The sequence below is a fragment of the Photinus pyralis genome, unplaced genomic scaffold (genome assembly GCF_008802855.1).
Source record: "Photinus pyralis isolate 1611_PpyrPB1 unplaced genomic scaffold, Ppyr1.3 Ppyr1.4_LG7, whole genome shotgun sequence".
Taxonomy (NCBI): domain Eukaryota; kingdom Metazoa; phylum Arthropoda; class Insecta; order Coleoptera; family Lampyridae; genus Photinus; species Photinus pyralis.
The window spans coordinates 1-267,134 of NW_022170738.1; the positions used below are offsets into that span (position 1 = coordinate 1).

At 36.6% G+C, this 267,134-nt stretch overlaps 17 protein-coding genes and 1 long non-coding RNA gene across 35 annotated transcripts; 7 read left to right on the forward strand and 11 right to left on the reverse strand.

Moving 5' to 3' along the window:
* Window positions 1-40,979: 40,979 nt before the first annotated feature.
* On the forward strand, window positions 40,980-45,224 carry LOC116176791. The gene has a single exon (XM_031495549.1). The coding sequence runs from the start codon at window positions 40,980-40,982 to the stop codon at window positions 45,222-45,224; it is 4,245 nt and encodes a 1,414-aa protein (XP_031351409.1).
* Window positions 45,225-45,706: 482 nt separating this feature from the next.
* On the reverse strand, window positions 45,707-47,811 carry LOC116177031. Its single transcript, XM_031495889.1, has 5 exons — window positions 47,664-47,811; window positions 47,381-47,615; window positions 46,985-47,118; window positions 46,788-46,937; window positions 45,707-46,739 (listed from the first exon to the last, which is right to left on the reverse strand). Exons 1-5 carry the CDS (start codon window positions 47,722-47,724, stop codon window positions 46,588-46,590), a joined length of 732 nt encoding a protein of 243 aa, XP_031351749.1. The 5' UTR covers window positions 47,725-47,811; the 3' UTR covers window positions 45,707-46,587.
* Window positions 47,812-49,364: 1,553 nt separating this feature from the next.
* On the forward strand, window positions 49,365-66,207 carry LOC116177030. Of its 2 annotated transcripts, none has more exons than XM_031495888.1 (4): window positions 49,365-49,456; window positions 65,263-65,503; window positions 65,556-65,689; window positions 65,740-66,207. In XM_031495888.1, exons 1-4 carry the CDS (start codon window positions 49,423-49,425, stop codon window positions 66,039-66,041), a joined length of 711 nt encoding a protein of 236 aa, XP_031351748.1. In that variant the 5' UTR covers window positions 49,365-49,422; the 3' UTR covers window positions 66,042-66,207. The 2 variants fall into 2 exon arrangements, with proteins under 2 accessions (XP_031351748.1, XP_031351747.1); XM_031495887.1 differs by lacking the exon at window positions 49,365-49,456 and adding an exon at window positions 64,543-64,711.
* Window positions 66,208-69,508: 3,301 nt separating this feature from the next.
* On the forward strand, window positions 69,509-71,778 carry LOC116176741. The gene is made up of 5 exons (XM_031495499.1): window positions 69,509-69,620; window positions 70,395-70,641; window positions 70,692-70,825; window positions 70,875-71,024; window positions 71,074-71,778. Exons 1-5 carry the CDS (start codon window positions 69,554-69,556, stop codon window positions 71,223-71,225), a joined length of 750 nt encoding a protein of 249 aa, XP_031351359.1. The 5' UTR covers window positions 69,509-69,553; the 3' UTR covers window positions 71,226-71,778.
* Window positions 71,779-79,992: 8,214 nt separating this feature from the next.
* On the forward strand, window positions 79,993-85,910 carry LOC116177449 (protein takeout-like). Its single transcript, XM_031496431.1, has 5 exons — window positions 79,993-80,200; window positions 84,883-85,123; window positions 85,171-85,304; window positions 85,352-85,501; window positions 85,556-85,910. The coding sequence occupies exons 1-5, from the start codon at window positions 80,140-80,142 to the stop codon at window positions 85,711-85,713; spliced, it is 744 nt and encodes a 247-aa protein (XP_031352291.1). The 5' UTR covers window positions 79,993-80,139; the 3' UTR covers window positions 85,714-85,910.
* Window positions 85,911-93,662: 7,752 nt separating this feature from the next.
* Window positions 93,663-95,461, reverse strand: LOC116176492 (facilitated trehalose transporter Tret1-like). Its single transcript, XM_031495096.1, has 2 exons — window positions 95,166-95,461; window positions 93,663-95,066 (listed from the first exon to the last, which is right to left on the reverse strand). The coding sequence occupies exons 1-2, from the start codon at window positions 95,332-95,334 to the stop codon at window positions 93,724-93,726; spliced, it is 1,512 nt and encodes a 503-aa protein (XP_031350956.1). The 5' UTR covers window positions 95,335-95,461; the 3' UTR covers window positions 93,663-93,723.
* Window positions 95,462-96,745: 1,284 nt separating this feature from the next.
* On the reverse strand, window positions 96,746-97,518 carry LOC116177092. The gene is made up of 2 exons (XR_004146603.1): window positions 97,252-97,518; window positions 96,746-97,198 (listed from the first exon to the last, which is right to left on the reverse strand). It is a non-coding gene; the product is annotated as an uncharacterized LOC116177092 (long non-coding RNA).
* Window positions 97,519-102,398: 4,880 nt separating this feature from the next.
* Window positions 102,399-105,609, reverse strand: LOC116176947. 2 transcript variants are annotated; one of them, XM_031495790.1, is made up of 5 exons: window positions 105,434-105,609; window positions 105,078-105,377; window positions 104,946-105,030; window positions 103,144-103,328; window positions 102,399-103,091 (listed from the first exon to the last, which is right to left on the reverse strand). In XM_031495790.1, exons 1-5 carry the CDS (start codon window positions 105,536-105,538, stop codon window positions 102,483-102,485), a joined length of 1,284 nt encoding a protein of 427 aa, XP_031351650.1. In that variant the 5' UTR covers window positions 105,539-105,609; the 3' UTR covers window positions 102,399-102,482. The 2 variants fall into 2 exon arrangements, with proteins under 2 accessions (XP_031351650.1, XP_031351649.1); XM_031495789.1 differs by lacking the exons at window positions 104,946-105,030; window positions 105,078-105,377; window positions 105,434-105,609 and adding exons at window positions 103,406-103,637; window positions 103,691-103,918; window positions 103,963-104,265.
* A 2,966-nt stretch (window positions 105,610-108,575) lies between these two features.
* LOC116176634 (E3 ubiquitin-protein ligase KCMF1-like) lies at window positions 108,576-111,227 on the reverse strand. 3 transcript variants are annotated; one of them, XM_031495286.1, is made up of 2 exons: window positions 110,829-111,227; window positions 108,576-109,684 (listed from the first exon to the last, which is right to left on the reverse strand). In XM_031495286.1, exons 1-2 carry the CDS (start codon window positions 110,870-110,872, stop codon window positions 108,676-108,678), a joined length of 1,053 nt encoding a protein of 350 aa, XP_031351146.1. In that variant the 5' UTR covers window positions 110,873-111,227; the 3' UTR covers window positions 108,576-108,675. The 3 variants fall into 3 exon arrangements, with proteins under 3 accessions (XP_031351146.1, XP_031351148.1, XP_031351147.1); XM_031495288.1 differs by lacking the exon at window positions 110,829-111,227 and adding an exon at window positions 109,899-109,987; XM_031495287.1 differs by lacking the exon at window positions 110,829-111,227 and adding an exon at window positions 109,823-109,974.
* Window positions 111,228-111,421: 194 nt separating this feature from the next.
* On the forward strand, window positions 111,422-115,509 carry LOC116176633. Its single transcript, XM_031495285.1, has 7 exons — window positions 111,422-111,502; window positions 111,552-111,830; window positions 111,878-112,283; window positions 112,336-113,082; window positions 113,325-113,821; window positions 114,954-115,268; window positions 115,318-115,509. The coding sequence occupies exons 1-7, from the start codon at window positions 111,499-111,501 to the stop codon at window positions 115,488-115,490; spliced, it is 2,421 nt and encodes an 806-aa protein (XP_031351145.1). The 5' UTR covers window positions 111,422-111,498; the 3' UTR covers window positions 115,491-115,509.
* On the reverse strand, window positions 115,454-116,321 carry LOC116176636. The gene is made up of 3 exons (XM_031495289.1): window positions 116,161-116,321; window positions 115,763-116,112; window positions 115,454-115,710 (listed from the first exon to the last, which is right to left on the reverse strand). The coding sequence occupies exons 1-3, from the start codon at window positions 116,198-116,200 to the stop codon at window positions 115,492-115,494; spliced, it is 609 nt and encodes a 202-aa protein (XP_031351149.1). The 5' UTR covers window positions 116,201-116,321; the 3' UTR covers window positions 115,454-115,491.
* A 987-nt stretch (window positions 116,322-117,308) lies between these two features.
* Window positions 117,309-119,072, reverse strand: LOC116176378 (zinc finger protein OZF-like). The gene is made up of 2 exons (XM_031494903.1): window positions 118,712-119,072; window positions 117,309-118,669 (listed from the first exon to the last, which is right to left on the reverse strand). Exons 1-2 carry the CDS (start codon window positions 118,874-118,876, stop codon window positions 117,407-117,409), a joined length of 1,428 nt encoding a protein of 475 aa, XP_031350763.1. The 5' UTR covers window positions 118,877-119,072; the 3' UTR covers window positions 117,309-117,406.
* Window positions 119,073-119,371: 299 nt separating this feature from the next.
* On the forward strand, window positions 119,372-121,072 carry LOC116176379 (zinc finger protein 567-like). The gene is made up of 2 exons (XM_031494905.1): window positions 119,372-119,640; window positions 119,689-121,072. Exons 1-2 carry the CDS (start codon window positions 119,509-119,511, stop codon window positions 120,931-120,933), a joined length of 1,377 nt encoding a protein of 458 aa, XP_031350765.1. The 5' UTR covers window positions 119,372-119,508; the 3' UTR covers window positions 120,934-121,072.
* A 6,974-nt stretch (window positions 121,073-128,046) lies between these two features.
* On the reverse strand, window positions 128,047-151,282 carry LOC116175601 (huntingtin-interacting protein 1). Of its 2 annotated transcripts, XM_031493793.1 has the most exons (16): window positions 151,040-151,281; window positions 144,731-144,822; window positions 139,955-140,218; window positions 139,751-139,908; window positions 139,643-139,704; window positions 139,313-139,587; window positions 138,989-139,245; window positions 138,757-138,935; window positions 138,306-138,388; window positions 138,049-138,255; window positions 137,849-137,999; window positions 129,475-129,783; window positions 129,180-129,424; window positions 128,877-129,130; window positions 128,508-128,737; window positions 128,047-128,449 (listed from the first exon to the last, which is right to left on the reverse strand). In XM_031493793.1, exons 2-16 carry the CDS (start codon window positions 144,770-144,772, stop codon window positions 128,289-128,291), a joined length of 2,877 nt encoding a protein of 958 aa, XP_031349653.1. In that variant the 5' UTR covers window positions 144,773-144,822; window positions 151,040-151,281; the 3' UTR covers window positions 128,047-128,288. The 2 variants fall into 2 exon arrangements, with proteins under 2 accessions (XP_031349653.1, XP_031349652.1); XM_031493792.1 differs by lacking the exon at window positions 144,731-144,822 and having other exon boundaries at window positions 151,040-151,282.
* On the reverse strand, window positions 134,324-136,646 carry LOC116175602. 2 transcript variants are annotated; one of them, XM_031493795.1, is made up of 3 exons: window positions 135,781-136,646; window positions 135,592-135,724; window positions 134,324-135,531 (listed from the first exon to the last, which is right to left on the reverse strand). In XM_031493795.1, exons 1-3 carry the CDS (start codon window positions 136,405-136,407, stop codon window positions 135,062-135,064), a joined length of 1,230 nt encoding a protein of 409 aa, XP_031349655.1. In that variant the 5' UTR covers window positions 136,408-136,646; the 3' UTR covers window positions 134,324-135,061. The 2 variants fall into 2 exon arrangements, with proteins under 2 accessions (XP_031349655.1, XP_031349654.1); XM_031493794.1 differs by having other exon boundaries at window positions 134,330-135,724; window positions 135,781-136,645.
* On the forward strand, window positions 134,368-135,033 carry LOC116175604. The gene is made up of 3 exons (XM_031493796.1): window positions 134,368-134,597; window positions 134,652-134,752; window positions 134,807-135,033. Exons 1-3 carry the CDS (start codon window positions 134,383-134,385, stop codon window positions 134,995-134,997), a joined length of 507 nt encoding a protein of 168 aa, XP_031349656.1. The 5' UTR covers window positions 134,368-134,382; the 3' UTR covers window positions 134,998-135,033.
* A 1,331-nt stretch (window positions 151,283-152,613) lies between the features above and the next one.
* Window positions 152,614-159,839, reverse strand: LOC116176425 (calmodulin-lysine N-methyltransferase-like). 3 transcript variants are annotated; one of them, XM_031494979.1, is made up of 5 exons: window positions 158,967-159,209; window positions 154,988-155,060; window positions 153,294-153,594; window positions 152,955-153,246; window positions 152,614-152,909 (listed from the first exon to the last, which is right to left on the reverse strand). In XM_031494979.1, coding segments are annotated over exons 1-5 (861 nt in total). In that variant the 5' UTR covers window positions 158,969-159,209; the 3' UTR covers window positions 152,614-152,716. The 3 variants fall into 3 exon arrangements, with proteins under 3 accessions (XP_031350839.1, XP_031350840.1, XP_031350838.1); XM_031494980.1 differs by having other exon boundaries at window positions 152,705-152,909; window positions 152,969-153,246; window positions 158,967-159,214; XM_031494978.1 differs by lacking the exons at window positions 152,614-152,909; window positions 152,955-153,246; window positions 153,294-153,594; window positions 154,988-155,060 and adding exons at window positions 155,807-158,504; window positions 158,559-158,730 and having other exon boundaries at window positions 158,967-159,839.
* A 3,205-nt stretch (window positions 159,840-163,044) lies between these two features.
* LOC116176426 (serine/threonine-protein kinase tousled-like 2) lies at window positions 163,045-263,555 on the reverse strand. 10 transcript variants are annotated; one of them, XM_031494986.1, is made up of 11 exons: window positions 263,143-263,553; window positions 254,957-255,018; window positions 214,015-214,100; window positions 185,097-185,187; window positions 174,225-174,466; window positions 173,449-173,577; window positions 173,048-173,388; window positions 172,784-172,991; window positions 168,505-169,199; window positions 168,116-168,335; window positions 163,045-164,428 (listed from the first exon to the last, which is right to left on the reverse strand). In XM_031494986.1, the coding sequence occupies exons 2-11, from the start codon at window positions 254,985-254,987 to the stop codon at window positions 164,207-164,209; spliced, it is 2,265 nt and encodes a 754-aa protein (XP_031350846.1). In that variant the 5' UTR covers window positions 254,988-255,018; window positions 263,143-263,553; the 3' UTR covers window positions 163,045-164,206. The 10 variants fall into 10 exon arrangements, with proteins under 10 accessions (XP_031350846.1, XP_031350842.1, XP_031350849.1 ...); XM_031494982.1 differs by having other exon boundaries at window positions 173,048-173,577; window positions 263,143-263,555; XM_031494989.1 differs by lacking the exon at window positions 214,015-214,100 and having other exon boundaries at window positions 173,048-173,577; window positions 263,143-263,554.
* Window positions 263,556-267,134: the final 3,579 nt, after the last annotated feature.

The following is a 267,134-nucleotide window of genomic DNA, read 5'->3' on the forward strand; positions in this document are numbered from 1 at the left end:
ATACATATTGAAAAGTAAAGGGCTAGGAATTCTACTGTTTATCAAATAAGCTTGGAGTTGCATGCACGGTAAGCTCACATTGAACGTTCCCACCGCTTTAAAAAACTTCATGAAACATTCTATAATCGTTAAATTTGTTACTTAAGGAAAACGAGCTGAAGTATTCTCAAAAAAGGAGTTGCTGAAGCGAAGCGGGCTTTTAATCAGCGCTCATGGAATATCGGATATACAAGCAGGTATGTGAAGACTATAAGCATTGAATAATAAATTAAACAAATATAGCAAACGAGCTCCTGGGTATGGCTATAGCATGTGCAAAACCAAATTTTAAACCTGATGTTAGTTTTGCTTTTATTTAAAGTGTATTTGTATGAAATTTCATTTGAATGCCTCCATAAATAAGCTGCGCATGCGCAAAACCAAATTTTGAAACTGATGTTAAATTTTCTTTTATTCCAAGTGGTTATGTACCAAATTTCATTTAAATCCCCCTATAAATCAGAAAGTTGGCACTGCGCATGCGCAAAACGAAATTTTGAAACTGGCGTAAAATTTGGTTTTATTGCAAGTGCCTATGTATCAAATTTTATTTAATTGCCTCCATAAATAAGGAAGTTGGCACTGCGCATGCGCAAAACCAAATTTTGAAACTGGCGTTAAATTTACTTTTATTCCAAGTGGCTATGCATCAAAATTTCATTTAAAAATCCTTCATAAATAAAGTTTGCAATTCGGGCTGTAAATGGTCGAGATGCGCAAAGGGCACTGTGAATGCTGATCGATTAGGTTCAACTTTTGGAATTGTGTTTTATATGGCTAAAGGTATGCGCATATTGAATTTCATGCAATTCGGTTCATAACTAACGGAGATGTCAAAAGGGCCTACTTTATTTTTTGGGCTACATTGCCAATTCACGAACTCCGATCTACAAATTTGATAAAGAATCCACCTGCAAAATTTCAACGTAATCGGTCCATTCGTTTATGAGTTATCGTGCTAACGGACGGACGGACAGACACAACAAAATTATAAACTAGCTAGGAGCTCGTTAATAATTCAGATTCTTTATTCAATAACAAAATTAAGTGTATGGGCTGTGGATGGAAATATATTTCATAATTGTACATACTTATCTTTACAGATATTGTTTTGATTCTTTTCTTATCAAGACATTAAATGATTACAACTAGCGAGGTCGCTTTACCATGCATTATCTAGAACTTGAGTTGGCACTTTAGGTATGTTATCTGAATATAATTAAATTGATACTACCTTATGTAGCAACTTATTAGTACTTATCTCTTTTAATTCTAGGTCATCATTAAAAAACATTGATAATCTAAAAGAGTATACCTTGCGTAACAATTTTGGTGTCGTAGATATAAGTTGGCTAAATAGAATCTAGTGTTCTATATATTCCTGGATATAAATTGGTAAGAAAGGATCGGTTGAATCCGAGAGGCTTTGGCTTTGCTATCTGCATTAAAAACAATTTATTTTTCAAAGTACTTAATATCTTGCATGATGGAGTATTATGGAGCAGGGATGGGTTTCATTTAAAATAACACTATATCTTTTGGTGTGGTTTACAAGCCACCCTATGTACTATGCTCGGCGTTGTCAGAGCTGGACGATGTATCATGGAGTGTCATGGATAAATCAGATGAGCTAATCTTAGTAGGTGATTACAACATTAAGATTTTTAATGGCAAGTCACCTGAATATAATTTATTTGTTCTATTCCTTTTAGCAGCACCAAAGACTGTTTATTATTTATTTATTTATTATCCATCTCTTGTTCTAACCCCTCAACAGGCTTGCGCCCAATTACAGAGTGACCCGCATAATCTATCCTCTAAGGTAGCACATTGATTGATCTTGAATTAGTAAGTAATCCATCAACTGTTGAAAAGGTTACAACCGTAACGCTTCCTGATCACTTAATGGTTTTCGTTATATTTAGTAGAATTGTCTCTGCTGTTCCGCCAGAAACGTTAATTTTTCGATATTTAAATAACATTAATATCAATGAATTTCACTAAGAAGCATCTTTATTAAATTGGAAAATTAAATACTTTAATGAGTGTTTTGAGTCAAATTGGCTCCATTATAGTATATTAAGTATGGAGAACGGTAAGGGATTTTTACCGTTCGAAGACAATTGTTTGGAGGAGGAGCGAAGCGACGACTCCAATTATTGTCTGAGAACGGTAACCCTTAACGTTCGACGTGCTTATAAAATTTTTTGCGCGATCGAAATTAAATTTATGCAACCAATATAAATATGCACTAAGAAATTAACGAGCAGAATAAATCGAAATGATCGAAGTGGTATGGTGTATATCACTAGGTAACCAGTTTATTTGTCAAAATTGAAGTTAATAATCTCATAAAAATGTGCATGTGTCTGATGTAGTTTACTAGCTTTGAACTTCCTTTATGACTTTATGAGCGTCTTGCTATAGGAAACAACAGCACAAATTGTACGTTTAATGTACCTAACAATAATTAAAGATTAAATGTAATGTAAAACTGTTGATTTTTAAAAAGGCGTCGGTAAGTATTTTTGCTGTTCTGTTTTTAGATCGGTAAGTAATTTTGACGTCGTCGTAATCATAGCAACTGGTAAATTCTACCTACTGTCATGGAAACACCCATGGTAAATAGTCAGAAATGACCGATCGCGCAAAAAAGGCTATTAAAATTTCTGAAAAACAAATGTCGGTGGATTACAGACCTGATTAAGTTGCTTATAAGTAATAGTTAGTAATCCATTTCGAACACAATTTTTGAAAATGCTTGACACGAAAGTTTTAGGAGTCTCTACTCTCTTAGTAGGTTATTACAATATCCTACTGGATGACGTAACTTTATTCCTGCGAACCAGAAAGTGAACCATCATTTGATATCAAAACGAATCGAAGCCAAGCCAATGAAAGATGTTTATTCATCGTAGTGTTGAGAACCAATATATGATCTTCGTTTCTGCGGATTTAACGTTGCAACCTTACCTATAGAAAATGATACCACTGATTGTTATGGTTTGATATTTTGTCGATAGTCATCGATAAAACATACAGAACGAATCGAAACATCAGAAATAAAATGGATGCTGAAAGATTTTCTTCACTTAAAGCAGCTGTTGAAAGATTCAGAGCACTAGTTTTTGAAGTTTTCGTTTCGTGGTCGAAAAAAAAGCTTCTCAAATTGGTTGGAGCAAATTCAACATTGTATTGACGCCTAAAGGGAATTCAGTATGTTGTCTGTGAGGAGCTGATTCGTATTTTTCATCGAACTAATATATTGTTGTGGGGTTCTTATTATTCTGGTGGCGAAGGACGCGAAATACAAGTGGTAGAAAAATTATTTGATTATTACTTAAATAATTCTACTAAAACAATCTCATTCTAATATATGTTTGATTGCTAACTAAGGCATTAAAACAAAAAGTAATTAAACCTATTGGTTTTAATTGACTTTCACGTTTCTTTCCTATACGACTATACCTATTCATCACCCTGAGTAAGAAAAATTACCTCCATTAACACTAAGGTGAAGAAATGCTAATTCTAGATACACTTATTTGCATATTAAATTAGAGCGCGGCGAAACTACTGCTGACTATCGCCACTTAATAACAATATAAGAAACGTTAATGAAATGTTATTGTAACATATAGAAATATATGGTTACGTAACGTCGTATTTAATATGACACAATAGCATGTTTACTACTTCCCTTATCAGATCATAGGTAATGAGTTTAAAATATCGCACCTGCTTTTACTGAGTGATTATTACATATCACGGAGAGCTATACAACGAAGAACTGGCATGTTTATGTGGTAATTATAGAAATGAGCTGGTTTAATCGCCGTCAGAGTGGAATGATTAGTAGCTTCATTATTTCCACCAATCACGTTTCCGTAAAATACTACATGCATTGTATAATTAAAACTGCAATTTATATCCAATTGCCGGCTAAGTTGCGGCGTTTTATTGTCATGTTTACCGCTATCGCGTATAACTTCCCGATTTATGGCACTTGTTATAATTGAAACTGTACACACATTAACCATTTCTAAGATCACTTGTTTTATTTTTGACAACCAATTTTCTCCTCCGTTTTTACATTGCACGGAACAAATAGCGGTAATTAAACTAACCCATTAAAACTGTAATTTAACTTCTCCTTCTGCATAAATAAGTACCTTTAATGAAAGCGCTTAAATGAAATTTTCATTACATGCACTCCCTATAATCGCGTTGGTAATATACGCAAATCGAAATTGAACACTTCAACAATTATGGTAAACACCATATTAGGAGCTGTATAACAAGCCGCAAATAACCCCTTGTACAATATATAATTGTAGATGATTTTAAAAGTGCTGAAACGAAAGTATATATTACAGCTTGCACTATTCCACGAAAATATGTTATTTAACAATACACAATGTGGTTACAAAGCAGAAGCAAAAGAATTTCGCATATTATTCAATTACATTGTTGTATCCACTGTAAATTCCGAAGTGTGAAACCCTTGGTGAAACCCGACGCTATCTACTCACTATTGGTGAACTCTATTCAATGGCTAATGACTCCCTTTTATTTTGACTAGAATTAAAATTCTTCTTTGTACAGAACAGTCTAGAAAACTATAGGTAAGCCCGTCAGCTATCCTACCAGCGCGCAGCGGAAGTGATATACTGATAATTCAAATTTGGTGAAAAAGAAGAAGATCGAAAACATAATACGTAAGTTGGTGCAAACTATGACAGAAACTACTCAGATATTAGAATAGTATATTGAAAGACAAGTGTTACAATGCGACCTATTGTAATACGACTATCTTGTGGCACGAGTGGCGACGCGAAGCGTAGCCACGAGTGTCCGCAAGATAGGAGTATTACAATGAAGCATTGTAACACGCGTTTTTCATACTATTTTTTCTATTTCGGTGCTTTAATTTAATTAAAAAAATCATTATCAGAAACTATAGGGAACATTAGAACTACATGTTTTATGTTGGGAACACTTTTTATGCCGTTAAATTTTAGGTTGGCAGCGAAGTAAGACTGACATTTTGAAGTTCAAACATGGAAGTACCCAACGAAGTACCTACTTGTACTAACTAGTAACTGCCAACTTAAGAGATTAGTTACCAAAAAAAAACGACTATAATCACTGTCTTTGTACAACTGTTTTCGGCCGAAAACAGTTGTACAAAATCATCATTGTGACACCGAAATAGAAAAAAACTTATTTTAATGTTTTTCAGAATAGGAGGGAATAAACCCAGAAAGAGCGTTTAAAAAAAGCGACAGAGCACCTCGGTGTGACCTCACGGAGTCATTGGATTTGAACCATTTCAATTAGCTTGTTACATGTGGCATATAAGTATATTGTGCAAAATTTCAACCGAATAGGTTCAAGCGTTTGGCAGGGACAGAGAAGCGTGGCCCCACGGCGTCATTGGATTTGACCCATTTTTAATAGGCTTATTACTTGTGGCATATAGGTCAGCTGTGCAAAGTTTGAACTGAGTAGGTTCAAGCTTTTGGCAGAGACAGAGAGGCGTGACCCCAAGGGGTATTGGATTTAACCCATTTGCTCTGCCGCTTAATAAACGGGGGATCGTCCAGCAACTTCATCTTTGCTCCTGTGTCGGAGGATGCATTATCGTGATGCAAGGCAATGTTGCTTCTTGGGTGCTCTCAACTGTAATTGTGGTAAAACGTGTAGTTGAACAAGCAAATTTCATGAATAAATCAATAAACGAAATGATTTTGACCCACTCTCCACTGTTAACCGTCTTTATTCTTTCTAAATTAGAATTTGCGTTCTGTGCAGATAAGGAATGCATCTATGCCTTCCATTTACCAGCAGTAAAATGTCAAGCACGTATCGTCAATACCTAATTATATTATTTATACTTTATTAATAGAATATTAAGCAAAGTTATAAATCTGTTGTAGACTTCGTATTTTATTGGAAGGAGCTTTATATTAATTGAATACCAAGTATCGATATCCAGTGTTATATACTACACATAATTCAGTCAGGTGTCATTCTTTTTTATCAAAATGGAAATGAGTCGACATTACTATGCGACGCAAACATACTGTGTGTGCATTTTAATTCGTGACGATCAATAATTCGTACCTATTCTAAACGCATTTTGAACGTGATCGTATTCATTGAAATGCGTCAATAGAAGAAAAACCAAACTAGTGGAATCGTCACATATTGTTATGTCCTTTTACACTGTTAAATCGTGCAATGGAACTTAAAATTTAATTTAAGCACAAATATGTATACGTCTGTGATTTAAGCGGTGCTTAATTTTTATGACAATAATGAACATGAACATACTTACTTGGTTTTTGGGAATAAATTTTTAGGTCTTTCACAATACGACAAACAATCTGGCGTTGTGCCAATCTTTAAAGTGGCAACATCCACTGCACTCAGTTTTGGAAAACTGACTTTCGTATGCACAACCAATTAGAAGAATTAGGCTATATCTAGGGCTATATCATAAACAGAAAACACGAAATCTATGATGGTCTAAGAGACCCAAGTACGCTTTCGGGAGCAATTAGTTTAAAAGATTACGGAAAATATTTAAACCCCAAATAGGAGAGTCGTATGATAAACAATATATCCATATCACGCATTGAAAGCTCGCTAATAGACCGGGGGATAATGACAGATTTTCGGACGTGATTTCTTACAGTATGCCGCTTGGAGTATATTGAGGTGTGGATATTCTAACGTTAATAACACAACTATGAATGAATCACTCCGTGTTCTTCATATACAGGGTGACAATTTGAAAACTTACCACCCCTCATATCTTAGTAAATAAACGAGATATTTAAAAAAATCAAAATCCGTTTCGGTAATTCGGAGGGGGAATCACAATGACATAGTTGGCGACGCACCCCCTCCAACCCCTGCGCCCCAGCCACCCCAACTTTTAAATCTTAAATAGTGACCCCCGATGTGTGATACGTCGTGGAAAGCTCTGAAAAAATGCTTTCCAACCATACCAAATAGCATTACATTTAGGTTAGTAATTATCGTGCAAATCAAAAAATAAACTAATATGATACATTTGAAAAGAAAGAATGAAAAGTACTGGTTTTTGGCTACAATTTCTTAACTGGCTCCCGTTCACGTCCCGAACGTTTCGCGACGTTTTGATACCGCTTTATTCCCAAGGACAAAGTTTTATAAACATTCCTGTCTGTCAATTGGTCGGTCTGGCGGTCCGCCGAGAAGTATACGCTTCTAGGCTCGGATCAGTGCGTGATCCAGAAAATTTAAGGGCACTTCATAGGTAAGAGATTCAATTCTGCACAGAAAAGGTCTCTTCATACTTTTCTAGATCTCGCTTAGTTTCCAAGATATAGCCAAAAAGTCGAGAAAATTAAAAATTTTGTAGTTTCGCAATAAAAATTAAATTTTTTTGGAAATCATGAACCTTTTGAATCAGTATGGCGCTTCTGATTTGGCATCGATATGACATGATTGAGTTAAAAACGGAGAGGCATACTGTATGAAATCATAAAAAATAAGTCGTTTATTTCCCAATAGCCGTTGTCGCGCTTTTACAATTTATTTTATGCTTCGACAGCCTTGGACCTAACCAAACGGTATGCCATTCGGTATACTACCTAAATACATCTATATGAAGTGAAAAACAAAGGGGTATACTGTATCAATACACGAAAATTTGTTTAACAATTTTTCAACTTCTGTTGCGTATGCCTCCACGTTTTACTGTCCCAATCGTTATGCCAATTTCATATAGATCATACGTTATCATAAACTGCATGGGAACGTAATGGCATACTGAAGAAAATGACGGCATATTATTAAGAAAAATGCGAGGTGCGCTTGAACATGCGCAAACGGTATGCCATTTTTTTTGCCTCAGGTATAGCATGAACACGTATAGTACTCAATGGCAGACTGTTCCGAAACGAGGAAATATAATTTTTTTAAATACAGGTATACCTGTCCGATGCGACCCTATGGGCTCACGCAAACGGTATGCCAATGCCTTTGCTAGTAGCTTTTCCGTTGAATTTCATTTTAAAGTACATGGCAGCCTGTTATAAATCGCATAAAAACGCTGAATTTGCAAACAAAAGTTAATTAGCTTTTATATATGAAGAACACGGAGTGATTCATTCATAGTTGTGTTATTAACGTTAGAATATCTACACCTCAATATACTCCAAGAGGCATACTGTAAGAAATCACGTCCGAAAATCTGTCATTATCCCCCGGTCTATAATAACAGGTTCCAAACAAATCTGGTCATTTATTAGGCAAATGCGAAGCGCGCATCTCCACTAAAAATTATAAATAAAGTATTTTCAAAATTTTCTCCATTAAAATGTTGTATTATTATTTTAAGTGTTTGGTCAACCTCCTGGAAAAAAACCATGCGCATCCGGTTTCACACGCCATCTTGAATACACGACTTCCAATGCAAAATCCGATTTGGCAAACGGCAGATTCGGATTCAGCGGGGTCGAAATACGGGATAACAGTCGTTTGCTCAATTGTTACCAGATTTGCTTCTTAAATTCCGACATTTTGAAATGTGTCCCCGGCGACATATGCTGTAAGACATGTTCTTTGTAGATAGATCCATGTTGTTTCTTCATATTAGCAGCCCAACTTTTTAAAATAGTATTAACTTCAGATAAGCACGTTATCCTGTCGAGTTTATAATTCTTTTCCTCCAAAAACTTAGAAAACTTATTCCACACGGAGTCGTGAGATTTTATTGTATTGACTCCAATATTTTCTTAATTTGTTGATCAATGCTAGTATTCGTGACAGCACTCCAAAAATAATCGACAATACTTACAATAATACTCGTGGTATTATACAGGGTGTTACATGATCGCATGTAAAAAAAATCGGGTGATAGACAGTTTTTCCAAATAAATCGAGGGCCCAACGTGTTTCGTTTGGGAACCACCCCCAAAGAAGTGGCGTTACAAAGTTACAAAGATGGGTGGCACGCCTTTGAATAGGTTTTCGGGTATGCCCTATCCGATTAAAAAAAAATTTTCTAAAATTCCTACAGAAAAGACTTTGAGGAATTGAGTCGTTTATTTCCTGCATAAAATTCCTACCACGAAAGGGTGCACCCCTACTTGTGGATGCGAAAAAAAACTGCTAATTTCCACGAAATTTGGTATCTGGAGGTTTTTGAACATGAAAATGATGAATTTGAAATTAGTTTTTGAAAATTCGAAAAAAAAGTTCCACTGCAATTCTTGCCCGGGCAACGAAAATGGAGAGAATTCCACGAAATTTGTTGTGTACATACTTGATGCTTGATGCTTGATGGAACAAAATTGTCGAATAGTTTTTTTAAATAATTTTTCAAACAAAAGTACTCATTTGAAGACTGGGCCTTCGGGTTACAAAGTGTCCCCCGCCTACTAGTGAATGATCTATTTTCGCATGTAGTTAATTCAAAATGTCGCAAATAACAAAAAACATCGATTTATGTGATTTCATCATATTACCGTGAAGTCTTAAAAATCAAAGCATGTGATTGGCTAATCGAGAGTAATTTCTTTGTAAGAAATTACACTATAAAGAATGTATGCTATTATTCAATATAAGGTGCAACAAGAATCAGTGATTTAGTCGTAGAGAAAGTATAGTTTGCTACTTGCGTAGAATGGCTATTATTCATTTAGATGATTCCAACACTCGCTCGCTCGTGTAGGAAACTTCATCCACGTGAATAATAGCCACAGTTCTACGTTGATAAAGAATGTTCTATTACACACCAATTTGATAAAACTTGAGAATAACTTTGTCTTCTCAACGTCGGAAACAGCAACGTTTTTATTTCGTGTTTCCTATTTAAAAGAAAAACCACCTCCATTCATAAGTTCAGTATCGTTGTTAACCGGCGCCACCCGCCATTCCGCCACCATTGGTCGAACACCCAGACACCTGCATTGCTTATCTTACACGTGGCCTTGTTGACCGCAACAACAATTACGTTTTGTCCAATAAGATCTTTTAACTAACACCTGACTAGATTAAACTTTAAACATTACGATTAAATTTCGATTACATGTTCCCTTATTTATGCGTTTTAAACATCATACAAGCACAAGCTAAATACAAGAACTAGAATTAAACAATTACTGACTAAGTTTACTATAACTAACTAACGTTAAAAGATCCCCAGATCTTATGAAATAACTTGAATCATTTTACATGCAGAGTGTCCGGACTGCTATTTACAATATTAAACCGAAATTACGTATTACAAGTATTTTTTCACTACAGGATGGCTCGCTCTCATCTTCTATATTTCAACCTAGAGAAACGACACACCCCTGTAGTTTACACAACAATAATTTCAAATCTATGAAATAACCCCCTAATTGTCATTTTTACCATACTACACCCTAAAAAACGTAATCCACGTATACAATTAATGTCAATTCCATCTCTAGGTTATGTTTCATTGAATTCGAAGGTTGATGGCGTACTGTCGAAACATGTAGCGACCTACACATCCCTTTGTAAGTGTTTATCAAAAGAAACCTAACCAACGAAATCTAATGTTCATTTCGTTATCAGGGCCGTATTTCTAAAAGTTATTCAGGCATAAAATTACAATCGATTAAGATCCTCCCCCGCATGCTAAGATAACAAAAAACACGTTCACAGAAAGGTGGTCGGTCATAAAAGCATAAAACATAAACATAAAACAGGCGTTTAATCTATAAGCGCTTCGGTACTTTAATGAGGTTCTTTTTTACATTTTATTAGCAATTATATTCATAAAAGGATGACAGTTATATATTCCGTTGACATGCCCTTTGTATAATTTATGTTTTATTTGTTGACTTTTAATTTACACTTAGCATTAATTTTATCTTCCCGTTTTAAAGTAGCATAACAAGGTTACTCAACTAAGGCCAAGTTTCAGGTCTAGTAGTTACATACTCTTAATTCGGCACATCGGAAGACATGTGATGGTGACGTTTACGACTAATATAAAAGTAAATTGATAGTGTCGTGAAGTTGGCAGTAACTATAAAATAATCCACTATATAACTTAAAAGCAGGAAATTGATGGCAGATGAGATAACCTTTTAGAACGCAATATAGGTTTAGACTTGAATTTCATTTCACCTTCTAGATGTAGTTTAACAAAAAAAAATAGCTTCTTGTTGCCTCTTTGTGTTTGCGGTTCCTTTTAAGACGTTTTTTAATAGACTGTAACCTTAGTACAGTCCTAAACATGATAATTTGAGGAGTAAGTGCTGAGAGTCATATACAATCCGTTGATGAAGAGAAATGTTATACGTGGTGCTCGCGTCTATCGTAAAACTGTCACGGCCGATGGCAGAAGCACTCGGAGCTGTTACTGAGGTGTTGGAACGAGGCTCCAAATTGCCGCATCGCATCAGGGAGCCATCTAACATCGTCGGCGTGCCGCAGTTAATGGCACAGAGGTGTGAGTCAAATGGTAGCTTACACAGCCTAAATAAAGAAATACGGCCTTAGCCGACAGACAAATTAGCAAAAAGTCGTCCGTTAGTGCATGTGTGAAAAGATGGAGACACACTGTTGCTGACAAAATACAGCTGAGCAACCGTAAATTTGATTAGGTGACACATATCTGTCGCTTCTTATGTTAAGTTATTACTTCAATATAGCGTTCGTACAGTTTCAGTAAAATATGTCAACCATAATCGCTAGTATAGACCAGAAGTTATTTGCGCACAACTCTACTTTATTAATATATTGTTCGCTTCACTATTTAAGGTACCGCAAGGGTAATGCCTGTGGCACACTGTTATTGGCTAAACCGATGGCCACGGATGGCCGAGATCGCTCGTATGTTTTATGGCCTGTGCATGCAAGGAATATACAGCAGGAATGTCGCGGTGTTTATGGCATTTACGACGTCTATAAACTGTTAACGTTAGCTCGCATGTAGCGGCCAGGTTTAATCAGTAATCAGTATGTATCTTTATTTTATGAGCTGAATTTATATCATCTTCATACATTTGAAGTATCGATTTTTGTCCATCTCGTCAACTACGTATTTCCTTATCCTTTACGTTGACCGAACGTTAGCAAGCTTAAATATGTTATATTGGCGTTATAATTTAAACATTAATATGATGCCAATTTTCATCGTTCACTTGGGTAACTGTTTATATCACATTTTAATGTATCACTACCACTTATTTTCGGAAAGCTTCTAAGGGCCACAAGAACTATTTTTTTTATCATTGTGAGTTCTGACTTGGACATTTCGAAATTCGGAGTTGCGAATCCATAATTCTGATTAACAGCGCTACGCCTTATAGGCATCAACGAATATAAGTTGTCATTCGTAGATGTGAGAGGTTCTATCAGTACCTACCTACGATGATGCACACATTTTTACAAGCTGGCAACCGCGTGACTTTACAAGAAGGGGAAAGGGGTCTACACTAGCGTTGCCACTCATCCTCGTTTCACGAGGGTTGTCCTCTTTTCAAACGCTTGTCCTCTCGTCCTCGCCGTCAAAATAATTGTCCTCGTAACGCCCACATTTACTTACTAGCGCTCTGATTTTTGATACTTTACTTCTCATTTTTTTGCTAAACGCGCAAAACGGAGGGACTCTTTGATATCATTTTTTGCTTTATGTGAAGTAGAATTTAGGCAATTGTTGAAACATTGCACAACTAGATGGTTTTCGCTATTACCAGGTATCGAAAGAATTTTACAGTCTTGGGAACCAATCAAAGAGTATTTTGAAGATTTATCAAGAAACAATCAATTGCCTATAGGTACCAAAGAGTACGTTATATACTCTTTGGTTATACGTAAACGTATTGACCATCACAGAACATAAAATTAGCAATTTAATTGAAATTTTTTTATTATTTGTTCATCACTTTGGTAATATATTTCAAATTGCAATCAAATAATACAACAATATTGGAGCTTTTCGGTGTTCTTACGGGATTTATTGAGCAACTGGAGGAAAGGCTGCTCGCGGATTTTATGGAAATGAATTGCGAAAAAAGCTTTGCCGTGATCTTGAACCTGAACTGAATGATAAAGTCACAGCCGAATTTGAGCAATTTATAAACACAGCATTAATTATTTAAAAGAAAGAATAGAACATAACGTCGGTCTTGAATTTCTAAAAAAACTGGACGTTTTTGCATTAGAAGATGCTTTCCCAACATTCGAAAATTTCACCAGTCTGATCGATGCTTTAAAACTGGACAATGAATTTAGTGTTGGTTCGGCTATAAACTGTGAAATAGTGTCTGCGAAAAAAATTTACGAAACTGTATGCAGTGCTTCAACTTTTAACCAACTTCCTTCTGCTGAAAAGTGGTGCCATCATTTTAAAACGCGGTGAATTTCCAAATATGTTTAAGTTTATATCATTTTTTTTAAGTATCCCCAGTAGTGCGGCATTTTCTGAAAGAGTCTTCAGCGTAATGAACATTAAATGGAGAGATGAAAGGAACAGGGCCCAATTTTATAATGATATAAAACATGACAAAGCATTGTTGCGTTGTGCAAAAAGTAACCAGAAATACATATTTAAGAAGTGCTAGCGTTTTTTTTTTAAATATTTTTGCAATTTAGGTACCGTAGTGTCAGGAGAACGCAGTTGAGAACGCATCATTTCGTAAATGTGTTGTTATTTATGTTACTTAACGCATAGGTGGTAACCTTGCATTTCTTAATCATGTATTTGTGTTTTGTATGAAACATTTTATATTTTTTTTGTGAGTTTTAAACTTTGTTTTTGAAATTGTCATGATTTAACCTCAATGCATCACGTGAATGAAAAATCCCTTTAACCTTTTGTTTGAAATCGTATACGTGTGTAATGTAAATGTATAGTTTCGATTACATGGTTGTCGACTCTCAACATTCAATTAAGAGTATCGTGTACGATTCAGGCACGATTTTTAAAATTTAGTTAGGTACAATGATTGTCATCGTCTGGTACGATGGATCAGGGGTTTATTTATTTATTTTTTATTTATGTGGGGGTATAATATTTTTATTGAATTTGTTTAAAAAAATATGTTACCAATATCTTATTTTGCATAAATACCAAATGTGATACTTTTCCATGACTCATGAAATTTGTATGTTGTTTTCAGTCTACAATTTTCTAAATTTGAGCAAACAGGGTTGGGGAAAGGGGGGTCGGTCGATTATATGTAAAAATCGATAAATTTTAGATCAAGGAGAAGAGGACTTTTCTTATAGATTTTGACCTGTACACTTTCTTTTTCCTTTGGAAATCCATACTGCCATATTGGCTAAATTAGCTTTACTGAATAAAACATTACAAACTAAATTGTTTAGATCTATATAGATATAGAAATTAATTCCTTTCGTTGAGACCTATAATTAGAGTACCACGAAGGATAAAATTAGATCCACCACCCCCTCCCCCTCCGTCCCGTACTTTGATAAAAGGACAGAAAGAAGGGCAGTAGTTGGCATAAAACGGTTCCTTTCGTTGAAACCTTTAATTAAAATACAAAGAGAGATAAAATTAAGGGGCCCTTTTAGACAGTGAAATTTGATGGCCGTCTGGCACACCTTCAAGGTATAGGCTACCTACTGCAAAACCAGGACTCTAGGACCATTCCCCTAGAAGTAGTTCGAAACGGCAGGAGTGGATCCGGACGCACGGACGGACAAAACGCAAACAATACCACATTTTTTTAATTTATAAAAAAATGCGCTAAAAAATTAAAAGAGAAAGGTATGAGGACGGCATTCGAAAACACCCGGTGGTAAAATGAAGTGTTGAACATTAAGAAACAAATAAAAAAGTGTTTAACGCCTCTGATCTCATACGTAATGAGGTTCGTACTTATTATAAATTCATTTTAAAATGCCGTGCATTTTAATTTATTGTAAACGTAGCTTTAAATTCAATAGCCTGCATACTTAATTGGAATAATAAACTATGAAGGTCGATATCCATTAAATTATACTACAATGTTGTTTTATTACATTCAAGACGAAACGGCTACATCGTAAATAGGCGACTTGAAAGGCTACTCATTATATACAGCTAATAAAGATAAACTCAAATTGATTAATCCACATGTGTTTAGGGGTTATTTACTGGACGCTGACGGTTTGAAAATGTAGTAGACGTTGCGTGCAGAGTATGACATCTTAAAAGACTAGATACGATGGATTAGTCAGAAAATGGGGCGAATTCTTATTGAAAAAAATGGTGTACAGTTGCGCTAACGTTAAATGCAGGAATTCTCTTTTTTTTGCATCTGCCACATTCAGTAAATAATAATAAATATGTCAACCGAAAGGTAAATTTCTTTGAAAAAAACTCCAATTATCGATTTCCTAATGTGGTGTAAACATGAGAAGAGTTTTTTTTAATAAACGACACGATTTCTATCAAGATTGCATGTACCTACGAGACGTTAGTGCAGATGTCGTGATTAATATAAGGAAATGTTGAGAAAGTTTTAACAATGGAACGCGGTTTATCCATCGCACTCTGTAGTAGTGAAATATACGTGTAAAACTATGCAGCAATTACAGTAGTTAACGTTACATGATGGTGTAATTAAGCAAAACTGACAATCTCATTGTTCTATGTAACTGCGTTTTTGCTCTTTTAATCAGTGTTGTGCAACTAGAGGATTTATCTCAATAAGAGTCACCTTTTCATATTTTTATCTTATACTTAATTTCTTACTTATTTTTCTTACACTTAAACTTGATAAAATTTGTGGTAATCTTTTTAAGATTGAATCGTTTACTTTGAACTGTCTACAACTAGTACTGGGGGAAAAATTAATATTTAGAGTGTACAAGGATTAACTTTGCCTTCAGAAGCGGTAATCACAAACGTGTTACTTTTGCAGCTATACACTATACAGGCCGATTCAAATTCGAGGACCACCATGGGGAACTCAGGAACTGTAAGAGATAGGTAGATAGTTTAAATTTGGCAAAGTTGCGTATTTTGCTGCTTATCAAAATGCAGTTTTGAAACTAAAAAAATTCGGACTACTTTCGGAGATTTCTTGAAAAAAACAAAATATTGCAAAATCGTTATTTTTTACTGAAGCTATTAAAAACAATTTTTCAAAATAAATAAGACATTATTATTGCCACTTTTTCCCTCTACAAGATGCTAGTTTTAAATTTTAAATCCGAGGTTTGGTCTCCAGTTAACCATCATCAACTTTGTTTTTTTCTTATGGAAGTCATTTTCACTTTTTGTGTCATTTAATAGAGCATTTTGTTCTGGTTTCAAAAATGTAACTTGGGTAGTGTACGTACGTATAGTTTCTTGCATTTTTACGAATTAATACTTCTGATTAAAAGATACTGATGTTTTCATTTTCAAAATCAGAAAAAATTCTCTATCAAATGACACAAAAAGTAAAAATGACTTCCATAAGAAAAAAAAAAGTTTATGATGGTTGACTGGAGACGAAACGTCTAACTGAAAATTTCAAAGTAGCATCTTGTAGACGGCTATAATAATGTGTCATTTATGTCAAAATATCTTTTTAAATAACTTCAGTAGAAAATTTTGCAAAATTTCGGATATCTCCGAAAATAGTTGGAATTTTTTCAGCATTTTGTTAAGCATCAAAATACGCAACTTTATCACATTTAAACTACCCTCCTATCTCTTACAGTTCCCGAGATCCCCATGGTAGCCCTTGAATTTGAATCATCCTGTATATACAAGAGACCAATTGCACCGTCGAAATTAAATAGCCCTTAAAATTAAGCATAACTTAAATACCATAGCAACGATTGTCTTAATAATCGTTGCCATTAAACCGGAATATCCCCCTTCAAGAGGTTAATTGAACGGGTCGCCGGGGTCGAATGCGGGAATATAAAAAAGACGCACTGCTCGTAGTCGGTTTATTGCTTGTCAGAAATCGGGTGTTTTTTGTCGTAATCGGGAATTGTCTTATTTTGGGTAGTATTCTAAATATAAAGTCGAATATCAGTAGGTACATGCCTTAGGTGAACACATCACTTAATTTAAGTACGAGCTTAATTTACAAAGTACTATGGACTTACCTAAATATAAAGTCGAACTCCACAAGATCTCTTAATAAATACAATTAAGTTCACAATGTTGGATCATGCTCGCCATATTCTAGAATGTACATCAAATTTGCAAATAGCAAGGACATCAGGAAATGAGATAAAATGACCACATGTAGGAACATATTTGAATTTGAAATTACTGATAAATATTGTTATTATAAATACTAGTAGCGCCATCTGTTGAGGTGAAAATACATTAACATTTATCTAAAACAGATTTCTAATTGATTTGAAATTAAGTTTATTTTTATTTGTTTTGCTATACCATAGATTTTAAGTTCGACTTAACTTTAAGCAAGGCTTAATTTTGTTGGTGCAACTGGAGCTAAAATACCTTGCAGTACAACTAGGGAATGCAATCCCGCAGCAAAATCCTAATCCCGGTATTTGCGGGATTGTTAAATGTCAATCCCGCGGGATCCCGGTATTTGCGGAATCCCGCAAAACTTTAAATAAATTGGCAAATAAGCAATTCTGTGCGGTTAACTTCTGTATCAAATAAATCGCTAATTATCACAATATTTAACAAAAAAGTACCTTCGTCCTAACTTAGAACTCAAAAAACCTCACCTGTAAAGCACAAAAAGGTGAATTTCTAAAGTGCCTCAAAAATCACGAAAAAAGTTTAACAATTACTTAAAAAATAACTTCTCCGTTATGCGTTTCATTAACAAAGTAAACAGAGTCCCTCAGTCCCGCAAATCCCGCGGGATCCTGCTCCATTTATGTGCGGGATTAATCCCGCAAAAATGCTGCGGGATCCCGGTATTTCGGGATCCCGCGATCCCGGTATTGCATTTCCTAAGTACAACAGACAGATTCAATAACTCTGTTTTTGAAAAACTGTTACTTCTAGAAGTTTTGTTAAACTGATCTATTGACAACAGACCCAGTACAGCTAAGGCTATCACATTCTTACATTATAATATTTCAAATGGTTCAGTATATATTAACAACCCCCACGATGTCGCAGAATTTTTCAATGACCACTTTAAAAACATTCCTAACTACCAACTAACTATAATTCAAAATCTTTGTATGTAACACCCTTTTGTGAACCAGAAATGATAACGCTTATAAACAAAAAAATAATAAACAAAAAGGACCCGATGAACTCCCATGCTCCCTAATTAAATTTGTTTCTAGAGTAATTGCAAAACCTGTAATTCATATTGTAAATTTGTCATTCGCGACTGGAGAGTTCCCAGTTGCCCTAAAACTAGCAAAAGTAATTACGGTTTTTAAAAGCGGTAGTGCAGAAGATGCAAGTAACTATAGACCAATTGCCATAACATCAGTATTCTTAAAAATTCTAGAACATTTCTATTTAGATAGACTAGAAAGTTTCTTAAAAAAATGAGTGGCAGAGTGTGAGATGGAAGGGTTTGGGGAGGGGGGGGGGGAAGAGAGAGAGAACGGAGGAAAGGTTAAAAAAAAGTGCAAGTAGAAGCGAATAGAAAGAGGCTAGAACACTTGAAGTAAGAACAAATAAGGTAGAGAAGGGCATCATGACAATGAATTCTAGATTGTAGCGGAAGTAGCTGGTAAAGACGTTCAATTCTGGCAGATTGTAAGAGGATATGATGTGGGGATGACAGAATCATACATAAAAAAAAATTTGGAGAAAATGAAGAACAGGATTCCGAATGAATACATATGGAAAAACTAATTTGCGAAGCGGGACAATATAAAGGGAAGAGCAAAAAAGGGATAGGTAATGGAATGGTTGATAAAACTAAAGAGGATGAAGTAATACAGATCAGACGAGTGGAAGTGGAGGAAAGAAAATCAGAGTAATAACGACATACAACAGAGAAGAATGAAGGACCTAAAAAATAGAATAGACAATAAGACAGATGAAAAGAAGGAGAAAAGGCTATTATTGGAGGAGATTTTAATGCCAGAACAAGAATTAATGGAAAACAGGCCGAAGTGGAACACAAGATCAAGGGATAAAGAGCGCCACAAGGAGGGAGCAGTTTACTTGAATTGTCAGAAAAGAGAAGTTGGTTAATTTTAAACGGAAATTTGGAGGGAGATAGGGACAGAATTCGCATACATGGAAGGAAAAGGGACGTCGGTAATTGATTACACAATAGTAAATGAAAATACTGCAGTAAATTGATAAAAAATCAATAATGTGGAAACAAATAACTGAAGGGAAAGAGAAAAAGAAAGAAGTGGCGGGAACAAGAAAGAAGAGGGGAAATGGAAGAGAAATAAAAACTGAGAACGATTTTTGGAAGATAATGAACAGAGGGAAAAAGAATAATAGAACAAATGAAAGGGAAATACAATTAAGGGAATGGAAACAACATTTTATCAACGTACTACAAGGAAAGCTATGGAAAAGGTAGAACAAGAGACGAGATTTTGCACTAAAATCTGAGGAATTGGAAAGCGACAGACGAGATTGGAAATGAGGCTTGGATTTTCGCCATAGATAAGGTCAAGGAAAGGATGAGGAATCTCGTAAACAAGGTATGGTAAGGAGGGGGTTTACTCAAAGAATGGAAGGAAGGGGTGATAGTGTCCTTTGTAAGCCCATAGACTTTTCTTTCTTTCTTCAATGTTCAAGCTTACATTCCGTAGAACAACCCGCGCTCTATTTTCTAAGTGAATGCTTGTATCTCTCATACTATTGATCTCTTCCGTGTAATCATTACTTTGAGTTATTATTGTTCTCCAAGTCCAAGTATTCTTAAATTTGTTGGACGTGTGTGCTTTTGTGATCACCATAAATTTGGTCTTTTTTATGTTAAAAGATCAGCCGTTTTCTTCGATGACTTCTACCACTCAATCAACCATTTATTCTGAGTCTGTATATTTTCATCTCTGTTTTTGTCGAGCCTACTTCTTTTCATGTGTTCTAGAATCTCATTCGTCCTCCAATCATTTTAACTTTTTTGTTGTTCCCTTTTTAAAGTTGTTTCGCAGTGTAAGTAATTTCTGATTTAGTAATCTATTACTTAATTTTCAGTGACACCTATTCTTTTTTCGTGTGTAAGTTTTAGTTGACTTTATAGATTCTCAGTTTCTGTATCTTTTGTTGATGAGGAGTTAGTCAATTTGATTTCTGACAGTATTGTTATGTTTATCTGCTGGATATTTCCATGTATAGTCTTTTGACTGGTAACTAATAATGGGTGTTCATAATTGTGAATTCGCTCTTTCTTCGTAGAATTAAGTAAATCCTCTTCCTCTTTCGTTACGAGTTCCCAATCCCAACTTTCTTTTCCTATCCTAAGCAAATAGCGATCAATAAAATACAAAATTAATTTTTCCATTTAATACAACCAAAAGTATCTAGTACCCTTTCCGAATTAGGTTTTTTGGTTTTAATGAATTACAAAATTAAATTAAACGGCGAATAAAAATGAACTAAGGAGGGACAGTGCTATCAGAACAAAAATGAAAGGCCGTCGAAGACAAACTAACAAAAATTTCAATTTCAAATATTTAATTTAATCCTAAACTTGTAACAGCGCGACACTGGCGATAGACGTCATAACGTTACACTACATCATAATGTTATGTGTAAACCTAGCCATCCACAACGTTTACATTGAAGTAACATAAGAAACAGTAAATCAAAAAAGGACACTGGACACTCGAAATGAATTTGAAGGAAACGACATCAGATATTAAATGAAATGTGTTAGAAAGAGAAAAACCAATCAGATTTCTAAACCGTATGAATTTGACTAAAATAGTTCTTCCTAATATTTGTTTGACAGCTTGCACTTGTAAAATAAATGACTGCTGTCGCCATCTCGGATCTTATTTTCTAATCAAAGTATTATTATTACGGAAGACATTTGACTTGTTTTTTTCTTGTTGAACCATACGATTGTAAACCATAACATAACGTACCGTACCGTATCATTACCAGTAGCCGACGAGATAACAACATAACCGATTACCCACATGAATAAGAATCCCGAGCTGGGGTGGAAATTAGAATAATACTAATTATGTTTTATTGCCACATATTGTGATATATGCGATGGTAATCATTTTTCATTCGAAGAAGGGTGTAAAAATATAACAATGTTGCTTGAATTATAACTCCCACCGCAGTCATAAATTAAACAAACTGTTATTTCGTGAGAGAAAGCTTATCGCTATCGGAGCTTTTGGCGTTCACAAAACAGCGTGAGGTGCAAACGCCTAGCGTCGTAACGTCCGACGTCAAAACTGTAGAATATAATAGTAAGTTTAGGTGTAAAGTGCGGTTACGAATTGAAATTTGATTGACATAATACGCTTTTACTAAAAAATGACAGTCGATTGCTTGGTCATATACCATGCATGTTACGACCACGGTTTATACTCAACATCAAAATTTGAAGCATCGATTATTACATAAACACAAAGTAGACGTCGCCTTTATGAAACAGGCTTTGGCCATAAACTCCAGCAATGCGGATCGAGTGCTGCACTAAAGCCGGAATAGCTGTTATCGGACACATTGTAGCTGATGTTTTCCCAAAAACGTGCTTTATAAATGAGCCGTCAGTGCTAACGTAACCTCGACCGTTGATTGATGAGAGCGGCGCGGCGCGTTTCTAGTCACGTGACCCGCCGTCACTTTGAAATAAGTCGTTTGGTGTAGCGATCTAGCTATTCGTGTTCACAAATAATAAATAAGTTAATTTGTTAATTTGAAGTTCAGTTGACGCACACCCTTCGTGTTGCAATTTGACCTTTTTATTCATCTTTCACCAACTGATCTCAAAATGCAACTAGTAGTTTTGCATGAAAAAATTATTGATTTTGGAAAATAAGGCTATGAAAATATTAGATAGAGGGTAACCATTATAAAAGTGGAGTTTACCTATTTTATTTACTTTTAACTTAACTTTCTTTTATATGCACGCACACATTTTATCCTTTTCGACTTTATGCGCGCGAATGTTTTATGCAGGGTTTTATTAACTGCAAATATTTTCGTACCCCATTTCTTATAAAACATGAAAGGAATGAGGAATATACCTCGAATATACTGCTTCAAAAACCCTGAACTTTGAAATCAATTTTTCATATGTTTTCATTAGTGTATGAAATTTTCATTGAAACTTATGCAGGCGTGGCCGAACCGTGCAACTTTCATATTAAATTGTAGGTTTCATTAAATAATCGATATATAATTCCACGATAATAAAGTTTTTACCATTCCTATGAATCTAGGCGCGTGATATTTCATTAAGCATGCAAATCCACATAATTTATGACGTTGATAATATATTCGTTTTGTTCATGCTTGAGGGACGTTTTTGTGCTTTTCGTATATTTACGTGAATGTTAATAAATTTCTAACGAAGTTTATATTAGCGGAATTATTTAAATTATCTTGGCATTCTGGAAAAGAAAGTGCCATATATCATTTTTATATTCTTTTATCATTTTTAAAATCTTGTTTGCATATAACAATAAACTAAAACGTTTACGTCATCAGTTCCCCGATTCCTGATTATTTTTATCTAAGTCTATTAAATGACATAACGATTGTAAAAGTTGACATTATTGTCGAATTATGAGGTTCGTGTAATTTATTAAATTACTACGTTTACGTTCTAACGTATTAACAGAAAGTGAAATGACAGAAACGCAACAAAACTGCATAAAATAAACTCGTTTCGGCAGCAAAGTTGTTAGCATCAGCGACCACCTGTTGTTCACCAATAATAGTTATGCTGTCGAAAAGAAGTTTCATTGTGATTATTCTGTGTTTTTGTTTCAGTTTATGTTACATCAATGACCACAGTTCTGACGTTTCCAGTTGCACCGTACGTAAAGATTCAATCTTATACATGTACGGAACAGATTCATCCACCCGTAGTTCCTGCACAGGAATTCACACTTCGTTATCCACTCTAGTAAATGCGTCCCAGAAAACTCGTCTTGGGATATTCATACTCAAGAACTCGTCCCCAAGTAAATTCGCCTTCGAGGATTTGCCCCCCTTTATACAGGGTGTTTATTAAACATGCGGCAAAGATGTAGGTAAAGATTTTTGATAGGGCGCTTTGATTTGATTTGAGAAATCGGATAATTGGTGGGTGTAACGCAATCAGAAACGATCTTGGTGTTTTTGAAAGAGTTCGTGAGTTGATGAGGAGAAGATTGAACGGGGGTAATCATTTTGAACAGTTCATGTAGATTCAGAAACATTACATGTAATTTTTTTGGTAATAAATTGTTATTGTCGAAATTCTTTTTCGCTCCGTATCTTCGATACAAAGCGCCCTATCAAAAGTCATTGAAGGACAAAATATCCTTAGAATAGTTCAAGGAATAGCCCCTTAAATTGTTGCCGCATGTTTAATAAACACCCTGTATATGTATCCGTAGTGAAATTTTGTTCCTGTCAACAGAGATAAAATGACAAACGTTTTTCCCGTCACAGAAAAAAATAAGTTTTTAACGACGCATCACATGATATATGTTGCTATCTAAAAAAATTCAAGATGGTGGTCACATTTTTTTATAGATACATCAAAATATGTGAAATAATTTAAAATGGAAGCGTTCTAATTTTCATGACTGTGTCTCGAACGGTTTGAGCGTGAGCGGTTTAATGGCGGCCCTGCACAATAAAACATAACAGAATGGATAAAGAAAAGAAAAGAGTTGACCACAATGTTACACCAAAGTTTCAAAAATATGCGACCCCAAAATTAACGTTATCTATGAGCGGCTTATGTTCAATAAACGAATTCAAGAGCCATTTGATCATTTTTATACGGAAGTGAGAAAAGCTGTTAAAAGCGATAATGGACACGGGACATACTATAACCATTGGCATAAGTGATACAAATTTACAAGAAAATCTGGTGTTGAAAGACCAAAAAAACAGTTGGGACTTGTCGTGGGATTTCGAAACAAAATGTTATCGTTGTAGAATGGAAAATCATTTCAAGGTAGTTGCAGAGTAAATTATTAAACAAATTGAAGAAAACTTAGACGATAGTTCTGATACAATAGTATGTAGTACCTACTGTGGAAAGCGTTCAAGAGAAAATGTAAATTTTAAGTTGGGCACAAATCTGGAGGAGACCAATATAATCCTGGGTACCACTACAAAACTTGAGAACTCTTATCTGGGTCGTAATTTGGAATCGAATAAAAAACCAACTATTTACAGATGGAAGAAATTTATTCGACGTACGACAATCAAGCTGAAAGGAAAACAGACTCTCAGGGCCAGAATAACGCATACCACGCAACAAGCGATCGATAGAACATGTGATGTATTACAATATATAGTTTTGAAAATGTTACCTCCACGTTGGATGCGCCAATGATGTTCATTTTTCTTATTGACTCGTTGACTTATGATTGCTCGTGCTCCTTAGGTTATATCTCTTTGTGTGAAACTTACCTCTTTATGCTTTGCCTATATAAATATCTAATGTATTATAATGTGGTATTGGTATATCCAAAACTTAATTTGGGTAAATTTATGATAAGAAAATTTGAGAACGTTACGCTCAGATAAAGTGCCAAATTTAAATACCCCATCAAGTTCAAAATCGATTATGTTACCTGAGTTATATCTCTAAGTCAATAAATACTGTCAAATGCAGGAATACATCGTCTGCTTTATTTGTGATGCCAACATTATAGGTTACAATTTAAACAATATAAACAATTCCATTTGAATCTTCACTGAAAATTCTATCTTAAATCAATAGGCAATTTGTAACTAAAGCGTGATCTTGCGTTTCTTATGATGCACCATTGTATGGTAATCTGTGAGATGAGTCCGAATAACGAACTAGATCTATCACTTGGATCTGGATGTAGAACCTTTTTAGATGATGATTTTGTATTTGGATCTAGATTATATTATAACCGATCATTCACTCGTAGATCCAAAGATCAATTTTAGTTTATATAAAAAATGTTTGCAATATTTAGTGGAGTTAATCGTTTTTATTAAAAGTATAAATGTGTTCCATTCAGGTTTTTGGGCATTTCCAGCCTTCTAAGCGTAAACAGCTTTCAGTAGGAAGTCCGCATGACGGATGGTTTAGCTTAGGGGGTATTACCGGTCATTGTTTACCGTGCAACTAATTCATGGCGATGTTGCTAACGTGGGTATGTAAGCACACCACTTTGCCTTAAGTGATAATTCCCTAAGCAGATTTAAACTCAGAGTAGATGCTATGTCGCAAGTTGGGAAATTTGACAATTTGTAATGTTATTTTTGCGACAAAAAATTCAGTTCTTTGACAGGCGACATTTTGGGCTACTCAGTAAACGTCAAATCTAAGACTTCCTGGGTATTTATGCACATTAATAAAATTTTACGGCGGGTACATGTAAAGGGTTAGTTGTTAACATTAGAAGAAAGAAATGATCTCAATGCATCCAAACCGAAGTGCAATATAATTTTACAGCTGTTGTGATTTCTTAAAAGGATGTAGGCGGTTATTATAATTTTCAAGGAAGGAATTTTTCACAAGGGTTTACGTATAATTTTTTGCTGTTTCGTAAATTTTGCATAGATAAGATACCTAAGCGTTTTCCGAATAATGAATCGAAACACAAATCCACCCATGTAAATCAGATTTATCTATGATGGATTTATAAGGATCTAGATAATTTTGGGAGGATCTTTGATCTTGATCTAGATCCTTTCTTACGGGTGGATCTTTGATCTGGATGTAGATCATGATTTTTAAATGTATTTTGATCTGTACTAGATCCAGAATTAAAGGACCTTGGGCCATGTCCTTGTGACGCACAAAATCCATGCCAACGGAGGGTGCCCCGGTTCTATTACTGGTGCGAATTTCCACGAAAATAGTGCGGACTGATATTGGCAATGATGAAAAAACATGTTGAAAATTTTCAATTGGTCGACGGTTTTTCGAATATTATCTATCTTCTGAACTCTTCGTCAACCGTAAATGCCTTCTACAGGTGGTCGTATGCTGACGATATCAAATAATCCCTTTAGAAAGTGATGTGAGAGCTGCAAGGTTCGCGCTCCGGTTTTGTCGTACTTAAAGTACCGGTGGTTAATGTAATGAATATGTAGGTACTAATTAAATTGGCAAGAAAAAAAAACAAATAACGCGACACGTTACAAAAGGAACGGTCTTCGTTTATGTCATCACAGATCACACGAGTGGTTGATCTATTTATCATGAAATCCATTTTCTTTGGCATGTGCGAGTTTTCTTGTCATATTTTAACTGCTAGTAGTACATTAAAATAGTGGCACTCGGAAAACGTGTGAGAATGGATGAAAATAATATGTCATAAGGCATAAGGAACTACTGAAGACAAATACGTATTTTTAGATGGAACGCAAAGCAAAGTGGCAAACGTTATGATTTATGAGTGACAGTCTGGGTAACGGTGTCAGTTTCCATACATCTCAATGAGTAATGTAATTTGATAATTGTCACTTTAGCGTCGTTACCGTGAACCGTTATCAAATTACCCGCCGAAACGCTGGAATCGTAAAATGTGCGTTTGTAAATTGTGATTGATGGCGGCCATTTTCAGCGACAGGGTGGTATATATTCTATCACCTCGGAGGCCATAAACACATTTTTATATGCAACGTGACGCGCTCGTACATTGTAACAAGTAGGCGGTGAGAATGGCTCTCCAGATGCGTAAATCACCGTACTGTGGACATTGCACACCCGGGGTTAATATCCTAACTGATTTATACATGGCATGTACAATAAGGGTGCCTAGATAAAAAAAAACGCGCCGCGCTAGATAACGTTTCGCCTCTTTTACTAAAAACTTGAATGTTGACGGTGGCGTTTCGGCGCTTACCCGATCTTGTATAATTTCCCCCAGTTAAAAGCTAATATACGTAAAAGTATTTCACGAGTTAGCTTATCTGGTGGTTTCAAGCAAGCAGTTTTCAGTAAACAACTTCCGCGCATCTCGAGAACATATTCATTACATCCGAAAGATGTTAAAAGCGTCATCAAGGCACAATTATAAATCTTCTTTTTATGGCGGACATTATTCACTGCTACAAACAAAGAGCCAAATTAATTACGTACTTGCCACCATTTATAATACCTCTTTCGCCTTTGAATTTGTTAGGTAGTACATTTTCTGGCCAAAAAGCTGTCCTAATGGAAAAATTCGTAACGTGTACCCAAATGGCTGTGTGTGGTGCTAAATTAAAGCAAAGGTCTCATGAAGCTAATAAATACCCTTTTCATAACGTTGCCCTCTGCTTTATCTGAAACGCCTCTTTCGCCTTTTTACTCTCATAAAACTGCATTAGATCAATATACAATTAGTTCAAAGAATGACCCAATAAAATATTAATCCCATGGTAAAGCTTCATTGTTTTGGTCACTTCGCGTATCGCTTTAATGATCGGTACGAAGAGATAAAATAATAGAAGAGATGGGTAAAAAATTCCCTGAAATCTACAAATTCCTATTTCAGTACTACTCATGACCATCTTTCTTATGCTTCGGAAAATACATCCTCCAATCCGCTGAAGGCATTCACCAAGGAAACCCTTTGGGTCCTTTAACCTATGCCATTACCATCCATCCTCTACTTACCACTCTATCTGCGGAATACACTGTGGCTTACTTAGATAACGTGGCTATTGGTGGATCATCATCAATGGTATTAGAAGACATATTAACAATTCATAAAGCTGCCGACACTCTTAGATTGGAACTGAATCTCTAAACGTTCTGAATTCCATAATCTCGAATTGGGTTGAAATATTAATAAAACAAGATGTTGTCTTCCCCAATCAATTGTAGTACGTACAACTCATTCTGCAACACCTGTAAATACTACTGCAGATGCAGAAATATAAAATTGATTGGGTATTGTGTTATTATTGAATCTCTAAATGTGAAATACAGACTCGGGGCAAAATATCTCAATTAAACAAAAGAAAATTCGATTTCATTTCATAAGAATTTGTTATCACTGGAATCCCATGGTCACACGGAAAGCAACTAACTTGTATGGGATATTACGTGAGTGGATATGCTCTTCCCATCTCCCTCAAACTTCGAAAACTGCCGGGGGAGCTGCCAACAAAGCAAGGAAAGCCTCGTAAAAAAGCCAAATTACAGAAAGTCCGATGATTACCACCTGATTCCTATAGGTGTCGAAACAATTGGAGGTTAAGCAAATCAATGCAAAAAGAAAAACCTAATAAATTACTACCTAGGAAAAAAAATTTAAAAAACTCTGGAGAACCAAAAATCATGGAATATCTAAAACAAAGTATGAGAATAGCCATCCAGAAAGAATGCAGATCCTATTATCCAAATGTGTCCAAGATCAAATTTACATTTTTATAAATTTTTATTATTTAACTAAAACCTTTTTGCAACATTCTGCTAATAAATCACTCCTATACTACTAGCTTTTTCTAAATTCTCATTATTCCGTATGGGCGGATACGATCGATTAAGAGTAGATATTTGCTTAGTCTAATTTCGTTCATTTAAATTTTTGTACATATTAATTGTTCTACCATTTTATGTCATTTACTAAAGCACATTTTCAGAATCTTCTAGCTAGTAGGTACCCTTTAGTGGGAGCCATTAGAGATGTAGATATTATGAATCCCCAACCAACATTTTCAGTTTAGTAACACTTTCCAGTAAAAAGTAGGAAACAGCAAACATAAACACATTCAGGGACGTTGGGATGGAGACATGAAGATATTTCGCACCATAGAATGAATAGCAGGTATATTGTCACAGATACCATCGTTATGTTTATTTGCCGAAAAAAACTGAAAATCCTATAATCTAATAACGAAATGTTTTGAGTTTGAGTATCAAGTAGATTAGCCAAAATTGCCGAGATTATATATACTATTTGCGATTCTCAAATTCGTATATTTTCGGTTTTACGTAACTAATCAAATAAAACTCGTGACAGTCTGTTCGCCACTGCAACAACATGTAAATCATCCTTTCACCCTTCCAACTGAAGCTAAACGAGATTACGCGCAAATTTAATTTTGGAAGATAATTTTTTACTGAACGACGACGCGTGGTGTCGGGCGTCAATTATACCTTTGAAATTATGAAATTGACATGTTACCGAACTTCCTTTATTATAAAATGGTACTGACATCAGAACAAACATTTACTGAACAGATGCAACATAGACGAAATGTATGATTGAGCGTTTAACTAAAAATAGTGGGTTGTTAGGTTGTTACTGTATAATAATAGGAGGGACGCAGGCAGTGTGGGAGGTAAAATGTGTTGGTTGGGGGATGCTCGAAGTGTTTTTAGTCTACGAATGTGCAATCTATTTTTTAATGTGCATTTAATTCATTTCTTTATAAAAATTTCAGAAAAATCCGTCCGATAAGAAAATTAGCACTGCACATTCACAATTAACAAACTGTCGGTTTCAACAGGATGGTGCACCCGCGCACAGCACTCTATTCGTGTGAGAACCTATCGAACATATTTTCTATTCTATTGCCTAGCAAATTTGTATAAGGTACTCTCGCACGATTAAGGCGTTATGCGCGGGTGCACCATCCTGTTGAAACCAACAGTTTCCTTTTTTTGTTTTTTTTTGTGGGTCGTACATCATATTCGTATTAAAGATGCCACTTCTTATGGGCCATAAAAAAAATAAAATTGTATGATTTCTCTGAAACAAAACGTTGTATCGAAAATCTCTCAACGGTGTCTTGTAGAGCTCAAAAAGTGGCAATTAGAAAGTGGATTTCATGACCTAAAAATTGCGGCATATTTCAGGGTCTTGTAAGCAAACAATGTGGGCGTTATTTTATTTATGTGTGAACGCCGCCTTAAAATTAACTACATTGGCGATCGCTAGATGTCACTATCTAACAATAACAACATAATGCATTGCGCCCAATAACATTTCCACTTCCCGTTCTTATCAATAGTCATTTTTTGATAAAATGATCTGGAATTAATCTAAATTTCTATCAGCAGAGGGCGGTAGTTTCGGAGACGTCATGTTTGTTGACATTCCCACTAGTATAATTACCATCACCATCACATTCCCGCTTCCTTCCAAACACTATATACACAGAAACCGAACCAGAAAGGGGTTATTAGAATCGTTGTCCTGATATTAAGGACCAATTGCACCGTCAAAATTAAGTATCTCTTAAAGTTAAGCATAACTTAAGTACCATAGCAACGATTGTCTTATTAATCGTTGCCATAGATTTTAAGTTAGACTTAACTTTAAGCAAGGCTTAATTTTGATGGAGCAACTGGGGCTAAGTATCACATTCCTGTTCTGTGGTTAGAGTAGCGATTGTAGATCGCGCTCTGACAATAAGTAAATATTAATTAAGTAATTAAGTTAATTAATTAAGTTTACCTGCTCCTCAATTAAAGCAGATGTGTCGGTTGTAATACCGCGCTCTCTCCAGTTATATTCCACGAATTAAGGGTAGTCGTATGTTTCTCGCGAAAACCGATTTGTAACGCTACCCACAACTGTGTTCCTGAAAGTAGGCAACCCAACGTACAGAGGTTGTTTTGACCAACAGGAGGTTGTGTAGAAGGGAGGTTTTAGTTAGTGCTATGCTGCAGTAATGGTTACGTCACATCCAGTGTACCATTCAGATACTGGTGGTTTCATCCATATAAAAACAAACGGCGTTACCCGTAATTTGATATCATGTATTGCTGTAGCTTATCTGCAAACTATTCTAACCATTAAACTTGCAGCTACCAGCTGAAATATTATAATACAGCATGCAGCTCCCGTTAAGTCGCAACCCGATCGACCCCATCTACAGCCTACAGCTGATGGAATACCACAGCCACAATAAACCCATTCAGGGATACCAACATAATTTTGTTTATGATATTGTATATACAGGGAGTACAATATTATTGGAAAAATAGATTCAAGTTGTGTGTTTATAAATTTTATTTAGAATCTTGGCGTCATGCCTGAAGCTACCTGCGTGCCCACCAAGCACTCTTACAGAATTTGCACCCGAGTATACAGGTCAAAATTTCTTTTGTTTTGTGTATATACTACGTTTAAGTTTATTTTCCAGCAGCATTTAATTTTATTTTTTTTCAACACCTGAAATTTGTATAGGTATTTTAGTTTTCCGAAGTTGAAGACCACTTGAGGAAGGGCTTACGGTATAAGCTTCCAAACCCGAGCTAAGTAACCACGCTAGGTTAATAAGGGAACGAGGACGCCCAGCCTCCTCGGTTGCTCAACCGGGGAAGGCTTCTCCGTCGTTATTGCAGATTAGGTACAAACCTTTACTACATATAAGGCAGGACCAATCGAGCAAAATGGCACTATCTTATGATAAAGATAAGAATTATGATGAGGTCATGGCCTAATAAGAGTATATTATCCATTGGATGAGGTATTTGTACCGAGAGTGAGCGTTGGAAGATCGCCCACCAAGAAGAGTGAGAAACAAGCTGAATCGGCTAAAAATCCGGCTCCGTCGGTATGTAAACAATCGAACAAAGAGAAGGATAAGGGCACGGACTTCTCAGGAAGTAAGAGATGCAGGTTGCCTACGCTAAAGAACCTACGCTCAAACGGTCAAGGCAACAGGAATCGGGGCCAGAAATAAAACAGCCAGTACATTTACTGGAGGCTCTATCAAAGAGTCCGGTCGCTCAAGCCAGTGTTTGTTTGGACATGATTACTAGAGCGTCGTCAAAGGAGCTCAATTCTAAATTGAACTTCACACGACAGGACCAAGCTGTTATCAGAGAGCATGAACAAGGTCATAATCGCCCTCACCACCATGGTGTATGAGGCTAATCAAGCAAACTACAGACAGGCCATAATATAATATAATATAATACCATATACGAGAAATAATCCCAGGCTGCGTCCGCCAGGGCTAACGTACCCAAGCAAGTACGCACACTAACTGTCGAACAGACAGGCAGTAGCCTGACCTCGGTCGCTCGAACTCCCGAACCCTGCCTTGGAAAAATTATAATGATTTCGTATGTATAAAAGGTTTTGTGATTGCCTGTGTTTTGTTGAGCTATCTGGACAGGTACTTGTGGGCGGTTTAACAAACAACTCCTAAACATTAGCCCATCTATCCAATATAAACTGAGGAAGTAGTATCAAATACTTCTCAGTATATTAGATAGACACGTCTGTCTAAAACGGATTATATTTCACCATTTTCTTATCTGCTCCATTGCTAGAAAATACTAGCTAGTAAAGATACAATCCGTTCATTAAAGAAGTATCTTGAAGCGTCAAGCACTCGAAAAGCAAGGTGGCAGTAATCCTTTCCACATATCGCTTTGTCATGCAGCTACTATTCATGTTCGATTTAATCCAAATACGAACTCTGTTTCAAAAATACTTTACCTTAAAGCAAACCTATTCCTATTGGGTTTCACAGCATAAGACTTTCAACATTGGCCCCCAACTCGTTATAAACAAGGGTAGTATCCAAAGCAAACGTTCTATCGTTTAAAACTTGATGCACAGCCTGTTTAAAATATAGGAGAGTCAGGGTTAACGTATGAGTTCATGAATACACTTCATATCAATTATTATGCTTTTAGATGATAGTAGGAAGGTATATTATTATTTGTGTATAAAAATTGTTCCGTCTGTGTAACTTTCAATACGCTACCTTCTATTGTTAATATTGCGTGACTGTTATTAGGTAACTACATTGTACAAAAAGACAAATTCTGTTATATAACATTCACAAAAGAGTCTGAAAGTAACTAAGTGAACTTGTCAACTCGTCTTAAACGAATAATTTTGTTCACGACACAATACAACAATGGAATTTATCACGCCTGGTCGACAGTTTGGCAGTGGAGAATTGATCGCGGCTTTCTTTACGGTTAGCAATACTCGGTAAGAAATAAAAGATAGTACTTTGTTAGGAAGGATGGAGTTCTGCACTTCATTTAGTTGCGAGCGTACATTTTAGATGCACTTCTAAAGTTTTTGGCTCGTGGAAATGATGATATAGGGCAGAACATCAGTATTGTATTTTTCCATTATATGATTTGATAGTGTTAAACTATTTTTATACATATTAAATATCTTCTCCATACTTTCCACACATATATAACAGTCACCATAGCTATGTGTATGCATTTTGATTAGCGATTTTATTAATATCGGGATTCTCATTCATGTAACTCCTGCTCAAAGTAGGTAGGAAACAGAATGATGAAAGCAAGATTGATGTAGTGATAGTAGATTCGCGGAATTAAATTAACCCGCAATATCGCAAAATTTATCCCTTAGCAGTTTCAACATTTTGGATAGCTGGGTTCATAAGTTTATGACCTAGCTGTAATCATTTCTATCGAAAATTATTAGTTGTGTTGAAAATATTAACGTACAATTAGCAATGCAATTTTAAGTTCAAGATTTCCATTTGCCAATTAGTTCAGTCATTCGTATTGTACGTACGTAAATTTAATTAATAAGCACGTGATTTATTTAAATGTTTACTTACATAATAGTATATTAAGATACAAGTGTATAATCAAGTCTTTAAAGCACGCGCAACGAGTTTAAGGGCACGACGCAAAGCGGAGTGCCTTTAACGTTGCAAGTGCTTTAAAGACCAATTATACACGTGTATCTTATAGTATTTTTTATTATACCTGCAGTATAATTTAAAAATAGGAAATACAATGAAGTCATATTGACGTTATACTCGAATACATGTCTAATTAAGTGGGCTGGGTGTTCGTAATTTCACGATTGCCATGGAAATGTCACTTGACGTTTGCTTATAAAAATCGTCGTCTTTATGAATAAAACGATTTCCGTTGAAAAAGATAATACACCGTCCATTAAATCGGTTGTTGTAAAATCTAAACAAACGTTGGTAGGTGTAAAATCTCAATCCAGTAAAGCCTATTATAACTAAAGAATATGAAAAGTTGTTTCCATGGATGAATAGGAAGTTACTTACGAATAAAGTCTTAAATGCATCCATAATGCCAGCATATATGAAGGAAATATCAAAGGTATTTAAATCTTCTATATTTTGGTGCATTCATTCAAAACTTCACTTATTGCTGCGATTAAAAAGTGGAACAGATTTGGAAGCATACCCTAAATTACGCGCGTTTGTAAAAGCTTCAACCAAAGGATAGGTACAAGCCAAAGAAATGTTCTGCATTTACAGAAAGCGACTTAGGAAGATTTTTTATTTCATCCAGATGACAGTTTCAAAAGTCATACTTGAAGTATCGTTACTTAGCAACTTTAAAGCACGTGTGTTTTAAAGGCCTTTTTTCGCACGCATTTGAGTGTTTAAAACGGAGATTGTGATTCAGGTATAATAAAAAATTAATTATTAACATTTACAGAAACTAAATAAATAAACTAAATATAATGTGGTCCGTAAATAAAATTGTTTATAATAGTTTTGAGAAGGGAAGCGTAGAATGGGGTCCATAAAATTCGCAACAAATTCGAGAGCAGTTTTAAAACGGATTTTGGGAACATTAAATGTAATTGCTTACTATGCCTTTGTATGAGAGTGATCAAAGAATATCCACACGAATGAGTTAACGTGTTTATTATTAAAAAACACAAATAAATTAAATCGATTCTAAATCTTGATCTGGCAATCGGTATGACGACACAATACTAGAAATTCGTATAATTACTTATAAAGGAATACTTACTTACTTACTTGTTGTTTCAGTATATCAAGACTAATACGAACGTAGGAAAATGGCAATGGCGTTGTTTTTGTTGAAGCGACAGCGTATTGCGGCTGGTTAAATGACAACTTCGACGAAGCTGCTCATAACGACGGCTTCATGGTGGTGTACAATATTGCTCTATGAAAATGACGTGTTGCTTTTTAGCATGCACGTTCATTATTATTGACGGCTCTACGGCGACATCTTGAATCTTTCGCCCCTTACCTAAAACCTAAAACCAAGCAGTGTGTTACCAAAATTAACAATTTTGTCCCAGCCGCAACCCACAGGATTTAAGTATTCTTAACCGCGACGCAACAACAATTCAAAATGAGCTCTCTATCAACCAAACCAAACACGCATGTCGCCTGAACATGAAACCTTATCAACATTAGTCCACGGGCGCCGTAATTTAAAGACTTTCCAGTGGCGTTCATTCTCAAACGAATAACTAAAATAACTATTCATTCTAACGTACAAATGAATATCCTGTACAGTATACAGAGACAGACAAGATGGTTATGTACAGGGCGTGCTAAGATATTTTCTTTAAAGATATTAATTCTTGCTTGTGAACACAACAAATGGCGACCATCAAACATTGGTTTAACGAGTTTCACGTGGTCTTACCTCGTACGTCAGTTTTTGTTGAGCCACGCCCAGGTGCCCCGAAACTGGCTACCACAGAGGATAACGTGACTAAGATCCATGATCTGGTATTGGCTTTGGCAGACCGCTGATTGAAGGTGTGCGACATAGCTGAGACATAGGGATCTCAAAAGACCGCGTTGATCATATCCCGCATGAAATTTTGGGAATGAAAAAACTGTCGGCGCGATGGGTGCCGTCTCTCCGGACAACCAGATCAATTCAGAGACGTGGTTGACGCTATTTAAGCGCAATCTGAAGGAGTTTCTGCGTCGTTTCGAGACCGTCCCCGAAACATGGATCCACTGGTACACACCAGAGACCAGGGAACAGGCGAAATAATGGGGATTCACACTGGGAGCCTGTTCCGAAGAAGGTGAAGACTGTCGCATCGGTCACCTCTCTCTGGGATTCGGAAGGTGCCTGGGAAGGTGTGATCTACATCGCTACCTAAGAACAAAACGGTCACAGGGCTCTACTACGCCGAATGATTGGGCCCATTCGACGCCGAATTGCAGAAAAACGGCCTCATTTGGTGAAGAAAATAGTGCTCTTGCAACGCACCGGCTCACACCTCCACCATCGCGTCGCCACAAACTACTGCCCCATCCACCGTATTCTCCAGATTTGGCCCTGTGAGGCTTCTTTTTGTTTTCAAACTTGAAAAAGTTACTCGCCGGATGGAAATTTGAGTCGAAGGATTATGCCACCGCCGCCACGGAACCTACTTCGAGAGAACGTGTTTTTCAGACAGGTTAAAGAAGTTTGAGCATCGCTGGGACAAGTGTAACGACCTAAAAGAAGACAATTATTGTCGCCACTTTTCCAAAATTTTTGTGTTTCTCTTGTAGCCTAAGTACTTATCGAACCACCTTTGTACCATCGATGCAAAATAGAGACCTTTTGTCATTAATTGTACAGCTCCCGCCTCATGAATTCAAAAGAATCGCTCACCCCAAGATTTCGTCGCTAAATTCGCAGAAACGGGATGTGTTATCAATAAAAAAAGAAAACAACCAAGATTGTTTAATGAAGCAGCTCAGGTGGAAGTTCTTGGTGAATTTTCCATAAATCCCTCAATGTCAACATTTAGTTTTTATTGCTAAATTTTTGTTAAATTGTCTTAATGAATATTGACTTTATTGGTACAACTGGAAAGCATTTTCAGTATAGCTTTCCAACGATGTGTCACATGTATGGGGTTGCCCCATTGCTGGGGGGTTAAGGGGGTGGGGGATTGTCACTCATAACGTCATTCTGGTTTCCCCTCGATATCCCCGAAACGGTTTGGCGCGATTTTCAATATCTTCTTTTGTTTGTAAAATATGGCCGACTGCAAGTTTTAAAATTGACACCCCGTATATAAAAATTTACCTCAGGACATCAGATAATCAATGAATGTATGTAGTAATAATTTAAATTTAGCGCATCATCTATGATCAGTTTTCTAAACATGTCTATGTCTTACACTAAAAAACTATATTGTTTAATCTGCATTTCATTGTGAGTATAATAAATTTGTCTGCACAGAACTACAATTCACACTAGCGTTATGTGATATCCTGTTTGAATTTAGTTGCTTTTGCTAGTAAACGACGTCGATCGACAACCCTCTGCGCGTTGTACACAAATTGCTTTGATATGAAGGAATCGACTCTATAAGAGTGTGCAAACAATGTCATTCCCGGTTTCTTCCAAGTAAAGTATTAATTTCGTATAATCGGTTATACTTAATTATACGAATATAAGGGATCTTTGAATGTCATTTAATGACGTAGGCAAACATTAACCAGCTCGAGAGCCATTAGCAAATCATCTAAGTGACAGTTCCCATAACGCAAATCCCAAGAGCCCGCGCGCAGTCACGTGTGAGGGATTAGTATCACACTGCCATCCATCACCCTCATACTCTTGTCTTTTCTCTGCCACCCTTATATAAGAGGCTTCTTCCTGTTCTTGTAAAGGAATCACAGCTAATATTGATTGCATTGGGGATCAAACTCAGTACTCTCAGAGAGGAGACGTTTAATTTCGTGTCGTAAAATAATTGATGTCCAATTCCTCGTTTTAGTGCTACGCGTTTACAAATAATCCTCAGTTAAGTCCATCGCATCTAAAAACAACAATGAATTTCATTAAAAAGAGAATTTGTGTATTACGTGCCGCAGTAGACAAATGTTGAATACACTATTAATAATAACGTAATGATTTTGTCGATTGTGAATGAGGTAGGTAATAGTTATTTACATAAAAGTCCGGAAAATGACACATTACTGTTACCCATAATTTAATTTGTTAACATAAAAAACAAAATATAGAAGTTTAGTAATTAGTGGATTCAATGGAAAATCGAAGCAACCAAGGAGATAATTTTTTTATCAATTAATATACCGTAAATTGTTATTCCGGTGTTATCATTTTTGCTGGACAGTACACAGTCAAAAAACCACCATTTGTAGTCAAATTTCAGATAAGGAAGGAGATCTCTTGAGTATTCAAGGAAAGTAAAAGAGGTAAAGTTAATAGGCAACTGCCGAGCTATTCTTGCAGGCAGTTGATTCAAAGTCCATCGCGTGGTCCTTTAACCCCGCCCTTCGGCTCTACGTTTTGGTGGGTTTTGGGCGAATAGCGTTAAAGCGGTGAAAGGCCACCTTCTTCGAATAATCAATCAAATTTTTAACTTAGAAAATTATTTAAAAAAATACACTTTTTGTTCAAATTAATATAATTAGCGCCATTTGTGCCTTATTAGTTAGTCCAGATACCACCGATTTAACCAGCTTGACCCCTGGTCATTTCCTGACGTTGGAACCTCCATCTGCGCATTTGATCCTGATTTATCCCATGTTAATATGTCACGTTTATCGCGATGGCAGCTAACATAGCAAATGCAGCTATCATTTTAGTCTCGTTGTTAAAATTGTAAAAATCCGGCCACAAATATTAAAGATAGCGTTGCCCATGGGCAATCCATTTTTGACATGCTACTTCAATTTCAGTTTATGAGAAGAATTTCATTTCAATGCTTTTCTAAATAAGAAAGTTGGAACTGCGCATGCGCAAACTTAAATTTTGAAACTAATGTTAGATTTTCCTTTGTTCCAATCGCCCAAGTATAAAATTTCACTTAAATGCTTCCATAGATAAAAAAGTTGGCACTGCGCATGCGCAAAATAAAATTTTGAAACTGGCGCTAGATTTTCCTTTATTCCAAGTGCCTATGTATCATATTTCATTTAAATTCTTCCATAAATAAAAATGTTGGCACTGCGCATGCGCAAAACCAAATTTTGAAATTGGCGTTTGATTTTCCTTTATCCCAAGTGCCTATGTATCAAATTTCGTTTAAATGCTTCCATAAATAAAAAAGTTGGCACTGCGCATGCGCAAAACCAAATTTTGAAATTGGCGGTTGATTTTCCTTTATTCCAAGTGCCTATGTATCAAATTTCATTCAAATAGCTTTATAAGTACGCATGTTCAATAAATACACGTTCGAACGCTGTAGCACGAATGTTAGTTTTGCTATAACTTCAGAAAGTTACATAAGACGGTCGTCGGTAATGTAGGTGTCTACTGTGACAGTTTCCTCGTCATATTCGTAGAATACACAGTTGTTCTGCGCGTTTCAGTATGGCAGGTCGTATCGTTGGAGCGTCCAAGATCGATCACCGAGCACTACCTGCTTTTTCGATCACCGTGGACCATGAATTTAAAGACCCTCCTGTTAACATCAATGCTGTCCGATACAGTGAAACTTTGACTCGCTTGCATACAGCCATAAAGAATAAACGTCTTGGGATGCTAACGGAAAGCGTGATTCTTTTTCACGATAACGCCCGTCCGCATATCGCTAACATTATCACGTCACAGATAGCGCGGCTGAGGTAGGAAGTATTAGAACACCCCCGTTACAGCTCGGTTCTGTCACCATATGACTTCCATGTCTTTGGACTCTTAAAGAAGGCACTCAAGGGACAGCGATTCCATTTGGACGCTGAAGTCCAGCAGGCAGTTTTCACATGGTTCTGTCAACAGCCACAGGAGTGGTATGCCACCGGTATACCGCGTTTTGTGAAGCAGTGGGATGCCTGCTTATGTAGTAATGGCAATTTTGTTTAGCTTAAATGAACCGCTTATATGTAACACCGGTCGAACGTGTATTTATTGAACCTGCCTCATTAATTACTTGTGCTTTTTATTCGGACACTTGCCCAAGGTGCATTTTTAATTACCTATTCAAAATGTTGCAGTTCAGTTTGGAGTTTAGGTATGACTTACTATCTGTTAGAAGTTAACAAGGTTAACAGAGCAGAGTTGAATTCTCTTCTCTGTTGCCGGGGAGAAGTTTTGTGCCGTGTTAATAAGGAAAGGGGAAGAGCTAGCTAGGTTGTTTCGTTTGGTGTTTTGTGTGACGGTCTTTTTTGGCCTATGGATGAGTGCACACACCAATATCGTTTGGAATGTGAAATAGCAAACTGAATATAGTTGTGAACAATAAAAAAAATTTTGAACTGGAATGCCTGGAGAACGACCACGGATAAATTGATAGAATTTCCCAATTCCTCTAAACGCGCAGAACACACTTCAATGAACTCGCGAGGTACCAGACAAGGCTGGATAATTAGGTATACAAACAACCGCTGCCAAACTTAGGATGAGGATGCCTACCACATCCTACGTTAGAGCCCTTTCACACGATCCGTTTTTTTTAACGGACCGCGTTAAACTGACGGTGAAATACTGGCCACCTGCAAGAAACACATAATTGTATTTGAATTTGAGCATTTACACGTTACGTGATCGAGCGTCCGTAAAAAAATTCGGTTCCGGTACCGGCGCACCAACGGAGTCACCCGATTTTATATAAAGTAGGGGTTAAAAATGTTTTTTGATATTTGTCGAGTCAATCGCAATTATTTGCAGATCTTTGAATTGGTAATTTATGATCACCTGCATGCATGTTAATTTGAGCAGATAGACAATCCAACTCACTATTTAAATGAAATTTGATACATATGCACATAATTTATTTATGGATGCCCTCAACGGCTGATTACAACTGTTCAACTAGATTTGAAAACAAATTCACCGAAAACGTGTGAAGGATTATCCGTTTTGCGTCCGGTGATTTCACCGGTCCGTCAGTTTACCGGTCCCCTAAAAAAACGGATCGTGCGAAAGGGCCCAGGCGGCACGCGATTTTGGTTATCGATGCCGTTCCAGCTACAAATATAAATTGTGTTGGAAAGTGTGTTGTGTATGTTTAAAAAGGATGAGTTGATTGTTGTTGAAGTGTGATGAGTTTTTGTTTTTGTAAAACGTCGGATAAGAAATTGTAATTTTTGACAGGAAAAAGAAAAATAAAAAACGATTTGAACTTAATCCGTGACAGGACTCATTTGTAATTAGAATTGATTACCTATTATTTTAGGTAAGAAACCACATATTTGGCGACCGTGTCTATAGATCTTGCAATCTCAAGAAAACGAAGGAAAGATGAACCAAGCATCCCTTAGCAGGAAGCGCGCTCCAATGCGAGCAATGATTACAAAGACTATTAAGGAAATTGAATTGGCGCTAGATACCAGAGATCAGACGACCTTTGAGACAAAGATTCATTGGTTGAAAATGAAAGGTGAAGAATTAGCGAAAATGGATGAAGAAATGATGAATATTCTTGCCGAGTCGAATGATTCGGAAGAAGTCCTAATATCAGAAGCCGAAGGCGCGCAGCACTACCAAGAAGAAATATACCGCTGCACTTTATTGAATACGAGTTGTGAAATTACATCCGCTGGTGTTACTGTATCGAATAGACCGGAAGTAGGTAGAATTAAGTTACCTAAGCTAGATTTACGAGTTTTTAATGGAGAATTAGAGGAGTGGCTCGGCTGGGGGGCTCACTTTGAAAAGATCGACAAAGCTTCTTTGGACGACGCAGAGAAATTTCAATATCTGGTGCAGGCTCTGGCAGGACCTGCGAAAGAATTAGTTTTAGGATTCCCGCCAACGTCTGAAAATTATCCTAAGGCTTTGAATTCCCTAAAAGAACGTTACGGAAACCAAGATTTATTAGGCGAATTGTATACGAGAGATTTATTGCAGCTTTGCATACGACAGTCGAAATCTAGACAGGATATTCTTCAAATTCATGATAAGGTTGAGACAGCATTACGTTCTCTAGAAAGTTTGCAAATTAATATGAAAGATTGTGCTCCTATAATTACCCCATTAGTTGAATCTACTCTTCCTGAGGAAACGCTCAAAGCATTTCGACGCGCATTACCTGTTGAGAAGCAATCATCTAAAGATCGACTAACATTTTTACTGCAATTCCTGAAAAAAGAAATTGATACAGAGCAGAGGGTAAAATTAGCTTCTAGATGTTTTGACCCTTTTCCGACACGAACGCGTACAGCTCAAGTACTACATACTAAAGAAAGAACCTTTGAAAATATTTGTATTTTTTGTGAAATACCCGGACATAAAGGAAAAAACTGCAGGAAGGCGCTTAGGATGAAAATAGACGATAAGAAGGCTATTTTATTGAAGAAGGGAGCATGCTTTATATGTACCGAAAAAGGACATACCCTCAAAGATTGTAAAATGAATGAAAACTGCCCTGTTTGTCAGAAGAGACATGTTTTACCTATGTGTCCTGTAAACCGTTTCTATTCGACTGGAAGAGGAGTTCCACAAGAAGAAAATAAGAGTGAAGTACAACCGAATCCTGAAAAATTCGAAAATAAGGAAACATCTTCAAACTCGGTAGTTATGTCAGTTGCTACGATTTTGCCAACAATTTTAGTTCCAATTAGAGGAAGATGGGGACAAGTCCGCAAAGTACAAGCCCTTGTAGATTCGGGATCTCAGAGATCATATATAATTAGTAGAGTCGCGACAAAATTGCAATTGCCTATTATTGGAACTGAAAAAGTAGCATTTGCCCTCTTCAGTGGAGTAACATCAAAAGAACAAGAACTGAATTGCTATAGAATTACAGCTCAATCAAGAGACACTATTTTAGAAATGGAAGTATTAGGAACAGATCGAATAACCAACTATACCACGCAGGTTAATGTTAAAATTGAAGGAAAAGAAACAGAAATTAGAGCTAGTAGCGGTCCAATAGAAATGTTGATAGGAGCTGATTATTTCGGTTCTCTACTGACTGGAAACCGACGAGTTTTAGATAAAAATCTCACGGCATTTGAAACTTTATTTGGTTGGACTGTGTTAGGAACACCCTCTGCACTTAGAACCTTCTCAACGTGTGTTGCGATAAATCACATAGAAGAAATACACGACCTTGAAACTAAATTCTGGGAATTGGAACTTCTTGGTATTAAAGATGATGCAATACAATGTGATAAAAAAGAAGAGATCATGAGAAATTTTTATGAGAATTTCAAGTACGAAAATAAACGCTATACTGTTTCGTTACCTTGGAAAAATGAAGTTCGTCCTCCGCCCAATAGAGCTCTAGCTGAAAGGCGATTAAGAAGTGTATCCAGTAGGATGACTCCTGAATTATATACCGAATACGATGCAGTTTTGAAAGATTGGATACTGACTGGTATTTTAGAGGAAGCTGAAGATAACGATAAAGGACACTATCTTCCGCACCGAGTTGTCGTACGTGAACAAAGTAACACAACCCGAGTGAGACCTGTTTTCGATGCATCCGCGAAAAGCGGGTTTTTGCCTTCGTTGAATGATACCCTCTCTGAATGCATAAATTTTATTGAATTATTGCCAATAATTCTCTTAAGATTTAGAGAAAATTTAATCGGTTGTTGTGCCGATATTGAAAAGGCTTTTCTTAGAATTAACGTGGAGGAAAAGGATCGCGATTTTTTGAAAATACTTTGGTGGAACGAGGAAGGAGAGATCATTTCATTAAGACATACCAGAGTTGTATTCGGCCTAAAACCGAGTCCATTTTTGTTATGTGCAGTAATCAAGACTCATTTGAATAAATTGAAAGACAGCAATTTCAAATTTCCTTGGGTAATTGAAAAGATGAGTAATTCGTTTTACATGGACGATCTAGTCTGCAGTGTGAATTCTAAGGAAGAGTTAGATGAATTTTTAATTCAAGCTAAAAATGTTATGGAGTCTGCTTCGATGATTTTGAGAAAATGGAAATTTAGCGGTTGCGATACACATGACGTGACAGTTTTAGGAATCCTCTGGTCTACGGACACCGACGAATTAGGATTAAACATTGATTGGTGGGAAGAAGAAAAGTTGCAGAAGCGGGACACCAAGCGTCGTATTTTAAGTTTGATTCACAAGCTATTTGATCCTATTGGCATAGTATCGCCTGTGTCAATAGTTCCTAGAATTTTTATGCAGAAGATTTGGAAGAATAAAATAGATTGGGATACCCCAATCAATGAAGAAGATCGAAAAGAAGTTGCAGATTGGTGTAAAGATATTCATTTGTTGAAGAAGGTTAAAATTCCACGATTACTAGGTAATGTAGAAACGATTAAAGGTGTTCATGTCTTTTGTGATGCCAGTAAGGCTGCTTATGCCTGCGTTATACTTGTAGTAATCGAAGATGATGATAGGAAAATTGATGTTCGTTTTGTTACCAGCAAAGCTAGGGTAGCTCCGAAAAATGTAACAATTCCAAGATTGGAACTGATGGCCGTTTTAATCGGTGTAAGATTGTTAAAATCAGTCTTAGATTCAATGTCTTGGAAGGACAAACCTGTATTCCTGTGGTCCGATTCAACTACAGTCATACAATGGATAAAGCGAAATGAAGCGTGGTCAATTTTTGTAAAGAACCGAGTCACAGAAATTCGCAGAAATTTGGCACCCCATGTAACTATAAGGCACGTACCTGGGGCTAATAACCCGGCAGATTTACCATCGCGTGGATGTAGTACTAAGAAAATTTATAGCGATAGAGGAACGAATTTTGTTGGCGCAGCTAATCTACTTGAATTAATTAACTGGGAAAAGGTAAACAAATTTGCTACAAGTGAACGAATTGATTGGAAATTCAATGTGCCCAGTGCCCCTTGGTGGGGAGGTTGGTGGGAGCGTTTAGTAGGACTTCTTAAAAATATTATGAGGCGTGTATTAGGACAAGCCAGCTTACATTACCAAGAACTTTACACAATCTTGTGTGAATGTGAAAGCATTATGAATAATCGTCCTTTAACTTACTTAGATGAAGGTGGTGAAGTAGCCCCGTTGACCCCAGCTATGTTTTTAAGAGATCTTATAGAAGATGGTATGCCTGAAGTTCGAAGTGAAAGAGATGATTTAACCAGACGAGCATTATACCTTGCAATGCTCCGGAGAGACCTGAGAAAACGTTTTCGAAATGAATATTTAGGTTTTCTTCGAGCTCCTCGTCATAAGAGTGACTCCCGCTCCTTGATGATTGGCGATATAGTTCTAATTGGAGACGACAATACCAGACCTTTGGATTTTCCCCTTGCGGTGGTAGAAGAAATGGTTCCTGGTATAGATGGAGTTGAACGAATGGTTCGGCTACGCACAGAGAAGGGAAAGATATGTCGTCCGATTCAGCGGCTCTACCCACTAGAGATTCGTAGTTCTATTGGTAAACTGAAGGAAAATGCTGAAGTGGAAACTACCGTTCCACCTATTGACATGGTGGACTTGAAGGATGACAGTCAAGAAGATTATGCATCGGAAAATACAGATGTTATTGATCGAAGAGGACGGGTTATACGTAGACCAAGTCGTTACCTTTGATCAAGAAAATAAGATTTCTTGGGTGGGAGTATGTTGGAAAGTGTGTTGTGCATGTTTAAAAAAAGGATGAGTTGATTGTTGTTAAAGTGCGATGAGTTTTGTTTTGTAAAAACGTCAGATAATAAAATTGTGATTTTTGACAGGAAAAAGGAAAATAAAAAACGATTTGAACTTAATCCGTGACAGGACTCATTTGTAATTAGAATTGATTACCTATTATTTTAGGTAAGAAACCACATATTTGGCGACCGTGACAGGACTCATTTGTAATTAGAATTGATTACCTATTATTTTAGGTAAGAAACCACAGTTTCAAAAGTCATACTTGAAGTATCGTTACTTAGCAACTTTAAAGCACGTGTGTTTTAAAGGCCCTTTTTCGCACGCATTTGAGTGTTTAAAACGGAGATTGTGATTCAGGTATAATAAAAAAGTGTTTTTGCTGGCTGTCAAAACCCTAAGTAAAGAAGGAGAAAATCTAAAACACTTGAGACATAGTATATTCCATGAACAGATTTATATACTTTTTATGAATGATAAGCGATTCCAAACAAAAGATTTTGGTGATTTTCTTCATTAATTAATTACGAAGAATCGCAATTTCAGTCGGGGAATTTTTCGCTCAGCTCGTATTCGGAAACCAGACTTTTGATATCCGGCTCATCTTCAATAGCACTGATCCTTGAACTCGTAGAAATCGATTGGCGAAGATTTGACATCGCTATCTCTTTTCGTTCTCGCGTTAGATGAGGAACAGGCAGACGGACAGACGGACAAAATAATCACGTAAGGAGAATTTTTATTCTTTCGAAAAATTCCTCTAAAAGTGGATTGCGAATGCACAGTACATTACTTTTTGAATTGACCATTTCTTTTCTGAAATTTTAACTGAAGATGTTTACTTACAAAAGCGATCACACGTCATCAGAAATTGATTGTTTATGCGCAAAGTCATCCTTCTTAGTTCCAGGCGGATTTGAAAATGAATTTGACTATAGAGCAAGTAACCATTTTTTTAAGACCGCGAATCAAGTTGTTAAAATAGAAACTAATCGTGGTAATTTTACTTATCGGGCAGGAAAATTATAACAAAAAAGTTGTTCCTCGCTATTATGCATTTATGCATAGGGTACAAAAAGTAGTTGTGTCTTTTGTTGTTAAAGCTGTACAAACAAATTTTTTACACCATCTATGAAGAATAAACTACGCCCATGAATTTTGACAATAAGCTCAATCAAATTTTGATTATTTATTAAAAAAAAAAATAAAAAATAATGACAGGATGAGATGAAATAGAATTTTTCTAAATTTACCCAAAGTTCTACTACTGCCCCCAGCAAATTTACCGCTTAGCATGAAATTACTATGCGGGAAACACTTCGTCGTATTTAAATTTTTTCGTAATTTTGTTAGCGATGGACAGAAGTATAGATGAAACTCGTCGTTCGATTAATGGCGTTACAATCCCAAGGAAATCTTTCCTGTTCTGATTAAGAATGTCATTCGCTGCTTTGACTAAAATTATAAAATTAATAAAGTATGATGGTCAATGTACATGCATACTTAATGTGACATCGTTTGGAGTAGGAGTCTCTAAAAGGATGTTGTAGTCCCCGATTTGCAGTTGGACCTCCAAACTTGTAAATTGGAAGGTATTTTCACCATTTGCTTGTTTAGACTCGGCCTTTAGTACAGCGGTTCCAAGACAGTTAGCTAAAATAAAGCGTTAAGAAGTGCAAACAATTAAAAGCAGAACGTACTCGCATTTGCATAAAATTTGCCTTGCCCTTTGAATGGTACTACTAAAATTCGGGCGTTTATATCGAAGTCGCCAGTCAATCTTAACAAAGGTATTATTACTTGAATACGGAACGTTAAATTGGGAATATTTGTTCTGAAACAAAAGCTCATTTAGTTCAAGGGCACAGCGAAGTTTTTTAAATAATTAATCGACATAAAAAACTCGATCACATTATATAACAGATAACAACCTATTAATTAGTTACTAATATACTCGTAGATCAACTTACCTACGTGTAATGGATTTATAATTTGAAATAACAAGCGTCATTTGTTTTTTAGAGTTTTTCCGAGAAAATTAACAACAGCCAGCGGCGATTTGTCTATATAAGAATTATAAGGCTATAGGTACTTACTTTAGTTTGACAAGCTGAAAATCGGAAGCTCCGTAAACGTCAATGTTTTTCAGTAATGCCTTAAACGTAGGCGATCCTCTTCCGAGATCTACGTCTTCCACTTTCAGAGGTTCCAAACCAGGCACGTCTAATTCTGCAATGCCTTTCCTTAAACGCGGTCTTAAAAATTCAACAGATTCCTTAATGCAATCGGCAACTTGCGGATCGCTTCTCTTACAAACGTGAATATAATCCGCTAAAACGCACACAATAGTAAAGCCACCCTATATTTAACACCCCTTACGTATTTGGGCACGAGCGCTCACAACCACCAAAAGGGACACCAAACCAAATTCGAAGTACATGTTCACTTCTACCGATCAATTTGGACAATAAAAGTAATGTACCACTTAATTGACTTGTTGTGGAGTAGCCGATAAAAAAGACAAGCTTATTTATATAGTAGGTAAGATTTTTTAAACGTCCTTCAGCAATCTACGAACTTTCAACCATAAATCCAACCAATGAAACTTATATATACAGAAACATTGAATGAAAACTCACCGTATGGTAATTATGTCCTATTTCCAATTGCAATTACAAAAAAGGACTATAACCTTAATTGCCACCGAGCAATTAGATAATTGTAATATGAAATTAAAAGTCTTGGTGTTTATTCTAATGCCGGTAATTAATGAGCATATCTTGAAGATCTAATGCATTTACCTTGGACGATTGTGGGATAGCTCAATCCGCCCAACAAAGTATTACCTATTTATTCTATGACTTTGACATTGCTTCACGGTGGAAAGTTAGGCTTTTACTTTAATTTACGGAAGTTCACCAGGAAAACCGTATTTAAGTGGAGCTAATCTGACTGGCTTAATGTGCGTTTCCAAAAAGTAATTAAATTAAATAATACTCGCTTAAAAAACGTGTAGTTTCGATTACTGCTTAAATTTTCCGGTTATTAAGAAACAAAATTCTCTACTACATTGTCGCTGGTTTTTGCGCACTTACTTCTCCGATTTTGGTAAACTGTACAAGTCATCTCTACACTCACTTTTTACTTTCTTGGTCCAAGCATGATGCCGATCCCTAAATTAACAGCCAAATGAAGTTTTATTAGGGCCAATTTAGCGTTCTACACGTCTAGGTAGGTATGTGAAATAGGGAAATTAACAAACTACGAATGGCTTGGCTTTCATATTGCGCTAGCCGATGTTCTGTATTTAATTTTATGTTTGTATTTGAGCATCTTGGCCTGTAAGTAATTGTTTCTTCTTTACAGATAAAAGAAGAACCCGGTAATTCCAACTTTACGAAGAAGCTGCTTTCATATGTGGCTTCGATCTAAGACGACTTCCTATATAAACAGATCGAACTAATTTTGAAAGAATTGTCACGAAAAACGTATTAAAGACACGTGTTATTGGAGATTTGATTAAAATCCTAAAATTTGGTGGGAGGTGCTCTAAAGGTTACGATGAAGAGAAAATTTGGGGTGTATTAAGAAAGGAACTAAAAAACGAATTGCTTTTCAGTATAACGTCCAAGATCTCAATCTGCCAAAGCAAAGATTATTAATGCCACTTTAATAACCGATTCTGTCCTTCTGTATCTAAGAATATGTGTAAAAAATTTGGTTCCATCCGTTTAACCGGAAATAAGAGTACAAACGGACCGACATACCGACATCATCGACATTTTGTTTGCTTCGGAATCCTGGTGCTTCAAAACGTGTATTTCCGTTAAAAAATTGGGGGATCATTTTTTACCCCAATGCAATACCTCCCTTATCAACGTGCGGATGGTAAAAAAAAATTCAGTCAACCTCTAGAATTAGAAACTCCATTAAATGAAATTTATGTGTTTCCTCTTCGGTTTAGTTTGAGATGTTTAATATACAGATCATTACTTTTGCTACGCCAAAGGCCATGCTAATGACTTTGGGAAAACCTTGGCACAAGAGGAACTGAAAAGGTATTGACGAGTTCGAGCAGGAAAAAAGTAAAGTCAAGTGTAATTTTAAGGACTGTGAGTGCATACGCAGTTCGGTATGAATGATGCTAGTAGACAACCTTAATCGCAGTAAAGGTAAGTGCCCTGGACCGGAACAGCAATGTCAAACAAACCGCTTTAAATTATTGTTTCTTAGCAATTTCGCTCAAAATGTATTAATTTGTCACATCACTAAAAATAAAAGGTGACCTTATTCGATACACATGTCCATTAACGATTAATTAATTAAGAAGAAATAGTGGGAGTAAATTGACCACAAAACACAAAAAACGTTAGCGTCAAACGTGAACTTGAGTGTTATTTTGCGCTTTAGGTATACAAGCACAGATTAACTACAATAGTAGTTAATCGGTGATACAAGATATTGTAAAATTGTTTTCTTTTGCGCGCATGGCAACAAATGTGGGGTGGCATGAAGCTTAACGACTCTATTGACTTATGAAATAACACTCCATGTTCTAGGGACACCTCTTGTACGACAAAGCTCACTCACTGATCCTTTGATCCCTAAAGCCTGCGAAGACAACTCCTAAAATGTTAAACGGCACAATATTGCATTGCAAGTGGCATATTTCATTTGATTATTTAATTGCCAGAATTAAAAGAGCGAAATCATAAAATGGTACGCGTACCATCTCTTACTGCAATTATTTACAGTATAGGTGCAAGGTGTCACTTTATTTTGTTTATAATTTTGAAATTTGTTGAGATACACTCTCTGACTACTCTTGACCTTTTTTGGCAAATTTAATATCATAAATTAAATGACAATTATAATAATCAAATTTTGATGTATAGTTTTGCGGTTAACAATTTTTATGAATTTTTACACTATACAGTGCATTCAATAAAAAGTGCATATTTTACAAACCAGGCGAGTGAAGAGTCATTATTCGCGTAATTGTTTACGCTGAAGCGATTGAGACCATACCCATACTTAGGTATAGGATAGGATCAATATTTTGCGAGATATGAATGGTGTTTGTTGAAAAAAGATGGAAAAAGAAAATATTTCCAATGAAAAGTAGGTTTAATCCACCAAAAACGATTAGTGGAGTAATAACGATATTTACTACTGCTTTTAGAATCTTTGAGTTTAGTCCGTATATATCTACCGATGAGCTATTCGATAAACTCATAATAGCGTCTCTAATATGAGTTTGGGTCTGCAAATATATTCGACATGTTATGATTTATACAGTATTTACAATAGGCTAATGACCAAGTAGTCGACGCCTTAAATAAAAAAAAAAAAAAAAAAAAAAAAAAAATATGAGTTTGTGATACCTATTTAAAGGAAAATATGTTTTTTGAAGTATTTGTTTTGTTTAATAAATCTTTTGAGGTTTTGCAGGTTGTAGCAAGTATTGTATTCGATCAGCAATATTTGCAAAGTAATTATTTAATTCATTTTCTGTTGGCGTATCTTTATCGATTTTTATTTTAGCCTTGTTTGTTTTTTGCTTAATTATATTCCATCGTGCTTTATTAGGGTTTGAGCTTTGATTTATATAATTATCATGTGCCTTTACTTTAGCATTTAATATTGCCTTTCTATATTGTAATTTAAATTTTTTAATTGCTGTCTCAAGGTTTGGGTTTAAATGGCTTGATGATTTGCTTAAATCACACAGAAAATGTAGGTGTTCTCGCATGGATTTTAATTCATCATTAAACCATGTTATTAATCTAAAAGGGGTAGTTTTTGAAGAATTAACTTTAATATGTCTAATTGGAAAAGCAGTATGATGTGCTTTAATTAGAATATTATTAAATTCTTCAAACTTTCTATTTGAGCTTGTGCCACCTACAAAGTCAACTCTTTTCGCAGAGAGTAAGTTGTGAAATTTTGAAATTCCGTATTGAGTAATTGGTTTAATGCTATAACATTTTTCCCTAAGCGGAAGGTTTACTTGGGAAGCTAATGCTACGCTAATTAGCTGACCAGAGTGGTCTGATATAAGTATTTAGGTCACATATAGACGTACTTATTATCAGATGCGTTTAAATTTGTGAGTATATTGTCGATGCAATTTCCCTTTCTTGTACCTTCAGTTACAGTTTGTTCTACCTACTGCTGTTTTTACAGGGTGTCTGTCGTATTAATAAAGGTCACAGGCTGGAACCGTCAATTGCACAGCTTAGACAAAAATATTTTGTAAACTAAAGGAGACAAGAGAAATCGTCGGAAATTATTTTGAAGTTTCTAGGTTTGCCGCTAGAAGGCGTACGATTCATAGTTAACTATTTTTCGTAAAATATACCCAACAAACATGCATATAAACATGCATCACAATTTTGTATTTAAATTTTCAAGAAAACCTACAAAGTTTATGTAAATAGTATATTACAAGAACTTTATATTGAGATTTAATGTATATTATCGTGTTACCTAATTCGTTACCCTCGATACTAGATAGGCAGCAGCTTTTGTTTGAATTTGAAGCGTCATGGCGTTTTATCGCGTTTAGGAAGTTTTATTGTCATTGCAACGAAATAAATGCGTGATTGAAAATAGTTCAACACTCAACGTGAAATTTACACTAAATAGTAAAAAATGAAGCATAATTTATAAAACACAATACTTAGACTGCCAAGTGCCAATGTAATGCCGCATAGGGGTGATTTACATACGAACATAATTATGTCGAAATAAAATCGGTTCATCTGTGCCTCGCTGACTTTGAGGGTGAAAATTGTGTAATATTTGTTGTGTATAATTATTTTCATGTAATAACCGGCCTAGAATCCAAAACAATTCGTACTCTTTCGATCAGACTTCTCAATCAAAAGTTATAGACTAGAAACCAATTTCGAAACAAAATTCAAAGGGCTGTAACTTTTGAACTAGTAGCCCAATCTTGGAACTGTTTGAAATTATGGATTCTACAGGCCACATTCTATAAGAAAATTTTTTTTCCGGGTCGATCTGAGACAATTTTTTTGCGGGCCTCAAAAAAAGGCAGTGTATAACCTTCCTTTTTTACCAAAAATCGACTGCACCAAAATTTTTCGGGAAAACGCTTTTTCTTATTATTTTTGGTGCGTACTAATAACCCATGCATCGCGAAAGTTGGTTTTGCCTTTATTCTAGTGTACACCACCTTCGAAAAGCTTTCTTTTCAGATAAGTTTCTTGACGGATAGGGCTTTAATAAATTTTTAAAAAGTGAAAGGTCAGTATTTCCGATGAAGTATTATGGAAAGAATGGGTCATGTGCTTCTTTGGGTACAGGATGCGGTCGTCGCATATTTAAAGTGTCCGCTTTGAGGTTTCGTCCAATTCTTGAATTTTTAAACACTGTCCCATCACCGTTACTTCCATAGTCGCCCATATCAATTGGAATAAAATTGCTCTGTATCCGCTATAGCCAATAATTGCAATAAAAATTAACTTTATAAATTGGATTCTAATGTGTCTCCCATCGATGCCCCCGATAGAATTGGGTAAATTCCAAAGTTCCTCAAAGCGTTCAGCTATTTCAATCCATTTCAATTCACTTGGAACTGCCAGATATTCTACTTGCACATTCGACCAAAGGCTATCGGCAGCACCTGAATCCTAAATCCCAACTACAAACTCTTGGATCCGAACTACAGGACGAAAATCGTGAAGATACCAATTTACCATGTGTCCTAGGGATATGATAGAGATAGGGTCTTGCGGTTTGCGCATCTCTGTGCCACTTTTTTGTTAAACTTTTAATAGCAAAAATAAAATAAATCTATACGTCGCTTACCTAATATAAAAACAGTAGCAGGTAGTCGCCCACTGCAAAACTCATGTATTTTCTTCGCATGGGCTAGATAGATCGACGTTATCCTATACATTATATGTCACAAGGATCAAATATATTATTATTATTATTATAGAGATGAAAATTATAACAGCATAATTTGTGTACACCTCACAGGCGACCAGTTTTGCAGTGATCGAATACTGCGACGATTGACGTGACTGTTTTTATACTAGCAGAGCAATAACTACGTTTGTTTCTGAGATACAGGCCGAAAACAAAAAGTTTTCCATTTAGCTTTTACAGTATTTAAATGTGAAGGTACAAACTGGACAAAAACTACTAAGAATACGATTACAAAGAAGGAAATTGTAGGAGGAACTGCAACTGCAATTGTAGACAATTAGTCCCATAGAAATTGTCGATCAGCTCAATATCTTGATATCTGTAGTGAAAGCTCGATAGTGTAAGATATCATTCTGTACAGCATCGGTAGTTTTTATCAATAATTTCTCCTATCCCTTTGATTTATGTATTAATGATTCGAATGAAATAGGTAGATTAGAAATAGAAATTTGATTTTTGGCAACATGCGCGAGTACTTTCTTCTGATAATCCATTCTCAAGAAGAGATGAGGAGTTGTTCATAAAAAATGACTTAAATCGTTGAGTGAAAACTTTTAAATTGAACGTGAAAAACGGACATTAACGTCAAATTTAAAGTATCCATAATAGTACGGATGTTACTCCAGCTCAATTGCTAATATGCAGGAAAGGGCATAAGGGGAAAGGTTAGCATGGAAATCGTTCGCGGTAGATTCGCCTCGGAAATTGCGCCTCCGAAATATTCGCTTCCAGGAAGATTCTTGCCGGAATATTCGCTTCGCCTTTCAGGCTCTAAGAAAACTTGCCCCCCAGAGTTTTAGCTTTAAGAAGATTCGCGCTCTGAAAAATGAACTTTGCCATATGGCCCTGCACTTTTGAAAAGAATCGTCACTACCCATCGACGCTACGCTGGCTCTCACATTTTATCAGAATTACAAAAATTTGTAGATGGTCTTAAAATTGTTTGTTTCGAAACTGCATGGCACAAATCTGTCGAGGGCGAATCATCTGGGACAAATTTTTCTGGGGACGCATTTTTTGGGGTATAATTTTCCGGAGGTGACTTTACCGTAGAGAACTTTTGGAGGCGAATCTTCTTACAACCGCAGGTCTCATTAATGCGCTATATATTTAGTCCAGGGAATAGAGGGTTTTAACTTGCAAAATGAGAAGTAGTTCCAATTTCTTTTGCATGTCATAGACAGTCATCTGGTAGTTAAGAACCTAAGTTTTCAACCTCCCACCCCTTGTGCTTCCCCCGTACCATCCTCAAAACCCCTGAAATTTGGTTGGTTTCTTAGTTTTTCAGTCATATCTTTTTAATGGCTCACTTTACAAAAAAATATTGTTATTAGAAATTCTACACTATGAAATTCTACACAACTTCGATATACACTACTTTTTTGTGAAATGTTTATTAAAAACGATATGGAGCATCAGAGTTGCTTATATTTTTAAGAATTCTAAAATTTGTATGTAGATGTTTTAACCAAATTTTATACTTTATGTCTATAATTAAGAGTTTTATGAGAAAATATCTTGAATTTATAGTAGTATAAATCACCCTACCCTGCACCCTTCCCAAAGGGGACGCATAATAATGAAACTTGCAACCCTTGCTAGTGATGATATTTGAATCACTGTGAGATTGTAGCGCTTTCTAATATACTTTTTAAATTAAAAAATTGTCTCACTTCAGTTTAGTTTTACCCCCCCCCCCCCGCGCGTTAGGAATAGATATTTAAACGCTCTTATGGCGATTGTGAAGTTAGTCAGTACAACGCTTATTACATATATTTTCTATATCTCTATACATATCTATTCCTACCGCGGAGGGGGGATGAAGGATAGGAAGGATGAAGCTGAACTGAAGTGAGATAATTTTATTGTTTCAAACGTATATTAGAAAGCCCTACAATCCCACAGTGATTCAAATATCCCCACTAACAAGGGTTGAAAGTTGAATTATTATGCATCCCCTTTGGTAAGGGAGCAGCGTAGGGGGATTTATACCACGTTAAGTTCAAGATATTTTCTTACAAAACTCTTAATTATAGAGATAAAGTATATAATTTGGTTAAAACATCTATACTTATACAAATTTTAGAATTCTTAAAAAAATAAGCAACTCTGATGCTCTATATCGTTTTTAATAAACACTTCACAAAAAAGTAGTGTATACCAAAGTTGTGTAGAATTTTATAGTCTAGAATTTCTGATAACAATATTTTTTTGTAAAATGAAGCTATAAAAAGATATGATTGCTAAACTAAAAAACCAACCAAATTTCTTTGGTTTTAAGGGTGGTACGGGAGAAGCACAAGGGGAGGGAGGTCGAAAACTTGGATTCTTAACCACTAGATATTATTTCATGACATGCAAAAAAAACTGGAACTACTTCTCGTTTATATAGTCCATAGTCCAACAAACATAAAGTGACTGATCTTTTAATCAATTCCTGATTGTTTCTGGTGGAAGCAATGTCAGTAGCGGGTATTTCATCCCTTTTAAATCTATAAACACGATTGTTTTAATACTAATTTAATAGCCCAAAAATAATAATTTAAAAATCAGCTGAATACTTCGCGAACTAATAAATGGGAACATGTGTGAAGTAATAGATGCCTTAGATGATAAATGGTAATTACGGATTGTATAGTTAACCTACATTATACAAAAATAGTCATTTGATTGACGGACACATTATCAATCTATGATAAACAATTATAAGAAGCGGAGATATACAATTTTTTCCGCTTAAAATAACTAATTTTCGTGGTATGCTCAGCAAGCACATATATCAAGCAAGACTACTTTTGAGTAATTTAGTTCATTACATTATTTTCTCTGTGAAAAATTGATCAAACTTAAGAACCACTACTATATGAGTAATGGTAATACATACATAAGTAGAACAGTTAATCAACTAATAGGTATACATGCCAGTATAATGAGGATTATACCCTGGGGGAAATGCATTCATAAAATTGGAAATTTTGTTACGGATTGGAAAATCCCCAACCTGCTGCTAGCAATATAGGTAGGTACTGAAATCAATTACAGTTGGAAGCTTCATTAGTTGCCTATTTTTCTGCTAGCAACTGTAAATCATAAACTGTTCCGAGTTTATTAACTATCCTCGAGATCGTTTATAATTTTGCATTTCTGCCTGTCTGTCCGTCTGTCTGTCCACCTGTCTGTCCGACAATTTATTTGCGAATTTAAGGAAAATGTTTTACCACCACCCATGCTCATAAACGGTTTGGAAAAGTAGCAAAACCAAACCTTTTCAAAAATTACACCTGAAACTATCGTATAGGGTAGAGACGGATAGACAAACCAGCATGTTAAAAAAAAGGTATTTAAAAGCATTACATTATTCCTAAAGATTCATTCGCCCTAGGACGATTCGGTACAGGAATATCCGCTTCTTGGGCGATCTTTTAGGGGCGGAATGTGTAACGGAAAATTTTTCGGAGGCAAATCAATATGTAAGCAGGCCACCCTGGCACTTTTGCGTCTGCAAAAATTGCCTATCCTAGAAGGGCGATCGGACTAATTCACTCTTCAATTCAAATTAGGGAAACACTATGATATCTTTCTTGATGAGGGCGAGGTATCCCAACCAAACGTATTCATCTTCAAGGATGGATTTAAGACAATGGAAAGAACAGGCACTGGTATTTACTCCAAAGAACTGAACGCAACCGCTAGACAAACTTCCCACTGTATTTCAATCAGAGTTGGTAGGACTAATAGACCAAGTAGCAAGCAGTAACACGCTGGCATAGGTCGAAGGTAATGAGAAAGCCGATGAATTACACCTCGACTGGCTTCAAAACAGGCGTTTCATAGCCCATTTTTCAATCGACATAGCACAAGTCGACTTGCCATGAATTTTAGTGGCAAAACTTATAGTATTTGCTGGTAATTTGTCTATCGTATCTTTGAATACAATCACAACAGAATATTTTTTCTTCATTTCTGTCAGCCCTTCAGGCTTTGCAAATAATCATCTTTGATCTATCTAAAACAATTCGACTTTCTACAAGTTTTAGAGGCAAGACTAGAGTCTTTGCTATATTTTGTTGTTGATTGAAATACCACAACAGCCCTCGCAGTATACGAAGTCTTATGAGGAATTGTATTTTTTTAAAAGTACAGATTTGCAACCTTGTCAAACCGGACCCGCCCGAGATAAAGCCGAAAAACAGCAACTTGTAGGTAATCATTACTTTGAGTTTTCTGCCAAACACTTCAACTGTTTTAAAGTAGATAAAGTTTTCTACAGATGGTGTTGTATTAGACTTCAACAGAATCAGTACTTTCACGCAATTTCCCATGCTAAAAAATGTTAACTTTCCATGCCTTTTAAAGGGTTATATTTGCAACACTATCAATCCCTCGAGGTGGTAGCAAGTTTTAATTACCTGAACTTTGGAGTGGTGTATTTAAAGTATATCGGAAAGATAATGTCATACGCGCGGCCGATGAGGAAGATTAAGCGTTAGTAACGGTATTGTAAGTTTTAGTTTTAAAGTGTAATTTTCTTACGTTTTATAGAAAATAGATGGTTATTCTTTTGCACTGGATAAAAGTGCATAGCCGTGTTATGTGTGCCATTATAACTTTGGTCAATCATAATATTTGTCAACTTATCCCTCAATCTGCTATTTTAACACAATTTCCCACCCTCCTCTAAAGAAAATCCGGGCAGTGACAACAACAGGATAATTGATAGCAAATTAGTTTTTTTTTGTATTGAATTTAAAGATATACAGCCCATACGCACCAATTTTGGTCCTTCGAGCAGAATTAGTTAATCCATTTTAGAAATATTTTATGATATTTATTGCCAGCTCGATTTTAAATTGCAGATTGTGAGCTCGCGTACTTAATTGTGGTCGTATTTTTTGGAAATGACATCAAAACAGCAACAGTGAAGTATCTTAACTTTAAAAATGCAGAAATATTGCGCACGTATGCAACGATTATACAAAAAACGGAATGAGAATCATTTTCGCAACCCTGGAGGACACAAAGGCAAAATTTCTAGATGTCTTGGATGAGATTAATAAATTAGAGCATCAAATTAACGATAATCATGTTCCTAATTATTAATTATTAGGAAAGCTTTGATGAGTTGATTTGCCACATAGAAACGGTTGCACAGAAGGTAATTGCGACGCGATCCGAACAAACTCCATTGACACAACGCGAAATAAATAAATTTTTAGAGGCAATCGCTGCTTATTGATTGATATAACAACATTATTCATTATAATACGGACCTGAATTAGGTAGATCGAGTAAATTAGGGACGGCTTTAAGTGTGTTTTCAGGGAACTCTCCTACAGGGGATGATAATTACCGAATTATTCTTCAAATGTTGATCGATAATGATACAGTTGATGACCCTCGTTTGATAGTAAGACCTATCTGGATCAATTGCATAATTTTAAGCATTAAACCGAAACTTTCTATACAGCTACACATTAAATTCGTTTATACAAATATTTCAGGCATCTGGTAACAGCTCTAGGAAAGTTAAAGATAGCGGATTATATGTTAGCTTATATTGGATTATCTAAATTAAACCACGAAACACAAGGACTATTTGAAAACACGCGTAGGAAAACAGAAATCCCGCGTTGTATAACGACATTGTGTCGTTGGTGCAAGCAAAAATATGCGCGCGTACCCCAATTTCCCAAAAATCGAATCGACTCCAAAACTGTAGGGGTAGTATTCATACTAGAGGAAAGTCACCAAAGTCGGGCCCTTGTCTTCTTGAAACGGATCCTTCTCTTTATTTTGATATTTGGATCTCTATACATACAAAATTACCTCCATGTTAGCTTTGGATACGCGTTCTCTCCACTGTCGGTTTAATCTTTTATTTTTTATAACTGATTGGCGTTTCGACTTGGTTTTTCTCTGAAATTTTGTTATGGAATGTGTGGTTTTGTTTATATCAGTGGAAAATTTGTAGGTTTGGCTACCCAGTGGTACAATTTGTTCAGGGGGTTGCCATTTGAAATTTTTAAAAAATATGACATTTATCGAAGTTCAATCAAACATTTTATTTTTTCGATAAAGTACCTAAAAAAAATTATGTGATTATGGAAGATGTCTTAACCCGTGTCTCAGTCCAAAAATTACCGCCTGCGCGATTTAGTTTCTTTCAAAAAAAAATTTCGAAAAACTGTTAAATTTTCCGAGGGATCTTATAGATGATACACCCTGTATAGTTAGAAGAAACTTTATAAAAAAAGCATTTGAACTTGTTTTTGGTCTTTATATTTAAGCGGGCAGGGATTCAGCCAAGGTTGCTCTGCCAACCCAACCCATTTATAGATTTACAAAAATCCATGCCCGAATCGTAACATCGATGCAGTAAATAAATGAAATCAGAGATTTGAAGGAGCCCTTGATGCGAGTTTTGTATGGATTGTTCTAATTTACTGTCGTGAAACGTGGACAGCAATGAAAAAAGATCAGGAAATATTGGAAGCTGTTGTATTTGCACGGGGCCGGAGAAGGAAACAAGCATGTTACTTTACACAGCGTTTATTCCATACTTAATTGTACAATGTACAGCGAAGTCGAATATCAATTTTGGGAAAAACCCAATACATTACACTCGTCCAGCTTAAATTTATGACATAAACCTATCCGGTGGTTTGATCGGTCTTCTCTCCCTACTTAATGCTAATGGTACCTACATTGTCAATATCACTATCACTAATTACATCCTGTGGTAGGTATCTGGTTGGTTATAGATGAAGTCTCTGAATTTGACATAGGAATTGCTGGCTGACTACAAGCTGGTTTAAATTTCAGCAGCTGATTACAATGACGTTTCCAAATTTTATCAATTTCAGGAACTCTAACTATATAAGTACAATTACCACGGCGCTTTAAAACTAATCCCTGAACTGGTTTATTGGGTACACGATAATCTTTCACCAACACTTCTTCGCCCGGTTCATAACGCACTGCACTTTTTCCCTTATAATGTTTGCACTGCTTAACCTGACTAGCTTTAACCCTACTTGTTACAATTTCGTTTGGCTTAATTAAACTAAATCTATTTCTTACATTCCTACCTAACATTAAATATGCGGGGGATACTCCTGTTGTACAATGGTTAGTGTTTCTATAGTCAAACAAGAAATTAGTTAAAATTATATTTAAATCAAGTTTGGTGTTTTTACCTAGTGCATTTTTAAGTGCATTCTTAATAGTCTTTACCGCATTTTCTGCGGCTCCATTACAATGAGGGGAATATGGAGGCGAGGTCATAAATTTGATTCCATTTTTACTTAAAAATTGTTTAAATTCGAGAGATTCAAATTCGGTACCGTTGTCTGAAACTAACAGTTTAGGAAGGCCATATCTTGCAAAGGTGGTACGCAGTACCTGAATTGTGGAACTACTGGTAATTGTAGTCAATGGAAATACTTCGATGCACTTACTATGAGCGTCTAGAATTATGAAAAGGTGTTTGCCAAGAAATGGTCCCATAAAGTCAACATGTAGTCTCTCCCAAGGAGAATTTGGCCAGTTCCATGGAGATAATTTTGCTTTTGAAGGTGACTTTTTATGTAATATACAGGATTGGCAAAATTTAGCAGTATTCTCTATGTCCTTATCAATATTTGGCCACCAAAAATACGATCTAGCCATACTTTTCATTTTTACTACACCCATATGGGTTAAATGTAATTGATTTAAGAGAATGCTCCTTAATTCCGTGGGAATAACTAACCTATCTGTCCACAAAAGGCAATCATCTACAATGGTCAATTCATTTCTACGAATGAAGTAGCATTTAAGATCACTATTATCATGTTTCAAACTAACATTTTCAGGCCAACCATACCTAACCCGTTTTATAATTTCTGTTAAAGTTTATCTTGTTGAGTTTTATCTTTAACTAACTTAAAATCGATAGGAAAATCATTGTTCGTTTCAAAAAAATTACAATAATCAAAATCAGATTCCCCAGTTTCCTGTGACGGAGAAGGTAATCGAGATAAACTATCCGCCATATTATGTTCAGAACGAACAAATTCGATCTCATAATTATAATTCGATAATATTACTGCCCATCGTTTTAAACGATTTGCACAAAATTGAGGTATACCTTTCTTCGGATTGAAAATAGAAATTAAAGGTTTATGATCAGTGACCAAAGTAAATCTTTTATCATAAAGATATTGATGAAATTTTCGAAGCCCAAAAATTATCGCTAAACCTTCCTTTTCTATTTGACTATATTTTTTCTCTGCTTCATTCAAGGAACGGGATGCATAGGCAATAGGTTTTTCACTTCCATTCTCAAACGTGTGAGAAAGGATTGCACCTATACCGTATTGTGATGCATCCACAGACAAATTAATTTTCAATTCTGGATTGAAGTGAACCAACACATCAGCAGACAACAAAATAAGTTTTACTTTTTCGAATGACCTTTGACAATTTGAAGTCCAACTCCAGTTACAGTTTTTTTAAGTAAACAATATAAAGGGTATAACAGCGTTGCTAAATTAGGAACAAATTTACCATAAAAATTTACAAGTCCCAAAAAAGATTTTAGCTGTGTTACATTAGTTGGAATTGGTGCATTCTTAATCGCTAGGATTTTATCTTCAGTAGGATGTAAACCATCCTTATCAATTACGAATCCTAAATATTGAACTGATTTTTGAAAAAAAAACAGCATTTATTACGACTTAATATTAAACCACAATCTTGTAATTTACTTAAGACTGATTTTAATCGATTCAAATGCTCATTTACATTGCTCCCAGTAATAAGGATGTCATCTAAAAATGCTATGACTCCAGGTAGCCCTTGTAAAATGCTATTAATTAATTTTTGAAATTTTGCTGGTGCGCAAACTATTCCATATGGAAGCCTATTATATCTATAAAGACCCTTATGAGTAGATATAGTAACATATTGTTTAGAAGCTACGTCTAATTCCACTTGCTGGTATGCCTGTGATAAATCTAATTTAGAGAAAAATTCTCCACCTTGTAACGTACTAAACAAATCTTCGATTCGTGGAATACAAGGAAAATCCGCTATCAAATATGGATTGCAGGTAACTTTAAAGTCTCCACAAATACGTACATTACCGTCTTTTTTTAACACACACACAATGGGTGCAGCCCATTCACTATAATCTACAGACGATATCACACCTAACTTTTCTAAGTTATCTAATTCCTTTTCTACCTTATCTCTTAACGCATATGGCAGTGGTCTAGGTTTGTGAAACTTTGGTGTTACAGTGGTCTCTTTTAATTGCAACGTAAACACCCCTTTATTAAATTTACCAAGACCTGGTGCAAAAACGTTAGAATATTTGGAAATTATTTGTTCCAAATCTGCATTAACAAAATTTACGCTCGCATTCTTATCGCAAATATTTAAATTATAAGAATACAAAAAATCTCTGCCTAAAATAGGACAGCTACCATCTTCAATAACAAAAAAGTTTAAATAATTAACCTTATTTTTGTAGGTAATTTTTAACTTAAGATATCCTAATGGTCGTATTTTGACACCATTATAAAAATACAATGACTTATCGGTTTCGATAAGCGCAAACTTAAAGAAAAGTTCTCTGTACAATTGATACGAAATTGCAGATATACTAGACCCAGTATCTAATTGAAATTCCAGTTCTACACCTTCGACCAATACGCTTATCATTATAGGCACATTTTGCTTAGAAGTAATTGAAAACAATGACATTTTTTCAAACTCACTAGCATTTTCCTCGTCCATAAAATGATTAACATTCGACGGTACCTTACTTTTAGACTTGCGGTGAGACGACCCTGGTGGATGTTGCGAAGATGATTTTACTGGACAAACGGATGCCAGATGTCCTTTCTTGTTGCAACGATGACAAGAATAGTCGCAGTACTTTATTTATTTATTTTAGTTTATTCCATACTTAATTGTACGGCGAAGTCGAATATCAATTTTGGGAAAAACCCAATACATTACAGAAGCTTTTGAAATGTGGATATGGAAAAGAATGATGAACATCAAATGGACTGATGAGATGAGTAATGTAGAGGTATTAAGTAGAATTGGAGAGGAAAGATGTATTTTAAAGATTATAAAGAGAAGGATTGAACATGTACCAGAAACGAACTGAGGAAGAAGAATTTTATTTGTGGAATTCAGTTTTGTACATGGCTTTGTATTTGCGTAATTAGAGTTTTGTAGAAACTGTAGGATTTTGCTTACATGCATTTTCTCTAATTGTGGAGTGAACAAACGACCATAATGTAGTGTGGAAGCTTTACCTGTATATTTCTTTTCTATTCACATACTCATCATAGATGTTATCGATGAGCATTTGGATTTCGATACTCGAATCTATATAGATTTATCCGAAACAAATCTCCAGCTTTCTTCCCGGACCACATTGAAAAGAATTAATTTCTCATATTCCGTTATAGGGTGGTAAATTTTCTTAGCAATTTCATCCATAAAACAAGAACTCAGGTTTGAATTAAAAGAGTGATCTGATAGGTTTGTGTGTGTTAGCGTAATTTTATATCATGGTAGCTGTAGCCTGTAGCAGTACATACCTACTTTAAAAAATGTACTATTGCACATTTTCGTAGTAGCAGATGTAAAATTACCAACACGACCAATGAAATATTATTGGCATAAAAGAGTATCTAACATTTTTACTGCCAAGGACTAGTAGGTACCTTACCTGGTGTTAGGGAGATGAATCCTACTGTCACGGTTTGCGCTTCAGCATTTTGTCACACACAGTAGCTCATTAACTGTACCAGAAGCTTCTCAACATTCTTATTGAGTATTCAAGCCAAGGTCTCTTATGCAATTTCGGTAGAAAGTCATTATGCAAAACTCTACATTGGTCATTAGTGTTTACATTCCGTTGCAGTAAATAATTGTCAAGAAACAACGAAACGCATCTTCGTTTGCGCGTTTACCAAAGAACTCGTGGAGTTCTCAAAAAATGAAGACGTTTTCCACATTCCAGGGATAGGTAGGTATATCGTATATAATTAGGAAATTAGTGTCAGGAAATGGCCGTTTTAGTTCAAGGAAATTATGCGTATTGAATTACAGCGTAGGTACCTTAACAGATATGCGAAAAGTGAAATCGATTGTCTCATTAAAATGGCAGGCAAATTAAACCCTAAACGATTTTAAATGCGTTTACAGTTTTGACTTTGGAAAGTAGAGGTACCTTTGAAAACGCATTAAAACCAATAGTTAGCCTTTGTGGGTTAGTTTTTAATCGAGACCTCCATCTCTACAGTGTGCACCACCTTACCTATATAAATAAGTTTACAAGAAATTGAGTTATTTTGTCAAAGAGCGTGCACGTCACAAACGTTGGTTCCAGATGAGTTCGGTAACTTTGTTAACGCACGTGCTTGTGCTTTTAAGTATTGCTGTTTTGTGGACTAATTGTACGATACGTAAGTTTCATGATTTATATTTAGTGCCTTTGGTTGCCTAATGTAGGTATGTGACAATCCATCACCAACTATTGCATTAAGATTGCAAATTTACGCAAATATTTGTTGTTATTACGAAATGAATATAAAATTAATATTTTATATAATTCCATTTGCGAAGAATTTGATTCTTGATTTTGTTACGTATGTTATTTTAAATTGGGACTTCTACATTGCATAACTTCGCAGGAAGACGTTTGTGAAAAAGTATGCATGTTGCACACTACGGTTTTCATTCCTTTGTTTCACTCTTATCTAACTGCATTATGTCACTTGCAATCCACTTGTATGCACTTCCTCGCTTGGTTAATTAGTCAGAAACATGTGGCTAATTGTATATGCATCAGTAGTGCTGAATAAATGGATAACAATATGTTACAACTGGCATTATCCACTAAACTTTATGTAACAGAAAGCTAGAGAGAGAAAGAAATCAATTTTATAAATCGATATTTATTTTAATACTTTCACGGTCAGTTCTTCACTTTCTACTTACTTTCCTTTTCTTTTAGCTTCATATATCAAAGTTTGTCATCGCGATGATCCCAAATTAAGCAATTGCATCAACGACTCAATTACCATTCTTAAACCGTACCTCAAAAAAGGCATCCCGGAATTGGACGTACCCCCGTTAGAGCCACTGCTGTTGGATGCCGTCGACCTTAAAAGTGGAAATGACGCGACTCGTATTGAAGCAACTTTATCAAATTTGGAAATTTGGGGGCCCACGTCTTTTATCATTCTGGAATTGAAGTAAGATGGTCGATTGATGTAACCTGAGGTTGCTTACCGGTCTCTATTTCAGGCCAAATCTGAACAAGAACGTGTTTAAATTCAAAGTTCTTCTGCCCGAGTTAAACGTAGTTGGGCGTTACAAAGCGGACGCTCGAGTCCTGTTCTTTAACCTGAAAGGGGAAGGGCCCGCATTCATTAACATAAGTAAGTACCCTGCACGTTACCCCTAGTTGAACCAAGCAATGCAATTTTAGCCAACTACAAATTCGAGTGCAAGTTGAAGGGAAATAAAATATCGAAGGGAGGAGAGGAGTTTCTCGAATTCGAGAAGATGCGATTGAAAATCGAAGTGGGCACATCAAGCATCCGACTGGAAAACCTATTCAACGGCGATCCCGTTCTGGGAAAGGCGACAAGCGACGTTGTTAACGAAAACTCTAACCTGTTCATTAGCGAAATTTTACCTAACTTGCAGCAGGCGCTATCGGAAAAATTCACGAACATTGCTAATAAAATTACGCTTAGGTTCACTCATAAAGAATTATTCCCGTATTAAATCAACATTATACTAAATTATGTAGGTACCTTAAAATTTAGCGTAGCTGCTGAGGTAATTGTTGATGGAAAATGAATGACTTGCGTAACTTAGATGAATGAGGACACAATGTGTCACTGTCAAGTGCTTGTTATTTAACTTTTTTTCTGGAAAAGTTGATCTACTCTTGGTGAATATTAAACAATTAAAGAGTCGTTACTATAATTATTTGTAATCATATAGCATTTCCCATTTGTGATGTATTTTTATACCCTTGTTTATTTTGACCTTGTTACCTACAATGAAAATCTTAAATCTGCTTAAAAACTATACGCATTGGGAATGTTCGCGTTAATGTCTCGTTGTCAACTTTAATTGGAAGTTGTAATCATGAATATAGTACCTATGAATCGCCCTTTTAAAGCTTTAAAATCGATTATTACAGGAATAAACACATTTCACACAACACTTTCTCGAAAAGGGAAGGAATGTTACGTTACTTTTCAGTTATAACTGAGCTGATACTTCGTATCGTTTCGATTAGATGTTGTGTTAAATTTTCACGCCAGAAAGTCACTGGGATGGAGTTACATGCCCCAATTTAAAGATTACTTTGAGTACAGTAGGAATTGATTTCAACGTAGCCTCATTCCCGCAACTTTCAGACTTAAGAAGTCCTTAAAATTTACGAAAAAATTAGGTTCTCTGTCAAAATAAGAGCTTTCTCGTGATCCGAAAGTAGTTTAGAGCCGCAGCATTGCATTCCGAATTTCAGCAAGGAGTACAACGATACCCCATAGGTGACTTTTTATTTGAATTTCATATGAGAAGACAAAACCACTCAATGAAGAATCGTTCAAAATAAAATTCACAACATATGGTGCGGGGGTTATAGGTTTCAAGCTTGCATTTTGTGATAACTTTATGAAACTTTCAGAGGATGTTCTAGACACCCTAAGGTTCAATTTCAGCTATGCCGCCACCCCCGCAACCCCGGACGGCACTTGCTATAGCGGGTTTCTTAAGTGCAAGGTAGCATTTCAATACCCGCCCATAAAATGGGTCAAAAATGTATATCCAGGGTTTGTTTTGTACAATTCGTACTTTTGCGATCAGACTTCTCAATCAAAGTGTCTGAGACAATTTTTTTTGAGGGCCTCAAAAAAGGCAGTGTATAACCTTCCTGTTTTACCAAAGATCGACTGCACCAAAATTTCTCGGGAAAACACCTTTTCATATTAATTTTGGTGCGTAGAATCCAAAACAATTCGTACTTTTTCGATCAGACTTCTCAATCAAAAGTTATAGACTAGAAACCAATTTCGAAAGAAAACTCAAAGGGCTGTAACTTTTGAAATAGTAGCCCAATCTTGGAAGGTTATACACTGCCTTTTTTTGAGGCCCGAAGAAAAAATTGTCTCAGGTCGACCCGGAAAAAAATTGTTTTTATAGAATGGGGCCTGTAGAATCCATAATTTCAAACAGTCCCAAGATTGGGGCTGCTAGTTCAAAAGTTACAGCTCTTTGAATTTTCTTTCGAAATTGGTTTCTAGTCTAGGTATAAATTATGGATTCTACAGGCCACATTCTGTAAGAAAATTTTTTTCTGGGTTGATTTGAGACAATTTTTTTTTCGGGGCTCAAAAAAAGGCAGTGTATAACCTTCCTTTTTTACCAAAAATCGACTACACCAAAATTTCTCGGGAAAACACTTTTTCTTATTAATTTTGGTGCGTAGAATCCAAAACAATTCGTACTTTTTCGATCAGACTTCTCAATCAAAAGTTATAGACTAGAAACTAGGGAATGCAATACCGGGATTGCGGGATCCCGAAATACCGGGATCCCGCAGCATTTTTGCGAGATTAATCCCGCACATAAATGGAGCGGGATCCCGCGGGATTTGCGGAACTGAGGAATTTGTCGACCAAGGGGACGACTCTGTTTACTTTGTTAATGAAACTGATAACGGCGAATTATTTTTTAAATAATTGTTAAACTTTTTTCGTTAAAAATGTACTATGATTTTTGAGGCACTTTAGAAGACTTTTTGTGCTTTACAGGTTGCCGTCCGGGGTTTCGGGGGTGGCGGCATAGCTGAAATTAAACCTTAGGGTGTCTAGAGCATCCTCTGAAAGTTTCATAAAGTTATCACGAAATGCAAGGTTGAAACCTATTTTGGCTCTTAACCCCTGCACTAATATTTCATAAAATTTTAATTTACCGATTTAATGAAGAAACTCAATAATTGAAAAGATATCAAATAAAAGTAACAAAAGTATCGAATATCTAGATTTGACGTTTTAAAATGTGTTCAAATATTCCTCCCTCTTGGTTTAAACATGCCCATATCTTTGATAGTTCTCCAAAGACAAATGTCTGCGGGCGAAAGATCGAGCCAGACCTAAATAACTGATTCAGGTTCGCTCCAGATAATCCGAAATCTTGTTGGTAAAAAGCACTCGCCAATTCTTCTAATGGAAGATTTTCGAGTAAGAGTGTCCAAATATCTTTCCGCATTCAAATTTTCATTGTAAAATGCTTCTTGACAAAGAAGGCGAGAGTGTGTAGACTCCCCCGGGAAGTTTGGTCATTCTCTCTTATCACGTCTTCGGTTATGCTTGTAAGTTTGTGGGCGGCTGTAATTCTTGCTCCTCTTCGCTTCAAGACAGGTGTAATTTTTTTAAGGGGTGTGATTCTGACTTCCTAGTGGTTCTTCCCAAAGAAGGATACGATTTCGGTCCAAGGCGGAGAAGGGTGTGCGGAGGACCTGTGCCGCTTTAGACCTCCAGGGCCTCTCGAGCATTCTTAGTTGATGGAGTCAATTTGGGACGGCAGTTGAGATGGAGGTGAACGCAGCGGAGGCAGTACGAGGGCGAATCGTTTGATCCTTGTTTGTTGATGTCGTCGACTGCAGTCAGAGCAAAGGTGGCATCTTATCGAAGGTCCCGGGTCCAAATTCTTTATTTTCACAGGAGCAAAATGGCATTATTGTATTGCGTATAAAAACGCTTCGAATAAAATAAAAGTCAAAATGAAGATGCATGGAAACAACCCTTTTGAATGATGCAAATGTAAACAATCAAATTCTTCCGGAAACAAAATAAAAGCGAATGACGATTTCAATTGATGAAAGTGTAATAGAATGAGGAATTGCACTACATGCCTATACCACAGATCCTTAAGCGATAGTTAAATAAGAAAGCCGCTTATTAGGTGGAAGAAAGTGAGAGTAACACACAATTGCAAGTAAAAGGTCAACACACTCTTACATTACACTATAAGTGATTGTGCTAATAAAAGAAACAAGAATAATAATTATCGAACGCAGTCGTTAAAATGAGAAATGGGAATAAATGTATACACACAACAAAGTTTTATTATTTCCATTGTACCTAATTGTGCTTTCACGATTTTGAAGTTCGATTACAAATAGGTATATGAATTTAGGCTTAAGGTTAACTACCACCACCAGGCTTCTGCTAACTTATAAATACAAGGTGCTTTAAATCTTTAATCCAATATTGCATAAAATGAAGTTGTTCGTAGTAGTTATATGTGTTGTTACTCAATTTTTGGGTGCACATTCGAAGACGTTACGTAAGTAATGATATCCTTTGATACTCTGCTTATCCTCATTCTTTGATTTGACTATAATGTGAACATTTATAAACCTTCTCAAGTACATGAAGGCCCTTTTAACCCACAATTGACAGTTGGTCACCTTGTTCAATTATCGAAACTGGGTGAATGGGTGTGAACACGGGATCTTACAGCAAGATTAAAAGTATATCGTATCAATTATTTGAAATAGCTGCATATATTAGTTCTTTTTTATGCTAATTTTTATTGGCAACACCTTATTAGGAAATCAGGGATGCCTTTGCTTTTAGTTTGAAAAGGTAAAGCCTTAATATTTAATGGGGCATAATTATTCATATTTATAATGATGTAATCAAAACTGTTTTGCGTCTTGATTAAACGAAAGTTATAAATCCATTCAATTTGTTGATGCGAGTGTTCTATTTGCTTAATTGTCATTTTGCATCGTGGTTGTATTGAGCTCCATTTGAAGTGGTTTTAGGATTTCGTTTTTGACGACAAATTCCAATCTACACCGTTCAGGTTTCCACACTTTCGCATTAACAAAATTTTACTTTTGTGCAGGATTTCTATTTAAATTAACTTAAATGCTTAAAACACGTCCGCGCACTTCGAACACTTTTATGGGGCAACTTGAGTAATTATTTGTATGGTTCCAAATTACTCTACAAACATATTACAAAATGACAACATACTTACCGAATTTATTTATGAACGTTGCGAAATCTACACACACACATAATTCAAATTTCGGCAATTTCCTATTTTCAGCGGATCCTCTTCCCGAGCCATGTAAAAGATCCGACAAAGACTTTAGGGGATGCGTGCTTAAGAGTTTCAACAAGGTAGGAGTGCACCTGTCGAAAGGAATTCCAAAATATGGAGTTCCCAAACTGGATCCTATTGAAATACCCTTAATGGTGGTTAACAGAACCCTCAACGAATTTTTCAGCGTCGAAGCGGTAATGAAAAACATCAAAGTTACCGGCCTCTCTTCCACTTATGTCAACGATTTTAAGTAAGTAACCATTTATTGCACCACCCCCGTACTATAACCTCTGATTAAAGAATGGACTTGGAAAAAATGGCGGGCGAAATTAAATTTACAATTCCGCTAACGCATTTGGAAATGGACTTTAAGGTGGTAGGGCAGCTTTTCGCAATTCCGCTGAAGAATGAAGGATTCTTCCGAGGAAACTTCAGTAAGAAACGCGACTATTGCGGAAACGAGTTGAACCTGTTGTTTTATAGGCGATACAGTGAGCCATTTTAAGGGAAGCTTAAAAACGGTTGTAAGAAATGGAGTAAAATACTTCGCTCTCGATAAATTTAAAGCGAAAAGCACGATTGCCGACGGGCACATTAAAATGACCTCAACAAATCCTCAAGATCAATTTGCCGGTGAGTATTATTCCTCGCTTTAATGTCAAAGATAAGGATCGCCTTTTAGTTGACATAATTTCGAACTTTTACAACGAGAATCCACGAAGAACTATGGATTTGGTGAACCCACTGTATGTTGAAACCTTGACTAACTTCTTCAAAGTAGTAGTCGAGAAAGGGTTGGCTGCCACACCCGCTGAAGATCTACTTCCGCAATAAAAGTCACAAAAGTAAAGTTACCCCACTTAGCATTAGAAGTACTGAAACTGGACCCATTCGTTTAGCGTACAATGCGTAAGTCAATTACAATGCAATATTTGCATTCGGTCTAGACGGATGGGTGTCTTCCACTTGCTAGTTACCACAATATATTCGATTGAAAGTGCAAGTGGATGGCGTAATTTCACAGTTATGCAAATATATGTCGATGATTTTTTATAATGTAAATAATTAGTTTCAAACCAGTCAGAACGAAACGGTATACCTTCAATCATATTTGTAATTGTTACTTATTAATATGCACAATCATCCAGTTCCCCCTAGTGAGTACCTACTATTATTTTTGTACCAACAAGCTTATCTTAGTATGTATATAGGTTTTGATTTGTAAATACCAAATGATCCATGTTTATAAATTAAATTAGTCAATATTAACAATATCGTTCTAAGATATTGGTTAGTGTAATTTTTTTACAGGCAAAGGGAATTGAGGTGTTTTGTATAGAAAAAAAGAGTACGCCTTTAGAAAAACTAAAAAAGACTTGGCGTTGAGCGTTTTTTTAGGAGAATAGAACTAGTAGCGAACAATGTAATTGTAAATGCAATGCAAAATGCAAACAATTTCTCATTTCATTGCATCACTTATTTTTCTAAATAACACCTGTTCTGGTGCTGCAGCTTCAGGATTTAGAGAATTGGAGGGTAATTTCGTACTTTTTTTTCCACATAAAGATGTGAATAACGTAACGTAAATGAAGATAACGAAGAGTATTTAAAACTACTTCCCGTATTACGCGGATGCTTTCATATTAAACCAGAGCATATTTTAAGCTATAAAGTGTCGCCTAATAAAGACTTCTTGTCGCCCAGTAGTGTGTAAGGATACCAGTGGCAAAAACTTTTCAGTTATCTTTCAAATGCAAGTTGGTGGTCTGCCCGAAAGGTATCCTAGTGCGGCGACTGAGGCCCCAAAAAATTTTACACTGGAGTGTGGAGCGCCTAGTGGAAGTTATAGTCAGGGAGACATTTCTGAAAAAGGCTCTCTAAATCATGTCAAACGGCGTTTTGTGCTACAAACTGGCAACAGGCGGTTCTAGACTAATTTGCCCCCGCTGAAAACGATGCGCCCTGTTGCCAGACCCGATTTTGACATTTAAGCCCTTAAATCCAAGATGGCGGCCAAAATTGCCGCTTTTTCGGTTATTTCGAGCCCACAAGACAGCCACTGAACGTTTTGGGTAGTTTAAGGGTAGAATAACATCTAGTACACGCACGACAACACCGTTTAGGCACACTTTCGTATTCATATTAAGGGCGTAAATGCCTAAACTCCGCTTAAAAACGTCAAAAATGCAAAACTTCATCATTTTTTTTTCTGGCCGGTTGTCGGCGTCCAATATGCATTCATATGGTCAAGTTAACATTTAAGTATGTGGGGACCTCCAGCAGCGCCATATGCCTGGGGCCTAAATATCAAGATGGCGCCTGGAAAGTCCAAAAACAGTGAAAAAGTCGTTCTTTTTGCCGTAGTTTTACTACACTGGCAACCTTCAAATTTTGCAATGTGTACTTCTAAAATATTTTAACAAGTTTTATTCTGTAATTTCCTTAAGCCAGAAGATGACCGTTGGTCGAAACTAGTCGCAGCTTTTACAATTTGTTTATTAAAATCGAGATTAAAATAGTATGGGGAAGGTTTTGTGTCTTTTTGGGATTTAACCTGGGATTTAACGACTCACTCTAACATATTTTACATTAACATTAAGCTCGTTCATACTAATTTAACATGATGTCACATTACATTCTAACGCATGAAGATGCTCTATTCAAACGTTAGGCCACATCTCTATTGATCGTAGAATGGTGCTCATGTCTTCTTTCGCGGTGATGACTTCCATTTGACTGTTTCAGTTTTCCCTAGGCCATGCAGCATGAATCATCCTCTGGTGGTGATTTTAACAGTACCTAGTCTATGTGTAATATGCCAAAAACAATCCAGAGAGAAAACGTCAGTGCTTCAAGAGACAACGTTTAACTCTGTAACGTTCTTATTCTTGCATAATACCTTCTTGTTTTTCATAGTATTAGTGCTCAATATTCTAAACAGTTTCGACTGCCAAGTGTTACGTTTTAATTTAAAAAAATCAAAGAAAACTTGGGAACCATGTTTTAATATATTTACCCTCAAATTACGCCGCCAAACCAACTTCTGCCTCTTGGTTCCATAGTTAAAGTTTATAGGAGACGAGTCCCCACTTCCGCAGTTAAGCCCTTCAGTTGTGTAACATCCAGAATGACATTCGCAATTCTCATATTATGGCTCCAGGTCATCGAAATGGGGAATTTGTGGCCAGTGTAGTAAAAATACGACTTTTTCACGGTTTTTTGGACTTTCCAGGCGCCATCTTGATATTTAGGCCCCAGGCATATGGCGCTGCTGGAGGTCTCCACATACTTAAATTGTAATAGAATATAATTGTAATATGAATACATATTGGCCGCCGACAACCGGCCAGAAAAAAAAATGACGAATTTTTGCATTTTTGACGTTTTTAAGCGGAGTTTTGGCATTTAGGCCCCTAATATGAATACGAAAGTGTGCCTAAACGATGTCGACTAGATGATATTCTACCCTTAAACTACCCAAAACGTTCAGTGGCGTGCCTTGTGGGCTCGAAATAACCGAAAAACGGTAATTTCGCCCGCCATCTTGGATTTAAGGGCTTAAATGCCAAAATCGGGTCTGGCAACAGGGCGCATCGTTTTCAGCGGGGACCAATTAGTCTAGAACCGCCTGTTGCCAGTTTGTAGCACAAAACGCCGTTAGACCATGCACTTTTCAGAAATGTCTCCCTGACTATTATCTAAAATATGCTCTGGCTACCTACAGACACGACGGGACGACACTTGTGGGGACCTCGAGCATATAGACACTTCAGCACGCAGTATTTGAGTGTGAGAGGTGGCAAAGGCGTAGATGGACGCTGAGAATGGGGTTGGCGGATACACACTCACGCACGCACGCACCTACACATCCACGCACGCACTCTACACGCGTCGAAGAAATTTCAAAGCTTAGCGGTCAATGAAGAGCTCCTCAAATAGTTCACCGAGGCCGTACCGTGCTCGTCCATCACCTTTTCAAACGACACGGTGCTCACGATGTAAACCCAACTCTCACAGAAATATTTCAACGCCTTACTTCGTCTTAAACTTGTCAAAAACTTGTATCAGGAGAATATAATGTCCAAGGAGGTGATTGAAGGTTAGGATAAAATATTAGTGAGGTTAGGTTAGAGTGATAGTTAGGTTAGGTCAGAAATCTTATATCAGGAGAACATAACGTGTGAGGAGATTGAAATTTAGGTTAAAGTTTTAGTGAGGTTAGGTTAGAGTGGTAGTTAGGGTGGGTAAGAAATCTTGTATCAGGAGAATATAATGTGCGAGGAGATTGAAGGTTAGGATAAAATGTTAGTGAGGTTAGGTTTTAGTGATAGTTAGGTTAGGTAAGAAATCTTGTATCAGGAGAATATAATGGGTGAGGAGATTGAAGTTTAGGTTAAAATTTGAGTGAGGTTAGGTTAGGTTAGAGAAATCTTGTATCAGAAGAATAAAATTAGACCTAACCTAACTATCACTCTAACCTAACTTCACTAATATCTTATCCTACTCTTCAATCTTCTCGCACATTATATTCTCCTGATACAAGATTTCTGACCTAACCTAACTACCACTCTAACTTAACCTCACTCAAATTTTAACCTAAACTTCAATCTTCTCGCACATTATATTCTCCTGATACAAGATTTATGATCTAACCTAACTAGCACTCTAGCCTAACCTCACTAATATTTTATCCTAACCTACAATCTTCTCGCACATTACATTCTCCTGATACAAGATTTCTCACCTAACCTAACGAGAACTCTAACCTAACCTCACTCATACTTTATCCTAACTTTTGATCACCTCCTCTCACATTGTATTCTCCTGATACAAGATTTCTCCCCTAACCTAAGTAGTATACTGTAACCGGGGGATGAGGAAATAGCGGCCCGCGGGCCAAATCCAGCCCGCGACATAGTTCGATCCGGCCCGCGGTTAGTACCAGTCATCTACATTTGTAAAAACAAACAGGATGACTGAGGAACATCTAGAGAGCGTTTTGCGAACGTCTCCCACTAATTTGGAGCCAAATTTCGTCGCAATAATTAATGAACAGTCAACATTTCATTTGTCTCACTAAACTAGGACATCCAAACAATAATTTTTGCCAAGCTGATTTTTTGTCTCTTATAATAAATCCTCTTTGGTCCGCTTAAATGCGATAATTATTCCCTTTAGTGGTAGAAGGAGGTGGTTGGCAACCTTCCACAATTGTGAGAGGCTGAATCTAAAATACGTTTAACCTGATGAAGCTGAAGAGAATCCAACGAATTAAATGAATAATTACTGTTTTGTTAATATTTCCTCCAATAGCCTAACATACTCGTAGAAAACAAATTACCGATTTAAGTCTGAAATCAATAAATATTTGTGAAACCTACAATAATTTATAGTGTAGCGTACGCCTTGAAAATTGACTACGTTTATTTATTGTTAATACGTAGGTAATTTACTACAACAAACTAAATCCTTTTGACTACTTTCCCATTCCTAGAACTATACCTATTATAGTTTGTTTAATCTCCATTCCTTGGCGCTGCGATCACAACCCCTAAAACTTTATTATTTAACCAAATGCAAAAACCTTCCGGAATCAAGACGCCAACTCATGTTAAAGAATTTGAGATGTGTTAACAACGGAGGGGCCGTTTACAGGCACTCTTTGATGAACGGGTGACAGTAGCTCGTATTTTGAAAAGTTTTATCCAATGGTTAAAATCACAGCCACGTTTCACACTCACTGTGTCTAAAAAGCCAGCAGGGCTCTCGGATACCCGGTCTTTTAACTTCAGATTACTAGGACGAGCAGATATTCCTACGCTAAGCTCAGCATGCAGTTCAGCTATCAACAAGAGACACGAAATCCTGGGATTAACAGAGGCTAATGCATCGCTCTCAAGCACTTCTGGCAGACAAACGCCCTTAGAATTGGTAACGGCTAGTGGAATCTCAGGAATGCTGCGATTCTTTTTGAAACCATGATATATGTATAAGTTTACTCTTGATAAATTCATTTTATCTTGCTTTTCGGGTTTGAGATTGTTCAGAAAGCAACACACATACATGTGCCTAAAGAACCAACCTGGTCGTCTAATGACAGAAGAGATATCTCTAACTCGATACAAGAATTGCGTATGTTTAAAGTCGTATGTAAAATGCAGGGACCAATTTGAGGCCAAAATCTTCCTTGTTCTAAAACCGTATGGTTATCTCTCAACCGCTTTATTAAAACGACCCATTACAAAGTTGATGATTAAGTTCTGAGAAGGGAAGGATTTTCAATACTATGTTACTTGTCCTATTACGCCGATTAAAATGTCAGGGAGAAGGAATATAGCGACAAATATACTGTAGTTTTAATAATAATAATCATTTTAAAAAATCCATTTGACTCTCAAAACTGTGTATCAAGTGTCGATGAAACCAGAAGCCCTGTAACAAAGAATCTATTAATTCAATGAAACTCTTGAATATCATTTAGGTATAGGTACAAGAAATGTTAGAATTTTTTTAAGGGTGCAGCCAAGTCTAGCGGCGAACTCAAATATCTTTATACGATTTATACTACAGAATAATACTTCTTGCTATAATTACTTATTCAATGAGGTTACTAATTTTGGGACTTTTAAGAGTAGAACAATTTGGTCACTACATATCATATAAATTTCACCGAGTCAACCACGGTGCTAATAGGGCGTTTTTTTCGTTTCATTTAATTGAATGGCTCATTGTTTCCTAATGGGTTTCGGAAGCATCTCGAGCCGAAATGGCATTTATATCATATTTCGTTTTTTTGTAATTAGTGTTATTGGGTTACACTTGCTAGCTCAGCATTAGAGCACTCCTTTGATCAGGAAAAGTTAGTTAGATTGGTGACTCCATTTCTTTCTTCTGTGCTTTGATGAATGTAACGATTCTAATCTAATCGGCTAGACGTCTTTAGGTCTGGCCATCTGGCGTTCGACCTATTCTTGCTCACTATAGCCCTTAAAAATTGGTCATAACACGCATTTTTTCCCTGCGCCCAGACGCGGGAGTCAACTTGAAAGACGGCATAATCGCACCCCTAAATAACGCTGCGGGTCTGCTCTCTATCGGGAGCACCTGGGTACGGTGAATTTTTTCTCGCACTGTGGAATTCTAGAAGTAAATGGGGATGGTGTATCTAATGGGTAATGTAAAAAGCTAGCCATTGGTAAAGTAATAAATTTTTGATAAAGAATTTGCTTTGAAATACAACATTTTGATTTCGAAAAGGGAAAGAAGTTCAACCCCTATTTATTGCAAAAGCCTATTGCAACATCTGCACACAAATTAAGAAACTTGAGAAAGCATATTATGGGATTTACACTCAGGGGCGGACTGGGTACTTAAGGGTCAGGTGGAATTGCATAGGTTACGGGCCATTAAAGTATTAGTGCAGTAATGAAGGTGGCGGGGGGGGGGGGGTTAGCTCTGAGGTGCACCACAAAAACATTTTAAAGTACTCCTTTCTCGAAAATCAATTACCATACAGTTTTTTTTAAATTGCAGCTGATAATTAAAAGTAACAAAATATACAATCCACACGAGGTGCGTCGCCTATCATTGTATTTCAGCACTTTCATGCTACGACAAAAAATGATAAATTCATTCTAAAACACTTCAATTAAAACAGAATTTTTTAACAACCTAACATCAACCCCAATTAGAGAAACGTGTTAATAATTTTGAGCCCCGAAAAAAAAATTGTCTCAGATCGACCCGGAAAAAAAATTTTCTTATAGAATGTGGCCTGTAGAATCCATAATTTCAAACAGTTCCAAGATTGGGCTACTAGTTCAAAAGTTACAGCCCTTTGAATTTTTTTTCGAAATTGGTTTCTAGTCTATAACTTTTGATTGAGAAGTCTGATCGAAAAAGTACGAATTGTTTTGGATTCTACGCACCAAAATTAATAAGAAAAAGTGTTTTCCCGAGAAATTTTGGTGCAGTCGATTTTTGGTAAAAAAGGAAGGTAATACACTGCCTTTTTTGAGCCCCGAAAAAAAAATTGTCTCAGATCGACCCGGAAAAAATTTTCTTATAGAATGTGGCCTGTAGAATCCATAATTTCAAACAGTTCCAAGATTGGGCTACTAGTTCAAAAGTTACAGCCCTTTGAATTTTCTTTCGAAATTGGTTTCTAGTCTATAACTTTTGATTGAGAAGTCTGATCGAAAAAGTACGAATTGTTTTGGATTCTACGCACCCAAAATTAATAAGAAAAAGTGTTTTCCCGAGAATTTTGGTGTAGTCGATTTTTGGTAAAAAAGGAAGGTAATACACTGCCTTTTTTTGAGCCCCGAAGAAAAAATTGTCTCAGATCGACCCGGAAAAAGTTTTCTTATAGAAAATTACCATACAGTTTTTTTTTAAATTGCAGCTGATAATTAAAAGTAACAAAATATACAATCCACACGAGGTGCGTCGCCTATCATTGTATTTCAGCACTTTCATGCTACGACAAAAAATGATAAATTCATTGTAAAACACTTCAATTAAAACAGAATTTTTTTAACAACCTAATATCAACCCCAATTAGAGAAACGTGTTAATAATTTATTAATAGTGCAAGAAACTAAATACAGCACATACTTATAAATTTCCAACGGGCCATTATGATCTACAGGCCAGGTGGCAACCGCCACCCGCCCCCCCGGGTCAGTCCGCCCCTGTTTACACTTGGCCATTCCAACCTAACCTCATTTGTGATTTTGAATACGATTCTTTCAAAAAAGCACATAGGTTTCTTTAGCTTAATATTTGAAAATTCATAGTAGGTTTCTATCGTGTACAGTGTGGTTCAGATTCCTAACTCGACATTGTCAAAATGTCGCGTAATGTTTAATTCGGGAACGAGAATAACTTTGGTTCAATCACTATCGCGAAGCTACACGTTAATAAGTGAGGTATTGTATTGGGGTAAAAAATTAGCCTCCCCCCTCCATTTTTTGACGAAAATACACGTTTTGAAGCATCTAGAATTCTCGATGATGTCGGTCTATCGGTCCGTCTGTACCCGGGTCTGTACTCTCATTTCCGGCTAAACGACTAGGTACCAAATTAGAACCAAATTTAGTACACATATTTTTAGACATAAAAGGAAGAGCTGAAAAGCTTTTGGACAGAATTGCAAGTGTGTTAAATTCTCACTTCCAGCTAAACGGCTGAACCGATTGGAACCAAACTTGGTACACTTTATTCTTAGATATAGAAGGGAATGTGCGGGTGGTACCTATTTGTACTAGCCACATCAAATTTTGTTGTAAAGATACGTTTTTGGACATCCCCCGTTTGAAAATATTGTCTACACACGGGAAACATTTGGTTACCGATTTTAGAACAACTTACCCGCATGCTATAAGTATATAACGAAAATGGAGAAAAATATTTTCTGAAACGCGCGAATGTGTCCTTTAGCCGTAGGTAGTGTGAGCTTTCAATGTTTGTTTTTGCATCAATAAATGTATGAACACTGGTTACAACTAACCCATTTGTCCTTAATCTACATTTGTAGACCATAAGAATAAAATGCACGGCATCTCTCCTAGCATTGATATTTTAATTACAGCTGCGAGACGACATTAAATTAACTTGACCAACATAATTATTTACCGACTTATTCCACAAAAGTGCAAAAATTCAAGGTTATCAAGCGTATTTTATAAGTTACCGCGTTTTTTGTACTTTATATTTGTGCAAGACTTCAAGACGCAACATTATAATAATGATGCTTAAGTACATTATCTGCAGCACGTTTCTAATCCACTCCTCAATCGCAGCTTTACGTAAGTCAAATTGTTATTTTATTCGATAGAATAATATGGAATTTTCTTTTTACTGCGAATTTATTTTGTCGAAATCCATTTTTTCAGTTTGCAAAAGGAAAATAGAGCAAGTTCTTGTATGAAGCTTCAAGAAAATGACCTAGTTGCATTATTAATCCGCAAACATTGTCATAACTCATAAGTAGTACATTAATTGCGATTATTATAGGTCTAAAATTGAAATTTTCGCCACCAATGTTAACGTTAGCTACCGTTTTCGAAAACCTGTTCAGCGCAAATCAAGTTTTTTAAAATAGAAACACGTACAATTACGTTTTATTGTACACAGATGACCATCATTTTCCTCGCAAGTACATAAGTGTGAAAATTGTACTCTGGATCTTACCTAGAAATACATAACGGCTACTTATATTTTTGTAAATCAAAGATTAAATTATAATACAAATTGACAAGCTTTAATTTTATGGAATACAAAAACTGCAATTATTTTAAAAACATTCACTACTTGATACTTTTACACAAAGTTTGTACAGAACACTTAGTTCAACAATAAGTCAATGATTTACAATAAAGATCTTGAAGAATTACCTACTCCATTGCACAATTTGTGCTAGAAAATACATAGGTACTCTTATCATTCACCCTGTTTTTCTATTTAGAATTTTGACGAAGGGTACTTGTGCTATGAGGTCGTAAACCTAGCCTATCGATAACGCAAGCGGAATAATGTGGAATTTATTACTCTGTCAAGCTATAAATTCGCTAAAAGAGCAGAAGTATTAACGCTTCCATTTTCTTTGCTAAACGGTCGTGAAATATACGAAATGTAGTCTTATAAAAAGATAAAAACAGCGGAAGCAGAACTTTTTTACCAACAATAGGGTGGAAGATGTTGAATTAAATACTGGTTGAAATATATATTATAATAGACACGAAATGTATATAAATCTAATGAGTATTTGGTGTTGGTTTGACACTCGCACGAGAAGAGAAATATAAAATGCTTTTTTATTATACCTGAATCACAATCTCCGTTTTAAACACTCAAATGCGTGCGAAAAAGGGCCTTTAAAACACACGTGCTTTAAAGTTGCTAAGTAACGATACTTTTTTAAAAGGTATAAATTCATTTTCCAGAATGACTCAGATGATACCAGTTTCATCCTTCAAAATTCATAATTCTAATAATTTCTAACAAGATATTAGTGTCAGAAGAAACAAGGAAAACAGCACGTGTCTAACACTTAGTTTAAAAGTTGCACTCTATTAAAACTCCGACCTTGCCTTTTTACAACAAGTTTCCTAATTAGCATTTAGGAACTAACTGATTAATGATGGCGTATATGATTCTATACATTTTTAAATTGCTCGATCCTTTGACCCATTTACGTACCGGTACCGGAATGATTAGCAAATTTTAGGCAGTTTATGGACGTTCGCATCGACAAATTAAAGTTGAATCTTAACGTGCATGGACATCATTGTTGCAATAAGTGATTTTTTATTATACCTGAATCACAATCTCCGTTTTAAACACTCAAATGCGTGCGAAAAAGGGCCTTTAAAACACACGTGCTTTAAAGTTGCTAAGTAGCGATACTTCAAGATGACTTTTGAAACTGTCATCTGGATGAAATAAAAAATCCTCTTAAGTCGCTTTCTGTAAATGCAGAACATTTCTTTGGCTTTTGTACCTATCCTTTGGTTGAAGCTTTCACAAACGCTCGTAATTTAGGGTATTCTTCCAAATCTGTTCCACTTTTTAATCGCAGCATTGCTTTAAAGTTTTGAATGAATGCACCAAAATATAGAAGATTTAAATACCTTTGACATTTCCTTCATATATACCAGCATTATGGATGCATTTAAGACTGTATTCGTAACTTCCTATTCATCCATGGAAACAACTTTTCATATTCTTTAAAAAAGGCTTTACTGGAGTTGGATTTTACACCTACCAACGTTTGTTTAGATTTTACAACAATCGATTTAATGGACGGTGTATTATCTTTTTCAACGGAAATCGGTTAATTCACAAAGACGATGATTTTTATAAGCAAACGTCAAGTGACATTTCCATGGCAATCGTGAAATTACGAACACCCAGCCCACTTAATTAGACATGTATTCGAGTATAACGTCAATATGATTTCATTGTATTTCCTATTTTTAAATTATACTGCAGGTATAATAAAAAATACTATATGATACACGTGTATAATTTATCTTTAAAGCACTTGCAACGTTAAAGGCACTCCGCTTTGCGTCGTGCCCTTAAACTCGTTGCGCGTGCTTTAAAGACTTGATTATACACTTGTATCTTAATATACTATTTTTATTATACCTGAATCACAATCTCCGTTTTAAACACTCAAATGCGTGCGAAAAAGGGCCTTTAAAACACACGTGCTTTAAAGTTGCTAAGTAACGATACTTCAAGTATGACTTTTGAAACTGTCATCTGAATGAAATAAAAACTCCTCTTAGGTCGCTTTCTGTAAATGCAGAACATTTCTTTGGCTTTTGTACCTATCCTTTGGTTGAAGCTTTCACAAACGCGCGTAATTTAGGATATGCTTCCAAATCTGTTCCACTTTTTAATCGCAGCATTGCTTTAAAGTTTTGAATGAATGCACCAAAATATAGAAGATTTAAATACCTTTGACATTTCCTTCATCTATGCCAGCATTATGGATGCATTTAAGACTGTATTCGTAAGTAACTTCCTATTCATCCATGGAAACAACTTTTCATATTCTTTATAATAGGCTTTACTGGAGTTTGATTTTACACCTACCAACGTTTGTTTAGATTTTACAACAATCGATTTAATGGACGGTGTATTATCTTTTTCAACGGAAATCGTTTAATTCACAAAGACGATGATTTTTATAATCAAACGCCAAGTGACATTTCCATGGCAATCGTGAAATTACGAACACCCAGCCCACTTAATTAGACATGTATTCGAGTATAACGTCAATATGATTTCATTGTATTCCCTATTTTTAAATTATACTGCAGGTATAATAAAAAATACTATAAGATACTCGTGTATAATTGGTCTTTAAAGCACTTGCAACGTTAAAGGCACTCCGCTTTGCGTCGTGCCCTTAAACTCGTTGCGCGTGCTTTAAAGACTTGATTATACACTTGTATCTTAATATACTATTTTTGGTTTCCAAAGTTATGAAATGCATCCGGAGAATTTTCATTTAAACGGTATCAAACTATCCCTTACAATCGAGGGTTGGTGCAAAGCTGTCATCCATCAACTTTAAAAGAAACTACAGCCCGAATTAAACGTGTCAATTTCTGTTGAATAAATTCTTAAAGCATGTTCATCGCGGGCATTAGGTTACATGTGGCAATTTTAAGGAATCAATCATAATCTCCTCGTAGACTTGATGGATGTAACTGAAGCCCCACGATCTAAGTGAAATTGAATTATTTAGTTATTAGTTAGGTACAAGTGAAATCGAAAGTTTACGAGTTAACTATTTATTCTCCGCACTAATTTTTTTAAATGAGGGTTAAAACGCAATATTAGCAGAAGGCATTGAAAGTGCTATTTGAATCATGAATAAATACGTTACACATTCCTGTAAAATTCGGGAAATGTAGTGTAGGTAGATGGAGGGCCAAAATGGTCGTTGAAGTGGAAAGCGCGTAAATTTCTAAAAATGTAAGGAAACAATTTGCTTTTGTTTCAAAACAGAGAAAGGCAATAAAGTTCTTTGGATAATTAGAATTATCTCAGAATATAGTTCATTCAAAAGGTATAGATTCATTTTCCAGAATAATTACTCAAATACCAGTTTCATCCTTCAAAATTCATACTTCTAATAATTTCTAACAAGATATTAGTGTCAGAAGAAACAAGAAAACAGCACGTGTCTAACACTTAGTTTAAAAGTTGCACTCTATTAAAACTCCGACCTTGCCTTTTTACATTGTAATACTACAAGTTTCCTAATTAGCATTTAGGAACTAACTGATTAATGATGGCGTATATGATTCTATACATTTTTAAATTGCTCGATCCTTTGACCCATTTACGTACCGGTACCGGAATGATTAGCAAATTTTAGGCAGTTTATGGACGTTCGCATCGACAAATTAAAGTTGAATCTTAACGTGCATGGACACCATTGTTGCAATAAGTGATTTTACTAAACTTAAATTTCATTAGGTAAAAGGGTTTCAAATTCGTAGCAATCATGTCATGGATCGACAACGTAATGCAGCGAACATTCCAGAAATCCTGGTAAACATCGAGGCTTCCTGAAACATTAGTCATCGGCGATAAAGAACGAAGGTGGATGTGACGTAACCTTTCCCAAAATTATGTTATCTTTGTTCGAAAGCATTATGAAGCGTTCTTAAACACTCGAACACTATAAAGAATATTGTTTGCCACATAAGCACATCGAATTGTGTTTTTAGTGTAGTTCCAACATCGATGCGTTCTTATTATATTATACGTTGTGAGTGATAAATAATAATTACTGTTATAAATTAATCTATTTTAATACTGTTGTAAACTCATTGTTAACTAATTGTAAATAAATACGTTACAGTAGGTATTCTTCAAAGTTCCAGTGTAAATGAGTATTACGAGCAAAATTAATTGTCAATTCTTTGCTTTTCAGCACAGTAAAACATGCTCTTTATCTTTTCAGCTTCTTATTTCCCTCGTTGTAGCATCAACGATCCAAAGCTCAACGATTGCATACTGAAGGCTGCCGAACAATTACAACCGCGCATTAAGGATGGCATACGAGAGTTAGGTATTCCCTCCTTCAACCCCTTCTACATACCCAAAATTGAAATGCAACAAGGCACCGATAGGGTCAACTACAAGGTTTCATTTACCAATATGTCGATCTACGGGCTCGCGGACTATAAATTTTCGGAATTAAAGTACGCATGCCGCAGTATGACTTCAAAGGCTAATTCAATCTTTGTAGCTACATTCCGGATGAGCTTACCTTTTCAGGTAAGGGAAACTTCAATAACATGAGTATGAAGACTAAGTTCGACGTAGAAGGGAGATTGTTATCGATTCCGATTCACGGATCTGGCAACTATGTTACTAAGTTAGGTGAGAGATCATCTCCCATCAAGCCAATGTTTGATAGTGTAATCTAGGTCCATGCACTGTCCTGTTAAAAACAACTGGAAAGCTTGTTGAGCGGAATGGAGACGAGTATTATGAGCCAATCAAGGCTGTCGTTGATATACAAGTTTCCGATTACGTTTCCAACTTCACCGGTCTGTTTGAGGACAATCCGGACCTCAGTAAGTGTCATACTCTATATCGAATAAAATTGAAGCTAATTGTTGCAATTTCAGAGAGAGTATTTACACAAGTACTGGATGATAATGCTAACGTGATATTGCAAGAAGTATTACCCGCAATTAATCAGGTAGCCGAAGGAATGTCCGTGCAGTTAATCAACGCAATCACCCGTAGCGTCCCCTACAAAGAGCTTTTGCCACCTTCCATGTAATTCAACCTACGGCCTGATATGTTAAATTATATATACGTGCAGTAGTGTAGCTTCTTTCGTTTACCTTATCTGTCTAGTTTGAGTACCTTGTAGATAACTGGAATGAAAGATAATTATGCCACAATATCAGATAGAAGAGACGATACAGTTTAGCTTTGAAAGTAATACGTTGCCTAATAAAAGTAAACATTTGATGATATGTGTACAATTACAACAAACCGTTTACACCTGTCGTATTGACTCGTGAGTGTCCACAAATTAAATGTCTTAGTGGTTGACACAACCAAAATAGCTGCAATCTTGTATCAGAAAATTTACTCCATTTGCCGTTAGTGTAGATAGTGTTCTCACTATGCAAATTTACAAGTCAAATGGGTACACTTCAAAGAGAACGTCATTGTGTCGGCCTAGAAACAAGATGCTTTCCTTACAGATAACATTTTGTGGAGAGAAAACCTCTCGACTAAAATATAAAATAGATTTTGATAAACTAAATTGAGCCAGTTTCTCTTGTTTATGGAACGGAATTTATTACAGATGATAAGCTCTAAGTTCCTTTATGGTACGTGAGTAGTAAAACTTTGGCTTATGTGACCTTTTTATAGATCGTAGATTACGATTAGGAATGTTATTTTTCATTTATGTCTTCCTGCTTGAGATAATTTGTCTATAAGGAAGTGCGGAAGTTTCCTTGTCCCAGTTTTTCGGGAAACATCGGGTTACCCAATTACGTCCACGCAGAAAGTAGTAGGTAGCTTCCAATAATAAAGTATAGATTTCTTAAATAACAAAGGGGTGGGTGTACGATTTGTTCCAGTCCGAAAGAGGATAAACAGAAAACTATTACCTCATTTACGATTACTCCATGCAACCCTACAATTGCATATTTTTTCAGGACGGCGGATGAAATAGTTATTTACATAAAAGTCAGGAAAATGACACATTACTGGCGAGGAAATATTGAAGTTCCGAGTCAATTAATGTCATTTTACTGACGAGTTTTGTATTAAATTTTACCCGAAATCGCATTTTTATATAAAATTTTAATTTTCATATAAAACTTTTGATTATTGCCAATCTGTCAATGATGACAGGAGTAGTGCGGGGGTAACCTTGCATTTTGTGATAACTTTATGAAACTTTCAGAGGATGTTCTAGACACCCTAAGGTCCAATTTCAGCTATGCCGCCACCCCCGCAACCCCGGACAGCACTTGCTATAGCGGGTTTCTTAAACGCAAGGTAGCATTTCAATACCCGCCCATAAAATGGGTCAAAAATGTATATCCAGGGTTTGTTTTATACTTTTTACATCTAGGAAGGTTGAAGGGAATTGTCAAATACCCAGGGAGAATTTATGTAGGGTATTTTACGTGGTTTACATATTTTTAAGGCGCTTTTAACAGTGCGGGCAGTAAAATCGTGACGGAGACCTCTTTTGGCTGCTCTTATTGAATATTATATAGTAACTATGCTCTAAAGCTATTTATTTCATACCTGCTGAAGAAAAGTTACGATAATATGAACTAAATCTTATTAACCCTATTGAGAACACTCCCTCCGCGTCCACAAGGGACGACTGTGTTACTTGTATGAAACGATAACGCGAATTATTTTTTTTAATAATTGTTAAACTTTTTTCGTTTAAACATGTATTATGATTTTTGAGCACTGGTGTAGAAGACTATTTGTCTTACATGTAAGGTTTTGAGTTCTAATTAGGCGAAGGTACTTTTTTATTAAAAATTTGATTAATAGCGATTTATTTTAAACAGAGTTAACCGCACGAATTGCTTATTTGCAATTTATTTAAATTTTGCGAGATCTCGCAAATTCCGGATCCGCGGAGAGATTATCATCGAACAATCGCAAATACCGGGATTGAATTTTGCTGCGGATTGCATTTCCTACTAGAAACCAATTTCGAAAGAAAATTCAAAGGGCTGTAACTTTTGAACTAGTAGCCCAATTTGGAACTGTTTGGAATTATGGATTCTACAGGCCACATTTATAAGAAAATTTTTTTTCCGGGTCGATCTGAACAATTTTTTTTGAGCTCAAAAAAAGGCCAGTGTATAAACTTCCCTTTTTCAAAAATCGACAGCACCAAATTTCCGGGAAAACACTTTTTCTTATTAATTTTGGGGCGTAAAGTCCAAACAATTCGTACTTTTTTCGATAGACTTCTCAATCAAAGTTATAGACTGAAACAATTTCGAAAAAAATTCAAAGGCTGTAACTTTTGAACTAGTAGCCCAATCTGGAACTGTTTGAATTAGGATTCTACAGGCCACATTCTATAAGAAAATTTTTTTCCGGATCGATCTGAGACAATTTTTTTTCGGGCCTCAAAAAAGGCAGTGTATAACCTTCCTTTTTTACCAAAAATCGACTGCACTAAAATTTCTCGGAAAACACATTTTCTTATTAATTTTGGTGCGTAGAATCCAAAACAACTCGTACTTTTTCGATCAGACTTCTCAATCAAAGGTTATAGACTAGAAACCAATTTCGAAAAGAAATTCAAAGGGCTGTAACTTTTGAACTAGTAGCCCAATCTTGGAACTGTTTGAAATTATGGATTCTACAGGCCACATTCTATAAAAACATTTTTTTCCGGGTCGTTCTGAGACAATTTTATTTTTCGAGCCTCAAAAAAGGCAGTGTATAACCTTCCCTTTTCACCAAAAATCGACTACACCAAAATTTCTCGGGAAAACACTTTTTCTTATTAATTTGGGTGCGTAGAATCCAAATCAATTCGTACTTTTTTCGATCAGACTTCTCTCAAAAGTTTATTAGACCAATTTTCGAAGAAAAAATTCAAGCGTAATTTTGAACTAGTAGGCCCAATCTTTGGGAAAAACTGTTTAAAATCTTATGGATTTCTACCAGCCCACATTCTATAAGACTTTTTTTCCGGGTCGATCTGAGACAATTTTTCTTTTGGAGCCCTCAAAAAAGGCAGTGTTATAACCTTCCTTTTTTACCAAAAATCGACTGCACCAAAATTTCTCGGGAAAACACTTTTTCTTATTAATTTTGGTGCGTAGAATCCAAAACAATTCGTACTTTTTCGATTAGATTTCTCAATCAAAAGTTATAGACTAGAAACCAATTTCGAAAGAAAATTCAAAGGGCTGTAACTTTTGAACTAGTAGCCCAATTTTGGAAATGTTTGAAATTATGGATTCTACAGGCCACATTCTATAAGAAAATTTTTTTCCGGGTCGATCTGAGACAATTTTTTTTTCGGGCTCAAAAAAAGGCAGTGTATAACCTTCCTTTTTTACCAAAAATCGACTGCACCAAAATTTCTCGGGAAAACACTTTTTCTTATTAACTTTGGTGCGTAGAATCCAAAACAATTCGTACTTTTTCGATCAGACTTCTCAATCAAAAGTTATAGACTAGAAACCAATTTCGAAAAAAAATTCAAGGGCTGTAACTTTGAACTAGCAGCCCAATCTTGGAACTGTTTGAAATTATGGATTCTACAGGCCACATTCTATAAGAAAATTTTTTTTCCGGGTCGATCTGAGACATTTTTTTTTCGGGCCTCAAAAAAAGGCAGTGTATAACCTTCCTTTTTTACCAAAAATCGACTGCACCAAAATTTCTCGGGAAAACACTTTTTCTTATTAATTTTGGTGCGTAGAATCCAAAACAATTCGTACTTTTTCGATTAGACTTCTCAATCAAAAGTTATAGACTAGAAACCAATTTCGAAAAAAAATTTAAAGGGCTGTAACTTTTTGAACTAGTAGCCCAATCTTGGAACTGTTTGAAATTATGGATTCTACAGGCCACATATAAGAAAATTTTTTTTCCGGGTCGACGAGATTTTTTCCGAGCCTTCAAAAAAAAAGGCACAGTTAAAATCCTTCCTTTTTTTACCAAAAATCGACTGCACCAAAATTTCTCGGGAAAACACTTTTTCTTATTAATTTGGTGCGTAGAATCCAAAACAATTCGTACTTTTTCGATCAGACTTCTCAATCAAAAGTTATAGACTAGAAACCAATTTCGAAAGAAAATTCAAAGGGCTGTAACTTTTGAACTAGTGCCCAATCTTGGAACTGTTTGAAATTATGGATTCTACAGGCCACATTCTATAAGAACATTTTTTTCCGGATCGATCGGAGACAATTTTTTTTTTGGGCTCAAAAAAAGGCAGTGTATAACCTTCCTTTTTTACCAAAAATCGACTGCACCAAAATTTCTCGGGAAAACACTTTTTCTTATTAATTTTGGTGCATAGAATCCAAAACAATTCGTACTTTTTCGATCAGACTTCTCAATCAAAAGTTATAGACTAGAAACCAATTTCGAAAGAAAATTCAAAGGGCTGTAACTTTTGAAACTAGTAGCCCAATCTAGTAACTAGAAACCAATTTCGAAATAAATTTCAAAGGGCTGTAACTTTTGAACTAGTAGCCCAATCTTGGAACTGTTTGAAATTATGGATTCTACAGGCCACATTCTATAAGAAAAATTTTTTCCCGGGTCGATCTGAGACAATTTTTTTTTCGGGGCTCAAAAAAAGGCAGTGTATAACCTTCCTTTTTTACCAAAAATCGACTACACCAAAATTTCTCGGGAAAACACCTTTTCTTATTAATTTTGGTGTGTAGAATCCAAAACAATTCGTACTTTTTCGATTAGACTTCTCAATCAAAAGTTATAGACCACAATCCAATTTCGAAAGAAAATTCAAAGGGCTATAACTTTTGAAATAGTAGTCCAATCTTGGAACTGTTTGAAATTGTGGATACTACAGGCCACCTTCTATAAGAAAATTTTTTTTACGGGTCGATCTGACACAATTTTTTCTTCGAGCCTCAAAAAAAGGCAGTGTATAACCTTCCTTTTTTACCAAAAATCGACTGCACCAAAATTTCTCTGGAAAACACTTTTTCTTATTAATTTTGGTGCGTAGAATCCAAAACAATTCGTACTTTTTCGATTAGACTTCTCAATCAAAAGTTATAGACCACAATCCAATTTCGAAAGAAAATTCAAAGGGCTGTAACTTTTGAAATAGTAGTCCAATCTTGGAACTGTTTGAAATTGTGGATACTACAGGCCACATTCTATAAGAAAAAATTTTTCCCGGGTCGATCTGACACAATTTTTTCTTCGAGCTTCAAAAAAAGGCAGTGTATAACCTTCCTTTTTTACCAAAAATCGACTGCACCAAAATTTCTCTGGAAAACACTTTTTCTTATTAATTTTGGTGCGTAGAATCCAAAACAATTCGTACTTCTTCGATTAGACTTCTCAATCAAGTTATGGACTAGAAACCAATTTCGAAAGGAAATTCAAAGGGTTGTAACTTTTGAACTAGTAGCCCAATCTTGGAACTGTTTGAAATTATGGATTCTACAGGCCACATTCTATAAGAAAATGTTTTTCCGGGTCGATCTGAGACAATTTTTTCTTCGAGCCTCAAAAAAAGGCAGTGCACAACCTTCCTTTTTTACCAAAAATCGACTGCACCAAAATTTCTCGGGAAAACACTTTTTCTTATTAATTTTGGTGCATAGAATCCAAAACAATTCGTACTTTTTCGATGAGACTTCTCAAGTTATAGACTAGAAACCAATTTCGAAGGAAAAATCCAAAGGGCTGTAACTTTTGAACTCGTAGCCCAATCTTGGAACTGTTTGAAATTATGGATTCTACAGGCCACATTCTATAAGAAATTTTTTTTCCGGGTCGATCTGAGACAATTTTTTTTCGGGGCTCAAAAAAAGGCAGTGTATAACCTTCCTTTTTTACCAAAAATCGACTGCACCAAATTTCTCGGGAAAACACTTTTTCCTATTAATTTTGGTGCGTAGAATCCAAAACAATTCGTACTTTTTCGATCAGACTTCTCAATCAAAAGTTATAGACTAGAAACCAATTTCGAAAAAAAATTCAAAGGGCTGTAACTTTTGGACTAGTAGCCCAATCTTGGAACTGTTTGAAATTATGGATTCTACAGGCCACATTCTGTAAGAAAATTTTTTTCCGGGTCGTTCTGAGACAATTTTTTTTTCGGACCTCAAAAAAGGCAGTGTACAACCTTCCTTTTTTACCAAAAATCGACAACACCAAAATTTCTCGGGAAAACACTTTTTGAAAGTATTCTGCCCAGCTCTGAGTAAAATTAAGTTCAAATGCAATTTTAAACGAAGTTACGTACGTGGCGACATCTCAACTAAACTTGTAAAACTATAAAATGAAGGAAAGTGTATCGATTACCAATGAGATGGCGCACTTGTACTTATTGCATTTAAATTATCTGTTCAAAAACCGGGTCATTAAACTCCAATTGCTCTACAGATCTTGCAAGACTCCGTACATTTTGAACTGCCATTTAAGTAAAATTAAGTCCGACTTGGCTATTAATGGCATAAATTCAAATGCAATTTTAAACGAAGTACGTGGCGACATCTCAACTAAACTTTTAAAACTATAAAATGAACGAAAGTCTATCGATTACTAATGAGATGGCGCACTTGTACTTATTGCATTTAAACCAGAGACATGTCTCTGATTTAAACTTACTATTCAAAAACCGAGTCATTGAACTCTAATTGCTCTACAGATCTTGCAAGACTCCGTACATTTTGAACCGNTTTTTTTTCCGGGTCGATCTGAGACAATTTTTTCTTCGGTGCTCAAAAAAAGGCAGTGTTTTACCTTCCTTTTTTACCAAAAATCGACTGCAACAAAATTTCTCGGGAAAACACTTTTTCTTATTAATTTGGGTGCGTAGAATCCAAATCAATTCGTACTTTTTCGATCAGACTTCTCAATCAAAAGTTATAGACTAGAAACCAATTTCGAAAAAAATTTCAAAGGGCTGTAACTTTTGAACTAGTAGCCCAATCTTGGAACTGTTTGAAATTATGGATTCTACAGGCCACATTCTATAAGGAAACTTTTTTTTCCGGGTCGATCTGAGACAATTTTTTTGTCGGGGCTCAAAAAAAGGCAGTGTATAACCTTCCTTTTTTACCAAAAATCGACTGCACCAAAATTTCTCGGGAAAACACGACTGCACCAAAATTTCTCTGGAAAACACTTTTTCTTATTAATTTTGGTGCGTAGAATCCAAAACAATTCGTACTTTTTCGATTAGACTTCTCAATCAACGACTAGAATCCAATTTCGAAAGAAAATTCAAAGGGCTGTAACTTTTGAACTAGTAGCCCAATCTTGGAACTGTTTGAAATTATTTATTCTACAGGCCCCATTCTATAAGAAAAATTTTTTCCGGGTCGATCTGAGACAATTTTTTTTTCGAGCCACAAAGAAAGGCAGTACTTTTAAGTTATTCAAATATTTGAGAACAATTTATAATGTTTAGGGAAAGTTTCCATTGTCACAAAATCGCTTTGAAAACTGGTACACGTATTCTTAAGGATATAACTGGTACCTGGTACCTCCTATATAATAATAATATTACGCTTGTACTCCCCTTAAATTTGTATATAACAATAGAAATATAAAAAAAGCTAACCCCATACAAAGTATAACTTGATTTTTTAAGTAGTATTAAGACTTTTAAATTTTTAATGTATTTGAGTGACAAGTATTTGAATACTTTTTACTGTATTCGTATACTTTTCAAAGTAAGTTAATGAAGTACTTTTCAAAGTATTCGAATACATTCTAAAGTATTTGAATACTTATTTTTTTTAAGTATTTGAATACTTTTCAATGTATCTGTATCTAGTATTCGCTTGTGCTGGACGTAAAAGTATTTAGTATTCAAATACTTTTTAAAAGTATTCTGCCCAGCTCTGCTTTCAAGTGCGTTGATTGATCAATTTTGCATGATTAATGAACACCTGTGTAAGCGTAGTTTTCATTGCAAATCTACTTCTAGAGCTCAGTCAGCAATCGGTGTCTATTGTGCAATGTGCCACGTTTTCGCTGTACAAAAAAACAAAACTATTTTTTTGTTTAGTTCTTTTATTTGCAATCATGATTCATACAGCAAATGTGATCTGAAAACCTATACGAAATAAGCTCCGTCAAGTATCTTTCGAATCTCTTGTAAAGTCTTCCTGGACGTTTCGGGAACAAGCATATAAACAAATAGGAAGGCAATTACACAAAAGCAGGAAAACAACCAAAATGAACCATAAATCCCGACTGCTGCGGTAACAGTACCGAAAATGTTCGTGATGATAAACGCCAGAAACCAACAAAATGCTGCAGTAATGGTCGAGGCCACCGATTTCATGTTTGGAGGAAACACTTCGCCCAACACGGCCCACGGTAATGGTCCGAAACCGACGGAATACGTGATGTTAAAGCAAATAAGACTCAATATTGGCAACCAGAAGAAGTAGGTGGTTATAGTTGCATTGTGTTGCACGTAGAAGTAAAATCCAAGCAACGCCATTGATATTCCCATCCCAATCGCTGAGAAGATCAAGATCGCTCGTTTTCCTGTCCTTTCAACGACCATGGGAGTTAGGAATCCGGCCAGAACTTGCACACATCCGACGATTATCGTTGAGATTTCTGCAGGAACTGACGATCCGGCCAAGGAAAAAATTGTTTGCGCGTAGAAAAAGATTATGTTGATACCAGAGAGCTGCTGAAAGGAAACCAAACCGAGCGATATCATCAGCGCACGAATCAGTCCTTTTGATCTGAAGAGATCTATAATTCTCCCTTTACTCGCCAATGACTCCTGGACGCTATCCCTGATTTCTAATAATTCATTGTGTACAGCTCGGCTGGACTTTTGACGGAATTTCGTCAAGGCTTTTTCGGCTCCGGCTTCGTCGTTGCGCGCGATGAGGGAGTGGGAACTGTCAGGAATGTACACTAAAAAAATTGGAAAGAAGACGATTGGTGGGACCACGCAAATTATATTAAATGTAGTTAGAGGGACGAATGGCCCAACGCAGTACGAAAATAAAATTCCCATACACATAAACAGGGCCAAAAAGGAACCCAACGCGCCTCTATTCGAATCCTCCGCTATTTCCCCAACGTACATTGGCAGGACGGTGAATACGGCACCCAGCCCTAAACCACACAGCACTCGCATGACGTAATACAAGTTTACATTGTGACTGAATATCGCAATGATAAACGCCGCTATGAACGGTAATGTCGAAATTAGAAGCGATTTTTTTCGTCCAATGCGATCTACGATTAATCCGGCGATCACCGGTCCGAAGACGGCTCCCAATGGCAGTAGCGATCCCAACCACGATTGCTGGTTGGGAGTCAGTGGTTCCGGTAGCGGATTATTTTCCGGTTCAATGTCTCCGCTTAACTTTGGTATGACGGGTGAGCTCCATCCTACCGAAACGCCGCTGACAAATGCGGTTAAATTGGCTGCAAATTTATTAAATTAGTTATTTCCGACAACTAATTATTAATATTAGTGCAAAAGTGTTGAATAATTTCCTCTGGATTTTACCTGCAGCACCTTACCTATTGTGGCCGCAAAGTACAAAAAGCTTCTGCCACCAGTCTCAGTGGTGTCGAATGGGTCAAAATCGATATCGCCCACTTTCTCGATATCTTCCGCTTCGAATTGATTTGCTGAGTGGTAGTGTTTTGGTACAGTAACGTATCGGACATAATCTTCATGGTAACTCATATGAAATTATGTACAATGAAATTGCAACAAGGAAATTCGCGGTTATTAATCGACCGTCTTACTGCACTAATCATTCGTAATAGTCAATTGAGTGCATTAGATAATGCAATTTTTAAACTATTACGATCGATTTAGCAATTAGGAATAATTATTATACTAGTCATGCTTTTTAGCGCATTTTTGCAAATTTATTTGTAAAAAGTAGCTTTTAATCTCACTTTGGCTGGCTGGCTGGCTGGCTGCAAATGTGGGCGCGTAGAAGAACTCTTGTAGAAAGGCAACGGGTGTACGTGTATCTACAAGGCCGTGAAATTTGTCAACCTTAGGGACATGGCTACATGATGTGGGGTTGGCGACATCTGGGCGTCATCCTCGAGCGTAGTATACTAACGTGAAGGTTTTTCAGTTTTTTCCTATCTTCTACTACAGTTTTGGTCCGATTCTTTTCAAATTGGTGTCGTCGGAAAGATGTTGTAAACGCGCACAACTCCTGCGTGGCGGAATTTTGTTTTTTGTCCTAGGGGCGAAATTAACGACCTTTTGCGAGGCGCGCGCGCGCGTCTTCGAGAAGTAGTCAACTTCGGGCGCCTTTTACCTTCCGTTGCGAACTCACGCGGTTTAACGTTTCGTAAATCTCGAATCGCTGTCTCTCTTTCTCGTGTCGCCAATAGAAGCGAATTGCGGGTGAACGGGACGTCGGAAGTGGCTACCGTCAAAGGGAATGTGGTAGCCCCCGACACGATTTTAACTTTAAAAGCGAATTGCGGGTGCACGCGGAAAGTGGGAAACGGTTAGTGAATGTAGTAGCCTTCGACAAGATCTGTTATTGATGGTTGAGTCGAAAGTGGCTAATAGAATACTGATCTGCCACACAAAAATGCGCTGAAGTCCCTTCGATCTCACACGAGGACTTTGAAAATTTTTTTCCTATTCCCGTGGTAATTTCGTGCTTTCGAAGTACACCTTTACACCTTCAAAGAAACCTACGTTCTAAATAATGTCAACCCTCTATTTGCCACTGTGAAACGTAAACTCTCGTTCCCGTGGAAATTTCGGAAAGTGTTTTGCTAAATCAGAAATTCGCGGGAATACATCCAACCATTTCCCAAAGCTGCATTCCATTCTATTAGGAAGGCACAAGAGATACACATTTGTAGAGAACAAGCTATATATACCTAACAGCAAGAATTAAAAACAGAATTCAAGTTCTTCAGAATGCATGTTTCAGATTTGCATTCTATGTACCAAGGGGCATCACATTACTCCGTATTATAATAAATATCGGGAAATTTGTTCATCGTCTATTTAATGTTGTCTATAAGTTATTATTGTATAAACAACCATCCCTGCCTTTAAGTAGGTACGACTGTACGAGAAGTTTAATGAATATAATGCTTCAGTACACTACATGTAAAGTTATTTGTTTAATGTAAGTCTCCTTAACGTGTAAACTTAGCTATATGATAAACTAATGGAGTTACAGAACTTGTAATTTTGGGGGCGGTGAAAACCAGCATGGTGGCCTGTCCCCTTTTGAGATATATGAATTACAATATTGTGTGTTTTACATTTCAATAAATGATCGCCGGGAATCGAACCAAGGCAGGACCGTAGCTAGAGAGTGGCCAGGTGGAGTGGAACTCAGTCCCATCTAGAACGTGGTCTTGCTCCCACTGGAAATTACGGTTAATGGTTCCTTTACAAAAATTACAGGGGAGATATTTATCAAACACTTCTTAGCCACCTCTAGAAAAATACCGGCCACCCCTGCTACTTCGAATCTGGCTACGGGCCTGAACCAGGGCCGCCCATTTTCTGCAAATGATATTCTAGTGACATTTGGCATCGTTGTTCACCATAAAAGCTGTAAAGTCAAGGTGAAACGGATTATGGCGAGGAAATATTGTAGTACGATACCTTTTTGGCCAAACTACCCGATTCAAGTACCTAGTGTCATCTTACTGACAACTGTTGATGCATTATATTTTTCCAGAAATCTTCTTTTTTAATATAACATTTCTAATCAAATGGAAGTAACGAAAACTCCTTAAAAACTATAACGAATACCATGACGTAATTGGTAAAATTGTCAAGGACCGGTAGACCTTCTCGAGCGTCAGAACACGAAAAAATTTGTCCACCGTTTCAGTGTCAACGACAACTTATTGGGTTTATAGCGCCTGATAGTTGGGCATCTTTTCTAACACAAGGAATTGCCATACAATTTAATAAATTCCTAGAATTACAAAAGGTCATGATACCTATGTATTTTCAAATTTATCTACATTTATTACCTACCCATCTTTTTATGTTGTGCGTTTAGGATGGGATCAAACTTTATGCTCTATTTTTTCTCCTCTTCCAATAAATCTCATGAATATCATTGTTGATAGATTCATTGCCTATTGCCTTTACTCTAATTTGAATTGATCTACCAAAACACAATTTGGAAATAGATAAATTTTAGTACGTTTAAAATTAGATTCGAGTTTAGCAGTCTCTCGCCCGTCTTTCTAGCGGGCTTTCAGGTATGCGCCTTCATAAATCACCAACCTTTACCGCAAGGGGAACTCCGATCTACCTGTAACAAAATTCTTTACAAAGTCGCCTAAGTGTTAACGAAATAGGTGTAGATTAAAAAATCTTTGAAAAGTTAACGTTCATTCAGCATACTGCATCTGCGCATACAAACGCGTTTTTCCGTACTTCCCGCCATTTTCTTCCATTTGCTGTGCAACTCGTGACGGAATACGCACGTGGTAAGTTTTATCTGAAGCTTTGTTAGCATAAATTTTTAATTGTGTATACAATATTATCTCTTATCGCATGTGAATTATAATAAATAATATTTATTACTCACGCTAAAATTGTAATCAAATTCTTAACTTTCAGTGTTGAACCTAACCTCAATGTTTATTAATTATAAAAAACTCGTGGTGTAAGCGCGTGTTCCGTCTATTGTTGCACATTCCTTTCATTATTGTGACTAGATCGAACACTCGCCTGTAACGCGAGACAATTCGTCGCCTAAATTTTAAGCACCAACTCGGACACGAGAGAGCGAATCTTCGTATCACAAACTGTCGGATTTATTCTTCTTTGGTGATCTAGTTGTATGAGTATTCGGACCATCATAAAGCTAGTTCAGCAAAGCAGAATGTATTTGACAACTCGACGGTGGTTGACGGGCACCTTCGCCAGCGGCTGCAAGTTTCCAAACTATTAGAGGGTTTCTGGTTTGAAGGAACTTCTGGTGTGATATGTAGTTTAATATATCGTATCACAGCCAGTAGTTACCTACAAAAACGATTCCCTGAATCATCATATTGCAACAATTAAAGGTAATGAAAATAGTTGTTTAATTTTAAGTTTGTCAAGGGCATGCATTATTGTACTAATTTGTTATGTTTTGATACCGAGCTTATATTTACACAGGTAATTGTCAAGTAGAGTTGTTATAGTCGTAAGTTTCATTCAAATGGAACTACTCGATTATTGTATAACGACCTCTATTTGAGGTGACTTGTTAGGCATGCATACGAATTGTACCACATGCTATAACTAACAGAGCGATTAATGTAATAGTGTTACTACTGTATTAATTATGTATGTAAATGTTATATTGTTATACCATTGTGCTGTTATTTAATTATGCAAAAATTCTGTAAGATTGTAATACTCTAAGCATAAATTAAAATCTATCCAACATATTCTTAATTAAAGCATTCTAGATTTTTACTAGCACAAATTTATTATTGTACTCTATAAATTATACCTACTTGTGCATAAATATATGAAATATAACAGAACATTGTTTTTGGACTGTGTGGACTATAGGTGTTTTGTCAATTATTTAGATGAAAGTTGAAAGTGTGTTCTATACGATAGTGAAGTTAAATGATACTGTCATTGGATTAGTTTTCAAGATATATTCTATTGAAAAATGGGCGCTGCTTATGAAGAAACTTAGCCTAGCCACAAACATTGGGATAAAATACATTCCTGTCATGATGAGACTGCCCTCTAAACATTCCTTATTTAATTAGGAATCCAATGATATAAGGCAAAGTATACTTATCATTTGATTGAATTTTGATCTACGTCAAAACGAGTCAGATAGGCTGCAGTTTTTTTGTAGCGCCAACGTTTAAAGAAACCAACTGTGAAAAAGGAAGCAAAAGAACATGATGCGAGACGCTTGGTTAACACTTAAAATGTGCACATTCGTCTTTTGACACCCTATATTACAGAAAACAATGAATTGGAGTGGAGCTTTGAGGGTCAGTTTCTGTGAATTATTTTCGTGTGGGGCTTTTGCTTTATTTTCAATCAGGAATGGCTTCTATTTGATCAATTATTTTCTGTTAATTGTGACTCTTGGATGTTCGTTCATTTGCACACACCTTCAAGTCTTTGCTGCGGTGCCTTACAAATTGATAAACGTAAACGCTGAATCCGCGCTCTGACTGGTTGCCACATATTTTTCCTCGTATTTTTCTATGTTCAGGTTCCGGAACATAAATACTTATCAATTGGTTTTTTTGTAGCCAAAATTCATACCGAAATTGTTATCAATACGTCGTATAATAATTAGGGCCCAGCAAAAAATTTCGCACACAGGCCCGTGGCTAAGTTGTTCCGCCACTGCCACCATGCCATGACCATATAGGTCGCAGAATTCCTCAACAATTTTGTGCTCTTTCATGACGCGAACAATCCTGGGTGCATCAATCCGAATGAAGTATATTGTGCCCAACGAGCACAACTTGGCTGCCACAGTCCTTCAGGAATTGCTGCGCAGCTGGAGGAGGTGACAAGGTTTCAAGAGCAGTGTTATTGTGGACCAATTTATTCCTTCCCTCGGATGATCTTTAGTCCAGTTGCAGCAGAAGCATAATCATGTATGCACAGAGAATTCTTCTTCGCCACACTTTGCTGCAATCTGAAGAATGTAATCAGCGGCAGACAGGCCAGTTGTTTCCAGATCGCGGCTGTGACAAAGCGGCATCCGGGTTGAAGTTCAATTGGTTCCGGGAGCCAGCAAGCTGTAGTTTCAGAAACGGCTACTGTTGCTCCCACATCACGCCCCATTGCTGTCCCCATACCACTGGGATAAGTGAGCCCACCATTCTTCTCCTGTACAGCTGCCACCTGTCTTCCTTTTCAGCTGCGGCCGCCTCCTCTTCACATTAGGCTTGTTCTGCCACTCGGCCTTCTTTTTTGTTCGGTATGGTCATTCACTTGACTTGGCCCGAAATCAGGCGGGAGGAAGTTGTACAGAAGAAGAATATGATGGGCTTCAACCTGGATCTCGCTTTCTGGGAATGCGAGAATCAACAGTACGTCGGACCCTGAAAAACGATTTATCGTTTCACCCCTAAAAAATCCAGGTTTGCCAAGAGTTGTTAGAAGGGGATTATCAACGGCAACGAGTGAATTTTTCATATATAGTACCACAGCAACCAATAATCATCAGAAAAACTAGAACGGGTCGATGCAAAGGGGTAAGCATCGACCTAAGGCTAAGCCTCGGAGACTGCCATCCAAGTCGCATCGCTTAAGAATTAACCAAACAGTTTATACATAGATGGCACTGTATTTAAGAAAACGTGTGCGATGCTGCTAAATACAGGTACCTACAACAAAGACCATGATTAAGTTCAATGGATGCCGACCGTGTCATCTGTGGGCAGAATCTTGGTTAGCGATCTAGCGTCGAGTTGGTAGCGGAGGCCCGCACTTTGGCGAGTTTGTTCTTGGATAAAGACATTATTTCAATATGCTAACACTAGAACATGCACGAGCCACCCAGCCCAGACGATACATAATCAAAAAATGTTCAAAGTCCTCGTGTGAGATCAAAGGGACTTCAGCGCATTTTTGTGTGGCAGATCAGTATTCTATTAGCCACTTTTGACTCAACCATCAATAAAAGATCTTGTTGAAGGCTACTACATTCACTATGTCGGTACCCGCTTCCCACTTTCCTCGTGCACCCGCAATTCACGTTTAAAGTTTTGACTCCACCATCAGTAAAATCTTGGCAGGGGCTACCATATTCCCTTTGTCGGTATCCACTTCCGATGTCCCGTTCCCTTCCAATGCGCGTTTGAAGTTTTGTAAGATAGTGTCGGGGGCTACCACATTCCCTTTGACGGTACCCACCTCCGACTTCCCGTTCACCCGCAATTCGCGTTTGAAGATTTCACTCCACCATCAGTTAGATCGTGTCGGAGGCTACCACATTTCCTTCTTCGGTGCATACTTATATTACACCCACATTTTGGTGGATTTCGCTAAAAACCTTCCACAAGATACTATTTAATTTTTGGGGCACTTCTCATTGCTCGAGCTTTTGTTGGCGACACGAGAAAGAGAGACAGAGATTCGAGATTTACGAAACGTTAAACCGCGTGAAAAAATTCGCAACGGACGGTAAAAGGCGCCCGAAGTTGACTACCTATTGAAGACGCGCGCGCGCGCCTTGAAAAGGTCGTTAATTTCGCCCCTAGGACAAAAAACAAAATTCCGCCACGCAGGAGTTGTGCGCGTTTACATGATTTTTCCAACGACACCAATTTGAAAATAATCGGACCAAAACTGTAGTAGAAGTTAGGAAAAAACTGAAAAACCTTCACATTAGTAAACTACGCTCGAGGAAGGCGCCCAGATGTCGCCAACCCCACATCATGTAGCCCTGTCCCTAAGGTTGACAAATTACACGGCCTGGTAGATACACGTACACCCGTTGCCTTTCTACAAGAGTTCTTCTAGGCGCCCACATTTGCTGCCAGCCAGTCAGCCAAAGTGAGATTAAAAGCTACTTTTTACAAATAAATTTGCAAAAATGTGTTAAAAAGTGGTAACATTACATATGATATGGCACTGGCTATGCCAAATTTAAATTTCAGTTCATAAATGGCCGAGATGCCAAAAGGACGCTGTAAATGTTGAATAGATTAGACTCAACTGGATTATATACTAAGTTTGAATTTTATGCAATTAGGTTCGCAACTAACGGAGATGGAAAAAAGACCTACCTTATTTTGTGGCCTACATTGTCAAATACATAAAACATTTACTTAAAACAAAACATCAATTACAAAATGAATTTGTTCATAAAAAAGTGTATATAGTCAATTCGCAGATCATTTCGTAGATTCCGATGCGTACCAGGACAATGGTTCAACATAAATTATTAGACTATCGTCACTTTCCACGTATCTTTCTACCCCAACAATGCTAACACTTCGTGACGCTTTTGGTGTAATTATGGTAGATTCTGCTGGATCGAACAGATTCGAGTCCTCCGCCTTGACATAAGTTACCTTTTTGACTTTCTGCCCAGAATTGTCCTTCGTTTCCTTCTCCGTTTCCACTGGTATAACATCGCTGAGTGACTGAGTGAGCGAGTTCAATTTAAAGATAATTTTTAGGTAGTCGTCTTCCATGGTTGATGGTAGTTTGGTGTCTCCAGTAAGATCTTTGCTCATCAGCGAGCAGATGTGTGGATCATCACAAAACTCGCAGCAAATCGCCGCACTTTTCTCAGTGTCATTCGGTTTATCTTCCGGTTGGTCGGTCTTGTGAAGGCGATTTTGTAACTCTTCCATAAATTCTTTCGTTTGTTCGTCTAGACGTTCTCTACATACGCAGTGCTCGTACGAACAAATTGGACATTGTTCTATCGGTGATAGATCTAGAAGCGGCTCCATTTGGCAGCTTTGAGATTTAGATCCGCTGCATAGACCGTAATCCTAAAAGAAAAATGTTTAGGACTGCACAAAAATGGTACGATTATTTATTTACTGATGATGCATCTTTCGGTTGCTGTTGATTTTCGACAATGGCAATGTCACCTTGGAACTCTTCTTCGGCTTTTTCGACGTGGGCAGTTTCTCTCTGGGGAATGTCTTGTGATTCGCGGTATAGGGGACTGTCGTCGTGTATTTGCTCCTCTCCTTTCAATTCTCTTGATGTGCCACGAATTTGACCTAAAACACAATTGCAGAGATCAAAAGAGGTAGATACGTTGCTTGTGGACAATTTGTTTGAATCGTAAAAAATATACCTAAACCTTCACCAGGCCCCAACTCACTGGAATGGAGTTTTAATTTGTCAAGCACTTCGGTACTTTCTGATTTAGGCTTCTTCGGTGTTTGTGGTTTCCAGTCATTTAATTTTATTAGGTCTTTTGCATCAAGTTCTTCGGTGCCATCAAGAGCGGTTTGACTTCTTTTTGACTTTGATGCGCATGTTTGTGTGAGATCGCAAAAATGGCACTGGCGTCCGTTAGCAACAAGCTATCAATGTAAGGTGTCAATAGAATTTTAAATATTAATCTTTCCCAAATTACTGCGACTTGGTCCATCTTCTGCTTTTTCATTTCCATTAATGCGTTATACCAAGCATATTCTTCAGATCGTTCTGAATTGGTAGACTCGCTTCTTTCACTCCCTACTGTGCTTTGTCTCTCACGGATGGTGGACCTCACTGGCTGTATTTCCTTGTGCTCATCAATTGCTTTCCAAAATGCGATTATTTTGTCTGTGTCCTTATTGCATTCGCTTTCAAATGTGTAGCACTAAACAACAAAGCTGCATTCGTGGCGTTTAAAGCTTGATCTACCTTAATTAAAGATTCTCCGGATCGCACACTGTCCAAGCGTCCATCAAACGTGTTCGGTTCAGACTCGGGACCTTCCTGGTCAATATCAGCAAACACACTTGAATGAGTCACGGTGTTGAGGTTAATATTGGGACAAGAATTCTTTTTGACATCTTCAGTACTTCTGATTATATTTTTCCCTTTTCTCTCGATATGAATGTATCTATCAGTATTACTAATAGGATGAATTTTAATATTATTATATTGATCCATTCCGTAATGTGACGTCTATTGCTAAATATATAACAAAAAATAGTTGCCATGGCTATTAGAGCAAAACTTTAAAAATCAACAGTTACCATTCATTCATACTCAACCTTTTTTTGCAGGAGACTTATATTAAGAGTTTAATTCGCCACTTTTTTGTTACCCCTACAATAATCATTTTGATGAAGTTTTCTGAAACGGAAGATATGCATTATAGAGGAAGAGATCCACGTCTCTATTCGCGATTCAGAGGCGCTGGGTGGTGTAATTTATTTCTTCGGTGAGTCTCACCACCTTTTTCGGGAGACTTTGCCGATCTCGTGGTTTTAATAATAGGTACTACATGGTACGTAGGTACTACTCGATTGCTTATCGAATTTTCTCTCAAAAATCATTTCAATATATTCATCCTCCGTTTCAACGGTGGATGCCTCATTGGTATGAAATATAGGATAACGCTTTCGTCTGCGCAGCTAGTGCAGTAATAATTTGCAGTTGGGCCTTTTGCTTCGACCCTCGTCATTGTCATGCACGATTTATCTTTTCGCAGGCGCCCTAATTCGTAATGCAACTCGTCAAGAAACCTTTTTGTTCCAGCTTCTAAGTTACCGTGGCAAAGGCATCAAGAATTAAATTTGCAGAATGAGTTTGTATCTAGAAATGGTGAAATGTGTGCGAGAAGAAGTGCTCCTTTATTTCGACCCTCAGTCTGTGATGTAACACAACGCTTTACTTACCATTATCAGTAGTAGTGAGAAGGCTGATACTCCCTTTTGACGAAGTAGTGGTAACTTCCGAAATAGGTGGGATGGAAATGTCCATCTAAAAAGTAAAAAATACATCTGTGGATTTAAAAAAGGAGACTCAACATTTTTTTGCTCTGTTTCTCTTTCTTGTGTCGTATCAGGCAGATCTTCTTTGTTTGATGTGCATGATTTACTACCGCGTAGTAGCAGTTCCTGACTTGTCTCCCGAGGTAAAGACATGGTCCGGTCCATATCACCAATTGAACGTTTAACCTGATTTTTTGGAATGGATTTTGATCTCCAGCTATTTAATTTCACAATCTCATTGTACTCCTCACTATTCAGTTGATTTTCTTTTACATGCAATGGACACTGTGGAACCTTAATGTAGCACAGTTTACAAATAGGTCCGGAGGCAGCTAGCTGAAATAACAAGATTTAATTGTCATTTGCTGTGACATTACTAGATCGTGTCTTACTGCAACTTTGTCCATGCCCCTTTTCTGCAGATCGACAAGTGTGTGATACCAAAACAATTTGTCAGTTTGTTTAGAAATTTTGTTATCTGTTTTACTACGTTTCATCGTCAATATTTCTACATATTCACCGTACCTAATAATTACCGACCCCCTCCCAAAAAGATTTATGTATATTGAAACTACCTATAGTTACCTAGTGACTGACCGAATTACACCACCTGTGATTAGGTCAACTAGGCCTCTAAGTATATGTTTAAGCATCTGCAACGGCAGTTGCTTTGTTCATAATCCTGTAAATTTAAACATGAAAAGGGGGTCGTGCTTGCAAACGGTCCGGTCGTTCTGAATTTGTTATACCTATGTCATTAGGACCTAAACCAACAATAAAAAACCAGATTTGCAATTTCCAAAGTGCTGTGCGATCGGCGGTATATCCAAAAAACCATGAAATTTTCGGACTTTCTTCAGTTTTTACTCAATTCTCAATTTCATGAGGTGTAATTGCGGTCCTCATTATGGTGTCCATTTCCGCAAATAATTGTGCCAATCTTTCGGACTGAACTTCAGTTCTTTTAATAAAATTACATGGGAGTAACATTTCCTTTTCTGTAACCAGTAGTCTTTTAGTCCAGAACTTTCGCTTCACTCTTTTTTATTACTTTCGCCGACAGCTAACGATAATCCAACAACAGCAAGAACGTCATCTGTCGACGCCATTTTTGCGTGAAACTGACGTGCCTTAAGGCTGACCTTCGTCATAGAGTATCATACTCTATGCCTTCGTATATTCCGTAGTGTGGGGACCCCCTATAATTTAGGTTCACCTCAAAGCCCGTCGCCTCGAGGCCGGAATGGGACATTTCATTGCCGCCACTTCATTGCCGGGCCAACTCTTTGCAGACCCATCTCATTGCCGATCCAACTAATTGCCGACCATATCATTGCCGTGCCAACTCATAGCCAGTAAGAATTGGTTATAGTCCTGGTTTAGGTGAAGGCACATAATCTTAGGTAAAGAATCCAATAGGTAATGGTTTCCGCGGTAAATTCGCGTTTATTGTTTACAAAGTCAATTCCCCTAAAATAAGTCGTGACCAACCCCTCGCAAAAACCTCGAAATCTCGACTTTTTCTGCTGTGGGTGAAACAAGGGGCAAATTCTCTCTTTTAAGTCATCCTTCCCGCTCTCCATAGTGTTTCTTGACAAATTAACTGGCTGTATCTAGAGCAATAAAAACTTTTATCCAGTGCGCTACAATATTAATACATACACGACGATAACTGCCGATTTCATGTAACTGGCGACGAACTGGCCGGCGATGAATCGGCCGGTGGTGAACTGGGTCAGGCGCTGAAACGGCGGCGTTGAACCGGCGGCGCTGAAACGTCCCATTCTGCTAGAACAGGGCTGCACAACAGGTCTCAAATTTCATTCTATAACCAATTCTTACTGGCTATGAGTTGGCACGGCAATGATATGGTTGGCAATTAGTTGGATCGGCAATAAGATGGGTCTGCAGAGAGTTGGCTCGGCAATGATGTGGCGGTCTAGAAATGGCGGCAATGAAGTGGCGGCAATGAAATGTCCTAGACCGCCTCGAGGCATGCCTTCGGTTTTTCCGTTGCGTATGGAGCCGCCTTAGGAAGGAATCACCAGAGCTTTCGATTGGCTTTCCATAGGTATACGTTCTAGACATTAATCAGGGAGCTCTAGTCCTTTTCCTTCGTGAAAAAGCCTTAAAAGATCGGGAAAAGGGCCTTGAAATTTTTTTGAACGCGTTTCAATGCATTTTAGAGCAATGGTGATCTTGAACAAGTCTTCTAAGTTACGTATTTCCAAAACACTAAGCTTTACACTTCTTTCCAGTGCTTTTTAGAATTACCCTGTCAGGGGCATAGAATTAAGCTCTAGAAAGGGTCAACAAATATTTAAAACTTCCTTTTCCTGGGCTGCTTACTAGATCCACCAAAAATTAAAGTAAAAGTAAAAAGGGCGGGAGAATTTTGGGGAAAAATTTCAATAGCAATCGACAACATGAAAAAGGGCGGGAGATTGAAAAATCCGGGTGAGTGGAAAAAGGGTCGCGGAGATTCCAGACATAATCGGTTTACATGGTAAAGAATATAGCAGGGGAAACAGACATATCTTATCTTACCTATATCATCTGTGTAGCGGATGCCTTAACTATAACCAAAGATTATATAACGTATACTCTTTGCTATAACTAACATATAAAACATGCATGAATACACTGCAGAAATACATAGCAGAATAGAAAAATCCATCATATACCTATACCTAGATGAAAACCATAGAAAATATCCCTCTCAGCACTAGGTACTGATAATATATGTAAGGTGGTGAAGATGGGGGGAAGTCCTAGTCCAGTAGGCATTAAGGTGGTAAGCCAAATGAAACCATAGAAAATACGTATTAAATATAGGAGTTACAATAAGAGCACCAGAAATTTATAGCGATAACTGGTAGAACCGAAAATCATAGTCCTGGAGAGAAACAGTAAAGACATACTTGGTAGGTATGCATCCATTAGATGTATTATCTATTTATGAATTATATCCCATTATATCACATTTTTAGTAAAAATGGGCAAGTATCTCACTCTCACATTATAATCACAATATTTTTGACATACAAAGCTCAAATTTATTACACAGATCAATGAATATAGAGTACTTATTCATTGACATAGATAGAGGCCATGACAGGAAAGAAGTGATGAACTTTGGAGGTCAACTCCTGAGGTAGAGAGCACTAAACGCATGTTCGTGCTATACTTATGACTTTGTGTGAATTTATTAATGTTTGCATACCATTTTAGGTGAAAAAAATTTATCTAGCAGAAATTTTGTGTACAGCCAAAAATAATTAATAAATTCAGAGGTCCTTTTAAAGTGGTTTTGCACATACAATTAAAAATAGCATTCGTGATTACAACTTGAACCAAAAGTAATTACCTTTTACCAATCTTAATAACCTACGTCCTACATAATTGGTTGCAAAATAGCACATTTGAAAATACTGATCATCCACTGGCGCGAGTGTGACGTACTATTACTGGTGCTTATTTTAAAAAATGGCTCTACTCTACTGATTATACCAGCCCAAATACTGCTAGATTCAGTACCAAAAATAAATACTTAGAAAGTATGTTTATTAAAATAACTAACTGAGATAATGCTGAATTGGAAATACAAGAAATAAGTAACATGAGATTTACCACATTAGGGTAGTATAGTGGATAAGATCATCTGCTGAACAAACCGGCTACGTTCTGCTCGGACAGTTTCAGACACATTCTGAGAAGAGTGCTCCTCGAGCAGTTTTGGCAGTATAAAGCTTGAGGGTGAGGATGAAGTCAATTGAGCGGCCGGTGCAGGCAAAATCAGTGAAGGCTTTAATGTCAACTCAGATGATTCCGGATTGGTTGACATCTTTACGGTTGTATGATTTTGGAGCTGTCGACGAGAAGCTCGACCTCGTTGAAGCATGGTTGTGTAAGCTTGCTGACGTTCTAATTGCAGTTGCATTTCGAGCTGCTGAAGTTGCGAGGACGTGCTGTTGTTGGCAGTGGTCGCATTGTTCGCTGTACGCCGCACGCTGGATAATTGGGATAACAGCTCTGCAATTGGATCTATCGAGTCCCACGATGAGAGTGATAAGGATGACAAGGCGTTGCTGCTGCTGAAAGGTCGACGAGATGAACTTTGTGCAGATCGACCTCTGAGACCACCGCGGCCTGGAGGGCGTCTGGCACGGGCAGTGAATGATTCATCGAGATACGAGATTAATTCTCTGGGACCTGTCCGATGCTCTAACGTTAAATGGCCCGCAAAATCATCAGTCATTAGATTTGGATCACCACCCGGAGTAACGGCGCAGATTGGACATACAACCTCTAAGGATGTGTCTGCATGATCCGCTGCCACATGCTCTTGCAATGTGCTCTCTGTGAATCCCATCCGTCCACACAAGGGGCAAGTATATGATTGTGGTTGATCTGTATTCGCCAACGTTTCACCACTATAATATAGACTAAAATCGGCCTTAGTCAAAATACACTGCATTGCGTGGTTTGCACTGTGCCTGGATGTTGTCGTTCCTGCTTCGTAGCATGTGGAACACAAATCGTAATCGTAACAAATTAGACATTTGAATCTACGACCGTGAAAATTTCCTTTCAAGCAAGAGTCACAGCTCACTCCTTCGTGACGGTCCATATCCACCTGCTTTCTGCAAGAAAAATGAGAAAATATTTTAAGAAATCCAATGGGATTGTAAAGAAAGCAAACAATGCACTCGCCATAAATTATTATAGTGGTTAGTGGCCCTTTTCATTAATAAGGCAAATTTAATAACAAATACACTAACTTTTGGCTTATGTCGGTTTTTTCATAATTTATTAATTTTATTACACCGTTTAATATACACCCTTTACGAAACTTACTGTTATGGAATGTAAATAAGCAAAAATAAAGTATATAAATCAATTCTTGAAAAGGGGGGTTAAGTTGTTGTGATTCCGTTACGGACAACGGTAGCCGATAACGGACTTCAGTGGCGGATCAAATAATTATAAGAAGGGTATATTATTTATTGTTTCTTAAAGAATTTAAAGAATTATTTAAAGAAGGGCCATTTATATATGCATGTTCTTTTAATATCTTTTAATAATAATAATAATGTTTGTTTGTTATGCTGAACAGTTATAACGGGCGATCAAAAATGAGTTGCTGTCGAGTCGCTTTTGGAAGTTCAAGTTAAGTACGATTTCCCATGTAAACAAAAATTCCAAAGGTAACTCGACAGCAACGCATAGTATTATTTTATGTGTTCACGTTAAAGTAAATTATCATTGTGATGTTGGCCTGAATGTTTTTTTTATTAATCGTTTCTTTCGTGGAGAAACCGCATACAGCCTACTTATGTTTCTTTTTCATTACATGTGGACTGCTATTGTGTCTTAGTAATACGAGAAAGAGGGTCCTCTAATTAACTTTTTTTAGGTTATTATTGTTAACGATAAAATATTATACGTTAAGATGGGTATGATTAAGCGTAATTCTGTTCAAACAAAGACTACGTATCAATTAAATATCAATTAAACGTTTTGTATAAAAATGAGAATACCTAATATCCTCTGGTAAATGGTATGCCGTATGGTATTGTATTTTCTGGCGTAAACAAGCAAATTTCAATTCAAGAAAGACTGAACATAAATTACTGAAAACTTATTCAAGGTCTCCCAGAAAATCGTCAAATTGCCAAGCCGGAAACAGAATCCTGTTGATGCCATCGCTCGCCCAAACCTCAGTATAGGCAGTGAGCGTGTTCTCGCCTTTCTTGAACAGCAATTACCATCCTTATTGGTACCTACCTTCCAGGGACCAAAGCACTTTGCACACTTCCAGTGTGTTCCATAACCCAAATTGAACTGGATTAGAGCTCACGGAGTATGCAATATCTGAACGTGTCATGACGGCCAATACATGAAAGTTCCGATCAATTGCCGATATGCAACATTTAGCAGATCCCCATTCGCCGCCATTCCTCGCCGTTGGGTCTCGACACAGGCTGCTGCACAGACTTTGGGTTCTCTGCTAAATCAGCGCAATTCGTTGAAGTTCCAGCAGAACTTTTGGGGTAGGATTCAAAGATTATACGAACATTTAAAATAAATACGCGAGTTAGAGGTTTTCTTGATGAGAGTGCAATCAAATTTCAAAACGATTTTCAAAATCATTCAAAAAAAGGAAATTTTGAACATATTTTACTATTGTAAGACGATTCCAAAAAACTCTCCTAAGAATTTGCAAAAAGTCTCCACCTTAAATTCAAAGGAAATATTGTAATATTTTCAAAAGATCTAGGAAATTTTGCGTGAAAACGTAATTTACAGATTTTAGACACTTCTAAGAGCCAAAAGAGAAAACGTACGCATATGGATCACATTGGTATTCACCGATTTTGTTCACTTCTCAAAGTGTCATCTGTCTGCCAGACTCAACTGGCGCCAATTCCAAATTACAGTCCCATCCAAATCTAAAATGGGTACTCATGGTCTAAAAATCGTTTCAAGAAATTATAGTTTAATTTGCAGAGAAAACTGATCATTACCGTAGGCGAAAGATGTGTCTACAGCAATCACTTGCGCCCACAATTAGCCAGGTGAAAAATGAATTGGGAAACGATTTGGCAGAAATGATCTTTTCAACTTGCCCCAAATCTGTACAACCGGTATTAGGTCTTGCGCCCCCCTTGAAAGGTCCGGGTGATGACTTATGGACATCTCCCAGTGATATACTGTTGGGGAAGGTGTGTTTAAAACCGCCTCTCACTGGAAAATGTATGAAGGCTTTAACTCACCAGGGGATTTTAGGTAAGTCACATTTGCTTATTATCGTGATGGTATCTGTGGATCTTTAGTAATTGGTCAAGATATCGAGATGAAGTTTTGGAACGAGGCCGAATTGGATAAGAAGAAAGAGCTGAGAGAGCAAGAAGAGATTTTAAAGTTTATGGCTGAGTTACAACAGAAGAAGGCAGTTGACAAGGCGTTGGAATTGCAGGAGGAACGGCTGAAGTTTGAAAAAGATCAGTTAACCATTCAATTTTCTCGTCATTTAGAGCGAGAATTAGATCGTTTGCAGAGGACTCTGAAGACAGAACACGAGCATACGCTTAGGATTCGGCAGCGAGACCTAAACGAAGAGTGGCAAGATAAAATGGAGCGAGCAGTTGCGGATTCGGTCAAAGAGTTAACTGCAAACTTTTTAAAGGAACTGGAGTTAGAAGGAAACTTATTGTATAGAAAGTTCCAATTAGAAATAAAGTATGTTTTACATGTTAAATCGGGGCACCATTTTACAAATTTGGTATTTTAGAAAGGAAAAGCTCAAGCACCAGTTTGAATTACACGATGTACGAAAAGGGTGCCAAGAGTCGTTCGCCCAATTAAAACACCAGCTGGAGTGCAAAAACATTGCCAATATCATGTACATCTTATGTGCTGAACGGCAAAAGTGCCAAACTGAGCGTATGGCCATAGAAGATAAGTACCAAACGGAAATAGGATATTTACAAAGCGTAATTACAAACCAAGACGAAGCGTATACTGAATTGATGAAGGATAGAGAAAAAAAAGCTGACCAACTGACACAACGAGAAGAGTGTTTAAAGGAAATTCTGCGCCAGTTTCAGAAATTCATCAATTTTGCCTTGCGTTCTCCTCCAACGCAGGCCGAATTTTTACTAGATGTTGAAAAGTTGTCGCTATTTGCGTTAGAAGGTAATGTGACAGACAAAGATGGCTATAAAGAGTCCGACACTTGGAAATCGGATGGTGAACGAAGCGAAAATTCACCATCCACAGAAGTAAACGGGGAATTTACGAGCGAAGCTTGTGAAACAAATGGAAGTGTGATACCTCACGAAGAGAAACCCAAACCCGTAGAATCTTTGCCTACATTGCATTACAATAAACACACATACATTAGAGAAGGATTTGAAGACGTGGCGGCTTGTGAAATTCAAAATGGTGAATGTACAGAAAATGAAAAGGACGATGCTGGGCATGATACACAACAATCGCAAGAACAAGAGTCGATAGCTAGCATCCAAGATGAAGTTACGTAAGTACTTACTTATTAGATAAGTAATGGATAAACCTCTCTCAAACAAAGAGCCTCTCGCACCTAAGTGGGCTATAGCATTTAATTTTTTATTCAATGGTTATAGGTAGGTAGGTACTAACAGACGCTGCGAGGATGGTTGTCTTGAATAGCTTCACTAAAACGACCGCAAAATACCTATGAGCCTTTTGTTTTATATGAAATAAGCATCTTGTAGATAAAATGGTAGGTTTCCATTTCAGAAACTCAACTACAATGAAAAAAATACCGAAAAAATCCAGTATCCTGTTTAGCGAGCATAAAGCACACGAAAGTGAAGACCTCATTTGTCCCGTATATGACGAGCTACCTACAGATATATTGGAGGATGCCACATTACAATTAGAGGAACTTTCAAAGGTTACCGTTTATAAGCAACAAAGTATGTTTGAAGACGTGCAGAAAACGTGCTGCTCGCGTTGTACCCAAACATACATTGAAACTAATAGAACTGCACTCGCAGAAAAAGTGCAAAAAAGAATCAGTGAAGCTTTAAGTAGTACCCTGCAAATACCTTACCGTGAGTCTCTCATCAAATATCGTACGAGTATTGAAAAGGATGAGGACGAAAGGATTGAGATCTCTAGATTAAGTTTGGCTCGAGATTCTTATTTAATTAATAAACATTCAATTGCGGTAAAACGATTAAGTACTCCAAATAGTGAATGCAGTCTGCCCCGTGATGATGAGACATCACAAGGTAAGCTATGTATATATTTTTTCTGCGTAGGTACTTACTTAATTTGATATTACTTTTCCCGCGGAAAGTTATTGTGCAGACATCTTAAAAATTTTAAATCCGCGGATAGCAATCATATATAGAGTAATATTTTATCAATTTTCGGAACGTGTTTGCCGGCGCGTCCTTCAACTTCCAGTAAACTGTTAAGAACCGCAAAAAACCCAAAAGAACCGAAAAAAGAAAGAAGGGTTCCGGTTCTCAATAAGTTTCCATTTCTGAAGGAATAACAGTTTTGGTTCAGTTTTCGGTCCTGAAAAAATACCGAGTTCGGTCCGGGTCCCTGCTTTCACGGCGATGTTCATTGTTGACGATCTTGTCTTCGATTGCTATTAGACGGCTCATGCGCCGCACATAAGTGGCAGGGACAGTGCTAAGGATACTTCCTTTGAAGGAATTTTGATGGAATAATTAAAGGTAACAATTCTATTTTGGGGACGCAACAGAGTGTTTTCTCATAATTTTCTTTTCCCATACGACAAAAGATCTAATTTTTGAGGTTTAGTAAGGTTACAGGCATTCTTATTAAGCAAAAATAAAAACTCACCCATAGCCTTATTAGTTCAGTCTCGAGGCACTAATCTCAATTTCCAATTTTGAGGGCCGTCATGACGGAAAGGCGACAAGGCTATTACAGCCCAGTCGGAATGTGCCAGTCCAGTTTTTCATAATCAATGAATACCTAATATCATATTTTCTTCCACTTGAGGGGGGTGGTTTTAATTTTGGCAAGTGAGAAAGTCAGGAAAAGGGGGGGGATGAAAGTGTTCCAATGTATCACTGAAATTGGAACACTTGTTTTTACAATGACTCTTCCAATCTAGTTGATTTATGATTAATTTTCCTTCTTCATTCAAGTTCACAGGACCCAAAAACCTATGTGATCAGGATGAGGATTAAAAACAAATGGTCATATATAAATATAACTTGTGGCCGGGGACAAATATGCTATCTGATTGCATTTTTTACAAATGGAAAGTGATCTTTCATTCAATCATTGATTGTGCACATTGATTCAAGTGTGGAAACTCATGTAACCTTGTAGCTTTTGCCCCACCTGCACCACAAATTTTTGATTCAAAACTGTTTCAAGTTCAAGAAACCAAGCACGCTGATAAATCAAAAATGAGTCCAAAGGTATCAAAGCTGTCAGTTAGCAAAAATTCCTTGGAATTATTAAGATCTCAATCCATGCTTTCGAGGAGTAAACCATCAGAGTCCAATGAAAGCTTTGAAATTGAAATCGAATCCGACCACGATTTCAGCTTAAATGAGTCTAAAGCTGTTAAAGTGTCGCACTTTGAAGTGTTGACGCTATACGACAAACCCAAAAAGCAAGATGGCAACACGGTAAAAAATTTAACTGCCACTGACTCGCCTTGGTTGACATATGGATACAAAACAAAAGGTAGGAGAAAACACCCACGTATATAAGCATTTATACAATACCATTTTAGATGAACCCCAAGAACAAAGAACCGAATCAACCAATAAAATCATAGGTGATAGAGATTTGGAGGTACACACTCAAGCACCAGAAGATTTCATACAGCATCGAGCAAAATCGATGCTTACCATCTTTAAAAAACATCCGAGTTTAATCAGATTATTTACTGCATGTACTAACTGAACTACTTTTTATAAAAATTTACATTCAATCGTAAATCTTTCAACCTCAAGAGTTCTTTGTACTCGTCCGTCAAGTGAAACGGAACTGGCGGTTTCTCAGTGTAAGCCTTGAGTTTATCAGCGACATACTTTTCGGCACTGAAAGCTTCGGCCTCCTTACACTGCGCAATTAATATGGCCTGAAACTCCTTCTCCTTCTTAAGCTCTCTCCTTTGTCTTACCTGCAAGATAAAAAGGTGGTTAGGATAATGTAAATTTGTAACTGTATAATACCTTGGCACGTTCGTATTTTAACTTTTTTCTAAGTTTCTTCAGCTTGTGTTTCTTCATTTTCTTTCTTCTGATAACTATAAGTCTTACCGCTTCTTTTCGTTCTTCATTTATTGAGATGGGATCAATCATTTCTCTATCGGTGGGTGGTTCCGTCAGCGGCGGTATCCACAGAATGTCATGTGGGGATTTGATTTCAGGGGTTATTCTTATGGGAAGCTTCACGGGATCGGGTTTTGGACAGACCCAGTCATTTTGCAACAGGGGATGGAAGGTGCAGGGTGGTGGATTTCGGGTAATACTTGTTTGTGTGGTGGAGAGTGTTCGTTTTGCTATATTCGATACCAGCCCCACTAAAAACGAAGTGTAAGTAAACAATATGAGATTTTCTGTTTTTGTACCATTTCTACAGAATTTGGCTAACTTGAAAACAGCGGACATGTTAGGTTATGTTAGCACAGTGGTGCCACTTCTTTTGTTAAAAATAGCAATGTTGTGAAAACAGATTTACTACAGTGAACATCAAAATTTATGTCACATACAATATGGCGCCATGGCATTGGGACGCAACACATTAGGACGCGGGCATTGGACCCCAAAGGGAATAGGCCGTGGACGCAGACATTGGGCACGGACATTAGGACGCAGACGCAAGCATCATGTAGGTCACCTTACAAAGCAGAGATTGGGTCGCAGTTAGGAAAATAAAAGGTATCCAATGTTATTTCATCTGTGTATGCGCTCTAACGTCCTAGCCTAGCCTAGGATATCTGTCCTAATGTCTGCCTCCCAGCGTCTGCATCCTAATGTATGCGTTCTAATGTCTGTGTTCTAACTTCTGCGTCCTAATGTCCGCGTCCAAATGCCCGGTCAACTACAATATGTGCTGAAGATAAATTCTTATTTACTTTCCACTCAGTACCGCCTAGTATAAATGCATTAGTAAGTTATAATGTGACTACTGAGCCCTACCACCAAGACAAGATGTACCCCATGGTAGGGCTTGAAGTTTAATAGTTAATAGTTACTATACAAGGAAGAATAAATGTATAAAATACACTTTTTAAACACAACAAACAAAATGCTCCAACCCAGCTGCACATTCGAAATCCCATGTTTGACGCTGACTTTCTCCCCTATTTTCGTTATGAAAATCCCCCGGCTTTCGGTATCTGGGTAGAACTGTCGAATTCGACAACGCAGCACGATTGATGTATACAGAGCGTATCGTATTTTTGTTTCAGATGTAAAGGTATGTTGCCTAACCATAGGGGTAGATTATCAATGGACTTTCATGTTATTGTCGAATATTGGAGTATGGAATATTACAGAACAAAAACAACCGAAGTGCTAGGGACACCTGCAATGACTCGGAGGAGAAAGAAATGTTGGGAAGAATGGAAATCCTTAGCACAAATTAAGAGAGTGATACAAGGTTGTGTATCGATGTACAGTAATACTAATTTTCTTAAAACACACCAGAATTTGTTAGATTTGGATACCTGTTGGTAAAGCCTCCGCTGAAACCACAGCAATTAAACACAATCAATAATATAGCAAAAAATATATTTACCAACATTAAAGTGAACTTAAATGCAAATATATTAAATTACCAAAATTAACAACAAAAATGAATAATTTTGAACCTTATGAATCTAATTCATCCGTCTTTAGGTGCAGTTTTTTATGTTTGCATAGTGTGCTCCTATCTGCAAATCGTTTATCACATTTTAGGCAGGCAAACGGTTTCTCACCGGTATGCGTCCTAATGTGAATAGTAAGTGATTCTAGAAATCGAAATGTTTTTTTGCAATAGTTACATTGATGTGGTCGATTATCACTGTGAGTTCGTATGTGCCTGTATAAATTGCAGGATTTATTAAACCCCCTGGAACAAATGTGGCAAACATATGGTTTTTCGTCTGTGTGAATAATATGATGAACACTTAGTGAGCTAGCTTGCGCGAAACGTTTTTCACAAACTTTACACTCATATTTTTTGTCAGCATCTTCATGAGTTGCCATATGCGTATCTAAAGCGACTTTACTTTTATATTGCTTAGCACAAACATTACAGAGAAATAGTCTTTCATTTTCTTTCTGATGCACTTTCTCTATGTGAGACTTTAACTTTTTTTCGTTGGGATATGGATTCCCACAATGTTGGCAGATGACGGTATTAGGTGTGTGTAACAATTTGTGCGTATTTAGACTACTCACTAAACCAAATGTTTTAAAGCATACATCACAAGACAAGAGACGTTTGAATTTTGTCACTTGGCAATTTGATTTGTCACTAACATGTTGCTGAAGTGTTACAAGACTTTCGAACTTTTGCCCACAATTTGTACACACATTGCCTACTAGTGAATGATATTGTATGTGCTTCACTAAATTATCTTTTCGGGAGAATTGTATGCCACATAAACCACACTCGAACGGTGTTTGATTTGTATGAGTGTACATATGACGACGTAAATTAAAGTTATTTGCAAAGGTTCGACAGCACATGGGGCACTCAAGCACTTTTGAGTGCTTTGAAAGATGAGCTTTGATATTCGCAGGTGGAACTCTCACGTTACATACAGTACAAAGAACAGTTTTGTCAGCTTGTTTAAAACCACCAATTGGCCCTTTTATATGATCTACTTTCTCCAAAGTCGTGCCACTTTTTTCAGATTTCTCACTATTTTCTACAATAAATGGTTCACCAGGTTCCTTCTTAATCTCGGATATTGTATTTATTATAACAATTTCATCCACCTTCATTTCCGCGACTTGCAAATTGGCAACATGCTCATATAAGAACGATTGTGACTTGGTAAACTTCATGTGAAGTTTGGTTGCGAGAATTATTTCATCCCTACAAATGTTGCACACCAATTCTGGAAATAGTTCACGTTCCTCCAGCTGAAATGAATTCTAAACTTTTGCAAACAAAGTATCATTTACCTTAATCGTCATGCAGATGGTGATCATTTCGGTTACCGACTTCTGGAGTTCGTTTTCGGTGTTGTGAATACTTATCATGTGGGCGCTCTCTTCCAAACATATTCTGCACACATTTGCAATGTTTTTTATTACGACAAAAGTATCGTCAGTTTCGAATTCACTCATTATTCAAATACAAATTTAAAAATAATTATAACTGAACAAAATTTTGCACCAGGAAATCAAAGGGTTTGGAGAAGGGAATCACTAAAAACAGTGTCTATTATTTCGTACGTGGGCTACAGAGCCACGCCACATTCGATATTAATGGCGCGCAATTTGAAATAAAAGGTTTTTTTCAAAATATGCTATTGCAAAGTGCTTAAGGTGGCCAACACACAATGCCCCCCAAAGATCGGACAGACTTTTGACACACCTTACGACCCTAATAATTAAGTTGAAAGACATGAGAAAGCAGTATGCTGCGAGTGTATTATTTTGAAACGCTCTGTATGATGTAGCATATGAAAATAAAGCGTAATAAATCGAACTAAACTACATAAGTATGTACATTTAGAAGTTTCAAAAAATCTGCAATTCGCCAATTTTTCTCTTTGCTTCTGGTACAAAATTCAAAATAAAGGAAATAAGTTTTTTGTTGGTGTTCAAATTGTTTAGGGACTTTTGTTTTAAAGCCGCCATTTGTAAGAAAGCACGAGTGGAAGTTGGTCTTGTAAAACGCAAATTGGTGGCAAAAGTAACGGTAGCGAACGGTCACATAGCCATTACACCTTCAAAAACAAATTTAAACTAACGAAATGGAAGAAAATTGCAGCAACAAATGTCGTGCGTGTTTAACTGAGGGCGAGCCAATGCTGTCCTTGTTCGAAGTGTACGAGCATGATCTAACTTTGGCGATGATTCTGACAAACTGCATTAGTAATATTCAGGTAAGTAATTTGTACTTAATGTTCCTCTCCTTTTATTTTGAATTATAGATTTCGGAAGACGACGGGCTCCCACCTTACATATGCGACAGTTGCATACTCATAGTCACGCAATTCTACAATTTCACGGTCATTTACGAAGAGTCCGATCGTCATCTGCGATCATTGTGCACGAAAGAGATCGAATTGTTACAGTCTCCAGTTGAGGTTGAGCTTAACAGTTACAAGCAAGAGCAAGAAAGTGAATTTGAAACACCAAATCATGAGGAAGAAGACGAGGATGAAGATGCCGAATCCAAAGATAGCAGTTCAAATGATTTTCTGGTCGATGAAAGTCAAGACGATGATCTTATTGCCGAATTAGAAAGCCCCTCTGCAAAAGAGTCCGAGGAGTTGACAGAATTTATTAAGACTGAGAACGATCACACAGAAAATGAAATGCAGACAGTTTTTGAAGATGTGGTCAAGTACGAATGTACGATCTGCGGGGAGGAGCACCTGTATGCCACACCATTTCAACAGCACATGAGGGTCAAACATCAAATGACTGACATTGATTGCGAAAGCTACGCCAGTAAAGTACGCGTCAAAGTGTACCAATCGGAGCCAAAAGCTGAGACACAAACTCCTGAAGTGAAACTGGAGTGTGCTGATTCGGATTTGATCTGTAAATTTTGTAGCAAACAGTTTTCGTACGTGACACAATTGCAACAACATTTGAAGCTGCATGATGTCAACAAGAAATACGTGTGTGAAGTGTGTGGTGCCCGTTTTATCAGAAAAACTTACCTGGACGATCACAAGGAGGGTCACAGTACAGAAAAGAAGCATGTATGCAAATTTTGCGGCAAAGCATTCCGTCGAAGAACAGTGCTGCGAGCGCACAAACGTGTGCATACCCATCCCAATCATTACGTTTGCGAAGTGTGCGGCCGAGCATTTACAAACAGCAGCACTTTGAAAACCCACAAGCTGCTAATTCACATTCGAGAGCGCAACTTTCATTGTGTCATTTGCAATTTGAGTTTTCCCCTCAAATCTACCTTGAATAAGCATATAATCCGCCATCAAAAGCGGGAAAACGGCGAGAAAGGATTTAGTTGCAGTCAGTGCCCCATGCAATACAAAGATAAATCAAGTCTTAAACGACACGTTGACGCCAAACATCAAGGAAAAATTGAGCTGATTCCCTGTTACGGTTGTCCCAGGAAGTATTCGAGTAAAGCAAATTTAATGAAACACATAAGAAGGCATCATAGTCCGAATATGGTGGTTGCAGAGGAAGTTGTCTTATAAGAGTTTTAATTGATATGTAAAAATGTATTTTTATAATTTAGCTTTATAAGCATATTTGTTACAAGAACCAAATTTCTAATACTAGAAATATTTAGTATGAAATTACAACAATAAATATTGGAATACCTCTTGAGCTGCATTTCCTGTCATTCTCGTTATAGCCCAGTCATTAAAAGTAAATCCTGGGGGGTTGCGTTTTAGGAATGAAAATTACCCCTATTCGAAAATAATTTTTGAATTCTAGATTCGAGCCTGTAATTGATTGATATCATCTTTAAATACACTGATTTCACTAAAAACCCTTCACAAAATAGTACTCTATTTTTGGGACAGTTGTCATAGCTCAAGCTTCTACACAAGAAAGAGACCGCGATTTGAGCTTTAAGAAACTTTTGAGCGCCCAAGGGTGACTACATACTCCTCAAAGACGCGTGCCTTTCAAAAAGTAGTTAATTTCGTTCCTAGGAAAAAAAAACAACATTCCGTCACGCAAGAGTTGTGCGCGTTTACAAGATATTTCCAACGATACAAATTTAAAAACAATCTAACCAAAACTGTAAACGAAGATATGGAAAAAATGGAAACTCACCACCTTAATATAACACGCTCGAGGATGTCGCCGACCCCATATCATGTAGCCCTGTCCTTAAACTTATGTTAATTATACACGCCCCCAGTATAGGTAGTACATGGACACTCCTTGTCTTTCTATAAACGTTCTTCTATAGACTCGCATTTGCTGCCAGCCAGCCAGCCGGCCAAAATGAGATTAAAAAATACCTTTTTACAAATAAATCTGCAAAAACGATGTTGAAAAACATTCACAACATAGCCACATTAAAAATTTTTTTATGTTGATATAACATCTAAGAATTCAAAATAAATTTGGGAAAAACAGTGATTCTTATTTATACCTACTACATCCCAAATAAAAGAATATGGATCATCCACTTCATTATATGACAGGTGATCAAAAATAACTGATGCAGGACAGTTTAAATTTGGTGCTAAAAGTTTTAGTGTTTTTTAGTTAAGACATTGGCTAACATGTTCGGAAGGTGGGTTTATTTATGCAGTAATTGCCATCCATTGGGGATGTTTTTGTTATATGAATTTCGATTTTCTTGATCGAGCCATGTGTTTTAGCAAACAATTCTTTTCAAAGATAGAGAATGTATAAGGATCATGTAACCTTACTTTTTGAGTTTAAAGGCTTTAAGGTGGATGGCTTTTGTTGCATTCATTTTGAAGCCCCCCCCCCTGAAGATATCACTAATGTTTCATATAATTTTGAAGACGTGAAGCATAGGGTTCATTTATGAGAATAGGTTGATATGATAGGTATCTCTGTGATCGACCATCGCTCCGTGTTCCAACAACTCGTGGCAAACGTCCGCGAATCCCTCCTTTAGTCCAAACTATTGGAAGTAGTGGCAACTGAAAAGGGCTTTACTGTGATCCTTTAATTAGCATTACTATCCCCCGGGCAACGTTATATGAACCGGAGCATGTAACTATGCTTGATAAATTAATTTTCTTTAATTAAATTGTGATTATTGTTTAGTGATCAGTTAAATTTATCCACAACTGCTTTCAAATAAATGGCATTTGATGTGTTACCAATTACTTTATAAATGTTTAGTTTTGCGGGAAATTCAAACTGTCCGCAATAATTTTGGATCACTTGGTATTTAACTTAAGATTTCTCTATTTTTATCATGTATGTATAAGTTTCAACCCTTATAAAAACCACCATTTGCTAATAATCGAAAAATTTCTTAAAAGGCTCTCTTAAAGCACGTACATATACGAAGGTTCAGAAACTTACTTTTAAAAAATCCAGAAACACCGCCCTTCGTTAAATAAAATTTTTTAAATCAAAATTGCTAAAAAATGTGCTAAATTGTTTACCCGATATTAATTCAAAGGCATCCAAATTTTTTTCCGAAACTACTTTAGAAACAACTACTTTCGTCACTAAAAAGAGTGAAGAAAATGTGATTTTCCTCTCTAGTGAGGAAAGTAAAAAACAATTGCTGCGTTAATCTTATGACATTTCAAATTGAAACATACGCGTATCTATTATGGTATATAATAAAGAGATTGCTATTGTGTCATATTGAATAAATTATATTTTTTATTCAATTTATGTGTCTAACTTCATTATTGGATACGATGATTTTTCAATTTGAATTATAGTTTCAGAAAAAAACCATTTCGTAAGTTTGTTCAATATCTACATACACTAATATAATTTAAATTAGGCAATTTATTCACCTCAGAAGAATACCACCAGTACATTCATACGATCGTAACCATAATAGCATTGAATTATAGTTATAAATTCAATGATAATAGGTGTGGATCGAAAAAAAATAAAACAAAAAATTAGATATTTATTTAAATTGAAGCGGAAACATTATTAAAACGGTTAGCTTCTTACAATAAATAAAATATCCTATACGATACGCGTTAACGTGGAGTCTCATGTTCCTAAGTCCATAACATTCCGTCCCACCAAAACGGATCGTGGGACTTCTCCAAATAATTATGATGATAAAAATATATAATGCATGTAAAGTTCTTAGGAAATTGTATTTGCTCATATCAATGTATGGCGCAGATCCCTTTCAACAAAAGACGATGTTAAAAAAGCAATATTATACGTGTGGTATATTTACCTGGTGAGGTGCTAGAGTAACTAATTCTAAGCAACTTTTGTTCTATACAAACCGAGTACGTAATATACGTAACTTGTAACGGTTGGATATTTGAACAAGTCTTAATTTAGTCTTACTTCAGGCTATTATCACAGATTAAAATACTTATTTTGTCTGTGCTATTATCATTCCCTCCGCATTTATCATATCAACGACGCTACATAAACCGCTACCGCACCACTATTGTACCAAACACTTCGACTTCTGCGCGACCTTTTACCATTATAGCCATACCAACGCCTTAAAGAAATGTGACACCTTTTTGCAAACTCGCTGCTGACTAGGCGCTTTGAGGTCAGTCACATTAAAAACTTCTAGAAGCATTCAATCCATTACTTTTTTAAATCTCAGCAGCTTTAAAGGAAGGCATTTTTAGAATAAGTCTTACCCCTTAGCGCTATAGATACCCTAAAATTACATAAGACCCCCCCCCCCCCCCTAAAGATATAAACCTTACAGAAGGGAAGTGAAGATTATTACCATTAAAGTCAGGCACTGCGCATGCATAATCCATTTGACATTTAAATTTGATTTTATAAGATAAGCATCTTTTAGCGTAATAGAATTTATAAACCCAAAAATCCGATACAACTGAATACGGAATTACGATCCTGGAGATCCTCTCGCATCAATCATTTTTGCAACACACCTTACGGCTTAAGGGGTTGATTCTGTCCGACCAGAACCAAAACTAATTGTTGGCACAACGATCAAATTATAACAATATCAACAAAATATAGGTACAGGTCGCGCGCTATAGCATGGCGAAAGCTTTAGATGCGCAAGGAACGATAACGACTTGGCAAAAGGTTGGCCCGTATAAATAAAAGTAAGCAAATGCTTATACTTCCAAAATTCAAAGTAAATACTCGTAACTGCCCCTTCATATTGGTCTGTTTAGCATTGTTTAGCAGCGCTGTACTGCGTCCTTTCCTTCTGCTTAGAAGCGCTGCTAAGTCGCCCAGTGCGAAGGAGCACTTACGAGTATTTACTTTGAATTTTGCAAGTATAAGCATTTGCTTACTTTTATTCATACGGCCCATTATATGTCAAGGGTTAATTAAAAGAATCGATTAGAAACATGAGCAAGAGCACAGAAAAAAATACACACACAGTATGTACAGCGTGTTTCAAAATGAATAGAGGGGTTTTAACATGTTATAATATTTAATACATCAAACTTACAGCCACAATTGTTATATCAAATGAAAGAGAAACTCAAACAGTTTTACATAACAGCCTACAAGTGTTCAATGTGAGCACCATTCGTCACTTGGCATACGTCAAGACGGTATGCTAGTTCTTCCCAAACTTTGATGAGTGTCTCATTAGTAATTGCTGCAACAGCTGTTTCAATCCTGTTTCTTAAATCGGGAAGGTCGGCTGGCAGTGGAGGCACATACACACGGTCCTTAATAAACCCCCAAAGATAAAAATCACACGGGGTTAGGTCGGGTGACCGTGGAGGCCATGCGAAACAAGCCCTGTCATTAGGCAGCCAGTGTCTTGAAACTGATGATACCATCTACGAATGTTGTTATCACCTGGAGGAGCACAACCGAACTTAATCCGGAACGCACGTTGCACAGTAACAACAGATTCCGTCTTTGCAAACTGTAAAACACAAAACGCTTTCTTTAGTCGCCATCTTTGCTATTAGCGCTTTCTAGCGGATTGCGGCGGAAACATACGCACTGATGCCAACAAACAAAAACTGTTTTGAGTTTCTCTTTCATTTGATATATCACTTGTGGCTGTAAGTTTCATCTATCAAATATTATAACATGTTGAAACCCCTCTATTCATTTTGAAACACGCTGTATATCTCTGGCGTCAGGTGGCTTATTTGCACTTTTACCTGCAACGCACAAGTGAAGATTTCAAAACGAGGAGGTAGATATATCACATAATCCGAAATAAGTCCGCTGCTAACTATTAAAATTCATTATTACCCGGTTCGAATAGTGCAAGTGTCCATGTGGCACTGTTCAGTTGAAGCTGGACTGCGGTACTAAGGGTCCCTGGTTCAAATCCGTGTTTGGGCATGGGTATTTGTAAATGTATAGTGGGTTGGGTTGATAGAGCAGCCTTGACTGAAACCCCGCCCACTCAAAAATAAAGGTATAAATAAATAATTTTTCGTACTTCCGAGACTAAAGTGACAACTTCACTCCATTATGACAAGTACTGAAGTGTCACTTTTTGTCCCGCCGGGATTAAATTTTACGAAAATCCCGGAAGGATGAAATTACTAGCAAAGCAATTTCAATAGGTTGTTCCACATCTTGTATGCGGCATTATTTCTTAAACGCATCGTGTACTGCTGTTCATATAGGTAGTTTTTTGGATTTCGGTATCAATTCTTTACCTACTTTGGCTGCTTTTTATCAATATCAAATACACCTTTGTCACCTACCACCAAATTATGACACTAGCAATGACAGTTCCTATGGTAACTTGTTGAGCAGCGATTTTTTGAAAGAACGCGTTCTCCTAACTCCATACATATTAAGTGTTTCAGTTTCGGAAGTACGAAAAATATCGTATATACCTTGCGACTGAAGTAGTGGTCTTAATCCCTCAGGTAAATTATGGCCCTCCCTTCGGTCGGGCCATAAACTTTACCTTCGGGATTAAAAGTACTACTTCAGTCCCGCGGTATATAATATACTATTAATAAACACAACAAAACAATAAAACATGTCATGGCAAAATATTAGTATCAAGTAATACAACGTCAAGTGCAAATATTCAACAATCTTGACCTTTGATTTATAAATCCAAATTGGTTGCAGTCAAAGTTAAAAACAAGTTTACCTAAGCAAGTAGCAAAAATTCTAATTCCTTTTGTTAAAAGCAAGCTTTAGATCATTAGATGCGCATGCAAAAATGACATGGCCTTGTATGGCAAATTCAATATGTTTCAACAAAATATGTGGAATCTGTGAATCGCAACTCATATATCAAATATCACGCATAGATTCCAAAATGAATAGTTTTTATTAGCCGAATATCGCCCCTGAGATAGGTAACTCGCCCGTCGTCGGAGTATCCAAGCATACAGTTGAGAGTCGAGGTCCATCACAGCATTAGGTGTTGTAACTCATTTGGTTACCGTTTTTGGCACACCCGTGACCGCCTCATTCATAGAGAAAATGTTAGTTTACAAACAAGTCACATCAAACAATTTGATAACTTCCACATATTAAAAGAATGATAATGATTTATATGAATATTATACTTCCTGTCAAGCCCATATAATCAAAACATAAACATTACACCAAAAACAAATGATATCAAACAAAAGGTTAACGGTATCAAGTACATGATTCTACATTGATCAAGTCAATTTCAAAAACAAAGATGGAAAATTATTTTTAAAAAATATAAAGTCGCGTACAAAACACAAATAAATCATAAAGAAATGCAAAGATTACTACCACCTGCATTAAATAACACACAACAACAAACATTCACAGAGCAATGCTTTCGTGACTACCATTAAAAAGATGCAAAACGTAACAAGTGTTGGTGCTCTCCAAACGGCGCAGACAGCTATTCTGTAAAAAGTGGGGGCTTTCCAGCTCCCAAAAATGTGTGCATCATCATAGGTTTTATACAGCATATCTTAAACTGAGTAGAATAACATGGCTATCTTTGATATCATTATACTTACAGATTCGGTTAAATTGACAAAGTTGTGAATTTTTTTATGCTGATGGATATTCCGATGCGATATTTTGAAAAAAATGTATTGTTTCGTACATAATTGGAAGAATGTGAAAATCGCCATTTTTAAACAGTTCAAATATTTTAGTAACAAAGAAAGCTATCCAAAAAAGTTTCAAATAACAGTTGAAAGATTCGTTGGGATAAATTCAATGGACGTAGAAAAATTTTTCAAAATGGTGGTTTTTGAGACAAAACAAAAAGATAATTTTCAAATGTTACGTATTTTTCTTTATTTTTGGCATAGTTGCCAAGTTTGTTTAAACATTTTTCATAGCTTAAAACTATTTTTTGAATATCATCTTCATAGAGACTTACCGCCTGCTCCGTTAACCAAGCGGCCACCCACTTTCACTTCTTTGTCATCTTTGTAGAGCTTACCATTGAGGTTATGTGTAGGCTATAGGAAGGTGGTGATGAAAAATCTTCCAGTTAAAAGAATCAAATAAAGCTCGGGCCTGAGATGTGGTTTGTATCCATAGAACAAAGTTCCTTCTGTCACCATACCGTGTCTGATGTTTTGAATCACTTTCTTTCGCATTTGTACGAACAAAATCTCTTCGTACACTTGCTTCTCTGTCTATTTGCGGCTTACGACACTTCTTCCTGTACAGTGGTTACGGATTTCCAATATTAACAATTTTTTTGTTTACATATACCTAGGTACTTTTTTAGTTCAATATTTATTAATAAATTAATAAGTAGGTATTTGTTGTAAAGTTAGCATATAAAATATATGGTAAAATTAATGTAAGACCATAACTTTAAAAATTAATCAATACAATTATAACGTCCTATCTTTGGATTACACCTTTCTAGATTATTTATGGTCTGTCTAATTTGTAAAGTGAAGAATATCTTACAAAACCACCTATAAATAGTTTAAACATAAAAATAGTATACTGATCATTCGTTTTCTCCTGCAAGTTGATAGTGATGGCGGCGTAGGGCGGATAAACGTAACCTCTCCTGTTCCAATTCCTTCTCCAATTCCAAAACACGAACTTGGCTATCCATTTCTAGACGTTTCGCTTGATGAAGGGTCATATTGGAAGTGTCTAACTCTTCTATAAAAGAATTTAGTTAAAATTCTACATGACCTAGGCAACCCCCCCCCCTCCCCACCTGCTTCGTCCATTAATTGACTGCAATCTTTCACTGTGGCAACCACGCCGCCGGTAGCAGTCGTAACCCCCTTAGATGCTTGACTGAGCTGCTGCAAGTTGTTGCTTTTGCGTTCTGCTTTAACTCTACTAGCTACCACTAATTGTGCGGTTGAAGCTGCTATTTCCTGTGATGCGACTACAAGCTGCTCTAATTTCCCTTGTCCGTTCACTACTTTATCAGCGGCACTCCTAAAAACACCATAGAAACATACCATCCCAAATATGTTCACTAAACAGTACTGAAATAAACAGATTCAACTCTATACAAATATGTTCGCTTCAATATGCACACGTTGAATCTCTTTAGATTTACTACATGTTGGCTTACAAAAAGTATTTAGCAGCGGCAGCTACCGCCTTAGCTGCTGAAATGAAACCGTCAGTCCAACGATGATTGCGTTTATAAAATTCCTTGGCGCTTGCGGTGCCTTTTCCCTGTGAAACAATTTCGGCTTGCAGTAACCGCGCCTTTTGAACTAATATTTTAATCGCTTGCATGAGTGTCGTACACGAATCTAATATCTTTTCGTTAACTTCCAATTTTATACCGGAATCCGCAGCTCTGGAAGCGCTCAACATTTCCTGTAATACGGTTCACATAAAAGTCAGAACAAAAACCGAAATCGCGCACCTGTATTCGTCTCGCTGCCTCTTCTATTGCCTTATCCATATCTGACAGTTCGTCGTCGATCATGTCCGCCAATTTATCAGCGTTCTCGCCGCGTAGTGAGCCGCTAATTGTTTCGGCGAGAGAAGCTACCGCTTTCACCTTTTCAACTGCCTCTCGCACCGAATCATCTACGGGTAGATTCATACGTAATTTACCTAATACTGTCAAAACGCTATCTCCTAATTCTTTACAGGCGTCAGTCATTCCTAGAAGTCAAACGGCATAAAATCTGTACAAGAGAAGATCAAAGACATACTTTCACCAAAGGTTATGTCAGGGCTGGTGTTGGACGTTGCACGACCCTGTAAGGTGTACGTGGACAATTGGTGGGCTATTTTGATGGCCACTTTAATAACCACAGCTGGATTGCTGTGATTGGCTTCGATGCTGCCGTTTAGTGCTCCTATGCAGTCTTGTGTCAAGCTTCGGAAATAGTCAGGACTACAGGTCACTGCGGAGAGCGCTGGGTTGTCTAACTCGTGCACAGAATGCTGCAGAACAATTTCGCATTCTTGTAGCGATTGCGTGATGATTTGCTCTATGGAAGCGGCATTTTCCGTCCGTGCTGAAATACGAAATTACCCTACAATTTTTTTAATTCATAAACTTAACTACTTCTTATGGTTGGTTAAGATAGTAACAAAATATGAGTGAATGGAACACCATAAAAGCGGTTGGTCAACCCTCTACAGCCAGCACCGCTGGAAACAGGCACTTCCATGAGAAAGACTTAATTTAGTATCTAAACACCTCAGTTCTATAAACATGTGAGCTACCATCATTGAGAGGCAATTTCTTGAAAACCGTGTTCAATCAGAGCGTAGTTAAGGACATGATTGATCTTTTTAGCCAACAGAAAGTCTTTGTAAACTGTAAATGTAATAGTGAGAAGCTCAAGTAGTGAAAAAATTGAACCTTCACACACAAATCTACAGCTGCTACACTTCCCTTTACACTAAGAGACTTTCACCAGACACACCTCACAAACCGCCCTATAATTACACGTGACAAATGGAAAAAGACATAATAACTATGCTGTGAAAACCTACCACCACCTAAAAACCAATGCAGTAAACTGCCAGTAAGGTCCAGAAATATCTCTTTCATTAAAAGTATATATAGCAGCCGATGTGAGAGCCCCTTCTCACGTAGCGTTTTTGAAGCGCCGCAGAGCGACGGGCGGAGTAGTAGGGTACGCGATTGTGTGAGGCGTATTTGCAGCGCTACTGTGCGTGTGACGTGTTTCGCCAAATGTCCGCAGGTGGCACCCGCGAAATTGAAATAAAATAACTGTCACTTTCAGTGCATAGAGATAAGCAATCTCCTCAAACTAGACGCAACAAACTTGTCTTGCCCTGCGTGGCGGCGATGAAAAATGAGTGGCGGTCGAGTCGTCAAAGATAACTTGACAGGAACTCATTCTTGACTCTTGAACGCGTAGTATAAGCAGGCGACCGAGCATGATACCCCACGTCACACCTGGTCTGCGCATGCGCACATTAATTGTTGAGATTTTTGTTGGTTGAGGTGCCAGAGCTACCGAAAGCAAAAAGACCGAACTAAAAAGCTTGAAAACTGTAGGAGTTGTTAAGGTCTCGGACGGACAAATGGAGAAAGTGGCCATAATAGCCCCTTCCAGCATGAGGACAAAAGGACCTAAAATTCAAAAAGGCGGCATGTTGCTCACCTCCCACATATGGGATTTTTGGCCAAATTTAAAAAGGAAAAGTTTTTTTTATTTGGCGATTTTGGTAATATATTGACTGGGATAGTCACGCAGACATACAGCAAGATTCTATTGTACTTTTCTACATAAATAAGTTGGCTTCCCAATAGACTATTAGTGTGACCTAAAATTTGAGCGGGAAATTTGAAATGCAGGACTTGGCCGTTTTACTGTCGAAGATATTGACCCCTATCGCCCCATACATTAAGTATCACTTTTAAATAGGTGCTCTTTACGAGCTTACACTGTCCTTATGCACATCAAATAAGCATATCGACTCTCTTATACCGAAACACTGATTACTTAACTTTAAAAGAGAGCCATAATCGCTAGATAAAATCCATTAATTGCGTTATAATTAAAAATTAAAAATATGCCTACCATATTTACAATTTACGGTTGGCAGTAAGGAATGATCATAACCTATCTTATTCCCTATTCATTATGTATTTTCTAATGTAAACATATAATTAAAAAAACACCTAGGACTATTGAAAACTACTTAAAGCAAATTCAAAAAATACACTTTCAAGGCAAGTAAACAACTAACGGCCAGTTGCACAAAAAAAAATAATCCAGGATTATTGTTTAATCCGGTATTAAGACATTTGATTGGCTTTATATTGCAGTAGGCAGCCAATCAAATGTCAAAGTTCTTGTTTAAACTCAGATTTGCCAAATAATGTAGAATTTTGATTATAATTCGCCTTCCTGCAACCGGCCGGTAGTGTAGCAAGTGGGAAAATGTAACCAAAAGAACAAGGTCTCATGATCATGTCATATTTCCAACCGTAAAGTGTAAATATGGTAGACATATCTTTAATTTTTAATTATAACGCAATTAATGGATTTTATTTAACGCTTATGGCCAGGGTTGCCAGATGTCAGGCATTCAGCCGGAGTCTCAGGTTTTACATCGTGCTCTCCGGCCCCCGGCAGGCGCGACTATAACTCCGGCAGAATAATAAATTTCAATTTAATACTTTTCAAATAGGTCAAACGATTCCTTTTTAAGCACCTAATAACACCTTAATTTTTAAATATGACAAAATCACAAATAGGATTTCTATGATTTTGTATTAAAAAACAAAAAACTACTAACACTTGCAAGAAAATCAGAAAAATATGTTTAACTTTCTTGTTTTGACTATTTGTGTGTAAACAACGATGTTGATGTTCATGTTTTTATTAAGTGCACTGTATTTACCCTTATATTACTTATATTGCAAGAATGTATAGTTTGTTTTATTTGTTTACTTATACCAATTTAAAATACAAAAAATGTTTGGGGAGGGGGTTGTTCGCAATGTAGATTTATGTTTCTCATGCAGCCTATGTCCGGCAGACGGCCATACGCAATCTGGCAACCCTGCTTATGGCTCTATTTTAAACGTAAGTAATCAGTGCTTCCATATATGGGGGCCGATGTGCTTATTTAATTCGCATAAGGTCAGTAGCGATAAGCCTATAAAGAATGCCTATTTAAAAGTGATCCTTAATGGATAGGGCGATAGAAGTCAATCTTTTCCGACAGTAAAACAATCAAATCCTGCAATTCGAATTTCGCGGGCTATTATGACGTAACCACTAATAGACCCTATACAGTTATTGTTTAAGTGTACGAGGACTGCTCCATTTGTACGTAACAACTTGTTTTCTTTGTTCCGCACAGCCTTTGATAAAAATTCCTTAATGATGTAGACTCGCTTTCACTTGACAAATTTATGTGTTTTTATTTATCTTTAGATAGACTATGTTCGCTTATGGAAGATATTCGAAATGACTGTGCAGAATTAAACGATATAATTAATTTTCTAACAATTCACTGATGGTTGCTGCAGTTTGGGGCATCGACACTAAATTGTTTATGTATAATTAAATTTCGTGCAGCATATTCATTTCTTTTGCAGGTCCAATATGTTGCTGTTTGTTTCCAGGGTGTTTCATCTGGGGGTGACCTGCATTCAAGATTGTTCATATTGTTCTTGGATTGAGAATTAATTACATTATAGTGATTTTCTGCCACGACACTTTCCTTTGATTCATTGTAATATGGATTAATTTAATGTTCCTTACACTGTTTATCGAAACCGGGTAAATATGAATATTAATATTTAGCAGAGTGACTTATTTCAAATATGTATTATACCTATTTGATTTCAATACCAAATCTCGCTCTGAGCGCCGTAGGTTAAACCATAAAAGTGCAAATAAGCCGCCCATCATACGTCAGATATACAGGGTTATCATAAGATAAGGGATATATTTTAAATTATTATAACTTTTTAACAAATTAAGTTAATAAAAAAAAATAAATGAAATCTAATTGCTTAAGAAATGGGATTTAGTATGCCCAAAACCAGTTACTGCAATTGCTCAATATGACCTCCATTTTGCTGTTGTAAGATTACCAACCTTTCCTCCAAATTGTACACAGCATTCCGTAACATTTTCATGAAGAACCTCTGCAACTTGGACATCACTAATTCTTGGTCTTCCTGATCTTGGTAGGTCAATTACAGACCCTGTTCTTTCAAATTTTTGTATCAAATTGCGGTACGCTTTCATTTGAACTCTACATTTACTTGAGTTTTAATTTCAAACTAAAACTCCAAATTCAATGATTTCGTTTTGACACTCGTGTCAACAATTAGAATAACAACGATTTTGTTTCCTATAGATGCAATAAAATCCTTAGACCATATAGTACATGGACTGCTATTCGCCCTATGCTTTCAATACAAAATGGGTGGTCACGAATAGAGGGCACTGTAGTCGTGGGTATGTGAATCTCAGGGTAAACTAAAGTCGTGTAAACACCACTAGGATCGCTTAAAGAGCAGCTTTAGGCTGGATCCCCATGCGCGGAAAAGCGGAATGAAATTAAACGTTGTGATTGGTTGGAAGTCCGCCATATGCAACGTTTGTGTATTGCGCTTTCGTTCCGCTAAAACTTCAACTTTGTTCAACTTTATGCGGAATCCGTGAAAAAGATTGAGGTTATATTACCTAATTGTTTACATGTTTTTCCTCTAAAATGAGCCAAGTAAGAATATATATTGTGTTATAAAATATAAATTACCTATAAATTTTTACAGCAGTATAAATGTGGATATTGTGGTTTCCTTATTGATCTTTATTGCAATAATTATTTAGAACATGTATGTTTTTCTATGTATGAGGAGGACCATGATCTGTTAAGCGACGAAAACAATATCTTAACCGTAGGTAGGTTGGAACCATTTGAAAAATCTATCCTTCTTCTTGAACATTCACATTTTAGTTGATAAAATATCAAAAAGTGTTATACCTTGTACAAGTATTGAAGTATCATCAAACGCTTCTTGGGAAGAGTTACTAATAAACCATGTTCAAGATAGGAAAGCATTATATGACTGTCGGTTGCCACTGCAGGAAAGAACGGCAGCAAAGAAAAACATGTTATGGGTTGAAATTCACAATTTGCTAGGAGGAGCTAAAAGTGTAGATGAAATAAAAGCCAAATGGAAATACCTGAGAGATTGTTACTTAAAAGCAAAAAGAAAAATGAATCAATACAAACCAAGCGGATCGGCTGCAGCTGGTATTCCCGATCCTCGATTCAGGCATTTTTCCTTGATGAAATTTTTAGATGATTCCAGTGATCGGCAACCGTAAGTAATTGTATAATTGTAATAATAAATTATAAATAATTAGTGATGCTACAGGACTGTCAGTTCTTTGCCAGCAAGTCCTCAATCAACTAGTTTACAGAGCACAGTTTCGACCCCTCGACATTCGCCCAGTCTGGATTCTATACCAGCAAAAAGTAAACATATATTTAATCTCTAATGCAAAAGTTATAATTTACTGTGCTATTTAGGAAAAAAGTCAGAAGATCTACAAAGGGGTATATTGGAAGCGTTGACAACGCCAACAACAAATGATGGTGTGGATGGAATATTGATTCGGATAGGTGACAGCTTGAGGAGATTTCCTTATAGAGATAGAACAAAACTAGAAATAGATATACTTCAAATGATTTATGACAGAGAGTGTGAATTAAATTTATAGTAATAAGTTACATATTTAGTTAAGTATATTTCTAAATAAGACGAACATAAATGTGCCTTGTTATTTAAAAATCATTTTGCAATGCTTTTTCCCATTGCCACTCCACTGCTCCCAAACCAGAAAAATAATCTGCAAATTTTTCTCTGATTGTTGAAGCATTTCGACTATAAGTATTACTGCCAGTGCTGTTAATCTCGCATAAATTACCCATTACAATGTCTCCCGTATTTTCTGTCACACGAATATTATAATCTGCCTCATTTTTCATTAAAATGAAATTATGCAAACAGACAGTCGACTGTATAATCTTTTTTATTGTTGTAGAACTTGCTATAATTGGTGTGCGAAATATTCTCCATCTACCTGCCAGTAATCCAAAAGAACTTTCCACAACCCTACGAGCGCGACTTAACCTATAGTGAAACACTTTTTTACGCATATCTAATTGGCCTCTACGTGGATAAGGTCGCATCATGCACTCCGTTAAAGGAAAGGCTTCATCGGCCACTAAAACGTACGGTACTTCATCTGGATCTGGTAAATTGAATATTTTTTGGTCAAAACCTTGTCCCATTGCACTACATTTAAAAATACCACTATCACTTTGTCTTCCTTCACCACCAATATCCACCATGACAAACTGGTAATTAGCATCTGCTATTGCTAATAAATTGTACGAATGACTGCCTTTGTAATTGTAGTACGTGGACCCGGAATTTGGTAAAGCCTATAATAAAATATATATATATTATGGATGCTGACAAAGCCAAAAATATAGTTTACCTGCATAACTACGTGTTTCCCATCAATTGCCCCTATACAATTTTTAAAATTCCATTTCACCTCAAATTCTCTAGCAATCTTCTTCCAGTTTTCGGCACAAGGTTCAACAAATACAATTGGTTTAAGGGTATCCCATATCACCTGACAAGTCTCTGCTATTATTTGTGATACAGTATTTTTCCCAACACGAAACATATAATGCATAGACATCATGCTATCTCCTGAAGCTAGATAACGTAAGGTGATTTGTAAACGGATTAAAGGGTGAACAGATTCACGTATGACATTTTGTTTTTCAATTTTTGGACCAACTAATCTTAACAATTCATCAAATGTTTCTCGTGTCATCCGAAAGAAGTTAAAAAACTTTTCAGGATCATGGCTGTACATTTCCTTTACTAAGTTGTCACTAGCTCCTTGCAAATATCTTTGTTCTTCTTTCAAAAAGTCTCTAACCCAAAATCTCCTAGTGACTTTCTCATCCTGTTGCCTTTCGATGTATAGTACATATAAATACAGTAACTTTTTGCGATTTTTATCATTTTTATAGAATAAAGGAGACTTTCTTTGTTTGGCAACAACTGCACCAATTACTGACAACAAAGTGTTGCTATTGAAAGTATTCATTTTTTATCACTATTTCATACAACGGATAAAAATAAGAAAACAAACATAGGTTATGTCAAGCTGTGTAATGTGTTTATTATTGCGCTTTTAAAATAAAGCAGAGTTCATAAGGGACGTTCCGTAAAAAATACGCGGAATACGTGTTTCCGCTTTTCCGTACATGGGGATCCAGCCTTATAGTAACCGCGTAGTACGGGAAGCTTTAAATGCTCTTCATTATTTGCTATACGTCCACAAATAAGAATAAGTTTGCTTTTTTTGGGATATCTAGGCGATTAATCAATTGACGTTTGTTAATTTATAGGTTGACAATCTCAAATCGTGTCTCATCGGACAACTTCGGACAGGCTCGTTTACCCTGAAACTCACATACCCAGGCGATGTCCTTGACCATATTTTAGTTACAATTAGCAGTCCATGTACTATATGGTCTAAGATAAAATCCCATTCCTTAAGCAACTAGATTTCGTTTAATTTTTGTTATTAACTTAATTTGTTAAAAAGTTATAATAATTTAAAATACATCCCTTATTTTATGACAACCCTATATTTATATGTAGTTGTTTTTATGTGTCTTAGAAAAGGGTCACCTTGCTGATATTGCTAAACGATTCTTTTAGTTGAAATCTTGACATGTAGCGACTGAATATTAGTTTTATATAAATCTCATATTAAGCCGGTGCAAATGTCAACTGTCGAAGCCTACCGATGCTATAGGTTTTTTTAATGTTTGTGTACGTATACAAGTATATTAATGGTTATTCTGTTTTGCTATGTCATGATTTGTCTTAATAGTAATTTGTTGGCTGGTTTTTCCTTGGTCAGTTCTTTTTTTCCCGCCCTATTTTCACTTGGTGAACTACTATTTTCAAAAATTATTCTTGCAATGTAATTTATTTTGATTAAATTTCCATTTTAAAAGCATGTGCTCGTTTTACTTGAGTACCTTACTTGATCCTCACTCTGACAAGCAACACATGTCTCCTAGCGACTTAAGCGACAAAGCATGGTTTTTTTAATTTGTTTATTTTATTACTTATGCAATAACTATAAAACCTACAGTGATAGAGAGTAGAATATTGTTTTGTTATCAAAAGAAGTTACCCAATACAGACTTTCAAAAAGATCAGATGAACTTCCTAGCAATAACAAATTGTTAAGTTTTGAGATTAAGTTTTTTTTTTATTACTCATTTTTTTCCCGCCAAGCAATAGTTAACACGATATCCGCAGTCAAATGCGAAAAAGTTTCGTTGAGTGAAATGACAACATCCACCCCTAACCGTAATTTAAACTGGACTACAAGTGAAATAAAATTAACTACATAAGGGAAAGGTGAAAGTAGGAGTTCTTATCATTTTGAACGCAAACTCCTCATTTAAAGTGCTTTGCTGAACTACAGAAAATTTGTCCCTCATGTTGAGTCGCATATCACTTCTTACCTTGTTCTATTTCTCCTTGTAAACTAACTATTTTGTTTGTAAGTTCGTCCGCATCCTTCACTAAGTTTTCTTTTTCAAGCATCACAGCTTCTAACTTGATACTGTACTCAGCACCGGCTTTAGTGGCATCTTCAAGACTCTTCTTTAAAATCTACAAACGCAAACCTCACAAGCCCAACTCAAAGAAGCACTGCACAAACCTCAGTCTCCATATTAAACAAATCCTTATCTCTTCTTAAACCCTCCAACTCATCCGTATGATCACTGGAAGCTTTCTGCAACTCCTCCACTCTGACTGAATTATCCAACTCCATTTGTCGAATTTTACTTTCAAGATCTGCGATTTGCTGTTGCGCATCATCCGATTTTGCAGTAAGATCTTTGACTTTTTTCTCAATCTCTGGCTTCTACAAAAGGCGTTAAATATACAAAACCGACACAAATTGAAATTGTGTACCTGCCGTAACAAATCTATGTGCTCGTTCCGCAAACTTTTGTACACGCCCAAGAGTTTGGTGAATTTTTCATCTTTGATTTTTTCTGAAAGCATCGCCACATTTTTATCAAGCTCCCTACGACTAAACTTGGCGGAGCAAGTTGAGAAAAAATCTAATATTGACCAAATTGTTAACACCATTTTAGCAAATCGGGGTGACAAAGCTATCAATTTTTTTTATGAATAAAAAATGAACATTGTGACGCCTAGATTATGATTATTTTCTCAAATTCTTTGCTCTTGCCATTAAGGGTAGTTCAACATCAATTCAGTTGATTGGCCAAATGAAGAAATATGATTGGTTAAAATTCAAAAACGAAATTATTTGTTAATCATCTGAGCCCAGGTTATGGTACAACCGACCCGGTAAAGATGCTTAAAATTGCAAAATGGCTATCCCAAAATTAATTACGTTCTGAATCCTGGGACTGCGCAACCGCAGACGCCTGATGAAATAAATCCTCTTTTATCTGTCTCTCTTGCACCAACTCGCTATCCTTTGTGGCCAATGTCGTCTCCAACGATATCACCTGCTCCTGCAACTTATTCACCGCGTCCACGTTGTCTCTGGCTAACCTATTATTGTCATTTCTAAAAGAACCTTAACATCACATGCCTTTCCTTTTTTTTCTACAACAAATTACCTAAGGCGTTCCAGTTCATATTGTAAATGTTTAATTAAATTATCTCTCTCCGCGATCGCGTCGATGTGCACCTGTTGTGGCTGCTGAAACTGCGCGGGCGACAATGATCTTTGGCTAGGTATATCCGAATGATCCGTCGCGTTATCCGTAGTATCGACTAGATTACCCTCGGACGGATCGTCTTCTTCTAAAGGTACAACCACCTCTTGCGTCACGTAGGTCCTCAACTCCGCCTGCATAAGGAAGTTGGGCGGTCTCTGCAAACACTCTCTGTAAATCGCTGAATCAACTGTACATCTTAATGTAGTATACTTTCACTTATACCTCTGGTAAAGGTGGTACTGTGATTAGGTTTCTAAAGTACTGCAAGGCATTGGTGTTTTGGTAGAACTGTTTGAGCTCCTTAAACTGTTTAAAAAAACGATCTCTGTGGCCGATTAGTATGTCGGAAGGTAAGGAAGAATGCAAACGAAATAGGATCTTGACACAATAATCGTAGAGACGCGACGCGTCTTGAATACACATTATCAATGGTGCCAATCTGCATTGTCCGGCGCTAGTCATCGAATTCGATCGCGACATATCGAGTGAACCAAAAACTGAAACATTTAAGCGGTAAATATGCGGATTTTGGCTAACATTTTGTAGTATTACTTGCAGTTTGCAACTCCAGAATGTTATCCAAGTAGTCAAACATCTCTACGGACAACTGAAAACTATAACAAGTTATTAGTCCACTGTAGGTTAGCTAAGCGCACTCACTAATTGTTTATGTCGTTCGCGCCGATGGATTCCAGTTCTTCGTTAGTAACGCCTAAGTGACCTGGAAATCTGGGGTTCCGCTTGTGAAAATCCAATTTTGTCATAAGGAGAGTTGTGTATAAACGAATCATTTTTCCGTAACCTTCTTTTAAATGGCACTGCAAATTGGAATTAGTGAAAATGTTTACAGAACCAATAACATACCCATAATTTGCCCGTCTCGTCAAGCTCTTTCCTATGTCGTTGACTATGCACGAGGCACAAAGGATGGCCTTCGCGTAACACTTTATGAACCACATGGCACAACTTCCAGGCGACTATACGATCATCCATGAAAGGCAATCGGAGCGCCGCCATCCAAAAGGTTTGCGCTCCTTGCTCGTGGAAGGTTCCGATGATCGCCAAACGGACATGTTTCTGTTTCACCGGTATCTCCAAGTTGTTGATTGCTTTGTTAATTGCTGTAATCTATAAAAGAATTCTCGATTAGAATTGGCTGATGTCGTTGTAGGTGTATAGCAATAATTGTACCTCCTACTTACTTGGGGATTAATTTCATAAATCGATTTTACAAATGACGATAATTTAATGAACATTTTGGAGGTACTTTCAATGTCAATAGAAGTTTGACATAAATGCCTATCAGTATTTTCAAACCTAGGGTTTTGTACAGGGCGGCCCATGGAGATGCAATATTATTTCATGATGAAAGATTATACTGAAGAAGTGGGAATTTTGTTTTTAAACTCCTAAAAGTGTACATATTCAATTTCTCCTGGAAATCAAGAAAGAAAAACAACAAAGAAAAATAAATTAAGGCATAAATATTTTGATAAATAAGAAACTTAACATTACGCAATGGCGCAGACCTGATGTTTAAAATATGCGATATGCTTGTCATTACTAGAAGCATCTGTGGTTAAAAAAACAATTGTTCATTTTTTACAAGATCCCCAGAAACCAAATTTCATGCAGATCAGAATTTTTTTTCCGCAGTTGCAGGCATATCAAATGGTATGGTTCCTGAGAAACAAATTAAAGAAGGAACGCAATTTGTGAAACTTTTCCAAACGAAATATTTTATCCCTGTTTTGAGACGTACTAACTGAACCTTATCATTTATTTAATTAAAATGCTCTAGCGAATATTCTGGAAATCTAGAGCGACATCGGAGCGCCATCAGGTCACGATCAAGTTGATAAAGAATTAGTCACATGCGATATGGAATTAAGATGGATGTGACGTATTCTTTTCGGGAAAGATGATGTGCTTGTTCGAGGCTCACTAGAAGATTTTTATTTGCTATATAATCGAATTGAATTGCGGTTAGTTGTAAGATTTAACATCGATAGCGAAGTAATAATAATGAAATTCGCGCTCGTATGCTATCAATTTACATTTTATAAATTTGTGTACAAGTAAGTGATAAATAATAATTAACCGTCATTGAAGGACATACCAAATTTTTGAGGATTCTACTTTGATTGATTGATTTCAGAAAAGTACGGAATATCTACAGTTGATAAAGTGTAAGCCTCAAAGTCGCCCTCTCATTACAGACTACTTTTATTGCAAAAATATTTTCAGAACCGAAGGTCACATTCGTTTCAATGGATGACGTGGGCACTGGGCATTACCATACCCATATTCCGTCAAGCGAGCGATCAGACGAGTGGGAGAAAGCATAAGCGTTTCGCTTAACAACTCGACGAATGATTTACACTGGCATCGAAAGAGGATATTATAGCAGTATATCTCCAAGATGCGTGGACCGTAGCTGCATGCTACCCTATACCTATACCAGGATTGTCTGGGTCAATAGGCGTGAGCTTTGCTATAGGAGTTCCGAGTGATCGAACTCGAGACTTCAAAGGGGCCCTTATTTACAAGAGTACTAGAGTGGACGAAACTACGGAGTTCTCCCGTAAGTGCAGTAATTGACCGACACGGTAAGATCCGTCGTAAGTTTGAGCATAGCCTCCGTAATTCGATGCGGCCCCATCGGGGAGGAGTAACTATGACTCTCTTAATTTAAAAGTATTTTGGCATTGTGCTAAAACTGTTCACATATGAAAAAATTATCACAGTGCCCAAGAAGTGAATTTCGTGCATTTTGGATGTTATTTATACATTTAATTTTGTTAAAAAGACGTCCAAAGGCATCATCTCACACACAAGAGAGACAATGAGAGAGTGCAATCCCTATTTCGAAGGTTACTGATCTGCGCTTAAGTTTAGCGATGGCGCATTACAGACGTTCAACATTAGCTATTGTCATTTTAAATATATGTTATTTTCCCATAAAATTCAATTACTAAAGATTTGAAAAACATGGTAACGATAAACATCCGTTTATGTAATTATAATTGCTCACTATGACAAAAAATGCAGGATTTTATTCAATTTCAGGTAAGTTTAACTTAATTACAGTTAATATCAATATACACATCACGGGGAAGGATTAAAAAATTTCTACGCGCCTGAGGATAAAAACGTTTCTCATAGTCCACTACACAATTTCATGTAATGCAACCTCCATACTACCAGAAAAGTGCGCTGGGCGTGCAGTTAAAATTTCAGAAAAATTGATCCACAAATAAAAAAGTTCTGTCTGCGCATGCGCATCTATTTTTTGACATGTGATTTCAATTTACTTTTCTTCCGGTGATCTAATTTTCTAATTTTCGCGTAGCCATTGGGAAAATTTAATGCGAGATACTGGACAAATCAAGTGGTAATTTTTAGAAAATGTTTGCATCCCACAATGAGGCACCACATCCACGACAAGACCTTCATCAAGATGAAATGTTGGTGTCTCAAATGACAGCCATTAAACGCAAGGCCTCGATGTATCACAAGTATCAATGGGGTTGCCATTTAGGATTTTTGAAGAGGAGGGCTGGGAGGTTAAGGGGGGGGGGGTTGTCACTCATAACGTCATTCTGGTTCCCCCTCGATTCCCCCGAAACGGTTTTGCGCGATTTTCAATATCTTCCTTGGTTTGAAAATTATGGCCGACTGCAAGTTTTAAAATTGACACTCTGTACAATGGGATCAAAAATGAGTTGCTTTCGAGTGACCTTTGGAATTTTTGTTTCCATGTGAAATCGTACTTAACTTCCAAAGGCGACTCGACAGCAACCAATTTTTGATCGGCTCGTTATGTTACTTTAATTACGTTTGGTTCGCCAATTTCAAAATCAAAGACCTGGTGGTTTATTAAAAGCTTGCACTGAATTTAGACAACACTGTATCTCGGCACGAGTCATAACAGTTTCATGAAAAAGCGAAATAATTGCGTTCAGAGCTTGGAGAAAAGTTGAATAACCGTGAATGTTATTTAACACTGATAGCAATTTTTTTCATTATTGCTCTGTTATGGTCCGATACATTCCAGCGGTTTTTCTTACAACTCTTTCGCCAAGGCTTAATTATCGTAGTAAATCACCGAAAATTAAAAATCTAATTAATTCTAGCCTTGCACAGTCGCGGAAGTGTATTGCAAATTCCTATGAATAACGTGTCACTTAACTCTGACTACTTTAATTCGTTCACTAGATTTGAATTTGATACATATTAACGGTTCCTTCGAACCGCCGTTTTTTTAATCGAAATGGCAGGAAGTACGTATTTAAACATCTATCTGATTTGACTTCCTTCTTAGTTGGCTTGTGGGGTTCATTATGCTCTGTTCCGAGTTAATGTGGACCATATGTTAATGTTCACACACTGTATTCATAAACCGCTGATCTTCAAATAGAATTATTCATCACGCTCCGCTAACACAATTTCAAACTTAACCTGCAGACTCTAAATGTAAAGAAATGAAACCTATGGTTAAGTCAAAATCGATCCCCATGACATGAAAAATGCAAACGGGCCGTAGTCGCCGTCCCATTTCCAAAGCTCTGCAAATTCAGGTCAGGATGTCACAAATAAAAAATGGGGCGGGGCCAACTGCATGCTCATCTTTTATCGAAATATAGGTATACACACACGGCGTTAGTGCTGTTAAATGCGAGACAATCAGCATCTCAAACTCTTTCGCTGTTCCTAAAAAACTCAAGTGTGAAATGAGCCCCGCCCATATATGTTTAATTAAATGAAATCACATGTGGCTATTTAGTGCTACGTTAGTGCTGTTTTGTGCTCGAAAATTGCGATTCCAGTATTTCTTCTTTCCGAGAAAAATGAAGCAAAATAAAATATTTTAGTAGTAGTAGACCGAATACTAATATCCTACATTTTCTACATGATTGATTAGACTTGGAAATACTACTTAATACTTAATAGATACTACTACCCCTTTGAGTTGGAAATTTTTACAGTTGAGTTGGCAAAATGTCATGTTTGCCCCCCCAATTTTTTTGTCTAGGTCCGTCCCTGTACCTAGGGACGCCCTTAGATTTAGCCCTCTAGGCCTACGGCCACGAACGAGAAAATTCTTTTTACCTTTTTAGTGACAGAATATAAAGCATGTACTATAACCAGGCAAAATTAAAGAAAAAACAATCCACAGAATCTGAACACTTTTTCAACGAAAATATTATGTTTGGCTTTTTAGATTCTGTGTTCTGTTGACGAAAAGTTTTTTGAAGTTTTTTTTATTACATACTACGGCACCGTATGCAAATAATATTAAGCACGTTTTATTCTGACGTTCTCACCAATTTATATCCCAAAAAGTATTTTTTTTATACATTCCTCTGCCATGCTTATTTAGCCACCCCGTGCGTATAGCGGTGATTGGGTGAGGCTTCATGATTAAGTGGCGACGGATACCCATTAAGAAATCATAACAGCTGCAAACTGCAATATAAAATATTTATATACTTTCTTAAACGATTGGTGAAGTCACGTTTTACTTCATCTAACTACACCGTTTTATGAAATTAAAAAGTTGACTCAGCTGCTGTAATTATTACAGTAATTTCCAAGAAAACAATTTCTCAAATAAAACTAAAGACAACTAATACTTACGTATCTATAAGTTCCTATATCCGTTTGAAGTACACTGGACATTTCGTGGTTAGTAGTTGGATTAACAATTTAACAAATTCAGCTCATGCAATCTGAAACGTGCAAAATAAAATATAAAGCTACAGCCATTACTTTAATTATCAACTAAAAGCGGTTATAAGCACAAATAGCGAGAAAAGCCGGAACAATGGCTAAAAAATGTAAATTAGCTTGCGATTGGATTAGCAGAAATGAAATTGGTTATTTAGTTCTACATGCGATCACGATTTTTAGCGAAATTGAAATTTGAAAAAGTGCGCGTTGTCCAATGTCCATTATGCCATGATCCCCTACACTACAGCACAGTAATTTCCTAAGGGTGGAGAAAAAGGTAGTAGTGAACAATTTTAATACAGGTATCAAGGTCGTTATTTATGCACCAGTTTACAAATTACAGTTTGGGAAAACGTCGCAATGTATTAAATTGGTGTATAAAAATTGAATTTGTAACTTATTAGGAGGCATATTTGCTTTTCTTTTGTACTGATTCAATATGCTACACGTACGATTTCTTTAGAACAATATGACTTAAGTATATGGGGAATAAGATCTAATCGCACTACGCTTTGTGCAAATCGCTTAACCTTGGATATTATAGCCGACTTCGCGCAGGAAACAGGCGATATCAGAGACAATATCCTCTTACTCATTTTCTAGTAGAAACGAAATCATGTACAATTGTACAATTAATCATCTAATTACTATTTATATACCTCGATGATTACTGATCACATTTACTTTAGTTCACTAGAATTCAGAAATTAACGGAAAGTGTATATGGTGTCCCCACGATGAATGTCGGATCTATTGCTCCAAAAGGAGACCTCGGATTATTTAAAAAATTTGTCAATATATTATTACTAATTAACATCAATAATTCTAAAATATTTTCCAATTGGCGATATTTCCAGTTATACCGACTTACTTTAATTGGAACCCCCTATAGATTATGGTATAGTTTTTGGCATCGATCGATGATACGAACGGGTTCGCGAATATTCGCTGAAAATTTTTATTTGATTTATTTTGTGCGGCAATCTGGAAATCGTGTATTAGTCTATATCTCGTATCCCAGAATATCAAATCAATTATTTAAATGATGCTAGGTGCCATAGTGTAAGTACACTATGGTGGTGCGCAAGCAAACCATTGTATATTAATGTAAGAAAAATCTTGCCCTCAGTGCAAAAACTTAAGTCATCAATTTCGTTGGGAAAACGGTCCATCATGATTGCTGACATACTGTATATACTGCACAGCGTGGTTCCAATTCGTGGCTCCCCGCTTGTAAAATGTTTGAAAAATCTTTGAAAATAACTGAACCGAAAAACTGAAAATGTAAAATTTCGTTTTCATTTCTCAGTCTTATTCCGTAAAAATTCGATATGGCGTCCATAAGAATAACTTATCCATATCCGGTTTTCCAAGAGACTTTGATTACGCTTTGCTGTTTTGACCTATGTGAAATAGAAACCTGGCAACGCGTAATTTCTGCAAATGGCATAATTCGTTTTTGCAAGATATCTCACCTATTTCTTAAAATATCACAAAAATAAAGCAAAAAGAAGTTATTTAGGTACTTATATAAGTACTCGAATTAATTGTCGTGTAGAATTAGAGTATTAACAAAATAACGTTTTGATAATCCGGTCGAGAATCCGGTATATCCCCAACTCCAGTAAAATCATAATAATGTCTCGCAAATGCAAATCTTGTTTATAATTGCTTGAAGTAATTATTTTTTGCAATATGTTGCGTATGTGGGAAATCTTAGTACACTCCTCCAAGAATAAACAAATGTGACATACTTAGATAAAAATAAATCTAACATTATACAATACAAAATACAGTCATTAATAGGCGTTACGATTTCCACCTATTGTTTTAGTAACATTTAAGATTCACAGGGCTACGGTACCAGTCTCGGTACCAGTACACAAATTTTGAAAATATTCTTCCTTATTAATTTTTGTCCTTTATTACCATACATTTCAAATAAATTGCGCTAATTTTGTTAATTCAATGATTTCCAAAAGGCTTCTCCTAGTGTCAAAAATTAATTATTCGAAGTATTTTTTCCTACAATAGGTTGTGCTCTTTTTTGACAATAATAGCCACTAGTCATATGACACTCATTTAATTAAAAAAAAGTGTTTAATAGGTAGTAGTTGTCAACAAACGCCATTTTGATTTTCATTTTCATATTATTTTTTGAGTCTTCCCTGTACTCTGTAGAAATAAAAAACTTAAAATTAATCGTTTAAAAATCGCGGCCTTTAATAAGCTATTTCGGTCTAAAAAAATGTGCTTTATCTGCACAACGGTTGTGCACAATTTATACCTGTCTTTAATAGCCAGGTTGCGGACAGCATTTTCCGTTATGTTAGACGGCCATTTTTTCTTATAACATAAGAAATATAAATTTTTGTAGAAATAATTTACGGTATGAGGGCTTTTTGTACGATATATTTATAAATAGCGGAACCAATGAAAATGAAGTTCTTATAATGTGTCACTGCGCAGCAGAGTTGGACTGGGTCACTGGGTCAACTGGGTCACTAAATTAAACTGGGTCACTGGGTCACGTCATACTCTTTTCAGTTAGACCCAGTGACCCAGTTGACCCAGTGTCCCAGTTTGACCCAGTGACCCAACTTGACCCAGTTTGGCCCAGTTTGACCCAGCGACGCAATTTCACCCGGGGACCCAATTCGACCCAGTCACCTAGTTTGATCGAATAACGCAGTTAAGTCAGTGCCCTCGGTTCAAGTGTACAGATTATACAATAAATGAAATGCTGGTTTGTTGAAAATAATACTCGATTGGAGTAAAATATAATGAAGTTTAGTAATGGAGACGTACATCAAAAATACTCGATTGCTTGACAACTGCCATTTCTGTGATGTTTGCTTTAATACTGCCGTAAAAAACTTTCCATGTCCCGAATTGTATTAGAATAATGTTATTTCTTTGCTTCAGGGCTTACCAGTTTGCTTACAGGTGTTCATTCACATTTAATTTTTTCTACTAGTTAGCTTAATCCAAATAAATCTTTTCTCTAAATACTTTCATTGACTACTTGACTACAAACTATAAACAAATGCATTTGATTTTTTTAGGTATTAGTTCTCTTGAATGAAATTGGGCTACGTGCTTGTTGCCGAATATTATTGAGGAATTTTTTTTTTAAATTAAAAGTTACTTGAAATTGTTTTGGATGATACCTAACAATAATTTAATTACTGGGCCACCGGGTCAAGACGGGTCACTGAGTAAAGCTGGGTCAAGATGGGTCACTGGGTCAAGCTGGGTCACCGGGTCAAGCTGGGTCACCGGGTCAAGCTGGGTCACCGGATCAAGCTGGGTCACTGGGTCAAACTGGGTCACCGGGTCAAGCTGGGTCACTGGGTCAAACTGGGTCACCGGGTCAAGCTGGGTCACCGGGTCAAACTGGGTCACCGGGTCAACTGGGTCACCGGGTCACCGGGTCAGTAAACTAACTGGGTCACCGGGTCACTGGGTCACTCTATGCTTGACCCAGTCCAACTCTGCTGCGCAGTAATCACTCATAAATAACATTTTCCTGCTAACCTACAATTGTGCAGTGTTTATGTTGGCGGTAGTTCTTTTCTTTTTGTCTAAGAGCATAGTAGTGAACTTTGGACATTTTAACACAATGTAAAAGTGAGGTTAAGACTCCTTCAAACTTATAAGCAAAATTGAACACACCCAGCACACACCGCAACTTAACTTTGCTATAAAAATGTTTTATACTTATAAACTTATATTATAAGGAAAAATGGCCGTCTAACATAACGGAAAATGCTGTCCGCAACCTGGCTAATATGTCAGAGTACAGTTATAAAGTAAATAATAATAATAATAGGTATGCTACTTTTGTTGGCAACGTAAACTGTTCTACTACATGTGCTTTTATTTCATAAACAATAATGTACACCAATCTACGGGTCATAAAACCATAAAACAAAAATTTTTAATGGGGTCCGCGAAAATTTTGTCTTGGGTCACGCGAAGGTTAAAGGCTCGGTTAAAGGTATCGGTTTATTACTGTTTGAAATACAAGACAAATGGCTACCTTAAATATGCAGCAATAATAATGGCGATGGTCGTTCAAACTCGAAGAACTGATTGATCCAATAAGCTGAACATAAATTCCTAGGAATCCTATAATGAATGAATTAACGCGATGGGCTTTTAAAAATCATACCTTAGCTTAGGAAAACAAGGACACTGATTAAAAGTGACGGTTTCAAATTAAACCATCTACCAAAGCTTTCAATACTTCAATTTGTTACTCGTCAAAATTATTTATGTAAAAGCGCAAGACACAGGGAATGCTCCCGTAACATGATAAATTATAAAAAAAGATACTTGCCAGAGAACCACACTAGACTGAAGTAAAATTAATCTAAATTATCTCCTCGTTTACTGTAGATAAAAACACCCACCTTACAATTTTTCCATTGTACAGCGTTAATTCATAAAGCCGTTTGGTTTTATATTGGCCCGTCCACATTTAAGTTAAGCACATAATTAGATTTCCTGATAAAGTTATCAAGCACTTCTAGATGACATTCACAATTTAATGTGAACAACCTCCAATCTACAGGGCGAATCATTAAGAATGGAACCCAAGTTGGTGACATAAACTACAAACGTATTTAAGCATCGAGGAAAAACGTTTGCTTGAGACAGCTGGTAGGACTGGCTCCAACTATTAGGAATAAACCAAGTTATATCAAATTGGTATAAACGAGATCAAAAGCAAACTGATTTCTATATTTTAGTCGAAATAGAGATATCGTTTATTGGTCCAAAATAGGTTTTTTAAAATTTCTGATATAGTTAGCGGAGTAAGTACAAGGTTTTTGAAATATATTAATCATTTCCAGCAAAACCGGATGTCGTATAGAACTACTAAAGGAGCCGAACTAATAGCTTTAAGAAGGTTTAGTGCGTCGTGAAAAATGAAAAATACAGCTTATAATGGCGTGAATTCCGTCCGTCCGTCTCAGGGTTTGAGATCTCAGACCTCGTAGAAAGCGGTATTTTTACATTTAATAAATTTCTGTCGAATAAGTTTCCGTTTCAGCGCAAGCGCATTCATACTTTTTTGTTTATAAAGAAGAGAACTATCGTTTTATTATAAAGGAACGATTTTCATGACATTTTGATATTATGTCCTTCAAGGCTTTTAATCAAATAGATATCATGGACGATAGTCGGTAGTGTCGGGCTTCAAATGCGAATATCTCGAAAACGGAATGTCGAAAGTAGGTACTCACAAAAAGAAAAATAAAAGTCTACAAAACGCATCTGTTAATGGAGTAAAAACTTCAAATGTGAATCCCTCTAGAAAGAAGTGTCGAAATCGGTACTCGCCTCAAGTCGACGGTTTCCCTAAAAGATATATCATGAAGGAAAGCTTATCCGTGAACAGGTACCTAACCTCGTACCTAACTGAACCAATTGGTAATTTAAGTACTCCAAAAATGCCTTGAAGTAAAAGAAATTGAGCATAAATAAGTTTGTCGCGTGTTTGTATTACACTAATGCGTCATACCTGGAAAATTTCTCACTTAAGTACCTGCATGCCTTGAGACACCCTGTATGATGGAGGACATTTTTAATGCAAAAAACGGTCAGACACTAATCGAAGAGCCCGAGACCGGACAATTTACCGTTTTCATTAGCCGGCATTGCAGATTTATACAACTGGATCAATCTTGCAAACGCTTTTTAATACGTGCATTCCATAATTTTGTAAAAAAAATGAATGCAATCGCAAATTTGAATACGGCAAATTCATATTTGACTTTTAATGCCTTAAGCCTGTAAAGAAATGAAATTAATGTCATTTGGCCATTAGAGGTAATGAATTTTCCACCTAAACAAACAACCCTTAATGAAGAAATAAAGGCGCGCCACTGTGTAACGACCAAACCGAGAAGGTATTTTGGGCGTTTGTGGAATTTAATAAAACTGACGCTGTTGTCTCCTTATGCATAAAAATTAGCATAATATCAATAATAATAAGGTAATTGCCTTGAAAAATTTACATCCAAGCACCTACCTACTGCTGCAATGAATTTGTTGGTTTTTGTTTGGGGTGTGTTTTAGACAAACAAATGGCATACCTTATACCACTTATACCCACTACAGTCACGTGTTTTAAGCACAACACAAAAATGAAAACAAATGCTTTTTCGGTTCCAAATTGCCATAACCTAAATAACAAACGCGACTTACTTGAGATTTTTCGAAGTTTTCTCGTTCTACTTCCAAACTCGTTTTTCTCGGTTGTAAAACGCGGGGCAACGATAACGAAGCCATAGTCAAAAGAAAACTTTAAAAAGTCATTTCTTATTTCGTAAAAACGAATATTTCAATTAAGGAAACACCCGCACTCGTCCAACACCACGCACTCAAATGATAATGAATTCGCTGAACTCGACTGAACTAACCGGAGCAAACATAACAGTTGAACTGAGGTCCAGGGGCGTCGCGTCGCGTAATTTCTTACGCAATGAAGTAATGATTCATAAATAAAACGAATGGAGAAAAATTCAACCTTCGATTCACATAGAAATTTGTTTTTTATTGAAAGATAAAGTAGCAACAATGGGTATTCTTAGATTCAATTAGAATACTTAAACAATAGTGGGAAATTCTAATAGTGAAAGTATGTAGGTACATGAAATATGTCACCTCAATTGTTTTATATGATTCATTGAGGCGCCTCGCCTACAGAAAGGTGTCGTTGCAGTGTTGCACCCTCTAGGGGTTCAACGAATAGTAATCTATTTTGAAGTAAACATACTATCAGATGGCCATGTTATTCTACTCAATTTATAACACCCTGTATAGTGTGGTTTTGTAAATAAATCCTGAAAAATTCTACATTGCCCTAATCAGCAGTGCCAAAATGATTCCACAAAGTAGGTACATATTCAACCAAGCTTAAAGTCGTTATGCAAACATAAATGACGAGAGCGTATTTTCCTCCTAATAATGCTAGGACCAGGAAAAAATACCGGTAGGCACGAGACCCTTACCCCATTCTCTTTCAAATGAACCGCGACCGCCTATAGTCGAAGTCTATGCAGTTTAATAAAACATAGTGGAGCGTATACAAATACATACAAATTTTGAAATGGGCATTAGTGTCACTTTTATTCGAAGTGTCTACATATGGAACGTTTCATAAATGCTTTCGTAAATAGCATTGCGCATTGTCTACATGAGAAATTTCATTAACTACCTTCATAAATAAAACATACAGCATGCGTTACCAGTAATTTTGAAATCGGTATTAATTTTAGTTTCATTCAAGGTGCCTACATATGATATTTCGTTTAACTGCGTTCATAAATAAGAAAGTTGCCATTGCGCATGCGCAAAACCAAATTTTGCAACTGGTGTTAGATTTGCCTTTATGCCAAATGCCTATGTATAAAATTTCATTTAAATGTCTTCATAAATAAGAAAGCTGGCATTGCGCATGCGCAAAACAACATTTTGAAAATGTTCTTAATTTTACTTATATTCGTAGTGTTTACATTTAAAGTTTCATTTAAATATCTTCATAAATAAAAGTTAGCATCGCACATGCGTTAAACCAAATTTTTGACACTGCGCATAACCAAAAAAATATGGGTATGCACGGAATCCTTGGACTAAGCCCTTTCAATTGAGTCCTATATCGCCAAAATCGGTTGAGTGGTTTAGAAGGAGTAGGTACATGTGACGGACAGACGGACGGACGTCAAAGTGCAGCCAATAGCGATTTTTCACTGTGAGGAAAATACGCTAAAAATTATGCATCACCTGGGATCCATTTTTATTACACCTAAATTATAAAACATTATACAATACCATACTATAATTGGCTATGCTTTTTTATAATAAAATAAATGCACCATCACGCTAATCATCATCCGTTCGTTGTCTGGTATTTCGCGAGCCAATCTTTCTCTTTTTAAATGTTGCCGATCCATCTCCTAAACTTTCAACAACTTTCTCTTTAAATTCTTTAGGTGCAGGTTCCGGTTCTGGCTCAACAACAGCTGGGTACTGATACTCTGGCTGTTGAGGTAGTTGCCAATCGACTTCCTTCGCCCTAAAATGAACCATATTAAAGTGCAGATAAAATATTGAATGTTACTCTTTTTTCTCAACCTTCCGCCACTGGCCGTATGGTGTAGACGGTCCTGGCGGTATAAGGGGTGCGTAAACCGGTTCTGGTAACGGTTCGGCTCTTCTTTCCTTCATTTTTTCGCGCGCCAATCTCGCGCGCTCCTCTTCGTCTTGTTGCAATAGCTCGTCAAATCTTATTCTCCCTTCGATTTGCTGCTGCCTTTGGACGACATCCATTTGTTTTTTTGTCGCATCCAGCGAGGCTAACTTTACTTCCTTTAGGGTTAAGAAACCCTCCGGCGGAGGTGTCTGGACGGTTTCTGTAAGTGACCTTCAGAAATGGCACATATTAACAAAAAGTTATTACCATTTGTCATGATATTGCGATAAGTGATTTGTCCGCTTCTCGACTTTTCTTGGTGCCACAGTTGTTTTCCGCTCTTGATCGTTGAACTACTTCCCTTGCCCTTTTGACGAACTGAGCTTAAATCAGGATTGGCCTCCATGTCTTTTCTATACGCCTCCAAAGCGGCCATTTCCATGTGCTGAATAGCCGCGTCGATTTTAACAGTTTCTTTTTCATCTCTTTTACTTTTTCTGTGTATTAACTTAAGACGCTTGGTTACGTTTTCTTGGTGTCGTCTGCCTTTTTCGTGAAATTCTACGCTCTATAATAATCATACCTAAATATATAAACATGTACAGAGAATTTTGCTGCATATTTAGGAGACGTATAATTATTGATAAAAGAAGAGATATTTTTCCGATTTATAAAAACTAACTAAAGGCGGTTACAGACTATGCATCTATATGTGATTAGTATTTTACAGCACGTCAGTTGCGTCCGCTCCGCCTCAGTGAACGCGTACCTTTAGCCTGCGAACAGCGACTTCTATTTCACAAATCTCTAAATCGAGGAAACCTCTAGGAAGTCCTCAAAAAACAAGGCAAAGTAAGAAACCGTTAGCGATGTCGATCGTTTCACACAAGCAGCGATTCGAAACTCCTTCTACTAGATGATCCAATACCACTGAGTCTAATAGGGTAATGCAACTTGGGCTAAACTGGGTCCCATTCTTCATTGAAAGGAACGGGCTCTAAACCCAGTTCCGAAAGCAAGGGGATAGGCACAATAGACCTTTGGGCGTGTCTAAGTGCTGATGCCTGAACGGACTCCCCTTTAATGGTTTGAAGAATTAGATATGTGGAAACGCACTGTAACAGGCTGCTCAACCCTATGCCCGCGTGTGTGTGGCCCGCCGCCTGAAGAATTTCTAATGGCACGCGCAGGCAAATTTCCAAATTCCCACTTGTGGTGGAAAGTAACTTGCGCGGAGTCACCTAGTCCAGTGTTTCTCCACCTTTTTTTACTGGTGGCCTACTTGTGAATGCTATTTATCTATGCCCCCCCCACCGCGTTAGCCCCCCCCCCTCCCCGAGAGGAGGAAGATGATCCCTCAGGACATTTTTGAAATTTTGGTAGCTTTATACGTGTTTTTAGACACATTTACGTCTTCCTCAGCCTGCACAAAAATGTATAGAATATAGGCCATTAAAAGAGGCAATTGCACAGCGTACCTCAAATACCTCCCCAAAAATGTCTACCAGCTCTATAAAATAACCTTGTACACATCAAAGTGTGCTGGGCGGCCTAACGCCATAGAAATGTCAGAATGACATGTTTAAATAAAGACAGAGACACTGCATTTGAACTGGTTTGAATAAAATATAGTTACGCATACACTTAAGCTACTGTAAATACGAACCATTACCTTGATTGAAATAAGAAATAAATAGATATAGTTTGCTATGCAGATTTTGTTTGATTAGTTTCTGAAAATTTGTCAGTAACATGGCGTTCAACTTCAATTTATCGATCTTCGCAGAAATTACTCGTTTAATTGAAACCTTGAAAAACAATAGGGAGCTCCTCGACTATCTAGAGGGACGACTATTTGCAATATTGTCAATGTGCGATGCCTTTCGGAGTATTGTGCACTGTGAGAAAACTAAACCGGAAGTCGAAAATAGTGATAAGTATATAAAAAACTTCATACTTACAGGTTTATTATCGGCAATCCAACATCTGCAAAAGTCGCAATACTTGCGCTCTTGAGACTTCCAATAGTCGGCCCTACGTGGATAAAATGGAAAATCAAAAATTAGACGATTATATATTTAATAAATATAATATTAATAACAATCCAATTGTATAGGAACTACATTTAATTAAAACGAAATATATTGGAACATTTTTAAATACGACTAGACTTCTCCTATGATACATGAAAGAATACTGGTTAAAGGAAGGAACTATTTTTCTATCTAACTATGGCATAAGATCAGTAATACACAATTAAGGAATGCTAATCTCAGATCTCACAAAAATAACATTTTTTTAATACAAACACACGACGCGCTGCTATTCACATTAAGTAGCTTCTCTAAGATTAATTAGTAAACTTAATTACTGGATTTTTTAAAGCACATCAATATAACAAGGAATGGAATAATTATGCACACTACTTTAATCTGAAAGAAAAAATATGCTGTCACAAAAATTAGCCATATCCTCCTCTGAACATAACTGTTTAGAAAAGCGACTCCGTAGGAACGTATTCCTTTTCTAGTAGCAAATACAGTTAGGGTCACTATTTGGAAACGTTTCCAAAATGGATAGAAACCAGTGTTGTAAAACTATTTCATTTCTCCACTTCACAAAAATCGGACGTTATTTGAACATATACAAAAAAATTTAAAAAAACACTTCCTCATTGCCACTTTTTGAGCTTCTACAAGACACCATTGAGAGATTTTCAATACAACAACAATTTCGGAAAAATCGTCACGAACTTTATTTTCTTATATGGCCAGCAAAAAAAATGCACACTGTATTGAGTAGCATTTTTATTACGAATTCAACGATATACGCCACAAAAGAAAACAAAAGATGAAAACTGTTGGTTTCAACAGGATGGTGCACCCGCGCACAACGCCCTAATCATGCGAGAAGAGAATACCTATCAGACAAATTTACGAAACATTGTATTGAAAATCTCTCAACAGTGTCTTGTAGAGCCCAAAAAGTGGCAATGAGAAAGTGTTTTTTATTTTTTGTATCTGTTCTAAATAACGTCAGAAAAAAATAAAAACGAAATCGCTAAATTTCGGTTTTTTGGCATATCTTCGAAAGTAGCCACATGGATTTTTTAAAACATGATAATAACACTTTAATCGCATCTTTTTTCTAATTTAACCATCGTCATAGACACCCCTATCTTGGACACAGTTTTGTGTTCATAACATTCCCATTCATCTAATACATCATAGGAAACTGGTAGATCAAAAATGTAGTTTGTACAACGATAAAGCTGTAACAGAGGCGTAACTCCACCCAGGTCTTATGGAAAGCCCTGAGATTCTGCAGTTTTGTAGGCCCTGTGATCTACGGAACTACTATTTTATACCTTTAATTTTACAGCAGTTGTAAAATTGACATTTTAATAGGTTTGAATGAGTATAGCAAGTCTCTCTTTAGCAGACAGGTAGATAAACTGATCACTTTAACGGCAAAGGTAGATAAAATGAAACAATTGATTATGCTTTCTGTGATTCTTATTAAAAATGGGACGCGGAGCACGAAATAAAATGAAGATACCATTGATATCTCAGTTGTTGGGAGAAATAGAAAATTAATTTAATATCATTCTAAACTGTAGGCACTGTAACTCATTCTAACATTGAAGTAACAATAAGTAAACCGTCATCTGTTTGCTGATAATAACAGCTTTGCTATGATGATTTAAACTCTTCCCAAAAACAAGAAAGGATATAAAAATGAGCAAACAATTAGAAGCAATTTAATAACCCCACTCTTTCTCTTCCGCACGTAACATGTCTCGTCTCTGCTCAACTCCGCCCCAAGATAATAAATACTAAGCACCTATAGAAATTTTACTAAATAAAAATTTTTTTACCCGTAAATTGTGTGACTAGTAAGATATTCCAATGTTACTATACAGAGGGAGGTCTGACAGTTGCCTTGACTGATGCCCCGGGTTCTCAGATTACGCTACTGAGTTGCAAATAACTCATAATACCTGTTTATATTGGTTTACACTTCAACCAGAGTTGCCAAAAGAAAAAAAAATTAACAACAAAAAAAACACTGAACATCGAAATATATCAAACATCTTCTTTCATTAAGTACGGTTGTTTCACTTTATCTTATTTTTTATTTCCATAGTATGGTCTTTTGCAGAGCGATTTTCAGGAACTTTTTAGCAGTTGGCCGATAGAATCTAAATACACAAAAAATAAAATTCAAAAGTAAGCACAAAAATCAAGTACGCATAATGGAAGCCATTTACGTCAGAAAAATTGATTTATGTGGCATGTTCATAGCTTAAAGAGGCTAAGTGTGTGCATAATTATACCGAATATAAGTATTAGTAACTACTATTTATAATAAAGTGAAGTACTTTGGAATCCGAATTGGTGGATCGGAGAAACATCTGTGTTGAAAATACTTTGTGAACACCCTGTATACATTTACTTTAATAATCTATGAGCGCATTTGCAAATTTCACATTCTATCTACTAATATAATAAGGAAATTGGTATTTTTTATCACAGACAAGGTAAGTAGGTCACAAATAATTATTAGACTAGATCTTCTTTTAAGGACTAATGTGCAAAATTTGGTTTCGAGTATTCATCAGTGTACTTGGTATAACTACGAATCTAAGGCCACTTGGGTTTTGGTCACTTCAATCAGTATAGGATAATGAATGTTTTCGTCGTACTCGCAATTGTCTAATAAAGCCAAATGCTTCTCCCATACGACACTGTTATACTTTAATATTTCTCTACAAGTAAAACCTTTTTTCTGTGCATGTGATATAAACTTTGCTAAGGTATTGCCCCGTCGTGGAGCCATAACAAGTGCTAAACTATCGGATGACATTACGTCCCATAAACATTTAATTAAATGAATCCTCCCTTCATCAAAAAACAAGCAATCTGCACATAAAATTACATCAAATTTCTCCTTGACAACGCACTCCTCCCATTTCAGAACGTTACAGGCAACTGGACAAGCGAACTCGTTATTATATAAGCTAGTTTGTACATTTTCGATAGATACTTTGTTACCATCGGTCAAAGTAACCTGCTTGGCGGCACCGTATTTCGCGCAGATAAGTCCCGCCAAGCAGGACATTCCGCCGCCTAATTCTAATACTGTTTTACCATCTACAATATTCAAGTTAGCACCCATAAAGTAAGTCAAAGTTTCCTCGGATGGCCATACGCAAATATTTCCGGTATTATTGAAACCCATTAAGTCCTCGGCCGAGAACGCACGAATTCTATGGCCGACATTGACGAAATATTCCCTGTCATCTACTTTCATCGAGTATTTATACCAAGTACGTTTTCTTATCTGATCAGTGATGCAATGGTCTGTTGAACTGAGCGGAAAATGGTCGAGCAGTTGCGTAGTTAAGAGCATGAAGGAAGATATACGTCGTACAGAAATCTCGTCGGTGGGACTTGACGGTTCACTTCCACTTGGACTCTGTACAAAATAATTAGAATGAATATCGACAATTTATTTTATTTTTAAACAGACCTTCAAAGCCTTTGCCAAAATTGCCCAACGCTTACGAGCGGCTTTTTTCTTTTCATTTTTATTGGTACTTAAAACATCGTTTAAATCAATAGTTCCGTTTGAATGTAGTATATCGAATTGGTCCATAGAGTTTTAAGATAGCGCATTGCGAGAGCTTGTTGAGAAATGGTGCCTGCAAAGGCAACCACACGATTAATGATGAATTAATGCTAGGAGGGATGTACGGACGCTCACATTCCTTCATGCTTTTAAATCGTTTAAGGAACAGGGATTTAAATGCAGACACAGACATAAATCTCATCTACTGAAACAAAAACAACATAAACAACGATCTACGGTTAGGGATGGTAATTACAATGTGCGTGTGTACCGTATTGTACATAGTTTTCAAAAAGCGTTTATACTTACATTATTACAAATACTTAAAAAAGGATTTAACTTAAAAGAAATTTTTCACTACACTACCAATACCAAAGACCATTGCTTTACTGCAGAGTGAAGTGCACTGCACACTGTCAAATATCGATACTATGCGGATAAATTAAGGCACTTTCACACCACACCATACTCATTAAAATGGCTGCATTCACCAGAACCAACTGACTGTATATAGAAATAAACAAGTAAAGAAAATCCCAACAAAAAGTATTTTCTAATTCCGTTTGCTTCAATTTTAAATTGTTAATAGGCCGAAAATCATGTCATTTGTAATTTTGATCCCAAGGAAATTAGGAAAGGAAGCTATTTTCATTCCAAAATATCGCTTTATAACCATTTAGGTATCACAAAATGAATAACTAAAAAACGGTACTATGCAATAAAAGAACAGCGCCTAGGCTTTGTAATATTTACAAAAATAAAAGGTAACAGGGGGTTGAAAAATTAACATGTAAAATCCTATGGGGTCTTAAAAAACTCACTGTATATCAATATATAGGTTGTTCAGACATAAGCTGCTGGATAGTTATAAATTCAATGCTGCTTGGCAAAGTTTTTGGAAACTGTAGTGCACATCACCCCCGGATTCTACGCCAACTTCGCACTACAGTAGTACGGAAATAAAGTCATCCCGGTAATGATTAGAAATGGTATGACGACCGGAATGCCAATTTCCTCAAAAAGTTACCCGAATGCATTTACGCGCAGAACGTTCAACCACATTTACTGGTTGGTAGCGCGTACGTACCAAACTTTTTTGGGTAAAAGCCATTTACCCGCCTAGGATACTTAGCTTCACCCACCACCGAAAATAGTAGCTACTGAGCCCCACCACCACGACAAGGTGTATCCCATGGGGGGAGTAATTAATCACAATTATAAATACAGACTACTACACCACTACGCGAGCTTAATTAATTCTCAATTTTTTAATCGGACTGATCCCCACGGTCCCTAATTACTGATGACTTCAAAATGACGATGACTAAATTCTCATTGGTTAGTATCTATTGTACTACCAATCCTAGATGATTTTACACGTTGTAAATGAATTCCATCTCTTTCCCAGAGCAAGCCGACTCAACAATTTCCACGGTGAGTTTATCTTCATGATGAGCAAAGAAATGTAATAATATATTTCTTAAAATTAGATGTAAACCTATTAATACGCACGCTACATCTTAACGCCAAAACAATTACAGAACCAAACTCATTGAAAACCGCACTGCGTAAAAATGACACATATTTCGCTTACTCCAATCATCCAGATAAATTCTTTGCATTATCATGAACAATATTTATCTGGGAAGACACTGCAGAACCTTGACGTTTCTTACGGCCAGAAAAATCCCATTTTACGCGAAAAATTTAAATCCAAAGTAATAGCCACCTTCAGAGGTTTAAACGTAGTCCTTATAATTACAATTTTACGTATAATAAAACCAGTAAGAGCACACGTCTAGATCTCCGAAGCTCATCTAGAATCGGAGAACATCCTGAAAAGGGTCGAAATCCAAAACGCTGGAGTTACAAACAGCAATAATTGGCGTGTGTGCAGGTAGACATCAGGAAGGACCCCAAGAGACAAACTCTTATTGTCCTTGCGGACCCAACATATTCCCTGCCCAAGATGAGGGCCACTTGCAACCATCGACTCTACGTGAACTTCACCATGAATGTCGTTCCAACTCTTCTCCAACACATATAATACATAGCTATATAATATAGCTCAATACACAAATAGCATGTGTTAGAAGAGCCATCGTTATTTGACCATAGATATATTCGTTTTGACATTGGATCAAACGAAGCGGCTGCAGCCGCATATAGAAATCTGAGAAGAACTAACTGAGCAGGAGTCAATAACTCGATAGAACTGGAGGTCATGGAGCTGTCCCACAAAAGAAGGGAGAACCTCAAATAAAGTGCCATGGTGGTACGAGAGACCCTTTCGAGTGCTCTGGCACTGACAAGGAAGCTTTTTAATAAAGCAAAAACAAGGGGGAAGGGGGTTCATACCGAACTACACTCATCGAATACCATAAGGCCATAAGGGAGGTAAAATGTGACCCATGTAGGAGGTACTGTGAGGAAATTGAACAAATTCCAGAAGGTGCCAAGCCTCCAAAGAGCTCTACAAAAAGGATCAGAGGGTTGAATCGATTCCTTGAAGAAAATTGAGGGAATTACACAGAGACCGCAAAGGAGACTTTGAACTCATTATTCTGGAACCACTTCTCAGTGGGAACAGAGGAGATTGAGTTTTGGCTCGGCAGATAGTAAACCTAACCAAAGTTTAGATGGACAGTGGAAGGCTTTCCCCCCATAGAAATCCCCAAGGATGGATGGAATATTTCCTGCTCTACTACAAGGTCTACTATAAAGAGCAAGTATTGCCCAGGGATACATAGGTACCTACTATAGCGTGGAGGTAAGTAAAAGTCGTATTCACATTGAAACCTGGATGAGACTCACACTCCCACCACTCTAGAATCAATTAAAACTGCTATGGAAAGCACGGGAGTACCTACATTCTACCATGTGTAGATGGATACCATGCTAAAACAACCTCGCGACTCTGTAGTGGTTCAGGTCAAAAATTCTAGGACAGAACCACTCCAAAATCTTTCTGGAAACCCCCAACGGAGAAATAGCACATCCATTTTAAAGCTAAGTAGGATGAAGATATAACTTATGACACAGTTGGTCATAGGCCACTGTCGGTTTAATAAACACCTGCACAAAATGGGACTGACTGACAGCCCGTTAATGCAAGGGTAGTGGTGAGCATGAAGAACACCACACTACCCCATTTGCCATTGTGAGGGATATACAAAGGTAAAGGAAGGGCTACTTAGAAATGAGAAAATTACACAAGAGGAAGTAATATTAAAGGTTCGCCCAATCAAAATCCTGGAGATACCAGAAGGGTATACAATACCAGGAAGCGAAATAGACCAAAAGATCGCAATGCAGGAACCGATTGGGACCACCCCTAGTACAAAATAATGTTATGCATCCCATTTAAATAAAACTCTACTGATAAACGTCATAGTTTAACCTTTTTGCTTTCAGAATATTTTCAATATCGATTTTTTCAAATTTTGGGTAAATATTCAGTTATCTGATTATATTTTGCAACATTTTTGGTCGATTTGAAGCGATTGGGGGGCAGGAGGGTTAAAAAGTTCGCGCATGAGTAAATTAACATGCTCGAAAATGTAGATATAAGTATTATATGCGAACTCACACATCAAAAAAATGCTTTAGCGTTTAGCCGATAATAAAAATAGGGTGCATTTACCATTTGTTTTAGTTAATATACATTACTCATTTATATATTTTTGCTTTTAATTTTCTACATATTCAACTCTGATTTGTTTGACATTTTTTATGCACTATATATTTGAATTCGAAGGTACAGTAAGTGCATATGGGAAATTTTAATTTTTACGATTTTTGTCTAATGGATTTATCAACTCGTATATCTTCCCTTTCCATTTTCTTTTGTTGTTCAGTTAAGGCACTTTAGGCCCTTGCCGATGACTATTTCGTTATATAGCAAATAGTCATGAATAGCATTTCAACGCGCATGTAAAGGTACTAGCAAACCATAAAAACAAATGTAACAAAAAAGTTTAATTTAGTCGTGGCATGTGAATCAAACAGTAGTATATTTCTTTGTGGACAAGTAATAAACTTGGTTTTAAAACTTTTACTGTGTAATTCATACACACTGTATGTACAATGGTTTGTATATTCCAAAAAAAAAATGTGAACGATTGTATAAAACAAAAAGTATAGATACAAGTACAATAAACAATAAAATAACGATACATTTTCGTTTTTCTACTCATGACTTGCTTAACTACGTCTTATCACAATGTCCGTGGCGAACCACCCACACAAACAGCACAGTATAAATAATTAACATGTATTTATTTGCGAGTTTTATATTGGACATTTGGCATCCACTCGATTGCAGCACAGGCTGGTACAAGATACTTAAAAATAAGTTAGCCGAATGTTGCCAAACATATTGAAAACGTTAACTACAACATTGTTTATTAATTGTTACTATTTCAACTGTACACGATACAACCTTATAAGTAAGATTAAAACTGTTAAAGTTTATTCTACAACGTATTGCGCTCGTCGGAAAAAAATCCGCTTCGCACAATACTAATCGGAGCATAATTTTCAACGTTTGTTTGGCATTTGATTCAGTTCAACAAGCTAAAAATTTACAAATATCTTGTTTGAGACATTTTGTTTTGTTTTGTTTCAATTTGGAAAACCTCACTTTGTTTCATGAATGTGTACATTGTGACTATCGAAGAATTAGCTTATATACAGTAAAAATAACTTATTAACTATGTAAAAATTTGGTACGAACAAACTGAGGTTTCTCTATACATAGTTGCTACTTAGTTTTAACAAAATTTATACTCTCAACTGCCACAGTATATACAAGTAATAATGTATAAACTTAAACATCCACTGTCCAAGTAATAACCGTGCAATAAATAAAAAAAGAATCTCCTTGTAACGAATAAAATTGTAACTACGTGCTGTTACAAAAATGTCTCAATGCTGCAAAGAGAATAAATTGCTTATTAAATAAAAACATGCGAAACATTAAGCCCATTCAAGCTGAGCGTAGTCCATTTGATTTGAGAGATTTAATAAGCGTATCATCACCGTAGTGATCGACGTTTCCTGTACATATTCTACTTATGATAATAATTATCGAAAATAGGGACTGTAGCGAACGAAATACACACTATGATACAAAGCAAGGTCACTTTATAAATTAACTTAAATCGTACGATACTACCAATTTGCACTTGTTTTTTCAGTTTGCTGGACTGCAACTTCAGGATTTCAACCAAGCTTGAAAATTTTCTTCACTTCCAAGCGCGCTCACTACCACGAATAAAATTCCCAATCTTCGTTATTCCTTTAGGACAGGAAGCATAAGCAGTATGAGGAAAGAGAGAGATAAGATATATAATATAAGATGAAAAATTCTGGTGTCTTTATTTTTTAGGATTGTTTATTTATAAAGTGTTCACTGTTGACTGATCATTCTCAAATCACGTTCCACTTAAATTATTAATTATCTAAAGTTTTGTTTCTTTTAAGAGTCAGATTGTACGCAATTAAAATTAAATACACTTTTTAAATAACTTAGGAAACACTGCACAGCACTAAGACGATGATGAAGCATTCATGGCTCCACCAAAAATGCCCGTCGAGAAGGAACCTACTTGTTGTTGCTGCTGCTGCTGCTGTTGTTGCTGCTGCTGCTGCTGATTGGAGGTGAGCCTTGAATGCTTCGGCATCGGGGGTTGCAAATATTCATGCCTAGCCAATGACAATACATCTATACGATCTTCTTTCCTATACGCTAAACAGGAACGAATGAAACTCTGAAACAATAAAGGTACTTAGACTATAAGTCGAATGAACAGTGGAAGACAACAAATTAACTAGTAAAGCAACCCTAACAAAAATTTCAGTCAGTGGTGACACATAGATCGTTTTTGCTACTGACATTTCGCAATGAGTGAAAATGGTATTTTACAATATCCACGAGTTGATGTGGTTCTCTCTACTACTGCCATTACAAAAATATGCTCATTACATTTGTCACCAATTACAGTAACTTAAAAATGCTACAACTTTGGTTAATTTTCTAATCGGTACAGTTTCTTCTCTGATAGGATAAAAAGTCAGGAAAAAATCATAATGAAATATTGAGGAAGTAGAAATAAAAAAGAATAGAGAACTGAAAGACGAAATACGTGAAGTAAATCAGAAATGAAAAAAAAGGTAATTTACAGGGTGTTCTATTTAAAAAATTTTTTGTTTCCGGTCAAACCCAAAGTGAAAAAAATTGCCATTATGACCAATGAATTATCTCTTTAGAAAAAAAAAACGGTTCATAGATAAACGATACACGCTGAAGAAATTCCCAAAGCCAAACTGAGAACCACAATATTTCTTAATATTTTTGAACTTTCAATTGCCACATTCTCTTCTCTCATGCTTGAAGAAGTGGCATTTCAAGGTGGCTTATATGATTTATGATCAAAACTGAAGATAATATCAGCTCCTACATTTAAATTGACAATTGCCCCACATACTTTGCATATTAAGCGCATTTTCCAACTAATGTTTGAAGGTGCTATCTATTATGAGCACTTTCTCCGTCCGTCCGTTTGTTCAAGGCCTTTAACTACGCCTACCGTTTTCAAGATATTTAATGTGTGCATGTAGTAATTTTAACCACATATACTTCTAGTGCAGACAAGCATATTGTAAAAATCAGACGTGTGCATACGCAAACGGCGCAAAGTCAACTTTCTGATTAATAGATATTTTTTTTAATTTAACCAAAGATTCTTCTAGTAAAGGCAAACATATCGTATATTTTAAACATCAGGCGTACGCATAATGCTAATTTTCTTATAAGAATATTTATGCCATAACTTATTTTCCTTTGTACACATAAATAGTGATTACATGACATTTCGAGAAGTACTGATCAATTCATGGAAAATGCGCTAGCCACTCGCTTTGTTTTCTTTTTTCTCCTAATTTTTTTCTCTCCGCCCATTCTACATATTTCTAGTTGCCAACTGTTCAAAGCGCTTTTTTGTTTGCCAATTCCGTTCTAACATTCTTGATAGCTACAGGGGTTATTCGTTTCTTCTAATGGTTCCTTTATTTCTTCCATTTTGATTTTGCCATATTCCTTGAACTTCGCTTTTATTTTTTAACTTGTGCTCTTTTGATGTTTATTTAATACTTTCTAGTAGTTCTTCATTTTTGGCCGTTCAAATGGTGACAAATACTTTGTCTCTGTTGCATTTCCTGAAATATTCTGTAGGTCGTAACGCTGGTTGGTTGCTCATGGGTGAAAATATCCCAAGCCGTAACTTTTTCCTCTTTTTAGTAGCCTGATATAGGCTTTTATTTGTTGTGTAAACAATGCCATTTAGACGTTACTTCGGCCTGTACACCAAGAATAATGACAGGACATCCTGTATATGAGAGATTATTTCAATTTATTAAGTAAATCTTAGAGCCCCTTCTCAAGAGGCGTTTTTAAAGCGCTGTAGAGTGGCGCCTCTGGTAGGAAAACGCTGCTTTATATCGACGCCTTCACACGGAGCGGCGCTGTAGCGCGTCTGCAACGTTGCGGGATGTTCAATTCTGTTGTATACATACTTGTGAAATCTCCAAAATCGACACTGAGGAAATGCATATAAAATTTGTTAAGAGTCTCGAAGGTCATCCTACAACGTATGATGAAAAACCTTTCTCTACTCTACATAGAGGATGGGTATGAACCCAAAATTGGCGCAAAAAGCAAAAGGTCGACTGGGCCCATCGCGATACACAGCTATTTTATTTCAGTTTCGCGGGTGTCACTTGTCGGCGCCCGGCGAAACACGTCGCATGCGACCTGGTAGCGCTGCTGAGCGACTTGACAGTTGTGCCCGCGACCCACACAATCGTGTACCGCGCTACTCCGTCGCGCCACTCTGCAGCGCTTCAAAAACGCCTCGTGATAAGAGGCTTTAAGAGACTATTACGAATTAAGCACAAAGTTAGTTCGTTTCATTTGAATTTGTATCTCAGTGTTTGTGTTTTCTCTTAGAAATTTATTAGATGCGTTTAAAATTTATTGCTTTTGTAAATTACTCAATTTAGTAGTAAGGTTACATCCGATCGTTTACGATAGGGAGTTTTATTATCACGCGAAAATTAATTAACGCACGTGTTCTGGTGCTGATAACGAAGACGGGGGTGTTTCAAAAAACTACGCGTTTAATATTGGAGAAGCGGGAGCGCTTGGCGTGTTACGTCGTGATTGGCGATTTTTTTTTAAAATTCGTAAAGAAGACTATTTTATGGTAGAGGTGGTGTTTCTTTAAAATACTGGAAATGATAAGAAAACGCGGCTGCCAATTTTGTGACGGTTGAAGAGCGTGTCCATTTGTACGGTCAGTCAGCCTGTTTTTTCCGACCAAGAATTGCAGTGGAATTTATTTTTTCAAAATTTCAAAAACTAATTTCCTATTCGTGATTTTCATGTTCAAAATCGCATAGATAACAAATTTCATCGGAATGAGAATTTTTTTCGTACCCCCATCTAGGGGTGCACCCTTTCGTTGTAGGAATTTTGAAAAAAAAATTGCAAAATCACTTGTGGAAGTGACTTGTGCTTGTTTTGATCCCCTCTCCCACCCAATTTTTTTTTACATAAATTTTTTTTACATACATATGTGTAACACCCTGTATAGCTTGTCTATAATACAGACAGAAAAAATCAGAACAAGATGAAAACTAAGAGTATAATGAATAATTTAGATAGGAATAGGAAATATTGCTATTACAATATTGGCAACATAAAGGGACATAGAGTAAGAAAACCTAGAAAAGTATAAGGGAATAATACCCATTTACTAGTTATTAAACAACGGGTACACACAAATGCAGAAAATTAAAAAAAATTAGCTGTCATCTTGTATTGTATTACAAAATAAAAACAATGAAACAATGCAACTTACTGGACGACGATACACATGACTAAACAGTTCAGGTTATATTTAAAAAGTTACAATAGGACAGAAAAACAACGCAATAAGACCGCAAAATAAAAAAAAACATGCTGGAATTAGTATTACTATAAAATAGTACATAAGTAAGAAGGAAGTAAATTAAAAACACCTAGAAATTAGGGCAGTCTAAATAACAGGTTAAAAAGGTACAAAGCATTTTTTACTTATAATTGCACAAAACGTTTGTATTTTATCGAGTAAATTTGGGTTGTTTAGGTCATGAAAATCTGTTGCCTAGCAATTTCGAGTCCAATAAGTGAAAAAACCACTAGTGCATTTGTTGCTGGAAAAGTTGCAGGTAACTTTTGCCGCCGTCAAAGTGACAATTGCACTGCGGCTTATGCGATTTTTTATACATGAGTTGAATTGTCATTAGAAAATACTACTATTTGCATATTTCACTATTCATCTGACTCGACGGAAGTCACCTACTGTACTGATTTTTTGGCTGAAGTCGAAATTAAAAATTTAAAAATAAATACATACCTTGGCCTCATTTGTAACCGCAGGTTTATTTGCAAATTGAACTTCTGTAGCTTTTAAAATAGTATTTTCTTCTAAAATTGTAGCTTGTGATTGATTGTGTCCAAATGGCTTTTTACCATATAAACATTGATAAAAAATAACCCCGACACTCCATACATCTACTTTAGAAGATATTTTTGGAGGATTTTTACCGACTACAAAACATTCAGGAGGTAGATACCTAAAAAGAGATTAACATTCAGTGTCAGTGTCAGTAAAATGAAATGATTGATGATAAACTTTATTCAGTCCCGTCTTGAAACATGTTCGCCAACACATTTAATTCTGGGAACTAGTGTATCATCATTTAGAATAATTAATGCAAACACTAAAAAAAGGGGAGTACTTACCAATACGTGCCTGCTCCTTGTGATGTAAGGTCCATACCCTGATCCGGATTATAATTTTCTTCATCCATAACTTTACTAAGGCCAAAATCTGTGATTTTAATTTCGCCACAGACATTGCCTTCGGTGAGCAAAATATTTCCAGGTTTTAGGTCGTAATGTATCACGGGAGGTTTAATTTCATTCAGGTACTTTAACGCAGACACAACCTGCATCACTATCGATCGCGCTTCTCTTTCCGGTATTGTCTTATGCTGCTTAAGGTAAAAGTCAAGGTCGTGACCATCACAGTATTCCAAAACGGTACAAAAAGAATTGGCGTCTATCTCGAAGACATCGTAGAGTTTAACAACTCTCGGATGATCCAAGGACTTATGAATATTGTACTCCCTTAACGCGTGCTTAATGTAATTCGCTTTTTTATCCTCCTTCCAATCCTTATTAAGCTGATGAACTTTACACGCTACGTATCTCTGCTCCTTCAAATCGAACGCCTTATGCACCTCGCTAAAACCTCCCTTGCCCAGCAGCATAAGCAGGAGATACCGATCGTTGAGCACTGGATGGTTATTAAATCGCGATTGATCTTCGTTGTGAATACGTTTTAATTCTCTAATATGCAAATTTCTTTCCCTTTCTAACTTTTCCATTTCCAATTGAAGATCAGCATCTTCTTTTTTCAGTGCGCTTTGCCTTAACTGAAAGTAAAAAACACATTTTTACTCAATTTAGTATTTTTCGGAATTGTAATACAGGGTGTAACAGGTAAGTTTGTAAAAAATAATTTAAAAAATGGGCGCAAAGAAATATTTAAAAAAAGTAGAATATTCCTTAGAACATTTTTAAATGTGATGCACCAAGATTGATGAAATTGGTGAAGAAAATCAAATCCCATTTTTTTTTAAATTTGAATAAATCCAGTACTTGCTGTAATTTATCATATTACTTGTCCATAATTTATATGTATTTATTTTTTTATTGGACAAAATTAACATTAGCTATCTTTCGATTTTGACATGCATCTAATTTATTTATTGGTATTAATTAAACAGAATTTTTTCATGTATTGAGTGCCCCCCACCCTCAAAAAATTATATATAATATACAAATAATACATATTAGGTGTGTTATTGTTCCTGCGGTTTGTTATGTACACAAAATCAAAAGTTATATAGATTGAATTAGTTCAAAAGACATTAAAATGGCACTATAAATTTCTGGAATTCTGTAATTCTACAAATTTTGCAATTCACACTTTTTGCTGACATTTTAAAAAAAAATCCAGTTTTTTTAAATTAAATTTCAAGAAATATTATGAAAACTGCCCTGGAATCTTTCTGGAATTTCCCAGAATCTCTGGAAAATTTCATTTGTATCTTATGAAAATTTTTGAATTGGTTTCTGGAAATGTGTAATCTTCCTAAAACTCGTTTGAAAATTTTACCGTAGTCAGAGAGTCGGTTACAAAAGCAGTTATTTCTCCCCGTTTCAGTTTTAACTTTTAAAATCATTTAACAAAAATTGAATGTCTAAAAAAATTTTTTTAACTTTCTTCTTTCTTGGAAAGATCAAGAAAATATTCTAGCATCCCAGATTCGTTTGGAGACCTTTGTATAACCTTCTCTGAAACGCTTTCATATTTACCTACAACATTCCCTGCATTGGGATATTCAAAGGACAGATAGGAGAAGATAGTTTTTCAATAACAGTCTCCACTAGAAAGTAAAGAAAATGTCAAGAAAAGTTACTTTGGCCATTAGGGAAGATATGGGAAAGATACATAAGAAATAAAAACTTTGTCTATCAGTGTTAAAAAATGCCATTGCGTACTCCAAAAGAACTTCCCGAAGATTCCACGTCACCGGGGAAAAACGGAAATGGGGGACGAAAAAAAAGGAGATTACCCAAAAGCGTTACCAAGTTCGACGGGACTGCTAGTTGTTGAATAAAAGATTTTTTATTGTTAGCATACTGGTTAACTAAATTATCAATAAAAAACGTACACAGTGTAAAATTGTCTGTAGACTCCTAAAGCTCATTTTAAAATCCAAGTTTAGTAACTACATATGTATAACCTACCGTTTAATAAAAATCACACAACAGATATACAGTGTCCAAGATTAACGATGTCTATAATGGGGAGATCTTGGAAACCATAGAAGATTCGAAGATGGTCAAATTAGGGAAAAGTGGCGCCAATTAATAAGGTATTATCGTGCTGTAAAGAACACCAGAAAATTCCGATTACTTCCTACGCTATACCAGAAAAACTGAAATTTGCTGTTTTGTTTTAATTTTTGTCTGGTGTTAGATACAGAAAAATAAAAACACTTCCCCAGTGCCACAACATTTCATTTCGGAGAAGAGATACCACGCGATCGTGCGAGAATAGTTATTGGACAAGTGAGAGGTATAGGTTATTTGCGATTTCGTTTAGCTGTAAATCATGTAGTGTGTAATAATGACCAATAAATGCCGATTACCGCTTAAAAATACACAATACTTCAAAAGATTTAAAGTGCACAACATGCATTTTTGCAACAAATCTTCAACATGTTCTGAAACAACATCTCAAAGCACAACAGCCTTCAAAGCATTTAAAATGTGCACAGTGTGATTATAGAACGAACGAAAAATCAAATTTAGGTAGACTTTTGCAACATATTTGGAAATCACATCTCTTAAGACACAAGTCTTCAGAGGATTTAAAATGTGAACAGTGTGATTTTGTAACAATTCACCACAATGCCCTGAAACTGCATTTCTTAACTGTGAAATCACAAAGGATTTGAAATGTGCACACTGTAATGGCAGTATAAACGCTGCCACTTGCTACCAAGGATTTGAACTTTTCTTAATTGTTATTTTTTATTTCTTATTTGTTATTTTTGTGACCATAAACTGGGCTTAAAGTGTAATTATCGTATTATAAAGAAAACCAGAAAATTCCTATTACTTCTGAAGATATGCCAGAAAAACCCAAATTTGGCAATTTTTTCCTGATGTTATTTGAACAGGTACAGAAGAAAAACATTCTCATTGCTTTTTTCGCTCTACAATATACCGTTGAGAGATTTTCAATACAAAGTTTCGTTTCAGAAAATCATCATCAACTTTATTTATTTATACTTATGGCCCTTAAAAGAAACATACTTACTGTATAAATAAATAAAGTAAATCTTAATTTTAGTATAATTGTAATTCAGTGTCGGGTGATAAAATAGCCTATCATAATATCTTACATCTGTGATAACCAATTGTGATTGCTGTGTTAGGGGTAATTATACTGTATATGGTATATGTAGGTATTCATTCGATTATGTAATTAGTATAAATTGTACAATTCACAACAATGACGCGTGTGAAAGTGCAAATTTCAAACGCAATATCTATCTACTGAGTAGCATTTTTTATACCAATACAACAATGTACGGCACACAAGGAAAAAACAAAAGTTGGAAACTGTTGGTTTCAACAGAACGTTTCCACTTTCTAGGAAATTTGCCCGATAGGCATCTTTGCACAATTAGGGAATTCTGCACAGGTGCACCTTCCTATTGAAACCTATAGTTTCCAACTTTTGTTTATTCTTTGTTTGCCGTACATCGTTGTATTTGTAATAAAAAATACTATTCAATACAGTATGTACTTTTTTTACGGGCCATATAAATCAAGAAAATTGATGATGATTACTCAAAAACGAAACGCTGTATTGAAAATCTCACAACAGTGTCTTGTAGAGCTCAAAAAGTGGCAATTAGAAAATGGTTTGTCTGTCCCTTATACCTGTCTAAACTGTTTATCCGATCACGATGAAACTTTGGGGAATGGTTAGACGTCAGTCCGCAAAGGTTAGTATACTTTCCAAAATTCCCACTGGAACAGGGAAAACGGGAATGGGGTGTGGGATTTCCTAAAACAGACATGAATATTGAATATCCTCACGGCAATACAGCCAAATTGCGATCAAAAGCCCACCTGATCAATATTAGAAAACCTTTAAAAATCCCAACTAAGCTTTACACACAGAGTGGTCACTTTGCAGTATGTGAAAAAAATTAGAGTATTTGAAATTCAAAATTATGCATACAGTTAACTTTTCTTTCAAATGTTCAAACTTAAAATTTGGATTTGATATTTGCGAATGTTCAAAAACCTTCAGAGGGAAAAGCACATATCCAACTGTAACAAAGGACCTCTAAATTCTGCCCATTGATTTTTTTTGACAAACTTCAGGTATTGCATTCCAAACATTAAAGAACAAAAATAAAAAGACACTTACTTTTAATATTTCATCAGCCTCATAATACTCCTGTAAAGTTAAGGAACCAGGTACTGCATCTGGCTTTAGAAACGTTGTATCTGTGCCATTATGCATCGCAGAATTATTTCTTTTCCGACCACCTTCACTATTCGAAGGCCTTTTTTTACCTAATAATTTTTTTTGTCTATCAATTTCTTCTCTCTCCGACGTGATTTCTTCCTGCCGCCTGCAAAATCAAACGCTCAAGTTTGAAAGACGACTTAAAAATGGCAAACTCATTACCTTGCGAGCTCCTGAAACGCGTGTCCGTCCGTCCAGTTCTCTTGAAACGTCGCCCCTACCCGTTGAGTAACAAATTGTCCTAACCTAAGTCTATTTTGCATACATTTTTGCCGCGCCTCCTTTTTTTCGATTGAACTTTTTTCCATTAATAACTTTTTTACTACTTCAATGCACTTATTTATATGTTGCTTGTGCTGATCTATGGTTTTTTGTTGCGCTGATATTTGGTGTCGAAGCTCCTCATTCGTTCGCGTGAGTTCTTCAATTTTATTATTTCTTAATTCCAGATCCGATGACGCTTGCGTCTCAAACTCTTGTATCCTTTGACACGTCAATTCAGTCTGATTAACACGATTAAGCTGTAGATTTTTTTTGTCGACTTTCCTCGTCATTATACATACCTGTACAAGTTTACTAACCATTGTGGGGAGAGGAGGTCTAGGAGGTTGCTGTTTGTAAAATTCAAATGGGGTCGGTGTCACCGGCACCTGTGGTGATGGTAACCCCACCTGTTGGGGGGACGGTGGAAACTGAAACACAAATAACATATTTTTTTAATCCCAAATCAAAATTCTGCGTTAATAATTTTGGAAAAAATATTTTGAACCCAAAAGTAATTTTAAAAATGTCTCTTCCTACCCTATGGGGTCTGCCACGAAATGGGGCCATGATGTTTGTACCCAAGCTACTCAGACGTCATGTTAACCCAAATTTTTAAAATAATAAAAGCCCAATAAAAAATGAAAAATTTGACTCTTATGTACATTATGATCTGTACTTGTCTTATTAACGAATAAAATTTTTAATAGTGGAAAACAAATTAATTTATACCAATTAACACAATTGCTACATAAAGTAACTTTCACTAAAATGTTAATAATTATTACGAACCGACATTTTAGGCGTCCTACATACATATCACATAAATGGAGAAAATAGTTGCAAGTAAAATTCTTTTCCTCTATATGATGATAGGATTTCTATACAATCTGTTATGCAGTTACTTTTTCAATGAATGAGTTTATTTTAAGCTGGATTTGCAATCGTTTTTATTGCACTATAAAACCATCGGAATCTGGTACTACAGTATAAATTATTATCTTAATTACGATCAGGTTGCGAAAATTATTTAGGGTGACGTATTGGCAACTATCTACATTACATAGATAAATCTTACCATTGGGTATGGTTGTTGCGGCGACGGACTTTTCGCTCCACCGTGTCTAATAGGACTATTGCCCGAATGTTTATTACTAAAATAATCGTTAAATTTTTTACTATCTGTAGATACAGGTCTAACGCCTTTAATCGTCCCCCCTGTATCGTCAACTTTCCGTTTCCTTTTTCTTTCTGAAGGTGCTGTTCTTGGTAATTTTTCTGGAGTATTCGAGTCCACCTCTTTATCACTGTGAGACGAACCTGCAACATAAAAAACATGGCTATAGCAACGACAATACAGTGTTCAAATATCAAAAAATTAACTACAAACATTATTTACTATGCCGCATCCGTGTTCGAATTATCTAACCTGACTAGATTTATTCTTCAATCGTACATGAATGAGAGGAACACGTAACACAGAAACAGATGGATTGATAAATCGTGTGGTTGCAGCACTCGCTATCGTTACGTGCTGTAACAACATATAGTACTTTACGAAACCGAAGAAGAGTCATAAGTAAACCTTTTTATATTGGCATCTACCTGTCAATTAGTAGTTTGACTCGCCTACCTGACACTAATATACGGACATGACAGTAGAAATAATTTTGCCCAATGGCGTAAGTCAATACCTCCATATATCATTCCATGATTAATCATAGATTCTCATATTATTGGTATAGTGGAATAAAGATGCTACAGAAAACAAATTTACGTACCATCCCCAGAAAACAAAAAACCTGTTTTCGTCTTAGCTCTATATGCAGACAACGGCGGACTGACAGACATACATTTACTAACTGCTCTAAAAACACTAACAAATATTTGAAACTAAAACATACACCTCAAGGCCCTTCGTTGTTTATTGAAAGAAAACAAAAGGAATCGAATGAACACATACAAATGTATGGTAATCGTTAACAAATAAATAGAACAATGTTTTTCTTTAGCTCAAACCACATAGTGTTTGTAGATCAATAACGTTCCTGCGGTGTAATCAACAGAAAAAAACGCCATGTATAACTATAACCTTGGCATCGTGTTTCAAAGTTAGACGTGAACCATGCGGACGGGGGTTGATATGTAAATATAGTCAAAATCACGGCCAAATACAAAATTTTCACATTTAATAGATACAAGCTCATTGACCCAAAGCTTGTAACATCCGTTCAATGAAATGAATGTACGATATCATATCTTGAATTTGACGTCACGCGTTTTCGCCAGGAATGACACCAGTGGCGTAACTACAATGCCTCAAAGGTACGCAATGAGGACGGGCCCCGACTTAAAAGGGGCCTCGGCAAAAATGTACAACAAATTTAATTCGTTTATACAAAATTCTGAAAAAAAATTGAAAATTTCCCAAACTCCTTCAATGGTATGCTTCTATTAATTATTTAAATATTTTCCGTTCTTGAAGGAAGAGATAAAACGTATAAAAGTGTAATGCAAATGCTGGCTAATGTTTTATTTACGAAGGGCCATGCACCTGCTTTTTTTACAGTTTACAATTACAGTCCGAAGAAAATTCTGAATCATTGTTCACGGAGAGTAAACATAGGTGAAAAATCTGGAGCAATATCTGCAATATACAAAAATTAACAATCCGAGGAAGTAGGTAGGTAATTCTTGATTTTGAATAATTTAAATCTGACTTTAATCTAATACAAGATTTGATATGTTCAAAAGTCGAAACTCTATTAGATTTAAAAACAACCCCACTCCTTTCTCATTTGTCAAAAAAAATATTCCGAAGTCTCTTACATAAAGTAAATGAATTACTTTGTTAATTAGCGGGACCTTCTTCAATCTAGAAGGTATCTGGAGGTCCTGGATACGGTAACCTTAGCCTGAAGTTGTATTTCGAGATGAATGCCGCTAAGTAATTTTAACACTCCAGCATTTACCTCTGCGCGGGCGAAACAGTTTAAGACATTAAAAAGGCAGATTCGAATGAAGTCACTAATCAAACTAAACGAGTTTAAACATCGAAGGAACTGGCCAATATTAAACAAATCAAAATAAGGATAACTTTTAAAGTGAAACAATTAAATAACAAACAAAATCAAGAGTTACCTACCCCTAGTTACAAATAGCCGAAGTCAATACAATAAAACGAAGTTTTTTTTGTTTGACAATTAAGTTCGAACAAAATCAACTGGACTCTGATTGAACGCAGAAAGCAGTGACGCTAAATTTTACAATGGACCTGTGAACCAATGAATTACAAAATGCAAAATCAGCAAAGCTAAATCAAGACACTATTTTATACATCATACAGATTAACATCGCTTAAAAAATGCTGATATAAGGAAAGGGCCCCCAAATATTTTGAAGACGGGCCTCTAAAATGAAGTTACGCCACTGAATGACACTGTTTTATTGTCCATTAAAATTTCTAACACTAATTGAATTGAAACAGTCCGCCATATTGAAAAGGCAAACCTGACATTTTAGTGTGCTTTGATTGGTTAGTTTCTGTATAAGTTTAGAAACATTCGACTTGCACCAACTTGATCCTTTTGCTGTGTTGTAGTTTCAATGTGGAAATGCTCCTAATATTGATTTAGGATTTTATACTTATAAGTTTGTATTGTTCGTCTATCCGTCCGTGTGCGAAATAATTCATTTAGGACGCGGCCACGGCCCAATCGTTTGGAAATTTGACTTTTCTAAAATTTAACACCTTGAACGTGCAACGAATGAATAAAATTCCCATCTAAGACCTTAAACTTTTTATAGCTAAAACCAACATTCATGCCACAATTTTGTTGAGAAAACAATCCAAAAAGACTAAAAAACCAAAAAGTGAGAATTATCACCAAAAACACAGAAAGAATTAGATGATTATGGTTTACACACCGTGTCCAAGATAAGGATTTCTATCATGGGGAAGTTATTTGAACAGATACCAAAAAATAAAGAATACTTTCTCATTGCCACGTATGTATGAAGCCCTAGAAGAAACCGTTGAGAGAATTTTAATACAACATTTCGTTTCGAAGAAATCATCATCAACTTTAGTTTGTTATATGGCCCGTAAAAAAGTACACACTACCAAACCAGATGAAAACGAAAATGATGAATCAACTTTCTTATTTATTAATATATTTTGTTCAAATTTTAACCACAGACCAGTGGCGGATTCAACAGGGGGCGTGTTATAGATAACTTAATTGACAGTATTTCCATTACACCACTTTCTATCTTTCTAAATATGTGCACTACGTAGAAGCTATTCTTACACTATGGTACAATCTGTTCTCCGTAACCATTGGGGGATGGTCTTTGCGACTGAGGGAAGTTTAAAGTTTTATATTCGCAACGTGCCCCCCTTGAAAAGTATCTCTGGATCCGCCACTGCCACAGACACTTCTAGTAAAGGTAAAAAAAATCGCATATAGTAAAAATCTTTGAAATTTTAACCAATAATGCTTTTAGTAAAAACAAACGTATCGCATATTGTAAATATCAGATTTAGGTGCGCATGCGAGATATCTTTTTGAAATGTTAAGCACAGGTGGTTCTGTTAGAGGAAAACATAGCTCATATTGTAAACATTAGCGCAGTCTATGCGCAGTGCCAACTTCCATATTTATGAATATATTTCTTTGAAATCTTAACCATAGATGCTTCTAGTAAAGGAAAACATCACATGTAGTAAAAATCGAAGACTACAAATACCTCGACTCTCGACAAATACCATTAGTAAAGGCAAACCCGTCGCACATAGTAAAAACCAAATGCGCGCGTGCGCAGACTGAAAATTGCCAACTTTTTTACTTATAAAGTTCTCTCTAATTTTTAACCATAGACGCCAGCCAAAACAAATATAATAGAATTATTTTTCAAAAATGCGCTAAAAATTACACTATCAGTGGCCCAAAAGGGTGCATACTACAAACAAATTCTGATCGCGACAGAATTTGGTATTTGAAGATTCTTCCAAGATGAAAAAATAACGAATCCAAAATGAATTTTCAAAAATTAAATTGAAAAGAATTCCATGGGCATGGAGATATTTGGTCATACAATTTATTATATGTATCATAGTTTATAGTAGATATAGTGTGGAATAGCCAAATGGAATGAATTTATTGTTTTAGTTACTGTACATATTTATAGCCAATCCTGTAGCTCGTCAAATTTAAATTATAAATTGACATTCTTCAACCCTACCTTCAACCCCCTTCGAGTGACAGTTACAGTCCCCAATTTTTTTAATGGGAAGTATGAGCTTGTGATATGTCGTTTGAAAAGTATCTTCATTCTCTTTCAAAAAAATTTCATGAGGGTTGAAGGTAAAGATAACATACTTATTTTGTTTTAAATAACACTGCTGCGTCAATTGATATAGTGTCAATCAACAACTTACTTCTCTCAAAAGGGTGACAATTCTTACTATTTATCCCAAGACGCAGTATGAAGTGCTATACTATAACCCTGAATTGACCAAGAGCCGATTATCGCCTCATTTAAACTTATCTGATAGATAATATCCCACGTGAAAAAATGTTTCCGTGAAGTGCAAACTACCTGTCTGACGCAAAACCAGTCCTAAGTGTTAAATGATCAATTGTGTCAACTGATAAACCATAAAAATCAATCTATTGCAAGTTTAGTACGTGCTCTCTACAGCACAAAAATTTTGTTCAGTATAATGTCAATCTTCCGGTTTAACTGGAGATTGTATCTACTAATTTTTTTAATGGTCTCTACATCCTGCATATCATTTATTTTTAAATATGCAATAGAAAAACTAGGATAAAAATACCAATAGATTCTTGTTTAATGAAAAATACAGGAAAAAATTTGTGGTGGCTAGCAGGGGTACCACCTGTGCATGCGCGATTCTGTCCTTTTATGTCTAAGAATGTATGTGTATTGGGTTCCAATCGGTTCAGCGGTTTAGCTAGAAAGCGGAGTTTGACACACGATTCTGCCCAAAAGCGTTTCAGATCTTCCTGTTATGTCTAAGAATATGTGTACAAAATTTGGTTCCAAGCTCGCTTCCAAGCGGTTCAGCCGTTTAGCCGGAAATGAGAGTACAGACGGACCGGCGGACCGATATCATAGAAATTTTGTTTAATTCGGATTCCTGATGCTTCAAAACGTGTATTTCCGTAAAGAAGTGGGGGTTATTTTTTTACCCCAATGCATTACTAACCTACGGGAGGTAAAAATAACACTCATTAAAACTCATAACCTCCAAAAATGAAACCGTTATAGCAAATGCTTAAGATGTTCGTCGTTTCCAATTGGGCAATCAAGAACCTCATCAAAGCTTCATTCTCCAACAGCTTTTTGGACAACTTGTGGAGGGCTGTGCAATTTCCGGTTAAACCGGAAATAATCAAAAATGTCTAAATATTATGCACAACTCTCGTGCAGATAAAGCGCATTTTTTAAACCGACACTCCTGCAAATATTTGCTCTTAAAGTTTTGCCCTCACCAATGAATACATTTCTTCTAGACGTCCCAATCACTCTTTGTGAGTACCCTCCTCCGACAATCCGCTCTTGAAATATAAGAAATTAAAACTGATCACAAGGAGAACTATCATTGGTAGGAATTGATTCTCTTCGTTGAAAATATGATTTTGTTTGAGTTTTGTCCGTCCGTCCGGACCCACATTTGCGGTTTTGAACTAGTTTTAGAGGAATGGTACTAGAGCCCTGGATTTTTTTGCACACATGCATCTAGAAAAAAACTTTAATTTTCACTTTGTTACGACCCTTCGTTCTCCAAAATATATCATATCTCCGTTGCTAGGAATCCGATCCGGCCGATTGGCATGCCGTTGGACTTTCTCTTTGTGAGTATCGACTTCCGGCACTCTGCTCTCAAGATATTCGCATATGAAATTTTTACCCTACCAGCGGATGTGTCTCGTCCAGACCTTCCCTTTCCCTTTGTGAGTACCTGTTCCCCCACTCCGTTCCCCAAAATATATTAAATATCTCCGTTACTAGTTATCCGGTCCGGTCGCATGTGGTACCGTTGGATGTGCCTCAGAGAGACCTATCACTGTCCGTTTTTGAGTACCGACACCCGATTCTCAAAAATTTTGACCATACCAAGGGAATTTCATAAAGAATGCTCCGCAAATAAGATAATCATGGCGCAGTAGATCGTTTGTGCATCGCTCGAACCTAATTAAATCTGCTCGCATTCGCAAACACGACTTCTAATCCAGCTCATATTTCATAGCACTGATCCTTGAACTCGTAGAAATCCATTGACGAAATCGCTGTCTCTTTTCGGTCTCGAGTTAAACGAAGAACAGACGGACAAAATCATCATATAACGGCAATTATTTTTCTTCCGAAAGACGCGAAAACGATATTAATGACCTATCTCAAAATGTGATTCCCGGAGTCTCTTCTCTCCTGACTTTTGCCATGCTCCTCAGTAGCGTTAAATTTCGTCACAGCTGATTTTGTGTGATATCCTTAATGATAGTGATGATAATACTTGCTGGAAAACGTCTCGGCATTAAAGCGGCGTTCATCCACCCAGATAACTTTCTGTAATATACCAGGAATATTCAAAAATGTATATTTGAACATGCACTAAACACCATTGGGAAACAAAAATTAATGTATTTTTTCGCGAAGGATCCACGAATGACGTCACATATGACTTAAACGCGAGCAACATTACAAGTATAGCGATCGAGCAATCCTTATAATCATCCTTGGGTTCTACCTACCTATACTAAAGATATGCGAATATCTCAGATATTATGAGAATAAACTTAAAAGATTATTCGCCATGTATTCCGAATATTTTTAAAACATGAATATCACTTGGAATATTCTGAACATAAACTTTATAGAATGTATGGTTTTGTTTATATCAGTGGAAAGATTATAGTTTTGATAACTCAGAGGTATAATTTGTTTAGGGGGGTACCATTTGAAAAATATGACATTTGGTGAAAGTCAACCCAATTTGTTCGATCAAGTACCTAAAAACAATTATGTGACTGTGGAAGAGGTCTTAACCTGTGTCTCAGTTCAAAACTTAGCCGCCTGAGCGATTTAGTTTCTCTCAAAAAAAATTTGGAAAAACTGTCAAATTTTGACGAAAAAAGGTTATAACTTATAATAGCAAAATCGTTAAAGTTAGGGGTATAACATGTTACATAAAAAAATAAGTACTTTTCAAATGTTCCATTCAGTGCTCGATTTTAAAAAATGCAAGTTTGATACGCCACTGGAATACTTTAGAAATATGGCGCCGATAATTGATAATTTTGCTGTATGACTTTTTCGGTATCTTTTATGATAAAGGAATTATGATCCGAGGGGTCTTAAATGCTACACCCCTACACTACACAATATTGCACTAATGGAAATGTTTGTAGTGGCGACATCTAAATAAACTTGAGGAAGATCCAGACTGTCAATTTTCAGTGCCTGAATTCATATATATAAAAGCCGTTTTACAGTTAACAATTTTTCTTGCGTGCAATTTAACTTGCTGCAAGTTTTAGGTGCAATTAAAATTGCCAGTGGCTTTACAGTTGGCAATTTTTGTGATGCAACAATCATTGCAAGCGTAAGTACCAACCCTACCCTAGACAAGTACCAACCTTTAGGAGGTAAAAGCAAATGTCTACAAAGATGGATGAAAATATAAAGGTTAAATTATTCATTATTATTATTATTTTGTTGGGATCTGCGCTGCTTCTGCAAGATGGAACGAGAAAAAAAAGGCAGTGACACAAAATCAAATTTTTGAAAGGTTGGTACGTCGTAATATACTACAAAAGTTACTAAAATTGCATGCAAGATACAGAACTTTTGGCGCAAAACACGACATTTTTCTTGCACCATAAAAATTGCAGCAAGTCGACGCAATATTCGATTTGCGCATGCGTGCAATAAAAATTGCAGCAATTTTTCTTGCCGGAAATAAAAATTGCGAACTGTAAAGTGGCCTTTAGAGAAGTAATATGGATAAACGAGTGGACACGCCTATCGCCAACGTTAGTGGATGGAAATATACTTCTGTCATTAGTTGGGAACTAGGCGCTAATGCGCTTGCCTGTTATTATGTAGTGTTATTTACCAAGCATTTACTCCAGTTTGACATAACGGATTGAGGTTAAATTGTTTGTTTTGTTTATGAGTTATTGAACTTTTGTTTAATTTTAATAGTAAAGAAGCCTTTCGTAGTTATATAAATCAGTATACGTAAGTGATACACAATAATTGTAAAGGAATACCTAATGTTTGGCAATTTTAGTGTGTTCATTACTTAGAAATAAAGAAATGCAGGTACTTGTGGGAAAGTGGATTCTTCGGTTTCATGGCACAAGTAAGTTACAATGCAATTATCTGCAATCAATTCATTTATGCCATACCTACTTGTTATTAGATTCCCAAGTGAAAAAAGCAACAAGAATCGGTGACTGCAAGCATGTGAACTATCGGAATTCGATGATGTAAAAACAAGGTTGTGTTCTCGTCATTTTAACCGCTATGACTGCATTGATTTGGATGCACGCAAACATGATGGGGGCGAAGTTATATGGGGGTCACTTAACACCTAAAAGATTTCCAACTCGACAATGTTAATTTTATTTTAAAATCAGTAAATGTCTTTAATTTAATTGTGTTTCTTTGAACATTGGTAATGTATCACTTTATATTATAGCTGATGCGAACTTATCCAATTTCATGTTATATTCAAGATATGATCCCTATAGGTATATTATTTCAAATTGCAATTTAGGTTTCTAAATCGTTACAAAGTTTGCCTTCGAAGTTGAAGGGTGTAACCGTAAACAAACTCCGCTGAGGAAGCTCGAAAGTTCTCCGTGAAAATTCTACAGATTCCAAGCAGAACGATACGGAGTACCTTGAACCAGAACGCACTGGGTGGCACATGAGCGCTGATTTGAGTTGGCAGTGAAATCATTCAAGTAGGCCATTGAGTGCAAGTCCCGAATCCTTGTGTGCCGAAAACAATGTTGAGGGCACAAAAAAGGGAAGATTCAAATTGTCGTCGCTGATCGGTGAAGATGCTAGTAGGGGAATCGAAGCGATATAGTCAACAGAGGTAAGAAACGCTTCGGCGGCGATTGGTCTTGGGAGGGTGGGCCTCGGCCAGCTAGTATACTTATCTAAAGACATCACAGGATCAGACAATAGTGATAGGAGTCGGCAGGTGGAATGGGGCCAATGTGGTGAATATGAGCCTGCATGAAGCGAATAGAAGTCTGGGTGAAGTTTCCGAATGGTGCGTGGTTGTGTTTACATATGGTAATTGCACACAATGATGGTTTAATAAAATTTTAACCCTATTTTCGAGTTATAGGTTATGAAATTTGAAATTGGCGCTACTTAAAAGTAGGCGGAGAGAAGTAAATATTTACTTGGGGAGTTTGCGCATAAATACGGAGTTGAGGACTAAGGAATAGGGCAGCTCTCTTTTATGGCGAACAATTTGCACATTGCAATCATAGGCGGTTATCCATATACTTCTCTTATATATATGCCTGAATTAAGGAAGCGGCTAAAATGCCGTGGCATACATCTAGGAGACCAAGCAAAGATCACAAAAAAAGGATTGTGGGGGCAGCAGCAGAGACATGAGGTCGCGCGCATTCGACTTTTGCGACACTCCGAAGTACAACCTCGGCCCAGACTCCCCCGCCCCTCCCAATTCCCAAAAAACAAACGAACAGACGCGTGCTTCATGTTTGCCGCAATGCGCTAAATAAGGCCCAAATTTCCGTTATTTTTTTGTCGTATATTTTCAACCATTAAAGCGCAATTTTACTCAATTTCGTAGGTGTTTTGGACGCATTCTGTTACCTTACTTTCGAAACCATCAAAAATGCGAATGGAACTTAGTAAGATCGTCTCTGAGAGCTGGGAACACTACTGCGGCTTTTTAAACTTAAATACTAAAATTGTCAGTTTTCCATAGCTGAGATTTTTGGAGACTTTGTTTTTTACCCGAAGAGCTAAAGTTCCTGTATTATATTATATGTAGTGTGATTGAAGATAGCGATTTGTGGTGAAGCTCTATCGCACTTTTTTTCCCGATAGGCGGTTGTGAGTGTGAAAAAGAATAATCAGTTTGAAATTTGATTAAAAATTTGAGATCATCTTTGACACAGAAATTAATCCTAGTAAGTACACGAGCTCGGTAGTTATTTTCTGTCTGCCTGTGAGAGATTTCAAACTTCCGTCATATACGTGAAACAGAACATAACATTTTCAAGAAAAGTCCATCTTATTCCAAAATATCAAAGATTTTATAAATAAAAAGGTTCACTTTGCCAAACGGTGCATGACTCAAATTGTGTAGGTAAAAATAAAGCTTTTGTCCATCCGAAATATTCGATAAGTATAAGCCGTACGTTACTAACTTGCAATGACCGTGGTCACGATATTTTGTTCGACCACTATCTGAAAATTCAAAACAAAAGAAACTGATCGTTTCAAGGTGATGCGATATTCAAATAAATCCTGAAATTTAAATTCAAACCGACTTTTCTTGCTTCCCGAAACGTGACAAAGTAGCTATTCCGCATTAATTACGAAATTCCCACACTGTCTACGAGTTGTATTTGCACAACTTCGCTTCCGCGGTTTAAAAAATAAACAAACGAACAGACTAGATTTGATAAAAGTCGAAATTACGTCGTAAAAATGGACACTCATTCATCCATTCGTATACGAGTGGTTCCTCGGAACGAATTTTGACAATTTCCCAAGTCCCAACGATAAATGCCTAACTTTCTACAAAAACATTTCAAGGTTAATGCGATACGAATCTATCGGAACACGGAAAACTTCCAACCCGCATGGATAATGAATGGCGACAAAGACGATTTCGAAATAGGTATTCAGTTGTTTTTTTTACCTGTACTCATATTGGAGTCTTGGCTATGAACGGGCTGCGTTGCATTGACGGTGGTTTGCGGTGCCATCTGTATTTGGGATCCAGCTGACATCTAAAACAAGAAGGCACCATGAGATAACGATCAGCATAACAACAACCACATCCGATTTATGTCGACAGGCATACTACTAGTAGGAGAGGTCAATTTTTTCACGTCGAATAATACCTACAGCCGCATTTTGCGATGATGAAGAAATTGAAGGCGGATTCACACGAATAATGCAAACGTAAACCGACCGTACAACGAATCGTGTTTTAATTTATTTATAAATGTCCTTGCGGTTCTACTATACAACTTATTCTAAACGATAGAATTTTCATTATCCTTACCAAGAAAGTATGCAACTGTCGCCGTCGCGATTGTGATATTATTACTGATAATGAATGTCCTATGCTTTACCAACTTGCGGTGGATCAAACTCGAGTGAAATGACTCACTAATTTAGAATGCAACCAACAAACATCGGGAATAGGATCCGGCATTATTCTTTCCGAGTGCTAACTTGATAGGGAGTCGTATTTACAACGTCACATTCCCAAATTAACTCACGCTCGTTATGAAATTATCGAGCAACACCCACTAAATATTAAACGTACGTTTTACTTCAATCTCTACGCGACGAACAAAATTATCGATTAACGACTCACTTTTTTTTATATAAACTTGCAGATAAGAGAACACTAATTACCTTACTTTCCATAGATTGTTATTGAATTTAAATTAAGTCGCCATTAATAGATAAATAGAAGGCTAATTAAATCAGTTATTCTAATGGTAACACAGTCACAATGATGATATCAGTCCCCCTCCGTCCCACACACCTCTAGAAATATGTCACATTTGGAAAACATTGTGGACCATGAACCAACTTTCACTTGGAAATATTCTCCAATAAATTGGTTGCATGGAACAGTTCGACATCTACTAGATCCAAGTCCCATACTGTGCAAATCGACAACCTAAGTTTCTTGGTGAAAAGTCTAAGCAGGGCCGCCCAGATAATTTCAGGGGCCTGGGACAAAGTAAATTTTGGGGCCCTGTTTTGGAATAGAACAAATTTCAAAGAAAATGTTAATGTTAATGTGCCAACGGCAACTCTATTGCTGTTTCATTCATCCTCACAGATCCACGGCCAACACGGGGGCCCTTTGAAATCGGGGGCGTGGGGCAAATCGCCCCAGTTGCCCCCCCCCCCTTTGGGCGGCCCTGAGTCTAAGGACACTTTCGAGAGCGCCGGAACTCGGCCGAGATCAACTGATAACGAGCAAAATTCTGATCCCTGGAATTAACTAGAAACTTTTTGGGAAATGGAATGAATTAGGCTTTTGTTAAACAAAAGAATAAGTAGACATTCTGCAGGCTCCTCGAATCAAAGACATATTTTTGTCCAACGCAAAAATGCAGTTAGTTAACGAAGTTCTGCAGTTCAGGTTTATACAAGTTTCATATTCAAATTGCTTTTTAATTATGGCATAATTATGAAACCGATAAATTTTCTTTTAATCTGGCTTGATCCAACAGTTTCGTGTTCGGATTTTGCACTTTTATGAAAATGGGTGAGCGTTTTTCGTTGGCGGAATGCTCCAGAATTAAGCTTGTTTCACACAGGCGACGCTCACCACGCTCCACTCGAGGTACACTCACATGAAATCAAATAGGAATGTTCACACTACAGCATGGTGTATTATACACCATGCACTACACTACAGTTAGCACCAAGCTCACGCGCATTCCTTTTGATTTGTACACCTTGCTCTCCAATTAAATTTATACACGCTGAAAAGAGAGAGCCTCACAGCCATGCCATGGTGACATGAGGGGCTCACGGCATACAATAAAGCCATAAAAAGGGCAAAGGGATTCCTGGAAGAAACACCAGGATGGTATACAATACAAATAACGCCCGAACCAGCAAGACTCCAAAGAGCACTTTTATATCTCCTGACGAATTCAAGAAGGAAAAAAGAAACCCTTATGCACACACTGAGACTAACAAAATTAAATGTACTTCAATCTACCACACTTATTTGCCAATTTACAGTACCTAGCTACTTTCGAAAAATAGTTCACGTTTTGAAACACTTACTCGCACGAGCCGAGCCTGGCTAACCTATCTTGCCTGCTGTCTCTCTCTATGCTCGGCTATTAACACGAATCGAGAGATACGAGAGAATGCATTTTCGTAGCTTAAGTCTGATGCTGGAAAGACTTGGTTTATTTACACACCAGCTTTTGGGAAATCCCGTTTTTTTCCGTACCCCGTTCCTGTCTTTTGCCGTTCTAGTGCGAACTTCGGAAAGTTCCTTCGGAGTACACCTTCACGTCGACGTTCTAAATGTCAAGTCTGTTTCCTACTGTAAAACATCTTTTTTCTGTTCCCGTTTCCGTGGGAATTTAATAAACTTTCACGGCCATACGTCCAAACATTCTCCAAAATTTCATTGCAATCAGATGAAAGGTTTAGACACGCATAAGGGACAGACAGACAGATAAACATTCATTTTTATTTATATACATAATAGCAAACCTGACGAACGTTGTATGGCCTATCTCGGCAAATCTCGTATATAACTATTGACATTGACTAATAGTCTAAGAGCCAGTGAACTTTTCGCGTATAAAGTTGCCGATGGACAATTCCCATATAATATCCGTACAGTGTGCACATTTTAATTCCTTGGAGGTTTTGTGAGTTAAGAGATACCGTTTCAGGACACGGTGTTGATGTGTTGCAAAATTACAATGTGCACATTTTAAATATTGGAAATATTGCGAATTAACATATGCCTAAGGATATAGTTTTGCTTTGTACTAGTATCTGCACGTAAGAAGACTACAACAGACTATGCGCAGATGACTTTATTAATTTATAGTTTGAAACTGCCTCCGTAGCATACTAATAGGTGCAATTAACAGAACATGAGTGGGGATACGTGATCTAAGCCTTCTTACGCGCCGGGTACAATAGTTCGTTCACACTATGCACATTTTAAATCCTTTAAAGACTTGTGTGTTAAGAGACAATTGTTTCAAATTTGATACATGAATTAATTTTTAGAATCTCTACAATAAAGTATCAAAATAGTAGGGCGCAGTATATAGAGGGTTACATTTTCTTTGCCACCATGTATAATGAAAACAACACCTAATTTAGACCATGCATATATTTGTATTTTTTCGAGTTTTGACGAGTACTATCACCCCCTGAAATATCTGTATGATATTAATTAACACTCTACAGTGTTCCTAAATATGATGTACGTACATATGGAAGGGGCTAATTCTTTGGATTATTTTTGGACGCTTCGTTACCGATTTACAGGGTGTTATAATTTCATCGTACACTTTACAAATTAAAACTTTAATTTATAAACATACAATTTCGAAGAGAAATATTAAAGTATGGGACATTTGGCTTTATTGGACAATTGCGAGTACGCCGAAAACATCCATTATCCTATACCGATTGAAGGGATCAAAACCCAAGTGGCCTTAGACAAGTAAGTACACTGATGAATACTCGAAACCAAATTTTGCACATTAGTCCTTAAAAAAGATCCAGTCTAATAATTATTTGTGACCTACTTAAATGGTCTGTGATAAAAAATACCAATGTGTTCTACCCTACACTTTACAATTTAAACCTTTAATTTATAAACATATGCAACATATACGATACCACTTTCAAAGCCAACTGTCAAAACTAAGAAATACAAGAGATTATCCAAATAAAGCCAGGACCTACTGGATCATTTCTGTGTCCTTTAGCCAAGTACCGTAAATTGGTTTTTTTGGCCGACTATGTAGCTCAGTGGTAGAGTGTTTGGCTCCATAGGCGGAGGTAGGGTGTTCGAACTTGGACTGAAATAATAATTTTTCATCTGTGACAGAGATGGGCAGTACAGTTTCGAGCATTATGCCGGATACTCCGAGTTAGGTTTTCCTGCAATTTGTAACGTAAATACCGGAGTAGTATTGAAGAACTTAAGACCTTCTGCAGGAGTACCTCTAAATAGCATTACGCGGATCACTTTGTAATTGGACGCAAGCCAGTTGAGGGTCCAGGACAAGAGATGGATAATAAATAAATAGATAACGGTTGCAAATACGAAAAATTTCAAGAGACCAAAAAGTTTGCAAACCAAGCAGAAAATCAAATTCTTATTTCACAATATACCAGTGGCGCGCCAAAAAAAATGTTTAAGGGTAGAAATTCAAACATGGCCTCTGAAAGGGTGTTCCCTGTAGGTTCTCACTACCATTGACATGACCATGATGTAAACCCTTCAGCGTATTTTATATTCCACATTTGAGCAAAATAATTTCAGGACCTGGTAGAGCGGTCTAAGCCTTTGAAGACCTACGCGTATATAAACTATAAGTAAAAGAATTAGCCCCTTATGTTTTTACATCATATTTAGGAACACCCTGTGTAGGATCAAAATATATGGATCACGCATACCTTACACATCGAGGAATAAAATTTTGTTTTTTTTTCAACAAAATTCGTATACATAAAAATTTTTTTGTCTCATTTAGACATTAACATGTTAGGCATAAACAAAATTTGGGCATGTTTTGAGCAGCTAACAATTGAGTTCACGTCATTTTCCCAACAAAGCATAGCAACGACGGTCCGAAATCGATGCGAATTTTAGGCATTGCCTAATGGCCACCTCTAGAGCGAAGATATTAGCACATAATACCCGAAATCCTTACAGTGAGATTACATGGCTATAATACTAATCTCACTGAACTGCATAAAAAATAGGTAGTTTTATTGTATATTGAAAGTCCAACAAATCTGCTTAAAATAGAAATTGCAATATAAACAATAATTTTCCACTCAATTCAAATATCTTTATTAAGATACCACAATCAACGATAAACTGAATTAATATAGTAAATATTAAAATCTCCGAATAGAAAAACATTTAACTTGGGTGGTAGAAGACCGCTAAATTCCATTAATATTTTCAATTTTCGTCGCCATTTTTAAAATGGCGATCCTATTGGACACACATATCTGTAATAAGTGAAGAACTATCTAGAAAACTGAAATAGTCTAGTGAGGAACTCAGTGTAAAACAATGACTGGTATTCAAAATACATATTTCACATACTTATCTATAAATAAACACGCGTTACCTTATATAAACTCGAATAACATCTTAAGAAATGGTACTATATCATACTATCGTCTTGAAAATGGAAGTCCGAGGGTGACATGCAGGAATTACCTACTAAAGTACTAACTAAATTAAAAGTCGTATTATGACAACATGTTAATTACGCGCAGTCTGCCGTCACGTAGTATAAATCTAAAAATAGTACCCAATACCGACACCCTGTACAAATAATCGTTATATCCGATGCATCAGCGTGCAGTAGGTCACATGAGGGTAGAAGAATCTTACATCCACCCAAAAAAAGATTACCAACTATAAATTGTGATAGAATTATAATCACATACCTACGACAAACCACACTAGAACAGCAGAAAATAGTTTTCCTACTACTAAAAACTAATCAATCCGAGTGCTGACGCCACTCACCCAATGCGATATATTTTTAGAAAAGATAATACGCCTCCTTGATCTGAGAGTGCGAGTACTGTGACCATTTCAAACCAGGTACAACAAGACATATAATAGAATGTTTAATAATGTAGGTCATCGACCTGCACAAACTTAAATACTAACATAACTTGCGAAGAGTTCACCATTTGGGAAAGTTACAGCTACGTACAATATTAGCCTTGTTGCAATTTTCTAACAATTACAACCGGCGAAACGGGGAGAGAGATTTCGAAACGCAATTATTTCCTGCGAGCAGAACTAACCAACAAAAAAAAACACCTTATCTCCGTTTAATCGCGGATAATGACACAAAACCGCAAGATTATTAACGATTACGTCGAAAAGTGAAGGAGTCGACGGTGGTTCAGTGGTTGAATAAAAGCCAACAGTCGAGTGTGGATTTATCGATTTTTGTACCCACCGTGTAGATATACCGGGATTACATGCTATTTTCTGAAAAGTTCGACAACTGGATACGGCCATATATGGAAATCGTACGAGTAAAACTCGTAGACAACGCTAGTCATCTCCTACTCGAGCTACACGAAATTCTGAAGTGTACAGGTTTGTAATAAAACAACAAAAGACGCATATTAATAGGTTCTCTGGCACGAGAATTTCTTTTTTGTTCCCGCATAAGCAGATCGCGCCGAGCCTCTCGAGGGGCAAACCGCAAACCATATGAAACAGTAATAGTTAAACAATGGATCCAATCACTTCAAATGGTGGAAATCTAATACATAAAAAAACAAGCATTTCTATTTGTTCATTTTGCTTCCTCTAATTTACAGAACGTGCGAAAACCGCGCGTAGGTCTATCCGTACTGTTTTTTAAGGACACGAAGAAAATGTTTGCACACTTTAAGAATCGTACGACAGAAGTATTGTAATTTGTAAACGTGGAGATTTTTTCTTTACACCAAACTTTTTTGGCAGATAATATGCGCTAATTACCCCTAGTGTTATATTTTTGAAAAAAAAATTTAATACCTACCCCATCTTTTTAGATTAAAATATATAGGGTGTTTTAAAAAATGAGGTTAGCTCCGATATGTTTTGACTGAAGTTCGTATACTTATTTTGAAATCGGCAGATTATTTAACAATTCATAATAAAAAAACTGCTCTAAGAAACATTTTTCTGTATCTCTTTCGGTTAAAAAAAGATAAGGCCATTCTGAATTTGACAATATTTTTGACTTTCTCCCGTATCGAAAATTTTCAAATTTTGATTTTACAATTTTAAGTTTAACCCAAAAGGAGGCAATCTGTATTACTTCCTTGATAGCACTAACAATTACTAAGATAAGTGTCGAAAATAGGACACCCTGTACAAAATCCTATTCTAAAGCGCTGGTGCTCTTACAAAATAAGACAAGTTTTGCTTTCTAAAAATGGCTTCATTTTCCCAAGAATTTTATCTCTCTTTTTTAGGTGCATATTGTATTTTTGTTCATCAAAGTGAAGATTAGACAGCAAGTTACTCAGGGTTAAACAATTTAATATGCAAATACTGAACTGTCATTCATGGTCGCCAATAAAATGAAAAGTGAAGAGATTGTTGTATTACTCCGCCCGGAATAACCTGCAATCCGCATTTTTTGTGATCTTCACAAGAATGTTATTTTGATATAAACCCATATAACATGCTGTTCTTAAATATGATGTCAATACTGAAGGAATTAATTTATTTTATGATTAAACCTTAATATAAACCTCGATATAAACATAGGTCCGCAAACGCTTCGTTATCGATCCACAGGGTGTTAAAATTTCAAGAGTTCTTTATGCAGTTTGTAGTATATATTGCTGTAGACACTTTTTTAGTCTCTTGTAATTTTTTCGTATCTGTCACGGTTATCGAGAACAATTAAAATCAATTTTCGGTAGTTGGCTAAATGAAAGTACAATGTTTAAGAATGACCAGTAGGCCATGACGTTGTTTGGATACTTGGTTTGATTAGCTTTGAGAGTTGGCATTGAAAATTGTACCTTGTGTTTGCCTATCTTTACAAATGAAAGGTCTCAATTGTTCGGTATAACACCCTGTAAATCGGCAACAAAGCGTTTGCTGACCTATATGTATATACGAACCTTTGGTCATAAAGTCAAGGAATTAGCCACTTGTATTTACATCATATTTAGGAACACCCTGTATAAAAGTTTTGTCTCGCTATAATCAAGGTCGTTAGTTCCAACATTTTAATAGTTATGGTTACTAACGGGGGACCTTCAGTTAAAATGTTTCTTTTATTTCTCCCTACCAGGAAGCCATACTACCCCTCCCCCCAATTTCAATTTTGATTGGGCTATTGTATAGTCATTTATCTCTGCACACGATGGCTCAAAATGTTATAAACTTTACAAGACATGCTCTTTTTTATAGTGTGATTCATACAACGATAGTATTGGAGGTACAGTATATCATTACAAATCGCTTTAACCGCCTCCCTTAACATCCGACATAACCCTGGGTGAGAACTCATATCCTGGGTCGTAATTTGGGCTCGATTAAACACACCGTCAATCATTTACAAAACAAATTTATTCGACAAAAAATCAACAAATAAAGCTGTAAGAAAGAATCGCGCTCCGGGCCAGTAGAAAAATACCACGCAACAAGCGATCGATTGAAACAAATTAAATTGTACTTTTTCTTTATACTTGATGACTTTGATGTCATTTTAGGTGTAATAACGGATTTTTCGTGATGGGAAAACTTCACTTCAACAGGTAACTTGGAAAAATCTTAAAGAAGGGCTCTGCTCGAGATACACAAACTCCGACTACTTCTCGGTATACATGAACAACGCTTCAGCTTAATTCGAATTATAACCTTCACTTTTATAAGAAGGTATTAGTGAAAACAGAGCACACAACTAACTTTCCTCTATTACAACTTTACAATCACTACGACTAACTTGTCTTTCAAAAACAAAGTCGATTACGGCTGACTGCCATACACTAAAAATGCCCCCACTAAAAAGCTCGTTTAACGTCTTCTTCGCCTATTTATCTACTCTTCCCTCTTAAATTTGCGTCTTCGATAAATACACCTATTTTATTTCCGCGCACTCCTGCTTATCTTCAAAATTAATTAGCTGTACGCAGCAATAACGAACTTCTTATTGTACTAACCGGAGATAAACTTTTTTAATAACAAAATGCAATTATTTCCAGATGTCCCTAATTTTATTTAACACGTAATTCAATTTTACAATTGCAAATCAAAATAAACAAAGTCATTATTTAACCAAAATTACACATCAAACAACAAACACTAACATTCACCCTCTAATTCGAATAATATGATCGAATCGAATCTAAATTACCGACCACCATTAAACTTTAAAAATTGAAATTCACATTTTACACGGCGACCCATAATTTCGGTAAGTACTGATTCCAATAAAAACGTCCGCATGACGTATAGTTTCCACAACAATGTACAAAAAATGTTAGCAACCCCCAAAAAAAGGACCCTATAGGAACGAAGTTAACGTATATTGATTAATGTCTGTACTCTCATTTCCGACTAAACGGCTGAACCAATTGAAATCAAATTTGGAACACATACTCTTCAACATAAAAGAGCTGAAAAAATTTTGGGCAGAATAGTATTTTAACCGGAAGTTACCCTAAATTTCGAAATTCACATAGTACACCCTGTATATTTTTACATGTTTAGATTCTACAGAGAATTTTACATCTGATACGAGCTTTGGTCAAAAGATTAATTAAATTTTATTTTGTAATCTTCAGGAATGATATACGAGTAAAATCACTATCAAAATCCATTTTGCCTAATTTATTCATTAATAATTATCAAAATTGGTTGTTAAAGTTAATTTTTAAAACACTTTTCTACCATAGAATTCTTGTGTGTTAGTCACGTACTTGTCACTAGCTGGGCGTGCGCAAGCCAATGCGGCATAGCTAGCGATCGCCATCTTTTACGTCTAGGGACACGAACACGAAAATTCTTTTTGTATTTTTAGTGGCAAAATATAATATACTAAAATAACAGAAATTTAAAAAAACTTAAAAAAAGCACGGTTCGTCCATAGAATCTGAACTAAAAAGCCAAAAGTAAGATTTTCGCCCCAATCGTGCGAGGATACCCATCGGACAAATTTCCTGGAAAATATGACCGATGGGTATTCTCGCATATGCCGCATATCGTTGTACTCGTATTTAAAAAATGCAACTGAATACTGCATGTATTTTTTTATGGGCCATATAAAAAAATAAAATTACCTAATCATTTCCCCGAAATGAAACGTTGCAGTTGTATTGAAAATCTCTCAACGCTGTCTTCTAGAGCTCAAATAGTGGCATATAAAAAATTACGTTGATGATGATTTCTCCGAAACGAAACGTTGTATTGAAAATCTTTCAACGGTGTCTTGCAGAGCTCAAAAAGTGGCAATGAGAAAATGTTTTTAATTTTTGTTTCTCTGCAAATAATCAAGAAAAAATGAAAACAAATTCGGTTTTTCTGGCATATCTTCGGAATTAATTCTAACTAATTCTTTAAAGTATGATAATAACTCTTTAATTGTGCAACTTTTCTCTAATTTGACGATCGTCGTTTCGTGGTTTCGGAGATTCCCATGATATACATCCTATACTTCAACCCCTGCAGTTCAGAATTCTGTTTCCAGATCGCAGCCAATGGTCAGTGTCCATGACAGCGATCTTCCGTGCAATTACAAGTTCCTTATTTTCCGTCTACATATTCAGTTTCCGATTCCAAATTCCATATTCCAAATTAACAATTAAAAAATAATTTTTAATCTTTTTTTAATTTTTTTTGAATCGCTTGAAACCGACATGGCTCAAATTTCAGAAACTGTGATCCAGATCCCTCCTTCTTCGTTACTTATCTCGTTTGCGCTTCGAACTTCCTTTCGTTTCCTTTGCGCTTCTTTGGTGCCTCCGTCTCGGTTTTTCTTTAGGCGCTCTTACATCAATTTCACGTCTCCCTTACGACTCTTTCACGCTTCCTTTTATCACGTTTCCCTTCACGGCCTTTTTCTCCTTTAAAACTAAAACTGCTTGGCAAAATTAAACATTGCAGAGCACGTTTGAAGTCCGCCTTGCCCTTGTGCAACACGGAACCAAAAGTGTTGCTGTAATTTCATGTGAAATAATGCGCTACTAACTGTACCTACTTGAACTCTCGCCATCTAAGCGGAAGTTGGGCTTATGAAAACGACCCATGGACAGAAACAATGTTAAAAATTCAAACCACGTTCTACATTGTTTGCAGTTTTTTCGAAATTGCTTATAAAATTGGCAATTCCAATTTTCGATTTAAATTGTATTTTGAGCGTCTCAATTTCGTCGTCTCCAAAATTGTTCTGACGTTCACGGCACACATGCGTGCGATCATATTTCTCATGCAATTTTCACGTACGCGGAAGAGAGGCAAATTCCGCACTATCATAGAACGAATGCAATGAAATTTTATGCCAGTTCAAAAGGTCAGACGATTTGGGAAACTTTTTTTTTTAAAAGTTGCTAAACCAGAATTGTAGAATCCTTGAGAAAACTGTTAAATAAATACCCGATTTATAGACAGACCTACATACAAGGTTAAATATGCACATTACCATTAAAAGACGGACAACGAATTTTCGATCTCGTTCCAACAAGAACCCGACATTATTTACATGGTTAATACCATTATAGTCGACTACAAAGGTCAATCTAAAGGGAAGTTCGTGATGAGATTGATATGGAGGAGGAAGGGTGAAATATTGATTATTCCACATCTCGTAAAGTTTTGGAAACCCCTACGATTCGTCGCAACCTTTTAAATTGCGTACAATCGGAGCAGGAAAGTATTTCTCCTTCAACTCTCATTCTCCCGTATTGCGATTACATCATACTATACATCTTATTGATATTACCATGATACGGCAAAGGCACGCCCTTTACTTACATATTCCACCGAAATATACTAGCACTAAACATATGGTTGAAAGAAAACACACAAAGGGGAATCTAGTAACTCGCACATAATATAAACCGGAAAGAAACAGGACAGCTGCTACTTACTATTGAACCATCTCCTCATAAGGCGGAGAGCATGCGACAAAACTTTCCCACATCGGTGGTAGAATGTGGGCAATAAAATTAAAACAGAATGCAGATCGGTAATAATGAGGAAATATGCCACGAGCGACGTATTAATATTAATAGACTGCAACTTTTAAGCATAAGTTAAAATGGTCGACATTGCGTCAAATGTACAAAAGGCACACAGTAAATAACAGACTTGCCGATAGTACAAGAATGAGGTAAATACATGATATTCTCTTATCCTTCGGATAACCGATATTTGAGTATTCCGGAATACGCAATATTTGCAGATAAATATGAGTCAAAGGTATGGAAACTTCCTTTTTAGAGGTATATCTAATTTAAAAAGAAAATGCGTGAACGAAAGTTGTTTTGTCAGGTCATGTTTTTTTGATCTCCAACATGAATTTTTGAAATGACATATTTCTTGCATTTTTTGATCGGTGAATGTGAAGAAGTGACTAAAATATGGAATATTTCGGAAACCGTTTGAAGCATCCTTTGACATTTTGTATCAAATTAAAGGTATCGGAAAAAGGAAAACAACGAAGAAAAAATGGGGGGTGCCATTTGAAAACGTGGTGTTATGGATAATTAAAGTTTTAAAAGTTGAGAGCTTTGAAAAACTGACGTAGTCTCACTTTTTTAGACGGTTACGCATACCATAAGAAAATTCGATCTTTCCTTAATAAAGCAGCGAAAACAGTGAAAACTGTGTTGCAATATCTCTCACTGTTTTCGAATAATATTTTTAAAATTATCCCTGCAAATTCAATTTTTGACATAAAGCCCTTGGAGCAAAGGGTCAACTATGGGGTATCGTTGTACTCCAAATTCGACGTACAAAAAATAGGGGGTCCCTATTTGTGCCAAAACCGTTAAAGGACTTATCAGTTTAGTTCCATTTTCAAAGGTTCTCCATATCTTTCTAACTGACACTCGTCAAGAATGACCCTGTATAAATTATAGGTACTACTCTTTCCGGATAATTTTGTTATACGACCCCAAAAACAAGTAGAAACCTGGTTAAATGACCCCATTTTGTGGTATCATATTTCATTTTCAAGGTTATCAAAGTTCAATGACCTCAATTTTTTTGCGGTGTCGTATTTCATTTTGACGATCTTGAAAATGAATTCATACCGCAAAAACGGAGGTCAGTGAACCTTAAAAAGAAAATAGATGACATTACAAAAATGGGATCATTGATCGTTAATTACTTTGAGAGTACTTTTTATACAGGATGTGTCAAATAATAGCAACATTATTATTATAAATACAACGCCCTGTGTAGGTACGGTTCAATTTTTGGATTCGTTAAGACATTCTAGACATATTTCAATTACAAAGTCCTATACCTATCGTAGAGGCAACTAGATTCCATTTACTTTTTACTACTAGTTTAATTTCTTAAAGTTATATAAGACTTTAAAGTATACCCCTTACTTTATGATGATCCTATAGCTTCCTTGGCCCCATGTATTTGAATGCATTTTTAAATGATTTTACGTATAATTGTGCGACTGTTTTATTATATGGTTAAAATACCCCAGATTTGCAAGCGTCGGTTTATTATCAAAATTACTACTTAAATTTTGATTCCAGGCTCAATGTCTTTTATCTTGTGTAAAGTAAAAGTCAAATACATGTATCTACTATGAAACAATTAAAAATATTTTCCAGGGTATTCTCTTTCTAGGTTCAAACTCACAACATTCCGTCTTAAAAATCTCACTTTTTTTAAATGAAACGCCCTGCCATCCTTTAGAGTTAGCTCCTCAAAAAAAAAGTTCTCGTGCGCACAGACACACGGACAAACACATGATTTCATGAAGCGTCTCTGTCGGGTAAATAACTGAACATACCTATATGGACGAATCGAGATATTTTGTCGTATCAACAACCAGTAAAAAGTAGTGGCTAAGAGATGAACAGATTTGAATACGGACGAAATGAGATTGTTGACAAACATATAGGAAAACTATAACACTCATATCTATATTGGTTTTCAATAAATAATGAAACCAATGAGACGAAACAAAGTGTTCACATAGGTTCTTTTTACACTTTTCTCTGGAAAATTGGAGTATATTTGTTTTTGCATTTAAAACAAGAGATGGTATGTAGATAAGCACAATGGTCACAAAGTCATTAAAATTAACACAATCTGTTTAAGCTCTCTTATAAGCACTAATATATACAGGGCGTTCTTGGTGCGATATCGGACGATATCTCTGAACAGGTTCATAATGAAAATTTTGGTGTATAGGAGGCTAGTGCCAATTTTCGGACTGACATAGATCGCAGCCAGTCAAAACTTTCATAACTCTTAAGACACTTCAAGTCTGATTAGCCTTGGAAAAACAAAACATCAACTTTAGTCAATTAATTTTCTTATGTCACTCGTTTAACACCATGTCAAAAATGTTGTGATCAAATTCGAATTCTTGGCCAATTTGAGTGCGACTGTATGTTACACATCAGAATAATTTAAAGTGAGTCGTTTAGCCCACCCTCTGTATAACATATTTTTCAAATTTTTGACATAACATGTTTCTATCGTCAACCATTTTTATTAATTGGTATCGGCTACCTTAGTTACCACGGATACAATAAATAAAACAAAATCCATGGTCTACTATTTAAAAACCGTAAAAAATAAGGCATTTAGTTTTAGTTCATGACGAGGTTCATGGTTAAAATTAAAAAAAAATATAGGTTGTGATTGTATTCAGGAAAAATAATGCAAATTGACGTTAAGATATACAGGGTGTTGGGTTTAAATAATACCAACTTTGGGTCGAATCTCAGAAACGGTAGTCGGAACATTTATTGGCTACGCCCGAAGCTAAGCCACTCTATTTTTACTTTTTCTCTCTTACATGGGCAGTAAGACATAACATCTCAGAAACTCAAACTTTTCGTTGTCAACCTATACCTCAGAAAAAAACGTAGATAGATTGATTCTGTTTGTGGTATTAAGTTTCACAAATGCACAGGATCGACGTTTAAAGGCTTATTGTATAGCTTAGGCTAAGGTAAAGACGAGGGTAAAGATTTATTTCAAACAGAAATTGAAATAATGCTATTCATTGTAAGAGAAAAAAAAAAGAAAAAACCATACGAAACTATGTATTTACATATATGCCATGTAGTATAAAAAAAACAAAAATTATGTTGTACATTTGTCCAAGTATATTCTAAAGTAAGAAAAAACCCTACCCAACATTTACTCAGGCCAATCTAAATTAATGAAATATGTATGTAAATAAAATGTTCAAGAACGGTATATAGTTTTGGTATACACGGTACCTATAGCATCTAAGAGTCAGATTACTTCCTTGACTATATCGAAAAAAATTCGAGAGCAAAATTGTGCACAATTATCGTCGCCATGTTTTTGAAATATTTCTGATCAGCATTGGCGTGCTATATTCCAGTGGCGTATCAAACTTGAAGAGTACTTATTTATGTTTATACCGATTTCGCTGTTAGAACCTTTTTGCCTTAACATTATTTAATCGTTTGCGATTTTTTTTAGAGAAACTAAATAGCGCTTGCGCTTAGCTTTTGAATTGAGGCACAGACTCAGACCTATTCCATTTTCACCTAGTTTTTTTAGGTACTTTATAGAAAAAAGAACATTTTTGATTGTCCTTTGTCAAGTCATTTTTTTAAACTCTCAAATGCCACCCCGCTAAATAGCTATGGATAGCCGAAATTACAAAATTTCTACTGATACCCAAAAAAACCACATATTCCATAAGAAAATCCTGTATGCACGATGCTTAACAAAACGCAAGTAACATTTTTAGAAGAATCTATTATCGCAATAGAATCGTGTTCAGATTTTGTCTCAGATGAAATTATGGCGCACCTTGTATATACAAAGAATAATTTGCATTATAAACATTACAGCACAATTTTTCCAATTCCAAAATTGAAATATTATCACTCACAAATCATAAAACGCCATTGGGAGCTGGGACAGGACAAGCCAGAAGCACAAGGAAAGACCAGATTTAACGTCAAGCTTTGGATTTCGTCTGTTTCTTTTCTATCAGAAAAAATGCAGTTCGCATCAGTTATAAAGAATGGGGGTCTTTTCTAAAATGAGTGTCGAGTAATAAATGTTGGGGGAAGAAATCAAAACAAACGAATTTGAACTTGGCGTTTCGACAAGCTCGTGGAGTCAGCAAAAAACACGACATGAGTTCCAGTAATCTACAAGCACTGTTAGGGGTAGAACACTTACATTGCTGCGTAAAATGTCCGCCAATTGTTTGTTAACACAATGTCGGCACCAACACACGTGGAGTCCCCTCAACTGTTGCATGGTTGTTTACGAAAAAAAAATTGCGGACAAAACGCCAATAAACAAATTATGGATTAGTTTTCTCAAGGGCGAATAAATAAATATCCATCCTTATTTATAGTCCAACAAAGTATGTAAGTGTGTGCTTACCTACCGTTTTAGTGGAAATCGAATATCAATAATCAATTATTCATACTCTCCGGTCTTCTTTTATTTATTATTCATGACCTAATTACAAAACTGGCACATTTGAGACGGCTGTACTTTTCCAGGCTATATAATTTTAACTGGAGGGTTCCACAAATTATATTCAAACAGCGCAGGCCAGGATATGAGGTGAATATAAAAGGAAGTTTGGCGGGTTACGACAAAGATGAAGATCCGTGCCTTGTCTTTTTATTGCCAATTCTTCAACAGAAATCAATTTAATCGCAGGCAAAGAGGAAAGAGATTTTTGATTCCCTCTCACTAAACACATTTCGCACATCAATTTAAATTAGTCCGTTTACAGGATGCTGTTGGATAACAAACGCACTGCCACCTACACCTCCCGTAAAAATGTAGATAAAAAAACAAACGCGAAGCTAAATCAAGGCGGTCGCGCACCAGCGGTACACATTAAACGGAACACGTCTGTCTAGCCGTAAAATCGATGACGGCAAGACTAGGTCAGGCCGTGGTGGAGCACGTGGAGAACTCGCTTGTGGGAATAAACAATAATAATATTTACAGTACCTGGTGATAGCAGTAATGCACCAGAAGAGCCTTCAGAAGCCCGTCCATGGCGGAGGCCGCTCCCGCACATATCTACATCACACCGTACTGCATCGAACCAGACCTTGCAATGCCATTCATCGGGGCCATCGTTCGGCAACACTGCCTTTAGCCATCAGCTGGCGCCCTGAGAGTGGATGTCGCGCATGCCGTCGCGTATCCGCGACGATAGTTGTTTCCCTTTCCTTCAAACCTGCGTTGGCACTTGGCCGTCATTCGCGCTCCGGCTTTCGTGTTGTGATGTTGCTGCCGGTCGTTCGCTTACGCGCGTATTTTACGTACGGAAATTACGCGCCGATTATGCTTCAACGTACCGAATTTTATTATCCAATCAGTTTCTAATGCGCTTCAAGAAAAGGGAATTTCGTACGGTCGACAATTAACTCGAGTGCTGTTAGTAAAATTGTGAGAGCAGTTCAACGGCCGTGTTGTGCTAAAATTTGGATTATTCCAATTGTGAAAGGCTTATATAAATAACGTGACTGTGAGCGTACCGCCGAAATTAACGAAATAGCATTCACTTACCAATAACGTACATTTTTCTTTCAAAGCGGGGCACGGATCTATTTTAAAATGAAAATAGTTGCCCGCCGAACGGATGAGCACGTGGTCAGCCGCGTTCCCAAGGTACCCAGGTGGTGTCCGGGCCGAACGGAAGGGTCGAATTAAACCTGTCCCGTTCATCCGTACAATTCGAAAAGATTCTTTTGTGTTTCTTGTCGTAGCCGCGGCAAATTGAAAGTGTCGGAACGGGTCAACATAGCAACAGCCGTCGCGCAAAAACCTATTCTCGAACGGAACGTTTAAAATGTAACTTAAATAAACGTATCGGGCTTTCAATGTTGCCGCACTGCTGATAACGTGTAACCGAGCATATAAAATAAATACACATACGTGGCTACGCTAAGCTACTGTTATTGATCAGCTAGAATCCAACAACGTACATCCAAAGTGAGGGGAAGCAAGGAGGTGACCCCCAAGATCTCCCGTCTCCATCCATCTAGAATTTCTCTTGAAGTCAGCCCACTAACAAATATATTCAAAGCGCGCTACAAAAACTCGAGCAATTTTCCCACCAGTCGCGTTTTCACCCTTAAGATTTTACGTGCAATGGCGTCAGCCTAATTGGCCCGCTGAACTTCCATGCTTAAAAACCATAAAATAATATCCGGTTGCTAAAAGGAAATTTTTTAATCTGCAAACCGCGTTGATAACCGATACGCCCGCCTTTCGTGTTTGTAAACTACTTCATTATGTCAAATCAGTTTCGGTAAGGGGCGCCATTCTCGAGATTTAATAGAAAAGAAAATTCTTACCGTAACTTTCAAAACTCATTCAAATGATGTTAGTTATGACATATTTTTGTAACTGACTATAAAAAGATATGTTATGTACATATTTTTAGATTAAACTGTGTAAGCACCGAATGATAACAAAGTTCGTATTCGCAACGCCGATAAGTGATAAGAACGGCAACAATAGTTAACCAACCCGCTTATCTGAAGTGCAACCATTAACAACCGTGTAAAGCCACTTTACACCAGAATATGATTATTTTTCATTAAAATCACCACGTTAACATTTTCCGCTGCAGTAACATTTTCGTCGAGGATAAGGGCTGAGAAGTGCACGCGAATTTCGAATTTCCCCCTTGAAAATTGCCAATTTGCAATAAATATTGTGATTCCTTTACGCAACTAAATGAATCGAATTTTTTGATCGGAAATTTGATATTTTTCATTTGAGAAACTCGTTAATTTTGATGTCGAGAGGCAATTTCCGGAAAATTGCTCTATATAGGATTTCGAAAAGTGCGCGCAACGTATGTGTCGATTTTCTCATAAGAATAATCGCCCGCCCCTATAATATGGACATCCGGTAATTATCGTTGCAAATTTTCAGCGGTCCCTCCACATTTTGTTTTGTCATTTGTTGTCACTTGTTTCAACGCCAACTAGGTACATAGAAATTAACAAGATTAAAGTGAATGATGGCGGATGGATTTTTCTAAAAATGGATCCGTCACGCAGCAGTGCCAACTTTGAAAGTGCTTGAGTTGCGAATATAGTGACAAATGATTGGCAGATATAGAAAATCACCTAGATCAATGAGACTCGGAAAATTTTTGCATTTGCAAAATTATTCGAGAATCATTCAATAAGTTCCTACAATCAACAATGCAAATGTGGTCCCCCCATTTTCAGCAAAGTCCCGCTGCACTGCCTTTAAGATTCTCGAATTACCGAACATACCTAGACTCTCTTCACCCTCAGAATGTGTAAGCACAATTACAGAGTTTAATTTTCACGAAGTAGGTATAGTTGGTGTGATCACATTCAGCGTCATGCTACCCTTTAGTCGACGTAAAAACCCGGCGCCCTTTAACATCTTATTATTTAGGGGAAGGTGAAAACAAAGGAAACAAGAATTACCATCGGTTCTGTTAGATAGTGTAGGTCAACAGAATGACCACCCTCCACAGACTAACATAAAAGTTATGAATCGAGATCAATGAATGTAATCCTAATCATAATGTGTCTGGTGCGATTAAAAAATTCAGTGTCATAGTTGGCAAAGGAAGCGCACCGCACCGTGAAAGGATCGTGACGTGACCGATAATGTGAATCGGGTTTAAATTAATAGGTCGGTTTGACACGCGAATTGAGATTCGTTAACGAAAACGCCGTATCACCGCCAACTATGATGCTGAATTTTTTGAATCGCTCTTTACTTCCGATATCAAAAAATTTGGGTAGGACGCCCAAATAATGGCTCCTCTCTCATACCACATTTCGTTAAAGATGTTCCTGTCATTTTATTGTCAGTGTGATGCACTCTAACGTACTACGTCACTTGATAATTGCGCCTCCGTCATTTACCTGCAATTAAGAAAAGACCCGAAGAGGAAAGTTCTTTTAACCTAAAAACTTATTGGCGCCTTTTTTAAAAATAAGAAAAAAAACTAAAGAACTCAGTTCTCCATATAAACTGAAATTTTGTGTAAAAGTATTATATGAGTTCCCGCGCAAAAAATTTTAAGCCCACCCACGGATACCTGCATCTCATCCATACCTATTACTTTCCATTTGTGAATACCCTTTCACACTTCGCCCTCGAGATAATGACATTTTAAGTTTTGGTAACCATCACCACCACAGTAAAGCGCATTTTTAGCACCCCACTTGACGTAATTTGCATAGCGGAGTAAAGGATTTTAAAAGAAGACTTCGTGCTTAATGTGTGTTATTTAGACAATAGTTTGATAATTGGTACAGCACAATTGATACGACTAATTTGAGCAAAAGTGGGCCTGAACGTGAACTCTACCAACACACCGTTCTTGATATATTCACACCACCAACGCCTTGTCCAGATTTCTCTTTGTATCTTCTGACACTTTGTTCTCGAGATATACCCTAACCAGACAAATTCATTCTGGAGATATTCGCACTTGAAGTTTTCACATCGCCCATAAATATGTCTCGTACAAACGTTCCAATCGTTCTTTGTGAGTAACCTCTTCCGACAACAAGATACTCATTTTGACTGCACTAATAGATGTAATTTGGCCAAATGTTCCAATCGCTTTGTAAATACCCTCCTCTGACATCCCATTGTCGAAATATTAGCACTTAAAGTTTTGACTTCATCAGTAGATATGTCTCGTTCAAAAGTGTGTATTCTCGTCCGACACCGTTCTCGAGGTATGAGGAATTATACCATATCTTGGAAAGAAGACAGTAGGAATTAATTCATGCTGTCGAGACTTTTCATTAGAATACCATGAAGGATAATATGACTTTTTAGCCCCCCCCCCCTCCCCCCACAATTACAAAAAGGTAAGGAATATAAGGAACCGATCCGAATAATGGGTCGTGGAGGAAAGCGACACCTTTTATTAGAGTACCATAAAGAATAAAGCCAGCGTCTCCACCAATTTTGATAGGTAAGAGAGAAGGGGGTGGTTGGTAGAAAACTTCCTTTCGTTGAGACATCCACTGATCTCGAAAAGAAATCGCGGAAGACAGTCATAGTTTGTAGAAACCAATTCCTTTCGATGGGACCTTTCATTAGAATACCATCCTCCCCCTCTTTTCCAAAGTTTTAGATGGCACCCCTGCATATGCAAAATCTGAGACAAACTGGTTGTCCCATGTAAAAGTTACATGTCACTTTCAGAAACAGCATTTCGGGAAATAATTAATGGGGACATGCAGTTACGGAAATAATACGAAGCGAGAGAAATGCTTTTCTAACTTATAAACCCTGCGTACCTTTTCCTCCTCCGCGACCAAGGGAATTTGTTTAATTAGACTGTCATGAAGTAGCTATTGGTCTTCTAGTATAAAAAACAGTCACGTTAATCATCGCAGGTAGCCTCAGTATGCAAAACTGGTTGCCTGTGAATTATGTACACAAATTATGATATTATATTTTCATCCCTACCTAGCCCATGCGAAGAAAAATACATAAGTTTTGCAGTGGGCGGCTACCTGCGACTGTATTTATACTAGACGACGTGTAGAAACATTTCGGAACATCCGCTAAAATCCACGAGCAGTTGGCATGGCCAATGTCATTTTGTTAATCATTTGTTTTCTACCGGACTGTACAAGAAACCGTACAAAAAATTTCCAAAATTTCTTTCACTTACTAAACGCGTTCTCAATATTGATTATCCATAATTTTCAAAATGCCCTACATATTTTCAAAACTTCCTGAACATTTAAAATCATTTGATATTACGGCATATTCGATATTTTTCAAAATTGTCGCAATATTTCCAAAATATCCTGCACATTTTCGATTTTTAAGATTTAGTGAAGCATTTCCCAATTGTCCTAAATATTTCCGCAACATTTCCGTCAAATCTTTGCAACATTTCCAAAAAATCCCCATTTTCCGCAATTCCAAAATGTCCCACTTTCGAAATGGCATGTTTCTACCGTCAGCCATTTTTATTGATTGGTATTATTTGCCTTAATTACCATGTATAAATAAACAAAACAAAATCTCTATGAAACCATTGCCTACTATCAACGCTACTATTTAAAAACAGCAAAAAAATGAGGTTTTCATGGCTGAAATTAAAAAAGATTAGGTTGTGATACATCAATGTAATCAGGAAAAAGAATTAAAAACAAATGACCTTAAGACAGGTTGCTGCATCTAAAAATACCAACCTTAGATCAAATCTCAGAAACTGTGGTCCAAACATTTTTTTGTTTAGGTCACTGGTTTCTACGTAAAGATACTTAAAATAGGCAGTTTTGACTTTTCTTCTATCTTGCATATGTAGTAAGATACGATAACAGTTAAAACAAGATACGAAGAATACATTTTTTGACACCCAGCTCGCATACGGAAACACGACTGTTAATCCGGTTTATATTCAATGGTACATAACACCCCTAAAATACATAATTCAGTGTAATAAATAAAACATACTTTATGTAGGAGTTCCGAGTCCCTTGTACTCTCCTCCAATCTCGGAAATCTCAAATCATCTTTTTCAAGGGTTTTTCAGTTTCTAGAACAAACGGACACAAGGAGACGAGCAAATTAGTACGAAGGTGAAGAAGCAACGTGGTAAAGTTGTCGACCAAAAAAAAATACCATTCGAGAAAATCTCGACTCTAGCTCAAAGCTGAGTAGAATCATAGCCTAATAAGGCCATGAGTAGAATAATCTTATATATTTCCCTACACAGAGAAGAGCTGAACTGTGGCTAAACCTGGGATCCAGAATTTTTTTAAAAAAAAAGGTATATAGTTCACATTTCCGGAACCTAACCCTTGATCCTCTGAAAAGTTGGTGAAAAAGGCGTACTAATGCATACCTATACCTACTATTGCTTGTAATGTCATTATCCGAATGAAAATGTTAATTTAACTGGTTATGATCTCTCAGAACGCCCCCCCCCCCCCATCCCTCAAACAATTTGCATTTATCGCAGTTAAAAAAATGAATTACGTCCACACAGATTCCCTTTATCTAACAGTTGACCCATATTATATACATTCAGTTTAGTTACACATACGACTCTTTTGAACAGTGCCCGAGTTTATCTACCGGATACGATAAAGTTATTTATAATTTACTTTTAGATAGCGCAAGCGGAGGAAGATCGCGTTTTCCCGAAAAAAAATGGCTGCGCGAATCGCAATAACATGGGAACACTCACCAAACATGCGCCGATTACACACTGCGTATTTTAATGCACATACCTGCAAAAGAAAAATATTTTAAAAATTGGGCTTATCATTACACAAAATAAACATCAAAACATATGTACATTTTTAGCAAAGCGTCAGTTAACTTGGGAGGCTATGGAAAATCAATGGGGGTTTAAGAGGATAAAGCGTATCAGCGTTAAGTAAGTCTAACCTCGCTTATCAGTAGACAAACAGCGTGTTATGGTTGATTTAATTAATAAAAACACTGACATAAGAAGACAAATAAGCCTTCCTACAAGATATGGATTATGAATAGCGACTGACATTTCATTTTGACAAACCATTGTGACTAGTGGAAGGAATTCATTCCTATAGAGCGCAAAATGGCGTTTTCTTACAAAGGGCGGTTTAATCAAAAAGCAAAGACCGATAACGACAAGGCGCACAAATTATCGATTCCACCTACTCTGCATATCGCATGCATTCAGAAGGGTCGGCCAGAAAATAGAGGAACTAATTTAATATTGATTTGAACACTTCTGACCCTTGTCCACGAAGCATGACTCACGACCTCTTAACGTCACTTCCCGTATTTAGCAGCGGATCATTTCGTTCGACAAGCTTTCTAGTCAATTCATCGTCGAGAAGTTAATACACCATTCAAATGATTTCGTATTTCCAACATGTTGGCTTTTTCTTGCATATTCGTTAACATTTCTTTTTTTCAACATTACAGAAAACAAGTCACACAACAAACCTCTGGATGTTTTTCATAAAGCAAATGCTCTATGATTTCACGTTCGTACCGGTTCATTTTCCGAACCGCACTCCAGAAAATTATGAATGTGACCAATCGCCATAATTGTGGTCAGTCTCCTACCAAGTAGCCAATGCCTACCCCCTTCTTAAATTTCCCATATGCGGATATGGCCTAAACGAAACATCACGTTTGGAAGAATTCATTGTACCACATAGTACCATATCGTGTAAGTATCTAAGGAGCTATTGGTACGATTTTTACAAACCAGCGTTTGCGGCCAAACAATCAAGTGATCAACTGAAAAGCTTTCAGCCGCACAATAAATAAAAGTAGCAAGCGGCTGCCTACTGCATGCCCTGTTCTCTCTATTAATATTCTATTACAGGAGAAACGGCACTTTCCGAAGTATGTACGACAACGACGTTACGAGGTATGTAGATTGCGTACCTAATCAGACAGACGGTCGACGGACGTACAAAAATGCAACTTCAGTGGTATTTAGTGTGACCTTTTTTTAAGAATATTAAATGAATTGAATCTGGATCAGGAAATTTTGAATAGCTCCTATTTTTTTAAATTTTGAATTTTTCCATATTTCCAAAAAACTCATTATGGATCAATGAAGTAATTGAAATACTCTCAGATAACCAATTTCTCTTGAGATCTGATCTTGGCACGTCAATTTCGTGGTTTTGAGGTAGGTATTTTTGAACTTTGTTGTAACATCGGAAACCGCATATAAAATCTTAATCAAAGCGTTACTTACACCTGATCTTGTTTGTGTGTGCATAGATGGCACTGTATCAACCAAAGATATCAACAAATAGATAATCTACTTATCTAATCTTAAGGTTGACATTGCTTAATCTGTCATTTATGAAGGTTTTTAATTGTTAAAATCATCTGAACAGATAAGTCTAAATGAATCCTTGGATAAAAATATCAAGTTTTCACCTTATTTATACACTGTGTCCAGGATAAGGATGTCTATCATGGGGATCTCGAAACCATAGAAGATACGACGATTGTTAAATTAGGGAAATATTGCGCAATTAAACAATCATAGTGTAAAGAAAATCGAAACATTCCGATTACTTCCGATGATATGCCCGAAAAACCAAAATTTGCTGATTTTGTTTTTATTTTTTTATTACGAATTCAACGATGTACGGCACACACAAAAAAAACCCAAAGTTGGAAACTGATGGTTTCAACGGGATGGTGCACTCGAGCACAAAGTCGTTATTTTTCGGCGAAAAAAGTTCTGATATCAACTAAATTTAGTATTTTGTGTGATACTGACAATTTTTTTGGCATATAGCTTGGGCAGTAATCGGAATTTTCAGGTATTCTTTACAGCATGATAATAACTAGTTAATTGGCGCCACTTTTCCCTAATTTGACCATCTTCGTATCTTCTATGGTTTCCAAGATCCCCATCATAGACATCCTTATCTTGAACACAGTGTATATGTAATGTGTGATTTTTATTAAACGGTAGGTTATATGTAGTTAGCAAACTACAGATAATGAATTTAACTTTATCTGTATTTGCTTTGCTTTAAGTGAAACGTGTATTTGTCCAAGAGAGGCAAACTTGGCCCTTGGGTCTTAAAAAGAGCTTTGGGAAGCTACAGACAATTTTGCTATACGTTTTTGATTGATAATTTATACCCGGTTGATCAGAAGATTTAATTAACCAATATGGTAACAACAAAACAAAGTTTCCTCGCAATCGGATGAACGGTTTAGACAGACAGACAGAGAGACATCCATTTTTAATTATATAGATAATAGCTGACCCAACGAACGTTAGCGGCGAACCTCGTATATATGGGTAAATTGATTGCCTAAAATTTCAATATACTTGCCATTACAGTGTTCACATTTTAAGTCTTTTTAGATTTTGTGTTAAAAAATACAGTTTCCAGTCATGGTGGTGATATGTTGCAAAATCACACTGTGCACATTTTAAATATTTGAAAGTATTGTGAGAGAAGAGTTAACAGATTTACAATTAATCGAAATCGCGAATATCCTATGCCTGCTACTTTTTAATTTGACGGTTGGTAACATTGACAACATTTAATTTGACTGTTGTTGTCATTAGTTCTTATATTTATTTTTGTAATATAAGTGTTTTTGTATTTTTCCGATATATTGGATGCTATTCTTCTTCTTTAATGACTAACTCCCATCATTAATTCCATTAATTCCGGCAATACCACTAATTTACAGATAATTCCACTGAAATACCTTTAATTCTACTCCTTTATTTTGACTAATCGTACAGAGTCTTGCCTTGATTTCGGACTTGCGACATAACCGTTCGTCAGTCCGATGGGGTGCGCATGCGCATACTAGTATAGGCATTTTTGTGGCAATAACAATAACATGAATCATAGTTCGCATTTAAAAATTGGTTCTGAAAACTAATCATCCTAAAAGTATGAGATCGGGATCACAGGTGTAAAATATAAATATGTCATAAATTATAGGTTATTAAACGAAGAGGGGCGAAAAAAATCTGTTTTGAGAAATATATATGGGAGGAATTTTGAGAATTTAGAAATAACGAATCCAAATTCCAACGTCCCGCGTTCGATCCACAGGCCCGACAATAACCGATCTTTGGCATTGTTCCTCTCCTCTCCTCTGGGTCGACTCGACTCGGCTTCATTACAAATGAGCATGAGCACCTGGACGTTGGGGTTCACCTAGGAGTAATAATAGGCTGCCGGACATGAGGAGCGGACTACTTACCTCCTTTGAAATTTGTCATTCCTTAGGCCCCATAACGTCGCTACATTCAAAGAAGAAAGTATGAAAAGAGCAGAATCGGTCAACATAACAATAGGTAGATTCCCAATTAGTTCATATTTAAGTAAATAATGGACTTTGGTGCCTCCTTTCATTTAGAAAGTTGTGTTGTTCATTTGATAAAAAAACAGTTACCTATTTCAATTAAATACCCATCATTTTTAAGGGTGAAGGCAATGGAATTATTTGAGGGCAGGGGTCAAAAGAGCCTAGTCCAATCCTGTTTTCGAGAGTTGTACATTGAAAATCTTTGTTCAACAATTTCAAGAGCACTTAACTTCAACCCAAGGTAATAAATTTAGTTTTTAATGCAAGGAGATACAAAGAATAAACTTAGGTGACTAACTTTTTTGCACCAATACTACAGTCACGCATTGGCTTAAAAACTGTCAAAAAGCTTGGGTAGTAGAGAACATATTACAAGGCACATTTGATTATCTGTTTGCATAGATAAAACTAACCAATCACGCAGATTCTTTGATTACGATATTTGTCATTTGTCAAGCAATGCTAGAAATGTGGCCAACTTTACGTAAAATTAACTACTCACGGTCGAAAAAATGTCAGGAGTTTACAATAAAAGTACCATGTGCGAAATTAACCGCTACGTTCGTAATAAAATTGTGTGTCCATTACAAAATGAGAAAAGTAGAAATGGCAACGGCGCCCCCTCCCTCCCAATTAACGCTCTACATAACGATATGATTAAAATAAATGACTAATGTAACACACGTAAAACGCATAATTGTAACAGTGGAACTGGAAGAGAGCGATCATTTTTTTTGTTAGAACAATCAATTGTTAATGGACGATTAGCGACCATTAATGAACACCTTAAACGTTTGTAACGTACATAAATACCGGGTGCTGACGGCCGCACAAATCACAAGGTTGTACGAGAGAAGCGGCTACGGTTGTCTACATTTTTGCGTTTGTTAAGTTCATTGCACGCCAAACAATGTTGCAGTGTGAACACGTCTCGTTATTATAGACATTTTGTCGAAATTCGACTTGCATTCAATATTTAACGTAGATACATTATCAGAGTAAATGTGTATTTAAAAATCAAGGTTACTGTTACGTAATAAAATTTATTCATATGCGTATTTATCCGCCGTAGTGATCATACTAGAATAAATAAAACTACGTGTAGCTGTAGTTGCGGTGTGTGGTAAGAGAAGGCTTAATAAATTTAAGTGTTGCGCGCACCCAATTGGTACCTCTAATCGTTCATAAATATCAACCTACTGTTTTTTGTGTAACACAAAATATGACCCGATTAAAAGCTGTAGCTCACCTGCAAAATACCAAGGTTTTGAGCGATCTGCCAATTCGGTTCCCGAAAAATACTCGGCACGTAACGGACCTGGGCCAACAGAACTACCAGGAAAAAACTAACTAGACACTAAATTATACCACTTTTGTAAGCTCTGACAAAACAACTTTTGAGGGCGACTGTACTTAGAATGCAATGCAACCTACCAGGTGCAACGACACCATTCTTATAAAACCGTTCGCTTCACGGCTAATCTTCCTATAAACACGATTAGATTTTGTTCAAAACAATGCGTTAGAAAGAAACGAAACCATTCCAATTATTGTAGGATGTGAAATTTAGTAACGAAATCGTCAGCATTGCCAATTTTAGGATCGAAATAAGACCTACAACTATTTACGAACACTCACGAACATGCAGCAGAATGATAATTTATAATTGTTTGTTTTTCCGTTTAAAGATTCGAATGCCACGACAACAGCAGGTATAAACATCGAAGTAAAAGTCCAACTCGAATTGACCACCGCGAAAAACTAGCGCAACTAGTTTCTATTGTCGTATTATGCAATAACAAATAACCGAAACAGTTTCACAAAGAGACCCAGCAACAATTACAAAAAAAATACTCACTTGCTTATCATTTAACAACTACTACATAAATGTTAATAAATGAAAAATGTTACGTAAAGACAGTAATTTGAAGGTCACCAACTGAATAAAATAACAATATGTGAATTAGTTAATTATGAAAAGCGCGTCATATCGCAGTGGCGTCCATTAATTTTGATAATATTAACCTTTACAGTTTACCGCACTCAGTCAACGCCACCTACTGATTGTATCAATAATTCTACTAATTTGAAAATAAAAGAGAATCGTATTGAAAAATATGCCGTTCGTCATCGTCGATTAAAACCGCTCGTCGAGATATGCGCTTATCGAGGAATTCTTAAAAGCTTCTTTACACGTTCCCGATCGTATTTTTAGAGTTATATGTATAATTTACAGGACGGGGAGAGTGGGAAGCGTTAATTTTAGATCTGCCTTTGTACAATAATGACGACTAAAAGGAGGAATGAGAATGACACTCACCCTCGCACCAAGGAACCGCGCCTCTAGGAGCTCCTGTTTCCGGGGGTCGAGCACCGCCTGGAATTGCTCCATCTTCACGCCAGCGCCTGCAACAACGCCGATGTCACTCACACCTCTGATTTTAATTGGGGATCCCTAACGTATGTGCGATGAAAGTTCAAGGCAAAACTGGCCAAGTTTCGACATTACAAAACTGACAATAGCATAGACATACGTAATAACTATTTTGATCTTGACGTGTTTGGTGGGTGAAAGGGATGCTTGGGAAACAATAAAAAAGTGCATCTAAACATACAATTTGATTTGAACAATAAGCAACGAAATTAGTAATGGGGGGTTGTGGTCTGGACTGACTCATCATCGGCATAGTCATGAGATGACATTAATTTCCCACTGTAATACTATAAGCAAATAGTTTTAAAGCTCCAATCTGGGGTCCCACAAGGTTCCGTTTGGGTCCAATATTGTCCTTAATTTTTATTAATGATTTTACTGCTTGCAAATTATAAAGGCACCATGACATTTCCTGATGACACGCCACTTTACACAATTATATCTATTACATACCAGTTTTTCAAATAAACCGAGGGTCACAAATGTTTTGTTTGTGTGTTTTTTTAAATTATTTTGTCGAGATCCATTCCGTTTTGTTAAAATGTTTCCAAATTCCTACGCCAAGACGACACAAGCCTAAACGGAAGTGTAAGGTGAGCAAGAACTTAGCGAAATTCCATGTATGAGTTCCTTAAGAATTTAGGAACAAATTTGTCGAACAGTTTTTCAATACGAACCTTTGGAACGAATGCGCCTTGGAGGAAGTGCAAACTACATTCCTAGATACATACATAATTTGAAATATGTAAAGCTATTCGATAAAATTAATCAACCTGACGCAATTGTTTAAAAAGTGATTCAACTTATTACCTTCTAAGGTAAGTAAAAAAAAAGGTTTCTGTTTTCGGCTGATCTGATGTTTTTGACGAGCCATACTTCCAGCGAAGGATAATTGACCCAAATATTAATTTGCGAAACAAATTATTTTCGAAAATGCCTTTACCTGCCTGAAGGGATACGAATACAATTGCTGCACGGGCCTTTTACCGACACATAATTTTTTAGGTTCTTTTTCGAAGAAAAATTTTTAATTGAGTTTCACCAAATTCCATATTTTTTTAAAATTTCAAATGTCACCGCCACAAATAATTTACAACTCTAAAAAACCTTGACAGATGGCGAAGGACAAACAATTTTTTTTCGAAAAAGCATGCCCAATATCCTATCCAAAGATACTCAAAAATCGAGTCAAAAATATTTGAAGTTTATGTAATTAATGATACAAATTGAAGTAACGCTAATAATAAGAATGCTTCCATATATCACAGGCGACTTTCAAGTATGCCCAAGCCAGTAGCTGAATGAACTCGTGGATGATCCACATATTATTATTGTTGTTTGAACTTGTTGTAATTGTGATACAATATTGAAATTTTCATCGTTTCTTACTGTGAAATAAATACAAATGTCACTTGTCGCGGGCAGTAGACAGTCTGTTTCAAATCAAGGCGGCACTATTACTAACTTTCTTAGTTGTGTAGTTATAAAGATGGTTAAATGATCAAAATTGCAAATTTTTATCTACAGAGTCCAAATCTGTAATTTTAAGTATTTTGGGTATGGTGCATTAAGAACGTTTATAGAGAATAATAAGCTGTGATATATGGTATAATATACAGAGTGTTTCTTATAAAAAGTCACATGTTGGTTATTTGAAATGTGATGTTTTGTTTTTTTTGAAATTACAAATATGGATTCAGTAGAAAAAATACACAATTTTAGTAATTTAACCGTTGCTAACTCTACAACTAAGAAAGTTAGCAATAGTGGCGACTTAATTTGAAACAGACTGTATAGAGTTTGAAAGATCTTGTAAGAATCATTAACATTAAGAGTTAATATGGTTCATCTACGAGACACCGCGAACAATATTTAGAACAAAACATAAGTTTTTGTATAAGTACCAGGGACACTATCATGCTAATAAGGAAAAGTCCAACAACGATACCGAAACTGGATTTTTTCCAAAACCATTTTTTTGTCTATTTCTCAACTGGAAATGGAAAAAAAACTTTTTTGTTCGAAATTATGAGATAATGCTAATGGGCCGTCCATTTCCGACCCCTTAAGATAGGAAAAGTGGAAACAAAATTTGGCCTTTTCAGTTTTGTGGTGATATCTGTTATTTTCAAAAATTTCAAATGCGTTTTTTCCCTTATTTAATCTACCTTGTAGGTCTGTTGCCGAAAACAGAATTCGAAAATTTTTGTAATTCTTTGTTTTGATTTCGAAAATTTCTCAAATACAACAATTCAGTGGAAATCATGATCAAAACGTTTTTTGCACTTCCTTTAGGGGTCCGCATTTTGAGGTACGAACAAAAAAAAATTACAAAATACCGCATAAGATTTAAAAAGTTACTGTAGAGAATATTCTAGAGATCTCAATAGATATCAAGGCGCCATAAAAGATTACTCATCGACCATAAGAAACGAAAACGGACGTCCCGCAGTCTATCCGGGAAATATGACGTGTTTGTTCTAGAATATTCGAGACCGTTCGACAGCTTTCGAGAAAGATGGGCGTTTGCTATTTAAGCAAATCGAATTGTGCTTGAAGTACGTGTGATGTTAAAAATGTAAATAATAATCACTGTTATAAATGAATCCCATAATTTAAGACTGTTATAAGTTTATTGTTAGTTAATTGTAAATAAATAAATCACGTAATTAAATTTACGTAACCATCCCTCTATTATGTCATCGTTGCTATCAGAAAATTTCTCTAATTTCTATAATGAACATATTGCAAAAATTTCGGGTCGATAACGAAATGCATAAAAGGAGTCATCTGTCAGATTCCTATACTCTGTTGTATTGATTTATTAGCGATACCGTATTATAAATGTGTACTAAAAGGGTCCAGATCAGTAAAATGTCATTACATTTTGCACGATCACTCCAAATGACATTTTCCACGGAATATACAAGTGAATTGTGTAACAAATAGAACAGTATGCTCGCAATTATTTCTCCTCAGTTCAACTGACATTTTATGAGAAATTGCTTTTTTAAAATTTTGGACCACTTCAGAATTGATAAATTTAAGACATAACAATTTACTCTAAACGTTCAGATATTATAATTGCTATACGGAGTTGCTCAAAATGAGCACATTTCAACATCACCTCACGCTAACCATTTCGCAATGACGTAAGCTTATCACTAGAAGATTTAAACTATACTGTCACACAAATAAATTTTACTAAAGCAAACGCATTCTGTAGCAATAACGATTTCGAAGGGTAATGCAAATTGTAAATGTCTACTTTTTAATCATCTATGAGTGCTTGCTTGCTGCTAACATTTACAATATTGGACCCAAGACGGAGCCTTGCGATACTCCAACAGTAACAGGGCTGCAATAAACATCAGGTAGGTAAACTATTTGATTGGCAATGAAATAGAAAACTCTGTTACGATAATAATTAGCCAAAATAACTTACTATAGGAAGCAATTTAGCATTTGGACAACTTTCGGTGCATACGTTCGCATAGTTGCGTAAAAAATGTCGTTTGCGTACTTCTCATTTGGGTAACTTTCCGCTTCGAGTCGCTTGGAGCACCACAGACCTACGCAAAAGATGATGCAAATTACGAGAACAATGGATCGCAAAATTTTACCATTTACATTTAAAACCGTTCATTTCAACTGACATAAGGCACGGTTGATTGCCAATTTTCCTGGATACAAAAGCAACTGGCATGAATCTGTTGTAGTTAGTGTAAACTTTGAGATGTTGATACAATTTAGAGAAGTGGCAAATCTCGAGATAATAATATAAAAAGCGTATGTCGTTTTAATTGGAATGATCGTGTAAGTGCGGCAACGTTGAGTTGGGGACCTGCACCGTACGATTGTGAGAAAACTTAAAACAGGTAGAAGTACGTAATGCCATCTTTATTAAGATTGACGTAAATAATGAGCAATAGGAAAAGCTCCAACTAATAATAGTCTCAATATGGCGGGTACGGAAGTGGCCCGGGTGTGACGTCATGACTATCTAGCGTGCCGTGTCAACATTGATCGGGAAAGGGGTGGACCCACCCACTAAGCACCCCCAATTACAACCGTCAGATGGAGCCAGGGTAAAATTGAAAAAGTTCTTCTCGAAAGAAAGTATCCCAGGAACGAAATCTGGGGCCTTATACAAAATTCGCTTTAGATTAGGTATTAAAACCTCGACCGATACTGGTCGTTATTTATAAATAGCGTAAAAAATACACGTGATAACCTTAGAATGTTATGTTCAGCTGAGGTCAATCGCGTACAATGCCAGAGAAAAAATGTTGAATTTATGTAAAGGCCAGTCCAGACAGGAGTAGGTGGGACAAACTAAATGGACAATGTTCACACAGTAGTATCCGGTTTGTTTGCCATAACTACTATCCGTATCATGTTTACCAGAAGAAAAGTTGATCCTTAGTTTAAATTGGATGTTTTAACAGGCAATTTAACACTTACGGTCCTCTGCTTTGCAACTCGAACTGTTATTTTACATACACACTATAATCTGCACACTTAAAACGTAAAGCACCTATTTTGGTTTATCTGGCCTGTTTGCAATGGCATCTAATCTTTTTGTTTTTATCTCCGATAACCCCCTTATCTTACTTCCAGTTTCAATTTAAATGCCATTGAATAGCGAATTTTTCCTTGAATTTAACTTTGGAAGAGCGTGCGAAGTTCACGCTCTCCTCGCACTAAAATTATGAGGTAAACTGAGAAATTTTGATAAATCAACGGATCATCGCCGATAGCAGACTTTTGTCGTACACGTGCGTACCTAATGTCGGAAAAACAAAGTGCCAAACTGGAAAAGGCGTTGGAGGTAGAGAGGCAAGAATGTAATGAATACGCCTGTCGAGACAAAGCAAAGTTTCTTCAATTCTTGTTAATTATTTAAGTTAATTTCATCTCAGTTGTTCGAATTGAAAACTGCGACCTAACTGCTAACTTAATGCCCTGTTGCCGGTTTTCCCTGCCATTAAAATGTTTTCAAATCGATTTCGGCGGATCTCACAGACACAATGGTGAGAAACGGGAAGTGTTTCACATCGACGTGCTAGTTGCAAGGACGATCGCTGGTTCGATTGCAGCACTCAGATTAATATTTTAAACTAAGCTTTAAAATAAACAAGCGTCGGGTGGGTCAGCATGTACCTACAGAATATTAAAACGCGATACTTTCAGGAAAATAAGGCGATGATTGTTGTATCCCCCGCCTATGCATAGAGAGTCAAAGGTAATCAGATTGAAATTATTTAATAACCCGTTAATATCGGAAGCATTTAGAATGCCCCAAAATGGCTACACAAGTCGTGTATAATAAAGAAAATCTCGAAAGTATTAATTCCTTCTGACGCGTCGTATAATTAATAATAACCTACGCGACGTACCTCATTCAGCGAACGTTATTCAAAATTCCGTTTTCTTCCTTCGTTTTACGCTACAGATACCGAACAGATCGTCCACGGCTTCAATTCTCAGTCTCAAACCGTTTTGCTTTGACCACTTTTTTTGCGACGCAATTAATTTTTGATGCTTTCTTTCAGCAATTTTTGAGGTTAAACTGCTGTTGCGTTAATATAGAATGATGATTCGTTTGCAGTTATAGTAAATTTGAGAAATATCTAACGCCACGGTATATTAAAAAAAACATGAGTTGCTTCTTCTATACAACCAAAACTACTTCGAGAAAGTTGCTTCGATATTCAATTATTATAATAAACAAAAGGTTATGGTTCACTGAAGATATCAATGTAAGCGGAACAATGCCTGCGGCTTTTAAATTAAATAAAGATAAAATTAAAACCAATCGCCATGACAATAAAACATATTTCTTTTTTTAACCTTGAAGCTTTCGTTTTGTTTTTCAAAATATGTATATAGTGTGTCGCACCACTAGCAAATGACAATGGATTTTGTCGCAAAGGATCCACGAGAGCCTTTGAAATTACCGTTCATCGTACTACTCCAGTCTCTTTCTAACATCTGGCAAGCGCAATAACGTACGTTGAATGCTAACTTCAAATACATATCAAAGCCTTCGTGGATCCTTCGCGAAAAAGTACATTAATTCTGTTTGCCTGTGGTGCGTTCAACCTGCGACACATACGGTATACCTACTTACACATTATAATCATTCACAATATTTGGAAAATTCCAAAATGGATCGCCTACTCATATTCCATTGCTGTATTGCTGATATTGCTGGATTATTATTGCTAACCTTAGAGGGTACAATGTTCGAATAGAATCGAAGTTAATTTAATCTAGCATGACTAGTTTGGAATAATGCCAGGATAAAATAACCAGAAGTTGATGAATGGTGAAAACTAATCTCTATTATACAAAAAACTCTCATTTCATATTTAAAAACGTCTCGGCAGTTTGCAAACTTGTTTCTTTAAATATAATTGATTATTACAATTTCAAAGATGAATAATAGTATAGTATATACCGCGGGACTGAAGTAGTACTTTTAATCCCGAAGGTAAAGTTTATGGCCCGACCGAAGGGTAGGCCATAATTTACCTGAGGGATTAAGACCACTACTTCAGTCGCAAGGTATATAATATACTATTATTATATATTTTTCGTACTTCCGAAACCGAAACACTTAATATGTATGGAGTTAGAGAACGCGTTCTTTCAAAAAATCGCTGCTTAACAAGTTACCATAGGAACGTTGCGTTGGTATGACAATCCCTATGCCATGGTAACAAAAATAATTTGGAAACTGTCATTGCTAGTGTCATAAAAAGGTGGTGGGTGACAAAGGTGTATTTGATATTGATAAAAAACGGCCAAAGTAGGTAAAGATTGATACCACCGAAATCCAAAAAACTATATGAGCAGCAGTACGATGCGTTTAAGAAGTAGTGCCGCATACAAAATGTGGAACAACCTACTGAAATTGCCTTGTTAGTAATTTCATCCTTCCGGGATTTTCGTCTGATTTTAATCCCGGCGGGACAAAAAGTGACACTTCAGTACTTGTCATAATGGAGTGAAGTTGTTACTTTAGTCCCGGAAGTACGAAAAATGATTAATAATCGGTTTACTAAGAGGTAATATATTAATTAAATCACTACACTACACTAAAAATCTTATTTTAAACCATTTTTATTATATTTATTGACAACTTATTCAAAAACTTTCGAAATTTTTCTTAAATTTTAGTCGAATCGATGTGGGCCGCAAGTGCGGTGTAACTTTGGCATTCGATTTCTCGAGGCCCAAATTTTATTGTCAGTTTGTTTAAAATGGTAATTGACTGGCAAAAAAAGCGGGTTTGGTCTCTTATAATTTTTCATATCTATGATCGTTATCGAGAAAAAACAAGTAAATTGCTACATAAAAACATAACTTTTAAAATAGTCCAGTAGGCCCTGGCTTTATTTGGATAATATCTTATTTTTATTAGTTTTGACAATTGGTATGGAAAATTGTATCTTTAAATTGTAAAGTGTACGGTAGAACTATAGCACCCTGTAGATCGTTTGCGGACCTATGTTTATATGGACTGTTAGTCATAAAACAAACCAAAGAATTAGTCCCCTCCGTATTTACGTCATATTTAAGAACACCCTGTATAAAATGTGATCGGTTCCCTACTGACTGAATTAAAAAAAAATCGTATAAACAGTTTGCATTTTAGCAATTTGTTATTTAGTCATTAGAGGTTCTGAAGGATTTTAATTCCTATTTAGATCAAATTAACAGTCAATCTTACGTATTTATTATTTAATATACAGCGTGTCCCAGATCGAGTGCGATTGCATAGGCAACTTTGTCATCATTGAAGAGTGGAGATTAGATTATTATATTCGTAAGCGAGCAAAATTTGCAGTTTTCTGTGCTGACTAAAATTCCATTTGACAAAACTAAATTGTTCGGTGCCCTATTCCTTTTTGGTGTTCAATATGATTTTGGTCAAAAACGATTTCACTGGCAATGGTTTTTGGCATTGAATAAAACACTATAGTGTTTTTATTCAATGCGTTTGATAACTTGTTTTACTTGTCCATCCTTAACCGTTTCTGAAAGATGTACAATAAATTGTACATGTAATTCTTTACTGTGTTTAATAGAACTTTTGAAAAATGTACCGAGTTGTTTATTCACTTCAAGTGACCTTATGCAACAGACAATCGTGTTGAAAGAATTACTTACTTACTAACATATCGTCACGTTCAAGGTACTATTTCAAAAGAGCGATGAAACTCAAGCCGAGAGCCGAACGTAGGTTCGAATCCCACTCCCGAAAGTGCAATCTTTAATCTTTTCACCAAGTATTTTTGACCTAAAATTCGAACGTTTTTCATTAGTATTACCGTTTCCATGTTCTGCGCAACGTTTCAATAGTTTGAGTACTATGCGATCAAAAATGAGTTGCTATCGAGTCGCCTTTGGAATTTTTGTTTACATGGAAAATCGTACTTAATTTGAATTTCCAAAGGCGACTCGACAACAACTCATTTTCGATCGCTCGTTGCTTGGAAAGTATTGTGGAAAACTCCATCTTTCAATACCGCAATCCTGACCTTGGTAAACTCTACTTTCTTAATGACAAATGAGCACTTGAACATTAATACACATCGTGAAACTTTTTACACACAAAACTTTTACCGATTTGTCAGATGTCGCGCTCTCAAAAAGTAGCAAAAAAACTCATCGTCAACAACGCAAAAACTTGATATTACATTATTTGGGAGATACACGTTGTTGCCAAGTTTTATGTGTTACCTACTTTGAAGACAACGAATCCGAGCCCAGTTTCACCCTAAAGCAAAGTTATAGGAATATAGTGGGTACGTTTAGATGAAAAGAACGAATGGGAGCAGCTCATTGATTTTTCATGACGTCTAAAATATTGACATTTGCTTTATTTAATCAGGGATTGGTCTTTTGTTACAAGCGATTTAGCTGGATAGAAAATGTAGTTCCGCAACAAGTTTCTCTCGTTCGCCATTTTACAATCGAACCTACTGTTGAAAATTTTAATTTCCACGCTGTTCGCACGTAAAATTAAAATGAGCGTAGGTACACGTGCGCTTTTCCTTTTTGCGTTTAAATTTGGGCGAAAAATTCGTTTCTGCGGCGAAGAAGAATTATGGGGGATAAGGGGTAGGGTACAGGGGATATGTCCAATTGCACATCCACACGATTCGGTAAGGCAACCAACCAGATCGATATCTAACAAAGTCAGATGAAAAGGAAATACTAGAACAACGTTCCATCATCATCATCTGTTCTGCTCTAACACCTACAACAGTAGCCCCACGGGGAAATAAAGGACGTGGAGTTTGTCAGATTCGTTATCGCTGTCGGTACTTTGGGAGTCTGGGTAAGTGGGTGTACGCGGACCTGCCATCAACCGTATTATGGAATGGTGTCCGCAATCTGGTAAATGGTAAATAACTAGGCTGAACAGGGGTGTGGCCACTTAAATGCTACTACTTATTAAAACTTGCGCGGTTTACAGACGTGTCAAGGTGAATTGATAGGTTTCGTTAGGGGGTAGTAAAAGTTTTGGGGAAACCAAATACAATTTCCGCTCATTTAAATGTACATAATTAAAATATGGCTGCCATTCGCGGCGAAGTGATGGACACATGCCGCAAGGTCAGGTGCGAGCGCGAGAGTCTGAATAAAATGGATCGATTTCATCCCACTGCAGCAACGTTCCCAGCATTTACTGTTCCTCCAAATTCCTCCTGCTCAGCGCGCCCTGCTTTTTATGCCGAGTTAACGAGCGGGTAATTTCAAAATTTACACTTATTGTTTAAATTGACCTACATAACTCTAACTTTCCATTTGAATTCTACGCTTCTGTGAAACATGAACTGAGCAAATTTGAAAAAAAAGATGTCAAGCAGGATTGAACCGTTTGCGCAGGCTCTCGTTTTTTTTTCCAATCTCCTCCGCTCTAAACCCTGTAAGTAAATATTAACCGCTAATTAAGTAATGTGTAAATCCTTAAGCGTTACTGTTATTGCTTATTATGTAGTTAACGGCAAGTCGTAAACCCCCTACGGTGATGCTCAATTCGAGCCGGAGCACGCTATAACAAGCTCAACGTGCTGATGTAGTTTAAAGCAACATTGGTTTTATTAACACAAGTTTAATACAAAATACTGCACTAAACTGGAGTTTAAACTACGAGATACCAATTTAAGGTTGAGGGTAGTGGCTGAATTTATACGGCGCGTATAAAGAGATGTTTCGCCGGAGATTACACCATTTTCCCCTACAAAAGTCATGCAAAAAACAAACGTAATACTTACCATATGCGTACTGCCTAAATTTTTTTTGGAATTTTCTTGCGTAATTCTATAGATGGAGAATGCCGATCAGATGATCTCCAAAATTGGAGTACTCGATACCTTCAATAGACGTTAGTCTTTCAGAAGATACGAAACAAACAGGTATTGAAATTTTTTGGGTCTCAAACATGAAAATATTGCGCGAATTGCTTTCGTCCCTATAAGAGTTTGAGATCTCAGTAAGGTTGCGCGTTTGAGTCGTATTTCATTGAGTAACGCGTATGGTGGACGAAAAAGTAGGAATTTCTTTCTTCACGAAATGTGAACTGCAGATAAAACTCAGTTTAATCATGAATTCAAATATTCGTTCTGCACATGCGCTCAAAAAGTGGATTTACGCATGCGCGCACAAATTTTAATAAAAATCAAATATATTTCGAAAATACGAAAATTCAACAAAACATACACTATTGTCAGCAAAGTTTTTCTACTTTATTATACAGTGTGTCCAAGATACGAATGAACAGCATGGGTAAATCGGAAACCATAAGAGATACACAATCGGTTAAATCAGAAAAAAGTTTTAGAGTTTGGTAAAATGATCTTTTAAAAAAACCGAAATTAACCATATTCGTTTTTATTTTTGCCTGACCCTATTTAAAAAGATGTCAAGCGGAAAATAGACACTGTATTGAGTAGTATTTTTTTTAATACGAATACAACGATGTATGGCACAATATGTTTCTTTATTATGTTTAAGGACCCATTAATGAATTATTTTAACAGTTTGTCAACGCCTACTGCATCAAAAAGTTACAAATTGTTTATTATTTAAATCATAAAAAGAATTTTTATTAAATCTTGTGACTATTTCTTCAAAGGACTCATAGAGACTACCATAGTTAAAATCGCGTGACGCTAAAAATTAAAAATTCAGCATGGTGAGTTGTAGGTAAACATGGCAAACCATAGGAATAAGAAAGAATTTCAGTTTCAATAACCGCTTTTGTTTATTTTTGAAAAAACATCTGATAACTATAGGGCTCGTATATAGATAGAGCATATTTTCCCCTGCGACTTCGTATGCTCGATATTGACGGATATACGATAACGGAAACAGAGTCTACAGAATGCAAACATGTAAACACATCGGCACTGACGCATGCATCGATCGGTAAGCCAAATGGCAGAGTGCGAAATCAACGAAAAAAGAAGTTAAAAAATCCCTATCGGGCCCAATTGTGAATCTAAACCATTCGGGGGACAGAGACGCACATAAAAAAATTTCATCAAAATCCGTCCAACCATTTAGCAGGAGTTCAGTCACAAACACACCCACAGAAGAATGTTATACAGGGTGTAGCATTTCGGGCCCCTCGGTTCATAATTCCTTTACCATAAAAGATACTGAAAAAAGTCTTAGTCACAATGATCGTCGCCATGTTTCTAAAATATGTTTGATCGCCAGGAGCGTGCTGTATTCCAGTGGCGTATCAAACTAGCGTCTTTTTAAATGGAACACCCCATTTTTATAACTGATATGGAAAGTACTTGAAAAGTATTTCATTTTTTATGTAACATGTTATACCATTAACTTTAACAATTTCGCTGTTATAACCTTTTGTCCTCAAAAATTTGACAGTTTTTCGAATTTTTTTTTTGAGAAATAATTGCGCTATTATGACTCGAAGAAAAAAATTGTCGAGATAGTGCTACTTATTTTAAAAGTATTTTGAATTATACAAGGTGCGATGACAAACAAAAGGGCCACACGATTACAGTACAAGTCAAAAGTCTTTTTTTTAATGAAACACTCATTCATTAACTTGATAGTAACAATGCACAATTATTAAATAATTATTTATGGAACCAACTGCAACAACAAAAACACAATTTTATGAACTAAAACATCAATTTATTAACAAATGTTTAAAAACATGCATAAATTAATTTTGCACTGTTATTATTTATAACAATTATAACTATGAATATCAAGATATTTCGAAAACCATTCGAGATAAGTTCATCATTAATGAAAGTTAAAGAATGACACAAAAATATACGTAGTGTCCCATTAAAAAATCACAGAAATCGCAATCCACTGGGATCACGTCAACTTGAATAATAAGAGTCATCACATGCTCGTAATACTATAAAGGAGATGTGAGAGAATTTTAGATTGGAATTAACAAAACAATTGAGCACTATTAAGTAAGTACCGTATCGACAGTGTCCGCAACTTTTCGTTAATCTACCGTTCACGGGCGAGTACGGTAGAATCGTCACTTGATGCGACATCGTTGTCTTTTGGTCTTGAACGAAACGTGTTTTGTAGGTACCCAAATACGAAAACACAAACATTTCCAATGTTAAAACAGATTATGAATATAAAATTTTATAACTTTAGATCTACACAGAAAACACCCTGTAGATGAACTTTTCAATATCGGAGAGAACTACGTTTGACTATTAAATTCGAAATAAATGATATGAAGCCTGAAATCAAATTTTAACAAACTGCAAACGTTCGCACTTGCGATTTTTTTATTCTTATAGTTCGGACTTTCACTATAACGAGACTAACATATCGTTAGCTTTACATACGTATATTAAAAAAAGAGGTAGGTACAATTTCATTTAGAATTAGAATTGGAACCAAATACAGGGTGTTCCATTTACAAAAATGTAACTTTTTGACCCCCTACTTTAGGATCGCACTGTATAAGAAAAGAACAAAATTTGAAGTATTTCACATTTTGATATTTATTCGAAACGAAACAGTAATGCGGGCAGGTAAAAAGAGAGAGGTTCATCTGAATGAACTGGCGTTATTGAATCAGAATGAAAAGAGATACGCAAGTCATGTTACAAGGTTATTGAAACCCAATGCCGCGTGCGAAAGAAAAATTGTTACGATCGTTAGTCATACTCGGTTACATGCAGTCTCAGATCTCGAACGGGAGGAAAAACATTTCAGTACGATCAATCGCTTACAAAACGGATTCGAGTTAATTTTGACAGGGGTTTACAGTGTCAATGTAAGTAACATTGTAGTCGGCAGTTACTGACAAGTCTCCTAATGGCGGAATGTATGAATAAAATCCGTTCTTTCAATTGGCAAACCTTTTAGTGTATTTTACAACGGAATCTTACTCGTAGTTTATTAGCATCGTCAAACATAACTTCCTTTTGGACTGCGCCCAATGAGTTAAAATAAAAATAGCCTACTGTATCGTTCAAAATAATAATAGAGAAACATCGCACTTACCACCTTAAAAAATTGAACGTGCATATAATATACAGGGTGGGGAGTGAAAACCTTAATTCTCAATTTTTTTAGATTTATAGCACTTCTTTTCCTTTTTCAACTCTCTAAGTATGCAGAGCGATCTCTAACCACAAAACGGCACACCGACGGACGGACTCTTTTCGTAAAAACTTGCTTGCATACATATTAGTAGTAGCATTGGAGTATTAGTCAATGGTAGTAGGTATGGGTATGCAGTTATTGAATAAGAAGGGCGTTCTTCGCAACTACAAATATTATTCGGGAAGGGGTAAGAAATAACCTCGTGAAAATAAATTTTAACAGTATAGATACAACAGCGGCGATCTTTGACCTTGAGATCTGCACATGCGCCAAGTTCGAAACCGGTATTGTTTACCTACTGTGAAACAATCTTCCTCAAAACTGCATAATTACACGATATTCTTGGTGGAAATTTAAGTTAATCAATTTGAAGATCTTCTTTTTCAATTTTGTCTCGTACGTCGCGCGTCGGTTCGCGTGCGCCACATCGGATGCAAAAAAGTGTTTTTTTTGTAGATCAAGAAAAAATGCCACGGATTAATTCCTAGACGTACAGGGAAAGAGTTACACTTAAAGTGATTTAATTAAATTATTCCAATTTACTACTACGAAACTACCTCACATACAATAAAAAATCATATTACCTGTTCACTATCATTCCGTCAATAATTAGTCATTTAAACATTTGATGATGATTTTACGCAATGAATGTCCTCAATCCTGCCTTCCAAGAAGAATCTTTTAGAATTGTCCTTTCTAGTATATGCAATAATAGAAATACACAGGCCACAGGTAAAAAAGGATTTAACCGGCACAGCGGCGAAGTTGCAACTTCCAAATACCTTTTTCCGCAAAATACCCAAAACTCACAATCGGTCTCCGGAAAACAGTTAGCATTACCAAAAAATGATATTGATAAGATATAAAAAAAGAATTCTATTAATTATTATCCAAAAATATAGGGTGTTCCATGGTCGACATACACATCGCTTTTATAGAAGAACACCCTGTACGCCTAAAAATATTTTTAGATTATATACGTGCTAATACGAATGGCAATGACGATGCATATTTCACGTTATCAATAATCATATAGCAATAAATATGCAAAGAAGTGCGACACACGTCACTTAAACACCATCAATATCAGTTTCGCGTAAACTTGTACAGTATACTTTGAATATTTAATATGAAGTTAGCAATAATACTCAAATGGAAGAATATGCAATAATATGTTGAGCAGAACAATTTATCACCAAAAAGGTAGTCTGCCATATTTCCAATATTGCAACTTTGGCTTAGATCTATCAGTCCGTTGTTGGTCTAAATTGTGCCACCTAAACCGAATGTGGTTTGCATATTTTTGCATGTTTACTGTCGACTATTTAAAACTAACTTCACGTTGAATATGTGAATTTATTCCTGAAATGTTACTGACTTCACACGAATACAAACAGTCCCTAATCAAATGTATAGAATCAATATCGATCACAATAAACCGATACAACGAAATATCGAAGGATCCTCAGTATTACAATCACTTTTAACGACAATTTATTTTAATCTTACAAAATACATTTTATAGTTAACAAAAATGCATCAATTCATGTCTGGGGCATTGAGTCTTGGTTTTTTTCCCAACGATCTTGGTGCATAAATAACGATTTTGACATGTTTTGGTCAAAATCCACGTGGTCGCCCAAAATGCATCAAATTCATGTCTTGGGCATTGAGATAATGCCCCTAGTATTTTCCCCAACGATCTTAGTGCATAAATAACGATTTAGACATGTTTTGATCAAAATCCATGTGGTCGCCAAAAATAGATCAAATTCATGTTTTGGTCTTTGAAATAATGCTCTTGGTCTTTTTCTCAACCATCTTGGTGCATAAATAACGGTTTTGACATATTTTGATCAAAATCCATGTGGCCTCAGAAAAATAATTTAACATTTTTTAATCACACACATGCGGTTATCAAACGTGCACGTTATCAACTCTTTCAGCATCAAGATAATGCGTTTGAAAGCTTTTACAACTCTAAATTCATGTGTAAAGAATAATTTTGGGTACATTTTGCTCTAAAACTTTTGACCGAGACCACAGAGAAGAGTTATATTGAATTGTTACACATCTAAGAGTCATAGGGAATAATCTAGCGAAAGTCCGAACTCGATACATGACCTAGGGAATGAAATAATAGGTTCCAAAATGTGCATTTCTTTAATATTTTGATCCAACAACTATCCCACGGGAGGATGAAGAATAGGCTTTGGAGTATGTCCTTTCTGATTTGGAAAACTTTTCCCAAGATGGTGCAACCCTAAACGGGGGGTGCAAAAAGAAATTCGAATTTCGACGAAATTTAAGAAAAATTGTTCAACTTCAATTCAGACACTAAAATCTGAGTAACTTTTTTTGAAAAATCGTATGACAAACTTTTTTTGGAACTGGGTGTCGTTTCCATGTACGAGTTTTGTCATTAAATTCACTAATTAGGTGGGAAACCGATTTGACAAAGTTCGGTTAGTTTATAATCCCTTGTAACGCACTAAATGGCTTTTCGTTTAAACACCAAATCCATGCAACCCGAAATCCATGCGTCGTCGTTTGTGTAACGATGTAGCTGCAACGCGGTCGGCTAGGGTTCGATTCCCGGTAGATGCCACATTTTTTTAAATTTTATATATTATTTAGCATTTCTACATTTCGCCAGACTAATGCTGATCGTTGATGTAGGATGTCACAAGCCCGTAGGGGCTGGTATTTCTACTGTGTATCTTAATTTCCTGGGAATCACGACAGAAAGTTCTCCCTGTATTGTTTCGGGGATGCCGTAAATAGCGATTCACTGGTTCTAACTCTTTTTCTTAAAACAGTCCGTATCCACCATTTTTCTCTATCTACTCCGACATCTACTCGTATCAGAACTTCAGAAGACTAAGCGAAGAATTCTTTAACTTTTAACCAACCATTTAAAGAAAATTTGTACGGTTAAACACGAAAACGTGCCTTTTTGGTTTGGTGGCTCGAACAATAATCATCTTAATTTTCTTCTCCCTCCCACCTCCCCAATCCCCACCAATTTGTTTTTGCAAATCTACAGTTTTTCCGCGGCGCGTCTTTATCCAGCATAGATAATAATTAGTCAGTGGAAACGTACTTCTTAACATAAATTTTTATCTGAACTTCTTTTGCAAAATTACTGAATTAAAAAGAAAGCTCGAACAAATTTTGGAAAACTCCACGGAAAACTCGTAACAACTGTAATAAGATACGAAGAATCGCATACGATTTTCAGTAGGAGAAGTTTTTGCCATTCAGCTCGCATGCGGAAACCAGACTATTAATCCGGCTCATATTCTGATCCTTAAACTCGTAGAAATCGATTGGCGAAGATGTTACATCGCTGTCTCTTTTCGTTCTCGAGTTAGACGAGGCCGATAAAACAATCACGTATAAGGGGATTTTTTTTTAAACTACCCTGTATACTTCGTAATATTTACCCCCTAACTAAAATTCGAAAAAAAATGAACTCCGTTAGAAAGCTACTGTTCGAGCAACAACAAAAAAAACCTAACGATTTTTAAGTTGTCATGCTAGGTATTGCAGTTGAAACTTTAACATTGGAAATGTTTATGGTTTCGTATATGGGTACAACGTTATTACTTCTGTTTCGTTTAACGCGAAAAGACAACGGTGTCGAGTGACGATTGTACCGTACTCGACCGTGATCGGTGGGTGAAGGAAAAGTCGCGGATACTTACTTAATAGTATTCAATTGTTTTGTTAATTCGAATCTAAAATTCTCCCAAGTCCCCTTTGATAGTAATACGAGCATGTGCCGATGTCACCGATCGAAGGTTAGATGGATTGCGAAATCTGTGAATTTTTTTTAATTTTCAAATGCTAAGTTTCGTTTCTTTTTCGTTTGTTTAAAAATACCGAGTTTCCTTAAGATCGTAATTATACTCCTGTTTACGAATGTATTACCTTAGGTAGTGAGCGAACTGAACCTATCTTTTAATAAAGTCATGTTTTTTTTAACAATAACACGCACGAGTTTTAAATTGTTTATTTAACAAACATACATAAAAAAGAAAAGCTTTCCAGTCTCAGAATGCCATGACACATACTGCATCTTTAAAACAAAACAACAAAAATTCAGACAATTTAAAGAAAACTTGCTCAAAAATTCGAAAATAGGAATGAAGATTCAAAAATTTCGCACACATGCAGGAAAATGCAGATCCGAGTGCAGATCTTAAAATTTTATATCTTAGTAACGAAAAAACTTTCCCGAGAAGAACTACTTGCACGTATACTTTGCGTACCTCATGAAATTAATAGTCGGTCGTTTAAAGACTAGCATAAACCGCGGAAAAATGTTGAAATGGGAAATATTTGCTTAAATTCCCGAATACAGTGCGTTTCAGATAAGAGGGTCACCTCAATATCTCTTTTATTTGGCGAGATACGAAAAATTTGTTTAATATAATTTTATATGTGACATTACGGTCTATCTGATCGCATATTCAAACTTCCGAGTTCACTTCCGCTTGAACCGTAAATCGATGCAACTTTTGCAATGCCTGTTTTGTTTAAGATATTTCAAAAGAGCAATCAATTTTCTGTACGACATTTGTTCCATACTACCCTGGTATTTACTTTACGAATTAGGAAATCTGCAGGAAAACCTAATTTGGAGTAGCCGGTAGTATGCTAGAAACTGATCTAAGGGAATTCCCATCTCTGCCACAGATGAAAAATTCTTACCTCAGCCCAGGTTCGAACACCCGACCTTCCGGGCATGTGCTCTACCACTGAGACGAAAATTTATTAAATCTAGCATGCCGTGTGCTGTCAGGATGCACGATGCCTGTTGCATTCCATGGGGAGATCGTGCAAAAGTAAATCTTCAAAACGAAATAATGAACAAGTTGTTGTAGGTCTTTTCTTTGTTATATGGCACACGGCATGCTATATTTCGTAAATTTTCTAAATAGAATCACGAATTTCTCCATTTTTTTTGTCTATCAACCACATACATATATTGAATCTATATGCATATTTCATGTTGCCTTACAGCAAATTGATTGCTCTTTTCAAATATCGTATTGCATTTGAAAAACATAAGCTGCATCGATTTCCGGTTTAACCGGAAGTTTGAATATGCGATAGATCGTAATGTCACATATAAAATTATATTTAACAAATCTTTCGTATCTCACCAAATAAAAGAGATATTGAGGTCACCCTATTATCTGAAACGCATCTATAGAAATATACTGTGAAATTCGCCTGGGAATTTTCACGCCGGACAATACTAATCTTAGGGCGGACATATCTTTGTAAATTTAGGAAATATATAATCAAAAACCTAGGTAATCCGTCAATTCTTACTCTACCATGTGTTATGGTCACCGAGAAAAAATTGAACAATTGAAGTGTGGGATTTTTGGGAACGGTTCCCAAACGACTAATTTTGATTGACAAGAGAACCGGGAAGATTTCAAGTAAATTCCCAAATGTACCAAAATTAGTTTTTATGGTAACCTTTGCGTTTTCCAACATTCTGGTTCCGAACGTTCTCGTGGGTACAATGGAAATATGTAGTTTTAAAATGCATTCTTTAGTGTTTAGTAGCAGTTGCTTTCTACAACCTTGGGGGGGGGGGGGGGGGGGTCAGAAGGGTAGTAGAGGCAAAATGTCTTCGTACAGTTAAACAGTTGCCAACATTTAGACATTTCAAACATTCCGTTTTTAAATCAGCAACTGCGTCTATGTTTGTATCTCTATCACTGTCAAATATTAGCAGTGTAAGTCTAAAACTTTATTAAAGTACGAGCCATAAGATTTTATGATCCTTTGCACATCTGCATCGAGACGAAGTTGGTTTTATATACGAAACATTTCCTTCATTTTCTGTCGGGCTTGTGCACGAAAGCAGTTGCGGATTTCGTATTTTACGAAATACGACAGCGAATAAATTGCAATTTCTGACGTTCGGAAAAAAATTGAACTTTTTTCAGGGTGGGGCAACAATGGTGATCAAAAGCACCACACGGTGGTATATTCATACGGCCCGAATCTTTATTATTCGAGTCAACATTTTCAGTCCCGTGTGTAGAATGATCCACCAATGGAAGCTGTGGGAATGTGTCGCATACTCTTGGTAAAGCTGTACACAGAGCAGATCGGCGCGAGTGAGAGATTCTCTACACCCCCGCTAACCCCTCCTGACCTAAACCTGATGACGCTTCCACTTCAACTAGAAATGGCATCTCCGGTTTCCTAGGGATTTAGTTATATTTCCACGGATTTAAATGCGGAAATAAAAATTTGCGAAAAAAAAATCGCCCGCCGGGGGAAGTCACGACGTAAATATGCGTGTACGTCACAGTTAACGATGTTTTCAGTAACAGTTGTGTAAAGTAAAACTAAAAATAAATGCCGTAGCATCGATCTGGCTAACGAGAACTGACAACAAATTCCCGCTTTGCGCACCTTTTCTAATAAGAATACATACTGTGTTGAGGTTGCCAGGCGAAGTTTTCCCATATTGCGAATTTCTATTAAGGGGGTAAGAATGGCAAAGACCGAAATGCCCTTTGACCCTTATCTTGGCGGCCACAGAAATCAATACGTTACCAAGCACACTCTGTCCGCAATATATATGTGTAGATACACTACGGCTTGCAAACATAGCGAGCAGAATCGAGTATCTCGAAAAGGCGACAAAGAATAAGTGGATCAAATATGCGCCACGTAACCATCGCTGCCGTCTGCAACACGTGCACGGGACAGAAAGAGAAAATCGTGTTGTGTGGTTGCTCTTGCTCTACGATAGCAAGATTAAACCTACTTTATGTGCAAGGGAGCTGCTTAACTACCTAAGAGGGATATTAAACCTGTCTTAAAAAGGCCACTTTTACGCCGACCGACCAGTTGCAAATATGAACATTAATTCTTCTTCCATTCAAAAACTCACCTACGAAAAATTCAATATTTTGAGTATGAATATAAAATAGCGTGATCGGGTTGAACTGGCAACATTGATCTTTGTACGTTTAAAAAGCGTATTGGCGCAACGAAATTACCATCAAACAGGTTGGTCGGGTTACTTTAAAATCGTCGCAAGTTGGTGTCAATTTTTTAACTTTTACTCTCGTTACAACTCGAACGTAAACATTGACAGAAATGATTAGTGTTCACCGTCTTAAAATTCCTGGCAACTGAAAAGAAGTTGAGTGCTTACCAGGACGAGATCTAAATACAGCCATGGCATATCCCCAAAGCTGTAGTAGAATGTAGGTAGTCGTAGTCGGAGAGCAGCCTGATCCCGCCGGAAGAACACGGTCTCACCCCTGGCACGCCGCACTGCAATCGCACATCACCACGACTCGGAACTGAGCGCGCACTCGTCAGATGCAATGAGACCGCACGCTGCTGCTAATAGGCGCCATCCGCCATGTTACCGCCTTGCTTTGATATGTATGCGATAGGGTAAACAGAGAGAAGAGCAGCTTTGTACTGGAGAAGACTTCTAAATATGCATTACCGAAGGTAGGTGGAGATCTCGGTTAACGTGCTGCGCTTGAACGGCGGAATTCGATGACACTCACCGATACGGTACACATTATTTCTGGGGGTCTCAAGAGCGCGCATCAACGTAAGAAAACTCTTCCAATCTGCACTTACACCTGTTTTATCAACGGGGGCGGACCGTCGGCAGCTAACTGGACTACGAAATAGCCGCAACCCCGATACTAACACTAACAAAGAGCGCGCGACTCGAAACAAACCGACAATAATTGAAATTCCAACCCCCTTACATTATTTCTCGACTTCCGACGAAGTTCGAAATTATTCGTATCCAACTCTCTCCCATGGCGGCTGTTCGTTTTATAATTAAGACGTCGCGATTCATAAATCGACTTTGTACAAAAATTCGCCCCTGACGTGTTACCGCATAATTATGCTACGGAATTTTATGACAAGGTATCGGCATGAATCAACTCCGAGTGGATCATTTAAAATTATTTTGAGGCTGTACAAGGCGACTCGTTAAACTAAGCTCCACTTAATTTGAATGGGAGCCCTAGGGAAGAGACCATTTGTTTGTTAATACACTCCAAATGCCTGAAAAGTTGTTGTTTGTAGTGCACACCACAAAGTGTCACCGTTCGTCTGCCCGCCTGTCAGTCGGTTTCGCCATAAATCCGCACGTCTTCGAACATGGCCAACACACTCAAGAGGCTTTGTTTAATAGATCTTGTTGAATAGTCATTAAGGAAATCTGTTAATACACTCATTTCGTTACGGCAGGTATGAAATTGTGCATTTCCGGGAGGGTGTTAGCACCAAATCTAGGTACATTGTGGTTAGAACCCACAATCCCGAGTAGCCAGATCCATAAAAATGTACCAGAGCATTCCAGGTACGATTCCAATGTCATAAGTACTAGCTTAAAAATTCATGAACGTCTGCACCGTTCGTGTGTACTAATTTCTACTGTCATAAACAAATTTTGTACCATTATCAATTTGGCACTTTGTTGAATTTCACTATAACCACGCGTCAACAATTTCATGTTTTGTGTTAAATGTTTGTTGTCCAATTTGTATCGCAAATATCTCATCATTTTTTTGGCTGTGATAATTCTCGGTTAAGATAACTCCCAATTTGCACTTGTGCGTGTTATGCACAAATTTGTATTGTACACTGACATATTCCGTTGCGGAGATCTTTTTGTGGTAAATCGCATCCATCATTTTCGTGTGATTTTTACAGCGTTTAAGGATATCTAATCTGCTGTCCGCAAAAGACGGTATTTAAAAGCCGAAATGAATGGATGAAACACACGTGCGTGGACCGCAAACGCCGCGGAGCTCTCGCAATTCGTGCCTTCAAAACATACACATACAGAGTGTCCCACGACGAATGTAGCCTATACTAGGTGGGCCAATAGTGTGTGGCTGCACCTTGTTGGTTATTCGTAAGATTTCCTCTTGGACATGGCGGGGAACCCTTAAGGTTACCAACCTAAAATATGTTTACTTTGATCGGAACCCATATACAGGGTGATTCATAAAAAGGTTACATTTTTTTAATGGATTCCTCTGGTAATTTTAATGCAACTTTATGTGTCACACTTGTTATTGAATAAAATTGAATCTCGCAGTGATTGTCAAACTTAGTAAGTCGTGAATTGGTGAATTTTTCCGTTCTATCTCAAAAGTGTAGTTGGTAAGTGATAAGTAATAATTTATAGCAAATATTTACAATAATTATTATTTAGTAATTATTTAATATAATTATATTCCACGGCCTACTAGCCACAGAAAACGAACATTGCAGGCTCCTCCCACGCCACCCTGATGTTTTTCCGTGTAAAACCCCCTCCGTAGGGCAGCCGGTGGGTGCATCGGAGACGCCGCCACGACTTACGGGAGTCCCGAGGATTAGAACTAGATCGCCCCCCCCCCGCCCCCGCGTAGGGGTGGATGTATCGAGTTGTGGTTTTGTGCGTTGGCCTCGCAGTTCAATTGCGCTTCCGAGGTGGGGGGCCGCACCGCCCCTCCCACCTACCACATTGCTTATAGATGGCAATCTTGGCTAGAACCATGCCGTTTTTTACGTTGGATTCCAATATCGCTCGGTCGCGTTCTAGAATCGAGCGCGATTTGTGTAAATGCGCGAGGCGAAGCCGAGCAATGTGTCAACGGCCCTATATAAGTGTGAGATTTGCTGGCACTTACATTCGGGTTATACGTAACACCCCCTCCCCCCTTTCCCAAATCGCGATTGCGCATGCACAAAGGCGCAAAAAATCGTACTGTGCATCCGCGAAATGCACTTTCTTATTAGAAAGAATTGGCGTGCAATTAAAACAGAGTCGTATGCTATCTATAGCGTGGAACGAAACGAGATAGCTCACAGTATCCAAAACAAAATAGGTATACAGGGAGATCAATAATCATATGCTGCGCCGCTCTTATAAAATATCACATTAGTAATCATTTGCCGCAACCAGGTACATGTGTACCAATACAAAACATAACCTATAATTTTACAAACCAAAACCATGATTTGTGATTCTTATTCGAATACTTTCGTCCCTTTCAAAACGGCTTTTTTCAAGACTACCAATTTCTTTCGAATATTTACAAGGTGGGTATATTACTTGTAAATTACAAACAAACGTTTTTTTAGTTGTAGCGTATAATAGGCAATAGGTTTACTCGGACAAGCCTTTTATTTTAGAAGAGAATAAGATGCGTTTGCTGTCCTGTTTCCGTAATGGGACTAAAGACGAAAGTGGAGTTTGGGAGTACTCGATACGTTTGAGTATACAGGAGTTTCGATAAACGATTGTCAACCATGACGAGGATTACAACAATATACGCCCAAATGCTCATCGTCTACTTGAGCGGTTTAACATACAGGAAGTCTTGCTTCTGGGAAGTCACCTGGCCGCTTAGTGATTGCTAATAAGGAGGTTGTAAAAGATGTTCTTGCTCGTCTTGAGCAAAGTCGGAAAAAGCAGCTGCGACAATTTGTCCCACTAACGGGCATCTCATACGGAACGTGTGACGCTATTGCCTGGAGAAAATTGTACTTCTATCCTTTAAAGTAACCGTAAATTATTGCATGCAAATTTACGAGATGGTAACATATTCGAAACCGTTTACACACCATTGCCGAATTACGAGCAGGTATAGAAGCTACCGTTTGAAACATTACGCAACAGCACTTACATGCCGTCTTCGAAAACATGAAGAAAAGAGTGGGTCCCTGTCTTAATAATGGCGGCAAGCACTTCGAACAGTTGTTATAGTGTGCATGTAATTTGCCCAATTACTTCGATATTAACGAGTTGTAAAAGAAATAAAATCGTTTCAATTTTTGTAGTAATTTGCTATTCGTGTAGTTCCACATAATTTGGAAACTTACAAGGTGGTTAAATCGTTGATTTAGGTTAAATATGGTTAAACGTCAAAAGTTTACTTTAAGGTTATGTTTTAGTATTGGTGCACCAGGCCTGTTGCGGCAAATGATTACTAACGTCATAATTTATTGAAGCGGCGCAGCAACTCAATATTGATCGCACTGTACATTACACTGAAAAAATGAAGACACAAACGTAAAAAATACCCCATTTTCGGTGGAATTTATGCGAAATAAGTCTTAAAATTCGAAGCATTTTTACCAACCTATACGATGAGATTGACTAAACAAGAGACTGTCGATAGATTGGTGCTTTTTTGAGCCGAATCAAATTTCTTTTGCCTTTTTTCGTATTTTATAAAATTCCTACTACATTCTCACAATTAAGCAAAAAAAAAAGAAATTCCATACGGTAAAACAATATAATACGGCGTATGCTAAGTAAACGGCGGTGATAGGTCCATTGGACCTTATCTAGTTTCGTATTTATAAGAATATTTATGCCATAACTTATTTTCCTTTGTACACATAAATAGCCCATTACATGATAAATGTTACTCGCCGTAAGTCGAAATCCTTTTTTTCATTTTTTTTTTCTTTATTATTAAGCGAGCAGGGGCCAATCCTGTTATACGAACCCAACCCACTATACACATTTGCAATAAATTTATAATAATTAATCTAAAAAGTGCATATGATGAGTGTGCGTATTCAGAATGGTTTTCGAGATATCAACAAAAACACCACCGGCTCCCCGGCTCAAGAACATTCATATCAATTTTTAAAACTGCCCGCATTACTGCGCATTAATACACTTTATGTAGGTCCACATAAAATGGGGGTATCAAGTTGAAATTAAAGAAAATAGATCGCCATAACGAATTGTTACGAGATCATTGTTAGATGGCGCACTTCAAATTTGTAGTTTTATTGTAATTACAATGGCGACTATGTAACTTATAGTACCCTTACCTTAGACTGCTTAAAGTACACACGTAAAGGGAAAGGGCGTGGACAGAGTTAAAAATGGCAAGGCATCTCTGAAATTTCACACCAAGAAACAAACACAAACCGACTGTTTATAGTAACGGGCATTTATACATATTTTACGATGTCGTAAAGTAATGCCACACCACATCATACAGATGTATAGCGCAAAACGCTTAGCTTTACTTCATGGTGGCAGTTTTGTTCCGTACAACCACCCGTCTCCTAAGTGAGATAAGTGGATCGATTTTTAGAGAAAAAAGTACAGAAATGTGATGGTCGGATGTCGCTGCCATTAATGGAAAATCGTTCCGTGTTCATTCTACATCCCTCAGTTCACAACCCCTCAACCCTCATTGACCCCTACCAGGCGATAATGGATTGCAAATACGCAAATATGCGCACCGTTCCGTTCAAGTCGGGCCACTGAAAATGAGATTATCGATTTGAACTAAATAAAAATACTTGCCAACAAAAAATGCGTACGGGCGACAGGTCATTTTCTCGAATATTGATTTTGTACGTTGTAGAACGCGATGAATACTACTAGCAAAGTGACAGTTCCTGAATGGAACAAAGCAATAAGGCACTCTGAGCCAGATCAATGTAGCCGGATAGGAAAAGCCAAGCCCCGCGGGGGCACCTTGTAACACATTTTGCGGTAAATTCATCCCCTCGACTCGACGAATATTGTGATTACTGCATAAATCGACTTTGGATAATTACAAAATTGTGTCACTATATTTCAATACGTCTCGCTCGGGCCAGATATTGAATTTCCTTCTCTTTTTTGTATTCCGCCGCCACGTAATTTTAATTTGGCTACTTACTCCACTTGGGAACAAATATCGAATAATGCTCCGCTATGCTTTCGTGAAGATATTTCTCGGGGATATAAATGATGAGAGAACGTTCCTTTTAGATGTCGCTCCCATCTCGGCTTCGCTTAGCGTATCAAAGTCAAAGGCAGCTGCATCTTTTTCCACCCTTCGGTAAAATTGTGGAAGGGAAAAACTAATTTTCGTGAGATTTTTTGCGGGCGGCGACGAAAATGGGACGCGTCAATTTATACAGTTTGGCTTTTCGAAGACAAACTTCCATTGTCACGAAAATTCCATTAAAAATAATTTGTATTAAATAACAAAGCAGAACGAATTACTTAATTTATTGTAAACAATCAAAACCTTGAAACGAACATAAACGAAAATTAACTACCCATTAAAAAGTTTTATGTCAACACAAAGTTATACGAGCACATTTTTATAGATAGGGTTAATTAGCAGAAAAAGTGGACACTTTCCACACGTAAGTTGGCTACATTTTATAAAATAGTGGAAATTTCCAGGTGTTGCGTTGCTATATCGACACATGAAAATAAACTTCCTAGGTCATTTTTTCAAAAGAAAACTGTACAAGTTTAAGTAAAGCAGTTATCGTGCGCAAGCCAAGTGTAAAAAATCGTATTAGTTGAAAATTTGAGCAATCACAACGTAATAAAATTTTTTTTATTGCACACGCCCCATCGCTCGCAATCCCTTCAGCCTTTAGGGTAAGTAATCGATCCAGTAAGTGGATACGGCGAGACGTAAAGACACTACGTACAGAAACAGAACTTGACGCTCGCCTCGACGTCGCTTTAATTATTGATTTTCATTGTAACTGCGACGTAATTTTCAAGTACGGTTTTCCACCTTAAGTGGACGCTTTTTAATAACTGAATTATTAAAATGGCACCTGTTTCCCCACGATTACTCAATTTTAGGGTGGCGGTGGTTGATGCTCCGCAGTATACGCCGCCGGTACAATTATAATAGTTTCCGGGAACTCATAAAATGGAGGACACGGACTAAAGCACGGCGAATAATCATGTCAGTAGCAAATTGTTTGATGACAGCAATGTTTAAAAAAAACAAACGCGAAACCAGAAATCAATCAACAAACATTGCATTCAATTAAATGTGGAAATGGCCAATCGGATTTACGTTCATACATTACGTACCTACTTGCATGGAGTACAGGGTTAAACGAGAAATTTTTGATCTTGACAATTTTATCTTTCGTGAAAACTTCCACCAAGCGTTCTCACATTTCCGTCAGTCATTCACGTATCTGTCTTCATTATAATTGGGAAATTTCTTAATACTTCTAACCAATAATACTTTTAGACGAATTTCGAACCACCTATTAGGTTATACAGGTACAGGAGCTCAAATTAGAGTGATTTAGCCCAAAATACCTGTGAAATTGATACTAATAGAGATACAGGGTGTTAATGAAAAAACCAAAATCATCGAGGTACCAAATCTGAAATCAAATTTGTTTTAACAATGCTCTGTAGTGATTGTTTCTGAAAACTAATGACACAGTCTCCTTTGGCATAGAATAAATAGTCGATGAATCTAATTATAAAACACATTTATTACCACACAAGATCACCGAGAATTTAAAATGTGCCCAGTGCGCTTTCGTCACCAATCCAGTCTTAAAGCACATCTAACATTTGTCAAAACATGGACTTTGGCATGATTTAAAATGTGACCTATGCGATTTTGTTACCAAGTACAAATCCAGTTTTAAAACACGTAAATAAAAATGAGCTTCATTGTTCCATTTTTGCGCACCGGGGCTCCGCGAGTTGCAGATTTTACCTAACATGACGGCAAGCTGCAACTTCTCTTAGTTTCCCTTTTCTGGGGTTATACGAGTAGGTGTTTTCGAGCAAGGGTGCTGAGGGCACTGCTGGTGGATATTCCATACCACCGGTTTCCCAGAAACTATTTAGTGCAGTAAAATCGAGCGCGTATCTCGCTTAGTTTAGGAGAAAAATTTTACCGAAGTATAACTAAATGAGATGTATATCATCTTTTAGTGAATTTTAAGCCCTATCCGAATTAAATAGTTACAACTTTTTTTAATAGGGCACATTTTTGTAAATTAGCAAAATGTAACGTTTTGGAGGCGAGTCAATATTCACGTTTTCATTGATTTAACTCCCTTTATAAGTTTTATTAATTGAGCTATAGCTTTCAAATTTTCAAAGTTTATAGAAGAAAGTACAGCGCACATGATAGCAATTCAATTTTTTCTGTATCGCTAACAGCTTTTGTTTAAATAATTGATAAACCACGGCATCGACAAATTGGGTATTGAAATTTTCGACATGCGAGCAACTTGTTTAAATAATAAAAGTACGTAGCTATATATATCGTACCAAATAACGTTAAAACATTGAAAAAGTTTTTAGAAAAAAAATTAGGTCAATACCTTTTATGGTTTTCGAAATGTGATAGATTAAAGGTTGACGCGGTGCGGTGTTGGCGCGCTTATTTAATGCTTCTACACAGATGCAGCGAGGTAGTCATGGCGTACTCGTATTATAATTTGAAATTTTGCATTTGATAATATTACTTACATATTTTAATTAACAAAATTTTATTTTTATTTATATTTCTAAATTTTCTTCGTCATCAATTTGTTGTTCACTTTTTTGCATCAACTGATTGTTACAATTGCTGCTATTACATTTACAGTCCAAACAGCATTTGACTCCTTCTTTTAAACAAACACATTTATTGTTGTCGCACTTTCTATCGGCACAAAAAATTGTAAGTAGACCCCTAACGTTGTCTGGAATTGGGGGTTTTTCTGTATGGACTGTTTCCCAAGTGCCATTTTGATTTGTCCATCCATATTCAGTAGGATCCATTTCCGGTATATGGCATAAATGACTATTCGTCCAAATCTTCAATTGATATATACACCTAAACAAAATTAATAATGTCAGGAAAAATCTCGAGAAAAATAAATATGAAAAAGTGTTCACCTACCTCAGTACGTGCATCTTAAATGCATCATCTGTAGGAGGTAGTTGAGAGGCACACTTATTTGAATGTCTGTTTATATCTTAGATCATTCAATGATTTAATTTTTAAATCTTTATTTCGGAAAAGATGTAAAGCACATTTCGTTGCAATGTCAATAGCTTCTGGTACTGTTACATTTGAAATTTTTTGAAGTTCCTTAAAAGATTCATAACCTATGTTTGCAGTGTCAAATGCCATTCTCTTGCCAATTCTAAAAAATGCGCTTGTTGTATTACAGCCTGTTAATGCGTGAAGCGACAATAACGTTTTTTATAGATCTTCTCCAATATTATTAACAATATCCGTAATAGAAATTAATCTTTTTTTGTTTATGTGTCCTAATTCTATGAATAAACGTTTGTTTACGCTGTTATCAATTTAATATCAAATAAAAGATTTAAAAATTAAATCATTGAATGATCTAAGATATAAACAGACAATGTCTTCAAATAAGTGTGCCTCTCAACTATCTCCTACAGATGATGCATTTAAGATGCACGTACTGAGGTAGGTGAACACTTTTTCATATTTATTTTTCTCGAGATTTTTCCTGACATTATTAATTTTGTTTAGGTGTATATATCAATTGAAGATTTGGACGAATAGTCGTTTATGCCATATACCGGAAATGGATCCTACTGAATATGGATGGACAAATCAAAATGGCACTTGGGAACCAGTCCATACAGAAAAACCCCCAATTCCAGACAACGTTGGGGGTCTACTTACAATTTTTTGTGCCGATAGAAAGTGCGACAACAATAAATGTGTTTGTTTAAAAGAAGGAGTCAAATGCTGTTTGGACTGTAAATGTAATAGCAGCAATTGTAACAATCAGTTGATGCAAAAAAGTGAACAACAAATTGATGACGAAGAAAATTTAGAAATATAAATAAAAATAAAATTTTGTTAATTAAAATATGTAAGTAATATCACAGATAAAATACTGTGTATCTGTGGTAATATATTATCAAATGCAAAATTTCAAATTATAATACGAGTACGCCATGACTACCTCGCTGCATCTGTGTAGAAGCATTAAATAAGCGCGCCAACACCGCACCGCGTCAACCTTTAATCTATCACATTTCGAAAACCATAAAAGGTATTCACCTAATTCTTTTTCTAAAAACTTTTCCAATGTTTCAACGTCATTTGGTACGATATATATAGCTACGTACTTTTATTATTTAAACAAGTTGCTCGCATGTCGAAATTTTCAATACACAGTTTGTCGGTGCCGTGGTGTATCAATTATTTAAACAAAAACTGTTAGCGATACGGAAAAAATTGAATTGCTATCATGTGCGCTGTACTTTCTTCTATAAACTTTGAAAATTTGAAAGCTATAGCTCAATTAATAAAATTTATAAAGGGAGTTAAATCAATGAAAACGTGAATATTGACTCGCCTCCAAAACGTTACATTTTGCTAATTTACAAAAATGTGCCCTATTAAAAAAAGTTGTAATTATTTAATTGGGATAGGGCTTAAAATTCCCTAAAAGATGATATATATCTCATTTAGTTATACTGAGATATTTTTTTTGTCGCATTTCAGAGTTATTTTACTGTTATTTTACTGTACTAATTGTGAAAACCATGAGAGATAACCTTTTTGTGAGGTACAGGGTCATAGGGGGCTCCAATAAATCATAGTTTCAATTTCCCGAACAGCTCCATGAGACACGGTCAACTACAGCGGAACCAATCCATATCCTGTATTTTCTTTGAAAGCCAACAGGAGGAATAAATATTATTATTAATATTATAACCTCTTCTAGAAGGAAACCTCGAAGGAAACCAACCCCATTTAAACAATAACGGCTGTCAAAAAGAAAAAATTTGCAAATTATAATTTGGGCTGCAAACGCCCTTTTTGAGATAAACATTAACATATGCAAAAAACATATATAGACAATAAACGTATTTAAAATTTTACGTACAATCTAAAATAAGCAAGTTGACATCAACTGCCAGTATAAGCGGAAGTGCCACCCCCTTGAAAATATTTCAGATGAGTTCCGCTTATCTCTTTTTGGGATATAGATGGCGGCATTCATCGCGAGACATTCTGTATTGTAAATCAGTCGGTATAATATTACGGAATGTTTCAAACAAAAATATCTGTATTTCAAAAGATATTTAAAAATAGGCTCTATACTTTGTGCAAACCTTTTGTCCAATTAAACCAAGGGTCTTCCGAATATCCTAAAATTGGCGTTATTTATTTATTTTTTTTCCCTACAACCATAATGTATGGAAAACTGGTTAATCTTACCTACGTTTACGAGTGCGCATCAACTTATTTTGAAAATTTTTTTCTAGGACTGTTTGCACAAGATGACACACATGGCGGATCGCGTCGAAATTTGAGATCTATGCAATTTTCGACACGATAATAAGAATAACAAATCCAAATTAATTACAAAAATTTAAAAAAAAATGCAGTGGAAAAATTGAAATAAGCATATCCAAAAAACCGTTCGTGCCTTGTATAAACAGCTTACCCGAACCAAATTCTAATTTTTCTCCAATTAGTTAGAAATAGTGCTTTTTGGTGCTGGTAGTGCACAAGAATTTTCCTGTATTTGATTCGGACCAACTCCACGTTCGGCCGACCTAAAATATAAGTCCCTGATTTGATGCCAGGCGTTAGTGGTCGCAACAGAAGAAACAAGCGTTAGTGTTCAAGAATTTTCCAGCAATCTGTGTTGGTTCAGGCTAAAGTCACGCTTGTCCGAACCCATCTGTTAATAATTTGCCCCCAATTTGATTGCAGATGGTTGTGCTTCCTTAGTGCTCAATAACCTTACCGTTAGTTTTATCAATTTAGGTTTACCACCTGGTTGAATTAAAATCCATTTTGTATATTATCATGTTCCATATTTTTGCTATGTAAAAAGAAGCTTATGCGTCACTAGCTGTCGGTCGTTTAGGCGCCTCGCTCGATGGAATATCGTAGACCTTTTAGGTTTTTCGGCATTACAAATTCATATTATTGAGACATTCGGCACCGCTTATTATTGAATACGAATGCTTGGCATATAAATTTGGAGATAAATTACATAAAGTTGAGGTTATATGTATGGATCAAAACAGAGCGTGGAGTGCCTGAAAAGAGTACTCACAAACAGTGGCGGATTTACATATAGGCACACTAGGCACATGCCTAGGGGCGGCAGCTTTAGGAGGCGGCATTTTTTTACATTACATTTATTTTAGGTAACATTTTAAGTTTTAAAATAAGTCCGTTAACAAGTTACAAATGACTAAAATGTTTAATTAAAATTATGAAATAAATTAGAATTGGTAGATAGTTTCTTTTCATATTAGTTTTAAAAATTTCATCTTATAATTTGAATTTTATTTAAAATGTATTGCAATTTAAAGATTATTTTGGGACGCATATCTTTCGGTGTGCCTAGGGTTGCAAAAAATTTAAATCCGCCACTGCTCACAAAGGAAAATAGCAGGCCTAGACGAAATGTATACGTCGATGTGAAAAAAGTATAAATTGAATTTCTGGAAAACAGAATCGAAACCGGAAATGTCGGCTGGGTTGAATTTCTTATTCCGATTCTCAACATACATCAACAATCGGTTGCAAACATGATCGACACGTTGAACTTGATTCGAACACCCGAAACCAAGTGAAAACCCCAGGAAAAAACGAAGGTGAAGGATGTGGTACATTCTGTGGTGTTATTTCCGAAAAAGTCGTTTTGGCGTCTTGTTTACGTAAAGAAATTTCTTCTCTCAAACAATTCTGGATAGGATGGGATTTAATCAAACTGTTTAAGAGATGCAAATGCGTCTGCCTACAGTAATTACAATCAGTACTGCAATGATCTAAACTTTAAGGAATTCTTAAACGAGGTCATAACGTGCGCATACAAAAATCAATCATCGGCCCAACAATCAAAGACGGGAAACCTTCGTAAATACAAATTGGTGTTGTAAATTAAAACCGTCCAACCAAAAATTGCAGGTCTTCAAATTTTGGGAACTGTTCATTTTTTTTACGTATGCCATAAACACGGAGAAGCGCCAAGGTTTCCATATGGTTGGGCTTTTTATTTCAGATGAAACGTAAGTAGACGATAATGGCTACCAATTTAACGTCGTTTATTATCGCGGTTAATTAAATGAAGTACGTATAATACCGCTTTTATAATATGTAATTAAATATGGAGGATAGCAACGATAAAACAAAAGAAATAGCTTACGTGTAATAGGCAAAAGATGTGTACACTCTACAATTAACTTTCTACAATCAATATAAAGAAAATAGAACTGGTAAGTAAAGTATTATGATAAGGTTGAATGTGCCGCTCGTCAAAAACAAATAACGTAGCTTCGGTCATGAGTGTGACGACTAAATAAGTCCAATGAGCATTGATTGAAGCGGTGACATGACAACGTCGCAAACCACAAATGCCAATTCACACATCCCGGCTAATCTACCCCTTGCAGGATAAGTGCCTACTTGTCTGAAATGAGGCACTGAACTATAAATACGAATACTCCCGCCTATTTTTAGATAACAATTTAGGTTCGCTTGTCTTTGGCTCGACACGTAAATATGTTAAATTGCTAGGCTATTTTTTACAAACTGACGCTAAATTTAATTGCGTATGCAATCGTCGAGTATCATCCCCTCCTTATTCCGTATACAAAAATACGCTCGCGGAGGAATAAAGATCGCGGTTCTTAAACTGCAAATAGCGTGTATTAAAACGTACATTTTTTAGAACGTTAGTACTATTTTTAGAATGTACTTTCTACGCTTGGCGAACTCCATACGAAACCGAATATTATAAGCACACCTACCATTATTGTGTAACCAGTTTAATCGAATAGTTTCTAATTTATAATATTAATTATTTCGGGCGTTTCGCATATTACAGTTTGAATTAATTGGTAGATAGTATTACTTGCAAATCTTGCCACTTCATGTTCAATTTATTGACGGCATGATCATCAGATCTACGTCCCACGTAGTTGGCCGACAATGAGATCGCTCTTTTGAGTTTTGCACTTGTCTTAAGAGCCCTCTGCAGAAACAGTTGCTAGTTGTACGAATTTTTAGCGCATTTTTGAAAAAAAAATACGCTATTATATTCGTTATGGCTGGCTGGCTGGCTGTCCGACTGAGATCTCAGCAATTACAATAGCTAGAGATTTCAAATTTTCACTAAAAGCTTTCTGCTATAGTGCAGATGTGCAGGCTCTAGTCTATTTTGAGTTAGGTTACTCATGAGATAGATAATTTTAACCTTCGCTAATAAAATACTGATCGCTATTACCGAAAATGCGCCTTCATCATGCATATGCTGATTTACAACTTGTTTTCTTTTTTTTATCACATTATTTTAATTATTTCTGTTAGCAGAAACGACAATGAGATGCATAGATCGACGGTCAGCAATGGTTTGCCGAAGATTTCGATCAGAGGGCCGAAGTGAGATATGACGTGCTTCCATCGACAAATTTGACGGCTGGGGGGAAGGTCCAAGATGTTTCGTTTGTGAACTCCAATTTATTATTTAGATTGAAATACTTAATCTCGAAGATAATAATGGGTTGCCCTGTATATGCGAATTTTGTAATTTAAACCTGGAGGACTTAATTACGAATAAGCACAGAGTTGGTTAATTTCCTTGGAATTTGTTAGTTTAGTGTCTATTTTTCCATTATAAATTGTGTTGTTTAAAACTTCTGTTCGAAATCATTTAAGTGCTATCTTCTCGGATGCGATAAGGACGTTGTTATCGAGAAAGATAATTGATTTAAAGACGAACGTGTGTTTGGCGCTGATAACAATGAGTGCAGGTTCTTTTGCGCGTAATTTTCTTATTGTAACGGAAACGCTCCAGACATGACGTCGCCTTTGGCGCTCTGGAATTTTCTAGGCGCGCGACAGTGGGAATGTTTGCAACGTATCTGGTAATTACGCGAATGTTCTGGACTTACATTGCTTGCGTGTATAAATGGTTGCGGACCGAACATCGCGGCAGTCTACTACCGAACGAGATCGAGTACGGATGAAACATAAGAGCGCGGACATATAAATTGCGAAGTGTGTGATATAAATAGTCGATACAAATTGTACAGTTTTTATAGTGTTTTAGTTTTGTTTAATAAATATTGATATAAATCGAACCCGAATTTATAAATCACGTTACATTATGTTGCAGTTACAATCGGCGGAAGTAGGAGTATGGTGGTTTAGTGGAAATCTGGAAATGGTGTTCTTTTAAACAGGAAAAAGAAGAGATGGGGCTTGTTAACCTAAGGTGGCTGTCGAGTGATTGAGTTCAGTATAATAGAAAAGAAATACAGTTTCTTGAAGTTGTCAAAAAGTAATTTTGTGCTACACTCCTGATTATCGCAACCGTTGTTTTGACCAGATTGTGGATTATTAAAAAAAAAGCTTTTACTTAATAATTGAGCTAACACCTGCGTGTAGAGTAAATGTAAGAACGAGATTGCGTCCCTCTTTATTTTAGACTTTCCTTGATGATTTTCTGCGAATGTGTTTCGGAATTTTTTTTATTGTCATTGTTAATCAATTAATTGTGTGTTTATTTGAATCCATGGTACGACCCAGATACGAGTCTCATTTTCAGATTTTTATTTTCCTGTCCAAAATTTATTTACGGCGTTAATCAACATTTTTACTAATTAATTCTTTGGAATTTACCTCGGAATTTACGTAAGTCGATTAACACAACCGAGTCTTTCAAATTATCAGCAAAGTTGTAAGTTTCAAATTTGATTTGAACTTGTTGGGCAGGTGTTTGGTGGGTGGTGTAGTGCACACAGCATTATTTATCTGGCACCCCACGTGGGGCTACAGCAACATGTATCCACAAACTTAACTAACGACACAAAGTCCATTCTTCTATCTATGAATTTTTCAACTTTTTTGCTTTTATTAGAGGGACCTACCATCCAATTTTCGTTAAAATTGCTCCATAAATAAGAAAGTTGGATGTTGCACATGCGCAACTCGATTTTTTGCGCATGCATTTTGTTTTCTTTTATTAGGAGGACCTACCATCCAAATTTCGTTTTAATTGTTCCATAAATAAGAAAATTGCATTTCTGCGCATGCGCAACACGATTTTTGCGCATGAATTTGTTTGCTTTTATTAAAGGGACTTACCATAGAAATTTCGTTTAAATTGCTTCAGAAACAAGATCGTTGCGTTTTGCACATATGCAACACAATTTTTTGACTTTGACAATTTTTTTCTCCGTTTTTTGATAATATAACCCGGCCCAATTTTTTGTAGGTTGTACACAGAAAAATAAGGTCTTCCAAATAATAGAATAAAAATTTTAGGTTGTTATTTGAAAAAAAAAGTTCGATGCCGTTACGGCGCTCCAAAATTTTTTTTCAAAAATCCGGCCAGTTATTTTTCTGTTCGGTATGCCTAAAACATATATACAAAATTTCAACAAAATCCGTCGAGCCGTTTTCTCAGAAAATTGCCAACACGTACGTAAACGTACGTACGTACGTACATACAGACGGAAAAAAATTTTATTCTTTAAAAGTTGCTTAAAATGGTCTAAAACGTCGACATTTGATGAAATTTTGAAATGTTCAAAAAACGGCTATCGCAATAGCTACCTAGCACATGCTAGGAAGCTAAAAACGCTTACTTTGGTAGTTTTCATGTTTATTGTAAGCCAGAGAAAGATTTTCGGGTAGTTATGAAAATCACTTTCGAAAGATACGCGAACGATAGAAGACATAATAAGGAAAACGACTCATTTTTCAGAAAAACGTATTTCCTTGGAATTTAGGTTATGGTTTCAATTTTTAAAAAATGTGCAACAAAAGATATTTGAGAAGTAATTTCTCCTCTCCCATAATTATTCTTAGAAACGGTGCTGGTATAAGGGGTGGGAGATAAAAGCAGGTATCTCAAAATCATTTCTTCTCTCCTAATACAAATAAATATATAAAGGTCTTGAAATCAAGAATGTATAATATGATCAAACAATTAAATACAAATAATTTCTTTTGGGAAAATAAATACTACATATTAGGAGAGTATGTGGTTGACATCAGCAGAAAACGAGATAAAAGAAGGTAAGTGAAAATCAATTCTACTTTCCTAATCCAAACAGTATGGGTATTTTCTCCTCTGCTAAAATAAAAAAATTTTAAAAGAGGTGCTGGGATAAGAAGATATGAGAACGCTTTCCTAATGCAAATAATCCTTTTGGGAACATTACTATCAGCAATGTCTCATGTCCTGGTGCAGTTAATTACCTACTTATATTTAGAGAATATACTGACCGCAGGAATCCATCCCGATATAGTTTTTATACAGGGCGTTCGATTTTTATTCGACCCTGAACTACATTTTTTCATACAGACCACCCTATATATTGAAAAGAGCGTAAATTTCCTAAATTTTCATGTACCACATTTAAATTTCTCCGTTATCTGTACTATTTATATTATATTATTTATTTTATTTACAGCAAGGGGCGAGCCGCTGCCCCCTCAAGAGATTGAAATTTTTAGCGCATTTTTGCAAAAAATTTTTTTTGTAAAAAGTAGCTTTTAATCTCACTTTGGCTGGCTGGCTGGCTGGCTGGCTGGCAGGCAGCAAATGTGGGCGCGTAGAAGAACTCTTGTAGAAAGGCAACGGGTGTACGTGTATCTACAGGGCCGTGAAATTTGTCAACCTTAGGGACATGGCTACATGATGTGGGGTTGGCGACATCTGGGCGTCATCCTCGAGCGTAGTAAACTAACGTGAAGGTTTTTCAGTTTTTTCCTATCTTCTACTACAGTTTTGGTCCGATTCTTTTGAAATTGGTGTCGTCGGAAAGATGTTGTAAACGCGCACAACTCCTGCGTGGCGGAATTTTGTTTTTTGTCATAGGGGCGAAATTAACGACCTTTTGCGAGGCGGCGCGCGCGTCTTTGAGAAGTAGTCAGGCGCCTTTTACCTTCCGTTGCGAACTCACGCGGTTTAACGTTTCGTGAATCTCGAATCGCTGTCTCTCTTTCTTGTGTCGCCAATAGAAGTGAATTGCGAGTGAACGGGACGACGGAAGTGGGTACCTACCGTAAAAGAGAATGTGGTAGCCCGCGACACGATCTCACTGATGGTGGAGTCAAATCTTCAAACGCGAATTGCGAGTGAACGGGACGTCGGAAGGGGGTACCGTCAACGGGAATGTGGTAGCCCCCAAAACGATCTTCCTGATGGTGGAGTCAAATCTTCAAACGCGAATTGCGGGTGAACGGGACGTCGGAAGTGGGTACCGTAAAAGGGAATGTGGTAGCCAGCGACACGATCTCACTGATGGTGGAGTCAAATCTTCAAAAAGCGAATTGCGGGTGAACGGGACGTCGGAAGGGGGTACCGTCAAAGGAAATGTGGTAGCCCCCGACACGATCTTCCTGATGGTGGAGTCAAATCTTTCAACGCGAATTGCGGGTGAACGGAACGTTGGAAGTGGGTACCGTCAAAGGGAACGTGGCCCCCGACACGATCTTACTGATGGTGGAGTAAAATCTTTAAAAGCGAATTGCGGGTGCACGAGGAAAGTGGGAAGCGGTTAGTGAATGTAGTAGCCTTCGACAAGATCTGTTTTTGATGGTTGAATCGAAAGTGGCTAATAGAATACTGATCTGCCACACAAAAATGCGCTGAAGTCCCTTCGATCTCAAACGAGGACTTTGATAATTTTTTTTTTTAAGAAGAGAAATTCTTTCACCTGCAACTTAATTTTGTAACATTTCCAGGGAAGAACCCCCCGACACACATAAGTGAAACTTGAAAACTTGCACTGTGGTGGTAGGTGAAGAAGTGTATAGGTCGATTTGCCGCCCCTTCACATTTTATTTTGGGTGGAAGGATTGGGGACAAGGATCTGATTCATGACGGGACAGGAAATCTGTATAAACAGTTTAGAATTTCAAAATATTGTGGAATTTGTTCGGAAGCGAGATGCTTCCAAAATCGCAACGAGCACATCCAAAAAACCGACAACGTTCCATTGTATTTCTGTACATGGCCGTTGAGAAAAAATTATAGTTACCTGTGAAAACAACATGTTCCTTTTAATAATAAAAAAAAATGGCGCGCGTCAACTAAATACTAATTAATTAAGATATTTCCAAGATATTATGGATAGATGAACCCATTTCTAATAAAAATGGTGGTCGGACAATGACACAGTTCCACGAATAGCAGTCTCCGTCCTCCGAAGTATGATTCACATCCATACGCTCCATACGGCACTGACTGTTCAGCAGCGTAGTTTTAAAAAGTTTACGTCAGCGGCGTAATTATACGGGTAAATTTGGGGCGCATGGATTTACAATCGCGACATCTAGTAGGTAGCGAAAGAAAAAATAGAATTAAAGCCGACATTTTACTCCTACTGCAGTTATAAAAACGTAAATCTTAGCGTCATTTATTCAACCTTGAGATATAATTACATATGCAAGCACTTTTAAATGCAAATTAGGAACATACATAACACAAATTGTATTCGCTCATTTATACCGGCTAATTACCGAAAAAAATTCAGTCGACGTAATGGGACATCGAACGTAAAAATGCGAAAAGATAAAGAAGAAATTAAAAGACCATGACCGAGTCGTTTAGTATGACCATTGACCGAAGACCAACCACTACATTTACAAGTGGTATCGTGGGGTCTGATGTGTAAAAACGCCATAAGCGGAGCACGAGCGCAAAACAAGAAGCTCGTCAACGAACAGGTTACTAACAGAGTGGAATGGAAGTGGAGGGCTTGACTCGAGCTCGACTACTACTACCAAAGAGCATCGATCGCAAACACTTGTTGCGTCCGTTTCCCACCAATAATGGCGGAATTCCTCGGATACGTTTGCGGCGAGCTCTCTCAATCGACGATCTGAACACGTTTAAATATTTACATACTAACGAGAGCCCGCGACATTAATTGATTAATTGTCGCCAATTAGAAAAACGCGAATTAGTCATACTTCCAACTCGCGACTTTTATTTTTAAATCTGCCGAGATATAAATCTCGGTGAGCCGTGAAAAGTAAATAATGTTTAAAAGTGCGCCGCTAGATTTCGCCGTCGAGTGACTATTATTATTTAAATCCGGACAAATATGGCGATATTGCAGAAGCGAAGGACGTGTCGAAACTTTATTAGCATTTTTTATGCCTCACCGTGTGATTTAGTGGAAATTTTTAGTTGCCCGTCAAAACTGAGGAACACTCAAAACAGACCAGCTGACGCCATCTAGATTTCTTCAAACGTCATTTCAGGGGTCAACTGAATGACACATAATATCAACATTATTTAATCTCCCTTCCACCGACAACAAAATACAATCAAATAATGTTAGTGGTTTAAACTTTAAAGGGCAAAATTTGGCCAGTTTGCAGGATAATAAATCAAATTTACTTACCCCCTCCAGAGAAACACCGGTTATCTGTCATCCCTCCAAGTTCTGTGGCGCCCCATCCGAACCTGTAATGGAAATGTTTAACCAATTATTTCATTTTATTGTTATCACACGTTTAATTTTACTGTTTGTGTAATTTTATGCCAAACAACATACTATGAAATTTTCGAGTAGCAATTTGAAATGCGACTTTTTTAAATTATGCGTCGTTCAGGTTCAGCCATTTGATATAATAATAGGGGATTAGCGGCCTTCAATTCTTATCTTGAATCTATTTTGCATACCTAAAACTGGTGAAAATTCAAACAAAGCTTTTGATTCCGTTTTGAAATTCGACACCCTATCCCGTGATTCGGTAATGGCACTTTCTGGAGTGGATTCATGGATAAGCCGAATAGGGTAGCAAAAACCAGAAGATTAACGGGCTGCCATTTTTAACCAGAACAATCTTAGTTTTGTTGGATGATAGTGATTTTTGTACCTGTTATTATAAGTATGACAAACTGCATATGTTTGAACTTCCAAGCCGTAAAGTGGAGGAAATAAGTCGCAAAATTTTAGTGGCTGCCGGCTGCGCAAACACATTTTATTTAATTTAATATTGGATATGCGCATGCGCGCTACTGCAAAAATTAAAAATTTTTTCGATGGAGCTTTGTTCGTAAAACGCATTAGAGGTTTTTTTTGTGATTTTTAGCGTATTTTCCTCAAAGTGAAAAATCGCTAATAGCTGCACTTTTTCGTCAGTCAGTCCGTCCGTCCGTCGTCACAGATACTAACCTCTACACGACTGAACCGATTTGAGTGATGGATGATACGGCCGATATGGGTCTCATTTGAAAGGGCTTAGTGAAAGGATCCCGTGTGTACTTATAGTATTTTAGTTTTGCGAATGTGCAAAGCTAACTTCTTTATTTATGAAGATGTTTAAATGAAACTATATGTTTTCAACGTTTTCAAAATATTGTTTTGTGTATACGCAATGTCAACGTTCTTATCTACGAAAGCATTTGATACATAGATACTTGGAATAAAACTAACTCTAACACCAATTTCAAAATTTGCATTTGCAATGTGGTATTTTTCCCGACCCTAGCATTAATATTATAGGAAAAATACGCTCTCGCTATTTATGTTTGCATAAGTATAAGTAATGACTTTTTAACTTGTTTATGTTTGCTGTACATTATTTCAGTTCCCAATGATAACGTTTGAGAAATATGTTTAAACACTCCACGTGCGCGACCACAGCGAAGGTAGGCGTGGGCAAAAAGATCACAATAATAAAAATCGACAAAAAATAATATAAATCGAGAAGAGAATGTGCAATTCACTAAATTAGAACGGCCTTCGCATCTATCTGTGTACAAAAAAAAATTGCACCTCAACTACCTATCAGTTTCCATTATCTGCTGCAGGATAAAGGAATTCGACTCGCAGCACAGCGTAACCTCAATTTTATTTCTTGCATCCAAATCACACTGTAGCGAATATTCGAGAAATCCCGATAGACATCGGGATTCGGGGCGCCATGAAGGATTAGTACCTAATTGGCGATAAAGAAAGAAGACATATGATATGTGAGGCCATCTTTCTGGGAAATATGACGTGTTTTATTCTACAATGTTCGACAACATTCGAGAACTATATAAGCAAATCGAATTGCGTTTCGAACAGTTCCAATTTCAATGCCGAAATAATAAATTGTTTCGCGCTGGTATAAATTGTGTATATGCGAGTGGTAAATAATATTTTTACCGTTATAAATCAATTAATTTCAAAAGTGTTATAAACGAAGCGAGAAACGAAGTCATACATTTATTGTTAATTAATCTTAATACTATATGAAACAAAGTCGTGTATGTTACACAACTTATAACTAGAGAGCGACTGGACCGATCTTTATGATGTTTGATTTGTAGGATTCGTGAATTCATCTCCGACCCGAATCGGAGAATAACTAATAAAATATCGAAAAACAACACACAAAAAATAAAGAAAATTATTCTGAAAGTAAATAAGAGAACTAATGACAGCAACCGTCAAATCAACTGTTTTCAATCTTACCAACCGTCACATTTAAACTATCAAATTAAAAAGTGATAGGTTATACCGAGGGTTATTCATTCGCGATTTCAATCAACAGTAAATCGTGTATTGTGTAATAAAGACCAATAAACGCTTGCCGATTAAAAATACGCAATACTTCAAAAGAATTAAATTGCAATTTTGCAACAAAGTTTCAAGATGTCCTCAAAGGATTTAAAATGTGCAGTGTTTATACAAGTAACTAGTGTACCCGGCACGTAAGAAGGCGAAAGATCACGCATCCCCACTATATATACTTTATTAATTGCATCTATTAGTGCGCCACGGAGCCAGATCCTCTAAAAAGACTCTAAATCAGTCATCTGCGCATAGCCCGCTGTGGTCTTCTCACGTGCCGGTACCAATATACAGCAAAATTAAGCACTTAGGCATAAGTTAACGCACAATACATTCAGATATTTTAAAATGTGGACATTGCAATTCGTCGGGTCTGCTATTAAGTACATTAATAAAAATGAATAATTGTCTGTCTGTTTGTCTCTTATGCGTATCTAAACCGTTCATCCGATTGCGATGAAACTATGAAGAATGGTTGGACGTGTATAGCCGCAAAAGTTAGTAACCAATACTTTCGGAAATCTCACGGAAACGGGAACAAAAAAAACAGGATTTTATGTTTTACAGTGGGAAAGGGACTAACATTTAGAACGTAGGTTTCTTCGAAGGCGTGAAGGTGTACTCCGAAAGAACTACCCGAATTCCCACGGAACGGCGAAAAACAAGAACGGGGTACGGGAAACAACGGGATTTCCCAAAGGTGGTACGAAGATCGCCGGAACTACTAGTGGTAAATAAATAAATCCGGTGATTAAATTTACGTTACAATACGTGTAACTTTTCCCGATAAATAAACTGAATATAACGGAAAGATCCTCAATACTATCACAATTTTTAACGACCATTTATTTTAACCTTACAACTTCGATCCATATCAAATTCATGTCTTGGGAGATAATGCTCTTAGTTTTTTTCCCAACGATCTTGGTGCACGAATAACGATTTTAACCGAGAACAGTTTTTCCTGTTCCCGCTTCCTCAATAGCGGCCTACCTTAATATCCAAAGTACCCGTACACCAAATTTCAACACGATCGGCCACTAAAACAGTTTTAGCGCACACGGACAGACAAAAATTAAAAGTTATAAAAAGTATCTGGAGATCTCAACCAAGAGTTATAGCGAACACAGACGAATGGGCGGACAACCATACAAAACTATACGCTCCAGAACTGGGATTAGAACCCCCGGTGCTACGTTCCCCCTCAAAACCACCAAATTCTTCTTTTAGAGTAGAGTTAAGCAAGACGTTTAGAGAAGTCGGCTTCAAGGCTTTTTAAAGAGCATACTCTAACCCAGAGGCTTCTGGTGTTATGTTCGATGGTCCCTTTCCAAAAATTATGGCGCTGGAAGCAATAAATACTGACTACACCTAAATCGAATAGTCCTAGTTTGATGCCTTTTCTTCTTAAGTTTCTTAAAAGACAAGGAACAGTCTTGATAACCTCGATACTCCTTAATCAGAATGCTTCTTTCCAGGGAGGTCTAGTGATGGGAACATTCGCAGATATAGATGATTTCGACAAGAGAACGAAACTCCTTAGAAAGTGGATTATTTAGAGCAGTACATATCAACGTTCACAAAGAAACGTTAAAACCTCGATTAAAACGCACACTAGTGAGAGGATACCCTCACAGTGGAGGGCTGTCGCCACTTGTCAATAGTCAACCTTGTCGTCTTAACGGTAATGGCTACTGTGCTTGGGGTATGTATAACATAAAAATGGCGTGAAGAACACCGCTTTTCGATAAACCTGGGAAAAACTGGAGATTTGTCTTTTTCACAAATAGAAACAAGGTCAGGCATCTCTTCCAAAAACATCTCTAATTTTCCGAGTCTGTGATATATCTAAATATAACAGTTGACAACAAACTAAATTAGAGAAAACATAATCACGGGAATTCTCGAGAATTGCCAAATTCCTGCGAAGTCGGCATATCGCATTTCTCGTCGCATCCGCTTTCGCTGGTGACTAATTTTTTATGGCGCCTCGATGGCGGCTGCTGGCGCCCCGATGTCTGGTACCTATGTAGATGGTGCAAAGCTGCAAACATTATGTAAGTACGCCAAATAAATGTTTCGTCATTTTTTGCGTTTCTTATATATTTTTTAACACACAAGAATGAAATCACCCGATTTGGCAGATTTTCCAAAAGTCCCTACTGACGACCGACAGTCGCTTTCTGACGAGGCGAGCGAATATTTCGATGGCAAAATGCAAATAACAGTCGTGTAAACAATTAAACAGCTTCGTTGACATAAATAGTGTGTCCACCATTCCTCGACCAATTCTGGCCACTTTATTTCAGGTCCGAGGAAAAATTGGAAAAACGTACGAATTTTTTCGCACCCCCATTTAAGAAAGCGCAATTTTAGAATAGGAAGTTTAGAAATATGTTCACAAAAAACCTCACTAAAAACCCAAAAACCTAGGCAAAGTCGCAAGTTACATCATTCTATCTGATTGTTCTTGGGAAATAAATTAGAAGACACGTAAATTTTGAGATCCACGTGAAACAAGTTAGACATTGGGATTATTTACAAAAAATGCATTCAGCTTACCCATATTTTTAGCTGGATTTTTAGCCTCGTTTTTAGCGCAACCCATGAAAGGGAAGTCCCTGGACTTGAGATTGTTGCTATGTGAAAGTTTATGCGTTCTCGATGTGCAACTATCAAAAATTAACTTTGGTATTCATCACCATGTTGCCCAAAATCGTTATTTATGCATCAATTTTGTTGAAGAAAAGACTAAACTCTATTCTTCAATGTCCAAGAAGTGACCCATGTGTATTTTTGGTTAACAACATATTTTTGACCACACAATGTCAAAATCGTTATTTCTGTACCGATTTTCTTGGGAAAAAGACCTCGCATCTACCTCGGGTTTTCGCTACACGAAATCTTATGGGTTCCAGATGTGGAACTATCAGAAATTAGGTAACTTTAGCATAAATCACTTTATTGCCCAAAATCCGTCTAAATCCTTATTTATGCACCAATCTTCTTGGGAAAAAGACTACTCGATTTGCGCGATGACCAAAAAGTGTATTTTTGGACCAACATATTTTTTACGAAAACTTTCCAAAATCGTTATTCATGCATCAATTTTGTTGAGAAAAAACCAAACTCGATTGCTTGGTGCCCAAGAATTGATCTATATGAATTTGTTGCTGGCCAAAATATTTTTAACTACAACATGTCAAAATCTCTTTATGCACGCTCAGACTATAAACGTATCGACTTTAATTGTAGTTTGTCCGTCTACCTATGCAAGTGGGTTTCTGGAAATACTCACGTAGTAGTAGTTTTGTTAAATTGTTTGATATAATTGTTACACTCTGTATAGTTAACACATCGACTGCTGATACCGCGACATTCGGGGACCCATCCCGTTCTAACCCGCAATTCGCGTTTGAAGTTTTGACTCCACCATTAGTAAGATCATGGTGGCAACGACATTCCCTTTGTCGATACTCGCTTCCAACGTCCCCTTCACCCGCAATTCATGTTTAAAGTTTTGATTCCACCATCAATAAGATCTTGTCGGGGGGCTAGAAGAAGCTCTAAGAAACTTTTGTGTGCCCACAGTCGACTACTCCCCGAAGATTCGCGCCTTGCAAAAGGCGATTAATTTCATCCGTAATAGGAAACGGAAACAAAACGCAGGAGTTGCGCATTTATAAGATCTTTTCGACGACACCAATTTGAAAATCGGACCAAAACTGTAGAAAAATCACCACGTTAGTATAACACGCTCAGGGATGGCGCCCAGATGTCGCCGACCCCACATCACGTAGCCCCGTCCTTAAAGTTATTAATTACACGACTTCGGTAGGTACATGTGCACTCCTCGTCTTTCTACAAGCGTTCTTCTATGGGCTCGCATTTGCCGCCAGCCGGCCAACATGATATTAAGAGCTACCTTTTTCCAAATAAATTTGCAAAAATGCGATACAAAGCAATCTAATGCGAAATTGTACTATAAATAACTTTTATCCCTTGTGTTTTCTCCATGCATATTTTAAAAAATAACAAGGTGTCTTTGGAACAAATTAAGCCATTTTTTTAACTACAAGGTTATCATGAGGTATGCGATAGATCAAACCCGCTTCCCAATATTCCTACAGGCAAAAGTTTTTCACCCTGTACAATATATCTTTTCTCCAATCATGACAGAAAGTAGTTAAGAGCTTCCTCCCAACTATCACCACCTCGATCAACACCGAATCAACACAATACGTTTTGCCGTTTTCCCAACGAAATTCGTGACGAAGTTTTTTTACTAGCCATGTAACGAGAGATCATGAACAGACAATAGGTTTTGTTACGTACCTCACAAGATTTGAATCAATGATTTTATAATTTGAGATAATAATAATAATGAAATGCCTTTATTTCAGATAAGGCGCAGTTCAGATCTTCCACTTAATCTGAAATGGCAACAAACGCAACGAAACAAATTGAATAAGAATGTTTAGTGAATCTTTGGAAATTTGTGGGTCGTTTAAAGTGCACCTACATGTAAGAATAGCCGAATAGATATATCGGCGGATTTCCAAACAAAATATCAGATGTCTACTTGATGTCCCTGGAAAACAGAGTATGAGCAAGGGTGTTCCATGGGTTTCCGAATATGTCTGATTGATTTACACGCTAAATTTGTTTGTTGTGCAAAACTTTATCTCCTCTCGCAACTGGTACAGCCTAAGGATATTATTCAGCACCCTTGCAGTGTATGCAACTTCACAGGGTAGCCTGGAAAGATACAGCTGAAGGATATAACCGGAAATTACGAAGACTTTTGGACTACCTGCTCCAGTGGATCACAAAATCAAAGGATTTGCTTACCTGGTGATTTAGTTACCTATGTAGTGACTTTTAAGTATGCAATTTGGTCACATTTTCGACATGTGCGGGTATTGTTACGATTGCCACTACGAAAACGAGAACCGTTGTTAATCAATTCCAAAATTGGTTAACATTCTGTTGCAATCGCCCAAGTGAGTAATAGAAATGCGCGCCGTGTTATTGTTACGCTTTTGATAAAATCCATATCTTACTGGTTGGCAACACAATCTCCGTATAAAAATAAGTCCCTTCTAGTCCAGATAACACCTATTTTAAAGCACCACCTATTGGATATATTAATAATGATTGACAAAGATTTAAACAGAAGTTATCTTTAATTTTGTCATCTTTGATGGGCATCGCATATGAAATTATGAATAACACCACACCCTATTATTCACCGAAAAGATGTCAGATGCCCCTCTCTCAAGCCCGTGCGAATGTCTGATGTTAAAAGAGCGTATTACGTGTATGTAAAATTGAACTGGAAGATGCCATCAAATCAATAAGTAGATTCTTCGTACACGGGAAAACATTCTAGACGGTTTTACCAATAGAGAGAAACGATTCGAAGGAATTTAATTTGTAGTAGAGGCTGTACCTGAGTTTAACCTGACTTACACCAAAGTACAGTTTATACAAAAGCTACAAACGATAAAATGCACACACCTGGCATTCTAAAATTAAATATGTCCCACTTGGAAACGATTTTAAACCATCATTTTACCTGAACTTAGACAAATTTGAAATCGCCAAATCGCATTCACAAAAATTTTGACAGCTACCTCGACGTGGAATTGATTTAATCACATGGTTTTATTAGAACTTAATGACGGTAAATGTCCCATTAGCGAGAACCTACTTTTCGATATCGCAATTACATTGTCCACTTTTAATTGCAGTATGAAATAGATCGAGATTCTAAGTAACCTAAAAATCTGCCTACTTACTTAACAATTAAGTAAATCGGCGAATGACCTAAACAGACATTAACCACTCGAAAATTCGCCATTGGTGGCACGTAAAATTTCAAAACTAAGATAAATGATCTCGTTTATGATCAATCAAATCACGATGGCTACACAATAGCAGTAAAATTCGTAATAGAAATGCCGTCTGCTTACAGCTGAAATGTCGAGAGGATCCCGACAGAAAACTACGATTAAACTTACCTAATCCTGGGGCACGTTAATCCGTACGGGTTTCCTCGAAGAAATCGGCGTTTCCACTTTTTAAAACACAAATAAACTTAAAAACATAATTAGGCTTAAATTAAAGAATCACAAGAGAAAAACTTGCGAGAAAGATGGCGACCGCCTGCCAGTTACCGATAAATTATTTTCTTTCACGGTCATTTTTAAGTATTTGTTAGTCAACAAAACGCACTTTTCACTTTGGGGATCACTAGATAGCGATAGAATCTGTCAAGTAAACCGAAATAAAATTGGAAACAATTTACGATAATAATAAAAATAGAATAAAATACGTCAACAATTACTACCAAAAATCACAGATTGATCTACTTTATAATGTTTTGCCGTTTTGCATAGAAGAGCAAGGATGTAAGCAAGCACCACGGACGTATAGGTGACAGGCCTGTCGGGAAATTGGCGTTGAGCGGTGGGAAAATAAACAAGCTATTATACCGGCTTAAAAGGGCGCGAAACCGCCCTCTATTCATTCATTTATAGATAACGACCATATTTTTTTATTACTACTTTTATTAATGTCATTTTTAGCGCGTTCTCAATTGCCGTGTAAACTTTCGACGACGTTTTTGCGCGACATTACTTACTAAAAAATTTCCTTTCGACACCTGCGGTAAAATTGTTTATTCCCTCTAAAAAAATAAAGGGGGTGGAAAATTATTGGGGGCCGTTCACTTTTACGATCAAATAAATTTATTTGCCACCTTAATGTCAAAATGTATGTTTCACGATACGTCGGCGGCTTTCTTTTTCGAAAATCAGATTACGCTGCGTAAATTAGTTTTCCACGCAACAAAAATGTAAGCGCAGCCTCCATGATCATAATTACCTACAATTTTCGGCTTAATATGATTTTGCCCCATGTCGATATAGGAATTCACGTATGCACGTAGGTAAGATCGCCGCGCGGCTTTTTATTCAACAACAAATACCCCCATGCAGGGCCGCATTTCGCTTTATGCCGGTTATAGGCCACCGTAAAATCCATCACTCTTCATGTATAGTTACCGCGATAATATGAGAAGAGGACACACTCTAAGCGGAAGGATGTCGTATGAATTCTCCCTTGAACCATTGACCCCCATCGGTAATTACCAAGGGCCATTTTTTTCATCTCGAACTTTAAATTTAAAGAAATTGTGGTTTTAAACTTTGAAAATGTTTCCCAAAATCCATTTGTATACTTTCATACAGCGCCGTATTTCGCTTCATGCCGCTCTTAGCCCGACGTAAAATCTGCCACCGATGCAATCCGCGTTAAAGTAAAAAGGGGGCGCCCTCTAGGCGAAAGGATGCTGCATGAATTCTCTCTTTGAACCATGTCCCCATCGGTATTTACGAAGAGCATCATAAATTTAAAGAAATTTGATTTTACACTTTTACGAAAATATTTCCCAAAATCTATTCGTTTAACCTGTGTACGACATCTAGTCTCATGCAGGGCCGTATTTCGCTTTCTTTCGCTTTTATGTCGACGTAAAATCTGCCACCCTTCAGCATTCCGCGTTAATGTGAGGAGGGGCACCCTCTAGGCGGGACGATGTTGTATGAATTTTCCCTTGAGCAATTATATTTAGAAAGGGCAATTTTTTTCATTCTCAGAAATTTAAAGAAAATCTGACTACAAACTCAAAAAACATTTCCCCCAATCCATAGCCTGCGTATGACACCTTCTGTAATGCAAAGCCATTTTTCGCTTCATGGTAAAATCTGCCACCCGTTAGTAAGTGGGAGAATGTTGCATGAACTCTCCCTAGAGCAATTGACCCCAACGGTATTTACGAATGGCAATTTTTTTCATTTGTGACTTTAAACTCAAAAGTTTCATGAAATTTCGACTTTCAATATTTTCCAAAATCCATTCGTTAAAGCGCGTATCGCATCTATAACTCTCATGCAGGGTCGTATTTCACTTAAAACCGCTCTTACGCCGACGTAAGATCTGCCACTCTTCATCATCCACCGTTAATATGAGAAAGGGGCACCTTTCAGGCGTGCGGCGGAAGGATGTTGCAGGAATCTTGAACAATGCTCTTATCGGTATTTAGGAAGGGAAATTTCTTTCATTTCTGACTTTAAACTAAAACATTAACGAAATTCCAATTTTAAACTTGGGAAAATATTTCCCAAAATCCATTCGTTGGCCTGCGGATCGCACGGCAGTATTTCGCTTCATGCCGCTCTTCTACCGACGTATGTAAAATCTGCCACCCTACAGCACCCCGCGTGAATGTGAGGAGAGGCACCCTCTAGGCAGGAGGATGTTGCATCCCTTGTTGACCCCATCGGTATACTTGCGTTTATAGTGGAAGTTGAAGCCAATTTTTAGCGCATTTTCCAACAAACATTTAAGGAGATATTTTTTTAAATAGAGACACAGCCGTTTTTTGTAAAGGCAAACACATCGCACATAGTGTAAAAATCACATATGCGCCAACTTTTCTATTTACGAAGATATTTTTTTGCCATTTTAACCAGATGCATCTAGTAAAGACAATCATATCGCATATTGTAAAAATCAAATATGCCCATGCGCAAAGTCCACTTTTTTATATAACAGAGATATTTTTTGAAATTTTAACCAAAGATTCTTTTAGTAAAGGCAAATATATCGCACACTTGAACATCAGGTGTGCGCATGCGCAGACTACTCAAAGCTAGATTTCCTATTTATAACAATATATATGCTTTAACTTTATTTTTCTTTGTACACATAAATAGTCCCTTTTATGACCTTTCGGGAAGGACCGATCAATTCATATAAATTGCGCTTAAGGCGAAAACCTTTTTTGTTTAATTTTTTCATTTCAGACTTTAAAATCGAAGAGTGCCACAGAACCTTTTTCCAGGGGTCTGTAGGAAAAACGTACTGCTGGCCATGTAATTTTACCTTTTTCCTGAATATAAATGTCTCTTTGTTTCACAGTGATTGAAGAACTATGACGGACCTATCGAATGACACGGAGTAGCAACATTTCATTAACCGTATTCGATTCGAGGTAAGGCAATGGAAGCTGGCGCACAATTCACTGGATTGCTGAGAGACTCGCCGACGTGGTGTTAGGCGGGTTACGGGAAACTGGAAGACCGACCTGAGAAACCGTCGCAAGGTAGCAAGGATATCATCATGACCAGCACTGGCAAAAGACGTCGGAGGAATGCAGATGCTGCGGCGGACATTTTTGCAGAAGAGAGAAAATGTTTTTCCACGTGAAACTGTGAGAGGATATCGTAAAATAACAGCATTAAAACACTTTCCCGCCGTGATTCCTAATTCCATGAAAACGCGTCAAATATTGGGAACCGCATCTGATCTGGTTATGTAATTACAGGGGCTGTGGAATAAACGGATTATTTGTGTGCTTTACGGCAAAGAGAATAATGTGGGCCATGAAAGAACAAGAGCAGCCATCGCCGGAATGGTGATTATTTCAGGGATGCAGTTTTACAGTAGCAGTTTTCCCTTTTTTGTGAGACCTTGGTATTGATCCAGAAGACGACTGTTTCCTCCATGACAAAGCGTAAGGCGGAAACCAGACTTTTAATCCGGTAGATAGATGGGTAGACGATCAAAACCGTCACACAAGGAGATTTTTTTTTCTTTCAAAAACTTGCCCCTATAAAGTGTCTATCCAACTAGTGTTTCTGTTTTACTTTTTAGCACCCCCACGTTAGTAAGGGAGGAAAAAAGTGACCCCCCCCCGTTTTGACGGAAACACGTTTTGAAGCACCAGAATCCGAATTAAAAAAATCTCGATTATGTCGAACAATCTGTCGGTCTGTCTCTCGCTGTACTCTCATTTCCGGCTAAACGCCTGAACCAATTGGAGTCAAATTTGATACACATATTCTTAGACATAAAAGGGTAGAATCGCGCATACGCAAGTGTGCGGGTGGTATCTGTGCTAGTCACACCCAGTTAATTTCGAATTTAATTAAATTCCCCTGCAATCAAT

Excerpts from the sequence above, each read along its gene's own strand:
- LOC116176791 (XM_031495549.1), top strand. The coding sequence starts at position 40,980 with ATGAACCAAGCATCCCTTAGCAGGAAGCGCGCTCCAATGCGAGCAATG.
- LOC116177031 (XM_031495889.1), bottom strand. The coding sequence starts at position 47,724 with ATGTACTTCGAATTTGGTTTGGTGTCCCTTTTGGTGGTTGTGAGCGCT. Across the intron at positions 47,616-47,663 it reads GAGCGCTCGTGCCCAAATAC|CGGATTATATTCACGTTTGT; the intron begins GTAAGGGGTGTT and ends TGTGCGTTTTAG. Across the intron at positions 46,938-46,984 it reads CAAATTTTATGCAAATGCGA|CTAACTGTCTTGGAACCGCT; the intron begins GTACGTTCTGCT and ends GCTTTATTTTAG.
- LOC116177030 (XM_031495887.1), top strand. The coding sequence starts at position 64,636 with ATGAGTTCGGTAACTTTGTTAACGCACGTGCTTGTGCTTTTAAGTATT. Across the intron at positions 64,712-65,262 it reads GTGGACTAATTGTACGATAC|CTTCATATATCAAAGTTTGT; the intron begins GTAAGTTTCATG and ends CTTTTCTTTTAG. Across the intron at positions 65,504-65,555 it reads TTTATCATTCTGGAATTGAA|GCCAAATCTGAACAAGAACG; the intron begins GTAAGATGGTCG and ends TCTCTATTTCAG.
- LOC116176741 (XM_031495499.1), top strand. The coding sequence starts at position 69,554 with ATGAAGTTGTTCGTAGTAGTTATATGTGTTGTTACTCAATTTTTGGGT. Across the intron at positions 69,621-70,394 it reads TGCACATTCGAAGACGTTAC|CGGATCCTCTTCCCGAGCCA; the intron begins GTAAGTAATGAT and ends TCCTATTTTCAG. Across the intron at positions 71,025-71,073 it reads TCCTCAAGATCAATTTGCCG|TTGACATAATTTCGAACTTT; the intron begins GTGAGTATTATT and ends ATCGCCTTTTAG.
- LOC116177449 (XM_031496431.1), top strand. The coding sequence starts at position 80,140 with ATGATGCTTAAGTACATTATCTGCAGCACGTTTCTAATCCACTCCTCA. Across the intron at positions 80,201-84,882 it reads CTCCTCAATCGCAGCTTTAC|CTTCTTATTTCCCTCGTTGT; the intron begins GTAAGTCAAATT and ends TTATCTTTTCAG. Across the intron at positions 85,502-85,555 it reads TGAGGACAATCCGGACCTCA|AGAGAGTATTTACACAAGTA; the intron begins GTAAGTGTCATA and ends TTGCAATTTCAG.
- LOC116176492 (XM_031495096.1), bottom strand. The coding sequence starts at position 95,334 with ATGAGTTACCATGAAGATTATGTCCGATACGTTACTGTACCAAAACAC. Across the intron at positions 95,067-95,165 it reads GTACTTTGCGGCCACAATAG|CCAATTTAACCGCATTTGTC; the intron begins GTAAGGTGCTGC and ends ATAAATTTGCAG.
- LOC116176947 (XM_031495789.1), bottom strand. The coding sequence starts at position 104,214 with ATGGATCAATATAATAATATTAAAATTCATCCTATTAGTAATACTGAT. Across the intron at positions 103,919-103,962 it reads CCGGAGAATCTTTAATTAAG|TGCTACACATTTGAAAGCGA; the intron begins GTAGATCAAGCT and ends TTTGTTGTTTAG. Across the intron at positions 103,638-103,690 it reads AGAAGATGGACCAAGTCGCA|CTTGTTGCTAACGGACGCCA; the intron begins GTAATTTGGGAA and ends TTACATTGATAG.
- LOC116176634 (XM_031495286.1), bottom strand. The coding sequence starts at position 110,872 with ATGGAACACACTGGAAGTGTGCAAAGTGCTTTGGTCCCTGGAAG. Across the intron at positions 109,685-110,828 it reads AGTGCTTTGGTCCCTGGAAG|AAAGCAGGTGGATATGGACC; the intron begins GTAGGTACCAAT and ends TTTTTCTTGCAG.
- LOC116176633 (XM_031495285.1), top strand. Across the intron at positions 111,831-111,877 it reads AACTCACCAGGGGATTTTAG|TAATTGGTCAAGATATCGAG; the intron begins GTAAGTCACATT and ends GTGGATCTTTAG. Across the intron at positions 113,822-114,953 it reads TGATGATGAGACATCACAAG|TTCAAGAAACCAAGCACGCT; the intron begins GTAAGCTATGTA and ends AACTGTTTCAAG.
- LOC116176636 (XM_031495289.1), bottom strand. The coding sequence starts at position 116,200 with ATGTCCGCTGTTTTCAAGTTAGCCAAATTCTGTAGAAATG. Across the intron at positions 116,113-116,160 it reads AGCCAAATTCTGTAGAAATG|TGGGGCTGGTATCGAATATA; the intron begins GTACAAAAACAG and ends CTTCGTTTTTAG. Across the intron at positions 115,711-115,762 it reads TAAAATACGAACGTGCCAAG|GTAAGACAAAGGAGAGAGCT; the intron begins GTATTATACAGT and ends TTTATCTTGCAG.
- LOC116176378 (XM_031494903.1), bottom strand. The coding sequence starts at position 118,876 with ATGAGTGAATTCGAAACTGACGATACTTTTGTCGTAATAAAAAACATT. Across the intron at positions 118,670-118,711 it reads CCATCTGCATGACGATTAAG|CTGGAGGAACGTGAACTATT; the intron begins GTAAATGATACT and ends AATTCATTTCAG.
- LOC116176379 (XM_031494905.1), top strand. The coding sequence starts at position 119,509 with ATGGAAGAAAATTGCAGCAACAAATGTCGTGCGTGTTTAACTGAGGGC. Across the intron at positions 119,641-119,688 it reads ACTGCATTAGTAATATTCAG|ATTTCGGAAGACGACGGGCT; the intron begins GTAAGTAATTTG and ends TTTGAATTATAG.
- LOC116175604 (XM_031493796.1), top strand. The coding sequence starts at position 134,383 with ATGTTATGGGTTGAAATTCACAATTTGCTAGGAGGAGCTAAAAGTGTA. Across the intron at positions 134,598-134,651 it reads GATTCCAGTGATCGGCAACC|GACTGTCAGTTCTTTGCCAG; the intron begins GTAAGTAATTGT and ends GTGATGCTACAG. Across the intron at positions 134,753-134,806 it reads GGATTCTATACCAGCAAAAA|GAAAAAAGTCAGAAGATCTA; the intron begins GTAAACATATAT and ends TGTGCTATTTAG.
- LOC116175602 (XM_031493794.1), bottom strand. The coding sequence starts at position 136,407 with ATGAATACTTTCAATAGCAACACTTTGTTGTCAGTAATTGGTGCAGTT. Across the intron at positions 135,725-135,780 it reads GGAAACACGTAGTTATGCAG|GCTTTACCAAATTCCGGGTC; the intron begins GTAAACTATATT and ends ATTTTATTATAG.
- LOC116175601 (XM_031493792.1), bottom strand. The coding sequence starts at position 151,123 with ATGGCTTCGTTATCGTTGCCCCGCGTTTTACAACCGAGAAAAACGAGT. Across the intron at positions 139,705-139,750 it reads GCGAACGACATAAACAATTA|TTTTCAGTTGTCCGTAGAGA; the intron begins GTGAGTGCGCTT and ends AACTTGTTATAG. Across the intron at positions 138,256-138,305 it reads ACATAGATTTGTTACGGCAG|AAGCCAGAGATTGAGAAAAA; the intron begins GTACACAATTTC and ends CGCCTTTTGTAG.
- LOC116176425 (XM_031494978.1), bottom strand. The coding sequence starts at position 158,684 with ATGGACCAATTCGATATACTACATTCAAACGGAACTATTGATTTAAAC. Across the intron at positions 158,505-158,558 it reads TTTTGGCAAAGGCTTTGAAG|AGTCCAAGTGGAAGTGAACC; the intron begins GTCTGTTTAAAA and ends TATTTTGTACAG.
- LOC116176426 (XM_031494981.1), bottom strand. The coding sequence starts at position 202,574 with ATGAACGGGACAGGTTTAATTCGACCCTTCCGTTCGGCCCGGACACCA. Across the intron at positions 173,578-174,224 it reads CGCAACAACCATACCCAATG|TTTCCACCGTCCCCCCAACA; the intron begins GTAAGATTTATC and ends TTTGTGTTTCAG. Across the intron at positions 169,200-172,783 it reads AGGCTGATGAAATATTAAAA|TTAAGGCAAAGCGCACTGAA; the intron begins GTAAGTGTCTTT and ends TTTTACTTTCAG.